Source organism: Betta splendens, chromosome 7, assembly GCF_900634795.4.
Source record: "Betta splendens chromosome 7, fBetSpl5.4, whole genome shotgun sequence".
Lineage (NCBI taxonomy): Eukaryota > Metazoa > Chordata > Actinopteri > Anabantiformes > Osphronemidae > Betta > Betta splendens.
Window position 1 is genome coordinate 3,488,192 of NC_040887.2, and position 243,116 is coordinate 3,731,307.

The 243,116-nt window shown below is 47.7% G+C and overlaps 16 protein-coding genes, 3 long non-coding RNA genes and 1 other non-coding gene across 31 annotated transcripts in view; 6 read left to right on the plus strand and 14 right to left on the minus strand.

The window, feature by feature from the left end:
* The window catches only part of LOC114858680 (ERC protein 2-like), a 91,892-nt gene extending 64,287 nt beyond the window's left edge, over positions 1 to 27,605 (plus strand). The window contains exons 19-20 of the mRNA XM_041071483.2: positions 1,583 to 1,644; positions 26,328 to 27,605. Of these exons, the coding sequence (XP_040927417.1) occupies positions 1,583 to 1,609 (27 nt within the window). The 3' untranslated portion in view covers positions 1,610 to 1,644; positions 26,328 to 27,605. The remainder of the gene's footprint in view (positions 1 to 1,582; positions 1,645 to 26,327) is intronic.
* A 1,362-nt stretch (positions 27,606 to 28,967) lies between these two features.
* On the plus strand, positions 28,968 to 40,109 carry wnt5a (wingless-type MMTV integration site family, member 5a). Its single transcript, XM_029156970.3, has 5 exons — positions 28,968 to 30,044; positions 32,337 to 32,485; positions 34,612 to 34,859; positions 37,452 to 37,744; positions 38,254 to 40,109. The coding sequence occupies exons 2-5, from the start codon at positions 32,349 to 32,351 to the stop codon at positions 38,710 to 38,712; spliced, it is 1,137 nt and encodes a 378-aa protein (XP_029012803.1). The 5' UTR covers positions 28,968 to 30,044; positions 32,337 to 32,348; the 3' UTR covers positions 38,713 to 40,109.
* A 16,929-nt stretch (positions 40,110 to 57,038) lies between these two features.
* cacna2d3a (calcium channel, voltage-dependent, alpha 2/delta subunit 3a) lies at positions 57,039 to 122,103 on the minus strand. 3 transcript variants are annotated; one of them, XM_055510572.1, is made up of 37 exons: positions 121,656 to 122,103; positions 121,359 to 121,440; positions 108,852 to 108,968; positions 101,035 to 101,094; positions 94,974 to 95,136; positions 93,376 to 93,507; positions 92,629 to 92,840; positions 91,576 to 91,650; positions 89,985 to 90,074; positions 89,572 to 89,685; positions 87,064 to 87,142; positions 85,522 to 85,655; positions 84,320 to 84,337; positions 81,322 to 81,393; positions 80,963 to 81,043; positions 80,504 to 80,578; positions 79,561 to 79,644; positions 79,411 to 79,482; positions 78,823 to 78,884; positions 78,660 to 78,727; positions 78,061 to 78,106; positions 77,867 to 77,964; positions 77,699 to 77,792; positions 77,515 to 77,610; positions 77,308 to 77,429; positions 76,576 to 76,653; positions 67,897 to 67,958; positions 67,691 to 67,735; positions 67,547 to 67,609; positions 66,553 to 66,623; positions 65,027 to 65,102; positions 64,894 to 64,946; positions 64,120 to 64,175; positions 62,682 to 62,796; positions 59,169 to 59,284; positions 58,067 to 58,146; positions 57,039 to 57,966 (listed from the first exon to the last, which is right to left on the minus strand). In XM_055510572.1, the coding sequence occupies exons 1-37, from the start codon at positions 121,778 to 121,780 to the stop codon at positions 57,874 to 57,876; spliced, it is 3,279 nt and encodes a 1,092-aa protein (XP_055366547.1). In that variant the 5' UTR covers positions 121,781 to 122,103; the 3' UTR covers positions 57,039 to 57,873. The 3 variants fall into 3 exon arrangements, 2 of the variants coding, with proteins under 2 accessions (XP_055366547.1, XP_055366548.1); XR_008695220.1 differs by having other exon boundaries at positions 57,910 to 57,966; positions 59,169 to 59,265; XM_055510573.1 differs by lacking the exon at positions 84,320 to 84,337.
* On the plus strand, positions 70,291 to 74,655 carry LOC114858229 (leucine-rich repeat and transmembrane domain-containing protein 1). The gene is made up of 4 exons (XM_029155176.3): positions 70,291 to 70,895; positions 71,852 to 72,236; positions 72,317 to 72,522; positions 73,270 to 74,655. Exons 1-4 carry the CDS (start codon positions 70,889 to 70,891, stop codon positions 73,800 to 73,802), a joined length of 1,131 nt encoding a protein of 376 aa, XP_029011009.1. The 5' UTR covers positions 70,291 to 70,888; the 3' UTR covers positions 73,803 to 74,655.
* Positions 122,104 to 129,209: 7,106 nt separating the features above from the next.
* On the plus strand, positions 129,210 to 142,402 carry LOC129604399 (uncharacterized). Of its 2 annotated transcripts, none has more exons than XR_008695223.1 (3): positions 129,210 to 129,315; positions 139,834 to 141,909; positions 142,036 to 142,402. It is a non-coding gene; the product is annotated as an uncharacterized LOC129604399 (long non-coding RNA). The 2 variants fall into 2 exon arrangements; XR_008695222.1 differs by lacking the exon at positions 129,210 to 129,315 and adding an exon at positions 134,938 to 135,384.
* On the minus strand, positions 130,241 to 140,308 carry atp6ap1lb (ATPase H+ transporting accessory protein 1 like b). Its single transcript, XM_029155178.3, has 7 exons — positions 140,174 to 140,308; positions 134,916 to 134,953; positions 134,301 to 134,383; positions 133,146 to 133,384; positions 132,979 to 133,029; positions 132,647 to 132,890; positions 130,241 to 132,349 (listed from the first exon to the last, which is right to left on the minus strand). Exons 1-7 carry the CDS (start codon positions 140,305 to 140,307, stop codon positions 132,113 to 132,115), a joined length of 1,026 nt encoding a protein of 341 aa, XP_029011011.1. The 5' UTR covers position 140,308; the 3' UTR covers positions 130,241 to 132,112.
* b4galt3 (UDP-Gal:betaGlcNAc beta 1,4- galactosyltransferase, polypeptide 3) lies at positions 142,247 to 148,429 on the minus strand. Of its 4 annotated transcripts, XM_055510580.1 has the most exons (9): positions 147,944 to 148,429; positions 147,475 to 147,598; positions 146,951 to 147,392; positions 146,636 to 146,871; positions 146,365 to 146,555; positions 146,162 to 146,284; positions 145,368 to 145,472; positions 144,729 to 145,066; positions 142,247 to 144,653 (listed from the first exon to the last, which is right to left on the minus strand). In XM_055510580.1, the coding sequence occupies exons 3-9, from the start codon at positions 147,231 to 147,233 to the stop codon at positions 144,649 to 144,651; spliced, it is 1,281 nt and encodes a 426-aa protein (XP_055366555.1). In that variant the 5' UTR covers positions 147,234 to 147,392; positions 147,475 to 147,598; positions 147,944 to 148,429; the 3' UTR covers positions 142,247 to 144,648. The 4 variants fall into 4 exon arrangements, with proteins under 4 accessions (XP_055366555.1, XP_055366553.1, XP_029011006.1 ...); XM_055510578.1 differs by having other exon boundaries at positions 142,247 to 145,066; positions 147,475 to 147,568; XM_029155173.3 differs by having other exon boundaries at positions 142,247 to 145,066.
* A 129-nt stretch (positions 148,430 to 148,558) lies between these two features.
* Positions 148,559 to 157,977, minus strand: bgnb (biglycan b). Its single transcript, XM_029155177.2, has 8 exons — positions 157,720 to 157,977; positions 153,563 to 153,824; positions 151,291 to 151,403; positions 150,897 to 151,110; positions 150,708 to 150,818; positions 150,382 to 150,475; positions 150,032 to 150,170; positions 148,559 to 149,958 (listed from the first exon to the last, which is right to left on the minus strand). The coding sequence occupies exons 2-8, from the start codon at positions 153,801 to 153,803 to the stop codon at positions 149,761 to 149,763; spliced, it is 1,110 nt and encodes a 369-aa protein (XP_029011010.1). The 5' UTR covers positions 153,804 to 153,824; positions 157,720 to 157,977; the 3' UTR covers positions 148,559 to 149,760.
* Positions 157,978 to 160,577: 2,600 nt separating this feature from the next.
* Positions 160,578 to 165,929, minus strand: si:dkey-32e6.6 (extracellular matrix protein 2). The gene is made up of 10 exons (XM_041071484.2): positions 165,731 to 165,929; positions 165,445 to 165,599; positions 165,137 to 165,373; positions 164,781 to 165,036; positions 164,446 to 164,561; positions 163,567 to 163,699; positions 163,335 to 163,492; positions 163,113 to 163,252; positions 160,985 to 161,311; positions 160,578 to 160,909 (listed from the first exon to the last, which is right to left on the minus strand). Exons 1-10 carry the CDS (start codon positions 165,921 to 165,923, stop codon positions 160,726 to 160,728), a joined length of 1,899 nt encoding a protein of 632 aa, XP_040927418.2. The 5' UTR covers positions 165,924 to 165,929; the 3' UTR covers positions 160,578 to 160,725.
* Positions 165,930 to 167,228: 1,299 nt separating this feature from the next.
* tktb (transketolase b) lies at positions 167,229 to 173,423 on the minus strand. The gene is made up of 14 exons (XM_029155165.2): positions 173,166 to 173,423; positions 171,265 to 171,382; positions 171,069 to 171,182; positions 170,871 to 170,968; positions 170,060 to 170,251; positions 169,708 to 169,835; positions 169,440 to 169,636; positions 169,092 to 169,256; positions 168,840 to 168,996; positions 168,619 to 168,749; positions 168,457 to 168,540; positions 168,192 to 168,288; positions 167,931 to 168,050; positions 167,229 to 167,821 (listed from the first exon to the last, which is right to left on the minus strand). Exons 1-14 carry the CDS (start codon positions 173,270 to 173,272, stop codon positions 167,649 to 167,651), a joined length of 1,881 nt encoding a protein of 626 aa, XP_029010998.1. The 5' UTR covers positions 173,273 to 173,423; the 3' UTR covers positions 167,229 to 167,648.
* A 515-nt stretch (positions 173,424 to 173,938) lies between these two features.
* Positions 173,939 to 176,363, minus strand: lrrc23 (leucine rich repeat containing 23). Its single transcript, XM_029155179.3, has 8 exons — positions 176,084 to 176,363; positions 175,434 to 175,537; positions 175,213 to 175,333; positions 174,983 to 175,124; positions 174,733 to 174,863; positions 174,506 to 174,642; positions 174,197 to 174,401; positions 173,939 to 174,109 (listed from the first exon to the last, which is right to left on the minus strand). The coding sequence occupies exons 1-8, from the start codon at positions 176,156 to 176,158 to the stop codon at positions 174,077 to 174,079; spliced, it is 948 nt and encodes a 315-aa protein (XP_029011012.1). The 5' UTR covers positions 176,159 to 176,363; the 3' UTR covers positions 173,939 to 174,076.
* Positions 176,364 to 176,497: 134 nt separating this feature from the next.
* rbm10 (RNA binding motif protein 10) lies at positions 176,498 to 185,349 on the minus strand. 2 transcript variants are annotated; one of them, XM_029155161.3, is made up of 23 exons: positions 185,200 to 185,349; positions 184,634 to 184,706; positions 184,083 to 184,548; positions 183,836 to 184,006; positions 183,693 to 183,762; positions 182,428 to 182,501; positions 181,352 to 181,438; positions 181,185 to 181,245; positions 180,925 to 181,077; positions 180,681 to 180,841; positions 180,467 to 180,564; positions 180,111 to 180,198; positions 179,799 to 180,003; positions 179,599 to 179,705; positions 179,435 to 179,516; positions 179,235 to 179,326; positions 178,966 to 179,160; positions 178,607 to 178,801; positions 178,442 to 178,498; positions 178,111 to 178,305; positions 177,939 to 177,986; positions 177,786 to 177,841; positions 176,498 to 177,243 (listed from the first exon to the last, which is right to left on the minus strand). In XM_029155161.3, exons 2-23 carry the CDS (start codon positions 184,648 to 184,650, stop codon positions 177,153 to 177,155), a joined length of 2,769 nt encoding a protein of 922 aa, XP_029010994.1. In that variant the 5' UTR covers positions 184,651 to 184,706; positions 185,200 to 185,349; the 3' UTR covers positions 176,498 to 177,152. The 2 variants fall into 2 exon arrangements, with proteins under 2 accessions (XP_029010994.1, XP_029010993.1); XM_029155160.3 differs by having other exon boundaries at positions 184,083 to 184,551.
* A 108-nt stretch (positions 185,350 to 185,457) lies between these two features.
* LOC114858233 (rho-related GTP-binding protein RhoA-C-like) lies at positions 185,458 to 188,622 on the minus strand. Its single transcript, XM_029155180.3, has 5 exons — positions 188,490 to 188,622; positions 187,806 to 187,961; positions 187,395 to 187,515; positions 187,176 to 187,306; positions 185,458 to 187,091 (listed from the first exon to the last, which is right to left on the minus strand). Exons 2-5 carry the CDS (start codon positions 187,959 to 187,961, stop codon positions 186,918 to 186,920), a joined length of 582 nt encoding a protein of 193 aa, XP_029011013.1. The 5' UTR covers positions 188,490 to 188,622; the 3' UTR covers positions 185,458 to 186,917.
* Positions 188,623 to 189,277: 655 nt separating this feature from the next.
* usp21 (ubiquitin specific peptidase 21) lies at positions 189,278 to 193,326 on the minus strand. Its single transcript, XM_041071635.2, has 11 exons — positions 192,358 to 193,326; positions 191,952 to 192,008; positions 191,740 to 191,857; positions 191,553 to 191,667; positions 191,287 to 191,406; positions 191,151 to 191,215; positions 190,885 to 191,072; positions 190,720 to 190,798; positions 190,515 to 190,622; positions 189,824 to 189,938; positions 189,278 to 189,725 (listed from the first exon to the last, which is right to left on the minus strand). The coding sequence occupies exons 1-11, from the start codon at positions 192,511 to 192,513 to the stop codon at positions 189,632 to 189,634; spliced, it is 1,215 nt and encodes a 404-aa protein (XP_040927569.1). The 5' UTR covers positions 192,514 to 193,326; the 3' UTR covers positions 189,278 to 189,631.
* Positions 190,557 to 191,908, plus strand: LOC114858236 (uncharacterized). The gene is made up of 3 exons (XR_003786344.3): positions 190,557 to 190,692; positions 190,906 to 191,070; positions 191,179 to 191,908. It is a non-coding gene; the product is annotated as an uncharacterized LOC114858236 (long non-coding RNA).
* Positions 193,327 to 193,374: 48 nt separating the features above from the next.
* On the minus strand, positions 193,375 to 197,674 carry arhgef3l (Rho guanine nucleotide exchange factor (GEF) 3, like). 2 transcript variants are annotated; one of them, XM_029155167.3, is made up of 13 exons: positions 197,487 to 197,674; positions 197,165 to 197,213; positions 197,012 to 197,062; positions 196,432 to 196,491; positions 196,239 to 196,346; positions 196,002 to 196,160; positions 195,683 to 195,745; positions 195,479 to 195,575; positions 195,229 to 195,305; positions 194,821 to 195,078; positions 194,255 to 194,425; positions 193,946 to 194,138; positions 193,375 to 193,859 (listed from the first exon to the last, which is right to left on the minus strand). In XM_029155167.3, the coding sequence occupies exons 1-13, from the start codon at positions 197,522 to 197,524 to the stop codon at positions 193,612 to 193,614; spliced, it is 1,572 nt and encodes a 523-aa protein (XP_029011000.1). In that variant the 5' UTR covers positions 197,525 to 197,674; the 3' UTR covers positions 193,375 to 193,611. The 2 variants fall into 2 exon arrangements, with proteins under 2 accessions (XP_029011000.1, XP_029011001.1); XM_029155168.3 differs by lacking the exon at positions 197,012 to 197,062.
* Positions 197,675 to 198,219: 545 nt separating this feature from the next.
* uba1 (ubiquitin-like modifier activating enzyme 1) lies at positions 198,220 to 214,655 on the minus strand. 2 transcript variants are annotated; one of them, XM_029155158.3, is made up of 26 exons: positions 214,444 to 214,655; positions 206,595 to 206,711; positions 206,459 to 206,517; positions 206,199 to 206,367; positions 204,310 to 204,444; positions 204,118 to 204,224; positions 203,932 to 204,022; positions 203,715 to 203,847; positions 203,535 to 203,632; positions 203,301 to 203,447; positions 202,962 to 203,138; positions 202,714 to 202,821; positions 202,555 to 202,635; positions 202,240 to 202,392; positions 201,906 to 202,071; positions 201,583 to 201,779; positions 201,407 to 201,471; positions 201,065 to 201,260; positions 200,902 to 200,976; positions 200,620 to 200,809; positions 200,448 to 200,533; positions 200,232 to 200,324; positions 199,935 to 200,126; positions 199,567 to 199,668; positions 199,372 to 199,472; positions 198,220 to 199,288 (listed from the first exon to the last, which is right to left on the minus strand). In XM_029155158.3, exons 2-26 carry the CDS (start codon positions 206,709 to 206,711, stop codon positions 199,153 to 199,155), a joined length of 3,174 nt encoding a protein of 1,057 aa, XP_029010991.1. In that variant the 5' UTR covers positions 214,444 to 214,655; the 3' UTR covers positions 198,220 to 199,152. The 2 variants fall into 2 exon arrangements, with proteins under 2 accessions (XP_029010991.1, XP_029010992.1); XM_029155159.2 differs by lacking the exon at positions 214,444 to 214,655 and adding an exon at positions 212,790 to 213,014.
* Positions 199,766 to 199,884, minus strand: LOC114859497 (small nucleolar RNA U6-53/MBII-28). Its single transcript, XR_003786537.1, has one exon. It is a non-coding gene; the product is annotated as a small nucleolar RNA U6-53/MBII-28 (small nucleolar RNA).
* On the plus strand, positions 213,163 to 220,378 carry LOC114858235 (uncharacterized). Of its 2 annotated transcripts, none has more exons than XR_005897902.2 (3): positions 213,163 to 213,387; positions 219,006 to 219,159; positions 219,773 to 220,378. It is a non-coding gene; the product is annotated as an uncharacterized LOC114858235 (long non-coding RNA). The 2 variants fall into 2 exon arrangements; XR_005897903.2 differs by lacking the exon at positions 213,163 to 213,387 and adding an exon at positions 214,057 to 214,424.
* camkvl (CaM kinase-like vesicle-associated, like) lies at positions 215,060 to 239,972 on the minus strand. 2 transcript variants are annotated; one of them, XM_029155164.3, is made up of 11 exons: positions 239,716 to 239,972; positions 223,682 to 223,788; positions 222,562 to 222,693; positions 222,248 to 222,322; positions 221,411 to 221,549; positions 220,376 to 220,496; positions 219,748 to 219,823; positions 219,430 to 219,566; positions 219,215 to 219,293; positions 219,049 to 219,136; positions 215,060 to 217,593 (listed from the first exon to the last, which is right to left on the minus strand). In XM_029155164.3, the coding sequence occupies exons 2-11, from the start codon at positions 223,774 to 223,776 to the stop codon at positions 216,118 to 216,120; spliced, it is 2,418 nt and encodes an 805-aa protein (XP_029010997.1). In that variant the 5' UTR covers positions 223,777 to 223,788; positions 239,716 to 239,972; the 3' UTR covers positions 215,060 to 216,117. The 2 variants fall into 2 exon arrangements, with proteins under 2 accessions (XP_029010997.1, XP_055366549.1); XM_055510574.1 differs by lacking the exon at positions 239,716 to 239,972 and adding an exon at positions 227,754 to 227,772.
* Positions 239,973 to 243,116: the final 3,144 nt, after the last annotated feature.

Below are 243,116 nucleotides of genomic sequence, written 5' to 3' on the forward strand. Positions count from 1 at the left end.
TTACTGCAGCTGTGTTTATGTACAGTACGAAACAGTAGCTCTCTGCTCTCTCGTTTCTAGTCGGACTGAAAAGCTAAAGAACGTTTTATTAGTGTTTGGCCCTGGACATCTTGTTAGGATTGTAGGGAATAACACAACAACCTATAGATCTGGGCCAGTTGGTTCCACTAAGGTTGAATCTTTATATAATATACAAGGGAAATGTGATGACCCACAGAAGTAGAACTACTGTACAGATCCATCCAAATGCAACCAGGCCCGTGGTTCTGGGCTTTGCTGGATCCAGGGATGTCGCTCCAATGATGATTGATGATGATGATGATGATGATGCTAAAGTTCTGCTGGCTTATTCTGGAGGCTGCAGTAACTTTCCATTGCCATCAATAACACAACCCTGACCATAAGCTCCTTGCATTTGCATACAGAGACACATACCATATGCACTGCAGACACACCCCACATGCAAACTCAAATGCATCCACTTAAACTTTGCACACAAAAATGCGAGAAATGCCGCTCGTCATTGCTACAGTTAGTGGCCCATCCCGATCTCCTAACTACGGCCCGTGGGCTTAACTAAGCCCAGCACAATAGACAGGTGAAATGTAAGTGGAGGAAACAAGCACAGGAAGTAGGTTTAGCCTCGTAAGATGCTGCCCAGGACCAGGTCTCAGCATGGAGTGTGTGCACTTTGACAAGCATGGTGCGTTCATGTTGTTCTTGTTTAGCTGTGCCAGCATGACTGCCAGATACTTGGCAGTAGCCTTGAAAGGAAATGGAAAACAGCCACAACGTGTTTATCAGAGACAGAATTATACAACCATTTCTTTTTTCTTTCTAAGCCATAACATACCGCCTGCTTCACGTTCATGAGAAGTAGCACATATTTGGTATTTGACCTGTTTGCGTGGACATGTGTGTTTTTCTAGGTGTGCATGTGTGTGTGTGTGTGCCTGTGTAGTTCTGGCTCTGTTTAGAGGGCCTGTCACAGCCGTTCATTACATGTTAGCATTTAGCATCTAGCATGTTCCAATGAAAGGCCATTATATCTATAGCTTAGCTGCTAAGGTGGAGTTTACCAAGCCTGTCACAGCCACTCAGTCCAACCAACGCCACCGTGGACTGCAGCCAAGGCCCCTGTGCTTCTTGCTCAGGCCTCGCTAGCGTAGACCCTGCTGTGCCTGAGCCTCGTTCAGCATTACACAGGCAAGGCCTTGGCTATAGTGAGCTGCCAGGTCATGCTAACCGTTGTAATGTTAGTGTCTAGGTGAATTAGCCTTCCCGTTAGCAGGGCTCCTGTCTGCACAGTTTCAACCCCACATACCTCTTGTGTATTTAGGTCCTTACAATCACACTGAGAAAAGCATTTAGTGATTTCATACACTGCTTTTCTGCATGAGGAACACGGACAGAGGTTTCTGATTAAAAGCCACAGGGGGTTGAAAGGACCGTAACATTCAACAACGAGGCTCTCCTTGTAAAGACGCAACCACTGAGCCGGTTCTTGTGCAGTAATTAGTCTTTTTAAGGCCGTTGTTTTTCTGATGACAATAATGACATGTTTTCATGTTTCTCCCTACAGGACGATGAAGAGGGAATATGGGCATGATGGCCACCACCTGGGATTCCTATACCGTGTTAATGGTAAGTTTACATGCAGTTCTCCTTCTATTGTTTTAGTTAACTTACTCCCAATCAGTTCATGGTACTGGATACTGCTTTCAATGTTTTCATAACCTAAAACCAATAGGTTATTTAGAGGTTCAGGAACATTGATGTACCACAGTAACCACAGCATTACACAACTTTGACAGAGGAGAGTGTAATAGAACAAGCCACCATTGCAAATGAGTTTGAGTTGAGGAGTTGATTTAGTGGTTTATGCCTGGCTTTCTGTGAAGTGCTTGTACACTAGATGTGTGTGCAACGTGTGGCTATACAGGTTACTGTGAAGTACTAGACCTACAGGCTCATGCAAGCGTACCGGGGCCCAGAGGCGATAAAAACGACACGGTGAGAAAAACCAGAGATGCACAGGTCTGTCTCCCCGTGCCCCACTTTTCCAATTCTAGTAAAGTTTTACCACAGTACCCCACCCCGTTGTGTGCCAGTGTGGGGGGGGGGGGTGGTAATTGCAATACAGCGCAGAACAGCCAGGGAGCATGTTTTTAACAGTGCAACCTGAAAAAAGCATAACGTGAAGAATGCGGAGTCATAAAAGATAATTCCTGTTTTGAGGTTTTTATATCGAAGTACCCCCCCTCCCCCCATAGACTCAGGATGCCTTTGAACGCAGAGGTATGGGAATTGGTCTGTAGAGGTAGGAAGCTTTTGTTGTGCTTGAAGATATTAGAATTTTATTTAGGGGAATAATAGATTGAAAAATGTACAAATCGGAAATAAGACTAATAGAAAAAGGGGGACATGGGAAAAAAGTGGGAGGGGGAATGGTACGTATTTTTATGTGGGAACAAGAGGGAACCTCCAGCAGAATGGTGTAGTCATAGTTTCCAGCATATCTCATTCTGTTCCCCCAGTAATCCACAGGTGGACCATCACAAACAGATTCTGCCTCTAACCTCAATGTCTTAGTAGTTGTGCACTTTGCCCTGACACTGCTTTTGGGATTAAGAGTCCAGTGGCTTGTGTGAGAGCAAATGGTTTATGTTGCTGCAGTGCAAAGCTTTAGTGTGTTTAGCTATGATTGCCTGTGCATTTGAGTGAGTCCCCAGCATTGCTGAGCTATACAGTGCTAGAGCAGCCCACATAGTCTCTAATCCAGTCCATGTGTGCTGAGAATGCAGTAGTGTCAGGATTCACCGTAATGAAACAGACCACACTGCCCCCTTTCTCCTTCTCTTTCCGTCCCTCCATCTTTTTTCCACCACTCCTGTTCTTTCCACTTTTCTCCAGACTTCCCCCATGCTCGAAGAATTAATCCTTTAAGGTAAACCTAGATGGACGCGTGGCTAGCCCACCGCGTCAGTATCTCTATCGTGACGTGTGTGTACTCTGTATTCGAGTGTATTAGCGCTTCTTATCCCACTCTAATAGAATAAGCCAGGAACATTAGCCTTTAGCGCATAGTGGTGTTGTGGCTAGCGGTATCAGTGCTGCTCATCTATCCACTGCTGTTATTCTGGCAGTGCTCAACACGAGCGCCGCTAGTGTGTATTAGCTATCTTCTATGGAGGAACAGATGGGAGCCATTTAGCGGTGTGTAGCTACAGCGCAATAAGGCCGGACCTAATCCCCATATCCTGCCCATGAGTGAGCCCTCCCTAATATGAGCAAACAGAGATGACAGCACCGATAGACAACTAGCTGGCGATCGGAGTGTCTGCCTGCGTGTGTGTCCATAGGAGTGTGTGTCAGCTTTGATCGATATTTCATATGGATAACCTTGACTCCCAGTGTCAGACTACATGTTGAAATCCATACGTACCTTAGTGCTCCGCTTGAGTTGTGAGCGTCCAGTTGCAGAGTCGTATTGGTTACCCATGGTTCCAAGGAGCCGGGGGACTCTGGCTCGTTGAGATTGTGTACGACCTGCTGTTGATTACGGAGGCTTTGTTTACCCTCTTGGCCTCCAAGGCCTTACCCTAACCCCCCTACGTTAATGAAATTAGAATGTCCTTTTGGACAGAAAGCACAAGAGAAGGGGGTTGGAAAAAGTGAAGGAGAACATGGGGCCAAATGAGTGAAGCTGAGTGGGGGAAGAGGTTTTCTGGAAACATTATGCTTTTATCCCACCGTGAAGTTATTTGTACTGAATGAAGCAAAAAGAAGCTGAGAGGCTTTCCAAGTGGGGACTGAAATATGTTTGTGTATGTATGTGTGTAGGACTGTGTGTTCTTGTGTGTACGCAGGATGAAGTGAGGTCTCGTCCAGGTTAAAACAAGACAAGAAGATGGCTTTAATTTGCCCATGCTGTGTTTGCACTAAATACCGTGTTTGTATGTCTACACTGGGTATGTCAATAGTTTCTCCTTACTCATGTGCAATATAAACGGCTTCAACGAGGCTGGGAAAGGGAGCTGGAGTTGAGTGGGAAACTGATATTGGCCTGTGTTTCATTTATTATTTGAATATCCAGTTGAACTGTCACAAGAAAGTTTGTGCTTGTCCTGCCTGTTTCTGTTTAGTTCTATTTGGTTCCACCTCTATGGCCAAGGGCTTCTCACTGCCAAGACTAACCTAACGAAAACGCTTGCAAACATGGCGGATCATATGAGGAAGAAGTATATGAGCATGGTCTGCACACACAAAGCGCCTACTACCTTACTGTGTCGTCTAAACACCTTCAAGTGAGTGAGGCGCCTGATGAAAAAGGTTTAAATATGAAGCTGTTTGTGTTTCACCTGGAAGTGAGCTTCAACAAGCCATGAATGCAGTTCAACAAAGAAGACAGATGATATCAGCTGTTAGAAGTGATGCCAGTTTTCTGTACAGTTAAGATCAGAACAGTTTTGACTCGTTTTATGTCCTGTCTTATCTTCAGGCAAATAACGAAACCTGAATTTCAAACACACTTACAATGAATCGAGGTGAGACTGGAAAATGTGGCGCTGTTACCTGTGGGAAATGACAGTAGACACCTCAGTTCATCATTTTGCAATAATGCTAATAACAGTTTACAGCTCAGGCGCGGCGGCGGTTCCTATTACCCCGTCATTGTCACAGCAAACAAAATGTCATGCAAATATGAGCTTAGACGGATCATCACGGGTGAGTTTGCCAAAGGCGGATAAAACGGTGGCTGCCACCTTTTCCGCTCTCGGTGCCAGGTTGGATCTAGTGTAAACAACTATTGCGCCACACTTTAATTACTACAAGTTAATGGCTTATGTTTTTGCAATTTGCCTGAGGAAATATCCGTTCCACAGTGTCAACATTGGGTTGGAGTTTAAGATTATGTTGGGCTTGTTAGAGGTGAGTAGAACGAGTACTGCTGAACACGCTCAGTCTACAAAGATCCTGCAGTTCATTGATAAGTTGATTTATTCACCACAAACCTCTATTTTATCGCTTAGTCGTCACTTTTTGTTATTCTATAATGATTTAACTAGAAGACAGCAACCACAGTATTTGCCATCTCCTAAGAAAGGAGGTCACTGTTCCTCAGAATGAATTAAACTTGCTGGATGTTTGGCCCCAGTGCTGGTTATGACGCATTTGGAGAGTACTTTAATGTCTCCAATGACCAAACTTTCGGGTCACCGCGCTCGCCCTCAGCTCCAACATCTGCTGCGTGTATGTGATCGTGTTGGCACATGTGCATTTGTGTGCATTTACGTAGCCACTGTTTGCATTCGTATGTGCTCACACGTATGTGAAGCGGTGCTATGCTGCGAGCCTTTGCTGACCAGTGAACCGCAGCTCGCGGGGTCAGTAAAGGCGTCTGACCGAGGCCATCCCTCAGCCGGCTGTCAGCGTCATCAGTGCGCGAGGGCAGAGGTCGTTCCAGCGGGTCGAACATGAGTGGGGAGAGGTCCGTACCTCAGCAACACCTGAGCGCAGTCATTGGAGAAGGCCGTTTGTCATGTCTGTGTATCTGAAATGTACCCATTCACGCTCGCTTTCCTCTGGCATGAAAAATGTTTATGTCTTCTCTGGAACAGCGATGGGGCATAAACAACCATTCTAGCGGTAATAAAAAACCAGAGAGCTGCCAAAAACTCTAACTGTGCTTTGATTATACCCAGTAGCACAGTAAATTATACCCCATTATGGGTTTTTAACACACATGAAAGAAACCATCTTGATAAAAAAATATATTGCGCAATTGAGTATTACATAAGAAAATAAAACATAAACTCCTGTAAAAAACCAAAGAAGGGCTCGTTCCCGCCAGTCACCTCCATCACGGTCCAGTTCGCTCACTGCAGTTATGATCAACCTGACAGTGACGTATTGGTGTTTAAATGCCATGCGCAATATAACCTCTAAGTAGGTAAATAAAGAGCAGTGATAGAATCACTTCGTCTCCTCCAGCAAGAGAAGCTGTGGACAGACGGGACCCAGCGATGCCGGCAGACGGAGGAGGGAGGGAGGGAGGGAGGGAGGATAGGAAGGGAGGAAGGGAAGGGAGGGAGGAAGGGAGGAAGGGAGGAAGGGAAGGACGGCCGTCGTCGGAGGCAGACAAGTTTAATCACGCTTTTGCTTGTGGCCGTCTTGAAGTTGTATGAAGGAGAAGACAGTTAGACACCTGATGTGCGGATCATAAGGCAGTTCATCTGAGTAAGCGCCCTCTCCCCACCCACAACACACTCATTACACACGCCACGACACGGCCACACACACAACGGCTCGTGCAAACCTGCATGAGCGAGGAACAATGCGGGGCTTTGGTAATTGGGCTTCTATGATCACAGGCGAGTCCTTTATGGATCAGTGCTTATCCGTGCAGACTCAATTTGCATGTGTGTGTTCATCTAATCAGAATGATTCTACAAAGCCCTGTGTGGGCAACCTCAGCCTCACAGCCAAGCCCTGCTCCAAAGCCTGCCATGATTAAAAGCTGCCAATCACATTTTCCGTTCCCACGTTTGAATTTACCTAATTGAAGGTTTTCTGCCCAGTTTAACACAGGGAGGATGGTAATGATTCAGAGGCTTGTGGTCTAAGAATTGATTGATATTAAAGAAACATTTCCGCATCAGACTCTAACCCTAACCTCCTTTGTACTCCCATTTAAGAATATTTACGCTTGTGTTTTGAGCACATTATTGTCCTTTAGCAGACTTTATTTCAGTTGAATGTCAGCAGACACTTGAGATATTACTATTGTTTCTTGGGTAAGTAATTGCAAAGACATTTTTATGTTAATATACTGTAAGATATCGTTACTTATTTATAACAAAAAATTAAAATTAAAACATACCGTTATGATGATGATGATGATGATGATGATGATTATTATTATTATTATTATTATTATTATTATTATTATTATTATTATTATTATTATTATTATTATTATTATTATTATTATTATTATTATTATTATTATTATTATTATTGGACACGTGACATCACACATTACTTGAATTATAAAATTAGCATTTCAACATTTTAAGATGCAGTGCAGGTCCAAAATGCTGAAATGCCTTTACTAAACCACCTCATCCTCCCTCCTCTGCCTCAACATGCCAGGTGTGATTAAGTCTGTGTCTGTAAACCTCTCTCTGGTTTGGTCTCAGTGCAGAAATGGCTCCGCTCGCCCACAGCCATAAATCAGTTTACCTCAAGCTGTCGCTATTTTTCTACTCACTCTGCCTCCTTCTCTTCTCCCTGTTTTACTATTTATCAGTTATCATCTGCACTTCAAATGAGTCTGCCACAGGATTCAACAGTTGACCAAAAACAATAGAAATGCAGATTTAAATGTTGCAGTGGAGGTCAAATACAGTAGTAGACTGAATGATTGAATGTCTGTGGCAAGCCCTGTGTGTGTGTGTGTGTGTGTGTGTGTGTGTGTGTGTGTGTGTGTGTGTGTGTGTGTGTGTGTGTGTGTGTGTGTGTGTGTGTGTGTGTGTGTGTGTGTGTGTGTGTGTGTGTGTGAGCAAGAGATCCTGGCAAGATTATAAGGGTGTTTTGTGAGCTTATAGAGATGGCAGCACACAAAAGCCCTTCCCTCAGGAGAAACTCGCACCTGGGGAGGCACCTGTGAGCATTTACATGCATTTTTGTGTGTTTGTGTGTGTGCATGTGTGTGTGAGTGTGTGTGGCATGTACAGAGTAAAATCGTAGCAGGATGATCTGAAGGTCAGACCCTCAGTTCAGGCCGGATTACACCCAAAGAGAAAGTCTGAACATCCACAAAGAGTGGCTGCTGGAGGGAGGTGAAGGGATTTGGAGAGAGAGAAAAGGGAATCACAGCCTTTGCACTTTAAACCTGTTATTTTCCTCAGACTTCCTGTGCCCTCCTCTGTCTTTAGCGAACACACACGGACACATATACGCGAGACACTAAACGCCGCACAGCCCCAGGTCTGAGACGGAGAGTGAAGTTTGGGCACTGGGTTTATCTACACACACGCTTGCTTCCTGATTTCACGTTACAGCGAAGACATACAGTATCGTCACCTGTGTTGCTGCATAGAAAACCAATGTAATCAAGATTGACATCCAATGAACCTGTGGTGGAGAAATAACATGAAAAAGACTCTCAGAAGGTTTTTGTTTCCTGTTCTGCTGCTATCGGACTCAGTGCAGAGTCAGCGAAGCAGCCGTGTGACTGCCACTCAGCATTAGGAGCTGACCACTAATTAGGCCTCGTATAACAGTAGGCTGCACTCTATTTCTCACGCTAGCCCAACACTTTCTGGAAGGTCATCCACATGTAGGAAGCTTGTAAAAGGAGAGATGTGCAGTGCGCTGTTCGTCGGAACAACAACACCTTGCTCCATAATTGGTGTCTTGCAGTGTAATTGTGGATGTGTCTTCGCAGAAGACGAGCTGCTGACGCTTTAGCCAGCGACCTTATCAAAGGTTTAAAGCTGCATAAAAGCTTCTCCTCCGCTCGTCGGCTTGTTGTGTTTTTTGGTGAAGGCTCAGGTTTGGAAGTCAGAGAAGCCTTTCTGTCAGTGGATGAGCTCAGATTAGTGCTGCTGATGCCCCGTGTCCAGTCAGGGCTTGGCTCTGACTTTACAAGGCCGTGTTTGCAGTTGGAGCAAACGCAACGTGACATATTCGCTGTAGCTCTGTCCTTCCCTGAGCCCTTTATTCGCTCATATCTGGCCACACTTGTATGATGACATTCAGCACAGGATTAAAGCCCATGTAAGACCCTCCTCAGCTTACGCCGCTGCTGCCAAGAGCGGCTCTATACAACCACACATTTCTGCAGAGACACAAATGAGTGATACACACACACACACACACACACACACACACACACACACACACACACACACACCCTTGTTACTCAGCATGTCGTCGTTTAAATGGCGTCTTCCTAACAAATACACTGATACACACAATGAGGCAAATACACAGTGAACAATCACACAACATCGCATCACGCGACAAAGACATTTAATATGACACATTTATTATGACTACAGACTCACACTCCTCTTTCTGTGACCTTTCAAGCACTCTGCCTTCCCCACCTGTTATACTGGATGAAGGTAAGAAATAAGCCAGCGAAGGCGTCTCCCTTGATCATTCCTTCTCACCAAAAGCAGAGCAGAGCACCTCAGGATAACACCTCTCATCAATAGGGGCCATTGTACATTGCTCCACTTCAATATCCTTTCCAGGAGTGGCCTAGATTGTCAGAGTGAACGCAGCAAAGCCTCAACCCTGCAGCGGTGGGATTAGCTGCACTGCCGGGTGGTCCTTCTCGCGCTGATCTCAGAACAGCAACGCGGCTCGCAGCGAACCCATTATACATGAAGGTGTGAGGATTATGAGCCAGGACGGGTCGCTGGGGTCGCATCTGACCGCTGGAGGAGGACTGTACTGGTTGTCCGACGTGATTTCATTGCTCCTGTTTACAGTGTTTGTGTGAAACCGATGATATGAGAAAAGTCTCGGGATTAGAGGAAAGGTCTCGACCTGACTTGAAGGTTGTTGGATTGAATCACCGCTCTTGTTGGGAAAGGTTGTCTGGCTGGGTCGGCGGGTTCTGCTCGGGCTCTAGTGTTACTACGCGGAGGCCAGCGTTTGAAAGCTGTGGTTGTAATGTGCCACAGTCGGACCAGGACCAGCGAGGCAGACTTTACTCCATCGCTGCGGTGAAGAGCAGGCAGGACAGGAAAGACGGTGGCCAGGCCTGAAATAAGGCTAGCCAGCTAACATTAGCATTCCACCAGTTAGAAACCCTCCATGTTTCTATCAGAACTCTTACTTATTCGGTCCTGCTTGTTTATTCAGCATCATCTTTATTCAGCTTCTTGAATGAAAGCTCCATCTTTTAGCCTCCGTCTGCTCTTCCTCCCGTCCTTGAACGCATCAATCTGAGCAGGTTTCAGCTGAACGGTGGGCAGTGACTGGCGTCACGCGCTCCTGGGGACAGTTCCAGCACATGTTCCCCATAGAACACAGGTAGTGTGACAGGTCCGGGGCCGTCGGAGGCCCAGCGTTCTTCCCATCTGAAGGGATGGGAGCGAGGACAATGTAAACACTCTGTCACACACATAAACAAGGCTTCGCTCGGGTTTCAGCGCAGTCCGAGGACGCTCAGCCTCTCCTTCATAGAGAAAGTATTTGTGTAATTTGTTTATGTGAGATTCCATAGCTCTAACAGGGAAATGGCTTTTTGGGCATCACACTACACCTGAGTTCAATTTCACCAGCGCTCGCGCAGACAGATCGTAAAGATGGCATACCAGCGCTGACACAGTCTGTCTTTCTCCTCTGTCCCACTTTAATTTCTCGGCCTCCTCTGTCTCATTCGCATTCTTTCTCTCAGCCCACTCCCTCCCTCTCGGGCTCTCGCTCCGTCTATGTAATTATTCAACACATATTCAACAACAAGTGAAGCAGCGCAGCGCTGAGGCAACTTATAATTTTCTGTTTGACGTCTGTTTCATTGTAAGGATATAGTGTAATTGACAATGTAAGCTTAAGGCTATTTATATCGCGTGTTTGCATTTTCTGCAGAGATATTTCACAAGGAGAATTTGTGAATAACCACAGCGCTGCAGTAATTGTGAAACATGCTGTAGCGCATAATTAGCAAGAGCTCCCAACCAGCAGAATGTCTGCTGGCATGGAAAAGCAGTGTGTGTGTGTGTGTGTGTGTGTGTGTGTGTGTGTGTGTGTGTGTGTGTGTGTGTGTGTGTGTGTGTGTGTGTGTGTGTGTGTGTGTGTGTGTGTGTGTGTGTGTGTGTGTTTGTGTGTGTGTGTGTGTGTGTGTGTGTGTGTGCATTCTTACATGTTGGGGTCAACACAAAAGCAAACAAACGTGTTTCTGGAGCACAATCCAAACAATCACATCTCAGTGAAGCCGGTAATGTTCTATGTTAATAATATTTCCCAGCCACACACACACACACACACACACACACACACACACACGCACATGCACAAATGTATTCATCCCTGGCCAGCGTCAACCTCCTGCTACACTAAGCAGTGTGCAACCATGTGTTTAGCAGCACCAAGAAAGCTCAACAGAACCTCAGTGCGAATCGAGTGAAGTGCAGGCCAAAGAACAAGACCCAAACATGTGTTTGCATTGTTGTTGCCTTCTAATTACGCACACACGTAGCTATTTCTCTCACACTGTGTAAGTCTAGTGTACGTGTTGAACGAGCGTGAGCTGTGGTGTCTTTCGCAGTCATTCCATTCAGACTAACTCTGCTCAGCTAATGACTCGACTTCGTCCTAATTCATTTGCGTGTGCACGTGTTTGTGCGTCAGTGTGCTGTATATTTACTTGTATTACTCACACGTTGGACATATAAAATCACATTATGGGGAACGTCTTGGAACCCAGAGCAAGTTCCCATAATGTAAATCATGACATTTGAAGGTGAGACGCAGCCTAACGCTGGATGGAGGTCATGGTTAGGGAGAGTTGTGGTCATGGTCACGAACCCCAGGAAATTAGTTCAAACCATTATAATGTGATGAAAACATGAGTGATTGTGTGTTTGTGTGAAATACCGGCCCTGCATCTTATTGGAAGACAACTTTAGTCCAAGAGTACGCGTAATATCAATTTTTTTTCTATCCCACATTTAGAATCACATTAGCGTAGCCTCTGGGCACCAATTGTCTTTAAATACACTAGTTGGCATCATTTTCATAGTGGCAGGCCTCATTGATTTTGTGACCCCCCCCCCCCCCCCCCCCACACACACACACACACACACACCACCTACTGAGAGCATATTTCCCCTGAATTCTAGGGGTCAACAGGGGCCAGTAATGGTCAGATAAGCCGAGCGGGTTGCCAGATCTGACTTGCAGCTGCCAACCCGGTCCAGCGCCGCACACACGCCGAAGCCGCAGGCCAGAAATGTTATCTGTGATGTCAACTGTTGTGTCTGCTCCTCAGGCCGGTCCACCTCTGCCTCATCCCACCACCGAAACAACACACAAGCACCACAATCCACTGCTTTGATGTGAGAGTGGGGAGAGAGTGATTAACTTTTGTATATTTTGGATAAAGTGGGAAAGACGTTCATCGTTTCAGCGCATATTTGTGTGAGTTGATCAGACTATTAGATCATATGGTGTGTGTGTGTGTGTGTGTGTGTGTGTGTGTGTGTGTGTGTGTGTGTGTGTGTGTGTGTGTGTGTGTGTGTGTGTGTGTGTGTGTGTGTGTGTGTGTGAATGAAGCAAAATGCCATGGCTTATCACTGCAAAGCAGAAACAGTATTAACAACTGGTGAAAGATGTTTTGTGGACATTTCTCGGATTCCCTTTTGGTGGAAAGAAAAACGAGGAGAGATGAGAGGAGGGAGAAGGTGGGAATCAGAACGGCGAGAGGGCTGAATAATGAATTCATTAATGGCTGGAGATATTTCTGTTGGTTTTAAATCGTTGCCAGTGTTGTTCACTGAGCCTCCTCATCGTAATTCTCCGTCGTCGCTTTGTGGCAGTTTTGAATTTCCAAACACAGGAAGTGTTGATTTTCTCCTTCTTTGTGTTCGAAGCAAATTTGTGCGCGTGTCTCTCACATTCTCACACTCGTGCACAGATGTGCTTTGCTTGTTTGCTTTTCTTGCCAAGCAAAAATGCTTTCTTCTCTTCTCTTGTCTTTGTGACCCACTTTGGTGTTACCTGACTAGTGTGTGTGTGTGTGTGTGTGTGTGTGTGTGTGTGTGTGTGTGTGTGTGCGTGCGTGCGTGCGTGCGTGCGTGCGTGCGTGCGTGTGTGTGTGCGCGGGTTTAGCACTTGCTCACACAGACAGTGAGCAAGTGCTAAACCCGGTTCCTTGCCTGAGTGCTGCTGCAAAGGCCCAGACTGACAGAGAGGATTGAGGGTGTCATCCTGAGGATTAGACGTAATGAGCATGAATGAAATACAAGACAACATTGTGCACTTACACAAACACACACACACTCCAAACACGCACACAGTAATGTACACAGGCAATTATAGAGAGGTGTATCAAAGTGCTGGGATAAGCCTGCATGTAAATGCGTGTGAGCGGCCCATTCCATCATTACTGTACCTGCACGCCTCTACACGGAGGCAGCGAGGATTAGCTCCCCCACTTTCACTGTGTCTTGTCCCGCGCCTCCTTTCTCCTCGCCGCCTCCTTTGTGCGCTCGCTCTCCTGTTTTTCATTTGCGCGCTGGTCTGTGTATCGTTTGCGTATCGAGAGAGAGATCGAGCTCGTGATACGTCTTTGTTCCAAAGCGTGGTGTCAGACTCTTCTGGCTTGCTGAGCATTCCTACAGACGGTAATTACTTTTGGGCAGCGTGTCATGAGATCAGGCTGATAGAGATGGATCAACATTGTTCCAGTCTGCTTTTATTTTCTAGGCTTCTCATGAAAATTAGTTAAACCATGGTGAACTTTTAATGGCTGATACAGTATGTGACATCTGTCTCTGTATATCATACAGTATTTTTAAATGGCTGAACTTATTATTATTAAGGTCTGTTAACTTGCATTTGAATCTAAACTATTTCGATTTACAGCCCCTTTGTGCAAATTAGGCCCAAATCCATATGTGCCGTGGAACTTCAAAGGGTCTTTTTTGTCAGCAGATCTCTGGTTTTCAGCCGGTAACGACCGAGTGGCAGCTTCCAGTCAGCGTCCGGTCTTAGAGGTGCTGATAAGCTGGCACGGAGCAGCTGGCCTGGCACCGCCGGCCCTCGGGGGCGATGGGGAGGCCCGTTGGCACGGCGACCGCGTGGCCTTTACGGGATCCTTCCAGGGAGGATCCTCGGCTTTCATCTTATCACTTTTGCGCAGTGACACCGGCTTCAAAGAGCGCTGGCCATTTTTTACTGCCACCGCCTCTGCCCTGCGTGCGTGCGTGTGTGTTCCTGTTATCGACACATTCCCAGAGAGCTGTTCCAGGCATTAGGACGGTGTTTATTGAAGGCAAGGGCATGGCTTCAAAGCCCCCGCACTGCAGTCTGCAGATGCATGCACGCACGCACACACACACGCACACAGACACACACGCCCGCACACACACACACGCACGCACACACACGCGCACGCACACACACACACACACACGCACGCACGCACACACCACGCACGCACACACACACACACACACACACGCACCCACACACACCACACACGCACACACACGCACGTCCGCACACACACGCACGCCCGCACACACACACACTGACACACCTTTGGCTGCTGGAACCTTCTTAGCTTTTTGCACAGAATCGTGAAACCCAAATGACTCCTGGACCGCGTAGCGCCGTGTTCCTGTGCGGTGCAGTGATTGGAGGCGACATGTGCTGAGCTGGAGAAACGATGACATTTCAGGACTAATTGGCAAATTGTGGGAACCGAGTTACACAACGCGCGTAGCTGAGGCGAGCTTCATTCCACATGATATTGCTGTCATTTGTAACAGTCGCGTCACACTCACTACATCGTTGCTGTCGGCTGAAGAATGTCTGTTTTTCAAAAGCCGACCCTCCCGGCTGAACGATAACACTCACGGCCTCATTTTTAAACAAGTCAGTAACTTCATGCAGCGCGGCAGCGGTCTGAAAGACTAGAACTTAAGTTTCTTAACAGTTACAAGATTATTTATCAAAACACTAGAAGGTGTTTCCAGTGTTTGGTAACACGAGACAGTCCCAGGCCGAGGACTGACCCCACTGTAAACCAATGGCAGTCCTTCATGCTTTAAGCTTTACGAGCATCCCTGTGTGTGTGTGTGTGTGTGTGTGTGTGTGTGTGTGTGTGTGTGTGTGTGTGTGTGTGTGTGTGTGTGTGTGTGTGTGTGTGTGTGTGTGTGTGTGCGCACTCATGGGTAGCCGTGTGTCTCTGGTGCCTTTGAGGTGCGTTAAGGTGTGTTTCTCCCTTTGATGTTTGGCATTGGATGTATAAAAGGGTTGGTTTTAGAGGACTGAATTTTTTATGTGTGTGGTGTGTGTTAGCCAGCGGTGCTTGTGGTTCACCTTGCACCGGCCACCTGTAAGCCATCCACAGAAATTAGCCTCTTTAGTCTTGATGGGTTGCAGAGCGGAGAAGGAAGGGGCGGTGGCGAAAGGAGTCGCAGGGCGGGTGGTGCAGCTTCTCAGGAGCTACGTGTGTGTGTGTGTGTGTGTGTGTGTGTGTGTGTGTGTGTGTGTGTGTGTGTGTGTGTGTGTGTGTGTGTGTGTGTGTGTGTGTGTGTGTAGGATGCAAACTATTCTCATAACTACACTCTCGCTGCGCAATCGGAGCATGAAGCCATTTGTTTCTCATTTGTCTGCACTTTCTGGAGATGTGTGCGTGTGTGTGTGTGTGTGTGTGTCTGTGTCTGTGTGTGCTTCAGGTACGTATTTAGCTCTGGTATTCTGGCGTTAGGCCCAATCCTCCACAGTTCTGCTCTAACTCTACTAAACACACACAACCTGGACTCATTACGCTCCGTAAACAAATAAGTCATTAATACCAGCCTGCAGGCTCCACACGCACCAACATATAGTATATATGCACTTGTAGGCCACGCCCACTCCCTCCATGTCCAAGCCTGCCATTGGCTGTGGGGTTTGGCTAATGATGTGGTCCTTGTGCTCCTGCTTCCTGTCCTGTGCTGGAGGACTTCCTGTAGCAGAGTCATGTGGTCCTGATTACGCGTCCACATCTAAGGCCCCGGAGCAGGACCGCTTTATCAGATGCACACAGTCAATGGACGTAGCATAACCTACATGCGTCTTTGTCAGATATGTGATATTATTGACCAGGAGCACTGGAAATCCTGAGCATCTGTGTTTACTTCTCCTTGCTTATCTGTGTCTGTGTCTGTTTCTGTTTCTGCTGCCACCCCTTGTTCTGCAGCCAGGAGGCTGTTTGGTTTGATGAGCGCCTGACTGTTGCATTTTACATTCACACTCTTCTATTAATCTTATCTGTCTCACGCACACTTTATGCAGCGTCGCTAACGCATAGCTGTGTGCAACATCAGTCCAGAAACTCGAGAATGATCACGATGGTGTAAACACGACTTGTTTTTGTTGGGAGAAAACATGCAAAAGCGGGGTTTTGTAAATGGAGTGGATTCAAGCGACTGACAGAAAGTGGCGTAATCTAATAATCCTTTGCCTTTGTGTTGGTAGATTCTACATTTTGTTTAGCACACAGCAGCGCTATTATCTGGCTGGAGCGTCGCACTGTTTAACAGCTTCAGCCAAGTGTAAAGTTGTGATTCCTCATTGGGGCTTCGCAGTATTTGTATAGTGTGTGTGCAGAGCCACTCTCTAAGGGGAAATTGTTAGCAAATGGGCTCCAACTGCTGGCCTTTTAGCTTTGCAAACACAACCTGAAGGCCTCTCCCCATGCCCCCCCCCCTCGCTCTCCCACCCACCCCACCACCAATCACCTGCCCAACAACCCCAAGGCTTCCCATCGCTCCCTCGGCTTCTCCCTCCCTTTCTTCCCCACTCTCCTTTTCTTCTATTTTGCTACCACTCACTTACATAGACATTTCCATACCTCTTCGTCATTCCCTCTCCCTCCTTTGCTGCGTCTCCGTCTTCGCACTCGGAGTCATTCCTGAGTGGGTAAATAGAGTAAATTGGGGCTGACCCCAGGGTTAGCAGGGGCCATGCTCTCTTTTCATGTCAAAGCCATCTGAAGGCTGATTGGTTGATTGCAGTGCTCTTTGCTTCCAAAAGGCTCCCTTGTGCTGCTGTAATTGCCCTATCATGTGCACACACACACACACACACACACACACACACACACACACACACACACACACACACACACACACACACACACACACACACATATTCTTAAAGCCAAATGACTTAATTGGTGTTAATTGCATAATGACAGTAGTGAATTGGACTGGGGTCATAGGTGACACAGGTTTGAGTGAGGGGGGGTGGGGGTGGAGGATGTTGACACGATGTGAGGGGAAGGCTGGCATTACGATTCTGTCCCAGCCTGCGTCTTGTTCTTTCTCCGTTCCAGTACTCAGCAGTCCTTGAACTGATTGCAGAATGTGGCCCATGGGGACGACACACACACACACACACACACACACACACACACACACACACAGAAAAAAACACAGACAAGCCTTTGTGATGCGGAGGGATGCTCAATAGACTTAACACAAGGATTCAATTTGGCTCAGTCAGCATCTGTCACTGTGTGTGAGCCTATATGTGTGTGCGTGTTTAACTCTAGGCCTGTTAGCATAGCAGAGTGTGGTTGTGTGTGACCAGCGGGGCAGCAGAATGGGCCCTATTGGTGAAAACGTTTAAGCCATCATCATTACAGAGAGCTGTTGGTTCAGAGGTGTGTTTAAGTGAAGGACGTAATTGGCCCGTCCTAGTGCTGTAATCTTCTCATATTCAATGAAAACAGCCCAAGCTATTGGCCATAATGGCCGTGTTTAAGGTGGGACCTTCCCATGTAAAACATATAGCGTCGTAGCGTGAGCAGCAGGGACAGAGGGCGGCGTGTAACGCAGAGGCGGTGCAGATCTATCTCCCGTCTCCATGCTGCACCGTGCATATTCATTTCCCTCTTATTCTGTTCCATGGAAATCATGTGACAGCACCGTGGACTGCGTGTGTATGTGTACGTGTAGTGCATGTGTACACGAATGCAGTTTGGATTGCGTGATTTCAAAACCAGAGCCTCCTCAAGTGGAAACAGCGCTGCGTCTGAGACCACCCCGGATTAAGTTCCCTTTGTGAAGATGATATTGTGTACATGCATGCATCTGTGTGCGTGTCTGGACCCTACTGCGATTACATGTGTCGGCCTGTGTGCACATACGCCTCAATCCCTCTGTGTGTGTGTGTGTGTGTGTGTGTGTGTGTGTGTGTGTGTGTGTGTGTGTGTGTGTGTGTGTGTGTGTGTGTGTGTGTGTGTGTGTGTGTGTGTGTGTGTGTGACTTGAATGTGCGTGTGTCCTTTGGAGTTCCAGAATCCCCATCCTGCTGTTTATGGGAGGGAGTGAAAAGTGATGGAAGGTATGGGGAGAGATGGGCCAGTGATGACATAGCCTTATGTTCACCCCCTCTGGATATGGCCCACTCTATATTAGATCTATTCATCATAAGGCTGCACTCCGGTCCCACATGCTTCCTATACCCTTCATAGATCGATGTCCACCGTACATGTGTTAGCCTCATCAGCGCTCTGCTCGTATAGTATATGTCACGCTCATGCTTAGAGCATGAATGCACTTCGTCATATCCACTGCATGCTTTGTGTGTGCATCTTGTATTGACTCCCTTTAAGTGGTTTCCGAGGCTCAGATGATAGATACGTTTTTCCTCTGTTATCCTTAGAAAGACATGGCCACAGGCTCATCACATCAAGACACAAAAAAGCTGTCACTGTTTTTTTGTTTTTGTTTCTGGGATCTCACATATGGGTGCGTGTGCGTGTGCATGTGTGCATGCCTCCGTGTGTGTTTAAGCTGTCACCTGCTCCCAGTGCTCTGCACAAACCTCTGCTTCTGAACGAGTCTTTGATCTTGTTGACAGGACAGACCTACAGTGTGAAATAGCTCTGGTTAGATTTACTCAATGAAAGAGCAGGAACTAACCACTGTTATTACAGCCATCTTTTCAAACATCACTCCGTGCTCTCTCTCTCTCTCTCTCTCTCTCTCTCTCTCTCATTCTTGCATTCTCCATTACATCTTGCACTTATGGTCTTTGCATTTTCTATAACATGCTTGTAACAAGTTAACAGAATTTATTCTTCAGCGAGATTCTCATTATTACAAGTGTTATTGTCATTATTACAATTATTTAGTATTTCATCTTAGGTGAATTAATAACACAGGGATTCTCCTTTAGCCTTGTTTTCATCCTAGAGGAGGGGCTTGTTGCTTGATTTGTTGCACGTATGTTTAACTAACGAGCATCTCAGTCTCTGCCTTTATAACGTTAGGCTGTTATTCCTTACAGGTGTTGGGGCGTGGCTGTCTGAGCTGTTTAACATGTGTCAGAGTCCAGGTGGGGAGAGACACAATGTAATTATCCCTGTGAAACACTATCCACGTAACAAAAACACTACACATGTGCGTAAGGCAGTTACAGGGGCCAATGCTAATTTATTGTGGTGAGGTGTAGTATGTGTGTGAGTGGGTCTATGCAGACCTGGGAGAAAAGCACCAGTGGGAGCGAATCCAGGAGACGTCTCTAGTGTCCATGTTCTGTAATAAACAACGGTTGTGATTCTGTCTGTTTAGTATGTAAAAGCACATCAATCCTCATTTTGACATCACAGAAGTCATTATTGTTATTTTTTAAAAATGTGCATATGCATCTGAGTCCTACCTGCTCGACCTTAGATGCTGTAGAATGTTATGGCAGCAGCACAGACGGCAGATGTTGTTTTGCAGATAATGGCCGGTCCAATCCTTGAAATCTGAATCTCTGCTACGCACATTTGCTGTCGCCCTGTTTGACATCTCTGAGGATCCCAAATCTGCTTTGTACACTACATTTCATGTCCAGTATCGGGTCGACTTTCCCCTCGCGAGCTAAGTGGACTGAGATGGCTGTCACCTGTCATTACGGCAAACTGGGCCAGAGACGCAGGGCACGCCAGTTAAAGCAAACTACTCAAAGATGTGGGGTAATGTGAGTGATGATTGAAAGTCACAGCCTGTGACCTGACAAAGCTCCTACTAAACATCAGCACATGACCTTGCTTGGGAGGCCTGAATTCTTTCAGCCTTAAGCCGATACTATTCCCAGCATTATCCAGACGAAAAGGACCGGGTTCACACACACACACACCGGACGCATGCATGCACACACACACACACATGCACACACACACACACGCACGCACGCACGCACGCACGCATGCATGCACGCACACACACACACACACACACGCACGCACGCACGCACACACACACACACACACACGCACGCACACACAGCAAGACTCACTGGAGTCTTCACACCACATACTGTACATACACATCATTTTCAATACTCATGTTAGTTATCCAAGTATATTGATATTGCACATCTGACATTTTAATAAATGCAGTGAGAACAGGTTTAGATTCCAGCTCCAGCTTCGCTCTCGTTTCTCCTTCGCCGTCCTATCCTGGAGGACAGCGCAGCACAACCTGTTGGCTCGCGGCGAAACTGAAGGCTAAGAGCGAGCATTGTCAGTGCGGATGGCTCTATCAGTGTTTGTTTAATGGATACAGTGTGTTTGAGCAATAAATATAACAGAAATATGAGTCACCGTGTCAAAACTAATGAGGATTATTTACTCTCTATCTGTGGCCAGAGCCAAACCTCTGTCACATTCTACGACGCTTATTTACGAGCCGCACTATCTCCCTTTAAGTTTCCCTGGTGGAGCTTTCCAGCGTCGTGCCGAGCGCTGCAAAAGGTTGTAAAGGGTTCAAGATGGCCGCGCAGCCGAGTGTCAGCGGTTCCAGTCAGAATTTACATGTTTAGGAGTTTCCAGCGCACCAGAGGTCTTTTATAGTTCAGAGGCATCTGGGAGTCGCAGAGGCTCAGATGTCCTAGGTGTTTTTCACGTGGGTGTTTGTAGACGCCCTGTAATGTCATCGCTTGTTTCCCTCCCTCTGTTTTACCTCCGTCCCTCATCCACTGCTTCCCTGAACCCTCACTACCAGCAGCGGGCCAATAATGTGGACCCATAGTCATCATGTGCTCCTTTCATTTCATGCCACTTCAGAAGAAGCACCGATCTTGCCTTTCGTACTCTGACCCGCTGGGTCACGCTGGGATCAGGGATCAGCAGCAGACCACCAGGCATCAGCAGATCCTCCTCTTTATCCACACAATATGCGCTGGTGTCCTGAGGCCACGCTGACCCCAGGAGCACAGACAGGCTGAGCCAACAACGCCGCTGATTCTTCCTGAGGCCGGACACTAAGCTCCGCTGCAGCTGTGCATCACATTGACTCCACTTGACATCCGCGTCAGCTTTATCAATTTGTCTTATGCTCTTAATGGACAGCTTTTATTTAAATTAATGAGGAGCAAAGATTTACAGTAGCTGAGTGAATAAAGGACCAAAGTGAATGTGTTGGTGGGTTGTCAAAGTGATCGATGAAGCGCTTAACACTCACGGGCTTAGATACACACACTGTATCGGTAAAGGTGAGTGTGTGTTTTCTCTCCAAGGCAGATTGGGATCTAAGGGATCACGTTTATTTGCTTATCTGCTCCAAGTGATCTTAAATGGATCTAATGGATCTAACATGACCAAAGCAGACCAAGCCGGACCGTTTTGAATCCCGAGCTCCAGCTTTTGTCTCCATGCCCTATTTATAGCAAACACACACACACACACACACACACACACACACACACTCAGCGCCGCACACTACGCTCATTACTTTTTATTATCACAGTAGCCAGGCATGGATTTATTAAAATGTTAAGAGTTGAAATGAAAAATAAAAAGAATGTCCTTCGGCCTGTTGTGCCGGTTGTATAAGGGCAAAGCAGTAAAGAGAGGGACGGGAGCTGGTGGCAATAGAGAACACATGGAGAAGTCGTGAGTCTGTGGGCAGTGGAAATGAGAGGAAAAGCTAGTTGGGTCATAAGTGACGGCTGATGCCTCGGTGGAATGAGTCTCATCTTGAGAAGACATCAAGAGCAGGGAGGAGCTGTCGCAGCATCCACCAATAATCCGGTATGAGTTAGCGCAGGGGTGTGCGTTAATAACACACACCGACACAAACACAGAAACACAATGAAGACGCGGTGGAGGAGAAACACGGGCCGTTTGTGCGAGGAGAGTTTTCTGGCTCTCGGTTCGATTTTTCCGCTTTTCCGGAATAAGGTCTTGACTCCAGCCCACGCTGTATCTCCTGCATGGAAACCAGACTCCCCTATAAAACACTGAGATGAATTGAATCAGAAATCAGCCTGGACGCGTCCTTGTCCCACATTTCGCTGCTTACTCATACAAAAAAGGCGCAGGTGAAAGGTTATTTTACTCTAATCTTGTTTTTGTAAATAGAGCGACTAGGTATGAATTTCAGAATGCTGGGTTAGAACTTCAAAGCAAAGCAGCCCCCACCTCAGAACACACACACACACACACACACACACACGCACACACACACACACACACACACACACACACACGCACACACACACACACACACACACACACACACACACACACACACACACACACACACACACACCCCACGGCGTCCATGGTCTCTCCCTTTACCTGCATGAGAGCGCGCCGCCGTTAGCTTCGGATCCGCTGCAGTTTCCAGAATGGGGGTGAGACCACTAGCGTGTCAGTCTGCATATGCCGCCTTATCGCACCATCAGGCTACCCTCAGATTCTCTTTCCAGATGGAGGTGAGATAGGGCCTCAGAGGCCCGGACCCCCGCAGACACTGAGCACACGGAGGCCTCCCCTGATCTCCTACCTGATGGAGGTGCTTTAATGTGGACTCGGGTTTCACCGTCTCCCCTGCCTGGCTGGACCCGAGCTCGCGTCAGGATGCAGGCGCTTTCAGGCCGCCGGGCCTGGGTTCTGCCGGACCACCACGTCTCCACTTTGATATTTAGCTACAGGTCAAGGCGCTGTTATAGGACACAGGCAACACGGGGTCCCCGCAGGATTCAGACGGTGGAAAACAGGTAGAGTGATTTGTGGACACAGCTCCTCAGTCACTCACGGTCAGACTCACGGTCAGAAAGGAAGGAAAGAAAACAAGAAATTCTGGGAAAAGACCGAGAAAGCTTCAAGGAATAAATGGGCGAGATTAGTCCGAGGACTTTTGAGTGCGAAGAGAGGCAAGATCAAGGGAGGGGGAGGAATTTGGGAGCAGACAGATAGAATTCCATGCACCTTTTATTCTCGTTGCGCAAACCTGCATGAACATTATGCATGTTTATGGACATAGTTTCTTCTCTGCCTCAGGCCTTTGAAGCGATAAATTAATATTTCAACATGTCCCACCAGCGGCGCGGCGGCTTCGCCCCCGTGGATTCGTGCGCGTTGGTGCTAACGCTCGGCTCTTTGTGGCGGTGAAGGATGTTGTGGCGTTTACCTGCGTACTGCATGGATTCCTCTCACACGCTTTGTACATGGGCACACCTTGGCTGGACTCGGGAAACTCACCCCCACTCCTCAGAGAGCCCTCCATCATTCCTCACAGGATTAGAGGCAGAAAAAAGAGAGAGAGGAAAAAAAGGGAGCGGGAGAGAGATTCAGCGAGGCATTGCCTTTACTTCTGTAGCCTCAGTCTTTTCTGTCATTAGACTGGAGGCAAGTTTTAGCCTTTTTACCGTCACACAGCGTCACAACAGGAGCGCGTGGAGGATGCACGCTGCCCTCTGTGGAGTTTTATGAATTCCATACATGACATAGTGTATTTTTACAGTCAACTCCACCTAGTGGTGTTTGTCCTGAACAGACTTGTGGCTGCGCTGAGGAGTGAACTAGGGGAACGTCACTCCAGCAGCTGTTCGTCTGCACCGGGTCCGTTCAGATGCTGCGGAAACGAGGATCGGTACCAACGGCTCCGGAGCCGAAGGTTCCTGTTCAGATAACAACTGGATCGGGGCTGTTGCTGCGGCACCGGTGGCGTGTGTTCGTAGGCCTCAGCGGCACCTCTTGGCCTGGCATCTGGGAGACTTGCTCACACTTGCTTTCACCCAGCATGTGTTTGCTCAGATGAAGGAAATTATGTAATTAGCCTGTGAGGGATTGTTTTCTTTCACCCCCCCCCCCTCTCTCTCTCTCTCTGCCTTTCCCCGTCTATCTCCCGCTCGCTCCCTCTTTTCTTTTGCGCCGTCTCTCTTCCCTTTTATTCCCACCACAGCCCGAGACGCTTCCAGTTTGATCCCAGCCACACCCCAGCTTACCCCCTTTATTAATCACCAGGCACCATTATAGGTAAGATCGTCATACGGAGCCACCGTCGCTGGTGAAGAGCAGCTTTGTTAGACATCAAAGGCAGCGCTGGAGAGGTGTAGGAGGGTGGAAATGGAAGCACTGGGTGTGCAGGGGGGTGCCACGAGCTGGGCTTGGGTTATGTGCTGGGAGATGGGTGCAGGGGTACACGTGGGCAGTCGGGGGGAGGAAAACCTGGCATTCTGCTCTCTAATTCCAGCCGGCCTGGAGGCCTGGAGCGCTAAGAAGGGCCTCACTGTTGCTCCCTGGATCAGCCAGGTATTGCTTACATAAAAAGCAAGTGAAAACAGCTGTAGGGATAATTAGCTTGATTCTCCATTACATGCCATGAGGGCCAATAACTAAAAAATGGAGTTTTGTTTGGGTTAGAGCTGCAGCCCCAACCAGGAGGAAGTTGTAAAAGTCAGGCAGAAAAAAAGAAAGCGAGGGGGGAGAGGAGGAGAAATGTGGGGAAGGTCTTGAAGCAATTGTTGCGACGTAGATGTTCTCGCGTGCTGGGACGACGCGGGTTCTGAAAGGCTCCGGTGTCGCCGTTTCACACAGCTTTTCGACTCAGTCGTAGCTCAGATCACTTCGCGCCTCAGAACGAGGCGGCGGCCGGGCGGCTGCGAAGCTTTGTACTGGCGATCGGGTTTAGGGGTGTTGAACACCACAGTGAGAGAACAGCACGGGGTAAAGAGCAGCTCAAGCGCTGGTGGTCCCAAAACTCTGCACGGATCCGTTTAACAGGCCTTTATATTAGTAGCACTTACAGACAAGAGCCTCAGCTGCTGGGAACCAGCTCTCAGGACCGAGGTGGATGCTCAGAACGGCACATTTTAGTTTACCTGGTCCTCTTACTGCACGTGGACTCATGCACGATGGTCAGCGTGACCTTATGAACTCCGTCTGAATAACACACGGTATCTGGCTCTGGAAATATGTGTTGCTTCAACCGAAGTCCGCTCCTGCAGCAAGCAATAATAAAATGTTGATAAGTCAATCATTTTCCTTCCCCAGTCCAGACACAGGCTACACCAGTATTAATATGAGAACGTGTTCACCCTGTCTGATCCCACCATCAAGCACAAGGAGTGGAGGAGGAGGAGGAGGAGGAGGAGGAGGGCTGCACGGGGAGTGGAGGACAGGAATGGCTGATTGAGCTTAAAGGGAGCTGATGGCCGCGCTCTGGGAGGCAGAGAGGGAAACTGGTTTGCCTCTGGAAGGAATGCACGGAAATAAAGGGTTTCATCCACACAACAAGCGCGCGCGGAGCAGGATGAGTGCGCGTCGGTGTGCGTGGGGGCTCAGATGCGCCTCCTCTGTGCTCGTCTTCTACACAAACGCAGGAACGCGGGGCTCGTGCCTCCCGGACGCAGGCGTCGCCCTGGGTTTGTGCAGTGAATGCATGTGTTGTGTGGCGGTGGGAGGTGTTGATAGAGAAGAAAGAGGAGCGCTCTTCAAACACATCCACAGGCAGGTCGCGCTCGCCATTATGACCCGCCCGGGGCCCGTATTTGTTGATTCTCCGGCCCCGAAATCATTAATTCAGGCGCAGACGACGGCGGCGTAACCTGAGATTGGCGTCCGCGTCCACGCGTCGCCACGGCGACCCAACGCACGCACGCCCCGCGTTGCATAACAAATGATGGCACTTTAATTGCGGCGCCTGTTTATTTACTCCGGCTTGTAATGGATGGTCCTTCTCCGCCCGGCGACCCATCGGAGTGGGACAGGAAGCAAACGTGGACACGCGCCGTCCACGGCGTCCACGCAGGCAGAGCCCTCGTCCCTGCATTGTGCCCGCTCTGAGTGACTGATGATAACGTCTTCGGTGATTGGTCGTTATTCTGGGGCCTGTTTGCTCAGCCAATGAGGCGCCCCCGACATGCCAGACATACATCATTGTGTTTTTTCCTACACAACCTGCCCCTCAGGAAAGACGTGAGCTGCTGCTGACTGCAGCGCGGCCTGAATCGCAGACACATTGCCATTTTTTTCTCCTTTTATTAATGAGCACTTGTGTTTGGGCTCGTGCCAGCAGCATTTAGAGGATTCTTAAGCAGCTCTGGAGACTCGCCGCACGGCCAGAGAGCGAGAATGCTCAAGCAATGAGGAAAAACAAAACCTGTGGCTAAATTTCCTATTGCCCATTAGCAGGCAATGTAATTTTATGATGTAATCGTTTAGGAGACAAGCGAAGGAATTAAAAACAACTTAGAATCCTTGGCGAGATGATGCATTTCCCCGCGTGGACGTTTCACATTTGTTTTTCATTCATTGTGGTCGACGTCTCATAGTGACTCCTTTTCCTGTGTGTGTGTTCCGCTCCACAGCTGCTCCGGACACCGAGACCTTCTCCAGCTCCGACTGCGACCGCAGACGGGCCCACGACCCACGCGTCCCCGTCAGCGGGGCCTCCGGACCCGTGGGAACCCACGCGCAGGGTCCAGGGCGCCGCCGTCTTCAGCGCCTTGTGGTTCAGTGTGTTCAGTCTGTAGGAGATGCTCCATGTCACTAGTGAAGGTTTGAGGCCGTTCGCGACCCGTCGAGGCTCAGACCAGTCGCCCGCTCTGCATTTCCCATGATGCCTCCACTGGGCTGGAAGCTTCATTTCTCCAGAGGTCTGGCTCTCCATCAGTCGCCAGTCGCTCCAGCGTGGTTGAGATGGGAACAGGGGAGCTCAGGAACTCATGCCAGTCCTCACCCGGTTTACTTTGGCGCAGGCGTGTTGACGTTCGCAGCTAAATATTAGACTTTTGTAAATATCACAACATGGACCTCAGAAATCCACAATCCGCAGAGACCTTCTGAAAGTACGTGCCAAAGGAGATGCCCCCGTCCGCTGAGAGGAATTACTGAAACACGGCCGCATCTGAATGGTTTTCCTCCCCAGCGAAGCCCCTAAATGACTCATTTGTCAGATCTCCCACAGTCTGCGCTGACGTGAAGGAGGAGAAAAAGGCTAATTCAGGCCTGAAGATGCCCAAGAAAAACAGTTTGAGTATCAGCTTCCACCTTCTCTCAGAAAAGGAGGAGCTCAATTAACAGGAAAGGAAACACCACTGACCTCAAATCAAGCAGATTACTGTAAGAACAATCTGTTTATGTATTTGTCCTTGCGTTTGATAATGAACCACTATCGTGTTCTGTTTGTTCTACCGCATCCAACACAGCTTCCAACGCTGCTCTCCGGCTTCGTTCGTCTGACGTGCGACGCGGCCGAGTCGCGTGTCGCTCTGTTTGTTCGTTGATCCTGGGAGTCTGAGTGTCTGATCTGTTTGTAATGAAGTGATTTGAGTTTAGTGTTTCCACTGCTTCGACATGAGTCGTTGATGATAATGTACAGTGCTCTTGTGTTTTCACGTAACTATTCACCCTCATTGAACACTGTATGTACAGTTTTTGTACTGTGTGTGTGTGTGTGTGTGTGTGTGTGTGTGTGTGTGTGTGTGTGTGTGTGTGTGTGTGTGTGTGTGTGTGTTTCTGCTGCTCTCACGATTGTAAAGGCTGTGAAGGTTTCGGGGGGGGGGGGGCCTTCCTCGACTCGTTCCACAGTAATTTTTCAGTGGTCAACTTGTCTCTGTTGTTTGAATAAAAAGTTGTTTTCACAAGACGCGTAACATGTGTTTCATCAGAGCAAACGCTAACGTGAGCACTGACAGTGTCGGCGTTACTGGTAAATTTGAGTGTAACAATGGGTATTTTCACAAGATTAGAGTTTCACCGCCACTAATGGCAGCAGCAACAACAGAGCCTCGCGCTGCACCAAGAAAGAATTCTTCCCAGTTTTCATGGTCTACCAGTTCCCTCTCTCTCATAAACTCGGCCAGATGTTGCCCAGTTTTCCTCCTCAGGGAACGTAGGGGTATCAAGGAGGGGAGGGTTGATAGAGGCGGGAGGGGTAGCGGGGCATGGTGTGTGTGTGTGTGTGTGGGGGGGGGCAGAAATGTGGCGGAGCATGTTCTAAGTGCTCTGTGACGCAGACGCAGCCTCTCCAGCATCCACTGCGGGGAACAAAACTCAAAGATCTGCTGGCATGTTGTGTTACGCTCAACTGTGCCACAGGTACATGGTGTCAGTCGTACAGATGTGAAGAATGTAAGTGGGAACAGTGTGTTTGTATGTTTTATTACTCATTTTTGGGGTTTCCATTCCCTCAAACATACTGTATAGACATTTACATTTAGTTTATTGGCTGTAATAGATTTTTTAAAATAAGGATTTAAATTATTACTTAATGTCTCCATTACATCGCTAAGAACTGGGACCTGTCTAATTCCTGAAAGCCACTATACTAAGTTGGTTTTCAGACCTTTATATTAGCGTGTCCTGTCCCCTCCTTCATCATCACCTAAGGCTAATCTTTACTATTAAGCTGTGGAACCTTTTTCATTTATTTTTAGCATTGTTTTAGTTTTTTTACCGACGTCCTATATCTGTTTCCTCAGTCTGAGTGAAACTCTGTCCATAACATGGCTTTCGCCCTTGAATACCTTCAGTGTGCGAAGGCTGAAAAATCTGAAGTGACACATGTGAAACTATTAAACACTTTGGCCTCTGACACTCAGCATCGAGTTAAGTGAGAAATATCGAACTGTAAGCCGACGGATTCCTGCAGGATGTTTTGAAATAATGTACCATAAAATAATAATTAGCCTACCGTAATGATGGTAATACTTTCAGACATTCAGTGATGAGAGCAGCCTGTATAAGCACACGATATGGACCTGCTTGTCTTGATTTTACTTAGTAATTCGATCCGCTGCCAGTGAAAAACCGAACTACTCTGGTATGGATAGGGTAATAGCCTCGGGTGCTTTATTCGTTTATTTTAGGTAATAGAGACGCTTGTTTTGTTACAGCCTGTTCCGCCCTCCTCTCTTTCCCTCGTTTCCCTCTCTCCACACAATTTTACCTACTCAAATTCCTCACTTCTTCAAAGTTGGCGACTGGAAGAAGAAGAAGGGGGAAAAAAACCAAGAGATTTGAGGAGAAACGCGAAGCGCATGCGCCGTCCGAAGGTTTTGCGTCGCGCATCCATGCCGCGGTGTGTTAGTTTGCGAGAGGAGGTGACTGCAGCAGGTGAGAGAGGAAAAGGGAGAGGGAAGACGAGCCGGCGACACTTTCCTGCGCCTCGACACGCACGGAAACACTTACGGTGTTGGGAAGACGCCGATTCGGAGGCACAGCGGAGCCGCGGTGCACGCGCCGGATCCGTGTGCGCTCGCCGAGCCGCACTTTTTGGAGGTAGTCCGCGCGGAACGTTTTTTTTTTTTTTTTTGGAGCGTACTGTTTGGAGTCAGTCACTTGTTGCAGTTGTTGTGTCGACCGTCGGATGACGTGCCGCTTTTACCCGTGAAGACCCTTTAATCCGAGCCGAGGAGTTGCCAGAGTCGTTTTATCCCCGCGCAGAATGGAAGGTAAATTGACGAGTCGTTTGTGGCGAGGAGCGCCGCGCGGATCGTTCCGCAGGTAAAACGAGCGATGCCCGGAGCGCGTGAGCGGCTGGATTAAAAGTTCTGAAGAACGTTCCTCTCGTTTAAAGGCGCGTTAGCGCTCCGATAGAGCCATTTTGCGTAGGGACCATAGAAGTAGGCCGCCTTCAATTACGAGACACTCGACTAAGTAGACGTTTCCGCCGGTGGCGTTCTGGGCTGCCGCAGATGGTTTTATTTGTTAATAGTCACCGCAAAGTCACGCACTGGTTCGCAGAAAGGAGCTGATCGTTTCCTTCCACCGTCTCTGGACATTTTTTGCACCCCGCTGTTTCCTATCAACCCTTTTAAGCTGCCTGGCGCAGGGAGCGCATTCACTAATTCCTGGGCGTCCCTGTTCAGCAACGCACTGAACTTGAAGAACTCTCCGCTTCAGAAGTTGACTTTCTTCACCCCGACCGAGCACTTTGGGAAAGACCCGGATAAAACCACCTAGACTGGTGTTCGCTGCAGAAGAGGAGCACATCTTAAATCCACCTGGCCCTGCACTGGGATTATTGGTTTGATATCATCTCAAAACAGTGGATTACAACTTCTAGCGGGCGGCGCTTTCTGGTGAGTAGCCTGCAAATGTCCTGGTTCGGTGTGTTTCACTTGGATCTTATGGATTATAACGATGTGGATTAAAGTTATTGACACACTTGAGGCGTAAATCACCCCCCCCCCCATGACTTTACAACAAATTGCCATATTCCAAAACTAAGCATCAAGTATTTCATAAAAAAGTTGTACAAAGATTTGGCTAATTAATGATTTTCTTTTCTATTGATAACAAACTAAAACTCAAGAAACCTCCTTTGTGCTGCTTCTAATCAAATCCTTGTACCTGGCTCCCTCTCCTGGATTGTCTAACCAACAGACAGACTCATGAATTTGCTATTGAAGTAAACATTAATTCTTTTTTTTGGTAGGTTATAGCGCAATTATAATTTATTTTAATTAATTAAATAATTACATTAAAATATTTTAATTAGCACCCAAAACGGCAAATTCATAATTTGGGAGCAACTGAACACGATCGCCTAAAAAGAACACTCGTGATTTAAAAGTCTTATTGTAGCTACATTGAATTCATTTTATCAATACATTATCATCAACATTTAAAACAGCTGTTTAAAATTAAATCAAGGGAGAAAAATAACCTCGATCTGACTAAAAGGAAATAACTGCGGGCATTTTAAAAGATCAACTTTCCTGATATTTGATGTATCGTTTAAAATTCTACTGCGTCGATCAGTGTTTTGATTTGTGATTTATCCTCTGAAGTCTTCAGTCACTTCTTGCCGCAGAAATATCCCGGGGTCGCGTTCGTCCGGTCAAGTCTATTAATAGCCTGCTTCACTCGGGTCAAACAGTTTCAAGGGGTCACGGAGCGCAGGAACGACGCGTTTATGCCGTGTGCAGAAGTTATTACACAATACAAGAAGTGTGAGCGGCTGCAGAAACAGAATAAAAATCTCTTAAAAATAAATAAATCCAAATTTTTTGTCTTTTTAAAGCGAGTTTTGCTGTTCTTTAGTCGGATTGGCTGTAACTCGGTTGTGAAACGTTAGATAAACACGCGCACCTGTGGCATCATGACAGTAAAAAATGCAGAATGAAGACGCGTCGCTTGGCAACCGTCAAATGGGATTACCCCCGATGACTTGCAATGAAAATATAAATTTCGTATTTTAATAATTTCTTAGGAAAAAGAACGAAAGAAACGAAGGGAAAATGTATTTTTAGCAAGTGAAACAATTCCACTTTTGTTGGTTTTAAATCCGTGTACAACTCTGCGGATTATTGGTTTAACGTATGTGGACGGGAGACCCGCGCGCAAACTGAAAGCACGTGCTCGCCTGCGCGTGTGCGCGCTGGGTAAATGATGGTGAACTTGGCCTTGGCGTTAATGAGTATTGGGCAGGTCCAAGTCTCCTCGACTCAGCCCTGGAAAATAACACAGCGTGACAAATTAGAGCTGCTCCCAGACCCAAAATTCACACACGGCCCAATTGGAGCGTTGGCACCACCTGTTCCACGCACAAATTCAAGGCTAATTATTTTACCAAATTCTCCGCCTGCATAGCAACAGACTGTGTCACCCACGCCACACGGTTGTCTGGACATAACATTTTATAATGGCTTCATTCCTTTGTAGTTTTCCTGAGCCATAGTAACGACGCCAGAGATCGCCTTCCGCTGATGTGACTCCTTACAGACAATTAAATGGTTGACGTATTAAATTTAAATTAGTTATATTTATGGACAAATTTACATATTTATATGCCTTACATATTTAAAACCTACATGTCTCACAGCAACAAAAAAGTTTTTTGTTTTTTTTATTCAGTGTGTTGAGAGGTCCTAACAAAATGTCTCTGTGTAACTATGGCAACATTTATTTTTCAGATTTGTCTAAAATAGTTTTTTCCCCACAGGTTTCTTTTGTTTATATACACCAACAAAATTTACAAAACTGCTTGATCCAGTACAATCAGGTCTGCCTGGCTAAAAATATCCAATGAAATTAAATTTGGTTAGCAATTGTTGGACAGTCTAGATGTAGTTGTATTTGAATAGCAAACGTAGTGTAAAATGCTTCACGGTGACTGGTCTCGGAGTCCAGTGATCACAGAGGAATGTGTGTAGCTGGGCTTTCACAGCCTCGTGCCTTCTCCAAGTGCGTGTCCACCGTTCTGATGTGACCTGCTGCCAAACGACTGCTCCGATCGCTCCTCACGCTGCACCTCAGGGCGCGCGGCTCCTCTCTGGGCGTCTGGACATGAACGTGGGAAGCTGCATTTCCACATATGTTGACGTCACCTATAAGGGCAGACTGACACGAACCCTCCTGTCATCCCTCAGGTCAGCGGCATCATGAACCTGGGTCTGGGCTGCGTGCGGCGGCAGGTCTGCTGGCCCTTCGGCAGCGTGTTGGACTCCAGACACTGTGTCTTCGCCCTCACACTCCTCACGCTTCTGATGCAGGTGGTGGTGGAGGCCAACTCTTGGTGGTATGTATTCATTTAGTGTGTGTGTGTGTGTGTGTGTGTGTGTGTGTGTGCCTCCTAATAATGTGCCAGAACCCTAGTCTGCCTAATTGTGTGTGACTTCGTTTGGGGCTGCATTCCAACACATGCATGGAGCTCATCGGACCCTTTCCCCCGTCTTATATGGTCACACTAAAATTACGAACATCACAGAAAACGTATAATGCTGGGGTTGAAGTCGGCGTCCAGATATGTGCGCACACGAACTCTGTGTATAGCTGCGTGTGTGTGTTTGTGTGCTGCTGTGGAGGAGTCTATATTTGAGCATCCTGCACTTAAACACACAGAAAACCTACAGTAAAATACTGTTTACCAGTCTCCATAGAAGCAGCGACGACGCGGCCGTAGCGTCTGCCCCCGGTTTGTTTTTGGATTATTACACTGGGTTCTGACTAACGGGAAAGTTTTCATGTGCTGCACTTCCACACGCAGATTAGTGAAACTGTGTGGCGTTGGCTTAAATGAAAATAAATTTAAAATGATTTGCTGTGGATTTCGGAAGAAAAACACAGCTTGACAACAGACGCACAAAGTGTGTGTGTGTGTGTGCGTGTGTGCGTGTGTGTGTGTGTGTGCGTGTCACTCAGTCACACAGGTGTGAATGATTTGGGGGGTGCGTGTGTGTGTATTCATGCGTGTGTGTGTGTCCCATACTAACGGCGTGTATATGCGTATTCATGCGTGTGTGTGTGTCCCATACTAACGGCGTGTATATGCGTATTCATGCGTGTGTGTGCGCGTGTGTGCATATTTGCGTGCGTGTGTGTCCTCTCCGTGTATCTGTGCGTTTGTCTGCGTTCCCTCTGCTTCCCTGAGTTCCCCCAGTGGATCAGGTTACACTGGGGGCTAATTGTCTCCCTCTCGGGCTCAGGGATGGGCTGTTCTAATTGTCCTGTGGCCTGGAACCAGATGCTCAAACTAGTGTTGTTCTCTCTCCGCCTCTGCTGTGTTTGGTTCTCTCTCTTTTGAGTCTGATCCAGTTGCTTTTTTTCCCCAAACAAAACTAAATGATGCTCCAGATGAAATTTTAGTCTTAAAGCCACATTATGAACTGTGCTTTAGTGCAGTTTATGACATGTGTCTCAGCATTTCAGAGGCAAATATCAGATTTTTAATCCACTACATTCATTTAATGGCTTCGGGTGCACTTCACACGTTTAGAGTAGTAAAAGAAAATAAAGTATAATCAGACGAGTTGATTGGCTCCTGATGTAAACTCCACCATCCACTCAGCCGCGTCAAGTAATAGAAATCTGGATCGCTCTGTGCGTACAGTACGATTATCAGAACAGCATGTAGAGCTGTTAAAATAAACTGGGCCTTTTCCAGCTGCAGCGCGAGGCTTCCGATCCCAATAATTCCAGAGTCGCTGATAGTGAAATGAGGCCGTCTTTCTTTTTGACACTTTCTAGTTTTACTGCACCTTTAGTTGAGTCCTATTTTGAATAGGATGTGTTTTTCTACACTGTGGAACCGCTATTTTTAGCTAAGTAAAGGTTCTGAGTAGTTCTTCCACCGCTGCACAGTATTCACAGCTGAGAGTCGTCTGCTCATGAGCTGCTCTGAGGAAACATTCAGGAAAAAGTAAATAGTCACAGTCCGTTTTTCCTGCAGCATGTGCTCAGTCAGAACCGTGACCGTCTGAGGCCGTTGTTTCCAGCCTGAACCGGGGACTGGACCGCACGACCGCTCACACTGAAGTCTGAGGGTTTCGCAAACTGTCTAACAAGAAAGAAGAAAAATGAGATTCCTGACACACACATCATTGTTTATGCTCTCTGGCTTCTCTGACGTCTTTGTTTTTGTAAAATACTTAATGTATTACCATCATATCCTTCTGAAATATCATAAGCAAAACAATCTTAGGAGGAAACATCGCTTTTGGATTGAAGCTCAAAGGTGCAGCCTCCGATAAGGCTTCGTAGGAACTGCTTCATTTTAAGGAGTAAGGATTGAAATGGTTTAGTGTGATTGATTCTGACCCTCCTTCACCACCTGTGCCATTTCAGTGATTATCAGCTCCATCCATGAGACGGAGACACCAGTCAAATGACAAGTACTCAGTGTGAATGCGCTCTTGTGCTCCGCAGGTCTCTGGCCATGAACCCGCTGCTGATCCCGGAGGCCTACATCATCGGGGCGCAGCCTCTGTGCAGCCAGCTGGTCGGCCTCTCGCAGGGCCAGAAGAAGCTGTGCCAGCTCTACCAGGACCACATGCAGTACATCGGCGAGGGCGCCAAGACGGGCATCCGGGAGTGCCAGTACCAGTTCAGACACCGGCGCTGGAACTGCAGCACGGTGGACAACTCCTCCGTGTTCGGACGAGTTATGCAGATAGGTGAGAAACGGGTGAAGTGAGCGGCGCCCGCAGGTTCCGACACCCGGGTGACGGTCGATGCATCGCGCACGGTCACCTGCGGCAGCCGAGCTATAAATCCCACCTTTTTTATGAATTTGGCAGCGTTCAGACTTTGTGCAAACAGTTTCAGAGAGGCATTAACTCAACTGTATAATCACTTCGGAGGCTGCGGGACGCGTTGCAGTTGAACGGCACTTCTCGTCATGCAGAGAAGTGTTTCTGGTATTTAAACTAGGCTCGCAGATGTTTCACAACCCGGCGGACGTCCACTGGAACCAGCGTTTACACCAAAGCGAGCAGCGCTGTTTAGAATCCTTACATCCAGTGTCTTTGTTTATTTTTGCCTCCCCTCTGACGGTGTGTGTGTGTGTGTGTGTGTGTGTGTGTGTGTGTGTGTGTGTGTGTGTGTGTGTGTGTGTGTGTGTGTGTGTGTGTGTGTGTGTGTGTGTGTGTGTGTGTGTGTGTGTGTGTGTGTGTGTGTGTGTGTGTGTGTGTGTGTGTGTGTGTGTGTACGCTATGAGGCTGGTGATTCTCAGCAGCTGTGTGAAGGAATAGTTGGTTGGTGAGGTTGCTGGATAAATCACATGTGGCTTTGGCCGGCTAAACCAGCTTCTGACATGGAGCAGGAAGGAGGCAGAGACTGTGCTGTTTCCCTGATGAATGGGATATGACCTAACACACACACACACACACACACACACACACACTGCTGCCCTGTATTTACAAGGAATGGGAGTGCAGTGAGTGTATGCACCGATACATCACATTGTCAGAGATCCCACTACTTCTTAAAAGTGATCCGTCCCCGCTCTCGTATTATTTAACGTGGTTTGTTTAATTTTCTTTGGACGCCTGCCTTCGCTGCAGGGGCTAATGTAAAGGTGGTTTACCGTTTATTGATCATAACTCCCCAGATGAATTACAGTGAAGATATACAACGCCAGTGTTACAGCAGGCTTCGCTGCACAGAGGCTAAATCTGAGCAGGTCCTGTCGTTTCCCGGCTCCTTAGATTCTCTTCCTCTTTACTAATGCTACAGAAAGGTTCTTCATCACGTTGCTACTTTTTAAATGTTTTAAATTTTGAAAAACGTGTGCATATATCACCCACCGTAGTCATTTTGCACACAAAGACTTTCTGTTTGGCCAGATTGAGGAAAATCCGTCTCTAAGGTTTCTGCGTCCGCCCAAATGCAATTAATGGAACAAATGGTGAATAAAATTTCTGCTATGGTGCTCACGGTTTTAAAAACAACATTTAATAGGCTCAGCAGCGAGTCGTCATTCCAGAAATAATGTTCCCATTACTCTGGGTAATGCACAGATCGGGCTGTCAGCGGTTTCTGGGTGACTAGAACATTTTTGGTTTAAAAGAGTGGTTCCACTGAGAAGTCGTCACTTGGACGTCTGCGCACGATCATCTTATTTCTGGAACTGCTGCAGGCTGTCTGAAGGTGCTTTGGATTTAATTACACGAGGAACAAAATACAAAACGTGATTTGGTTTGATGGAAGTTCATTTTTAATTTTGTGAGCACATGCTTCGGTTCGCCCACTCCACAGATCCGTCTTCATAGAAACTTCAGCAGCCATTCTCAGTCATCCTCACTCCCTCCCTCCCCCCTCCTCCCCCGCCGCCGCTCCCCTCTCAGACCTCTCTGGGCCGAGTAAACATATCCTCCCTTACTCTATGCATGTGGATCTGAAACCCTGCTTTTCTGTCTGCTGCCGGGCTTTGGACCCTTTGGGTGATTTGGATCTGAGCTCCAGGGGGTGCGTGTCCGCTCCCCTGCATCTCAGGGTGGGGGACAGGAGGAGGACATTCTCCTCATCAGGCTGGATTAAATCTCATCATCTCAACATCTCTTTATTCATTTTTGAAGGCTCCTTTTCTATTTGAACGTATCTGTTCAGTCGTCTTTTCGTAGCGCTCCCTCATTTGTGCGTCTGTTATTGTCATCAGTGTGGGTTTATGAAGGGTGCATTTGTGTTTTGTAGCAGCCTTCGGTGTCGGCACGCAGCTTCGGTCGATCGTCTGTACATTCTCCTCGTCCCGGTTTCCTTCTCCAGTCTGCGGCTCTGGGCGGTATTTTATGCCTAACGTCCCCAAACTGTGTGTTCAGTAAGGAAACAGCGGGAGTTGCTGAGCAGCGGCTCCAGAACTGCTGCTTCGACTGATTGACGTTAAAAGAGACAGCGTCACTTCTAATTTGAGACGGCAGCTTGTTGGGAAAGCGCTCTGTCACTGGAGGGCACTGTCTTCTCTCTGGCTGAAGCCCAGCAACAGCAAAGCAGAATCACTGTCATGTCCTCATGTTGATGAGGAGCCTGCAGCACTTGGCTGGAATGCTCTGGAATTCTTAAGTGCACGGTGAATGCTGTCATTTCATAACACTGTGTGAATTCTGAAAGCAAAATGACAGTGATTCATTTTCAGTGCGGAGGAAATTCACATACAGTCTGTAAAATGGGAGCAGCCAGAAAATGATTGGAATCCCGTCTCATTGACTCCGATGTGACGTGTGGCTCTTCCCTGTGCGTGTCTGTGTGTGTGCGTGTCTGTGTGTGCGCAGGCAGCCGCGAGACGGCGTTCACGTACGCCATCAGCGCCGCGGGCGTGGTCAACGCCGTGAGCCGCGCCTGCAGGGAGGGGGAGCTGTCCAGCTGCGGCTGCAGCCGGGCGGCGCGGCCCAAGGACCTGCCCCGGGACTGGCTGTGGGGCGGCTGCGGGGACAACCTCAACTACGGCTACAGGTTCTCCAAGGAGTTCGTGGACGCCCGCGAGCGCGAGAAGAGCTACCCCAAAGTATCGTACGAGAGCTCCAGGCTGCTGATGAACCTTCACAACAACGAGGCTGGACGGAGGGTGAGTGAATATACGTGAAGGAGCTGCCGTCGTAATCGGGTCAGGATGAAGCGGAGGCCTAAGAACAGAACAGAGCAGCTGCTTTGGACCTGGCACGGTCCGGGTCAGTCACGTAGGTCTGGCTGATCATCTGCGTAGCAGCTCTGTCTGCTCTCGCCTCCTGAGGCTTTGATCTGTGGGGAGATGGAGTCATTGGAAGCAGCTTGGGGCTGCTTTTCTTTTCCAAACATCTTGAAACCACCTCAGACTAAATACGCTGCCAAAGATCTGTTGCCAGGCTGTTCTCTTTCAAGTTGGACAAATGAGTGGACAACATCTTATTCAATGCGCCATTAGAGACACTGACAGGATCATTTGGGCTTTTATGGCGAACTAACGAGATCGATGAGATCATGAGCAGCATACTGTGCAAATATTTATGTAAAGCCAACAAATTAAAAATGCTACGCATGCATGATGTTCAGCCGCGGGTTGTTCCTCACGCCTCCTTCTCGCTCCTTCCCGCTCAGGCCGTGTCCGAACTGGCCCACGTCTCCTGCAAGTGCCACGGGGTCTCGGGCTCCTGCAGCCTGAAGACCTGCTGGTTGCAGCTGGCCGACTTCCGCAAGGTGGGCGACGCGCTGAAGGAGAAGTACGACAGCGCCGCCTCCATGAAGCTCAACGCGCGCGGGAAGCTGGTGCAGGTGCACAACAAGTTCAACCCGCCCACCAGCCACGACCTGGTCTACATCGAGTCCAGCCCGGACTACTGCCTGAGGAACCAGAGCACGGGCTCGCTGGGCACGGTGGGCCGCCTGTGCAACAAGACCTCGGAGGGCATGGACGGCTGCGAGCTTATGTGCTGCGGCCGCGGCTACGACCAGTACAAGGCCCAGATCGTGGAGCGCTGCCACTGCAAGTTCCACTGGTGCTGCTACGTCAAGTGCAAGCGCTGCACCAAAATCGTGGACCAGTTCGTCTGCAAGTGAGGAGCGGCGAGCGGCCCGTGTGATATTCATGAGCAGCGGCGTGGAACACAGCGCGAGAATGGAAGAAAGAAACTATATAAATTATATTTATAGAGTTAAACAATTATGCCGTTGCGAGACTGACTCTTTGTTTTTATTTTTTATTCAAAAAAATCGTATGTCTTCAGAAACTGAGAGTATCGTGAAATATTTATTTTGAGATTATGTTTTATTTTGGCCAAGTCAACACCAGCCAATGTAATCCCCTCAAGTGCCTGAGAATGGCTGGAAACCTTCCACAGTCCACGTGTGCCCCCCCCCCCCCCCCCCTTTTTTCTTTTTTTATTTAAAAAAACATCACTTTTCTTGTCAAATGGGTCACGTTGATTGCAGGATTGGGCTGTACCTCCCGTTTCCTACCTCGAGTAGAGTTTGATGTCCGTGGCGAAGCTGTCCAGCGCGACGCCCCGGTCCGTGGCCGCCGGGAGGGGAGCACCTGTCTGCTGCGGCGCCGGTGTGATTTCACGGGCCCGCTCCCAAACCGGACCTTTGCGTCCCCCCACCACCCCCCTCCCCCCCGGAGTCGACCCGTGCTCATCGCCTTAAATGCCAGGAACGCGGCTGGTCGACGGGCCCGTGGAGGAGGGCGGTTCCAGAACCACGACCCGCGGGCCCAGCGCCGCCCGGGTGCTGCACCGAGCCCACCACCACATGCACTTTGGTACTGAGGCGTCCACCGCCCTGTATGTGTCTGACCGGCTGTTTGCTCTGTTCCTTTTTCCACGGTGTGTCAACAAATATATCAACATTATAGCCTGAATTCCTTTCCATATTAATTCCAGATTATCATCATTTAACATTATTTTACAATACTTAACACGGTTTGAATATATATGGGCAGTGTTGTGGTTACAATGGTGAAATATCCATGCTCTGTGTATATAGTATGTATATCCAGCCAATCAGTAAACTGTATTTATTTCCTGTAGCCAGATCCTCCTTAAAGCAGCGCCATCACAGATCAGTACGTAGGCAGACGTCAGATTCTGAAGTCACTGTGTAAACCTGTCACCTTTGTTCATCACTATGTGCCTGTTCACTGTTTTTGTAAAGGGAAATGCACCTTATTGTTCCAGAACACGAGTTCCTGTCACAGATGTTCAGTTTTACTGTCGCACACACACACATCTACGCGTCACAGGTGCTCAGTCGTTTCCTACACCACTCAGCCGACCGCTCACGTCCCTGTGATGATTCTCCATAGACCAACCTATTTCTATAAGTCCAATTATGTATATTTATAAGCTTCTCCATGAATTTGAGGTTTGTGTAAACTGTTCTATAGCTGATATTTTGGTACTTTTTGCAAATTGGCTCAGTGCTCTACTTTGTTTCAATAAATATCAAATGTAATACAAGCAGAGAAGAGTTTTTCTCACTATTTATTTGGTACTCGTGCAAATGCAATAATGTGTATATATGTTTATTCAGCAGCCTTTTTTAAACAGCGTGTGCTTCAATAGAGATTTAATCAGAGATGCTATAAAATAAGCTGTTTTCCTGTTTAGTGACAAAGTCAACCGTGCATTGGCTTGTAGCCGTTTTAGAACCAGGTGTCTGTTTATTAGTGGGATGTTTGAGAATAAATGTCCTCTCAACAATCCAGCAACCGTGAGATTCCATTCATCCAATGGAATGATGAATCGCCTTGCGTTGGGAGAATGCTGTAGGTAAAGTAGGATTTTCAGTTTGTGAGAACGGATCTGTCTGGAGGACGATGGAGGAGATGCAGAGAAGGTTGATGAGAATCGGGTTATAGTCTGATGAGAAGGAGCACGGAGAACTCCCAGGACCAACGCTCCTGACACCAAATAAGCTTTTCCTTTAGCAACACAACACTAAGTGACCCTGATGCTGTACTGATACTGTACTGAGCATTTTTGACACTTTTGACATATTATACCATGACACCTTTTTATGAAGTTTTTCAACACACTATACTTTGACCCTTTTGTGAGGACATACTATATTATGACGTACAGTATTTTTCACCACTTGACCCCTTTTAATGTCCTATTATACTATAAGCCTTCTTTTTTTGTAAGCCTTCTTTATGACATACTATACAGTACCATGACACCTTTTTTCCACCACAGCATACTATGACCCTTTTATGGCCACATACTGCACGGTTCTTTGATATTTTTTTCCATCTTATGGCAATTTTGAGGACATGCTATAATATGACATTTTTATCACCACCGCTAAGCTACACTGTTTTATGACCCTTTTTTCCTCTACGTACTATACTATAACATTTTTTTAACCACATACTGTGTTATGACCTCTTTTTCACCACATACTATACTATGACATTTTTTACTACATACTATGCTATGACCCTTTTTTGAGGACACAGTATACTATGACTCTTTTCCATTTTTTCTGTGACCCTTTTTTGAAGACATATACTATAATTCTTTTTTACTATGACTTTTTTGACCCTTTTTTTACCACATACTATACAGTACTATAGTATGAAAGTTTTGACAATATACTACACTATGAATTTTTTTTTTTTTACTATATTATGACACCTTTTTTCCACCACATAGTATATACTGTGACCGCCTTTTTTACTATTTTCAAATTCTTTTCACCATACGTACTGTATGATACTATTGCAATTTTGACAACATGCTATACTATAACCCTTTTTGGAAGATTATGACTATCACCACCTCTTATACTATGACATTTTGTCACCTCACACTATGACCATTTTTTAGGACATACTATACTATGACATTTTTCATGCTATAATCATAGTATAACACTACTCTTTTTCCTTTATACCATACTACTTTATACTACTTTTTAAAAGACATATTATACTATATATTTTTACAACTATACAATTACATTTTTTCACCATGTATGATTCAGTTTTTCATCAGATACTATAAAAACATTTTTTTCATGACACCGTGACAATTAACTAAACTTTTTTTTTTCACCACGAACAGTTTTATGACTTTTTTCACTACATACTATACAATGGCATTTTTCCATCATATACTATATAGTGGCCATTTTTTGACTATATACAATATTATACTATAGCATTCTCTTTCACCACACACAGTTGTATGACCTTTTTGTCACCCTTTACTGTACTATACTATGATTTTTTACCCCACATACTATACACCTTCTACCACATAGTATACTATTAGGCTTTTATGATGACCCCTTTTTGATTCAAACAAAGGGTCATACAGTACTATAGTATGACATTTTTGTGGTCAAAAAATGTTATAAAATACAGTAGCATGTCCTCAAAAAGGGTTGTCAAACAAGGGTCATAGTACAGTATAGTATATGATGAACAGTTACTGTATAGCACTGTGTCGTCAAAAACATGCTTTGTTAAAGTATGTTATCAAAAAACATGCCTTAGTATAGTATATTGTTAAAACATGTCTTACAGTATGTTGACATAAAACATGGTTTGTTATAGTATCCTGTCAACAAATTTTCTATATGTCATATTTAAAGAAATACCTCTTAGTATATTATGTTAATAAAAATATGCCTTATTAAAGTTTGTTTTGAAAAACATTACTTAGTACAGTACTGTATGAAAAAAGAACTGGTTCACTGATGTTAGTACAACCCCAGGGGCCCACTTTAGTGTAATCCACCAAGGCTTAGCAGACTGACAGAATCACTCAGCTCCCTGTGGGCCAGAGCTACTCGCACACACATCAGCACCACGACCAGAGAAGAAGCACGAAAGAGAAGATCCTTCGGCCAACCACAAACAAGGAGGTCTGTTATAAACTTGTCTCATTGTGTAATATGCTGCATTCATGCAAAGACGCAGTGACAGTGAGAAAGCTGGTGACCTAGGTTTAAAAATAAGGCTTGTGTGAAAGCAGAACAGCCAGATGCCAGAAGTACATTAATACAGATCTAAAGACATTACCTCTGTTCCCACATGGATAGATTGAAATCAATCTGATCACCTTCATATGACAGACTGTAATCCATGGCTTATGAAGGTGAAACCGTTTCCACATGTGTGAGCAATAACATATAGTGGATGTTTGTATCCCATCACACTCACACAGGATATCCTCTAGTTTTCTGACTTACATCTCTATTTAACTCTTAAATGTAATAACCATGGTTACGGGGAATATTCTTAATTAAGCTATGCAAAATAATGAAAGCTGGAGGTGTAGAGAGTAGAACTGATATTAATTTCTTTCAGTGGTCATTCTCTTTCTCTTACCGAACAAAAGCCTCAGTCATTCCCTTTTAGAAACTATGACCTCTATGTTAAACCTTCTATTTTCAGTCGGGGCCGAGCGCCACTGAAACAACTTGTGGTGCTGGCGGTTTCTCAGGGGGACTTAGGGAAGGGGGCGCTGCTAACTCTGTGGCACCAACCTGTCTCTTTGATCCAGTCCAGACTGTTTGCAACGTCACACTGCGGTGTCCTGCCCTCTCTCTCTAAATCACACAACCACAATCCCAAATAGCTCTAAATGCAGTTCTGTGGGGCTCTTATTTTGGCGCTGCTGCTGTTTTCTGACAGCCTTACAGTAAGAGCTGAGGAATGGCTTTGGGTCGAGGAGACGGGTGCCAGAGTCGACAGCTTGTGCATTCTGTTTTCTGAGGCTCAGGGTAGGGATCAGTGGATCATCAAGACTGTTAAGTGGCTCAGTCGAAAAGGTCATAGTTCGTGCTGAGGTTCTGTTTGACTTACAGTATATTACAATGTGATGTATTACTGTACCTCAGTGCGTCTAACCTGGTGATAGGCTGCTCCGGTAGAACATCACTTTTCCCTTGCAGGAACGGGCTCAACACAGAACTTGTGAATGGACCAAGCAGCAGTGAGTAGATCTGGCCTCAGCAGCGGGTTGGCTCACATCACACAGCTGCTTTGTTTTATCACAACAAAAGTCGTCATGAACTCGTCCTCTGGAAACTTTAACGCAGTGGAAGAAGAGAATAAAACCTGAGTGAGCAACCTTGGTACAGTATCATGCAAAATGAGTGGACGCAGACTTAAATAACCAGTTAAGACACAATAAATGCACAACCTATTCTCATATGTCAACGGCTTAAAAAAACATCTATGTTGCTTTTTTGAAAAAGACCTTTCTGCAAACATTCCTGTGATAAAAGGAGTTTAAAAAGATAAGAAAATATGAGAGCAATGCAGCGTACAGTAGATGTGGGGGTTTTTTTTATCAGTTCTAAAGACGGGACGACAAAGAAATGTTTAGCTTTACAACAGCACAAAGTATGTGCTGCAGCACTTTATCTGTCAAAGAATGTCAGGCCCAGAACCGACATCCAGGTATTTAAACATTCCATGGTATCTGCTACTCTTTTGTTCCACCACTGTGTCATTAGGGTAAGTCCTACCTGTGCACCTGTGGGTTTAGGGTTTCGCCTCCTGCTGTGCACCTGGACTTCTATTTGTGCTGCTGCTATGAATTCCCTCACTCAGTACAGATGGAGAGGTTCAAAACTGCTGCTGTCAGTCCACTGACGCCGAAATGTGATGGACAGCTGCCATAGTGCATGATGGGAAAAACCCGAGACCCGAGAGAAGGTGAAGGTGAGCAACGGGTTAATGACATGTCAGAGCAACGTCAAATGTACTCAGAAAAGACACACACACACACACACACACACACACACCCACACACACACACACACACACACACACACACACACACACACACACACACACGCAGCAAAATATGTAATAGACCACAGGAAACAAATTTTTCCAATAGCTTTGGCTGCTTCTTTACTGGTGACTGACACCTGGACCAGTTAGCATCCTCATTAAAAAGCACTTATTGCAATAAGGTGTTTAAACAGGGGCTTTACACTGAGTGCTTTGTGGTCGATGGATTAACACCGTGCAGACGAAAAAATGGCATCGCTGGTTATGCAGGTAATGTCCTGCTTGATCCAATAAACCTCACACCTTTTTTAAAGGTGAGGATTCTGTGTCTGCCCGTGGAACATTTACACTTCCTATTGGCTTTGACTTCTCTTAGACGGCGGCTCGGAGAAGCTGTCCCTGTTCCCACATATTGTAAGTCATGTTTGTTAGGCTGATGTGGCAAAGAATGAAGCTTTTCTAGCACGTTTCCGGTACAGTACATTTAATTTGTTCAAAGGTTAGAGCGAAAGGAGGCCGAGTCGGTCGGTAGCCTGTCTAGTCTGTAGACTCTTCCTCATCATCACTAATGGAAAAACTGAAACCATGGTGAAACCTAATAGATAACAGAAAACAAACACAGACGATAAAGAGGTGAGAGAGACTGAGACTAACTAAATAAAAAAGCAGGCAGAGATATGAGGGGATATTGTGGTGTAATGTTAAAATCATTTCCTCTCCTATTGTTTTTAAGGTCAGACAACGGTTAGAAAAGCTACAGTTTAGATAAGATCGAAACACCACAAATATTCTCTTCATACTTCATATCACACTGAAAATATCCAACAACTGTCAATCAGCATGTTTGTTGTTTTTGAAACATGACTGTTGCTCTTAGTCTTCTAGAATCTTTGGTGGTGAGTTTTGCACCGTCTGCTGGATTTGCTTCGTGCTGGTGTGTTAAAGGGGACAGATGTTTGTGAGCTATGAGAAGAGAACGTGAGGCTGACCTGTCGGTGCAGATGAGAGTTGGAACGCAGCTTTGAAGCACGACATACTGTAATTCAGCAGTTCACTGCCTGCGCCCGATTCCCTCCAATGTGCTGCAATCAATCCCTCAGGCCTCCGGTGCCTTAAAGATCCAAACTCCAGCGTGATGAAAATCTGACAAATTATAGCTCAGCATGTGGAACAATTAGCAGCGTATTTAAAGCAACGTTAATTAGCGAGAGTATAATAAAACCTCCAATTCAAACAATTAAGGATACTTAATCAAAGTGGAATACAAAATATTTCAAGCATTAGTTTAATTCTATAACAAGAAACATATGCAGTGGAAACATCAATAAAGAAATCTTCTGTGGTCTGTATTTTAAAGACATCTCCTCTTTGTGTGTATATGCACGTACCGACTGCGGCCCGGCTCAGCGCGCTGCGTAACTCCTGTGCAGAGGGGCCACCCTTCTCCAGCCATTTGGTTATCCGGCTCACATCAAAGCTGATGGAGGGCTGGCCCACGGCCCAGGACCATGACAGACTGGCGGGGAGCCCGGAACTCAAGCCCCTGGCTTGAGGCCTACAGGCCTGGGGCTGGAGGTTGACAGGGCCCAGCTACGAAGGCCTGATGAATAGGTTCTGGCACCGGGCTGGTAGTGTGTGTGTGTGTGTGTGTGTGTGTGTGTGTGTGTGTGTGTGTGTGTGTGTGTGTGTGTGTGTGTGTGTGTGTGTGTGTGTGTGTGCCCATAGATGAACTGGCTTTCAGGGCCCCCTGAAGCATGATCTGTGTTACTGAAGGGTTATGATTGGCAGTCAGGCAGAACTACGGGACCAGCTTTCGTTCCCCTTACACCCAGACACTTGGTTCCCTTGGTTCTCTCAGAGTCACACCTCCCAACCACACACCCACACACACACACACACACACACACACACTCACCTCAAACTTGTACATCTTTACATGTGCTCTGCTGACTTTTCATCCTTGAGAGATGGAAAACATTATTCATAACTGACATAAAGAAGAATTATGTGCTCTTGAGTCCAGCACATACACGTTGACTTCCACAAAACCTTCATATTCACATACTCTAACTTGAGTTCAGAGCTTAGAGAAAGGCCAGTTAACTAATTTATAGGAAATATGTACCTCATATTCTGTTGGAATTGCTACGTATCTGTTTTCCACTACAGCGGAGGCTTTGCCAAAATGAGGCTGATTTCACAGCAAACAAGATGAATCAGCAGCTGTAAATGGCATGAAACCATGTTTGACTTTTGTGTTATAAATAAAAATTGCATGTGACAGTATAAAGTATAATCCTTCAAAGTGCAGTCGGCTCTGCTGCTTTTAGGCATAAACGTGGCTCTAATGATATTTTCCCGTTGATTATTTGCGTGTGTAATTCTAATGGTCATAGTGAATGAACACAGTCTAGAGAAATAAGATAAAACACTGAAAGCATTTCAGGTTGACTTTGGAAGAAAATGGCTTCTACAATAACTTACGTTATTTGGACACACATGAGGTCAACATGGACGCACGGCTGATACAGTGATACAGCCAATGTTTCCCCCCCGCTTTTTGGATTTTTTCCTCAGCAAATCTCTTGGACATAAGAAGAGATATACAGATTCCTGTTTATACAATACAACCAGAAAAAAGAGTCAGAATCCACACAGAAACATTCACACAGTGTGTGCGTGCGTGCGTGCGTGCGTGCGTGTGTGTGTGTGTGTAGGCGTGCGCATGTGTGTGTGTGTGTGTGTAGGCGTGCGCATGTGTGTGTGTGTGTGTGTGTGTGTGTGTGTGTGTGTGTGTGTGTGTGTGTGTGTGTGTGTGTGTGCGTGCGTGTTGTTAGCACTGATTCACGGCCGCTCCCCAGTTTAACCTTTAGCTCATCTCTTGAGCCTGAGGAGCCACAGCGAGCGTCTGCCCAGGAAAACAAGCTAAGACTAACGCAGGCAGTGTGTTAACCCGATGCGTTCTAGCGTCTGCCATCAGCCTTGAGGCCGGGCTAATGAGGCACGATTAGATTAGAAAGCTATCCTGCTGCGCCACCTATTTTTACACGGCCGCATGAGATGGCAGCAGCCCAAAGCACACATATTGGAAATTGTTTGAAACTTAACTAAACTCTTGTCTTGAGGAAAGGAACCTGAAATGTACCAGGTGTTTCAGTTTGACTGACCGTGCGAGGACTGGGCCTGCTTCTGTACATTGTGTAGAAATCTCAGACTTAATAAATTCTGAAGACATCCTGTGCAATCAATAGGATGGACTAAACTAATGAGGAAATTGCCTGCAAAGCCCCGCATTTCGGTTTTAGCTGTGCCTGGCGAGGAGTCTTTCCACTACTGCACCCCAATCACGCTCACTGTGCCCCACTCCGAGGGGAGCAGGGGTAGACCAGTAAAACCAGTCACCCATCCCAGAGACACTCCAGTGCAAGCCTGCAGACATGCTGCACAAATAGCTCACTGTCTACAGGAGAGGGCTGCTTTTCCTGTTGAACGTCTGAGAAGGAGAACAGGGGAAGTGTCTCTGGGAGAGTTGGGCGTTTTTGGGTCCTGTCCATCTCTATAACGCGTGGATAGGGTTTCACTGCACTTTACTTATTGAGGGGAAAAATGTAAGTGATGCTAGCGAGGGTTCGGTGGAGGATGAGCCCCGAGTTTCTGTGTGCGCCCGTGTCTTAAATGCACATTTCTGCGTGTGTGTTTATCCTCTGCATGTGCGTTTGTGTGAAAGCGCGCATTCATGAATGTGTATGTTGGATCGGGATGTTGAACCTGTGGAAGCTGCAGGTGTTTTCAGTCAGACCGTGGTTCCTCGGTGCTTACCCAGAGGCTTTTACGAGGAGGACATTCCTCCCGGACCCGTCGGCCTGCGCCGCGGCGCTGGGCGAGCGTGGACCGACTCAACCCACAGCACAGACGCCACCAGCCTCGGCTTCACTGTGCATTCAGGCTTTTATTCAGCGAAACGCGCTTTCACGCATCGGGGCAATGCCTCGTAATGCCTTCCGTGAAAATAGTGTCATGAGATGCATTATGCACGAACACAATACGATCCAAACGCCAGCATAATATATGTTTCACAATATTCAAACACGCCAGTTCACTGTTTCAAGCCTCTTACACTGTTCTGAGGAAACCAGCGGGGGGCAAAGAAGACAGGAGGACACGGTTGTCTCCTCCTCTCAGCAAATATATGACTAATCCCCTGAGAACAACGGGCTGCAATGGAGCACAAATCACACACACACACACACACACACACACGCACGCACGCACGCACGCACGCAAGCACGCACGCACGCACGCACGCACGCAAGCACGCACGCAAGCACGCTCGCACGCACGCACGCACGCACACACACACACAGCATCTGAAGGCTTACGATGAGTCCATCAGCACTAAAAAGCAACAACTCTCATCTGTGAAATGATGCAGACTTAACAGACTTTGCTGCACATATTGAAGACCACGTGTTTTCCTAGGGTCCAGTTCAAACGGCCATCCAGCCCCAGCGAGAGGCAGCAGGAGGCTCAGTCAGCGCTGTCCTGGAGTAACAGGATCGCTCCACGGGGAACGACCACCGTGGCCCGAAGCAGCGCCATCGCCGCGAACCCACTGACGGCGGCGCCCATTAACGTGATCAGCACCGGCTTCAGCAGACCATGGAACGAATCCAGGCGCTCACGTTGAAGCCCAGATAAGCTTCAGACCACAGGTCCACATTATAAAGAATGTACACAAAACGGAGGATCCGTTTATTTTGTATCTAAAAAATAGGAGAAACGATTGAAAAGCGGTGTGTGTGTCGCTCTGAACATTCCAACCGCAGGGTATTTAGTCTATGTGGCGTTGTTTAGAGAAACCTCAAAATGAGCGCACTAACGTCCAGAGCAGATGATTTAAGCGTGAGACCTAAAGTGTTTAAACCCGTCTGTGGACAAACTTTCCCAATGTTCTGGGAACCTAAAGCTGTGATAGCAATGAGTAGATCACACTTTGAGTTCCTGCGCATGCTTTGCCTCACTCACTCACTCACTCACTCACTCACGCATCCACTCCCAACACATCAACTTATGTAAATGTCACAATATGGTGCAAGGGTAGAGACACGGAGCGCATTCACAGCTCGCATTCATTTTATTGATAGAGACCCGAGGTGAGAATTTCATATTTCTTTTATTACATGTCGAATTGCTAAGAATGTGAGTTAAAACATCCCATATGCAGTCATCTTTCATATCTTTTTATATAAAGTGCTTTTGATTTATGAGCCCACAATGTCTTTTTCCTGCGTGAAATAAATTATGGAGGTGAATTCCCCCCAAAAGAGCAACAGAGAGAGAGGGAGAGAGTTACAGAGGAAAGAATAGGGAAGTGCTCAAAGCGGAGTCGGGCTGATCTGCCAAGTTAGTGTAAAGCGTATCGACCCTCCAGGATTTTATAGGAGAGCATGAATATGGAAGTAAAACAAATAGAGACAGCTTAGTTGTTTAACAGCTTCACTGTTTATCTTGCTGGTGCTTAGCTGGGAGATTAATGGGGGAACTGGCTATTCATTAAGCATTTACAAAAACAAACGCTGCAGAGTTTTATCACAGGACACAGTTCAACCCATGAAAACACTAAATATGAGGTGTTTTAGCTGAAACCGAGCATCCGAGCTTCCCCCTCCTCACGTTGCCGTGTCTGCGTGACCCGGCATATTTTAAAGGCGATACGGACAAACAGCGTGCAGACGACAGGACTTTTTGTTTCCATCACCACGGCTCGCTCGTGTTTCTACAGATGTGTTTTCTATGGTGAGACTTGAACCTTGTGAAATGTCAGAGCTAATTACCAAAGTTAGGGATTACCAGCTGCATGTAATCAGAGGAGGAGCTGTTCAAAGACGGGCTAAATGTTTTGGACTGCACTCCCAAATCCCCAGTGGATCTTTCGCTGTTTTCACTTATTGTTTCATGAAATTGCACTTCATGGGTGAATCTATGCAGGCAATCAAAGAATTATATAAAAGGGGAGAATAAAACCAGCGCACGGACTTTACTCCACGAATTTCGAAAAGGTCACCTCCTGAACGTCGCCTTGCATGAGCAGAGCACAGCGTCAACCTGAGGCGACGGAGCCGAATCCAGGACCGCTCAGTAGAGTTAATACAGTCTGCACGGAGTGGAGCCGATCCAACAATGTATCATCAGCTAACTCGTGTTCTGTGTGTTCTCCGCCCGCGCCCCCGCTCCAACGCAGTAACTCAGTCACCTGATTTATCGGCCGTCTCGTCTCAAGCACCTTAAGAGTCCTGCTCGGAGCCGTCCACCTTCAGCAGGTGGGTTCGAGCTACGGAGGCGGAGTCACCGCCGCCGACTCCCCCACGGGCACCCGGTCCGATCACACCTGCCCCCGAGCGGCTACAGGACGCTGAGAGGAGGCTGAACCTCCACGAGCAGCGGAGTAAATCCAAACGCATCTGATTCCAGACGAGGAGAAACAAAAGAAAGATTCAGTGCATGTGAGAAATTTATGTTACGTTCACCTTCAATTCACCTTCACCCGAGGGCGTAATTTACATTTCAGCTTGAAAGGAGCCATCTGGGAAACACTCAAACCTTCTCAATTATGTGTAATACATGTTCATAGCACACTGTGTATCCCTCTGGCACTCAGTGAAATTAGTAATATGTAAATGTAATTTATGGGTAACAGTGTTGCACTTAACCTGACATCCTGCTATGGACAGTTTAGACAGACAGGTGTAGGGTTGATTGAAGCACTAATCGTGGTCATATGGTCAAAAAACAATACCACGCATAACAGAGAACATATTAACTAAACAAATAAATGCATCTATGAATAAATATTCATAATTAAACAGGATGAAAAAAAGCTGTGTTGCACAAGAGAAGAGAGTTTTTGAGAGTTATTCCCTCCAATAGAGAATATTTGCTTCTATGAAAAGTAATTTATTTTGCGGCCCAGCCATAGCTTTTGATGCAGGGTTCACGTGAGGCCGATGGAGCCCGGGGGCCGTTGCATGCGGGACGGCGGAGGAATATCTCCTTTCCAGCCCCAACGGAACGTCTCGCATTCACTACAACACCGTCAAAATAAGCAGGCGGGTGACAGCTGGCAGGCTGGAGGTGCACTCGCCTCTCCATCAGGCTCAGCGCAGACCCCGCTTCAACCTTTCGCTCCAAGAGTTTCCAGTCAAAGATGCTCAAGCGCCAAATTTGCTTATAAATCCGAAATATTTGCCTCAAGCTTGTATTGTGCATAAATCAACTAATCGTTCTTCCTTCTAATCTGCTCCTCAGTGTTGCATTTAGCCAGACCACGGGCTGCTCTGGTGCTGTTTAATGTCATTTCTGATCATTTGGAGTATTTTAAGAAATAAACACAAGTGAAAATTTATATATACTTTCTCACTAATACCAGAATAATGAAACATTTATTCTACAGTGGCCCAGTCAAAATAAATTTGCTGAAGAAAAGACATTTGTTGCAGCAGCCAATCAGGTGAATGGTCTCAAACACGTACTGTGTTCTTGACATGCATGCGGCTGCTCCTATGATGCTCATATTTTATAAAGTTCCTTTATGCCAGGTCATCACCAGGTTGGTGCAGCCTTTTCGGTGATGCCGGCCAAAGTTAGCATTTCAGCTCCGCGCGTTGCCCTCTGTCCATGAATGCTCACTTCATTAGGATCTGGCCCATTTTATCTCCATCAACGCGACGGCAGGGCATTTGGCTGCTGAGGCTGCGTTGGGCGGGCGGGGGCGGATAAACAGCTTGGGGCTCGGGCTGATTGGGAGGCAGTGACACTGGCAGAGAGCAGCCTGACGAAACCAGAGGCTGCAGACGTTCACGTCCTTGGTTATGTTAAGACACAGTACTGTAGCTGTGTGAATCGTGAGCTCCATATCAACACCGGTCTAAAGAAGCAGAAGGTGAGGAAACAAGGTGAGAGGGACAGAAAAGGGCCCGATAAGAAAAAAGGGAATATATTCTGTAAGGGGTTGAAAGAAAGTTCATGGAGAACAAGAGGAAACAAGGTCCAGAAGGGAGGAAATAGGCTTGACTGGAACAGAAGGACTCAAATCTGTCCGTCTGCAGTAGGTAATGAGGGAGAGGCCCGCACTAATTTGGACTGAAAGGGTTAAAAATGCATTTCAGATCAACTGTGGTGAACACTTACTGCACACAACCGCTGTGCTCTCTCATCGCTGCTTCTTCTGTCCGACCTGCCTCGTCTCGGTCAATTCCTCCCCCGTTGCCTCCCAGTAATGACACACTGCAGGATTTTTGGATTACACAGCTCACCGATAATACATTTCATACAGCCGCTAAGTAATACGAATTACAAACACCCACAGTCATGCAACCGCACACTGTGACCAGATCATGTCCAGAGCATCTTGTGTTGTTTTATTCAGCGTCGATGCAAGCGAGCGCTAATCAGTGACTTCCCATCGCTGCCCATCTGAAAAACAGAGAGACGGCGTCACGGCCCAGCTTCACCCTGCTGTGATGTCACGTCCCCTAAATGCTCCAGACGACTGGGGTGAGAGAGCGGGGGAGCACATGCATGGGCACACACACACACACACGCACGCACGCACACACACACGCATACACACACGCACGCACACACACACAAAGGGGCGGGATGGTGGTTAGGGAGGGAGCAGGACGCAGGCGGCTGTGGTCGTCGTCCAGAGCGAGTCGCATATGTTTCTTCTGGTAATGATGGAGTGTGAGATAGAGGGTGAGATGGAGGGTGAGGTGGAGGGTGAGGTAGAGGGTGAGATAGAGGGTGAGGTGGAGGGTGAGGTGGAGGGTGAGGTAGAGGGTGAGATAGAGGGTGAGGTGGAGGGTGAGGTGGAGGGTGAGATAAAGGGTGAGATGGAGGGTGAGGTGGAGGGTGAGATAGAGGGTGAGGTAGAGGGTGAGGTGGAGGGTGAGGTAGAGGGTGAGATAGAGGGTGAGGTGGAGGGTGAGATAAAGGGTGAGATGGAGGGTGAGGTGGAGGGTGAGATAGAGGGTGAGGTAGAGGGTGAGATAGAGGATGAGACAGAGGGTGAGGTGGAGGGTGAGATAGAGGGTGAGACAGAGGGTGAGGTGGAGGGTGAGTGAGCGACATATACTGTAAATGTCACAGGGCTGAGGAGCTTTTTTTTCTGTCATGGCCTGTGGTTGTAACATGAGCCTCTATGCAAAGTAAGTGTGACGGAATCCTGCAGAACATGCACGAGCGCACAACAGGCCCTGACACACAACACATGAACACAAATTATGTCAAGTCGAGTTACTTTGTATTCATGTAACACCACGTTATGAATCACAAGTTGACCTGAAGGGACTTCATTTGTGCTGCATAACTCCATCGTTAGACTCCCTGCACGTGAAATGTCAATACAGTCCATCCATCTGTACACACACACACACACACACACACACACACACACACACACACACACACACACACACACACACACACACACACACACACACACACACGCACTAATGTGCCAATAACACCGAGCATTTAGTCCTGTCCACACTGGGCTCTCGGAGGTTTAGCAGGAGCGGCCCTCCAGCTGGGGTATAAAGATACTAATCAAACACGACATATAGAAACACACACACACACACACACACACACACACACACACACGCTAACACAGACGTCTATAAAAGTTCCATGTAACCACCGTGCCGCGAGACGCCATGTACAAAAGAATTCGGCCTCAATTATCACATCAACGTTGAGCCTTCATCAGCGCAGCAGGATTTACTGCGGGCGGCCGAGCGGGCGGGGGGGGTGGGGGGGGCAACAGCCAGTACCGCCTAATTCATTGATTGGTGCTCCGTCCAAGACAAACATGCTGATGCTGATGAACTGTGATCTGAGGGAGCTTTAAAATGCTCACAAAGCTTTGAGCGGCTCTGCGTGCCGGTCCGGGCTGGAGTCCTGGGGCCGTGACGGGCCGAGGCCGAGGCCGGGAGCCAGCGACGCCGCTGGCTTTGAGCTCCGATGTTGTTAGACCACCTACTCTGCTGCAATCAGCCCGTCTTCTCCCTCCGTTGCCTCCCTGACCTCCAATTCCCCCCCCTCACGCCCCTTTCTTCCACTCCTGACTGTCCGTTCTGTGGAGCCGACCCGCGCTCTAAAAACAGCCTGGGTGCATTTGAGTGGCAGAGGCGCGGCGGGGGGGGGGGGGCTCCATTTAGCCACTTCCTGTTTGAGGGAGCCAGCGCGTATGCCCCTGCAGGCCATCGCTCAGCTTCGCCATGTGTAACCCCAAAGAGGCTTCTCGTCGACTCCCTGAGCTGGCAGAGCTCGGATCACGGCTACAAACACTCTGCAGAATATGCTAACGTTGAAAAATGTCCCTCAGCTTGTTTGCACAAACACAGAATGGAATGCTAAATATATGCGTATGATTTGTTCTGGTTTTGTTATTCAATATTTGGCTGAAGAGAGTAAGCTGCCTGTCTGGAAGAAAATTTATGGACCACAAGTTGGTGAATAATGCACACGCTTCCTCCCAAATATATACTGTATGCTAATCCTAATCAGAGCACAAAAACAATGAGATATAGTTTCACACACACACACACACACACACACACACACACACACACACACACACACACACACACACACACACACACACACAGGGAGTATTAGTTCAGCTGGCTGTCAGGTCCACGCTCACCAAGAGGTCCGTAAGCACTGAAGGCTTTTCTTCCTGTCATAGCTTGGGGTTCATAACTGACCTTGTGTGTGTGTGTGTGTGTGTGTGTGTGTGTGCCCGTGTGTGTGTGAGCGTATGTTTTCAGCTGGCACCTCTCAACCTTGGCAGCAGCGCGTCTCCTGGCACCCGCAGAAACAAATTTGTCTTTGGGGTTTGGTTCGATTTTTACCTCCAGTGTGTGTGTGTGTGTGTGTGTGTGTGTGTGTGTAGGTGGACGGCTGAGGGAGTCAAGAGGTCTGGTCATGATCACCACCACAGCCAGAAAGCATGTGGCCGTAGAAAAGGCGGTAAATGCGGACGGAGCCGCTCACGGACGACGCGGCGGTGACGTCTGTCATTAGAGCGTGAATCCCACTGAGTCAGCGCGAACAATAAAAGACAAAATTGCAATGATGGATTTTCGTGAGGACGCGATTGTCGGCGTCTGATCTTCTCTGTGCGCGTGGGGGCGCAGGCCGTCTTTTCCCAGCATGCCTTGCTGCGGTCGCCCGGCCTGCGTGTGCTCCTGTTGCTGCTCAGCATCACCTCCATTCAAACGTGTCTGCGGCGCTCAAAGCCGACCAGCAACGTTCAGAGCAGAAACGCCGACCCCTGCGTGACCCCTGCGTGACGTTCACATGCCGTCGCGTTAATGCGGACTTCCCAGCGTTGGGACGTGACCGTGCGTGCGGTGTTAGCAGCAGATTGTTGAGCATGCAGAGCTGCAGGGCCAGTGCTGATGAATGCGTGTGTTTGGACCTGGAGGCTCCTTTCAGGGTATTGTGTCCCTGTGATCAGTGGTTCCACTTCCAGGGGTCCATTCCCACCTCAAAGCATTGGGAAGGAATGTGGAGGCCTTCTCATAGAGGCCTCAGCGTTGTTTAACTGTTCAGCCTCTGAAGTTTCTCACATTTGAAGATCGTTTTAAATGTTTGCGAACAGCTTCATTTTTAATTCCTGTTTGTTTTCGCCAGACAAACATCTCGTGGAGTCTGAGCGAGACGCTGTTGACTCTGTGCACGAAGGCGGTGTTTTGGAAAAAGGATGTCTGTCGTCATGTGTGTCCTCTCTGTGCCAGCGTGTGGGAAAAGCGCTCAGAGGACACAGAAATGTGCGTTTATCACTTTGAGGACAGAGAGGTGGCAACAGAGCTGCCATTGTGGCAGCTTCCCAGAAAGACGGCCACTTCCCAAGTCTGCCTGTGGACGCAGCTTCCCATAACTCATCTGGCAAACAGGAAGGAATCACAGAGCGGATTGTATGCGTGCTGACCCAAAACAGCTCCATTCCCATTATGCTGTGATGAATGACCCACCAGCAAGTCAGGGAGCCTTTTGGATCAGAGGAGGAGGAAGAGCAGGATGAACTGGGAACGATTAGGGAGTCGCACAGTTCTGCTCAAGGAAGCAAATCTGTGAAGCAGCAGAGAACAGATTAGACCGCTGTGGCGGTGAGAATTACCTTGTCAGGGGGGGGAAGCATGTGCTGTTGTTGACCACAGGGACCTTGGTGCTGCCATGGAGACCAAAGCAGACTGGCCCCCTCCACCCCTGACGGTCTGAGACCCTCTGTCGACGGCACAATGGTCCCGTTCTTGCACCGACGCTATGTGAAGATGCTAATGGCTTGTTTGTACTCATTTCCTAAACAAATACAGATGTGGGCTCCGGTATGTTGTGGTTGGCCTTCATTTCCAGTGTCACGGCCCCTATTGTCTTTCTCTATGAGGGGGACGAGCCTGAGGGGCAGCAGATGATAGGAGAGTGACACACACACACACACACACACACACACACACACACACACACTAACAACATGCAGGGAGGAGAACTGAACTGTAGCGTCTCACAGGACCCATTGTTCTGGTTCAGGTCCGTTGCACTAAGGAGCCTTTCAACAGCAGCATCAATTTTAAACATAGTTTTATTTCAAAAGTACACAAACAGGACCAATATTATTCAATAAGGCAAAGCTCAAATATTAACAACCACTCACGTCAGAGGACTCAAAATCTCACAGTTTATGGGTACCACTTGCAAATTATAAATAGAACTCTTTTTTTTCTTAATTTATATATACACAGTATATTAGAACTCATTTTTTTTAACCATGGAAAAAAAACATTTGATAAACATTTCATTATAACCCAACCACATATAGGCGTCCTCAACCTTTCATATAGTTTTTATTTTCAAAATCACGATGGTCCATATAAAGTTAGTGTGGACCAGTAGGAGGTGCGCTTGTTTTCCTCCACACGGGTTCTACGTGGCTGTAATGCAGAGCTCTGAGCCCAGTAAAGGACCGCGGCGCTTCCTGTCGCTTCCTTGAGGACTCAACATGGTGGCGAGTGTGTCTGTGAATCATTGGACAGCCTGTGCAGTTTCGAAGCTACTAAGTGCATTGTTAGCCTTATTACTACGTCCACGACACTGAAGCGCTCCAGAGAGCTCTCAGTGCCGCTCATGTGATATTGATAAAGCACCTTAATAATAAACTGCTCAGCAGCTCCACTTGCTTTCCATTATCAACTTGTTTCGAATAAGAGCCTTGGAAGCTTCCTCGAGGCTACGGGGACTTTTTGCTTTTTGGTGGTGAGTTAAAATTGGGAATGATGTGTTTTGCGTCTGTGGCCGTGTTGCGATAACGTTGCGTGCCGAGCCGAGCCGAGCCGATCCGAGCCGAGCCGAGCCGAGCCGAGCCGAGCCGAGCTCTGATGGAGAAGCGAGGCCGGCTCCGGTCACCTGGGGAACAAAGCCAGGAGGACGCAGAGCAGGGTGGCGGCCAGACACGGGGAGTGACTGGCAGCTCCGCCGCACTCCATGGAGTTCTCCTGGAGTCAGACGACAACGTGTGGGTCAGTACGACACGAGGCACACACACACACAGTGAGGGAGGGATCCTGTACGGTGCTGGTTCTGCTAATACTGTACCTCTGGGTGGAACGGGTGACAGGTATCGGGGCGCCTCCGGTCTTTTTGCATCTTCAGTCTCTCGCACTTAAGAGATTCATTATGTGCAGCTGGAGTCAAGGCACTAACAGACAACGCTGACTCTCTGCAGGGTGTTTTCCTGCTGGAGTGCATTTCTTGTTTATAATGGGAAGGAATGCGTCTCTCTGAGCGCACAATGGAACGAGGTTCCTCTGGAGCCACAGCACGATAAAAAAAAAAAAAAACTTGACTTGATGAATTTTCTGCTGTCGCCTAGCAACAGAGCATCAGGCTTCACGCTGCAGTTAGCGCTCCGCAACCAAATAAACAGCGGTGGACGTGTATACACAGCGTGACGGCGCTGCATAACATTTGTGAGAAATGCACGTTGGGTATGTGGCGACGAGCAGCGATCTCTCAGTCTGAACCCACCCTGAGCCGGGGCTGCTATTGATCAGCATCCCATCGCAGTGGGCTGTTGTGTAACACACACACACACACACACACACACACACTGGTAGCAGCCCTGGCTTCGGATCTGCTCCTCAACCAGGCTCTCGTCTGTTCCTCCACCATCAGAGCGGGAGGAGGAACGCTGCAGTCTGTGCTTTTCCCATCACGCTAACGCTGACGGACACGCACTGGCTGCAACGATCCCGACACTGGAAGTCATGAGCTGGAAGAGAACGGCAAAAGAAAAAAAAAAAACAAAAACACGCTGTCTGTCCGGGAACGCTGCAGCTCCAGCTGTGCAGCACATTTATGACTGCCTTCAAAAACCATCCATCCATTTATTTATTTATTCATTAGTTTGTTCGTTCTCAGTACCTCTGAATGTTTATTACAAAGTCCTAAATCTCTTTGAAAACTAAGCTGCTGATTATTATTGGTCTTAGATGCTTTTAAACAAGTCTAATGAATTTAATTAAGACTTCCTTTTGTTGACAGAAGGACCTGCTCTCTGGTCCCTATTACATTAACTTCTCTTGCCTTCATCCAAATGAGTCTCATGCGTTGGTTGTTTTAGGATATAAATACACTCGAGTCCTACTTGTCCTGTGCACCCCCCCCCCTCCCCCTCCCGGGTTTGGCCGGAGAAGGATATACATTATTTCGATAGGGTCCATCGTGATTGGCTCGAACATGCTGCAGTCACACTTGTTGTCCACCACCACCATGAAGAGATTACTGCTGGGGATCTGCTGGATCACAAAGGACCTGTCAATCACAGCACAGACAGCCAGAGACAGAGATTTGAGGAAGGAAGTGGGAGAAGGATGAAGGGAAAGCTGAGAGTCAGACTGGCAACTAGACAAGGCGCATGGGTATGATGTAAATTTCCATTTGTGTCAGAGGATTTGTCTCATGAGTGTTCACATTCTCCCCCAGCGGAGCGGAGATGGACTGAGGAGACTCGACTGGATACATGTCAAGAGGACGGCTTATTTTACTGCCAGCTGTCAATAAACACACACAGACATCGATAGAGTCACATCAGCAGGCGCATATATAAAATATACGCACATACTTCTCTAACTCACTCCATCCCCTCGTCTTCTTCATCCCCTTCCATTCTTTCGTCTTTGTTACTGTATATCCTATCCAAGGCGAGCATCAATGAAGTGTTGCAGAATATAAAACACTCCGAAGGAAGACAAATGGGAACCACACGTTCCTGCGCGAATCTTCCCATGGCTTTGTTTTACTGGCCTGAGAGATCAAGCCTCAGCTCGGCCTCCTGGCCAGTGATTTATGGCGGAGGATAAGCTTTATGAAGAAGAGGGCTCGTAAAGATGATCTCTTTTTTTCGGTCACCCTTCGTTCTTTCTCTCTCTCTCTCTCTCTCTCTCTCTCTCTCTCTCTCTCTCTCTCTCTCTCTCTCTCTCTCTCGCGCTCTCTCTCTCTCTCTCTCTCTCTCTCTCGCGCTCTCTCTCTCTCTCTCTCTCTTTCTCTCTTTCTCTCTCTCTCTGCGCACCTTCTGCCGCAGCTCAGCCATTCATCAAGTTCACTGTCAGGCATTTATCAGGCACGTATGAGAACATGCACGTGTGACTGGGTGAACACACAGATGTGCAAACACGCACACACACGGACGGACGGGCACGGACGGACACACACACGCACGCACGCAAGCGGAACGAAGAGAGACAGACTGACAGAAAACCTGCTTTCTACAGAAACATCTTCATTCTTTCTAATTTAATACTACAACTTTAACAAATTTAATCTGATAGGAACAGCCTCCGCTGTCCGAACCACAGTGTCAGTCCCACAGTCCTCCCACTGTGACCAGCCAAACCAGTCATCAGCGTGAATTAGGTGTAATAATCCGCTGACCCCTGCACAGAACCGGGCCGGGCTGATACAAAGCAGAGGAAAGGTTCAACGCGTCCTGACAGCGCAGCTGCTGCCCTTGAACGTAGCACTGAGAAAAGGAGCGTTACAAGGCGGAGACATGCGACAGGATGTGTGCATCGCGCTCCGACACAGACACACACACTGAGACCTGAACACGACGTGGCATCAACATGGCTTCAAATGAGTTTGGCTGGAAATCCACTTTGTTTATGTACAGTAAGTAAAGGCAGACGATGAGAGGCGGCTGTGCAGAATGTACTGCAGTCACTCAGATGTGGTGACGCCACCAGTCTTCTTTTAAAAGTTCTGACAAAACCCTCCAACACAACGTGTCTGAAGCTATTAAAACTCATCTCTGCTTATCAACACATTCTGATCATAAAGGAAAATGTTTCATATTTCCAGCGGTAACAGTTCTAAAAGTCATAGTCGCGCACAGATTGTGTGTGTTTTGTAAAGAATGTTCAGATTTTCCAGAGATTTAATCATTGAATAACTTGCCCATAACCATAACTGCATGGCTTCTATCATCACACTGCACTTAGGCACCTATCATCACAGTTGGGGAATTCGACCAGTAATTACTGTGTGAAGCTTAACAATTACTAATTCAATGAACTGAAGTTGCTCCGGTGAAATCCCAGCACGCGGAATGGCATCGACACGGAGCGAATCCTCATTCGGTTTTAACTTCTCTCGCTACTTTTTAGGAAGGTGGACACAGTGACTCCACGACATGCGATTATAAAAGTATATTCCAAAAAATTCTAATTAGTGTATATTTAAAAAAATATATTTTGTTGCCCATTTGCTGTCATTAATGTCATAGTTAAAAAAACAAAGGCATCTAAAAGCTAAACAACCTGATTAGTTAACAGTTAACAATAAACAATAATTTGTTTATACAGTGCTACAAAAATTCGGGGTAAAATATTATTAATAAAATAATTATAAATCTAACACAAAATGTAGACTTATGAATAGCTATAGGTACGAATATAGGGAAGTACAGATATGAACTATCTGAGCAATAGCACAGTTTGAGTTAGAGTGAGACACAATAAAAGGATGTTGGTTTCACAGACGGTGAAGTCCATTTCTGTCTGTTGAGCTGAAGCCGTCGCTGACTATGACTTTGAGCCTCTCTCTTTACAGGATGTCGGTCATCTGGGATGCAACAGTGCAACATGCAGAGCACTGCTGCTAAAAGTCCCCTCGAAGACACTCTTCAGTTGGACATGACACACACTCTTCTACAGTAAATCTCCTGTTACAGCGTGGAACGCTGGCAACACATTAATGGATGTTGAATCATTCTATAGGAGGCGTTAAGTCATTATATCACTCGCTGAAATTCAGTGTTTTTCATCTTATCGGTCGCTCCGTGTCAGGCATCAGGAAGTAATTAATAAACACAAATACTGTACACACACACACACACACACACGCACGCAGACACAGTGAGAAGAGTCTCAGACATGAGCTGAGGGTGTATTTCATACAGCAAAAGTACGAGTCCCAGTGAACCGAGGAGAGAAAGGCCTCAGTCAGCCCGTAACGTGAAGCAGATGTTTATCGCCAATATCCTCTATTACTAATATGAGCAATAAAGTTCCACAAAACTAAAATAAAAACTCAATTTCACAATGTCAAATTCATTGTGCTTTAAAAAAGATTTATTTGAAGGCGACATGTTGTTCTGAGATCTAAGCCCTGCCTGCTAATCCCAGCTGTGGTGTCATCGGTGACGAGGCCACGTTGTGTCGTGAGTGTGTGTGTGTGTGTGTGTGTGTGTGTGTGTGTGTGTGTGTGTGTGTGTGTGTGTGTGTGTGTGTGTGTGTGTGTCTGTTGGTGCTGGCACATAAAGCAGCGTTTGACACGCTGACCTTGTGTGGCTGTACCGACCATGGACACTAAACACACACACACACACACACACACACACACACACACACATTTTTGAGCTTCGCTGGCAGTTCCACAGCTGGGAGCAATGAAGGTCCGTTGGAGGCATCCAGGGAACACCCGACAATTGCTTGACAGAGAAGCCCAAATTGTTAATGAGGGACCACACTCATTTTCCCACTTTTTCTCCCTCATCTCTAAATACCTCTTATTTCCAACTGACCGAGGACAACGTGTTACTATTTAAAGTGATTGTGATTTTTTTACAAATCTTTGACTGTGAGCTTGTTTTATGGCGCATATTTAACTGAATTATTTTATGTAACGTTGTGTCTGTTCCAGTGTCACATACTTGATGCAGCCATCGCAGTCCACGTTGCCCGTGTTCTCTTTGATGGTTCTCTCGGACACGAAGGCCGGATACTCCGTGTCGCACGGCACCTGCATGGTCCGACCGACTCTCTGAGCTGAAGACAGGAGGACAGAGGAAAGACTCAGAAACAAACTCATAAAACTGTGAAGCCACAAGCGAAGCAACGGCAGAATCGGAACGCTGGGAAATTCCTGGAAACACTCTCAGTTAAATATGCATTTAAAACGGGGAGCACAGCATTTTTGAGATGTTTGCACTGAAAATCCGAGGCAGCCGTTCACAGACTATTGCCTGGACTCTTCTGCCACCCAGAGGTATGAAGGCAAAACACACAACCTTCCATGAGGCTTAATGTAAAGCAGACACATCAAAGCTCCATTTGCGTTCTAAAAGTCAGATTTTCAACATGTGGTTGCGTTTCATGAGCTCAGCTTTATCACACGCCCAGATTTCCACAGATGCTGAGTTACATGCGTAATGTGAACCGCTTTAATTACTGGGCGTCAGCAGTTCGACGCCGATGTGTTGGAAACGGTGCGCGCGCATTTGTGTACACAAATTATATGCGTGTGAGAACCGCGTGAACGTGTGAGATTAGTTCGGCTCCAGGGCCCGTGTAGATTGGGTTACAGCGGGCCACGTCGGGGCGCTGGGCCGGGCGGCGCGGGCCTGTATCTCCATTGTAAATAGATACAGAAAGTGCTGCTAAGACCTGAGGCCAGTCAGCTGTGAAATTGTCTCGACTGCTCGGTGAGCAGCGAAGCCCGGCTCCACTTCATTCAGGATAACAGCGTTTTATGGACTTTCATTTTGGGATCCTGACCCACACACACACACACACACACACACTCAGATACACAACATTTTCATATTAGTTTAGCTAGAATTAATGTAAAACGAACAATGATGCTTAGTAAGGGTTTAATTTCAGCACTGAGCAGCAGCAGCTCAGCAACAATAATATGAGAATGTGTCTGTGTTTATGGAAGAAAAGAAGAGGTAGAAGAAGAAAAGAGTGACATAAAAACCAGAAGAGAAGAGAAAGAGGTGAAGACAGATAAAAAGAGAGGCACACAAAAGCTTGCTCACTGACGTGTCTGGATACTGATACTGTGATCTGCCATTTCTAGTTTTCGGTCTTGTATTGTGCTTTTTTATTCATTTTTTAATTGTTATTCTTTTAATGCACAGACAGGTGTCCACATTAGATTAGTTGAACAATTGTACTAAAAATAATTATTCTTAACTAAAGCCTCCACATATTGAAATTATTATTTATATTGCAATTATTAATTTTAATTATCAGTATTTATAAAATATGAACTCCTCCCAAAAATTATCCAAAATGTTCCAACTAAAAATAATAAGCAGTGTGAGCAGCCATTGGAGGCAATAAGTGTCAGACAGGCCGTCCTACCTTTAGCAGTGAGGTCTGAGTGCCACCAGCTGTACAGGTTGAACTCCACCAGGAATCTAAATGAGGAGAAGTGAGAACTGAGTTTTTAACAGGGCAACAGCTTTTTGTTTATTTTACAAAACTTTAAATTGCAATAGTGACACAGCATTTCACTGTTTCTGCCTGTATTTCATCATGATTTTTATTTTTTAGGAAGTGCATGTAAAATAATTCTTGTTTGGTAACAGACTACATAACATCTAGTGCAGCATCGTGTCACTTGTGTACAGATGGGTCTTCCTTTCACACTACAGTGCCGCCCTTATACGTAAACTAATTAAATCAACCATGTCACTGAACTGAGACAAAAATCTGTGTGTGAAATAATTGTGCATTCATATTTTTAGATCTACTGTACCATTTATTTCTTGCTTTACTTTTACTTTACACATTTCCTTTTTTTACAGGCGCAAGAAGTTCATTCACTAATAAAAGTGACTAAGTGACAAAGCATCGTCTGCACAGTGACAGGCTATAAAATCAGCACTGACGACACTGTCATGATGCAATGCGGCAACAACAGACCACACAGGACGAACCCACAACCCGACGTGGCATCAGAGCGAAGCTCGCTCTGCAGGAAACACCAGGCAGCGATTAGCGCCATTACGCCATCATCGGCGGTCACGTCAACGTGCGCGTGGAGCCACTCGAGAGCAAGCAAGCCGATATGCGCTCGCAGACACACTGGGAACATGCTGCTGCAGGCACACCGGAGACACACAGAAGCCTTACATGACAAGCTCGGTCAGCATCCACCTCACCGCCGAGAAGAAGGCGAGATACGGCTGAAGGAGGGAGGAGAAACCGGTCATGACAGTAGCCAAGGCAGAGGCTGGCAGTGGGACGCAGACAGGGCTCTACTCACATCCAGCAGTGTGTGTCCACTGTCACTGCTCTCGGAGAAGACCCAGCACAGGGCCTGGTAGTCGTACAGCGTGACCCTGGTGAGAGGAACAACACATGGATGAAGCCGCCTTCTGATGCCTTTCACAGGACGGCAGGGATACGCTAACACAGGCTTGGACTAATGCCTCCGCTCTGCCATTACATGCCTGCGGGGCCTGTTGGACCGCTGTGTGAGAACAGGAAGGAAACCTAACCACCACTTTACCTGCGGACAGCGTATTGGACAGACGTGGCAGGAATGCTACGAGGGCGCAACGGAAAGCCGAGAGCTTCCCAGAGGTCCCTCAAAGCGATGTAGGACGGCGCGGGGGGGCGCAGATAATTTGGGGATATTGGAGGGATATTGGAGGATTTAAGGACTTAATAAACCCTGAGGGTGTGAGGTCTGGGGCTGTCTGGATGAGGTTATTAAAGGGATTTCTAAGACACACACATACACTCTAGACACTCTTTATCATGGCCTGTGGACAAATTCCTTCAAAGTGGAGGAGCCTGGGAACGTGTGTGATGTGTGAGTGGGCCCAGTCTCTCCGCAGCCTTGGGTGACGCTCAAACCTCAGAACCGGTGACACACGGCTCCAGCGGCTGCCAGGATCCAATTAGAGCCGGGCCGGGCCACATCACGGTAAACGCAGACGGGCCTGAAGCCTGTGTGTGAGAGGACGTTTCGTCTGCGTGACACCGCTTCCGTCACGTGAACAAAGAGCGCTTCTATCTCAAACTGACGGAGGAAAACTGCCTCCGCCGACAGTCCTGACGCTGACAGATCAAATCAAGTCATCAGCCTGTGTCAACTTTAAGTGGTGGAGTTTAAAACATCTGCACTGTTTATTTAATCGAGGCTAAACTCTGTGTGGCGCTGGGTTAAGACAGATCATACTGGATTCATTAGTGTTAATACTGTATCTATGAGTGCTATAAGTCATCATGCTAATACTTCACTGACACAAGTTAGTATTATTCATTCGTCTGACGCTGTCCTCAGTTTCAAACCATCCTTAATCATCCCACATTGATGATGCAGAGGAAGGTCTTAAAGGCTTCTCTGTTTTCATGAGTGGGACTGTAAACCATCTGCTGTCAGGTTCTGAGGTTCATCCCTGTGATAAATAGACGAGGTTTCCTTCTCACTAGCGCACACCGTGTGTGTGTGTGTGTGTGTGTGTGTGTGTGTGTGTGTGTGTGTGTGTGTGTGTGTGTGTGTGTGTGTGTGTGTGTGTGTGTGTGTGTGTGTGTGTGTGTGTGTAAGGACTAAGTTTCTCCTAATGCTCCCGTTTCAGGAAAAGATTTTGTGTAATCCCCAAACTCAGAACTCCGCCGAGTGAGGGGTCAGAGTTCAACGCTGAATAGCTCAGCGCGATTGACCAAGTTAAGAGCTGTCAGCGCCAGAGGAGACGTGCTCTCATTCTTTGGCCGGCGATATTCTGCACGTACAGTGAGACTCGCTGGCAGGTGGACTGACGACACTGTAGAGGAAACACTCACCTCCTGAAAGAGCCCATCTGCAGGAGCTTACTCATTACAGCTCCCTCCGGTTCTCCAAAGAACTTTCCTGTCTAGGAAAGAGGAGAACAGTTTTCCTTAATGAAATGGGTCATAAAAAAAAACACAGCCTAAAATAATAGACGGTGCTGGTATCATTCATAACCCAAACCTTCCATTCAACCCCAAATAAATTCCCTTGCACACAAAGCTTCCCTGAGCCAAATTCCAAAGCATCTCATGCCACAATACAAACAAACAACCTGGACCCACAGGAGAAGCTGTTCATGTGAACAAACGCCATCTCCATAATAGGTGATGCCTTCAGGAGACGCATCCCAGAGAGCGTGTTGGCATGACTGAAACAATCGGCTGTTTTTTTAATTGATTCATGTGAGATGTTGGAAAAATAATGAAAGACAGAGCTGATAATAACATTTGCATTCATTCTTTAGCTTGACAAGGCGCTGAGCTTGTCCACACTGACCCGCGTCCACTGATGCCACTCTGTTGGGATGCGCATCAACTCTTTCTGCTCCTGCAGCCTCCTCTCCTCACACACATCATGGCCGGAACAGCACATCCCGTCAGATCCTCCAGCAAAAGCACTCACATATCCAATTCAACATGTTGACGGATCACAGTCATGTCACCTTGTTAGCTAATGGCCTTTTCACTGCATTAAGGGGAAACAATCTGACAAGTGAATCCCTAAATGCTCCGTCACCCCTCAAATTAAAACCCAGCGAGGAGGAGATGCGCGCGGGGGAAGAAAAGGACATTGACAGCCAGCGGACTGGCTTAGATGAGCCAAAGCCAGAATGACAGCGTGTCTGATGACGGCTGAGCAGAGGGTAGATACGAGGGCAGCACCGTGTCTCAGAGCACAGTAAACAACTGCATTACGCGTGGGCTGCAGCTACAGCAGCAGATCTGAGGCAAGAGATGAAACGGTGGATTAAAGTTACAGCTGGGCTTAGTGTCTGTGTGCTCTCACCAGGGTGTAGTCCTCTGCCACCAGGATGAAGCCGTTGTTGTCAATGAGGTAGCAGCTGATGTTCTGTTGGGAAACCAAGGGTTAGAGGGCAAACCGGGCGACAGGAGCGCGGAGGCTTGACTGAGAGGAGGAAGAGTCACTGACCTCATCGTCACAGCTTATGGAGCATTTACCGTCGAGAGCTGCACACTGGAAAATAAGAGCAAACGCACACACGCATCACTCAGAATGTCACAACATGTGAATGTGTTAGAGAACGGATTGATCAGCTGTGTGTGTGTGTGTGTGTGTGTGTGTGTGTGTGTGTGTGTGTGTGTGTGTGTGTGTGTGTGTGTGTGTGTGTACTGTACCTGCCGGCTGGCTGTCCAGAACTTCCTGTGAAAGAACTCCAGTTTCATCTGAATGCCCACAGCTGAAACAGAGATGTTTGTGTCACCGTTGTGTGATCTCTGCATTGATGCACATGAGCCCGCTCAGAAGTACACGGATCATTAATTAACCCCACATGAGGCCTAATGCACAGCAGCACGCACGGGAATCATACGACGACATGTGGGAACTGTGTGTGAATGTCTGCACCGTCTGCACAGGTTGAACCACATCAAAATGCAGTTTGACTCCATTCTGAATCAGAGCTGCCCAAATGAAATCCAAGGCGTCCCTCAGTCGCCTCCCTGTTGTTATCGCAACAGTCCCAGATGCTCTCCTGGGAGCCTCACACAGCAGGTCCCCAAGTCAGCAGATCTGGCCCGAATTCCTTGCCTGGAAAAAAGGCCGTCACTGACCTTAAATTTAGGGAAAGATTGGCACATTGGCCACAAGCTTGTCACTCCCCAGCTCCTCTCCCACTAACCCCAGATATTAGGACTCCGAGGCCCCTCGCTTTCTCTCAGCGGGAGTTTCCCATGCATCACGGGTCTTTAACTCTTTCCAGGAGCAGGAAACAGAAACAGGTAGAATTCCAGTGTCCAGTCACTGTAGATAACATTTATACAATATATACAGTACAAGCAACCGGTTTCAGGATAAAAAAGTGTGTGAAAGTAGAAATATTATATACTTAGCTCTATTATTTTGTGGGTAGTTTTCAGAATTATCTAGTATGTAGTGGAAATGCTACTGTCAATCAGTGAGAAGCAGTTCTTTGACTGGTGTGACTGACTGTCTACGTGCAGTGCGGTGCTGCTGGGGCCTGTTTTAGCCCGTGCCCAGAGGAACAGGTGCAGATTATCCCATCATAAGCTTTGCCAGATCCTTTCAGCAGCCCACCATCTCTACACCCACATGGAAAACCCATGAGGAGAGTCTAATTTAAGGCGCTGGGCAACGGCAGTGGAAACGCATACGGAGAACCTAGATCAGGAAGCCAGCAACAGACGCAGGATCAGCTGCTCCACAATAGTCAAAACAAAAGGAAATAATGTTGGAAGAGGGGGAAACGGCGAGGATTTAATCCTGAAACGTGATACGGACGGCGAAGGACAGAGCTGAAAGTGGCGTTTTCATTGCTGTTCAGCAAAGAAAATACCTGGAAGCATAAATCCACTCCGCTGAGTGCAGGTGTCTGCTCACTAAAACGGCATTAGGAGGTTAAAAGTGCACTGACGCCGCCTGAAGGTTGGCTCGGAACTAAAACAAAACCCCAAATCTTTCACTAATGCTCAGGGATTTTCTGTGGCGTGGGGGAACATTTAATTTCCCTAGGTGTGATTCGGGAACTTGGAGCATTTACGCTCTGAGCTGGCTTTATGAATACAAAGATGAAAAAGGGGAGAAACGCAGTCCAAATCCGTCCCGTGGTCCGTCTCCCATCAGACGTCTGGGGTCGGAGCCGCTCCCAGCTCTGCCGTGCAGATGTACGCAGCTATGTGCAGGTTTAGAGGAGTGCTCGTCCAGCAGCATCGCTCCACGGGCGGCAGATCCCCTCCAGACGCTGGGCAGCGTTCAGAGCACGAGCTGCTGTTGCGTCTCATCGTCTGCGATTGTTGCTGCAAAATCCGAAAAGCAAAAAAAACGCAGCAGCCAGACTCTGTCCTGGTTGTTTGTTTCGCGGCTTTAGTCGCTGCACACAAACACAACTGTCTGAAGCCATCGTGCACATGGGCTCGTAGCAAACACAAAGGTGTCGTCACACATCGGAGGACGTAATGCTGGCGCGTGTGCCCTCAGAGCATGCATGCTAATGTTAATGCGTCTCAGCCTCTGTGCAGCCTCATACTGTCACACGTTCACCAGAGGAAGCAGATATAAGCCGGTGACGCATACACTTCACATGGTATTCTATATGACATGATGAAAGTAATTGTCATGCCCTTCAGCGGACCAGCGGATATAAACGGAGACGGACAGGAGGGCAAACGGTTCTGGGTTCTGGCAAATCAGCTTGTAAGCTTAATAACAGTCATTGTTCAGTGTGATTAGATTGTTAATCTCCCCCCGTGCACTTTTTGCTTCCCAGAGCTCCTATGGGCTTAGCATCAATCTAACATGCAAGAATGAAATTTTAAAGGATAAATCCGTGTACATTTACTGCAACAGCTTAGGATCATGCTGCGTGTGCATGTGGACGCTCGCGTCCCACGCCGGCAGCGTTTGCGCCTGCGGCTAACGCATAACATCATCAGAGCGTTCGCCGTTCGTGGAGACGCACGACGACTCCCATCTGATTTGATCTGGTTCATCTCCTGCCAGGAAAGCAGGAGGTGGAGGGAACATGTGTGCGGTGTGATTTAAGAGGCACGGCGGTCCACAGGGAAATGACACAGCGTCACGCTCACCAATACGACGGGGGACGGGGAGCGCACGCGAGCAAAACACACACCAAGACAAAGGGGGGGTGTTGATGCAGAATCAACAAAGATGCAATTAGGCGAAAAGAAGGAGGCAAATGGAATGAAAACCTATAAATAACAACGTGAATTAAAGTAGAGGAGACAAAGCCAGAGATTGAGAGACTGCAAGAGAGCAACAGAGAGATAAACAGAGCGAGAGAGCGAGTGAGAGAGAGAGAGAGAGAGAAAGCGAGCGAGTGAGCGAGCGAGAGAGCGAAGCAGCGCTCCCTAACTCCTGATTCCCAGACTGGCAGCTCCGTGCTCCGATCCGCACACGCTCGCGGCTTTCACCGCCATGCAGACGGCAACACGGGCTTCTGCCGCCGAGCCCGGCCTCTCCAATTACACCCACTGACCATATCAGCCTGCACACACGGGGAAAGTCAAGACAGGCTGAGCTCACTGCCTCGCACCCGCAGCCGATGGATCATCAACAGACGACGGCCAGCGGAGTTCACACGGGGAGCTAAAGGAACAGCAAACGCGAGCGGCCCAAGGACGACCGGCAGAGATGAGAGGTAGGAGGAGTGTGTGTTGGTGTGTAGCGTGCAGTGTGTGCTGGGTTCCACCAGCTACAGCCGTGGGTAAAGTGTTGTGTAACTAAGTAACGGTGCCTGCTGTGGGTTGTGTGTGTACTTTGGGCCGGAGGGGAGCCCCTCTCTGCTGCTGACCTCGTTCCACAGCCGCCGCGCTCCGCTCGGCTCCTTCCATGTGCGTACGAGTCAGTTCACGAGTAGGAGCACGCGTGTAATCGATTGCGTTCTCGCGTGCGTGGAACCGGGCAGCGTAGCGTTAGAAGGAGCAGCTGTGCTCAACAGCTGAGATGAGGAGCACCTGGATGCAGTGCAAGGCCGTAAACAGGCAGCAAAACATTACACGTCTTAGATCAAATAATATCTATAAAATAGATTTAGACAGAAGCAGCAGAGAAGAAAATATTGGGCATATTATCTAATAGATGATGACGGCTGATGGTGTAGTTTAAACATTAAACCAACCCAACCCTGATAAAAAGGCTAAGCTGTTTGGTAGGATATTTTAGCTCTCATGCTTGTGCAAATAAACAGGAGGCATCGAATCTAACTGTTCTAGGTCTATGTGTTGACAACGTAAGATACGTTCTGAGGCTTGGTTTCATTGAGCCGCGAGCTGCTTCAGCCAAAGCTATAAATACTGCTGCAATGTTCCAGAAGGAATGGACATGTGAAGTCATCTCTGAGGGAATCAGACACCTAATATCTGCTGCGTATGGATTTGTGTGTGGGTGGAGCGTAGGTGAGGGGTGAGGAGTCACCCAGGGCCACTGTCTAAGGAGGGTGGGAGGTGGGAGATAGCGCATTAGCAACGCGAGTAAGTTTGCTCAACAAAGAGCAGAGCGAAAAGAAAGACCGGCCTTTGTCAACTTCCTTTCCAACTGTTTTCTTGCCAAAGCAGAGAATAACTGAGCCCATGTGACCTCCCTCCGTCTCCACAGTGGCACTGGTGTGTTCCATCCTCTCCCTCCTCACGCTGACGCGCGCCTGTCCCAAGGAGTGCACCTGCAACAGCAACACCAAGGTGGTGGACTGCCGAGGCCGAGGCCTCTACGACGTCCCCCGCCGGATGCTCCCAGACACCCAGGAGCTGTACCTCCAGGACAACCGCATTCGGGGCCTGGGCTCCATGGCCTTCAGAGAGGTGCCCCTGGTTCGCGTCCTCGACGTATCCAACAACTCCATCACGTCCGTTTCGCCCACCGCTCTGCTGGGGCTCCGGAACCTGCAGCGCCTCAGCCTGGCTCACAACGGCCTCCGAGAGGTGGACAAGCGGCTGCTCGGACCCGTCCGCTCCCTCTCCCACCTGGACCTCTCGCACAACAGGTTGAGATGATCCCCGTGTGAGCGAAACGCCTGTAAACCCTCCGTCTTGTGTGATTTGCTGGTCGTGTGCTTTCCCTCAGCTTGTGGGGCTTGTCTGGAGCCATGGGGGACAGTCTGAGGAACCTCAGCCACCTGGGGCTGGCGCACAACAGGCTAACGCGGCTGGACCGCTCCCTGTTGGAGGCCTTGACCCACTTGGACAGCCTCACGCTGCGGGACAACCCCTGGAGGTGTGACTGCCAGCTTATCGGCCTCAAGCTCTGGCTGGAGACCTACCTCTTCAAAGGTTAGATCACCAGTGGCTCAGGGCCGCAGACGCTTCCATCACGCATCCATCACACTGCCTTTCCCACTGGGCACAGAATCCAACTATGCCCATATTTAATTATGGAAACACCAAATTACCATAAAACACCATCATTTGCACAACGAATGAACCCGCCATAGGAGTAGTCACATTTATATTCATAAAACTATAGAGCAGCTTGCACATGGCATGCTGTGATTAACATGAGCTCAAGCATTCACCCGCTGCCGTCCGGCCGCTCGAGTGACGTGCTCCTTGTACAGCTACAGGCTAGAACTGTACGCAGGCATCGCGTTCCGCTCCAGACCGACCCCATCGTGCAACGTTAGGTAACAGTACACACCGCACAAACAATACTAGGCTCACTGGGAGCTGGCTGGTCCGCCCACATGCCTACGCGCCTTCGTCCCATCGTCTGAAAATTCTAATTAGTGTAAAACATAACAATGGACCCAGATAAAAGCAAGTACAGTGTGTTTAATACGAAGCCTGTGGTTAATCCGGCAGAAAGAAGGAGAGGAACATGGGGCAGAGCCGCCTAGAGATACGCAATAAAGAGCATGTACAGGACACTGAAGGCATCTGATGAATCCTATCTGCCTAACTTCATTCAGCTGCAGCTGGAATCAGCCAGGAGACTCTGCTCGACTTGTAGATCCTGTCACACCTGCTAATGCAGCTCATTAGAGTAAAGAGCGGCGCCCTGACCCTTCCCTGTCTCCTCAGGCGGCGCTGTGGACGAGGCGCTGTGTTCCCAGCCAGAGGAAATGAGGGACAGAGACTTGCAGAAAGTCCCGTACCAGCTCTTCCACGCCTGCATGACAACCAGCTACCACTACCTGTTCGCCAACATACACCACCTGGAGTCCGAGAGGCTGCTCCGGGGCCACACCCACGGAAACCACGCCCACCCCTCCAGCCACGCCCTCCACGTCCCCATGGCGATGGGGGAGGGCTTCGGCGGCGGCGGAGGGGGGGGAGGCGGCGGGGGGGGCATGCCGGAGTGCGAACCCAAGCAGAAGCAGCGACCCGTCAACCTGCGGCACGCCATCGCCACGGTGATCATCACCGGCGTGGTGTGCGGCATCGTGTGCCTGATGATGCTGGCGGCAGCGGTGTACGGCTGCGCCTACGCCGCCATCATGGCCAAGTACCAGCGGGAGCTGAAGAAGAACGAGGAGCAGGCGGCGGCGGCGGCGCAGAGGGCGGACCACGCCGCGGCGGGTGCTAAGGAGCCGCTGGAGAACGCCATCGCCTAGGAGACGGAGGCGGAGGCAGCAAACCTTTAACGCAGCCGTCTGCGGACGTCACGCGTGTGCGTGTGTGTGAGGCTGATGGGGGGAGGAGGGAGGCTCTGTTTGTGTGTGTTCGCTCATTTCTGAGACTCGGGTAGCTAACTGCCACAGGTACAGTATTTGACTATGCACTGAGGTTTTAGGGGCAGGCCAAAGAATTCAGACGCGCCGATTCCATTTTGTCTGGAAAAATGCATATCACAGAGAAACAAATTGATATATTTTTAACTGTGTGTTTGTATATAACAGTGGTGTTGAAGATGGATTTCAGAAATTGTCTTTGAGATGTCGATTTAAAATGTTATAGTAGGCAGCTGCAGTCACTTTAGCTCTGTTTGTATCAATACTGTGAGCGAATGAGAACAAGAATGAAACTGTGTCAGTGTTTTGCTCGAATGCGTTCAGTGTTTGCACATGTTAATTAAGGAGTCTGTGCCTAATAATGTGACATCGTTTTGTAGAGGAATCCAATTTCTTAAAAGGATATTTTTTGACTACTGAGGTGGAGATGAGCAGTTTATTGAAGCAATAATGAAACAGGCTAATGTGATGTGAAGAGCAGCAGAAGCTTGTTGTTCTATGACTTTACGGGTTCGTCGTCATCCATACAAACAATATTGAACGCATCCTAAAACTGCGGAGAGTTTGTGAGTTAATGCTGATTACATAAAGGCAGTCCTGTCGTCCACTCTGTGTTATATAAAATACCGATAATAAAAAAATACATTTGAACGGATCTCTGTACTATATGTATAGTGGTAACTGATTTAATAAGGCATTCAATGGAGAAACATTAAAAGAGGAATATTTTCGAAAAGCGTTTTCATTTTCTGGCCTAAATTGTGTATTTTCTTATTGGTTCTGTGAGGAAATATTTGTAACGACACAGGAAATTCTGTCTATTCTACCTATGTGCAAGATAAATTATTATTTCACTACTAGAACAGAGAAGGTGAATTATATAAAGCATCAAATGACTTGTAATGGAGAACTACAGCAACAACAATAATAATAACAATAATAATAAAATAATAATAATAATAAAATCTAAAAACGTTTGAGGGATTGCTGCACAGATGCTTCGAGCTTCACGCCCGACCTGCCTTTTGTGGCTCTGCACGTGTCTGTGGATGTGACCACAAACGGACACGCACACGCACACACACGGTAACATTGTGACTCAAGTGATGTCTGCAGGCCCCGTGTGACGTCACCAGCCTGTCCTGTTAACTTAGTGTATTAGTGTATTCACAAGTCTCCAGCTCAGTGGAGCACGGGCCGGCGAAAACTGGCCCTAACCGGCCCACGCTACATTTGCATTCTAGCCTACATCTCTCCTCCCATCTGAGCCTCTTATATAAACCCATCCTTACAGTCATCCCCTGATGTGGCGAGCGCGATCATCATTACTGTACATCAGCGCCCACTCTAACGAGGGATTGGTGAATTTGGATTGAAATTAGTCATTTATTCTGCTGCTTGGGAGAGGACGGTGTTATCTTCGGAGAACAGGGATGGAGTCGTTGGGGTCAAAGCTGACTGTGGGCCGGTGCAAAACGCAGGCTGCTTGTGAACTGTTAGCTACAAATCTGATGCGCAGCCCTCGTGCGAGTGAGCGTGCGTGCTTGTGTGTGCTTGTGTGTGCGCGGCCTGGCACCACACAGACTCTCCCATCTCTGTCCTTCTGCTCCACTGGTTCCCCCTTAGGCCCCGAGTACCCACAATGCTCTGCTTTCATGTCAACACAGCCAGGCACCGTGAAATTATTTTCTCTTTTTCTGCCCTTTTATTTCGTCTCTTATTTTATCACTGCGTTCCCAACATGCTCTGGTCTTTTACCTCAGCTGGCATTACCCACCCTTATCTACCGAGAGGAGGAGGTACTTAAAGTACGCGGAGGAAGAAAGCCGTGCTTGTTTGTCCCTGGAATATGCTGACCAGGGGAATGCATTGAAATGCTCTCCTTCCAGTTCACTGTGGTGGAGACAATAACCTGCTTGTTTCAGACTTGTACATGTAGCCTCATGTCGATGCCCATGTGAATACTTTCATCACTTGTTTGTATTTTTCCACATCGACTCAATTAATGAGTCAAATTATTTCATTTGTCATGCTTGAAAACAAAAAAGTGTGTTTCTCAATTCTCCACTGTGCTGCAGGGAAAAATGACATTATTCCCATAATCCATAGAATAATGAGTGAGGTCATCCTGTGCCTTTGGGAGGCGCGGGAAGCTAACGATGCCACGATGCCATATCACGTCACACCGTAACCGTTTTGAAACCATATCCGTTTAATTTGTGCAGCACAAACTGTCATCAAGTAGCTCATTGTACCGACACGGGAGAGAAGCCGTAGGGCGGGGGTCACCTTGACGTACGTAAGAAAGGCAGACGACTTAAAAGGCAAACTGAACAGTGCACAACAGGCTTTTTATGACACTGCCTCCTATTAGTATATTTAGACATAAATATTCTTGGATGCAGAGGTCTATGAGATGCTGCACTCTCGCCTTCTCCTCAGCATACGTTTCATCCAGGGGCCGGCGCGCAGACAAAAAAAGCAGCACATGTGGGCAGAAAGTGTTTCAGCTCGAACGCAGGAAAATAAGTAGGGGCCGGCGACGAGGGAGCAGCGAAACAAAGCCTGAATAGCAGGCGAAGGAAGGGAATATTGCAGCCTCTGTCAGCGTGGAAGTGTGTGTGGACGCGAAAGAGCCTCTCGAGCTCCCACTTACCCGCGGCTATGGGTGATTTCCTCTCATCCAGGAGCTGAATGGCAGTGCTGGCCAACACCACGCTCTTGTTCTCTGATCCTGAGCCGCGCGACACAAATAGACACAAGTAAAGTTCATATCGCAGCCATGTCATCATTTCTCATATTTGTTCTGAATTGGTGGAGACATGGGGGGGGGGGGTGACTTGTGCTTAAACGTGGAGCGCAGTCGCGTGGGGAACAACGCGTCCGAGGCAAGTCCAGCGAGTAAATAGAGGCTTTCAGATGACTTCTATTAGCTGGCACTAATGGAAAGCCCACGGCTCAGGGCAGCGGGAACACATCCTCCCTTTTCCTTTTGGAAGTGAAACCATTTCTTGGAGACGTGAGTATGCGTGAGTTGCCTGCATTGTGTGTGCGTGTGTGTTTATGTGTCCTGGCCAAGTCACTATGGAAAGGGCTGAACGCTTTTGCTAACATATCTTGTTTCAACCCGCAGCAATCAGTCCCGTCCACAGGAACACAGCTCAGAATTAATAAGAGGAGAAGGGGAGGTAAAGACGCACGGCCCCAAAGAGAGGATGGAGAAAGGCTCACATAGAAGTGACTCAATCATTTGTGCCCTTGAATAACGGAGCCGTGTCTAATTTAACGTAAACCTACACACATGGTGCTGTGGTTCTAATGGAAGGTTGGTTTGACTCAACTGCTGCATTAAACGTAGCTGAAACATGAATGAGACCGTAGAACTGACCCGTGTTGAACGGCAGCGAGTAGACGAAGGTGCCGGGGACCTGCTCGGCCGCTCTCTTGTACCACAGCGGGAAGTGGTCGGCGTTGAACACCCCCTCCTTGTCCTCGGCCGTCAGGAAGTCTCTTAAGGAAACGCACGCGAGGACACGTTAGCACAGCTCACGTCCTCACGTGTGGAGGAAGCAGCGGCGCTGAACGGCACACGTACTGGTTCGTGAGCTCATCGGGCACCACAAACAGGTTGATTCTGGACAGGCCGGTTCTGGTGCCCAAGTAGGCGATCTCCACTCCTTTATCGGAGTTCCTGCACGTCGGGACCAACAGATATGTGTTCGCTGAAGTGAGCTGAGGATTTAGAACAGACCTTCGTTTCTGCGGAAGCACACACGTACTCTGACTTGTTGAGCACGAGGCTGGTCCAATAGGCCTCGATAGGCGCCGTCACCACGGCGTCAAAGAGAACCTCCTGAATCAGCTCCTTGTCGCCTGGAAACATCACGCAGATGTTAAATGAGTCATCACACCTCTGTGTGAGCTGTGGCTGTTGGTGCTGAACCTACATTGCAGGGTGGGCTCGTGTCCACTCAGGTACAGTTTGATGGCCTCTATCTGCGACAGGTATCTGTGCTCCGGGTGCTCGTCCGTGTTGCAGTACGTCCTGTATGACAGCAGTGGACAGTCATTACACTGACATAGTGCAGCTTTATAACTATAACATGCACTGTAGTACTTGACACTGTTCACACACTCTTACCATTCATCTGCCAGCGCTACATCTGGATGCTCCAAATCATGAAGTCCTGAAAGGAAGGAAAAACTGTACCTGAACCTAAACCACTCAACACTGAACTTATCATCACGCTCAGGCATCTACACCTCAGCACACGCACGCACGCACGCACACACGCTCGCACACAAGCACACACACACACACACACACACACACACACACACACACACACACACACACACAAACAGGGTGAAAAATGTGTTTTCTGAATGGATGTGACAGGTCTGATTAGATCAGGAAGGGCCAAGTCATGCTCTGAGGGCTCTGCATGATCGACATGTTTAGAGTAACACACACACACACACACACACACACACACACACACACACTGCTGTCACATGAATATTAACATGCAACACACACAAAGGACAGTCACACAGTCAAGACAACACATAGAGTTTAACTGTAATAGAAGGTGTTTGTGCTTAAAAACCCAACTTTGGATTAAATACATAAGATGCTTTTTTATTTTCATCCACCATCTACACTTGTTACTATACATCAGTAAACATTTTGTTTCTGACGGGCATCTGATTTAGGCAGAAATGAAATATATTTCCTACCTTCCTCCACGGTGACGTTCCCTTTGAAGAAAAACTTTCCATGGCCTCTGGAAAGGGCTACACCCAGACTACAATACGAACCAAGGGGATGAAGAGGAACATGAGGATTACGGACACGTTGGTCACTTAACTGCATCCTTTGAAAGTTCTCCAGGTTTCTCACCTGAACGGAGTCCCCTTGATGTCTGTGTAGTAGTAATCGTTATGCAGGACCAGTACACGTTTCTGGAATAAAACCAATAACATCACTGTGACAGACGCAGAGGCAAACAGTTGGCCCAGTTATCTGATGTGTCTCCCTTCATTCTGGCTCCATCTAGTGGCACAAAGGGGACGTGCAGCTGATCGCCCGATGGCCACATGGAGGATGATGACCGTAATAAGCAGGTGCTCAGAACATGTACAGTGTGTGTGTGTGGGTGTGTGGGTGTGTGTGTGCGTGTGTGTGTGTGTGTGTGTGTAATGCGGCTCACGTATAATGCTCTTTACTAAGTACACACCTGAATAATCTCCCTCTCTCTCTCTCTCTCTGCAGTCTCTCCAGTCTCTCCCAGCAACATGTGCTGGGTGGAGATAAGGGGCTCACACACAGACAGACACACACCCATGCATGCAGAGCAAACCAAATCAGAAACAAAATCCCCGAGTCAGTCCAGTGCGTCCCAGTGCCAAGTGTGACATCGCGTTGGCAAAGTGGATTCCCCTTCAGTGTTTCCTGTGGCTCAACCTGTGCGCTCGGTGCCGTCCTCACCCCTTTGTCAACACTTTTCTTCACCTCCATGGAGAAGGTCCCCGTCTTCCTGTTGACCATGGCGTTCCGCAGCTAAGCGGTGGAAACAAGCACAGCAGACGTGAAACCTCCGGCTGGTGTTGAGGCAGCTCAGTGTGTTCGAGGTCCCACCGTGTCGTCTTTATCCTCCCACTCCACCTCGGACAGGTCCACGCTGCTGTAGTTTGGCTTCCGCCGCTTCTTGCCGTCCCCGTACTGGGCACAAGTAAACACACACGTAAACACGCATGCACACACACAGACAGACACAGAGTGCACCATTAAGTTCCATTAGTTACTCTGCTTTCAAAAATAAGCAGTTTATCAAATCCAAAGTCAACCTAAAATTCTTCAGAGCACATTTTGTTTTCTCTTCTCATGCCGTCCACTTTAATTGCTTGTCAGCCTAAAACAATATCCTGCATTCTAAATGTATTTATTTTATGGTACTAGGATGATTTACCCAAAATAGGATCTCACAATTCTAATTGAAAAACTTTAAGGTAAGTCGGGGACACATTTCCTTGTTGACTTGTTTTTAAACGATGAACTATGTGATTCCGACCTTAAACACATTCTGACGCCCAGTGTTAGTGAAGCCCAGTACCAATCATTCAACCACCTGTGTGTCCGTGTGTCCTCACACCATCACGCTGTATCGCTCCTTTTCCCACATTAAACAGGTTCTCCACCGTCTCCCTCCCTTCCGTTCTGCACTCTCATCCTCTTCTAAGAGGAGCGCGAGCACAATGGAGTTAATCACAGCCATTCAGACGCTGTCTCTCCCTCTATTCACCGCACAGCGGATGCCGGGAACGAGCTCCTCGCTTCTACACGCCGCCACACAGCCACAACACACAAGGAACTACACACAGATTGGCTTTGTCAATCAGCGTCCTGATGCGTGATTGACTTGACACCAGCTCAAGAGTTACTTTCCATATTTGCCCGTAGAAAATAAATCTGCACATTATAAGATTATCTGCGATGTGAACTTGAATCTCTGTGCCCTAAACGGGATTGTCACGATAACAAGTTTACTCAGCTCATTTATTACAGAGGCAGCGCTACTCACAAGAGGCCGTAGATCCGGGTGGGTGAGGATGTAGCCGTTGTTGGTGATTGCGAAAGCGTAGCCGTGAATGCCCAGCTAGGAGGAAAAACAAGTGCAAACCAGATTGGTGTATGAGCAGCCATTAGAAATCCCAGTTAATCAAGCTCTTTGTAATTTTGCACAGGCGACGTATTTATCATTGTGCCGAAACACAGAGCTGCACAATGCACATCTAATGATGTCATAATGGTAAGAACCCACCAAGGGTGCAACTAAAAGAAATCAGGCTGGGGCACGAGGTGGGGAAACACCATCAACCGCATTAATTAATATAAGCAGGAAAAAAACCATTTGGTTTATCTGCCAGTTGGTTTAAAGTTAAGCTGGTGTGCGGATACGAGGCTCAAATCCCAGTCTCCAAAATGCCACTGGCCTAGTGTGGGTGTGGTATGTGTGTAATCACTGAGTGGGCTACTGTACCTTAAACTTGGGGATTGTCTTGAGCAGCTCAGAGACGGGCACGTCCGTCCCGACCACCCCCAACAGGATGCCACTCTTCCTCTGGAAGCACACACATCAAACGCGCTCCATTTGCACAGATCCACTGTTTGTGACTGAAGACGACTGATACATATCAGCAATATGTATTCAATTAGCGAAGCTCTGAGGCGTCCTAATTCTCAGACACCAATCAAAGCGAAATTAGTCATTATTTCACAATTTGTGCCCATTCTATAAAAACCTAATTACTCGTAAATTATGCAGGAAGTAATTGCAAACGCAAAAATGTAATGGCTGCTCCTGATTTTATCGGACTCTTCGTAAACGCGTAAACTCACCGTCTCATTTTTGGTGCTGAACACTGGCATGGCCACTGTGGTCATCAGAACCGGGCCTTGGCCGTCGTCCAGCTGAACAAGTCATTAAAAAACAAATAGTAAAAGAGAGAGAGGGACGAAGACAGGAGCTCATAATGAAGCATTCATTTTACAGTTACACACAAAACACACTTTTTTATGTCATGATGTAAATTTTATGAAGCATCTCGTCTGGTGACATTATTTCCAACTGCACAATACCTCTTCCTTAATTAGTGAAGCGCACAGGGATTCTCCATCACACCTCATCATAGTGTCTTCCTGAGGGACACTAAACTTTCTTGACATGTTTTATTCATGTTTATTCTTCACCTCAGAATGCGTTCAATCACAGCTTCGCTTTGATCTGCTGCAGGATGAGCTTATTCAAAGGCAGCGCTCGTAGTTTGGATCTGGGCATCTTCCGTCCCCAAAGAGAGCCTGAATAATTATATTTATCTTTCCAGTGGCTGTATCTCACCAAGATATCAATTAGAGATGAAAGCTCAACACTGGTTTGAGGAGACTGAAGGAAGGCTTCATACTCAGCGAAGAGGAGTCCGACCTTGTCTGCTCGGAAAACTTTGAGAGTCAATTACAAAGAATTGTAAGAAACAAAAATAATTTCTTATGTTATTTTTGATAATCTATATTGTATCCTGTTACGCTGGCTTAAATAAAGGATCCTATGGAAATGAGACGTTTAATCAGTCCCCACCTGCCTCCACTCTCCTTCCTGCAGCACTCACCCCCTTTCCCACCAGTAATAACGGCTAATGACAGGAAGCTGCTAGCATCCATTCTGTCTCCCTTAGACACTGGCGAAAGGGGAGCTGGTGACCTGAGATCAGACAGCTGGTAATAGCAATCCAGAAGGCAGTATTGGACATCAAAGGGGGAACAAAGCACGTCTAAGTACACCAGCTGTAACAATAGACAGCCTGCTGCAGGAGAAGATCGATCAGAGGAGAAATGAGCAGAACCTCATCTAAAAATACCAAAGCTATTTCCAGCACAGGCCTGTTGGATCATATATCATCTCGCTGTAAACATTAATTGTGTATCTCCATGCACTGGTGTTGGGAAGTCCCATCAAGTGTGGACACATTTGAGAGCCTTTATTTCTGGTATGTGGGTACGTACGGAAAACAAGCTCGGCCGCCCGCTGTAGGAAGCGACATCCTGTTATTAGGATGATACCACAGAGAAAAGCAGCTCGTCTGGTGGAGGCAAAGCCACAACTACAGCCACGCAGCTATCATGTTCCTCGCATGCTGTACCCAGGTGATGAAAGCTGACCTTTAACCCTGCCCAATTACAATAGCCAGTGAGAGGAAGGAGGCCTTCAGCCCCGAAGGAGCCGCTCCCAGCATGAACAAGCCCTTGTGTCTAGGACGTGACTCTGCAAACTTCACATGACCTGCAATCGCTAACGCAGGGTCACGCATCCGTACGGCGCCTGAACGCCTCGTCAGGCTCTGTGGTTCATCTGTATCAGAGTAAGCGAGGTGTGGTTACAGCACTCAGAGGACTCGCACACATGGCCCCAACCCATGCGGCGGGTCTCACAGGACACCTCATAATCCAGGTTGTGACAAATCGTGTGCAGGGGATGAGGTGACCCTCGTTTCCTTGGAGTCCGAGCTTAATGACGTGGGTCTGTGCACAGTGAGCCCTGTGGGAAAAGCAAACCATAACTACTGTACAGGGGGCAGAGTTGGGACAAATGGGTTTTTATGAAAGCTCTGCGTTACCCAAGTCATTATTTATTATGATCACTTACTACGTTAAAGTGGATTGGGATAAAACCTTCCTACATTAACCAGGTATATTGTTTTCATCTCACACTTTTACTTAGAGGTTCCCCAGCGGTAACTTTAAATCTCCTACATTTGTTCTATCTGCTTGTGCTCAGACACACTCCTCTCACAACTGCCCCTCCCATCAACCTGAAGCCCCGGTTTCAGTTCACACACTCGAATGGGAAACAAAGCCAAACGAGGCAGATTATGATGGATGACGCTGGCGAGACGAAGGACGGGAGGGGGAGGGAGGGGAGCGGACAGGTGGAGGGAAAGAGGAAAGGATGAATATCAGGTCAGGATGGGGAGGAAGAGGATAAGATGAAGAGGACTCACCCAAACCTTCCATATACTGTAAATGCAATGAGCCAAATCAGACCCTATCGCTAGGAAGCGTCTGCTTCACCTCCTTCTTGTGCATATGTTCTTACTACACCAGTGCCAGAGCTGCACGTGGGTGATTACATGCAACGCATCCATATTTCCTGCTAATACCAGTTATCGTGTCAGACCGAGGGCATGTGAGTCTGTGTTCTGCAGCTCGGGTCGGTCCCACTGACACGTGTCCTGCCACTGCTCTGTGCGGAAGCGTGCTTCCGTTCCACCATCACGGCTGTTACGCTCGTAGAGCTGCTTATCTCGACCCGCACATGACTCATAAAACACCAGAGATGATAAAGCGGCGCCGGCACAGATCATCCTGCCAGTCGCCAAAGGCTGCCGGGTTTCCAACCAGAAGACGACAACGCGGCTGCTCCTGGAGGAGGCTACCAACACAAACAGCACAGGCCACCCTGCTTTCACACCGTGGGAGGAGCCTCGCATTCACACACACACACACACACGCGGTCACACCACCGGCCGGGCAGACACGAGCATGGACACATTACCACCAATGACCAGTGAGTGTGAGGTGTGCACAGACGTGTGCACAGACGTGCAGAAGAGGCCCCTGAGCCAGCGACGACCACAATGCATGGTTTGAATCGGGGGGGGGGTCGACGAGTGACACACCACACGACACACAGTAAAAATGCCATGAGTCACTATGGTTAGTTCTCCCAAATTATGCTGTCGGCACGAAAAAAAGACCAGAGACCAGAATGCACATGCACATGAACACACACCAGCCCTCAAAACAGCACAGCACAGCGATGACCTCCAACCAGAAGTGTTACCTTTTGTGCTTGGGGGAGCTGGAGAACACATTAAAGGCGAGGGGAGGAGACAAGAGGGAAGGGGAGGAAAGAAAGGGTCAATATGTTTGTGCATAAGTGTCAGAAAGCCTTACAGTGCAATTTCCACCGCACTGACTTCCAGCACCAGTGGGTGTGTTAAATCCACTGGCATTGACTTTGACTGCAACTTTAAAAGCAGCGCGTGTGTCAAGAGGTGGGGGCTTTATGGCCACGAGCATCACAGCAGAGGGAACGGCCCCTGAGCTGCGTGGACGGGGGCTGTGGTGGATGGATGGAGGTGGTGAGAACAGAAACAAGCAGAGGACGACAGGAGGAGGCTAAAGTCAAAGGGGACGAGGACGAAAGGGAACGGCGTTTAAGTGCTGAGGCCTCTGCTGCTGGAAGACACTTGCCTTTGTCTTCATGTATATTTGAATCTGTTCCGAAACAGCTGGGGACAAGCAGCTGCTGTGTGGGGTCAATAAAAGGCCACCAAGCAAACACGCCAAGAACACATTTGGAATTATTGTCAATACAACCAATTTAAAAAGGGGCTTGAATATATTTGATAACTGTATAAACACTGTGTCACTGTTACAGCCATGACATCAACATTATACATTGTTGCAGTTGATGTTACATTTAGCTCAAACAAATACATGTACGGTATGTTCTCGCACAACTTTGAATGACTGAATCATCAACCAACAAGTATCTATCTTTGCTTTATTTTTATTAATAATCTGCAAGAAAAGTCACCAATGTTCTGCTCATGTTACACACGTGCATGCACACACACACACACACACACACACACACACACACACACGCACAGTCACCCATTGACTTAATAGGGAACGTGAGCTGGGTTTAGACCATTGTGAGACAGGTTAGTTTAACCCTAGTGATGATGTGTTGTTGCAATAGTAATTCTGCTATTGCAACCAGATGGTGCACACACACACACACACACACACACACACACACACACACACACACACACACACACAGACACACACACACGCTTTTACAACACTGAGACAAACAATGGCAAAACATATTGGATTATAAAACTCAGTCATCGTGTGAATGTACTTTTTATACGGATGAACAAACATCTCTCCATACATGATTATTGTAGGTCGTGTCCTATAAATATTGGCCTGCTGTGTGTAGCCAGCGCCATCACACAGTCAACTCACGGTGCTATCGATGTAGGCCTCAGTCCACACCGTGTCGTGCTCCCGATCGATCACCTTGGGGCGACTGAGCACGTGGAGATACTCCATCACGTTTTCCTGTACATCTGCCAGTGTGGAAATCTGAGTAAAGTAGCCTGTTGAGACCAGAAAGGACGCGTCATCAATTAACTTGTCACCGACGGGTCACAGGGTTTAACACAAAACAAGGCTCAGAGGCTCCCAAATCTGCCGCCGTCGTCTTCTTTCACTAAAGCAGAGGAATGACATCTGGGATACAGTACTGCAGCACGGCAACAGATATTTGCTCAGCGAAGCAGACAGAAACCTGAATACATGCTTGAGTTATAGCTGGAGGGCGTCCTGCAGCGCTGTACAAGTGAGAGCGAAGCAGCATGGGTTTGTGAATGGATAAGTGCTATGTAAATGTAATGGAAAAACCATCTAAACCAAATGCGATGCCATTTCCCACAATGGTAATGCCGCCATTATGATGCTAATGTGTACGTGCAGGGGGGATATACTGTTGCCTCTGCAGGGGGACAGAGAGCGAGAGACGAGACGGGGGGAGAGAGAGAGAGAGAGTGAGAGAGAGAGAGAGTACAGACATGTCCACCAAACGGCGACTGCTTCCATCACCGTGAGGCACTGGAGGAGAAAATCAACGTCATCGTTCCCAGCAATGACCTTCACCTCAGCTCAACAGTCCAGACACGATGAATGAACCATCACCTATAACCTGCTTTTACATCTGCATTCATGTTTGAAAACAAACGCTTACTAACGAGATCATAAGACTTTGCATGCACGTGACCTGGGAGTGAACTCAGCCCCAGTCACACTTAAACCTGGCTCTTATTGCAGGAGCACAATGACACCACGAGCACCGCGCTGCAGAGACGCGCGCTGCCGCGGTCCCACGGCACCGTTCATCACGGCGCGGGGAGACGAATGGCTGCTCCCTGTGGATGCGGAGGGCGTCCTTCGGGCTGAGCCACCGGGCGGTGAGCTGAGCCGCACAGGGAGAAGAAATGAGCGCTCCCTGCGTTGGTGACACCGTACACCTGTCGCACACGCGGGGCAGGAGCGCCGCAGCACGTCTGGTCCCAATATGGGCATCAGGACACTTTCAAAGAACCTTGGTTTAGCAAAAAATACACAAAGTGTCCGGATGCATCAAAGTAACACATGAGGTGAAGGTGAACCCACCGAACAACTAAACACAGAGCCTGAATTAAAGCTACAGTAGAGAACCATGAGCACACACCACCTCAGAAGCAGTGTGTCATCAAGGTAATAAGATGTAACGTGACATGTCTGGTCTGGACAAATGGAAGCAGCTGCCTGCGTTCACAAAACGTGCAAATACTGATGAGCGCTGGCAAACGCACGATGTCCGAGCAGCTACATGAACGCAGGCGGACGAATGTGCCAAAATCCCCCCAAAACCCCAGAGGTGTGTGTGTGTGTGTGTGTGTGTGTGTGTGTGTGCGTGCGTGCGTGCGTGCGTGCGTGCGTGCGTGCGTGCGTGCTGTAAAATCCCACCTTTGTTGGCACATGCCATCCATTTCAGATTATCTGCGAAGGCGGACTCTCGGCCGATCAGGTACGGGAATATACGGACCTGCAGAGAGAGCGCAGATAGCGAGTGTCGGCCATTTTAATCGGACCACCGCACCGACCACAGCCAAGATAACGCAGCCATCGCCGGCAGAGGCTCATTCTTTATCTGCGGGCGATTAGCCCCCCTTTCTTGATTAATAGACACAATTATGGAGTCAAGAAAGTTTCAAACTTCTTTTTTAGATTATATTTAAAGTTAAAAACTATTTAAACCATTTTATCATCAAACCATGCAGTGAAGGATTAACTGATAGAAGGTTTAATTAGAAGATAAGCGTATCACAATTCTGCAACTGGAATAAGCACGAATGATGAAGCGCACAGTAAATATGTTGGGCTGAAAAAGACGCAAACTCTCTTCGAATCTTCAAAACTCTCCGCTGCCAAACTCTCTTTTTTTGCCTGGCAGTGCTCCGTTGGCTGTGGCAGCAGGTGTGGTTGGCAGGTGTGTGTGTGTGCGTGTGTGTGTGTGTGTGTGTGTGTGTGCGTGTGTGGAGCCTGATGCCAGACTGGACCAGATGCAAGCCTTCGGGGCCACAGCTGCCACGCTTCCCATGCCTGCATTTTTCACCCTGACAGCGTGTGTCTGCATACGTGGACGTATGTACGTGTGGATGGCTCCGTGTGTGTGTGGGCCTTTACAGAAGACTGCACCCGGCAGAAGGCTGTAAAGAGTATCATTCATGTACACGTGGTACTGTATTTTGGATGAATACCTGAGGAACTGAAGTTTGAGTTGTTTCATTACCTCCGGAGTCCATTCATACATTCAGTTGATTAGAACAGCTTCTACAAACAAAGACATAAACCACCGACAGCCAATTCTAGGCCCGAGCTGTCTTTTTATGGATATTATTGGTTTGTTGTCAACTGTGATGAGCTCCAGTGTGAATAAGTACAGTTGTCAGGCTGTCATTTTTAAGCAGCCCTCATTATCTAGACTGTAATCATCCTCTATTCACACAAGCCCCAGCCATTTGAATGACACTGCCAGAGTGACAGAGGCAGCACAACTGAGCTGATCACGGTGGGTGAGAGGCCTCACGGGGAGCGCTCTGTTTGCAGCTAAGTGTTTTCTTCCACCGGCAGCCAAGAGGGAGGGAGAGCTGCAGGAAGCTGGTTATTAAACACGGACCAGTTGAGCACTGGTGAGACTCACAAACCGGTGGCTCCAGACACAACACGCGCATTCTACTAAAGCAGGAGGGAAAATCCCCACTGTTACAGGTAGTGCACCTGTAAAAAGCTCGTTGGAGCATTGAAGGGCGTCACCATCAGTGGAGTACAGTACTTATTATACATGGGTCCTCAGCTTAGTGATGGCAGATGCAGAGGCTGGAGCCTGCATCTCCATCTCACTGAACTGAAGCTGCACCTGTGTGTCTGGCTTGGAGCAAACCATTACAACCAGTCCCCTTTCTCCCCAGCAGAGGGGGGGGGGGGGGGGGGGGGGGGGGGTGACAGAGACTGAAGACTTCCATTACCAGCGGGGCTTCTTCTAAATGGAACTATCTGGCAGCGTGTCCCCTCTGTGCCGACGCCTGTACAGGAGTGAGGGGTGGGCGGAGAAGCAACCAGACACACATTTGGGGAATATTAGAGTAGCAAAGGCGTCGGTTTTAAGGCACTGAAACATGTTCTGAGTGAGACTAATCGTGTGCTTCACGCTGCCAGCAAACTCCCTAACATACGCAACACATTAAGTGTTTTGGATTCTTTCTCTGTAGGAGTATTTATGAGATTAACGGAGGCGATAAAGGTTTGCACTGTACGCGTAGAGAATATGTAGATCATAAATGTGCGGGGGGTGAAGACCCCGTGGGCTCTGTCTTACAGCAGAAAGGCTTCTTTTTCTTGCCTCCACTTTCTCCCTCCCTCCCCTCGATTCATTTCATTTCGTGGCCTGTCACAGGAGCGGCACAATTACCTCGCAGGACGGCACAGAGACAGCTCCACAGAGACGGGGCCACACTTAGCTCTGGTCTAAAGCCTCTAAAAGGAGCCCAGACCGGAGCCCGTCAAAGCCCAAAATACGAATATTTGACAAAAACAATCATAGTGTCTTCTTATTCCGTTCATTCAGTAACGTTCATCACTTCTAATTCACTAACGAGTTTTAGAGACTCTGAGTCGTTCATACCATTATATCAGTGGATCTACTTTATGACTTCACATTGTCTGGAAGCCCATTCTCCACAGTGACTCCATAGCCACAGGAGGGCATTAGTCCACTACTTTACCGGCTCATACTAGCACTGGAACACAAAGGTGTAAACAAGGCCTGAGTGAAGTCATCGGGCCTCACATTATCGGTGCACTCACAGGTAGGTAGGTAGGTAGGGGTGTGTGTGTGTGCGTGCGTGCGTGCGTGCGTGCGTGCGTGCGTGCGTGCGTGCGTGCGTGTGCGTGCGTGCGTGTCTAACACCCTACCTTCCTCTCTGGCCAGTTATACTTGGCAAAGATGGCATCATATGTGTCCACCGCTCCATCTGTCACCAGCATAATGGCCTGGCTGCACTCACTTCCCCTCCCAGTCTCGTTGAACTGGAGACAGACAGAGGTGAACAGGTGAACAAAAGCGAAATGTCTCTTCACTCCGAATGGAGATAAAAGCTTTCACATCACAGAAAACAGATTTTCAGTACATTTCTACAAGAGAAAGGAGAAGGATAACATGCAATAAGAGGATTTCAAGCCAGAACCCTGAGTCATCGAGTGTCTTGTTTATTTCCTTTTTGCTATTAATTACAACAGGACAATGAACGTTGTGCATGAGACACTTTGTTTCCTGTGCGTCTGCGTTTGACTATGAATGTGCGCTCATGCACCAGCCTGTGACTTACGTCACTGAGAAGATTGAAGGCCTCCGTCAGAGCTATGTCCAACATCCCGATGCCTTGAGCAAACAGCTTGTCGAGGTGCTCCCTGAAATGCTGCAGTTTGGACAGAAGCCAATCATTAGGTGCAATAAAAACGAGGGCAACAGAATCATGGGTCCTTATTGATGTTTATGGAGGAAGACCTGCTTCTTCAGCTTCATTGCTGCTTTCATGTGTGAACAGGGGCAACGTACTAGACATAGCCTGATCCACGTTAACATACATAAATCCATTTGATCCAGTTGTTGACATGTGGGACCCTTCTTTCTGTTGAAAGGTTCCATCTACCTATCTGCAAAAAAGCATTTCCACATATAAAGGTGAACGACCCTCCTTCATACAATGTGACAGCCTCTATTTTCAGGATCTTGGAACCTAAGACCGAGCGACATCATCCTGCTCACAGCCGATCTCGCTCTTCCTTTCATGTACAGCGGGCGCATTTATCTCGTCCTCACGCTCTTTAGTGATGTGGGAAGGAAGGTCTCCTGACACAGTGCAGGGCACAGAAAGCCTATTCACTTGAGAGCACACACAGACAGACAAGCCAACTGGTTGCGCACACACGAACATGTGCAGAAAACAACCATTATTCACCTACATGTGTTAAGAAAATGCTTTCAAAGGTTAATATTTTTCAACAACTCCACTCCGTACTGTACTCATTACTGTACAGTGTGTAAGAGACAGGTTTCTGTGTTTGTGAGTTAAGATCAGAGTGATTTGTCTCAGCACAGCAGGCCCTGTTCAGTCCTTGGCACAGCAGTGTGCTCAAGGGATAGATTCAGATAGGCGTTTTCTGTGTGTGCATCGCTGAAAATGCTGCTGTGATGCGATAAAGGCTCAAAAATGAACGCACAATGTCCACACACTAAATTAGACATCAAGCCCGTTTGAGGTTTAAATGCTGCAGATACCCTTTATACTGGAAAACCATCACAGCTGTGACTTTAATAATCAATTTGCAAAACTGTCTTAAATTGCAGCTTGCAAATAAAATATGATAATAAGTTATTTACCTCAACATGAAAGCAGGTACTATGATTCATTCGGACTTCAAACTTATAGACCTTTGCTATTTATTTCTTTGTAGGCTTAACCCGAACCATTTCACATGTGAGCAATAAACAGACAAGGATTGATGGATGTGTTTTCCATTTCAACCTGGTAACAGGTATTTATGACCTAGTTACATTTTGGGTGCGAAATATTTTTGGAACAGCAGCTCAGTCACTTCCTGTCCCCAGCTGAAGCAAAAGACATTAGCTTTATCTGCCTTCCGCTCTTAGTTGACTTCCACTACATTAAACTACCATCTGGAATGAAATCCATAGAGCTACTAAATACTGTACATGTGCAGCATTAGCAACAAACCACCCACCATGTGGAGCTTGGAAGGTGGTTCATTCATTGGTTGGAAAACAGCTGTGAGGCTGAAGGTTTGACCTGGACTCAATTACTTGGGGAAATTACTTTGGAGATGTTGGAAGAGATGCATTTGTTTAGTGGACACCTGGTGGAGGATCCAGGTGAGGCAGAGAGGAATCAGACTCACATCTTTGTTGGTGATGTCTGCTTGGACCAGGGTTCCGTTCAGACATGGCTCCACGTAATGCAGCTCTTCATTGTACTAAAAGTACAATAAAAGTGGTAAATGATTCTCAGACTCAGCTCAGATATTGAAAATGCAACAACTTCACTCATCTTGATGACGTGCACACACACACACACACACACACAGACACGCGCGCGCACGCACACACACACACAGACACGCGCACGCACAGACACGCGCACACACGCACACGCACACACACACACACACACACACACACACACACACACACACACACATAAGCTCTCAGGACACAGTTTGTTTAGTACAGTGTCTCCACTGCCTGCCACTCTGTGATAGCGCTCAACATTTAATGCTTGAAAAATACTTCAAAGACGTACAAAGGAAACTGTGGTCTCCCAAAACTGGCAAACTTTTGTCCGTGCATATGCATCAGTGCGTCTGTGTCTGTGTTTCAAATGTACAAACACTGTGAACTGCAGCATAAGAAAACTCCCTGACTGCAGATAAAACTTACAGCAACTTACAATGCAGTTATATGGAAGAACGTCCTTCAATCATATAGAAAGTAAAAGCACAAATAAAAATATAATGAGAAAAAAAGAAAACCCTTTAAAAGAGTGTTGAGGAAAACAATATGTTCCTGCCTGATTGTCTAAATCCTCTTTTCCACAATATTTCAAAAGAATAATTTTCAAAATAATGTGATTAGGATGTGAAATGATAATGAACGCGTTGCTCCGTGTAAATGAAGCCTGGCAAAGCGAGCGGCGACGTTTTGATGTGAAATATCATCAGACACGCGCGTGCGTGCGTATAAACCCACTGAGTTCCGTCAGACTGGAACGCGATAACGGCGGTGCGGGGCCCGAAGCGGGATTCAATCACAACTGCGCGTTTTGCAATTCAAATCTGCATTCAGCTGCCTGTTAATTGGCTGCGATGCGAGCGTGACAGGAGCGGGAGCTGATTTGTCCCAGCGCGTCCTCTGATCTGAGCGCGAGTCGTCGTTAAGATCGCGCGTGGACTCACGGCGATGATGTTGAAGAAGTCGTCGTCCCCGAGCGTGTCCAGGATGGAGGACACCGTCTGCCGGGCGATGGTCAGCCGCAGGCCCTTCATGCTGCCGCTCACGTCCACCAGGATGACCACGTCCTTGGGGGACGTCGCCGCCTGGATGTACCACTTCCGGTTACGACAGTCAAACGCTATGACGCCGTGCTCGTCCGGCTTCCACTTAATCCCTAAAACAACACCACACGGTGGACAATAAACGAGAGGATTGAGTTGTACATAATGGTGCAAGAGAGAGAAAAGGGGTTGAGCATTAAGGAAAAGGAAATAAATCTTTAGTTTCTAGTGTCTTTCATGAAGGATCTACAGTCAGACGCTAGCAATGGTCTCTGGAAGACAGGAATTTGCAAAGGTATGAGATGTGATATTAAAAATATGGTGACAGACGACTAAGACACAGGTTCAGACGGTCACAAGATAAAAAACAAAAGCAGAGCAGGTCCAATATTTTTAATATTTAGTGCCGTGTAGCTCATATTTTCATTCACCGGTCGGTTCAATAAGCTTCTATTTGTATTCATCGCACTTCGCCCGAGTTTTATCTATGTTAATTTTATCCATCTTCTTCAGCCACTCTCAGATATCTAGACTCCTTTCTCTCCCGCTTCCTCCCATCACGCGGCTCATGTCATTGAAAATCCCCACATAGCAACTCGGCGAGTTAATTACAAAGCAACGCTCGCCCTCACAAACAAACACACTTACCTGGGTACTGCCGGAAAAAGCCTTTAGCGCTGCCGAAGTACTGCCATATGAGTGATGGGTCCTTCTCAAAGTTATCCACAAACACTTTATTCAAGGCCTCAGACCAGTAAACTCCATTGACAATCGCAGAGTCTAAGGATGGAGCAGAAAGAGGGTGAGAATAAGTGTGGAGAGGAGAGAGAAGGTCCTTTATGGAGTAAAACACACAATTTTGCCCAGTTCAGACGCAGGAACGAAAGATTGGAGGGTGAGACAGACGGACGGACGGACAGACGGACGGACAGACAGACAGACAGACGGACGGACGGACGGACGGACGGACGGACGGACGGACGGACGGACAGACTCAGTCTCACAGCATGAGTCAGTGAGGCAAAAATGACAAGAGCTGAGAAAGACGGGCAGAAAATTCCCCCGACACAGAGAGACAGGCACGCGCCTAATGGACGGAGAGACAGACAGCAGATACCAGATTCCCATCATCTCCTGTGCTGGCGACATTGTTCTGCTGTCAACAGTCATGCCAATAAGCCATGATTGAATTAGTCTTCTGGAAGCTAGCACACTAAAGCCCTCTCCCGATAGCAAAAAGCCATCCACCTCTGTGGAGAGGCGCGGAGAGGAGGCTGGATTGGATCCAGGCTCCATTTACACAACAATACAGTCACTTCAGCTGCAGTTGGAGCGTCTGCGACGATCGGAGGCCGGCGCGATGAGGGAGCGAGTTTGAATTTGACAGAACCAAAGCGCTTCTTCCTGTGGTTCTACACAGTCACAAGTGCCTATATGCTCAGATTAAGGAGCTGCACTGAGATCAGCTTCACTTCATTGGGCGGCTCATGGTGAGTTCAGAGGTCCCGGACGGTCGGCTGTGCATTGACCTGCTGCAGACGTGTGCATGGCGTCCCCCGTGCACGGTCCTGTCATGAACTGAGGTTCCATCAAGCACGTTAGCCTCAGCGGCGTTGGAAGATGGATGCTCGACGCGGGGCATTCGCCCGCTGACGAATGCCGAGGTCCGCTACACCGTCTGCCATCGTGGTCTCGACCTGTGATCCATCACATGCATGTGCATGTGTCTGTGTGTGTGTGTCTGTGTGTGTGTGTGTGTGTGTGTGTGTGTGTGTGTGTGTGTGTGTGTGTGTGTGTGTGTGTGTGTGTGTGTGTGTCTGTGTGTGTGTGTGTGTGTGTGTGGTTCTGCTGATTTAAATGTGAGTTAAATCAAATCACCGCTCCTCTGCCTGTCGTGGCCCATCGAGCGACCGGCCTCACCCTCCCAGCGCTTCCATTCAGTTCCTTTCCATTTCCCTCCCTCTCCTCCTGTCACTCTCGCTTGCCTTTTGTATTTTTCCCCACCTCGCTGTAATTAATCTGTTGCTCAGCTCCTCCATCACACTGACTTAACCTACTTTTTTCCTCAATTACTTTCTCTCTCTCTCTCCCTCCACATAATTTCTTTGTCTCTGGTAGTGGGTCAGGCCATGTCTCCATCCGTTGGACTCGAGCAGTGAATCATTTTAATACAGATCAGAGCGGATCCTCCTCTCGACACAGCGCATGCACGTGTGCTATTAATGACTCTCGTGTGGGCAGCTTACCTTTGTTGTACATGTTGGTCGGGACCTGGACCACGCTGAGGCTGAGGTTCACCGACAGGTTGTTGAAGTGGTCGTTGGGCTGCAGGATGAACTCTCCTCCCAGCTCCACACTGTTCCCCTCCTCATCCACCTCATTTATAAGCACCGCGTTGAAGTATTCATACTGGGGAGAAAGGAGCATCAGGACAAACACATGTGGTCATTTAGAATCAAATAACTGAGCTTCAACACCTTCCACCCGGTGAGCTGTGTTTGCATGCGCTGTATTGGATGACGGGGTCAGTTAACTGCTGAGTCAGAGAGCAGTTTGCATATTGAGGTAACCCGAGTCCCTGGACCGTCCCAGATGTGCACGCTGAGGTGGAAAGCTGCTGAGTCGGCAGATCCCTCCTCAGCCTCCTCAGCCCAGTGCTGCATGTGCTGCTCTGCCTCACTGTATTTTTAGTACTGCGCATACTGGGGAGACTATTAATAAATCATAGAACTGGATAAATATAGAGCACATGGCTCTCCGCATCCCAGGGGCTCTGAAGTCTGAGAGATTACACAACAGCGCAGCATGCGAAGGCTGCAGTCGATGCAGAACAGACTCCACATCTGCTCAAAAGTGAAGTGAGTACAATAGAAGCGCATCTCACGGGATGAAACTAAGCATTTGGTCACGACCACGGCCGAGTGAGTTCAATTTGAGTAAATGGATTAATCAACAACACAGCAGTTCTTGATAAAGTGGGGAAGCTTGAAAACACACTGTGTTGTGAATCAGAGGACAACCTTCATTTACCACTTCAATAAAAGCGCGTGTTACTGTTCAGTTCTGTCAGTAGCGGCAATGGCCGCAGCGCGTACTGCAGGTGAATGCTGGCGATTACATGGCTTAAGGCCACATTGATTTCTCCCGTAATGACCAAGAGAATAGGGTTTCAGAAGGGTCAGTGCCATTCAATACAAAGCCTCAGTACATGTGCGATCACTCACACTCGACTGTTACACTGCAGACTTTGATCTTTTATGGACGACCCGAGTGGCAGCAACAACTGAGCACAGAGTGAACGTGTGTTAAAATGGAACCCGGGCTCAGGCCTATTAGAGCGGTGGAAGCGTTGCAGGGCTCCTTCCTCCTCATCAGTCCAGCGGCCGTGACCTCTGATGGGGAGAACTCCTGCAGCTACTCGTGGGGAAGCACATCATACCCTCGGCCGGTGCAGAGCGCCGATAAAGACGTCAATTAGGCCGGCGAACACGCCGCCTATCGCTGTAATTAATCAGGCCTGATTAGACTTATTAGCCGTTTATCAAGGGGAACGCTGCCGTTTCAAGGTGAGGAAATACTGGGATGCATATTTCTGCTTTTTTTTCACCTGCCTCTTTGTTTGAAGCTGAACAAACACTGCTCCTACAGTAGCTTTCGGGCCTTTCAGTGCACAAAGCAGCCTTTTTCGACAAGAGGATGCTCGCTTGTGTAGGACATGGACTTCTTTAGTCAGCAATAAGCCGGTCCACGGTATCAGTATGCAGCTCGTTCCTGACTCGCTGCCCGCTGACTGTGAAACCTGATCCGCGCTCAACTCGTACCGACCATTTTACACCCGCAGCACCTTTTGATCCAGGCCTCGGCGTGAACTGAATCCAAACTGGTTGACATTTACATGGACGTGGGTTGTGCTGTGTTGCTTTGAGGAAGCACCGACTGTGCACCCTATCAGCCCAGTGCGTTAACGGACCTCTGGTTCTGGTGACACAAGGCCAGGACTCTGCTGAGGTTACAGGAAGAATGAGCGTCAGTGGGAAACTCAGGTTCTGGTGGAGAACTGCCTGCGTGTCCTCTGCATCCGTCTCTTGCTTTCAGCACCTGACCTCTGGCAACTCTGCCTGGTTTGGAGCCAGGCTTAATTAATTTGATTATCACCTTCACAAACTCTGCAGGTCTCTTTCCATGTGCTGCTCTCCAGGAATCCATCCAAACTAAAATCGCAGTGATTTTATATTTACTCTCAGGAATTCAGATTTCTACCTTTATCTGCAGACTCTAGTTTTAGTCTGGGTTAATATCGAGCCAGGTATAGTCTGAATTTAAATAGCAGTAGCTGCTGTGCATGTATTTTTCTCTTTCTACTGGCCCAGCCTCTTTCCACCCATTGTCGGCCTCATCAAGCTTCTCGCCACTCTCTGTCTCTTCCCAGCTTTCAACTCGGATTCACTCCCTTATGCACACAGCTCTAACTGACAGGCTTTGATTACTATCAGCTCCATCCATTGTTGCATGTGAGGCCGCCTCAGTCCAGTCGTGCTCCCCGTCCACCTGCCTCCGTCTCCGGCGACGGCCTCTCCTCACGCTCCAAAATAAATGCAAGGGTAACTTTGCAGAACAGGAAAGATTTCAGATGACTAATTACCCGAAGCAATTCAAGTTGTGCAGATGTTCTGGTTTTAAACTCTGAGCAAATGTCTTCAAAGACAAAACAAAACACTAAAAGAGACATTAGCTGTTAAAAGTATAGTGACTATGAGTAAAGAAAATAGTCAAACAACACTGTGGCTAATTAGTTTGCTAATAGACTTATTTAAATTCACAACATGTGAGCTTTAATTTTGATTAAAATTGCACCCATCAGCTACTGAGTTAGACTAATGCGTGAGTGGGTGTGTGAACAGAGGCAGGGGCCACACATGGTGCGTGTGTGTGTGTGTGTGTGTGTGTGTGTGTGTGTGTGTGTGTGTGTGTGTGTGTGTGTGTGTGTGTGTGTGTGTGTGTGTGTGTGTGTGTGTGTGTGTGTGTGTGTGTGTGTGTGTGTGTGTGAGTACTACTGTACTGTATGTGTTGAGTTGGTCAATTATGCTGTTGCAGTATCACAGTGAAGGAGCGCCCAGTGCCACTAATGCAGTCCCCGATCATGGTGTTAACAAGCTGATCTCTAGCGCGGCAGTGCATTACACTGAGAGGCCGCACGTTGCACCATCAGCACCCACTCACTCAGTCAGTGTGGGAGCGAGGATGAGAATGGGTTAGTGGAGATAAACCGTGGATGATGCTCACACAGCACCTGCAGCATATTCAGGTCCTAACGCTCATATAAACTGGCCCTGATGTGTCACTTTTAACTATCGTGATCACTTCAGTTCCTTTTCTCACCTTTACCCCCACCGCTTCACTCCTCCAGCTCCAAAGCAGGACCAGAGGACGCGGACACTAGAAAAACAAGCTGAGCGAATAACTTGGAGGAGAGGTCGTGTAGGTGGTGTGTTTAATGCTGTGTCCTCACACATCAGTCTGAGTCTACAGCAGCACCCTCCATCTTCCAGTGGAGAACCCCCATCAGTTACCGAAGGCTTTAAATGCTCGCTGCAGAGGTGTGTACTGTGCCGCGGCAGGTGTGCGTGATGTGTTTGAGATTTACAGGTCGGACGGTCGTTGAATAAATGCCCGAAAGCCGATTCTGCATCCGTGGCCATGCAAGAACAGCGACGGCGTGCACACAAGCGCACATTTAAGTCAGAAAAAGTCCGCTTCACAAATGAACAAGCATGCGGCCACCTCTTCACACTCCGTGGTAATACCCCAGACAGGGGGGTGTGGAAACAAAGGCAGGAAAGAGCAGCTGGGCATTTTCCTGCTGCTGCTCCCATTAGATTGGGGCTGATTTTTCAGTCAACATCGGGTTTGGCAATTGGCTGTTTGTATCCAAGCTCCAAGGGGGGATTTCATTGGCTGCAGAGGGCATGGGAGACTGCTCTCTGCCTTCCTATTTACAGTACATGAGCACCGAGGGTAAAAGAGCGAGGGAGGAAAATCGCAGCAGATTACTGTGCCAATTTCACATGGCAGCAGAAGAGCTCTGGAAAAGACAGATAAGGAAATTCCTATCAAACCGCTGCCAGCCAAATATGTATCCAATGGCAAAAAAAAAAAAAAAAAAAAAAAAAAACACAAACATTTTATAATAAACCCCAAATAGTGATGGAGGAGGTTTCACCCTACAGCACGGATGCGGTATTTTTAGCACAGCTGGTGATAATTACCGTAGATTCGCCATGTTCTGCAGTGAAATGCACTATTAGCAATGCCACCATCAGAGCTACACACATGGCTCACACACAGCTCACGCACACGCACACGCATGTAAACAGCCGTTCAGAAATGTTTTATTTTACACTCAGCAATTAGAAAATGAAAGGATGCAGCATTTCTTGTTAAAAAGGTACTAAAAACCTCTTAAAAACCCAAAGAGTAAATAATACAGACTTCATTACACACACACACACACACACACACACACACACACACACACTCACTCACAAACACACACACAAGGCTACTAATATGAATACACACAGTGTTGTTTCCAGCATAATGACTGAGCTAAAGATTCATTTGACAAGAGCACAATGTGGAGGCTCTCACATGCAGCGCTACTGTTCAAAATCAAGATTTTTCAAACAGCTTATTAAAAACTCCTTTAGCCCCCATAAATGTAAAACCCAGTCTGAGCCTCTATTGAATGGATCAGCTGCAGCACGAGTGGCCAGAAGAGGTGGGAGACATGACGAATTAGTCATAGTAAATAGGTCATAGTAAATGTTCTGTGTGTGAGGAAGTGAGGAACCCACCGACGCATCCCTGAACCTCAATTCAATTAGGTGACACTTTCAGAAAATGTTGTGTGATTTTCTCCTGAAAATGTTCCCCTCTATTTCATTCTCCTATAAACAATAACAGTTTATTTACAATAGGAGTCATATTAGTACATTGTCATATTGTGAATTTGAATCAAACTGTCACAAAATAACAATTTTATCCATTTACGGAAAACATTTCTATTGAAAACAGACATTTCAGCCTCACCAATATTTGTCAGCTTGAAGAATGACATTCTTATGCTAACGTGTCCATGTCAATTTATGCTAATTAGCCACGTGGAGTTAAGTTGGGACATTATTTCAGTCCAGTGTGAAATGCAGCATCATTGCATTCAGTGAGGTTGAAATTTTATTTGAACTCAAGCTGCATGTGGAGCAAGTAAATAAAAATAAAGGAGAGGTTAAAGATCCAGAACTGGACAGAGATCAGTTGCTACGTTTAGTATTGATCCTCCCTAATGTCCCGTGACAGCAGAAAAACAGGGCCTCCACTGTAATGCCTGCAAGAGCTGACAGAGTAAACACACGCTGCCACAGGCGCAGACTTTAAAAGTAGTTTAGCACGAAACGCTCCCAAGACGGCTTAGCCCCATATTTCATTTCTAAAACTCAAACTTACACTGTCGCTCCTCCTACTTTAATAAACTCTCCTGAAATGTGCATGATGTGCAGCAAACCAGGGCAAAACCACACACACACACACACACACACACACACACACACACACACACACACACACACACACACACACACACACACACACACAGTTCCCCCCCGCTTTAACTCACGTACACGCAGGCAAACAAACCGAACTGCACTCTAAAAATTAAAGCTGCTCAAATGGATTTGAGGCAGAACCATGAGAGCAGAGGCTGCTTTCGGGGGGGTTTATATGCAGATATTATTAGCTGCATGCATTTGCCCAAGACTGCGGAACTGAAGGTGGAACTCCCAGAGTTTAAAGCCCTTGAACAGAATTCTGACGGTGATAAAATGCCCCAAATAATTCCTGATTTACTGTAGGTTTCAGACTTCAATCATTAACGATGAGTGATTAGAAATGTTGGGCTGCTGCAGTTTCCAGATTTACACACATGAACAGGGTTAATACACAACATGACTTGCAAGAGAATTAAAACACCAGTATGTGAATGCTACTTTACTAATAACACAGAAGAAAAGATCCAAAACCACACATTTGTTATGGAAAGATTTCTCCGTTTACCCCAAGATGCATGTGCAGCAAACGTGTATAAAATGTACGGAGGCAACGTCTGTATGAACATTCCCCCATTTCTAACAATAGGGCAATGTGGTGTAAGTTTGCATGCACATGTCAGAGTCGATCATTATAACAACATATCATTGAGGTCTAACCATGCAGAAGGTTGAGTGAAGGCGTAGATCTACAACATGCTCACACCTGTAGGTCTGGATCCTCCTCGTGCTGCAGGTGAGCCTCCTCTGCAGCCTCCACCAGCCTCTGCAGCGGGAAAGAAATGCAAGTATTTATTACACAGGCAATTAATGAGCGGGTCAAACATAAAACAGCTTTACAACTTGCTTTTTCCAATATTTCTCGACATCGGAGCAACGGTGCGACCACACAGACACCGATAGCGCACAGACACTGGGTCATCCTGTGAAAAGAAGCTATTTTCATAAATGATTCAGCAGCGGAGGTAATGACTGCCTCGGGTCCTTTGGACACCAGCACAACAAACTCAATCATGACTTCATGCTGTTTAACACGGGCACCTGCTCCAGCACGCACACACACACACACGCACAGACACACACACACAGACACGCACGCACAAGCACGCACGCACACACGCACAGACACAGACACACACAGACGCACACACACAGACGCACAAGCACGCACGCACACACGCACAGACACAGACACACACAGACGCACAGACACACACACACAGACACGCACGCACAAGCACGCACGCACACACGCACAGACACAGACACACACACGCACAGACACAGACACACACGCACAGACACACACGCACAAGCACGCATGCACACACGCACAGACACAGACACACACAGACGCGCACACACAGACGCACACACACAGACACACACGCACAAGCACGCACGCACCCGTCTGCTGTGTGCGGGTATGAGTGACTCTGACTCTCTCTCGTTCCTTTTCTCTCTTCTGGGAACCATCATCTTTTAGTAAATAGCTTTTTTTTGCTAAAAGCATGATGTCACTGTAATCACTCTCAAATGAGACATAATGGTCCCTCTTAAAGCAAACTCCTCTCTGCTATACGACCTGATGTCTTCCCCACTTTGGTTCCACTACAACGATGTTAATCTTGAGACGCACGTCCATGAGCTGCACTTTAGAAATGACTTCATCTGCACTGAGCTCATTCATTCAACTTGTTTTTCAGTGCTGCATATTCATTACTAACCGTTAGTCCTCAGAGCAAATGCATTAGATGACAAGGATATGAAAAGGTAACAAAAATAGTGAAAATGGATAATGAATTGTTGAACTATTAGAATTGACATATATTCTATACAAAAACACGGAGGCAACGCATGAAACATTATAGGTGCGCTCATGTACGTATGAGTAAATGACGGCACAGTTCGATGTTGGGAAACTTAAAATAAAGTATTCTGATGATTTAATGATGTTATTTCCTTTCATCTGCCCCCTTACAAACCATACATGCGAACATACACACACACACACCTTTACGTCCCAGCTGAGTTGTGCATGTTCTCACAGCAAGTCGTGTCCCTTATTCACAGCTGGTCTTGATGCCGGTGAGTTTTGAGAATCTACTTTCACGATGCATTTCCATTCAAATGGCTTCACTCATAAAACTACCGCAATCAGCCAGCCTATTTCAGCTGAGCCAGGTGTGTGTGTGTGTGTGTGTGTGTGTGTGTGTGTGTGTGTGTGTGTGTGGAGGCTGTTTTGGAAACTGAACACTGTAATCTAGAGCCTGACCAATCATTTCCTTCACCATAGCAACACACCTGGCTACTGCACATTGTTGCATATTATTCTGTGCCAGGATCCACTGGCGATGGGTTCATGTATACATTAGTTCTGCTTCCCTCTTGGTCTGATACAGAAAAACACTGAGAGCACAGTGAAGGCCTCTGTGGCTCATTCAGAATCACATAAGACCCTCTTCTTGGCTGAAGAAACACACACACGCGCGCGCACACACACGGTACATGTAAATACCTACAGCAGGTACATTTGACTAAACATAATGCTGCTTGAACAGAGGGAGGGTGAAGGAGAAATGGCGGAACGGCGCTCCCTCAAAGGTCTGAACGCTTACCCTCACACTCCCAGCGAAATGTCAGCCGCCGCTGTGTTGATACGAGCCCACTTTGCAGCGGCGGCGTGATCCTCGCACGGCGCACGCGCGCGTCCCCGGAGCGCCGGCGTCGCTCTCGGCCGACACGTGTTGGGAGTTTTGCCCTTTGACCTCGTCTCCCGCGTCGCCGCCGCTCTCAAATGCCAGCCGCCGAACGGGAGGGTGCGTCAGCGCGCGGCCGGAGTGCGTGCACGTGGACGCGCGCCTCGTTAATGTGTCGTCTGAGTAAAACGCTGCGGAACATTTACCGCCAAAGGAAAAATGACTGATTATTCATACAGTCGCACCAGGCGAGAGATGAGTTAAGGCTTCAGAGTGGGAAGCGTGTTTTCATATGAAAAGACACATTAAACATAGGTAGCTCCTCCTCAGTCCCGTGGATTCCAATTCCACCATATCACCACGACGGGCGCTCCAGGTGGCGCGTTTGTCTCTGCGCCGCGTGTTTGCGTGCGTCTCGCGCGCATTCAAATGAGTGTTTGTGCCAATAGGCGGTCCTGCCAACGACTATGACGCCGTTTGAAAAAGGCGAGAGGAAATGACTTTTCTCTGCCCGTCATCCTGTCGCGGCCGCGGCTCAGCGCGAGCTGACGGCAGTAATTAAAGTGACACAGGCAGAGAGGCGGCCGCGGCGTCTCGCTGAAAACACGCGGACGCTCGTGCGCGCGCTCCCCGAGCCGTCACTCCGGCTGACAGGCTAAAAGCCGGGCGCGCGGCGCTAACAGGGTTGTCGCGCACCAGAGTTACAGTGCGGCGTCCGAACCGGACGACGGGTCCCTGATGCGCCCTCTGGTCTGAGGAGGCGGAGGCGCTCACGTGGTCCGGGTCACGCGCCGCGGCCCGACTTCCTATCAGCCTCGCTGCGTTCGTTGATTTGTTTCCAATTTGTCCCCAACCACAGCGTCAGTGCACGAAAATGACAAGTCTGAAGCTGAAATATGAATTGGAAACAGAGCAGTGGAGTGGACGTGCAGGTGTCTGTGTAAACCAACGCTTCTTGCTGCTCTCATTTCATATTTCATCCCACCCCTTCCACGCTCACAGTCCATTTCACAGACGCTTCTCTGACACCCTGTGATTAGGGATTTTCCTCACAAAGGATTGAACTTGTTTACACTTCCAAACGCCCTGTCGATGATGCTCCTCGCTAGGTTTCATCCCGACTGCTTTGTTTCTGCCGTTTCTCCACCAACATTGGTGGAAGTTGGCAAAAGCTGCCATTTATAGCCGTCCAGAACAGAAGACGGGTCGCATGCATTATTGACTGGGAGCGGACGGCTCGGCTTTTTCGGGGCTCTGCATTAAGTCGTGGCTGCGTGACTCCCCCCTCGCTGGGAGGCGGGGGAGGAGGGGGGGCAGTGGCCTGAATCTGAATGTTCTCTGGAGGAGGCCGGAAGCAGCACCGGCTCCAAACGCTCCCTGGATCCAGTCCCAGAGGCGCCGCTGGCGGAGCAGCGCTTCTGCTCGAGGTCCCGACTTCATTTTGCTTTTAGAATCATCATTTATTCAGGAGATTTGAGCATTTTGCCCAAAGAGTATCAGATTACAAAACTTCCAAGTGTCTCTTAATCAAGATGAGTGTGTCTGCGTGTTTAAATAACAGATGTGAAGCATTTATTGGACATTAAGTGTATTAAATGAATACACTTCAACAGCGAGGTCCTTTTAATCAGATGAGAGAGTAAATGCTGAACTCTCATTCTGCATCGGGTCGTGTCTGACCGGTCCAAAGCTCTGATTTGTCCAGGTTTGGGAGCGGAGTTGGTTCGGTTCCGCCCGTCGATTTCGCTGGGGACCGTGATTATTATTTGCAGATCAGAGCAGGAAGAGGTGCAGCGTCAACAACAGGGAAAAGCGTTTAGTGTCATCATACGACTACAAAGAGGAAGTAAAGGGGAGCGAGGAGAACGGGAGAACCGGCGTTTCTCAAACATTACAGTCCGTTATCATTAGAGTGATAGGGAATATGAATCCTCCGGTCCCTGCCTCTATTTTCTTTCACTTCACGCTTAGACAGAACCTTTTGATTTATTCTTTTCTCCTTGACATTTACCTGTCGCCTCCTTCCAGCCTACATCCTCCTTTAATAAGTCTCGACAGCCACTTCCCTCTCATTTGATAGAAACAACCGGAGAGAAGATAGAAAGAGCAGACTGGTGCTGTCCCGACGTCTGCTGGCTGCCTGTGCCTTGTCATTAGCGCACGCACACACACACACACACACACACACACACACACACACACACACACACACACACACACACACACACACACACACACACACACACAACAAGGATTCTGTCAATGAAGAGCGCTAATGAAATGAGGGAAATGAGGGGAGCCGTGCTGTGAGTTCAGCTCGACGATGGGCTGTGGCAGGAAGGAGGCAGACAGGAGAGAACCAGACCACAGCATCAGACGCCCCGCATTCTACAACACACAACAACACACAACAAACCCGAGACCAACAACTGCAGCTCTGCCAAGGACTCGGAAATTCTGTGTCTGCATGAAGTAAATCAGCAAAGTCAAGCAACGACCTTCCTTTAAATATCAAAACTTCTCACCTAAGAAAATAAAAAACATCTTTATTCAAATCTATTTCTGTCCAGTGGAGCTACGTTAATGAAATGCTAAAACTTTTGTTGGGAATTCAGCGGGCACGTCAGCAAATGAAATTTTAATTTCACAGTCAGTTTTTGCTGCAAGAAAAGAAAAATTGCCTCCGCAGCCCAGCGCTTGCCTTTTATTTTGGAACACGCGGCTTCCGTGCACAACAGCGGTAATCATGCGGAGGCGCCGCTGCCACAGGTAAACGATATCAGCAGGTACAGAGCAGCGGCTGAATGCCATTACAGGAAGCGCGGCCCCAGCAGCAACGCATCCACTCCGCTTTGAAGTGCATTTGTCACATGAAACACAGCCTGGCTCCACTTCAAAGGGGGCATTACAATAGCGCCGTGCCTTTCAACTCGGATATCACCAAACTCACTGTTTCTTTAATTGTCTCCTGTTGCTGCAACAGACAAGCTCGAGGAGGGGGGGGGGGGGGCAGAGGAGAGGAGCAGCTGTTGTCTGTTACACCATGATAATATCCCACTGACTTAGAGATTAAGGTAACCGCAATTAAAAAATAACAATGGCAAACTAAGATGCACGCTGAGCCGGGAACAAACAGATTAATACAAAACAGGTCTATGGATGTAGAGCACACAGCGTGTGTGTGTGTGTGTGTGTGTGTGTGTGTGTGTGTGTGTGTGTGTGTGTGTGTGTGTGTGTGTGTGTGTGTGTGTGTGTGTGTGTGTGATTTCAAATCGTATCTGCAATAGCAAGGTTGCAATTGAATTGTTGGAGCAACTAAAAAAAAAAAGTTGACTCAAAGTTCTATTTACTCCCAGACGGCGAGGACAATGTGGGGGTGATAAGGAAAGTTATTGTGAGACTCAAACTCAGTTTTTATTAAACGCAATTGCACGCACGCAGATGCACTTTGTCACTACACACAAATCCTGCAGGCAAATTAAAGTGTGTGGAGACCACATCATGCACGCTCATCACATTAGCATAACACACAACCAAACATTATGTGTAGTGAACATGCTTGACATCAACTACCCTGCACACACACACACACACACACACACACACACACACACACACACACACACACACACACACACACACACACAGGTGCCTCCTTTTACTGCAGCAAACGCTCCTGTCTCTCAGCAGGTGGCAACGGGAGATAAAAAAGGGCACTAGACACAGAGACAGCGAGATAAAACCACAGTGACGGACGGAGAGTGTGTCGGCACGGAAACTGAATCACTGAAGCACCGCACACTGTATGCGTGTGGGGTGAAATGGCGTTGAGAGGAGAGAGAAAGAGAGAGAGAGAGTCCACCAAGGCCAGAAACATACAAAACACTTCCGTACGAAAAGACAGTGAAGAGAACTCACTGACATTTGCATCGATTGCTCACAAGTAACAATCAATCACACGATTACAAAATGGAAAATGGACAGGATACAGGATGAAGAGCGGGACTCACACATTCTCCACTTTCTTGAAACATTTATTCCTTTTATCGTCCTCCCACGGTTTCCATTTATCTTTGTGAACGCTCTCTGCATTGACTCCCATAAACTTTTACTCCTCGCAGACATGAGCACCGAGAAGCACGGCTATCGGCAGCCCAGCGTCCGCTCCAGAGCGGCTCCGGAGCGGCTGCAGAGCGGCTGCAGAGCGGCTCCGGAGCGGCTCCAGAGCGGCTCCAGAGCGGCTCCGGAGCGGCTGCAGAGCGGCTCCGGAGCGGCTGCAGAGCGGCTGCAGAGCGGCTCCGGAGCGGCTGCAGAGCGGCTGCAGAGCGGCTCCGGAGCGGCTGCAGAGCGGCTGCAGAGCGGCTCCGGAGCGGCTGCAGAGCGGCTGCAGAGCGGCTCCGGAGCGGCTGCAGAGCCGCCATGACCATCTTTTCTGGTGATTTGATCAACTTGCTGAATGGCCTCATTTCCACCAGCAGAGAGATCAGACGTCCAGTAATGTGCGGCTCCGTAGCAGCCGTTAGCGAGGCCAGTCGTCACGTCTTTCAGCAAGTTGATCAAATCACCAGAAAAGATGGTCATAATGAGACATCTTGTTGCGTCTCACACAAAAGACTCTCAGTTTATGGAAATGAAATCCAGTTAGCATGTGGCTGCAGCTTCATTGCAAACAACAGAAAACAATGGAATGCTCCAAGTTTACGGTTTCCATTTACAGCCTTTAATGCAATTACCAGTAAAAACATTCAATTAGGTCGTTGACTTCCTGCCAGAAATCATTGTATAAGAGTAGGAGTCGTATTTTTAAATGCCAGATGACTCATATTAGCATGAAAATACTGTGATCTTCGCTACGATTGTTATGCGTGCGGATGGTTGGATGTGAGGCTTTGTCGGTGCAGGTATAATACAGAGGAATCGTAACACAAGCCGAAGCAGAGCTGACGCGTCGCTATCTGCCCCTCTCCCTCCCCTCACAGCTTCCCTCCATGCACCAGACTCTGCGAGAAGGAAAAAAATCCAATTTCTGTTAACAGCGCCATGTTGTCCTGATAGCATCTATCACCTGAAGCTAGAGCTGTAGCCGAGAGGCGGAGCAGCGTGGACACGTCCCGAACTGCACCTGTTACACACACACGCAGCTACGCTCACACACAGATATGGACAAATGTGATGCTGCTGCTAATGGACGCGTATGTTGATGAGCACCTGTGAAGCATCCACGCCTGTCGCCCTTTAAACAGGCAGTGTTACTGCATCACAACAGAGGACCGTCCCTCTGCTCCTCACGTTTTCACCAGGTTTCCTGTTTCCTGCCTCGGCATCTGCGAGATTAGGTTGTTATTAAAGCCACTTTATTGACCTTATCAACAAAAGGTAGTGGAGTTTTTATTTAGGTTTGTGTCAGTCTGAGACTGAGTCTGCTCTACACTATAGATGGTGTCTGCACAAAAAGAAGACACACATGGAGCAAAGCCTTTGTGTTGGTCAAATCTGAAGTAAAAAGTAATATTTGGCCTGAGCAGAGCACTGATATCACACACACACACAAACACACACACACACACACACACACACACACACACACACACACGCAGACACACGCAGACACACGCAGACACGCACACACGCACACACACACACACACACACACACACACACACACACACACACGCAGACACACGCAGACACGCACACACACACACACACTCACACACACACACACACACAGGCAGACACACACACGCAGATACACACACACACACACACACACACGCACACACACACACACACACACACACACACACACACACACACTTCCTACCTTCATTGCCTGAGCCTTCTTGTGAAACATTTCCTCCATGTCTTCCGCCAGCCTCGTTACCAGACGCAGTCCGTCGATCTCCTCCACGCGCACCGCTCGCTCAAACTCCTTGTATTTCTGAGGGAAAATGTCAAGCTGAAATTAGTCCCACAGTTGAATCAAAGCAAAACCATGTCTGTAAAATAAATAAATAAATAAAACACTGCTTTGGTAAACGTTTCATAGTGAGTGGCGTGAGCTCCATTTGTATTAAAAGTCAACATCTGACTTATAATCACAGAAAACAACGTAAAAGGGAAACAATAAAATATTTGACTTAAGAGCTATTTATGTTTATATTGTGTATACATAAAATTTAAATCTATCTAAAGGACATTAATAAAAAAATTTAAACAGGAAAAAAAATAAATCACAGCACAGGAAAATAATTGACTTCAAGGAGAGAAACCAGAACCAAGAAGGAAATAAGGAATAATAGGAGGAATAAGGAAATATTAATTACAAGAAGGAACACTGAGCAAAGCTCAGTAAAACACAGAAGCAACAAACCATCAAAGCTAAAATAAAAACAAAACCTCAGCCAGAGCTCCCATTAACAATTCACCACTACCCTCACACTCAAATCACAGAAGTGGCTTTAAAACTCTACCAGGGTGCTTAGTTTAACCAACGTCATAACTACGGTGACATTAAGTCGCTCTAATACCACAAGCACACACACGCACACGCACACGCACACACACACACACACACACACACACACACACACACACACACACACACACACACACACACTGTCTACAGGACAAAATGAACAAATATAGAAAACCAGTCCTGGAACGTGTGCAAAGCTGCGAGTGGCTGTGTTTCACTCTCGGGGGATTTACCAGCAGATTACTGTCATATCAAATAGCGTGTCCTCTAATGTTCCGCCAACCTGCGAGACGCGCTCCTAACTGCTCCTGCATGGAGACACATAAGGCAGGATGGGGGGGGGCGTCAGACGCTCACGCTGCAGCTTGTGGATTTAGTCAATCATCACAAACTGCAGGACATCGGCAGACGGAGAGCTTTTCCTCCGCTTCAAACCCAAACTTTTGATAAGAGTGGAGTTTTTTTATTCGTAGCTGAAGGTGACAAGTGAGAAGTAACAATCTGAGCGGCGGAGGGAAGCGTCCGTCACTTGAGGGGACGGCAGTTAAGGCGCGTCGCTGAAAGGAAATGAAACAATAATGGGAAAAAACGCCACGCCGGAGAAAACATTACGTGTTTGCAAAGAGGACATTCAAAGGCAGCGCGGATTGGATTTGAGGGAGAGTGGCGGTGGAGAGATCCTTAGGGTTAAAGTGATGATGGAAAGAGGATGAATGGAAACGTCTGAACGGAGAGAACACGGAGAAATAATAGCGAGCTGCAAATGTGTCGACGCCGAGGAGCTTCACTGCAGGTGGACAGAGGACGTTCCATTCGCTTCAATATTCCACCACTAAATCACTTACACTCCGCGAGCCACTAGATTAGCTTCAAATCCGTTGATGACTACATTCATCATTACAAGCAGCCAATTATAAGCAGAGCAGGGGCCAGAGCCCAGAGGAACCACACTCTGTTACGGCAGAAGGATCACGTGAGCGAGAACCTGGAAAGGAATTCAAATGAGCTTCAGCAAAAAAGGGGCTTCACAGTTACATGATTGGGAGAAAGACGGACACAGGACATGAAACGAGAGAGAGAAAGAGAGGATTCAAACCCCCACCACTCGCTCAACACTACACAACACTCAAGTCCAGACCCTGCAGCCGATCACAGAGCAGCTCTGACTGCAGTGTGAGACAGACAGTGAATCCAGGTTTTAACACATCTGGATCTGACGGGTCAGCAGCACCCGGATCGCCTGGTTCTGTCTTCTTTGTCGCAGCTGCATCTCTCTTCTTTGTCTTATTATAACGATGAGGCCCGAGCATTTTGCTGCTGCAGCATCCAACAGGGAGAGTCCAGAGGCCACAGTGCGGACAACAGCGTCTACGCTGTTGATCACGCTTGTGTGGTCAGAGAGGCTAAGTGGCTGCCGCTCACCACAGGCTGTCTGCAGCTCCATGTTCAGTCAAGCTGACCGGAGCGGACCAGGTCCAATTAGCCGGGAGCTCTCCTCCTCACATCACATCATCATCACGCCGAGCCCAGCTGACACACATCCAGAACCTCCATTTCTCAGGAGGCCGTCCACCACGGGCTCCGGCGGCGCCGCAGTCGGACGGGGAGAAAGCGCTCCCCTTCTTCAGACCGCTCCAATTAGACGAGTCCGCTCTGATCTGCCGGCAACGCATGAGATACATGGTTGTCAACAAAGAGACAAACAGAAGCTCACATATCACCGGGATGCAATCGACTCTCACACCAGATGATCATATGTGTAGTTATAGCTGGTTTAACTTGGAGTCAGCACAGTTTTAGGAAACATAATCAAATAAATTACAGGTCTTTGTTGGGTTCTTTTCATTTAGAGCTCTTCATGTCAGCTGATCATTTCATACTTGGAAATGATCAGCTGACATGAAGACCTCTAAATGAAAAGATCGTTAGGGATAAAGAAATAAAAAAAACAATCCCACTTCCCATGAACGAAAATATCAGATTCATGTGAACTGTGACTAAATTAACAGAACAAAATTAGGGTGGAGCAAATTAAAGCCTGAACTGAAGACGTCTGTGTTGGTCTAGAGGTGTAGTGAATAAAGTGGTCAGAATGTGTGTGTGTGTGTGTGTGTGTGTGTGCGTGCGTGTGCGGTTTCCTTGATAATAAAGTGATTAATGAAGGGGAAAACTTCATTTCACACTAAGACCGAACCGCAATCCCCCAAATCCCAGCTCATTTTACGCACCACCAGAGTCCACTTTACCTCGAACCGTTCTCACACGAACTCACAGCTGTTTAAATCACTGCGCGTCCGGTTTCTATTGTATGCACAGTCACACAAATAGGAACAGTGTACGATTGTCTCAGCATTTGTTTTCAGAACGTGTAATTAGTTAATGATTTCAACTGAAAACTGCACAGGACAGAATGTGGAGAAAATGTACTGGTTTCACTGCAGGTGAAAAAGTTTTGTTATAGTAAATAATCAAATGTCAAACATCTGGATAAGGAATAAATAATAATGAAACATTATCTTTTATTATTCTTCTGTCATGGAGGCTTCTTTTAGCTCCATACATTCACTTATTTTCCTGCTTGTGTCTATGTGAGACCAGATCCTTTGCAAAATCATCATGACGTCTTGACTTGTTGACACTCAACATAGACTGAAGAGGAGGAGGAGGAGGAGGGGGGGGGGGGGTGATGTCGGCCCTGGGAGGTCGCACAGTCGAGGTTAATGCTGTTTTCTGCCTCTGTGTCACGACTGCATGTCTGTGAGAGCAGACGAAGGCAGCAACGAAAAGAGCAACAAAGGCGGCAACGAAGGCAGCAACGAAGGCGGCAACGAAGGGAGCAACGAAGGCGGCAACGAAGGCGGCAACAAAGGCGGCAACGAAGGGAGCAACGAAGGCGGCAACGAAGGCGGCAACGAAGGGAGCAACGAAGGGAGCAACGGAGGCAGCAACAAAGGCAGCAACAAAAGCGGCAACAAAGGCAGCAACGAAGGGAGCAACGAAGGCAGCAACAAAGGCAGCAACAAAGGCAGCAACGAAGGCTGCAACAAAGGCAGCAACGAAGGCTGCTACGAAGGCAGCAACAAAGGCGGCAACGAAGGGAGCAACGAAGGCAGCAACGAAGGGAGCAACGAAGGGAGCAACGAAGGCTGCAACGAAGGCGACAACGAAGGCAGCAACGAAGGCGGAAACGAAGGCGACAACGAAGGCAGCAACGAAGACGGCAACGAAGGCGGCAACAAAGGCGGCAACGAAGGGAGCAACGAAGGCAGCAACGAAGGGAGCAACGAAGGGAGCAACGAAGGCGGAAACGAAGGCGACAACGAAGGCAGCAACGAAGGCAGCGACGAAGGCAGCGCCAGCGTTGGGAGACAGCGCACATTGACTAATGCTGCGTCCCGACTCCTGTGAAACACTCTGAACCCAGGGAATCGCTGCTGGATCCCAGGATCTCCCGGGAACGCCACTGCTGCCCCTCCTCCTCCCCTCCTCCCCCCCTCACGCACCTCCTTGTATGGCAGCCGACAAATTGTTCCCTCAAAAGAAGAGCGGTGGCCGGAGATGAAGTGGAACAATTAATTTCACGCTTGTCCTCCCTGCCTCAAAAGCATGTTGGTCTGAGTCCCGTGTCTGGTGGCACAGAGACACTCCCCGGGGTTGGAACACACACACACACACACACACACACACACACACACACACACACACACACACACACACACACACACACACACACCAAATCAGAATTACATATCATTCTAATAACATAAAATCAAGACATCCTATAGAACTAAGACTCAGGTGATCATGAACTCCTCCTGAACGACCTTAGTCACCGCTCCACTCATCACAATGCATTTATCACTGGGGGCAAATATGGTATTGATCATAGCACAGAGATGTCTCAAAGTCAGATCAATGCCCTGTGAATGACTGGGACGCAGCAGGACAGCCTCCTGACAGACCGCTCCATCACGGGGCAGAGGAGAGGAAATGGACTGTTATGACGGCCCTCAGGACGCCGCGGCGCGGTCGCACGCTCGGCCGGAGCGCAGGCGTGAAGGCAGATGGTGCTCAGGTTCACGACGGCTCTCGGGTCTGAAGTTAATAGTTCTGCTGCTCGTTGCTGCTCGGCTGAGTCACGCCTGGAGGAATCACACAGCACCTGTTGCCCTTTTCTGTCCAGCACCTGGACGCATCCGCACGGCGACACAGTATCTGGTGACCAATAGGAACGCAGTCACGCCAGCGCCGGCTCCATTCTGTCGCCTCCTTTGGACCAAAGCAGCCGTTTCTGCAGCGACGGAACTTCTTTATGCTTTTTACCCGTTTCACTCATCAGCTCCTCCTCCACCCGCGGTGTCTCTGTAGCAGCAGAGTGTTGTGTGCAGCCGGAGGGCCACGGGGATGAACTGCAGACTACCAGCTGTACACACACACACACACACACACACACACACACACACACACACACACAGGAGTCTGTCCCAGGGTGCACGGCGTCTGTTGGGTATGCACCATTGCCCCTCAGACTGGGTGCCAAATCCCTGCTTCCTCTAATGACCGCTATCTATCAACGTCCTCACACCTACACACAGACACACACAGACACACACAGACACACACAGACACACAGACAAACACCCCCACACGGACACGGACACACACCTCCACACAGAAACACACAGACACACTGACACACAGACAAACACCCCCACACAGACACACACCCCCACACGGGCACACAGCTCCACACAGACACACACCCCCACACGGACACACACCTCCACACAGAAACACACAGACACACACCTACACACAGACACACAGACCCACACCTCCACACGGACACACAGACACACACAGACACACACCTACACACAGACACACACAGACACACACAGACACACAGACACACACAGACACACACCTCCACAAAGACACACACCCCCACACACCTCGACACACACACAGACACACGGACACACACCTCCACACACACACCTCCACACAGACACACACACCCACACAGACACACACAGACACACACCTACATACAGACACACAGACCCACACCTCCACACGGACACACAGAGACACAGACACACACCTACACACAGACACACACCTCCACGAAGACACACACCCCCACACACCTCGACACACACACAGACACACGGAAACACACACAGACACACACCTCCACACAGACACACACCTCCACAAAGGGCTGAAGCTGGCATCATCCAGCACCACAACCTTTTACCCCCAAATCATTACTTTACAAATCAAACTTAAGAAGTGAAAGAAACAGCCTCCACTATTTCCTGTCCACTTTTTTTCTTTTTTACAGCCATAATTCACTTTGCCAAAAGCATAATAGCACCAGGAGCAGGTCTAATGTGTTCACATGGAGCTGATTAATAGGCCACAGTCTTCCTGTAGTTGCCTGCATCGCGTCGAGCCCTGGAAAAACATTTTTCATGCTCAGCAGCACATACAATGCGGCCTGCTGCTTCCTCATTCCCCTCCATACGTTCACACGCTCCCAAATTGATTCCAGCAGCAGCCAAAGTGAAAGAGCAAAGGAGGGAGCAACGCACTGCCGGAGACAGAAGGAAATCTTCATCCGTGGAGGAGGAGATTTGTTACCGCAGACACTTTTGTGCTGCCGTTTTGTTTGCGTTTGGGTTTGAAATGCTCCCAAAGTAAATCACACACACACGGTGAAGTCGCTGAAGCTGAGCTGGAAACAAACGGTGCAATCGACACCAAAGATGAAACACAGAAGCAGATGAGGTCAAAGGATGCAACGTGAAGCCAGAGGACTTCAACTTAACATCACCGTCAGAGTTGAAGACCTGATTGTGCAGCCAGTAAACAATAAACAACAAACAGCAACCATTCTCTTAAGACCACACACGTGGAGCTGAGCGTTGCATGACGTGTGTGATTTATCCGGGTTTTTCCTGCACCGCGTGGGAATCAAGGTAAAAAAGCTGCTTTACGGCGCTTCTCCCCGTGCGTGACCAGTGCAGTGGGAACGCTTTGTGTGGGTGAGGACCACGGCACAGCGGATGGACTGCAGAGGAAGAGGTGGCCCACGAGTACAGCAGGAGCAGGACACTGTGAGCCTTTTCTCAGCGTGTGGGCATCGACACGTGGCCAGTGTCCCGACGTCCCCTCCCATGTATTCTTTAGTGCTGGAGCTGCTTCCTATCCATTATTAAAGCTGAGGAAAGAAGGGGAGCAGAGCAGAGGCTTGGAGAAGAAGAAGAACTTGGGACCAAAGGGACAGACAGACAGTGGTGCAGCCAACAGGTTTAGGACATCCTGCATAAAGGACGCATCTGTGATGGATGGAGTGTCTGTAATGGGCTCGACGTCCTCTGTCATTTAAGTGTTTTACTTTATGGGAGCCCGTCTCACCTACAGCACGCGGGGCGGAGACGAGCAGTCAGCCTGATGATTGATGTGGACTCCAGCGAGTCAAAGACGGCCCTTCACACACAGCTGCACACCTTAATGTGCTTAATAGCAGCGGTCCCGCCTCGTCACCAAGTAGGGAAATGTTCAGTGTCTGCGTGTAATCGAGTCTGGAGCCGAGCAGAGCAACGATCTGTCACCATTACACAAATATGTAAAACCAGTGTGTGTGTGTGTGTGTGTGTGTGTGTGTGTGTGTGTGTGTGTGTGTGTGTGTGTGTGTGTGTGTGTGTGTGTGTGTCCATTACTGTCCGGTGCAGCCACGGTGAGCTGCTCTTTATCTGCAGGCCAACAGAGGCAGAGCCAGACCTGAGCAGCCGATGACAGATGACAGTGGGTATTTATCTCCAGTGTTCGCATTCATCATCCAAACAGCACTGAGCACAAGGTGCTACACAGCGTGAAAACAATGCACTGTGTGTGTGTGTGTGTGTGTGTGTGTGTGTGTGTGTGTGTGTGTGTGTGTGTGTGTGTGTGTGTGTGTGTGTGTGTGTGTGTGTGTCTCTCTCTCTCTCTCTCTTCTGTGAGATCCAGGAAGAGAAATCAGCTTTCCTGCACACGCACATTAACTACTCAATCTCACTTTTAATGCCAGCGAGTGACTTCCAGCAGATTTGGGGGAAATCTGAGTGGGTGAAGCCAACAAGGCGTGAGGAGACACTGGATTTTCCGAGCCCCCAAACACAGCGTCAGCAGTCGGGTTGTTTAATCCAGTAGCGAAGGGCTTCGCTTGCTGCTCCTGAGCCCTGTGAAGCGAAGGCGGGATGTTTGATGCACATTGGCTTCTCTGAGTCTTCTCACCATAAAGTACTAATTACAGTATGAGTGATGGGCGGCGTTGGCTAAAGCCGGCCTGCTAGGACATAAAGCACACCGGCTGCACTCTCGCCTGGTAATGCTGTAATTACTCTGTGACACGGTACCCCCCCCCCCCACACACACACACACACACACGCTTCCCCATCGCCTCGGTCTTTTCCTCTGATGAGCAACAGAGGAACCAACCAGCAGGATCAGGTTTTGGTCAACGAGAACACGAGCGAGAGGGAGCAGGAAACAAGAGAAGAGATGGGAGGGTTCAGGGAGGTTACGGACAGAGGGACAGTCATCAGTACACACCCCTTCACACCCCTTCCTCTCACCTCATCGCCGGCCGCGCTCAACCAAACCTGACAGCTATTCAATTTTCCCAAAGCTAAATCTAATCTGCAGCCGTCTCCCCCTCGCTGACACAGTGTTACACTGGAACGCCTCAGCCGTCAGCCAGGCTTGGCAGCAGATTGGCACCATCACACATGCTTCCTCCTCCACTTCAGGCACACACACACACACACACATCACACACACACACACACAACTTCAAAGACAACAACAATTGCTTACTTTATGGATAGCACTGTATGTGCACAATAAAAAATAATAACAACCATAAAATATTTTTTTCAAAAATGTATAAAGGCCATTTTTCTTTATATATAATATTAAACACGACCTTTGTAGATATGAGCACTAAATCAAAAAACAGATAAAACAGAAAAAAAATCCTCATCTTCGCAGACAGGAAGCCTAATTTTCCTGCTCTTGTCAGATGAATATGCATTTCGCTTTAAATCAACCTAAAGAACTGAACTGCATAATCAGTTCCACTGCAAAATTGGGCAATTAGTCACGGTCTTAAATCTGGTTAGTGCGTCTAAAATACATATTCAGAACAAATATAGATCATTTTTCCCCTAACAGGCAAACATGAAGCTGCCTTCTGTGGAAATATTTAATTATGAGCCTGTGAAGCAAGTCTGTTAGAAAGATCTCCAATGGATTAAAACTATTTTGTATGTAAATCACTTAACTCTTGAAATTTTCCTAATCGAAAATATATTATTAAGCAAAACACTAATCCATAGGCTGCACAAACAAACAGACTAGATTACAGTTGTACAGTTAATGTCTTTAAAGGTGACACGTCTGGTTATTTTAATCAGCATTTGGAATATTGTTAATTTACAAAGAAATCTGTAAATATTTGACTTAGCTCCTGTTTGAGGTTATATGATGCATATTTCTAATGATACATATTAAAGAAAGCCGCTGACTGACTTCACACTGACGCAGCAGGTGAACTCTGAGCCGTCAGCATCCTCGCACCTCTGTAATCTGCATCCACGCTCTTCCTCCTGGGAGGACCGGCCTCCTCTGTCTTCTTCTGCTCGTGGCTCGGCGTCATTCGACATGCCGCCAATCACATGGCACCGCTCAGAGCAGACACGCGCGCGCTCTCCCTCCGCGCCTAAGCAAATCGATTGCAGTCACACGTCATTACACCCTCCTATCATCCCCTGCACTCGGGCTCCGTCAATGCGCCGCCGCGTGTGTGTGTGTGTGTGTGTGTGTGTGTGTGTGTGTGTGTGTGTGTGTGTGTGTGTGTGTGTGTGTGTGTGTGTGTGTGTGTGTGTGTGTGTGACTTCAGGAAGGTACGCAAACTCAACACACACCATGCAAACACACGCGCCCGCCTCCTATTCGCTGCCCTCCGATGCAGCTTGTGCTTTTAAAAATAGGCAATCAGACGAGCACGGGGAACTTGCAGAAAGTCGCTGTGGCGCCGACGCAAAACGCTCGTTTGTCTTGTGTCTTCCATTAGCGACGGGCTTGAAGTTATTTCAGCGTGGCATAATGTCCCACTACTCTGACTCCAGACAGCAATAACGGCAGCGAGGTGAAAACTAGTCCAGCCAGCGACACACAGAGGGAAGCCGAGGCAGACGGCCTGCTTCATACAGACAGGTTGCTCAATGACACATGAAATTAAAGATTTCAGCAGCAAAGAGGGTCCAAGACACACAGCTAATTCAGACAGCAACAGTGTTTAGGTGGTCTCAGAGACCTCATATGCAAGATCATCTGCAGCCGCACACACACACACACACACACACACACACACACACACACACAGTATGGTGTAACCTTGAAACAAGAGCCGTTCCCGATGCACACACTGTAGGAAGCAGCTTGTGGCGTGGGAAGGGAGGAGGGGATCGGGACCGGAGAGGAAAGACGAGACGAGGGGTGAAATGTGGAGAAAATACCTTTGAATTGAATCATGTGTCTAGAAAAACGAGCCCAATTCAGCTCGTTGAAACAAAAGATGCGATCCTGACAATATTATTAATGCTGCAAATTACGCTGCTTTCTAATTAGCACAGATGCAGTAATTCCACCGACCAGCTAGAAAAATAAAATTGAACTACTTTCATCCTATTATTACTAAAAGCATCTTCAGCTTATGGTTTATTCACTGAAATATTATAAGATAAATATTTAAGCTACTATTATGTTTGGATTAGGTTTGTCACTCAATTTAAAAACAAGTTAATAATTAATTTGCTGGCTTTTGTTTTATTAATTGATATGATTTACCACACATCTGCATGTTTGGAGAATATCTATTATTAAAGATGATGCAGAGTCGACACAATGGAAGTATCAAATTAATTTGTCGAATTTAATCTCTCAGAACAAAATAACATGAGCCACAACTGCCAAAAAAAATGGTACGAGACAAACACACTGCACAAATTTAATTTATACTATGCATCAGGTATGTTTTTATTGAGGGCGTGCCTGCACACAACTTCGTTCTGGTGTGTGTGTGTGTGTGTGTGTGTGTGTGTGTGTGTGTGTGTGTGTGTGTGTGTGTGTGTGTGTGTGTGTGTGTGCGTGTGTGACAATGCGCTTAGGTCAGAGACATAATTGAAGCGAGACAGAGTCCATCTCCTTCCAGCCCAAGGGAACCGCATCAACCTTTTCTCTTTCGCCCCATCCTCCTCTGTGTTTGTGTACATGCCCACATTCTTTCTGCTTATTTAAAAGCATATGTGGCCTCGGGGGAACCGTGCTCCCTCTTCACCGTTCCTGCACCAGACACATAATACAGCACAATACGCAGGGCACAAGAAGCAGCGGCCCTGTGGTTTCAGGCGCTTCCATCTCCTGCACACTGGGTGATAACTGTTCAATGCAGCGACAGTGAAGGATGCTATGATGCTGTTTGGTGTGAAAGGATGCACTTTTTCCCACAAGAGGTCTCCAGTCTTTTCTTTGCTCAATTAACCCTGCGGCCTTCATTTGCATTTCATAAAGAGGCCGTCACACTGTGGGAGGGTTATCTTCTGTTTGAGGCAGGAAAAGATGAGAAGGGGGAACACTTTTTATCCTGTCAGAAAGATAACACCGTTCCTCTGCCTTATCAGCAGCTGATGAAATCCATGCTACGGGCCCATGTGTGGATGAGCACAGACTCAAACGCATGCACGTACGTGTGCGAGGAGGGATTTTTTTTTCCACGCATGCACTCTTGTATAAGGTGCATGCGTAGGTGACACACACAGGTCCTGGTTGTGCATAACATCAGCGCCCTGGTGTGTGACATCTCCCAGCAGACACACACACACACACACACACACACACACACACACACACACACACCACAGTGGGTCCCCGCATCCGGAGCCGTGAACCGCGGCCCCCGAGCGTAGCGCCGCGTCTGCACACCCGCTAAGAGGTTAGCTTCAGCTTGGCCCTTTATCCGTGGGCCATCCATTAGCCGCTTTAACTTCGCTTCATCAACTGACCCTCCATTAGGAAAATTTGCATTCCATCACACTCAAATCTTGCATTAATGCCACAAAGCAAAGTGGAACCGGTCTGGAAAGTGACTGCAGAGAGGCAGAAAACGAGCCGTGAATGAGGAACATCCAGTAGCTTAGTAAAAAAAAGAAATAGCGCTTTCTGGAGATTATACTCGCGAGTGTGAGCGAGAGCGAGCCTGTGTGTGAATGCATCTGCCCGAGAGCTGGAGAATTGGGCACACGTTAAACATGAACATGCTCTGAGTAAGCTTTTAAATCTGTGCTTATCTAGTCGACATGCAGCACTGATTCTCAAGTGGCTGAAAGCGCAGGTCCTGCAGTTTAAGGCATTAAGAATGACATTTTTCTCAGCTCAGAAATTACTTAACAGCAGTCATTTCCTCTCGTATGCTGCTCTTTCACAGCCACATACAGACATTTTAAAAGTCTCTCAAAAATCACATGGTTGAGCTTGTGAGGAAGCAGTTGGACTCCTACAACTGCCATCAGATAATTTCAGCAAACGCGTGTAATCCAGTGAGTTTCTCTGTAAATACTGGGATGGTAGAAGTATTAAAATATATAGAGAGGGAGAGCAGAACTCGCCTAAAACAAGCTCCTGCCTTCTTGTATAAGAGAGCAAATGCCCACAAGACAACTCCGGTTCAGTCATCTAAATAATCTTGGCCGAGCATTGCGGGTACAGGATCTAGCCTACTTTCAAATGACACCGGAAGCTCACCTTCTGCAGCAGCTGGGAGCCAGAATATTTTGCTGAGATGGACTTCATCTCGCCACCAAACGCCGAAGCCCACAGCTTCACCCTGCGGACGGCGCGCGCAGCCATGGCGCACACAAACACGAGAGAAACAGGCAGTTAACGGGAATTCTGCGTCCAAACAAACAATGTTTAGCTTTAATACAATTAAAGAGTGGTAATTGGGTCGTTAATTGGTTTGTGAGTCGGGGTCGTCGTAGCCACGTTCTGCGTGGGAACTTGGAGAATGAAGTGAGGCGCGCACTCAGAGAATCTACTTACACGGACGGAGGGATGCTTTGGTGGGTGCCTCCCACCTCCGTGAACCTGGTGCTCAGAGTTGAGAAAAGTACGAGCAGACAGGCACAGCGCGCGCTGGAAGCCCCGCGGTCCCGGTCCACCCGCATCTTGGGCAAAAAGCACCCGTCCCCACGCGCACAGTGCGAGTTTGGCGATCACGCCGATCCACACTGTGGGTTAATCTTCCTCCGCCAGAGAATTCAACAATGGGTTTAATAAAAAGAGAGCGAAATGATCAAGAGTCACCTGTGCTCACAGGCTAAATCAGTCATGACAATGTCGGACGCGGACGATCAATGCGCCTCGGCGAACGGCAGGATCCTCGGGCTGTGGAAGTTATCCAAAGTGGCGGCGTGGCCCCGCTGACCGGCGCGGCGTGGGGCGGCGTGGGGCGGCGTGGGGCGGCGCGGCGGCGCACACGGCTCCGGTGCCCGGCAAGCTCCACTCCCCCGGCGGGCGGAGGAAAGTCCGCTCAGTCGCTTTGTTCCACCGACCTCACCCACTGAGATCAGAGTGGAGGTTCAGGGGGAGCCGGGGAGATCATCAAACGATGCAGCGCACGAGAGCACGCCTACTCCTGAGTGATGCGAGCAGCCTCTCCTCTCTCTCCCCCCGTCGCTCTCTCGCTCTCTCTCTCTCTCTCTCACACACACACACACACTTACCTCCTTCCTCTGAATCTGAGAGGAGGTTTCCACGGATGGCGTTATTGTTGTACTTGAATTACGCCATAATTCTGACCCCCCCCCCCGTGGGCTATTGCCTTTAGCTTTCACGTCAGATCAAGTCATTCACCGTGTGCCCAGCGCACTGAAGCAGGAATTACTGCCAAAGTGCTGATGCAAGACAGAGAGGGAGGAAATGGAAAGGAAGTGTGTGAGTGTGAAACGGCACACGGGGCGTTGAGGCTCTCGATGGAAGGACCGAGCGATAAGTCAGTTCTGCTGAATAAAAGCCAATTAAAGGCACTTTGCAGCAGCGACGTGGCCGTGGCGGCGTGTGGGCTGCGACGGAGGACGAGAGCCCCCAGGCGTCAGACCCCGTGTGACGGATCGCGTTTCACACGGAGCTGGAGGTTCTGGCAGAGCACTTGAAGCGGATCTGCACCGACTGAACAGCCTCCATCGCCGCTGGGGGGCAGCGCTGTTGGTCACAGACCCGCGGTTCCACCTTTAACGTACACGGGGTCAAACATCGGCCCTAAAACACAAGGGCCGCGCTTCCTACAGACGGGACAAGCGTTTACACTGTAAGAAGCCAGGTCATCACAGGGCAGGATTATAGGCACTGCACTTCAAAACATACCTCATCATTCCACAATGTGCAGACACTTCAGAATTCTGATCGACACATTGGTTTTATTAAGCTGCACATTGTCCTGCGCCAGAAATAGCCCGAGGTCCAGTGCGCCAGCATCGCTGTGGTTCTGCCAGGCGCCGAGGTCGTTTCCAGCCGCGCTCGCGCCAGCGGTCCACCTGCCAAGGTGTTCTGTGGCGCCGGCCCATGGAGCGGCATGAGACATGGGCCCGCGGTGCCGCTGCGCTGCGGTCGATCCGTCAGCGCGCTGAGAAACGCGCAAAACAAATCTGTGCATCCTGATGCAGCCACTGCAACACAACTCTCACACCAACACAAAAAGACACTATTTGTCCGTTTCTGAAGACGGTCCCCATTTCACCTGATGCCACTTCCATTAGAACCAAAACAGGGAAACGCACTGTGGGTCACATGTACCGAAAGAACACAAATAGACCCTTTCTGTGACCAAGAACTGTCCAACTCTTCCCTCTCCAGCAGTTTAACCAACTTTATAAAAGCACTTGCTCATCAAGCAGAAATAATTGGATTTCTCTGAATGGTTCCGGGGTGAGAAGTCTAAAAACAAAATCCTCACTGCTGCCCAGTCATTCAGGGAGGCTGGGTTGGCGTTAAAATGCTTTAGTGTGGAATGTGTGTGTGTGTGTGTGTGTGTGTGTGTGTGTGTGTGTGTGTGTGTGTGTGTGTGTGTGTGTGTGCGCGCGTGCGTGCGTGCGTGCGTGTTCAAGGCCACTGTTTACATTTGAAGAGTAAAGAAAATTGATCCTATTTTTGGTTAAAACAAACACTGTTTCTCCAGGGATTCTCCAGCATCAGGACCAGAAGGCGACGCAGGTCATTTGCGTCGTCCTGGGTGACTGGGTGTTATTTTTATCACATCCTGGTATTGTTGCTGTGTTTGTTTCCTTGTGAGGTAATTATTGGTGATGGATTAATGCAAAATGATTTTAAAAAAGGCTTCTGCATTAGATTGTCCCAATATCTATGTGCTGTTGCTTCCAATTTGTCAGTTTAATATTAATGTTTAAGTTCTTCTTATCTGCCTGAGGTTGTTTCTTTCTGTCCCGTGGGAACATCATCCCATTATTCTCCCATGATTCCCATTCATTGTATAACAGCTCCTAACCAGTAAGAACACACCAGTTTGGGAACAACACTTTTCTGAGTAATTGCTGATGGATGGTGCTTTAACGCTTGTGGACCAGAGACTCGTCCCTGGAGATGTTCTAAATGCGTGTAGTGTAGAGTTAAGAAGCTAAAGTCTGGATTATCAAGGGACCTTTCCCTGTAGTACAGTATGTTTTGACAATGGTTTTATTAAAACACACATTATTATAGTCAACAAAGCGCACACATTACATGTAAGTTAATAATGATGACATCAGAGGAAACTGCATCAAAGACTCGGTCCTTCTCTTTGTTTTCACACACCCACAACCCCTCTTGTTCCTCCTCTAACGCTCCATTTCCTCCTCTCTGAATGCTGTAATCACACGTGATGTGGGAGCAGAGTGCACCTCCGCTGGTGGCACCCGCTCTCAACCTTGTGTTTCAGTAGGAGGAGGAGAGGAGCTGACGCGCTCCCTTTTCGGCTCAGCAGTGACGGCTGCTGGTTCCACCTCCTCCTCCTGTATCAGTTTAATCACACAACTAAAAACAAAGAGCAGCTTTTCATCTTCCTCCTCTAACAGCTCATTTAATTTATCCCCGTTCCTCTGCAAAAACTAGGAAACTCTATTTTTACATTTCATAATTCCACCGCGGTGCCGTCCGAGCCCGGATGAAAACAGGCTTTTTCACTGTGGCTGCGTTTCCTTTCAAACTGACATCAGGGCTAATAACCGACTTATTAGCACCGAGGTCAGAAGTGTGGAGGAGGAGGCAGTGTTGGCATGAATGAATGAATGAATGAAGTGGACGTGCTCATGTTGTCTTCACATGCAGCATTAACGTATTGCAAAATATACAGATTTGCTCTTTGCCATTCTGTGAATAGCATTTCTAATGTATATTTATTGAATTACTGAGTGAGGACGGCACACAAGGTCACATTGATACAGCAGAGGGCATGTTACACAATAAAACCTCCAACAAGGCTGATTCAAACGCATCATAACCAGAAAGAACTTTCATTGTTTGCTTAAGGCGCTCGTCAACTATTTTTATTTGTTAAATCGTGGGACAATTATATTTCTTCTTTGCACAACTGAGCGACTTTCCATCCAGGCTGCTTCGTGTTTGCACTGGTTGGTGGCAGCAGACGCTCTCTGTCTGGGAGCATCCATGCTGTCTAGACTGACAGCGATGCTCAGGCTCATTAGTGCCAGAGAATTTCATAACACACCACAAATAACTTTTTGTTCCCAGGCTCATGGCTCACCTTGCTCCAGAAATACCTCCAATAATTCAATTAGTAATGAGATACAAAAGACCTGCCACCATCAGCAGCGGCAGTGGAACAGATGACTGCCGAGGAGCCGGCGCGGATCAAAATGTCCGCGGCGCGCGAGAGTCACGGCTTTGGAAACAAGGACAAAGTGCAACAATCTCCTTATGATGAACAACAGGGGGTGGCGAGGTGAGCGCCTCCGTGCTGGGTCGTTAGTGAGATCGGGACAGGGAAGATAAAGAACCACTGAGCTGTTCGTGCCCTACTGGAAGCCACGTCCTTGAAATAAACAGTGGGTTCTAATGCTGGCGAGAAGAAACTGCTGGTGCAGGTAAATTCTTTGGAAAGAAAAAAGAACCGTTGCAATAAATGTGCTCATCATTGCCCATTAAATATAAGTACAGTTATAATAAAAGTGTTACTGCAAATGTATGCATCATATAGTAGTTGCTGCTGTCTACATTGGGATAAACACAGGAGGTAATTTATGATGCTTCACCTGAGAATATCTGCATCGCTGGCCTGAGGCAGGAGCATAATGCAGCAAGCACCTGCTTAAAGCCCCAAAGCCTTGCAGTGATGAAGATAAATATAAAGTCCTCTGTTCTGTTTTCAGGCATTTGAATTAATAATGTTTAATACACTCTGTGTGAACTTTGCAGCCAAGTAGCTTCAATCGGCCGTTTACAGAATAACATAACTAATGTCTCAGCTCAGACGAGGAGACTGACTCTTTATCATTTGGTAAATGTGGAGGGGACAAAAAGACACTGTTGCTTAAAAGAAACCCAATATAAAGTAGGCTGACATCTTAAAAGTATAGAAGAGAATGTGATGTCACCAGGGAGGCCCAGTGGAAAGAAGCAGGTGAGGGACGTGGCAGGAAAGAGTAAAAGAGGGACACAGACTCATCAGAGAAAGAAAAGAAACAGCTTGTTCAGCAAAAGAAGAGAAGAGGAGGCAAAGGAGTGGGACACACAGGAAAGACGCTGAATGCGTCAGGCTTTCAGAAAGGAAACTAAAGAACCATTTGTCAGACATTAAAAACAAACTATAATAGGATGATATTAGTGAGGATAATTGGGTTTAAAAGCCGCTATTAGCCGGTTATTTTTTCGCCATGCGATGAAATCAGATCATTGTGAAAGCAAAATGATGTGATGGAGGAAGTAAAGTCCTGCCACAGCAAAGGGAGCTGCAGTGAAACCGCTGCTCAGGAGCTCAGCCACACTTCTCTGAAGACTCATTACTATTCAAAAGTCTTTACTTGTGTCTGCACAGAGCCTGGCTCTGACCACCACCGCTCACTAAGCTCCACACAGCCAAACTGTGGGACTGCTACAAGAGCCTCGCTTAACCAGCTAATCAGGCCACGTACCAAAACAAAGAAGCGTCTGGGGAGGAGGGACAGGCGTGGAGCGAAAGCAGCAGAAAGGGGAGAATGAGGACACGCGAAAAGATGGAGGAGGAGGACGAGGAAGATCCAGGTGGAGGGAGGAGGGGGCGTTTCATGACTGCGGTCTCACATCGGTGCGTGAGGGAGTCACCTGACGAGGTGGCGTCTGTGACGAACCCCATTAGGTGTTAGAGGCATGAGCTGCCACATGTTGGCTGTAATGGGAGACCATTAAGACACGTGTGGAGGCGAGCTCCTCTGACAGACGCTGCACAAGTTCAACTCGAGTGACTTCCACGTTCTTATAGATCACGGTCACACTCGTCTGCACTAAATCACATTCGAATTTTACACCAACATGACAATTTATTCTTTAAAAAGGGAAACAAGGACTGGATCAGTAGAAAGAGGAGGAGAGCAGAGAACAAATGCAGCGCAGCATCAGAAAGCCCAAAAAGGTAAATTACTATGATGGAGGTACGTCACGGTTTGACTACACAAAAGTTCAGATGTGTTTGTGAATAATAAACTTGCACACACACACAAACCATGTGGATATCAGGTTTTGACTCAAGCAGCTGTGGTGACGCGAGCGGGGGCTTCATTATGCGGCAGAATAACAGGCAGCCTGTGATATTTGCATTATTTTGCGTAGCAGATTAAAAAGTGCTCCACACTGATTCGCCCAAAGCATCGCATTCCATTCCACATTCCCCCACCACTCAATTAAAGAAAAACACCTTGCTGTTACAAGGTGCCATTATTCTCTGCCCCCCCCCTCCATCATCAGCTCATTCCAGATCTCCATTTTATCCCCTGCCTGTGTCTCACTGGCCGCGCCTCCGTGCACCTTATTAAAATGCACATTTTCAAATAATTCTTCAAAGGCGAAGTGTTTGCAGAGAGAATCCGAGCCGCGTAACAGGAAATTACAGCGGGACCGAGCGGAACCAGATAGCCCAGGCCGCGTCCAGCATCGGTTCCGCCGTGGCCACGTCGCAGCTCATTGTTTTTAACCGGCGCGTCTCTGCAGCCCGGGCACTTGGCAAACAGGCGCGTGTAAACAGCAGCAGACATTTATCTCCACGGCACAAATATAAAACGCAGATGTGACGGAGCCAAGTCCACGTTGAGATGAAACGAGGCAGCGGCGGTGAAGCGGCGCAGTGGCGCTCCCCTCAGCCGCCCGCCGACTGTTGATTTGTTTAAGCCCCATAGTGCAGGCTGCCTTGTTGTTGATAACCAACTCATTTGCAATGATAACATGCCCAAGAGGCTAAAAAGAGGCCAGTCACTGGAGCTGTGCTGACGGAGCAGGAGACGCGCCCGGGCTTTGATTGGCTCGACTGTGGCGTTGGAATTAATAGTGGATTCACCGAGACCCGCCGCACATCAAAGCGCCCCACTGGGCCGAATCAATGATTCACAGAGCAGAATAATCCCAGGCACTGGAAGCCCACGGAGCAACTATTTACCCCGATGGACACTCCAACCTGGGGGAAAACTAACAGTGAGGTGGAGGGAGCCAGAAGCCAGCGGTCCAGGGGTTCCAGCTGTGGAGGGGGGGGGGGGAGCCTCACCCACCTGCCAGTCCTGATGACCTCCCTATCTGCGGCGCACACAATGCAAACGCTGAGACGCGGCCTGCAGAGCGGAGCACCCGGCGGGCGTGTGCTTTGTGCCTGGCGGCTTTACATATAAAACAGCCCGGCCCGTCTGCGGCCACAAAGTCCAAATCCCCGGCTCTGAGGATCCTCACGCTGGAGTCCTGCACGGGGAGAGATTAACAACAAACACTGAACACCAGCCTCCTGTTGGCGCCTCAGAGGCACAGAAATGATGGATCACTGAGGGAAGTTCGGTCACACGCCCGTCTGCAGCTTCGCTGTCATTTGAAGACTTACTTCAATCTGTAGGTGGATCATGATCTCACGCATGTTTGTTTACATTTGTTCATATGAAAACAGTTCTTATGGTTACGTAAATTACTGTTGTTCAGTTCCAGATTAGACAAAGTACAAATTTTTGTTTCCACTAAAGGATATATTAACATGTCTGTCTTTTCTAAGTGGTTACAGTCAGATCTCAACATTCATGTTTGGGTGTTCACCATATCCAGCAGTAGCTCCAACTGCCTCTGACACAAGCAAACACTGACATCTAGTGGAGGTTGTTTAAAATCACAACGTTATGAGGCAGACAAATAAATGAATTTGTTTCAGCGGGAAAATGGTTTCTGGGTTTAAACCATCATTGTGGGGATTTGAGGATGAGTGTCTCTCTCTCGCTGTCTGTGCACAATGTTTTCTAAAAGTAAAAAAAACTCTCATCCAAGCAACAGGTTCACACACACACACACACACACACACACACACACACACAGAAAAAAACAGTCATCAGTGTAGAAACTCACAGCAGCTGAAGAGGTTCAGTCAAAGAAGCGTGGTCATGAGAGCAGTCCGGCCGCTGCAGCTTAATGGATGAAGAGGCACTCATGTTGGCAGCAGACGATGGAACAAGGTCAAACAGGAGTGTGACAGGTGAAATGAGTAAACAGTGATTACTGGGAACCGTGGGGTGCGTGAGGTAGAGCTGAGGGTGAGTATGTGTGGCTCCAGACAATGACAATAGACTGAGACTGAGAGGGAAGATGGAACAGGAGCACTTACATTCATATCAATAAACCACCATTCATGTCTTCATGGACAGATATCATGTTTACGATGTGCTTCAATATGTTTGGAATTATTCCACCTCACCTGTGTGGACAGTTGGTTGTATGACATCAGTAGTTTGACCAGTGGTTGTACACATACTGGTTTCCATACAGAGTTCCAGTTGTCTGGTTAAGTGAAATTGTTCCAGCTCCCGACGTAAACACATCCTCAGCCTCAACCTCCATAGTTTAAAGCTTTTGGAAAAGTCCTCACACTCACCTGACAGTCACAGACATATCTGTGAATAATTGATAATTCCCAAATCAAGAATCTTGCAATGTACAACATGAATATCTGCAGAGAGAGTGGGAAGGACCTTTAATCCCCTTGAGTTACTGCATGCAGCCTGAAAAACACGCAAACTGACCGTTCAAAGAAGCATTTATGGGAGAAACGATAATTCTTCATTCTAATCATGTAAATACAAAAATAAGTCTAGTGGTAGAGATAGTTATGGTGCTAGTGTATACAGAACTAGCTCAGACCCTGAAGCCCTGGTTTATCGGTACCGGTGAAGTGAAGATTGGGGCCTTTGATTGGTGCCAGCCAGTAAACTGTCCTCGTCAGGGGTACTGACATTTTGGGTCGGAGCTGAGGTGAGAGGACAGAGCAGATGGAGCTCAGGAGGGAGCCGGCACTGGCAGAAGACCCAGACACTAGGCTGGAACGCTGTGGCTGCTTCGGGAAATGGATTGGCCAGAGATATGTTACATGGAATCAGTTCAGCATACAGTATGAACACGTCACATCTTTTCCTCAGTATCATTTATTGTTCAATCTACATCAGTTGGTCCTTGGACAAACCGTCTCCACTCATTTCTTAGTTTGTAGGATACATTTATGACCAAAGAACACATTTCACACTGCTACAGATTGACAGAACTGCCATATCAAATGTTAAGATATCTATTTACTGTCATGCTGAGAATTTTTTTTATCAGTAGTAATGACTTACTGATGCTGTTGCTGCTGCTAGTGTGGCTTCTGGCATAATAATGGCGTCTATAAATCCCAGTGGCTTGGACGGCATTCCGTAGTATCGTCCTCCTATGGTAGGAATCTGTACCGTACTGTAATTTACAGTTAGATGGAACTGGACATTACATCGTCTGACCCAGCTTAAAACAAATAGACAGACAGTGTAATAATTGTAGAAAAAAACATATGCATTGATACTTTCACCAATCCTCATAGCACAATGTCTTACTTGTACCTATGTTTATTAGTTGTGCAATATCTGAAGATAGTAGACAGCTATGATCGATCGTATAGAGATCTTAATGTAACTAAAACTTGGTATAGCTTTTTGGTTATGAGGATTAGCATAGTCATCCTGGACCTAATAGTATTTCATGATTACACTGGATATAAAAAAAGATCTCTGCAGATTGACATTTCTGTACATGTATGTAGTTTTGTTTTGTTTTGTACATAGCTGTAATGGTTAGCTTTCGAAATTCATCTCCACATCGTCTCGCTCTGTCTTTCGCCACGTCTCATGGCATCTCCTTTGCAGCTTCGCTTTGGCAGTCAAATCCAGAGGTGGACAGAGAGCCCGTGGCCTCCCGTGCCCAAACGCTCGACTCTCAGGGAGTCCCACTCGCCTGCCGCGCCCACGGACGAGCCACGTTGTGCAGCATAGTTCCTTGTGTAGTCTTTGATAGTCCGCTGTTAGCGCTCGCGCCGCTAACAAGTGTTGTGCTAGTTTGTACAGTAGAACCCCCTTCGTCTGGCTGGTCTGTAAAAGGCCGTTTCACAGTTAAGTCCCAAGCAGCAGTCTTGCTCAGGGGTGGGTGAGGGACACCAGAGGCTCTGAAGGGTCAGTTGTGCTGGTCCATTCACTCCAGCCAGATGCTAGACCAGTGGATCCCAAGTGTTCCCTCTGTTTACAACTCGAAAGCTTTTCAAGCTCCTTCCTCTGTGTTCCGCTTTTGATTATTTTAAGCTGCAACTCATGCAAGATTCTCTCCAATCCTTGTCATTAGGAAACACTGTGCTAGCCCGGACAGATCAGCCTATCACATGCAGCTAATACGGCTATTTCAGCTAGAAAACCAGCTGTTTAAAGTATATATTTCTTGCAGCAGTATTAGACAAAGTACATCGCAATGAAAGCTGAAAAGACAATGTGCATGTTGGAAGCTTGTAAAATGACACTGAGCCGTGTAATACATACATTGAATCAGGAGCATCTGATGTTAGCTGTATTAGCTACAGTCGCTAGCCTGCTGCGGTTTTAATGGCTGGCTGGGGTAAAGGCCTGTGTATGCTGTCACCCTTCAAGGCCCCCGGGGGCTGTCCTTGACCTCTGACACTAGGATAATAGACCATCTCTCAAGGAGAGGCTGGAACATCCAAAGGCCTTACTCGAAATACGGGTTGCTAAGATGCAGGTCGATGAGGAAAGAAGAAAAAGTATCCAACCACGGTCTGCATTTACTTAAAGTAGTTAAGACTTAGAAGGTTTTCATATGAACAGGCAATGTTGTCATTTTGTTTGAACAAATATTCTGTGGAGGATACTTTTTCACTCTTGTTTTCACGTGCGCTCCACTCAGCCTTGCTTCTCAGCTTCCTTCTACCTCGCTTCCCCTGTTGTCCTTCAGGCCTTGGGCCTCCTTCACAGGCTGTTCTTGTCCGGCAGCTCGGCCTCCGGGCTTCTGGGGAAGTATACGGTGGCTTTGTGCTCTTCGTAGCGGTCGATGTGTTTGAGGTGGACCACCATGTGCAGGGCGTACGCCAGGACCAGCAGCAGGATCAGCGACGTCACCAAGCCCATCAGGATGGCGGGCGTCAGGAAGGTGGCGCAGTCGCTGGCCGACGCGAACTTGTCCGACTGCACGTTGAAGGCCTGGATCTGGAGGAGCGGAGGGGAGGCAGAAGGATCCGATTAGGCTGAACTAAAAAGGACGAGGCTCTCTCTCGGTTTACCAGGCTCTGGACAGATGGAAAGGTTAGCACAGCCTAGCTGACGGCCACGAAAGCAGACCGACAGCCTGCCAAACAGACGGCAAACTGACCGGCTGCCTCCTAAAACAAGCGGCGCACAAAGGGAAACACGCACACGCGCCAACATGGAGGCAACAAGGGGGGGGGAGACTAGAATCGCGAGGGGCTTGCGGTCGTTATTATTAGAGCGGCGGCCATGGCGTACCTGGAAGTCGGTGAAGGTGATGTGCCAGTTGGCGGACGTGTCGGTGTGGGAGCTGGGCACTAGCAGGGTGTCGTATTTGTGCAGGCTGCTGACGTGCTGGCAATGGTAGGACGAGGTGGCCGGGGCGTAGACCTCGCTGGCGTTGAACGTGGCCTCCTGGGTCCAGTTGTAGTGGATGTGAACGCTGTCCAGTGTGAACCAGTTCTGACCGGCCGCCTCGTAGAAAGTGTTGGACATCTGAAGCCTGGAAGAAAAGGCAGTGAATGGTTCAGAGATGAGGCCTTCGAGGTGTTAGTTAGTGCTAATACTTGGAAGAAGTGTGCGCATGTCACCTGATTACTAGACCTCGCAAATCCTCCACGTCGCCGAACCGCAACGAGAGTCTGAACAAAACCAGAAATCTGTAAACATACTATTTAACAGCAGCATTTGTGAACTGAAAACATTTCAGCTATTTTCTTTATGTCTAAGAGTAGAATAGTAAATGTTCTTGACTCACGTCGCTTTCTCCTTGGTGCAGACGGAGCCTTTGGTGTCGACCGGGGAGTTGGAGTTAAAAACCCTCTCCGTCAGATCAATGAAGGTGTGGTTCCTGTAGCGGATCGCCAGCCGCTTTGCCTTGAACAGAATGCAGGTCTTCCCGTTGTAAGACACACTCAGAGGCCCGTAAGGCCCCATCAGAGACTGGAGAAGCTTCCTCTTACTGTGAGTCATCCCCGGCTGATGCCACTTAAAAGGCTGCGAACATGTGAAGAGATCGAACAAAGGAGACGTGAGAAAAAAAAAACTGCAGTAAACTGGCACAAAGCATGGTGTAATGCTTCGACTGGCCTCTAGGGGGCGATGTGAATAGTAACATGGCATCACACACCAAAACTAATTGTGTCTCATCAGTTGGAATGAGCCATTACTGGCTGGTAAATAGATAGCATACATTCAGGTAATCCTGTTAGCGGCGCGCACAGGACGCAGCCGCATCGATCGGGTACGTCATGCGTGCGCGTGTCCGCCCCGCAGCTCGGCGTCTAGTCCACACGCCTGACCCACAACAAGCTCAGCCGCGCGCACCGCCCCCCGTAGGAGCTGCGGCAGCTTCCGCGCCCCGCTGACTGTTGCTTCACCTCAGAGGGCACCGTTAGAAATGACCCCGGCCCCTGAAGCCTGTGAACAACGGGACGTCAGCACAAGGTGACGTTTGGAGCCTCTCCCTCTCAAACGAGAACAGGAGCGGCGTCTTTGTAGAAAACGGCGGCTTTGTGAATTTGCATATCATGTTGGTCCACATGTCTGCACTGCACCGATAGACGCTGCCCCCTCTGGCTTTTTAATCTCCTGGCGCTCATTGGAGGGCATGTGGGCTAATCCAGCGCAACTTTACAAGACACGTAAAGAGGCAATCACGCTGGCTACACAATGATTCGCCTGGTAAAGTCATACTCAGAATAAAATGGCAGCGAGAGGGGTGCTGTACTGGATGTGGATGTGGGCTAATTTTCAAGAGCGGCCCAGTATTTATAGGTGCCAATGATATTTTACCTCGGATGAATGTGAGACCCGACGCATTCCCACATCCAAGGTCGAGCGGTGCGCCTGAGTGCGCATCCTCTGCCGTGGCGCTAATGTGTCTGCGCGTGCACGTGCACGGACTGTGTACCTGCAGTATTCTCCTGAGTGGGTTTTCATCTTCGGGCGTCAAAATGACCTCTTCGCTTTCTAGACCGTACTCGCTGTCTTGACCTGGAAGCACAAAAACACATTAGAGCCGCCGTGAAAGATTACACCGGCGCACACGCGCGGCTCCGCGCGCTGCTGCATTGCAGGCTGCAACACAAGCGCGGAGGTTGAGCCGCTTTCACGCAGACTACAGGCGCAAAGCGGCCTGCGCGCACCTCGGCGCCCGGCCTGGTGTCTATTTCCAGTAGTTTTGCGTCATCGCACTGACTCATCGGCGGTTTGTTTCACAGTTACGGTAGTAGCTAATGCTCACTGTTTACAAAATACTCTTCATTCCGATGCCGGAACACGTGATTAGCCATCGTGTAATTTATAGGAGCGTCTCATCATCCGCTCGGCGCTTTTGTCGAGGAGCCTAAATTTACCCACGCGTCTGAGGTGCGCGGATCACGCACTTCAAAGTCAGTTTGCGTTACGGTGACGACGCGAGTAGGAAACGCTTTCGTCAGGAGCGTCCATCCAACGCATCAGCGTCAAAACGACCGTGGCAGCTTAGATGAATCAGGACTTGTGTCGCAGCCAATGTGTTACTTACTTGACGTGACTCTTGTTGCTTGTTTGGGGTTTTCTTTGCTGCGGAAAAGACAGAAGATGCTGGTTTTAGATCAAGCATTTTGTCCACAGCTGCAGTGAAACAGTATAAGACGCGCGAGGCACATCCGGTTATACTGATGCTCAGCTTTAGCATTGTTGTACTGCTGCACACTTATTATCAGCCATGCTAGTGTGTTAGTGTGACGACTGCTCCCGTCTGATTCTGGGGCCTTTGTTCACGTCGTCCCCCATCATTCACGTCATCCCGTTACTTCTGTAAATCCTCAGCACCGGCACCAAATGCAGCCGCCTGTTAAGACGCGTGGCATTCGTTGTGTGGGGTTTGCTTGGACTAAATGACGGATCTTGGATGTGGGACTGACCTACATACGGAGCAGAAGAGGATGAACCTCCGTCCTCCTTCACGTGTTCGCTCCCAGCGGCACTAAAGCCAGTGTGGCCTCTTTAAGGTAATCGTGATCCCTTTAAGTGTCTAATCAAAGACATAAGATGGGCTTACTGAGCGGCACTGACATGGTCACTTTTGCCTGTTGTGATCGTCGAATCCTCTGACTACAGTATGTTGTCTGTCCTAGACTGTTCTAAGTGATTATCTAGGCTGGCTCACTAATCTCCACACAATAGCCAGTTATAATGGGCCTGTAAGCAGCCAACCTTAAGATCTGCTGGTCTGGACATGATAATTGTTTGCTTTGTTGTCTTTCTGTTGATTTCTTTGATTTGTCTACTACTATTTCAATGGTTTAGAGGATTTCAGTACAACGACCTGAACAGAATCTGGCATTGATATTTTCACCCTTTGCTGAGTAGCAGTGCTGTGGTCTCTCATCCTCCTAGAAGATACACAACAGCGGCGTATTTATTCTCATTGCAGAAAGCAAACAAAAACAAACAGCAGCATGACGACTGTTGCTACGGCCCAGATGCGCATCGGTTCCCTCGAACGGTGGAACAAACACCGGTGGATCTGTTTCATGTGCCACAGTCGAGTTATGAACAAGCCTACATTTATAGTAAAACAGTCCAACACAGTTCGTCCATACAGCATGTCGTTAACAGTGTTTATTTGTAGTAGTTGTTGTTGTTTTCATTTTTCAGATTAATGGAATTATGCAATGCTCAGAAATGACCCATATTAAGGAAATCCACAGGGTCCAGTTGTGATTTGTCACAGTTTTGGGGTAAGTGCCATCTGTCTGCAGCAGTTATGCATCAGCCCGTCTGCTGCAGTTTTGCACCTGGGCAGTATTGTGCAGTGCCAGATGGATTAGGATTAGCGCTAAGCGCAGGGCAGTTCCACTGGAACCCAAATATGGAGAGCCGTAGTCCCTGAACAAGATGAAGAGATTAGGGCGTGATGTCAAAGCCCGCCGCATTCATGACAGTTCAAGTGCTAATCAATAGACTTGAAGTGACCTACGTGACAATGGCTGAGCAACCGGCCATAATGTGCAGTCCTGTTGAGCCGTCTGAAGTACGTCCCAGTGTGTGTGTGAGCCAAGTTCAACGTCAATGATGGTTGGGTCCATCACAGACTCGCTGGTGTGTGTGTGTGTGTGTGTGTGTGTGTGTGTGTGTGTGTGTGTGTGTGTGTGTGTGTGTGTGTGTGTGTGTGTGTGTGTGTGAATATTCATCCCTGTTGGTCATATGAATCCATGATGAACGTCAGAGTTCACAGATATGGTAAATAAAAACCTTATACATTGTCCCAGGTGAGTGCTGGGTAAGCTGGTTTGTGTTTCACCCATAAAAGAGCTGCCGAAAGCACCTGGCAGTGGCGTCTGAAGCCTCATAAACAATAATAATAATAAACAACTACAGTAGCCGAGCCAGCGTCCGGCGGCCGCCGTCCCAGGCCTCAGTGGGCTGAAACGGGCCAGCGGCGCCGGTGTGAGTGTGCGAGTTCTAAGTAAAGCCCGGCCGTTTGTTCCTGTGCCAGTTTCGCCGGGTCAGCAGCCCAGGATCGCTGCGGCCCCGTCATTGGCTCAGCCCGTCACACGGCGCCTGGGTGCTGAACAGGCCCTTTACATAATCAAAGCAGACCCAGAGCCGCTCCTCGGCTCAGCTCGCTCGCGCCGCACGGATCCCGGGACACGTCCTCGCGCGGGCGCCCCGGTCCGCACTCCAGGAGAGTGGGATTTACTGTACGGGCGCCCGCGGGGATCGATACCGGTCCTCTGAGCATCCTTCCTTGAGCCCGGTAATGGCCAGCTGATTCTCATCCGTCGCCTCTGCTGCTGCTGCTGCTGCTGCTGCTGCTGAGCAGAGGGAAGGTGCGGTGCCAGAGCCCCAAACTTGTAAACAAGCCCTGTCTGCCTCTGCTCCAGTATAGTGCTGAGCCACTGCACCCAGGCCCTGAACCACCATCAGTCTTACACACGATCCTACTGTACGGTGGCTTAAGGGTTGTGCATCTTCAAACACTCAGCAAACATCTGCCAACAGAACCGGAGCCTAGAACCGAGCCCAGAACAACGGTCGCTGTGTGTCTCTCAGTAGTGATGTGTCCCTGCTCTCGTGTTTCCTTGTATTATGTCTGGGAAACATCAAACGCAGCCCTGATAGTATTTCAGACTGTCCAGGATGAAGCTTTACCACCAGAGACACCTTATTTAAGGGCGTGAACGACACTGTTCAGCTTTATTCATCACCGATCGCCGCTGTCAGCGATTGCGTCCCTTTGGCGTCAGGAAAGCGCGGCTTTAATCCCGCAGGTGCTCCGCTCCCTATTAATAGATTTATTAGTGCAGATTAAGCTTTAGGACTTTACAAGTTGCCGCTCAGGCGCTGCCTTCATTTCTGGGTTGCAGCTTCGGATGTGACCTGAGGGTCAAGTGCTGGTGCTGTAGTTCACGCCGTGCACGCGGGGGTCGCGGGCGTCCAATCGCCAGCAGCCGCTCGGACACAGGCGCAACTTGTTGCTGTTTGTTTATCTTGGAACTTCTAATCCTTCTGTGGAAGCGGATCGCAGATCAGACCTCCGCGGTGAAGCCAATGCTCCTGACCTCATACCAGCGCCTGTGTTTGGGTCAGTGTGTCACCGCTCACCGGCCGCAGGCGAAGCGTAAAACCAGGCGAGACCCTTTAAAAGGCGCTCGCCTGCGTCCGGTTGCTAGCGAGCGCCCCGGAGCGCCATGAACGGCGTGATTATTCCGTAACTTGAGAACGAGGTTAATATGGAACGGGGCTCGTTTCCTTAACAACTGCGCCTTGTAAACATGTGAGGGGCCGTCTCCTGCGGGACAGTGTGAAGGTTTAATGTGATTTGAGGGAGCTGTAGAATCCAGGTCATATCTAATTAACAGGTAATTGAGAAATTCATTAGGTCGGGTTAAAATAACAATGGATCCTATTGTGTTAACACTAAGATTGTAAAATGGCAATGAGGCGTTTGTGAGTAACTTCCCTACTTAATATTTTAGCCGCACAGTTTTAAAATAACTCATTACATTATTAAGTTATTGTGCGCCTTCTCATCGGTCTTTACAGTTTTCTCATGTTACTTGTAACAATATTTGTGGCCAGATTTTGCTGGAGCTCATCCTCCAGCTTTAGCGTTGCCTTTGCTGAGACTCAGACCAGATAAAACCCAGAATCACCACTTAGTCCGCTGACCCCTAATCTCCACCCAAGTTCACATCGTATTTATTCCCAGCTAAACTATATTAGGCTCGGGTTGTTTCGTAAACATTGCTGCCACGGAGATTATTGCAGTTACATAAAAATGTGTGAACACGGGGACTTTGCCAAATTATTCATGTTGCTGGAAAAGCACAAATGCTGTTTCTGTAGAACAGACTTCAAACAAAGCGTCCTGGTGATGATGAAGGGCCAGTGCGCCCACAGCAGTGGTGTCTGTCTGAGGCTCGGCTGTAAATAAACAGTACAGTAGTATTGTTGTACTACAGCAGGTGTCACAGCAGAAAATCGGACTTCCAGCACGGATCAGCTTGTTTTCCTTTCTGACTACGCACCTCGAAGCTCTCAGCAGCACACGAGGCCCGTTTACCTTTCATTTCCAACCCGCGTTACGTGCGTTGCGCTTATATAACAGCACCGAGGACTGTGTCAGAGCCGAGTGCGGCGCTGCGACTGGGGACTGTAAATGTTACGTCGCCGAGTTACGTGCGAAGTTTGATCCGGGGGACGGGCTCAAAACCCCAGAATGAATGAATGGAGCCACTCTCTGTGAAGAGTCCAGGGATCTGACTGGAGACTGAGCTGAAATTACAACAACCCCCTGAGACTTTGTGCGCTAAATTCTAAATCTAAGTAATTTGTACTGTAGCACTTTGTGTACTTGTGTGCAGATAAGATTGTTTGCGTGGTAAATAAAGACATGCCCTCTATAATATAATCCCTGACTCCATAAAGTGCAGTAAGTGTTTGGAAACTGATTAAAGAGCATTGTGTGGGAAAGTGCAGCGTATTACTCCTTTACAGCGTTTGCGCTATAGAGGCTTGCGTGAGCGTGGCATAGTTTCAAGAGGCTGCCGTGGGTTTGGCAGGGCACCACCGGGTCGCCCTGGTGTGTCTGTGAGCAGGCCGCGGGAGCGGGTTCTAGCTGCGGCCCCGGCGCCGGGTCGGGTCGGGTCGGGCCCGTCGCTGGGCCGCTCCTGCGATCGTCCCCAGGTTTGAGCCTTGAATATTTTATCCAGATTTGACCTGCAGGACCGCGTGTGCATTATGCAGACATGGCTAGAATTCCCTACTCCACTCTTCCTCGCTCGCCCGCCCGCCCGCCCGCTCGCTCTCTCTCAATGACTGCATCAGTAAACAGACCCCAGCAGACCATTTGTGCATTCTTTCTTCCCTCTCCTCCCTGTCCTATCCATATTTACCTCCCCCCATGCTCCCCCTCTCCCCTCCTTCCCTCTCTCTTTGTACCTCTCCTGCAGGCCCCGCTGCCCCAACCTTATTTAACTCCTTCCTGTCAGACCAGAGACAACAGCCCCGTCCGTGATCGATGAGCAGCGTCTGATGCGGTCCCCAACACTGAGACAAACAAAGCCCGGCGGCTCGGCTCAGCTCGCTCTCTGTGCTACGCCAATACAGCCTGCAGCCACAATGTGAGCTACAGCCAAGGTGAAAATGGGAGGAAGAGACGGGAGAGGTGAGGAGGAAAAGCCCCTGAGAACACATCAAGATCCCATCATTCCTGCATGCATCTCCCCGTACCCCTCCCCCCCGTCCCCTACACCCCTCCCGCGTCCACTGCTATAGGGAGGATGGATTTACCTTCTGTCCAGGATTTCAGGCACTTCGTCATAGATGAGTCCCGGCTGCAGCTCTTCCTCAGTGAAGGAGAGGCCGGGCCGGCTGAGAGCGGAGACCAAGGCGAGGGAGCAGAGGAGGAATGCGTGTGCAGCCATTGAGACAATGAGAGGAGACTGCCGCCGCTTGAGCGCCGCTTCATAATCTGCTCTCCTAGCAGTGCCCGACTCCCCGCTCCCCCGACTGGCAGCGGCCGCGGCCAATGGGAGGCGAGCAGAGCCGCTCGGCGTGCGTCACAGCCCCCTCCCTGCACCTTCCCCTCCTCCCCCGCCTCCCCCCGCTCCCATCCTACTCTCTCCGCTGTCATCCTCCCTCTGCCTTTTTCGCCACTCCGCTCACCCTCCCACGTCCACCCCTGTGCTCTCTCTACCTTCTCTTCCTCTCCTCCGCGCGCTCGTAGCCACAGGCGAGCCCTAAGTATAGACAACAGCTCATTGGTTTTCATAACACATCTCATCATACCTATGGTACCTACGCTCATCCACATGTGGACACGCTGCACTGTCACCAGCCCCTGTAGACAATCACCTGGGAATGTCAAGGTCAGATTGTCTGAGGGGATCTGGGGATGTTTACATGGCTTTACACGGCCACAGAACGCAACACGGAGCCCACGGAGCCGCGGCTACGTGACCTAGATCTCCAGCATGCTGCCACAATAGCAGAATTAATTCACTTGATCTATGTGTTGTTGTGAGCACAGAGAAGGCCCGCGGCTGAGGAAATTGTCCACTGAGGCTGCAAATATGGATGACAGGAGCAGCTGAGCATCCGTGGGATGAGACGGGAACGAGGGTCCGGCCCCGACGACCCTGCCGGCTGATCCCCACCCACTCATTATTGAGCCCCCCCCATGCGTGAGGCCACACAGGGACCTGATACACCCTCTCATGTCTGTTACTTCCATATCCAACAATGTGACGCTGTTTCAGAGCCGAACATTAAGAGTCGCTTACGTAACCAAGTGTTGTGACCTACTATCGCGGCTGATTTTCACATTGATGCACGGCAGTGATTCACACTGAAGGACCGACTGCAGAGCAACGCTTTAAACAACAAACTCCTGCCGCTAGATCCGCCTCGCTCTGCACAGTTCAAACCCGCTCTGACAACGTTTTATACAAACGCATGATAACTGTTTGTCATCTGTTACCGTGGGTACGGACCTTGATTCTACACACTGTTAAACATGTGCTGTATCGTCATCAGAACAAGCATTGGTTTGTAATGTTTGCATCGAAGGTGATGCAGGTAGTGCGTGTGTGTGTGTGTGTGTGTGTGTGTGTGTGTGTGTGTGTGTGTGTGTGTGTGTGTGTGTGTGTGTCCTGGGTCATACAGTAACAGGAGGTGACTGAAGGCTGCCTCAGCCCTCTGTCTGCCTGCCACCGTGTCCTCAGCGGGCCGTTGTGTCCTCCCACCGCCGGGAAAGCGCAGACTGGACCGTCGGCGCTGGCGTGACAGCGTGACGGCGTCGCAGAGCGTCCGGAGTCCGATGAGCAGGTGTGACCACCTTAAAGGAAGCAACGTCACCACTTCGGGCAGCTGGTGGAGACAGACGTCTGACTCGTACTTTGTTCTTGAAGCAAAAAAATAATGTCTCGCTGAGATTGACTGGTGTGGATTCGCCGCAGCAGCTGTGCTTTCAGCAGCAGTCGTGTTGGGGTTGTGAGGATCAGATTTAAGGTGGACTTTTTGACCTGGTGAGTCATCCAGCTTTTTACATTACAAAACAGATCGATCGAACAGAGCTGGGGGTCACGGTCTATTTATAGATATGATCTCATATGCAACTTTTTAATCCTGCTCTTTATGCCTGCAAAACACAGGGTGATGTAACGGGTTCAAGCTGTTTTGGATCGTGTGTTGCCGCTATAGGACTGCTAATCTGGCGGCGAGCATGAGCATCTGATCCCTGCAGCGTAGGAGCAACAAATGCTACAGCCCGGCCTCATTAAGATGCCTCCACTGTCACTAGTGGGTCGCTTGATGGAAACGTTTGGCTCCACCTTTAACTCACAATGAACAGAAAAAACTGAAAACATTGGTATGTTTTTATTAGTATAGTAATTTGTTGTGTGTTACAATACTGTCTCTGTAGCCTTTTTACTGATCTTGCTGTGTCCACACACACACACACACACACACACACACACACACACACAAACACACACACACACACACACAGTCTTTCATTTCGAAAACGAGATCAGTAAATAAGGCCACCCCAGGTGATGACACTTCACACTCCCAACGTATGACTTACATCTGGTTTGTACAGTATACATCGACACATCATCTTCCAGGTTCAGGTGGTTCCTTCTATCGCATCTACACTGTTCAAACGTGTGAATCTAATGACTGAATAAACAACTTCCTCTTCCAAATCCTGGATTCCGACTGTGCATGTAATTACAGTTACTGCAAAAACACCCCTTATAAAAACTAGCCTATGTAATAAATCTAATAAATTAATACATTTAATAGAACAATCTCCCGGTACTGTGATAATTTGCTGATTAATCTGGGGAGATTCCTTAACGCTCTCACAATCTATCAGTGTCACTGTTTGTATTATACAGGCAATGTGATAAATGGATTAAATATTATGCATCTCGATACTCGGTATAAAGCTATGGAACTAGTTCTAATTGTCCCTCTATGGACTCTGATGCCGGGTTTTACAGTACTCTTACATAAGCACCCATCCGTCTAGAGCCATTCATAAGACACTCACCACACAGCGTTTGCTCCGCACAGCTGTTCTGCACCTTTAAGTTGTCTGGATCAATCATGTGATCGTCGCAGACAGAAGCAAAGGTTTGATTGGCTGAAACCTGTGAATGGCGAACATTAATAATTAACATTCATGTCACAACACTGCAGTTTCATTCAGGCCTCGGCTTCTCTCAGCGGGTGCTACAGTCTGTACCACTGGGGGGCGCTAACCTTCACCGTGGGTTTATGTCATGAGGCACAACGTTAACTTAAAAAATATGAGAAATAAATCTGGGCTCATCGTCTGTTCTGTGACAGAGAGGACTGAGATCGCTTTAGTCTGGCCAGTGAGTAAATAAATAAAGCCAATAAATTAAATACATTCACATTAGTAATACATTACGTGTTAGTTGCTAAAACAATCCCACTTTGTTACAATACGTCATTTTACAGGTAGTGATAAACGTCCCCGGTCAAATAGCAGCACGTCCCCCACACCGAGCACCGCACCTGATGAACTCCCGGTACCAGAACCAAGACTCAAAACAATACATTCAAAATGGCAAACGTGGAGAAAAGACGTGCACGTCTGAGATTCTCAGCGGCTTTCGGGTCACAGAGGTGGATGACATCGGACGAGCTACAGTGTGTGCGTCTCCTCCTCCAAGACACAAAAAGCCGGAATGAAGCGAGAGCAGGAGCGGCCGACGCTCGCTCCACAGCCTGCAGACGAACTGAGGTCGATCACACAGAGTCCAAAAGACACTTCGTAAGAAGGTTGGTTGTTTTAGTAGAAGGCTGACCTAAATCTATACACAGTGCTCTACCGCAACTACCACCACTTTGTATCAAAACACAATATGAGAGTGGCAAATGCAGTCGCGGGTCGACAATATTCCCAAACCTGACTTATCTAAAAGAAAGTATATAAAAGCACAGATCAAACCAAAAGCACAGGTCAATCCATATATAAGAGTATATTCAAACTAGACAACAACTATCATGCCAGGTCTATGTTTATGTGACAGGCGTAAAGATAGTCATGATAATATTTCCTTTACTTTGCTATGTGGCTGGATAAATAATTCTTTTTCTTCCCATATGATTTGATTGTCTATAAACTACATGTAAGAGAGGCACCAGACTGTAAAGAATGGAAATAAACCAGTAAACAAATAAATAAGTCTCTCTATAGAAATATAAACCCCAGACGTGTCTGGTAACTATGGAGTCGATTAGCGCTTGATCAATGCAGACACATATAAAACGGCAGTCCTGGAACAAATCGTTTGCTCTAGTCTAGAATCGCCTCGTTGAGCCAAGAGGTGACATTAACCCCAAATCAGCGTCTAAAAGCAACGACACCCGTCTATAAAACGCGCATAAAAGAGAGAAGGCACAGAAACACAAACCCCTGCGGCGTGGGTCGAACCGTGGGTCGAACCGTGGGCCGAACCGTGGGCCGAACCGTGGGCCGAACCGTGGGCCGAACCGGCAGCAGCAGCCGGTCGGCCGCTCGCTGGGTGGAGCCGGACCTCCACGGCTCGGTTTGTTTTGGTGGTCGCTTCTGTTCGGAATCCACTAGAGCTCAGCGGGATGATGAACGGAGAGGAGGTGGCCCCTGAACGCACCGCAGCAGATGAAAGAGGCTTCTTCGCTTGAGTCGAACGGTCCCTAACGTGGACGGAGCGCAACATCGCTCCTCGCATGGCGTCCCACAGCTTTTAGACTAAAATGAACAGGAAAGCCACTTTATGCTACAGATGTGCGCTGTAAGACTCGCTATCCATCTACTTCATCACACCTGTCTTCTCCCGCGTGGTTCCGTTTGTGGCCTTTGGCTCGGTCTTTGCACCGACCGGCTTCGCCGCAGTCACGTTTGCTGCCGCGGACTCTCTGCGCTCCGGCCTCTTCTCCTGCCTGGCCGGGTCTCTGCCGGCGCCGGCGCCGGCGCCGCGTGGGTGCACGGGCGGCGCCCTCCCCGGGGCGAGGCCTTTGCCCTGGGGCAGGCGGGGGTCCTCTCCAATGTTGACCGTGAGGTTGGTGTAGAGCGGCTCCAGCTCTTTGGAGAGGAGCTCGTAGGTCAGAGAGTTGAGGCCGTCGGAGCGCCAGTTGAGGCGGGTCCGCTTCAGAAGATCAAACCTGGGAACACCGGGAGACCGATGTCAGTCTGAGGGACCACGCTGACCGAAAAATGCTTGTTTTTGATTATCACAAAGGCCTTGCTAGGATATTATAGGCACAAACCGAGAGGGTTTTTAGACCCTAAAAACAAACAAGAGCAGCAGAAATATTAGCATGGCAAAGCGAGGAGCAGCCCATTCCGAAGGGGCACATAAGCAGAAAGACCAAAATTAGTGATTAGTTACTATACGATATCAATACATACATACAGACATAGATCAGTGGGGAAAATGCCCCCACATAACGTGCATGTCTTCACCTGCGTGGGTTCTGCTCATTGCCTCGGTCTCCTTTGTGCTTGATCATCTTGTAATGACCGATGGCCACTGGGGGGCGCACTATCTTCATGCCAGACAGGCGGATGCTGAAAAGGCAGCAGGACGGGCAGAATCTCAGTCAAAGCAGTGGCCAGCGGCTCAGAGCAGTAACTACTGTACTCACCTGAACTATAAGTTAAGGTGGAAACAGAAAGAAAACGGGTGACACATGAGAGTTAACGTACTGTTATGGCCCGTAGGTGGTGGAAAACACTGTGGTTCCCTTTTTTCAGTCTCTCTGGATGGTGTAACACCCCCTGTCGTCTACGTCAATCAAAACATGTCAGTAATGATGTGTTTCCAAACACCATGCGCAGAGTGAGAAATGCTGTTTGGGACACAAATAGCCCGTTCATGGGGCCTCATGCTAGAATTTGTGTGAGCGTTTGGGTTTTTTTCCCTGCTGCCTCTCAGGAGAAGGCGGCAGCTGATGCGCCTGAGAGAGAAACGAGGGGACCACAGAAATGGAAACCGTGAACCCACGACCCGGCCCGAATCTGCGAGCGGGTCCGGTCCAACATACTCACGGGGCCCCGCTCCGAGAGACACCCAGCGAAGCCACAGCACCCACGGCGGACGTGAAGATGAAAGATGAGGTTAGGACACGCAACTTAAAAAGTCCAAGAAAAGGGAAACGTGTGAGCGAGAACCGAAAAGGGTGAATGACGAAAAAAAACACCGTGACGAGAAAAGAAGCAGAGGTTCCACGCCGGCGTTGGGCCGAGCGCCTCCTCACCGCGCGGCGATGTCGTCGTCCTCGCCGCCCCAGCCCCAGTACTGGTTGGGGAAGCCGTTCATCTTCATGTACTGGTCCGGGGTCACCGCCGACACCCCCCCGAAGTACTGTGGGTACGGCAGCCTGTGTGAGCGAGGGGCAACATCACCACCACCACCAGCCTGAACGCGGAGCGTGCTGGGCTCGCGGCGCCGCCCGTCTACCTGTATCGGAACTTGTCCATGGCCACGGACAGGTGCGTGGGGAACTGCCTGTGGCAGGTGTAGGTGTTGTGGTCGTTCTCCGGCAGCAGGTCCACGTCGTGCAGGAAGATGCAGCTCCAGTCCTCGTCGCGCAGCGCCTCCCGCACCCCCACGTTGAGCAGCTTGGCTCGGTTGAAGGTCCCGTTGCCCCACTGAAGCCAAGCAAGAGCGAGAGAGAAGCATCAGCGGGTTGATCCCAATGGGGTCTGCGCCTCCAGCTGGGACGGCTCACCTGCTGCACTATGTAGATGCTGTAGTGGATCTGCTGCCTCTGCAGGAAGGGGTGCAGGTGGTAGAGCAGCGCGCGCAGGTGGGTCTGCCGGTTCCGGTACGGCACCACTATGGCCGTGTGGTGGCGCGGCTCGCAGTCCGGCGGCCGGTACCGCCCGCCCGGCGACACCAGCGGGTTCCTCCGCTTGATCTCGTCCAGCGTCAAAGGAGCGGAGAGGTGCACGGACACCGGTCCGACTGGAGGCGGGGACGACAAAAGGTGACAGACTGGGCCGGAGCCTCACATGCTGGCGCGCATTCGGCCCGACGCACTCACCCAGCAGCGGCGACGGCAGCTGACAGTCCCTCAGCGGCGCCGCGGTGGCGGGCGGCCCGGTGCCAGAGCGCCGGGGCGGCGCCGGCGGCGCTCCCACGTGACTGAGGTTGGTGTAGACGTCGTGAGGGCGCGAGTAGTCGAACTCCGGCTCCGCGGTGTGCACCAGCACCGACACCAGCCCCTTGAAGCCCCCGAGGGAGAAGTAGAGCACGAAGGCGAACTGGAAGCCCACCAGCAGGGCCAGCGTGCACGGGGAGTCCAGGGAGCGGCCGCAGCAGGCCATGGTGCAGGACGGGAGAGCGGGGGGAGGGGGGGGGGCATAAGAGGGGGAATGGGCGCCGAGAGGAGGCCGTTCAGAGGTCGGGTTCAGGGGTGCAGACGTGCGGATGCATCCAGTGGCGGAGCTCAGTCAGCGCCGAGCAAAGTGGACCATCAAACGTCCCTGAAAGGAGAGAAGCCCGTTACTGTTAATGCGCGTGATGATGATGATGATGATGATGAAGACCATGATCATGAGACTGTACCAGTGAGTCCAAAGAGCCAATTAAAAGCGGTCCTGCAGCAGGACGGCCTCACTCCGCCTCTCTCCTCCTCTTCCTCCTCTCATCATCACGCGTTCTGTAAGAACAGAGGCGACTGTCGTCGGAGCTAAAACGAGACGCGGCGACAAAAGAAATGTCATGTTTGCGTCTTTTTTTAGCCCGGCTTCTATTCTGACGCTGACGGCCGCGGATCAAATTAATCCAGCATCACACGTCGCCGTTTGTCCGGACAATTACACGGTGTAAGTGAGCCGCGGATCCCTTTGCTGAGTGTGATGATGAAAGACTTCAAATAGATCAGCGTGGAGCGCCGACAGACAGCTGTTGGCCCGTCGACGCTCGCGCACGAGGCCCGGGTGTTTACATGACCGGTTCTGGATGCCGGTCCTCCGCTCGGATGCGCCTCGATGTAGTGATTTCACCTCAAGCCGCGCTGCAGCCGCCGACTTACCAGCACGTCCCAAATCCATCCCCCGGCTTCTCTCTGGCGATCGACGGGCCGCTGCCGCCGAGTGGGCGCGATGGACCGAGAGGCGCTTTCTTCCCCGGTGCCCGCCGCTCCTCCTCCTCCGCCGCCGCCGCCGCCGCCTCTTAATCTCTCATCCACAGCGAAGTCGCCCGGTGTCTGCTCGTCGACGGCTGCGGACGCGTTAGCACGCAAGGGCATCGCCGCATGTCCGTCCGGCGTCAACACGACACAACACAGACGGGCGAGACGCGTCTGGATGGGCAGGGGCGCGCGGCGGTGACGCGCATGCGCAGACGCGAATACCGGAGAGCGGTGATAAGTCAGGCTGTGGTTCACCTGGATCCACATCAGGTTAAAAGAAGCTTTACTGGAAGGCGACGACTGTAAGATACGTTACTTATTTACTTACAATACGTGCAGTTCGTTTTGTTGCAAACCAGAGACGCACACACAGATTTAGAAAAAAACGACAGGGCGTCAATTTCATCAGTAATTATCATTTTTATGAAAAATAAAGCAAGTACGGCGATCATTGGTCTTCTAATGGCCCGATTGGTACATTCTTTGTTTCTATAGTGCATTTAAAAATATCAAATGAAATGAATGAACAGTACTATCATCGATACTCTGCTTCCGTCCTGATGCAATATTTGTTGTCAAATAATGCTTATTAGTAATGTGTGGAGTAAAATTGGGTTTTCAGGCGTTATTATGGTTATTGTTCGTTTTTTAAATAATTGTCCTGTTGTTTATAAATTGTTGTATCATCCATCCAATATTTTCCATTTGATTTAACCTTTATTTACAGCGTCCACCACAGGGCCATCAGTTGTTTTCTGGTGTAATGCAGTCGGCTAAAAATGTCTTTATTCACATGCAGCAGTAGCTCGTCAGGTTACAGAACAGAGGCAGGACAGAATACTTATGGCTTCCCCCACCACCCCCCTCCCCCCATGACCCCCAAGCAGAAAACAGAAAAAACTGTGCAAACAATGCATCAACACTACTATTATTGGCAGCACTATGTGAACACAGTGCCTTTATTGTCTTTAAAGCGAAGCAAATGTGTGTTTCCTCCACTACCCAACGTCCCCCGGAGGAAAACTGAATCAGACAGCTGGTTGAACACAGGCACGGGATCGGCTCCATACACGGGCTGCTGGTTCAGGAAAGACGAGATGTTCTGATCCCATGAGAGGAAGCTTCAAGTGGACCCACTGCCCTTTGAATGGTTTGACGCACAAACGCCGTTCAACCGATGGCGACGTGTCCGCGTACGGTGATAAACGCGGAGCCTAGGGCGCGATGGCTTCAGGCCAGTCAAACAGGAACAATGTGATGGATCAGCAAACACAGAAATTAAAAAACAGCACCTTTTATATAGTATATAAGAAATCTATGATGACATCTATGTTCATACTCTTGACCAAACATGTTAATGTTTTAAATCACAATAAGAACTAAAAAAAATGGAATGAGATGCTTCACAAGTGTTCAGTCCTCTTTTTCATGGATTGATACGGCGGAAACATTCTTCTCATCTCTATCATATTAAAATGTTGACTTATTTAAACTCTAAATTCCCAATTGCAAAAAGCTCAGGTGAAGAACTGCAAGCGCGTCGCTCTCTGCACCCTTCAAGTTCCGTTATTGTGGTTTCGTTCATCCACCCCAGAAAATATCATCATAACACTTCTCTCCTGAAATATGAACTCCTTTTTGCCTAACTCTCAAGTCTTTTTATTTCTTTAAATTACGCCTCCGTCCTCCCTCCGCGCTCCTCCGCTCCCTCCCTGCCTCTACTTCTTGTAGTTGCCGAACTGAATGGCCAGCCGGTCGCCCACGCAGCGGAACGTGGCCGGCTGCACCTCCCAGTAGTTGACGGGGTTGGCGAACAGGCTGATGCCGTTGTAGAACGTCCTCTTCATCCCGAAGCCCTGAGGGCAGAAGTCGTTGACGCCCACCTGGCTGATGTTGTTGGAGTGCAGGTAAACCACCTGGAGGACGCAGGGCAGAGGGTGAAGCACAGCGCCGTCAGCCCGTCCCGCCGCGGACCGGAGCTGGACTCACCTGCAGGAACTTCATGTCCGGGAGCCCGGTGGGGACGCGGGTGAGGCGGTTGTTGTCCAGATGCAGCTCCCTCAGCATGGGCACGTAGGACAGGCTGCCGTTCTCGATGTTGCGGATGTGGTTGAATCCCAGGCCCAGTCTGGACAGAGTGCGAGAAGGAGCTGTGAAAGTGGGGAAGCGGAGCGAAGCAGAACCAGAGGAGCCTGACAGAATCAGGGCGCGTGTGGAGGGGTTCTGATGGGTGTCATGTCATGGTGACGGGGTCAGCCGTCAGCCGTGCCCTAGAAAGAAGCAGGATGTGGAGGGGGGGGGGGGGGGGGGGGGGGGGGGGGGGGGGGGGGGGGGGGTACCTGTACAGGTTTCTGTAGCGGCGCAGGTCTTCCAGTTCCACAGCCTGGATCTGGTTGTGGTCCAGGTGAAGTTCATGCAGACTCTCAGGGAGATCTGACAGGCAGATGGAGACAAACCTCTAAAGTTTTATTCCCTTACATACATTACATATATATCTTCTATATTTAAATCCATACGCTGCATGTTTCTTTCTTCCTGATTTGCTCTTCTTCAGAAATTTGCTGTTACATAATTTCCCAACTAACCAAACATTTGCTTTATTGATCAGCAACATTTCCCATTTGTCCCATATCAGTTGACATGATGCTGTTATTTCACTCCTCACCTTTAGGCACACCGGTCAGTTTGGCCTCAGAAATACGCAGGAAATTCAGCTTCAGTCCCTTGAAGGCTCCCGGCTCGAAGCCACTGTTCTGGATGGGGTTTGCTCCCATCTCTGCAACATGAGAGACACAGTAAAGCAAAGAGGTGAGAAGCGAAGAGCCCGTTGGCGCTGGCGCCGTCAGTTTCTGACCTATGCAGTTCATGTTGCGCAGTCCGGCGAAGGCTCCCGCCGCCACCTTCCTGATGCGGTTCTCGTGGATCCGGAGCTCCACCAGCGACGCTGGCAGGTTCCTGGGGATGGCGGTGAGCAGGTTCTTGGAGAAGTAGAGCTTTTGCATGGTCTTCAGGGGGACAAATGCTTTGGGGTGGACTTTGGAAATAATGTTGTTCCTCAGAGACAGACCCTGAAACGGTGAGGATGGAGAGTCTGAGATCAGCCTCGGTCAGAGAGAGGGAGACACACGGTTAACAGAACTTCTGAGCCCGTTTGAGTGGGGAAACGGAGCGTCATAATGATTCACGCCAGTCCAAGCTGGGCTGGGACGGGTCAGTACCAGTGGGACCGGACCGTGTGTGTCTCTTACATATAAGTGAGTGAGACCTTTGAAGTCATTTTCTCTGAGCTCGGTGATACGGTTGTTCTGCAGGTCCAGGAACCTGGTGTCTGGAGGGATGTTCGGCGGCACCGCGGTCAGACCTGAGGACCAACACAAACACAGGACCAAGTCATTCTCCACACGTGGAGGACGCTGAGCCGCCTCCAGCTCCTCGGTCGGACCTACGCGTGGATAAATAAATAGTCGCCGGGTGTTTTAAAGCGTGAGCCCTGAATAATAGAGTAATCACACGCCCACAAATGAGCACTGTGGTGCTGCCGGTCTGTTATTTTAATGAGAGGTGGACACGACGATGGAGGTCACACACACACACACACACACACACACACACACACACACACACAAACACAAACACACACACACACACACAGATGGACTGAAAGCAGCACATGCATCAAATTACTGGTTTATCACAGACAAAGACACACAAACACTGGTTCCCCCCCACAGCAGACTGGGACGCCAGATGTTTCCCATCTGGTTTCCATTTGACAGGAGTCACAAAGGGTTTTATCAGCGCCGCCTTAAATCAAAGGCTGACACACATCGCACACAGTACAGGCAGACCAGTACAAGCTGCATGTGCTGAGGTGTGAGCCGCGACACTTTCATTGCTTCTGGGTCGCGCGCGTGTTCATTGTGGTTTGTGACAGACAGTTGTGACGAGGTCGGACACCTGCGCCGCTCCATCCAGGGATGCAGAACACACAAACGCAGACACCAGGGCTCATTAGCAGCCCACACGCCACAGCCACGTGGACGCGGGCGTGTCATGTGGCCGCCGGCGCCGACGGGCCACCAGTGAGCGAGGCCTCTACCGGGCCCATGATGCAACCAGGCGTCATCGCTCCCACCAGGCGACCGCGGACCACATCTGACCCACAGGAGCTGTCCGCGCGGGGTTAAGTTTAGATATACGGCTGCAGCGAGCCACACCCTCCACGGATCAGACCCTCGCTTCACGCTAACAACCTGCTTCGGAGACATCTGGAGGGACCTCATCCAGCACTTCGTCTAAAAACTGATTTGCAATGTGAATTCATTCACAGCTTCCACATTCAGTACGTAGGTCACCATCATCTGTATTGAGTTTTCAAAGCAGCAAAGGTGCAGATTGTTAGACCTGTGGTAGCAAATATTAAACATTTAACCTCCATCAACAGGAAACCCACCATTCACATACTGCTTCATTAGCAGGAACCCTTCAACCCTCTGATCCTCGAACCACAGCGCCGCCACAGATCCGAGCGCCTTCACCACAAACTGAGGAAACTCGCACCCTGCTAAACCCAGGCGACATCATGTAGGGATGCACGCTGACAGGAGACAGACGCCACCGCCAAAATACATGGGCCCTAAATAAGCACTTCACGTCTGGGAAATTACACGCTTCCACATTTACCCACTGCACAGAGACCAGAGACAGTAAATATATAGAGGTTGTAAAATGATGATTCCAAAAAGCTCTCATGTCTAAACACAGAGAGCTTATTAGAGTTATATGGGAAATCTTTAGAGCCAATGAAGCTTCTCTGCTCCAGTAGGAACAGGCTTAAGAGGAGCCTGCTCTTAATATATCTGCAGACAGGAAACTGCACGTTTATATGGCAACGCGAATTAAAACACAGACTGGAAACGCATCAAAGTCATATTTTGAAAAATGTTGTTTTGATTTGTCATGGTGATTGTGCAGAGTGAATATTCTGGAGGTAATTATGCTCATGTCATCAAAGCACTACTCAGGCTCCTGTGTTTATTCAAACGCGCATGTACCATCCATTAGTTTGGATCCTCTCCTTCATCTTGGAGTCGCTTCAGACTAAACCATTGTTCCTTCCACCCTCCTCCTGTTTGGGGTTTTCATTGAACTTCCTGTCCCCAAAACACCATAAAATTATCCACGTTGCATCTCCTCCCATCAAAGCCTTACATCGTGTGAGCCATTAATACCGTCTTCCTCGTTAATCTCCCTCTCCTCCACGTGTCTCCTTCCGTCCCTCCGCTCCGTTTTTCCTCCTCTGCTTCAACCAGCTCTCTTTCTCTCCCTCTCCCACCCAGTACAGGCACAGTCTGGAACACGAAATCCCTCACAGACACGCTTCCCCCTCCAAAATACACCAGCTTTATCCCAGAAATTCCTCTCTAAGATAATACACCAAAGAAAGCAGGGTTCATTCTCTAGGGCTGTGACTCACTCACTCACTCACTCACTCACTCACTCACTCACTCACTCACTGACCCAGGTCGGAGCACTGGACGACCCTGAGCCGACAGTGGCAGCCGAAGGGGCACACCGGGATCTCGTTGGGCACCACGCCGGAGCCTTCCTCCTCGTCCCTCATCATCGCCATCATCCCAACGCCGTCCATGGTGTCCATGGCAAAGTCCCAGAAGCCCTTCTGCTCGAAGGGCAGGGGGGAGGAGTGGGAGAGCAGCTGGGCCACGCTCAAAAACAGCAGGAGGGAGCAAGGTGGCGACATCTTTGTTTTTTACTCGTGCACCTGGAAAAATGAAAAGTGCATTGAATTATGATTTCATCATGATTTCATCACACTAATGAGTTCTACCGAGCTAATACACAGCTGGTGGGAGGCAGCAGAGGGGTGAGTGGGTACGTTAGAGTCCACCCACAGCAGGTTCACCCAGCCATTAATTGCATGTGAGCGTTGGGATGTTGTGACGGTAACGGTCTGCTTGTCTCAATTACAAGGCCCAGCTGTTTACACCACACCAAACCGAGCGCGACCTGGAGGCCGCAGAGGAGAATGTGACCGTTTCCACTGACGCGCCGAAGGAAAGTCACGTCAGCCGCCGCTGACGATCCACTTCCTGTGCCGGAGCCCGCGTCCCCCCTCGCCGACCAATCACAGAGCGGACAACACCTCCGCAGTGGAAAACCTTATTCCTACCAGCAAACAACGTGTGCATTGAGTCAGAGGGGAAACTGGGAGCGTGTCGTTGGACCCGTGTGTGAAGGCGCGATAAAGAGTTCTGAATGTAAGGCGCGTTTGTCGCTTGTTTTACCTGCACCAAGCTGCACGTAACCTCAGAGAAAACACGTTACTAACAGGCCAATTTATCGCTACAGCAGGAAACTGTGGCCATTAACTGGACGCGAATCCTCTGAAGCGAAGCCACTCGACCCTGGAGTGACCGAAGTCTCTAAACCTACAATATTAATTCCCTCCCTCTGCAGAGAGGACGATGCTAGTGGTTAGCATATTAGCATTTTCTTACTGCAAGCTAATTTTGTCTTTAAGCGTTATCAGAGTTGTGATAGTGGTGTTTGGAATGAGGAAGCAGAAGGAGTGTGAATGAAACAGAACAAGGATCCTTGTCCTTAAACGGCCTCAAAGGGAAACTGAGAGGAGACAGGAGGGATTTGAAGTTGAACCTTTTTTAAATCTTGGAAATGCTTCTCATTCCACAATGTGCTCATGTCTGTAACCATTAAGCAGCTTTGCTCCTTTCAAGAAGTGAACACGTTAGGAGTCTGAGGACCTGACCTGGAAGAACGAATGAGCAGCCTCTGCAGTCTCCTGCCTGCAATAAAAATAGCTGTCAAATTATACCATTTTACAGAAACGAAAAAACACCACTAGCCTCGGTTTGGCCAGAAGAATGCAGCCAAAAGGACACGGCTGCAGCAAATGTAGGCAGACGACACGCAACACCCGGCGCTCAGAGGAGCGGGAACGCAACCAGACTCATTTAAACACCTACAATTTCTGCAGCTTGTGCAGCGTAACATAATGGGAGGTATAATGTTGTAAATCTCATAATCTGACACTGTGGAGTCTTTATTTTTTTTAATTGGTCAAAGCAGCGATTTGGTTGTTATTAGCACAGTTGAAGAGAGAGAGAGAGAGAGAGAGAGAGAGAGAGAGAGAGAGAGAAGTTCTAAAGAGAACAGGAAAGGCCCATTATCATCACCCAGAGAAGAAACAATAAGACTAAGGGACATCCACACAGCTGGAGTCATTTAACCTGGTCCCACGTCGACCCGCTGGTCCAGGATCAGCACCTGTGAGCTGCCTGGCTCAGTCTGAGTGAAACCCCACTAATGCTCACGAGGGAAAGTCCCACAGCCAGGCTGGTTGTGCAAGGCCTTCCCACATGAGTGGAGATGGTTGAGTGATGCTAATCCCGTGGCATCTTAGCGAGATGCTTCACGATGATGTGCTCGCATACTTTTGGCCGAATGGTGTGATCAGAATCATCTGAAGATTCAGTCCGATCGAGACTTCAGCTCTCCTCGGCGGCGGCAATCATTTTTCCGCCAGTAAAACAACATGCGCCCAAATATAATGTCACGGCATTACCCTTTACATGTGGTTGGAGCCGTAATAAACAAACACATGATATGAATTCCAGTGGTTCCCTAGTGAATTAGACAAGGGAAAATATTCAGAGCAGCGTTTGAATGCAGCGGTGTCAGTGAAAGCACCATCTGCTGAATCGGTTGTTTGAGGTTCCCACATCAGTCTTTCTGCTCGCTATCTGCGCTATCCATCAAGCGCCGGGTACTTGTCAGAGCCTCGCATCCACCACAATTGTACGTTGGCGTAGCTGGAGTTCCCACAATGCGACCTTTGGCCCTGCCAAGCTGCACATATGTGAGCTATAAGCCTCAGCGTGCCGCGAGGAGCAATTATCTCCTGCCTCTGTTTGTTCTCCCACGACCACAACCGGGTCAGTCGCCGGGTCCTCGTTCACCAGCATCCGCTTCTGGATGCGTGCACCTTTTCCCAGTTGATCCCAGTGACAACAAACACCGCTCGCAATGTGAGTCACCGGCACTAAATGGCTTGTTTCATGCGTGTTTTTATTGGTGGGTGCCGAGAATGCGTTGGCAGTGTGTGTGTGTGTGTGTGTGTGTGTGTGTGTGTGTGTGTGTGTGTGTGTGTGTGTGTGTGTGTGTGTGTGTGTGTGTGTGTGTGAATTGGCAGGCGCCACGTCAACGTGCAGCGCCGCTCGGTGACACGGCGCTGACTAAGCGCACAACGAGCTGGTTTCTATGAGAGTGTGTGTCTCCTAGTTCTGTGTTTTGTGTTCTTTTCTACCGCATCTTTTTATGCGGAGGGAGGTTCAAGTTGCAGTGAACTCAGTGGACACCTGCACAAAACCAGATGCAACCTGGCCCAAAACTATACTCACATGTAAACTCTCTCTCACACACACACACACACACACACACACACACACACACACACACACACACACACACACACACACACAAAACCTTTATACGTTTTCATCTGAGACCACAGTGATCTGGTGTCGCTTCTTTTCCTCACAACCTACATTCACATACACTTTTTTCCTCACGACCTACATTGACACACACGCAGGCTGAGACTAGGCGGGTCTGCTAGGAACAACGGGTGGAGTTAACTGGCCCAGTGGCTGTAATTTGGTGACTGCGAACACTAAAAAAAGGAACGTTGGCAGCGCCTCTGCTGCCGCTGAGCTTGGATGTGGTGGCGAGCGGCTCGGCTCGGCTCGGCTCGGCTCGGCTCGGCAGCACCGAGGTCCGGCAGCAGGACGGGACCAGGCTGGGCCATGGACAGCTGACCCGTGCATCCCAGGCTGTGGGCCCATCCACATTCACAAGTATGTGAAGCATTCCAGCGGCAGTGCCACTCAGACGTGGGCTCTGAACAGAGGCCGTAAACAACAGCTGCTGCTGAACATCCTCACAGTCGGTGATTAAACTGTGGCAGAGCTCAGAGAACACAGCCCTCGGCTCAGATATGAGCCCTGAGATGCACATTAAGGTGGATGGATGGAATCATGACACACTCAACCAGGTGTAGGACGATCCACCCACAGGTGACCACAAAATAACACAGAGCAGAGGAACACAAGGGACGAGCTTTGACTGAAGGAGCGCGGATCCGTCTGAACTGCGCGCGCGTAGCGAGGCGGAACTGGAGCTCAGAGCCCCGCAGCAGTCGAATGATTGGTAGGTTTCACTGTAATTATTCCCCCAAAATGATGATGCTGTGATGGACTAGAGATGCCACGTGTTACATACACTTAGAGCCTAATGAGAGAAGAGGGAGGAGATCGGGGAAAAGAGAGGTTTTACTTAATTATAAGGTCACCCTATAGCGTCGGATTCCATTGAACTGTCTTTGGAGAATTATTGCGCCATCTAGTGTTGGTCAGATGGCGCTAACCGAGCGTCAAATGCGCCACGAGCCGAAAGATGCAACAGGTTGAACGATGGAGAATAATGCGATTTGTGGTGAAATCTGTGTGTAAACGTGGGTGAAGCCTAATTCTTAACTAGAAACAAAGCGTCCAATGTGCAGTAAATCTGTTTGTTCCTACAAAATAAAGCACATTATGTCAAATGTTTTAACGGAACTAAATAAAAGAAACGCCTCCTACCTTCAGCGTGTGAGAAAACATCCAAACTCCAGAAACACTTCGAAGGCAAATTTTCTCCCTCTGCGCGTCAGATTATCCTGGAAAGGTCAAGAAAACAATGTTGTCCTATAATCTCATCACATTTACGGATTAGTGCGGTAATTCCCCTGTGATGCCCGGACATCCAGCCACGGCTCCTCCGCTCTGTGCCACTGCGAACTGGCCGGGGCACCGTGCGCTCGAGTCCGCGCCGAGGAAGCGACTGAGGGCCGGAGAGGGGTCGAACCAGGGGAGTTGACGAGCCGAACCTCCACGACGGGGGGAGGAGAAAGGGGGAGTGCGCTCGTAACGGCGACAGCGAGAACTCCTACAGCAGCTACAGAGAGTTGAGGATGCGAAAATAGAAACGCTCATTGTGTAGGATAAAAGCATCATCATATAGAAACTGGCCTTGGAATAACCCGCTATTCTGAGGCTGCGTCAGGACGCACGTGCGCAATATTGTGCTGTGGGGTTCCGTTTAATGTAGGTTCAAATTAAAAATAAACGTTTCCCTGTAGTTTATTTAAACTGTGCATGAGAACGAGCCTGAGCGTGTGTGTGTGTGTGTGTGTGTGTGTGTGTGTGTGTGTGTGTGTGTGTGTGTGTGTGTGTGTGTGTGTTTACCTGCTTTCACCTGTGAATACTTGTCTGGAAGTGGCTTATTTGGGTTTGGGACGTCTGTTTAGTAATTTTTCACTTTATTCCAGTCAAACTACTTAATTGCACAACACAGTCGCACATTTGTCTTTAATTAGCGCCGCGAGGGAACGTGGTGACAAGCTCCACCAAAATCACCGAGCCTAAACGTATTCTGAGAGCTGTGATTATAAAACATGTGATTTGTGCCTGAGCCTTTTCTTATTAAACTCTGCTTTGGCGGGATAAACTGTCCTCCTTTTACAGACTCTCTGATTTCCTGTCGCTGCTGCCAGCGCCCAGTATGAGGCCCAGATCGGCCCAGTCGCACCATCTGGAGGCTTTTCGGACCCTGATTCTGATCCTTCGCACGTCATGAGCTGCCGCTGCTCAGGTTCTGTACACGAGAGGCGCGTGGACCGGACCAGGGCCCGGCTGCAGACACACGTCAGATAACGGCCTTTGGGGAAAACATCCCCGTCCTCTCTGCTTCCTCCACTTTCTCTAATTTCGCAGCAGCAGGCCTTTTCTCTGCCTGCAGCGCGTCTCCCTCTCTGCCAGTCTCCCACTCTCTCTGCCTGTGGTTCCGTTGATTATGGCGTTGGTCTTTAGCTGCAGGGCTTGGCCTCCAAATTAAACTTTTTGTCCTACGCGTGTTCAGCTAAAGTGTCTCCAGAGATCATCACACCCACTTGTTAACTTTTGCGTAGGTGTCGCCATGCATCGAGGGAGCGCTGCAGGAAGGCGAGGACAGAGGGACTTAGTGGTTTTGAATAAAACTCTTTCGTACACGTGGAGTAAAACTATGCAGGCGCGACTTTCATGCTGACCCCAAATAACTGAACCGTAGGACTTGAACCCGCAACTACCCTGCCTTTTTTATCCGCCTGTTTTAGCCGAGAAAATAAATCCTCAGCTGTGTCGCTCCATTTGTTCTGGTGCTTTTATTTTATCAGCCAGCGCTCCCGCCGTCCTCCAACAACAAACACAGGAAGCTGCAGCCACAGAGCGGCGCAGACGGAGCGAGGAGGAGGAAGAGGCCGCTCCACGGCGGGCCTCGCAGACGGGCCCGGTCTCGGCCCGGCGCGGTCCAAATGGGCCGCTGGGCGCCATGTGACGTCAGCGGAGCGGTCTGTGACGGACCGGGTTCAGGGACTTAAACCCTCTGTGCAGCCGGGCCCTTTCCCATCAGCGTGTGCAGGGCGAATGCGAGCGTGTAGTTTCTTAGACAGTAATGCGCTGTTTAAAAAAAATTACAGTACAATTATGGAGAATGGAGACAGCACCACACGCACGGGATTGGGAACAGGAGTGTAACGTGTGATTACACACCCGGGCAGAGTCTGTTCTGCTATCGGCTCTCTACTCTGCACGCTGACGTCCCCCCTCTCGCTCCCTGGGACGCGTCGGTGACCGGGGGGCAGCATTTTAATTACCGTTCACTGTGAAGCGTGTGGTGTCTGATGTGATTGAATGGCTAAAACACTAGCAACAGCTCACATCAAATATTTATACACAGGGAGGCTGCAAACACAAGTGGGATTTGGTGAGAAAAGCTGTGAACGGAGGAGGCCACAGGTCGACCGCCCGAAGGGCCTGAGAGAGAGAGCAGATCTGTGCACCGGCGGGTCATGGGCGCTTGGACAGAACCTGAGCCCGGCTGACGGGACGGGCGTCGTCTTTCGCTGCCAGAACAGGAAACTGGCTGTGAAGCCGCTCCGGGCCTCCGCCTTCCTCTCCTCATCCCTGTTTTAAATCTTCTTTCTCCTTCATCTTGGCCACATCTAACTGGGTTCAGCTAAAAGGACATCTTAGAGAGGGACAATGCTGCATTATTCTCCTCTCTCCTCTCGTTCACACCCACGTTCACTGCAATTACTGTGCGCGGTCCTATAGCGACTGACGTCACCTCTGTGTGTCTGGAGGCCCCGACTCTGTGTATTTATACTGAGCAGCTGGTGCTGGATGTTTATGTTGGAACCTTTGGTGCTACAGAACCTGTACAATGTTTATAGTGTCACAGTCACAGACGCAGACCCCATGCAAACATGTGTCATGGTTAATAAAGGGTTAATAAAGTATCACACATGTGAATGTAATGACAGCGTTTCAGTCAAAGCTAGAGGCCACTATGATGTAATATCATGTTACATCATCAAGACCATTTTACAAACACAACAATCACACCGATGACTGTGTGGCTCAAATTAAACATCTTCTTTAATATATATCAAAATGACAGTCGTTTTACCAACAATAGATAGAAAGTGGAGCTGTTTCATCATGTTTCATGCAGAGCTGCTGTGCTGGATGGAATCAGAGCCAATAATGTGAGTGTTTATCTGCAGCCTATAGCTCATTGGCGTCGCCCTGTGGATGCTGTGGATGCAGAACCAGCGCCCGGCTGTGAGCGAGGCAGGAAAAGGCCCGAGCAGGGATCTTCTCTGGTTCCAGCACATTGTTCTCCAAGCGCACTGAAACCAGGGTGGAACCCGGGTTCCGAGGGTGGCACACGGCCCACTGCCCCAGCACCCTGAGAACCACCACAGAACAAGTCACAGAGAGTTAGAGCGGTTATAATTATACTGCTCTGCCCTAAAAAACCTACCTGATGCGGTTGTTGTCCAGTCGGAGCACCCGCAGCTTCTTGAACTGTCGAACGCAGCGCGGCACCGCCTCCAGAACGTTGTTGTCCAGCAGCAGCTCCTCCAGCGAACGATACGCGCCGACAAACGAGGGCCCATCCACGCCCTCGCTGCGCAGTGCATTGTGGGACAGGGAGAGGGAGCGCAGGCCGGGCCGCAGGTGGCGGAAGGCGAAGGCGGGGATGTGGTTGATGCTGTTGTGCTGGAGGCTCAGGTTGCGCAGAGGACGGGGCAGATTCATGGGGGCTGAGGTGAGGCGGTTGTAGGACAGGTCCAAGGCCTCCAGGGACCTGAGGGGCAGAAGAACCGGAAATCTCACCTGAACCAATACATATGATGCTCATTCCACTCACGCCTCGTGTTTTACAGCCGCTGCAGCGTGTAGTCCGAGACGCACAACGTGGGAGGCGAAGCTGCAGAGGAAACATGGGGGAGCAGCAGGGGAGGAGGTAAGGAAGCCGGGGGGGTCGACGCACTGCAACGCAGCAGACGCTGCGACGGGGAATCTCTGGACGAGCCGTCGATAAGGGGACGAAAGCAACAGAGCGGGGATCAGATGCCGGGCTGAGTCCAAGAGACGGGGTGCTGTGTTTGTGTTGGAGGATCCCACACAGCTGCTGTGAGTTTACGGGGGGGGGGGGTCAAAGCACGTTTCCTGTTGTGTTGCTGGCATGGGTCCACCAGACGCCCAGTGGACTGAGGGCCTCAGGTGAGCAGTCAGCAAAGTGAACTGGGAAGGGGGGGGGGGGGGGGGGGGGGGGGGGGGGGGGGGTTACTGGGACGCCTGCAGCGGCAACAAAACAAGGTTTTATTAACTGGTGTTTGTGTTTCACAACTGGCAGGGACAAAAGGTTAAATTCCTTGAGTCATGAGTGTAATGATTTATCTGTAACACAGGAAATGTTGTTACTATTAGATCCTGTATTTCAGTCTGGTCACGTAAACACTGACAACTCGGCATTTAGACTTTAACTAAGCAAAACCACAGCTATGATTAAAAAGGTTTTTGCAGACTTGGATGTGACCAGGAGTCCGGTCACCCTCATCCTCAAGGTGTGGGGTTGCCGTGGGAACCGGAGCAAAGCGAGGCTTGTCTCACCGGCCGACACGCGTGCAGAACCCTGTCCACCTGAGCTGAGCTCACCACAGCAGCGCAAGGAGCTCATCTCTCATCAACAGAACACGACTAATGAAACCCAAACGGGCTTCACATAGAACTGGAGCGTAGCATCAGATCTGAGTGCCCTGTCATTAAACTCTAAGCACAACGTCGCTGACATATTTACAAGCTGCAACGTGCCAAAGGAAATCCAGGGTTCCAGCGTTCACCATTAAAACTGTTCCGACAGCACTGTCCAAAAGCCATGTTACCCGTAAAGTATTATTTCTGGCTTTCGGCTTTGGCTCCGTACATTTTCTCAATGTGATGTTTCTGTAGCACGTCACCTTTTGCATCATCAACCACTCACATCGGTGCAGTCCACAGACCCACAACCTACACTGCCCTGTCTTCCTCTTCTGTTTGCACTCGCTGTCGCTCTGACGATGGTTCACAAGGATCCCAGGGAGCAAAGGAAAAGCCGCTGGTATTCACTATATTTAACCAAGACACACACACATACACACAGACACACACACATACACGCACACACACAGCGCTGCTCTGAAGCTCACACGCCTGCTCATCTATGTTCACAGGGACATCTGTCACAGCTTCTGTGATATATGGGCACAAATGCATGTGTGCATACGTGAGTGGGCGAGCGAGGGAGAACGAGCGAGAAAGACGAAGAAAAGAAAACAACAATGTTTGCGTTTGTGGATGTGAATCAAAACAACAGCTAAAGACAATGACACAGGAGCCAGATATAATAAAGGATTCAACCGCGCCGGTGGTGGATTGGGTGCGAGTCTGTGCTTGTTTGTGCATCACAGACGTTGATGCTGAGTTACCTCATCGATCAGGCCTTATTAAATGGGGATTTCAAATTGTGCCTCAAGTATTAAGCGTTTCGGGCGGAGAAGAATGGGGGCGGTCTGCCCCCTGGTGGCGGACGGAGGGACTGTGACGTGGAGGACTCATGGACGTACGTGAGACGGGTCCATCCGTGCGTGGCGATGCCTCGCTCATGCAGCAGGTTGTGGCTCAGCTCCAGGGCTCGTAGGCGAGCGCAGCTCCTCAGCGCCTCCTCGTGCACCTCCTCGACGACGTTCCGATTCATTCGCAGCGTCTGCATGAAAAGACAAGGAAGACGGAGCTCGTCTGATTCGGCTGCTCGAGGCGACATCCTGAGCGCAGGGACGGAGGTGCACCTGCAGCGAGGGAGGGAGGCCTCGAGGGACGGAGCCAAAGGAGTTGTTGTCCAGCTGGAGCTGCAGGAGCTTCTGAAGAGGCCTGAAGGCCAGCGGTGCCACCGCGGCCTCGCGAAGAGCATTGGACCCCAGCTCCAGATTCAGCAGGTTCATCAAACCTGAGTGAAATAAAAGCACCGGCGGCTTTTTAAAGGCTGGTTCCCTTTATTTTACACACAGACCTGGGTTCTACCTTGGAAACAGCGAGGGCCGACGGCGCTCAGCCGGTTCTTGTTCATCTTGAGCTCCTCCAGGGACGACGGCAGCGCAGGGATCCGGGTGAGCTCGTTCCCGTCCAGGTTCAGCTTCTTCAGAAGAGACAAGTTCTACACAGCGGGGAAAGGACGTGAGGAAGGTCCGTGCAAAGCCGTGCACAGAGTTCACAGCAGTGCACCCTGGGAGAGCATCTCTCCCACGTCTATCTATCATGGGGTATTTTTAGTAAATGTGGCTCCTCTGTGAGAGTGGCTGTGGTCTCTGTGTGTCCAGTAAAAGCAGTGGACTGCATCCCTTGCAGTATTTCTCCAGCCCAACCAGTCCTCTGTCATTACTGGGACCAGAGCAAACGAATTCCTCCAAAAATAATTTCCTTTTATCCTCCACATCATTGGCTGCAGCTGCTTTCCGACAGGTCGGTCCAGCCAATGAGGCGAGAGCATGCGCGCGGTGGTGAGTGAGGATTGGCCGCCGTGCAGTCGGGCGGAGAGTTGGGCCTGTGGTCACGCAGAGGTTAGACCCGAGGTTATTCTTAGAAAAGATTAGTTAATGCAGTTTTCTGTGCTCTTTTATTACTGTAATGATACAGGATGCAGCCTGCTGTTCATTTTCATTAGATGCAAAGTAACTTGTTAAACTGACGTTCCCATTTTGCAGGCTGCACTTGTCCCACAAGAGGGAGTCGTTGGACTCGGCTCAGGTTCGGGACTTTGTCACATACACTGTGGCGTAAAATAACCCACGAATCAGCAGCTAAACGTTTGACAGGTAACGCAACATGAAACCCTGTAGGACATTCTGTGGCTGTGACTGTGAACTGGACGGTGCAGCATCAAGCCGATGACGTGTCACTCACAGACAGGGGGTTTTGGCTGAATGAGTCATCGTCCAGTTTGTTGTAGCTCAGGTCCAACGTGTTGAGGTTTGGCAAACCGGAGAAATCGCGTGGAGCGATGCTTTTGATGTTGTTCTCTGGGAAAACACATTATGAGATACATGACTCTGTAACTTTGCGAAGCCATGAACGTGGCTTGAGCGTCAGTTAACTCAGAGGTCACGTCGTTGCGTGAACTCAGGAAAACAACTGCCAGTTAATGCTTCGCTTGATTTTGATGACTATCACAAATAACACAGATGCATGAATGTAAAACTATAAAACATGGCACCTGCTCATTTCGTCTAGTCTGGTACCTGAGACGTCCAGGTGGGAGGCCTCCGGGTTGAGGATGATTGGCAGCTGAGTCAGACCGACGCCCCTGCAGCTGATCTCTCCATCAGCAGTTCGACACTCGCTGAGCAGAGACTCTGTGAAGTTGCTGTTTGCCTCTGTTTGGTTGCTGGGAGCCTCAGTGGCCTCTTCCTCTTCTTCCTCCTCTTCCTCTTCTTCCTCCTCTTCCTCTTCTTCCTCTTCTTTTTCCTCCTCCTCCTCTTCCTCCTCCTCTTCTTCCTAATGGAAAATTTTAAACGGTGAGAGAAATTAAATAATCTGAGGGTTGTTCAAAAACCTGGAGAGCACAGTCGCCTTAATTTGAACAAAGCAGATAAACCTCTTCCTCCTCCTCCTCTTCATCGTCATCGTCGTCGTCGTCATCATCGTCATCATCATCGTCGTCGTCGTCATCATCATCATCGTCCTCCTCCTCCTCCTCCTCCTTTGGCTTCCTCTGATCCATCAGCCTCCTCTTTTCAGCGTGAAGCTCCCTCAGCACGGCCATGAGGCCGCTGCTCTCCTCTGCTCCTTTCCCACGCTTCCCCCAGCCCCTCAGAGGTTTCCCCAGACCCACCTACACATAGCAACACCATCATTACACGAGTTAAAAGAAAACCATCATGGTGGTGGCAGAGCTGGTCGTACTATTCTATAGGCATTGGCCTCCGGCGCAGCGGCAGGTTCCCTCCTCCTCCGGGCTCCTCTCCTCCGTCTACCACGCGTCACATCTCTGAACTCCGCTCCTCGCTGATCACTTTCCATCTCTGATTCCATCTGCACAAGCTCTGCCTCTTTGTCTCCTCCAGCAGGTTACACACAAGAAAGACAGGAAAAACCGGCACAAACACAAAGCAAGCGAGTGAGTTTCTATGAGCAACGAAAGCTGCTGAACTAGAAATGAACTAGAGGCGTTCAAGGTAAATGCATTTACCTTCAGGAGCACCTTCGCTTGGAACATGTGAGTCTGATGAGCCTGCTCCTGCATCACTAACTGAGGGACGAATGGCTGCTGGTTTTAAATCAGGTCTCTCTAACGAAGCTTCCTCATATCCAGTCACATCAGGCCAGACGTTTGCCAGACCCTGTCCTGTTACAACAGCCAGACAGATGAAAATGATCCACATCCTTGATGGATATTTACTCAATCCAAGCTCCTTCAACTCAGGAAGAAGGTCTTCAGGGCAGAACGAAGGTAAAGGCAAAACCACAAAAAGTGCAGATGTGCGTCAAAGTGAAGTCAGTGTCCGTAAAAGTGGGAGAAGCAGGAAAAAGAGCTGTTTTTCTGTGATGAGTCCAAGCAAACTGCATCGGCTCCAACTCAGAGTGAAGGATGGGAAGGAAGATCTGGGAGGTGCAGAGGTTAAAAACTAAACGCTCACGCTGTGAATAAAGGCCCTCGTTCATCATACCATGAAGTACACAGTCCCGCCCTGCTCCCGTCCGCTAACACTAGCTGGGCAAATAGAGATGTTTGGAGGAGGTGGAGATGGACCCAGAGACAATCGGAGCACAATCTGCTCACGCAGCCGCGTCGTGCTTGTGGTTTCACACATGAACGCGTGGCCCACCTTGTTTTGCAGGTTTTCGTTGGCGCGCGGCGGTGACCTGGGCGACGCACGCTGACCCTGGGGCTCATCCAGCAGGAGACGGGGTTGGTAGACAGTTCAGGCCGGAGCCAGCCGTGTTTGGCCAGGTTCCCCTGGCGTCCACGTATGAAAGCAAACAACGAGCTTGTCCTCGCGTTCCATGCTGGACATGCGGTCTGGAGCAGGCGCTTCCTCACACGCAGCCCCCACTGGGATTTTCACCGTGGGTCCAAACCTGCTGACAGTCCTGTCTTTGCTCAGTAACCACACTCACTCTGTGCAATGTGTTAAAGCCCTTGTGACTGACACGACCGCCTCATGTCATCAGTTCTTACAGTTTGCATCAGCTGCCATACAGCCAAAGTTTTATTTTTAGTGCAGCCTGAGAGCCCAGTCATCCTCCAAATGGCACGCTGGACACATTATTTACCTTGGAGGAGCAAACTGGGACCTGCGTGTTTCACTATTTACTGTGAAGTTGTCCAGAGACTGTTGCTTTAAATCTTAACAGGGACATGCAGCAATCCACTGACCACATTCAACCCCTTCCTTCACCAACGTTGACAACACCCTGAAATTAACGGTCTCCCCAGCACAAAAATAAAAAAGCACTGAAGCATTAGTTAATAAATAATACTGCCCTGGGTTCAGTGCAGAAGGAAGTGGCCTTCAAGTGGAAAACTTAGCCCAGACTACATCACCTGGAGGAGTGTTAAAGCCAGACTAACCAGCATCTAGTCATCGACACCGCACAGAACACAATACAAACATTACAAGAGGAGCAGAAAGGTGGGTCCAGTCAGAAGCACAGAAGGTGTGAAAAAAAAGGACAAACGCATGGTATCGAGTTAAACTGTTTAATTCAGCACTAACACAGACAGGTGACCTGGAAAGCCTGTAACATGTGGTGCCCATGTGGTCAGACTGCTTATGCTTCACTCCACACTTAGTAATTTGAAGAACAGCATCAAGACTGTGACAAAAGTAGTCTTCAATAGAAGTAGGAAAGAAAGGTGACAGTGCCATTAAACTGCAGACAGTCACCACAAACAGTAATAAGCTTTTCTAAGCTGCTGGCAAAACATTTTAGGTGGTGGGTCCAAAGAAGGAATGTTTAGAATGAAGGTACTAGAAGGAAATATTAACACCACAGGCTTTGCTCTTAGGTCAAAGCTACACGATGGGAAAGGTTTAAGTTTGATGGCGCCTGGTAGCAACAAGCGGAGCAGGAAGTTGGGACTGAACGGTGACCAGAAGCAGTCTTTAGTTGGCAAAGGTCTGACGCACAGCGTTGGCGATGTGCTTCGCACTGATGCCGAAGAGGTCGAGCAGTTCTTGGGGCTTTCCACTGCGGGGGACGCCAGAGACCGCCAGCCGGGTCACGACGATGCCGGGCTCCGTGCCCACTGCCGACAGCACGGCTTCACCGAGGCCACCTGGACACAGCACACTGCATCAGTACCGCTAAAGGGGTACGTCTTTTGACGTCAAAGCTAGAATTACAAGCAGGGTAAATGTTGTAAAACTGAAAAACACCAAACCTACCCTCCTTGTAGTGGTCCTCCACAGTGATTATTTGTCCTCCTGTGGCTCTGGCACTGGCCAGAATGGTGGCAGCATCCAGGGGTTTGATGGTGAATGGGTCAATCACACGAATGTGCTTCCCTACAGAATAAAAAATAAAAATTTACTTCAAACTTATTTTAGTAACCAAGAACTCCATGTATTGAATTGAAACAGGAGTTTAGATCGCTTTGAAACAAGCCAATCACGTCATGCAGCCACAAGAGGGCACTGTGGCTTTACCTTCACTGGCCAGCGTGTCCGCAGCAGCCAGAGCTTCATGTAGAGTCACACCAGCTCCAATCACAGTCACATGATCATTAGCAGACTCGCGCACCACCTGGTGAAACAGACAATGAAGAAAATAGACCTCCATCTGCAATCTGACGTAATCTAGATGTCCCCAGTATTGGTATTACCATAATGTTTTACCATCATCGCTTTAATGCCAATTAAGAAAACAACCTGACAGGTTAAGAGGTAAAAACCCGAGCATAAGTTAAATTACCTTGGCTACTCCCACTTCAAACTTCTCATTAGGAGAGTAGAGGATCTTGGTGTCAGGACGACTGGTACGGATAAAACAGATGCCCTGAACAAAGAAAGGGACGTCTTAGAACGACGACAGCGTTCTAAACTTAATGTCAGGACAACTTGAACAGTGACCAACCTTTGTGTTAGCGGCTAGCTCCACAGCCCTCTCTGTTGACACGCCGTCACTGGGGTAGAACACCGTGCACGTCGGGATGGCACGGAACATGGCCAAGTCTTCAAGGGCCATCTGGGAAGGACCGTCCTCACCTGATAAAAGTAGTTAATGATTAAAAGTTAATCCGGTTTCACTCGCAATGTCAAAGACGTTCCACATGATACGACCCTAGCAAAGCTTACCAATGGAGATGCCACAGTGAGACCCCACCAGGTTGACGTTCGACTGGGAGATGGCGCCCATGCGGATTTGATCGTAGGCTCTGGAGAGGAAGGCAGCAAAGGTGCTGGCAAACGCGACCGTGCGGTCGCGGGTGGCGCAGCCCATGGCCACGCCGACCTGCAGCAGGTCAGATGGAGGGAAATGAGGGTTAGTGACAGTGGACGTGATCGAGCACATTTCTTCCATTTGCAGATTTGAAGCGTGGTGGGTACCATGTTCTGTTCTGCAATGAAACACTCGATGTAGCGGTCAGGGAACGCCTTCTTGAACATATCTGAAAAGGTGGAGTTCTTGGTGTCTCCATCGAGGGCCACCACTTTCTGGCTTGACTGGCCCAGTTTGGCCAGGGCGACGCCATACGCTCGCCTCGTTGCAATCTGACAGGGCAGGAAGAAAGTCAACAAGTCAGAGCAGCAAGAAAATACAATAAGAAAATTCTCCTCAAGTGCTTTTATCTGTGTTTGATAAGGTCTCCACCCACTGAGTCAATGTCTAATCCAGAAGACCTTTATGGAAAGTGACTATTCCTATGCTCAGATTCTCCACATAACATGAGGTACCTTGTCTCCCTCCTTGTACGCGGGGGGTGAGGGCAGGGAGATTGGGCTGAGGTCTGCAGGTGCCGTGTCCTCAAGGGGCAGCTGAGGGCACAGGGTTTTGTTTGGGACCTGGATCTGATCCTGCAGCTCCTTCAGGAGTTCATCCACTCTCTCCTTGGGGATGGGCTTTCCATGCCAGTTATCAAGATCCTCAATATCTAAAACCGACACATGACGTTAAGCAAATTCAGGGAACACAGAAGGATACTTCAAATAAAACCGCACTTACTTTTGAGTCCTTTGCCTTTAAAGGTCTTTGCAACGATGCAAGTAGGTTTGTCCTTGACCTGCTGAGCCTGCCAGAAAGCTTTGCATAGCTCCTCCACGTCATGTCCATCAACAACGTAGGTGTTCCACCTACACAACAACAAGGTTAACGTTTAACAGCAAGTTATTCAAGGAATGGCCAAAAATTCTGTGAACAGTACATCTGTAAAACTTTTTAAATCCTGTTCCAGTCTTTGAAGTGTAGCAATTTCCTGACTATTTCTAATGAAAAGATTCAAGTGCGCAAACATTTATTATTTTACAGGTCCAAAGCTAAAGAAAAATGAAAGCTTCATGTCTGACTTGGTACCGACCCAAAGGCTTCACAGCGTTTGCGATAAGCTTCCATGTCGTGCTTCAGGGGAGCGGCCTCGCTCTGACCAAGCCGATTGACATCCAAGATGGCAACCAGGTTGTCCAGCTTGTAGTAGGAGGCAAAGGCCATGGCCTCCCAGACTGAACCCTCGGAACACTCACCATCACCCAGTATGCAGTACACACGGTAACTGAGCAAAGAGAGAAAATAGCACATGTTAATTATGGCGATTACTTAAGCACTGAACTGCATCATTCACATTTTTGCTTTCCAACATTGACGGCACATTTTACCTTTTGAAATCTAATGGTCCTTCATAAAACAGAATGGAGAAAAAAAAAAAAAAAAAAGACTAACAAGTACATTTGCAGCAGTGAGCCTCCGTTTCTGTGAGCTGACCAGGGCGTGATTTAACACAATTACACTAATACAACTAACAGATTAGGGAGCTCAAGGAATCAGTTGCAAAGAAACCAGTTTGGTGCTTTAGTCTTGTTTAAACACATCCGTCAATAACAGAATGCGTGACATGTCCGCTTCACAGATAAAAGATAAAAACAACAGATTCACATTTCGATTAAGTTTCACACCCACATTTAACATTTCCTTTGCGAAGCAGGTTTTCCCTCTTATTCTGGTGGGCGCTAAAGTTCAGCTGAAGCCAATTGTGCACTTTAGTATCGAGAATTCCAATAGCATCCCTTCTAGTTTTAGAAAAACCAAAAACTTTAGTTTGTCTAATGCCAACTGTTAAAACTTTGTTAACTGAAAGCACAGAAAATTGCTAAAATAAAACACATGAAACCCACCTGGATTTGTCAAAGTTCTTGCCGGTGTAGGCCATTCCACAGGCAGCTCCAAGACCCTGTCCTAGAGAGCCGGTTGCCATGTCAACAAATTCCAGTTTCTGTTGAATTTAAAATCAAGCAAAACAAACATGTAAAAACCAAGACAAACGTCGTACAGTTCTGCAAGAAAATAAGTGGCACAAAAAGCAGTCGACTTACGGGGGTGGGGTGTCCCTCCAGGTCACAGTCAATCTTACGCAGGTTGACCAGATCAGACTCCTTCACGAAACCTGCCTCTGCCCAGGCAGCATAAAGGATTGGAGCAGCATGACCCTGGATGCAATGAGGAAAACGATTAAGGCACCTCTGAAGTCCGTATGAACTGAAATATAACGTTGTGGAAATTCATTCCAACCTTTGACAGGACAAAGCGATCGTTGCACTGGTTGCGTGGATCCGTTGCTTTATAGCGCATGACATGGAAGAAGAGCACGGACATGAGCTCTGCAGCACTGCAGCATGAGGTAGGGTGGCTGAGGAGAGAGACCAACACTCAATTACAGGATGTTCATAAAGTTGAAGCAGTGAGTGAAAGATTAAGGTCTACACACCATGCACGTTCATGCCTCACTACAGGCCAAAAGGTCAAGTTCAGTTAAACAGCCTTTAAAATTCATTACAAGCTTTTGTTGCAATTTAAAACTATTCAGCCTTAACACTTCAAAATGCTACATTTGACAAGCAAATGCATTTTAACACAACTTATTTTTTACTATTAGTTAAATCACTTATGTCAATGCTTGTTAATCTGTAGAAGGTTGCAGATCTTTAAAACCAAGTCAATTAGCAAACTTGTGAAACAGTTAGTTGCTGCACAGTGGCCCAAGCACTGTAGTCAACACATTTAGAAATTCCTCATTACACAACAGCATCAACGCTTCTGTGTGTTGAAAGTTAAGAGGCATCATTTCATCCATGCTGATAAACTCTTATCAAAATACAAATTATAGTTAATTTTATTTAATAAAGCCCCAGTGCTCAATTTACCCCAGCTCCTTCTGTAGAGAGATAACCTGCAGGAGAGTAGAGCTGAAGTCAATTCATGAAAGCACATTCTAATGTACAGCTGTGTTCCATAGAAGACAAATATCAGGAGTGTTGACACATTGTTTCTGGTGTTTGGATTGCTAAATATTAGTTTTTCTGAATATCTGTCACTTTTCATGCAGTTGTGCTTAAGGCACGAGAGAAACTGAACCCAAACAAAGACGCTGGACTTTCTAGAGCCAACATTATAAACAACGTACAGCATTGACAGGCAGTACAGGTCCTTTAGGACTCTCCCTGCTGGTTACTGTGATCAGACATGTCCGTCTGCTTTTCCAGCCGTTGACTGACTGCACACACCTGATCAAGCTCAACCGTGGCACCGTTTGAAAACCTGCAGGACAGTGGCCCTCAAGGGCCAGAATTCCCCTGATGTACATTAACCACAGGATGGACTCTGGCAATGCAGTTAAGCAAATAAACTCCTAAAAGGGCAGGAAAACTGATTTTTGGGTGAGAAGGCAGATTTAGACCCAATATTAAAATCACAACACACTGATTGTAAGGCCAGAAACCAGGAAGTCCAGTCCCGCTTCACCTCAGTGACAGTGAGTCAAGCTGCAACAAAGCGTCTGGAAAGTGAGACAATCCGGATTAGGCAACACTGCAGGTGCCCTTTTGACTGGCAGGACTGGTGTTGACAGATTTCCTGGCAACTCCTCACTCTTCCTTGTTCGAACTAAAAGCTCTCCGAGCTTCACGTCTCGTGCTGTGGGGACGTTTTAGGACGTAACTGGGACCTTAAAATCGGAGCGTCACACAAACCACGAGATCACGGTTCAGCGCGACCACGTGACATTTTCTGCCTTGTCAATAAATGTAGCTCGACGATAATAAAAGATCAATGCAATCGAATGAGCACTTCTATTAATGAACAGTCATCGTCAGAACAAATTCATTGCAAGTTAGACGTCAGAGTTTACGGTTTAGAAGAAAAGGCTACAAACAGCTTGTACCAAAATCAGTCTTAGTCCAACTAGCGGACTGGGATAAATGTACTTCATGTAACTTTCCTGTAACAGTTCGCTTATGCTAGCTCCTGCTAGTTAGCCGCCTGCTCTCCGTGTGCTGATAATCTGCAGCACGTGTAACCAGGCCCCGCAGGTGAGGCGCGCGCGCGCGTCAATGGGGCGCAACAACGTCACGCACACGCAACGAACGAGTTGTTAAATGTTGAACGCGGCTAATACGACAGTTTGAATCACTTACCCCGAGTTAGAGGCGCACGTCGCTTTGATGGAGTGGATCCTGAGCTTGTTAGCGACATCTTTCAGCCCCTGCAGGGTTTTCTCGTCGGGTTTGTGGTAGCTGCTCATGGTTCGTGGCTCGTTGCTCGCGTCGTAGTAGGAGGTGATTCGGGTTGCGTGCGTCTCACGGCTGCTTCCCGGTGTCGTAGGCTCGGTGCTGTGCTGCGCCACGCCGCTGCTAGCTGCCCGCTGCAAGTACAACCGAGGAGGAGGACCGACTGAGAGGAGGGGATTTATGTGTCCTCGACAGCCACGCCCACCCCGTGACGTCACTGGAGAAGTCGCGCGGGCGCAAATTCATCCCATCTTATTAAAAAGTACTGAACAGAGATGACTTTGTTTCTCCTGAAACGAGCAAATCTCAAAAATGTCCATATCACGTGCACATGTTGCGCAGAACACGACTATCGGCCAAATTATTCAAATTTTGGAGAACTTGGCCCCACGGTTACATCAGTGTGGTGAGAAGCTGTGATAAAAAACAGCGCCGTGAATTTCACACACTACTTTGAAGTCTTATTGATAACGTATGGATTTGCAGAGCTCTCTTCCGGGTTCTGTCTCTTTAAAGCCGCTGCTGGATGACAGCCAATAGGGAAGCGATGGCAGATTCTGCTCTCTCATCCTTACTCAGGGAAACACGAGAGGGCTTTTTTCCAACCCATTCTCATTCATAAAGCGCTTTGTAACTATTACAACTGAAAATCTGCATGTGTAAACAAACAATACACTAGGAATGATCTAAACTTTTATTGTATAAAAAAAAACATTTTAATAGTGGGATAATGTAAAGCATTTCATCATACGCCATGAACACAATCACACACTGTTTCAGTGAGGTCTCACACTTCCTCCTTTTGGTCATTACCAATCTTATGGCTCAGTTATTTCCTCTTCTTTAAGTTCCTGAAGTGACACATAAGGGATCAGACCAACTAACAAAGAAGGTTTTGCTTTAGGCACATAAAAGGCTAAGAAGTTTTATACTTTTACCTTAACTCTCAACTGGGCCTCAGTTCTCTCCACTGGGAAAATAGGGCCTTTGTCAATTCGCTCCAGCTGCGGCACGAGCATCAGTGCACTTACTCGATACTCCGTCGTTTCCACCAGAGGGTTCTCAGAAACAACCAAAGTACGCAGAGTTGTTGACACACACACAAGCGCCTGCAGGGCGCTCTCATCCGAAAGTGAATTACCTCTAAGGGAGACGCCAGAGATAAAAACGTAATTAATCTGCTAGAAATTATAAGTAGTTTATTGATTTAATAACAGGAGCGGCATGTTGCTCTGATTCAAGTTTACCTCACATTGAGGTACTGAAGACACTTCATGTTGGAGCTGAGGCCGTCCAAAGAGTTCAACTGGTTCTCTCGTAGATGAAGGGTGATGAGGTTTTCCAGCTTCTCCAAACCCTCCAGACGTGTGATTGCATTTTGTGCCTTAATTCAGAGCAAGGACTCTTAAAAGGAGCAGTTTTCTGGTCCACAACATTTTTTGTCCTATTAACCAAACGATCGTAGTTGCATTACCAGGTATAATTTCTGCAGGTTGGGAAGGTTGATGCCATCAGTGGTTTCCAGCTGGTTTCCTCTCAGCTCTAAAACCACTAGGTTGGCAAAGCAGCCACTGTGAAGACCTGACACCTTCTTAATACTGTTACCTGCCAAACAGTTTCCAGTATGTCACATCAGACCTTTCCTTATAAGTATCAAGAGAATTCCATATATATATATATATACTATGATATATATATATATATATATATCATAGTAACATCACCTGTCAGAATGAGGGTTTCTAAAGCTGGCCCCACCAGACCATCCAGGTCTGTCAGCTGGTTCACAGCCATGCTTAGCCACTGCAAGAAAGTCAGCTGAGCAAAAGGCTGCCCTTTGAAGGACCCCACAGAGTTATTGTCCACCTGTAGAACAGATTGTGAGTTAGCCTGAATGTACTAGGTTGTACAGTACTAGGCTACACTAATAAATGGGTAAAACAGTTTCCCTTGCCTTCAGCCACAGCAGTTGCGTCAGAGACGCCAGAGGAGACAGATCAGTAAGGTGGTTACTGGACACATCCAGAAAACGTATGTGAATATAACTGCTGACTGCGTCTATGTCGACCAGTGCCCTGAGGAGCGCAGAAATGCATGCAGTGTCAGAAGTGATAATTGAGGAGAAGCTGTATTCAAAGACAGCTAAGTGTATTCTGCACGTCTACGCTCACTCACTTGTCTTTCAGGTCCAGTTTGACATACGCATGTCCGAGCCCATTTCCTGTTCGGCACAGTAAGGAGAGCCCTTGACCTATGACCTCTTGGGTCAGCTGGCAGAGCTGCATCCAGTACCAGAGGTGAGAGTTAGCAAAGAATTACTGCTATTGGCACCAACAGCTTATAAATACAAATATTTATTATTTGTATAGGTTCTGTTGGCCAAACTCCTCCAAGCCCAGTTCAAATTGGACTGGTGCACGAAATCCTAAATTAATGATGTTGTAACTTGTGTGTTACTGGAGTACGTGCAGCGTTTAGCAACAAAATAGATGATTGTAAACTTGTTTGGGGTCGCAGCAAAGCTGAGCAACAAGTTGAGCCTTTCTAGAGGAGCCATCGTTACGTTTTAGCTACTAACCTCAGAATAATACGCTGAGATCAACTCTATATTTGCGATTGGTAATGAAGCTAATGGGGGTTTTCCAGATTTCAATGAAGAGTTGTTGCAACATCAGCAATACGATGTAAAACGGAGTAGGGCACGATTCAGCTGGGGCAAAAACAGATGATGGCATGATCGCTTGTATTTCCTACAAAATACTTGTTTTTTTAGCTAGTCGCGCAGATTATTACCTTAACTATTATTATGCTAACTATCGTTGTACCTCCTCATCGCCTTCGACTTTTTGCTGAGGTTCCGTCTCTACATCCGACAAAAATCCATCCTCCGCATCAGACATGTCGAACAGGCATCAAGAACTTTTGTTAAACAATTAAACAGTGGCTTTAATTCAACCACAAGCTAATACCAGCGTTAAGCTCTTCGAACCAGCTACTTAGACGCGTTTGTTGTCGCGGTTGCCATGGAAACCCGACCCGCGGTGACGCCGGGTTGGAACTCGCTCACTTCTTCTAAAACCAGGTGTTGCATTAGAGCTCTCACACCGGGCGTTTCACTACATTCCGCTTTTTGAAACCTCCGCTGTGCAACTGTTGCATTTGCTCATTTCAAGGTAAAATGTCACAAGGTGAGTTACGCCACAGCTGCTGCTCGCACATACGAGACGTGAGCCCGCAACCATAATGAAAATGAAATGTAATGAAAACTTAATTTACACGGGTTTGATGATACACAGGCACATTCTTGAACAAATAAAGGAATAAAACATACATTTCTCCAGAGACAACCATGTATTATATCATGAGATTATATGTGAATTACGTGACACTTCTCTACATGCTGTGTGACCCTGTTCACTTCATGAGGCCACTGTCCAACAGCTGACTGGTAAAAAAGTGCTCATCCTAATATGTACACACAGGTCATGCCCTGATCAGTCATTCACCAGATGACAAGGCGTGTAGGGTTAAATTAAAAAAATCTATAGTGCATAGACAGTAATATTAGAAAATCCCATCTGCAGCCATAAAAATCTATATCGATCTGTCATTTCACAACAGCACACATTTCTTCATAAAACTCTGAAGCAAGCGAGAACTCTAAACTGCATCATTCAGGGAGAAAGCAAAAAAGGTGCTGTCTGTGCAATTTCCTGGCACCCACTGCTACACGGTCAGTTCACATGATTTTATTATCACAGCTGAGGTAATTACTGTCGAACCAAACGTTACAGATTTATCTACAGATATGTCTATGTTAATCGTAAAGCATTGTGTGTTGGGCTTTGCTGTTGTCTGTGTGGGTCAGGAAGTTGAGGTTTCAAGGTTGAGGAATCACTCCACTTGCATATTGCGCAACAGAAGACCCTTTTTTACGCCTCCCTGCAGCATCCTCGCTCCAAGACTGGTGCCTGTGATGCCGTCACTGGAGAGAGAACGAGAGGGATTGAGAACACAAACAATCCTGCACGTGGATTATATTATATTCACTTGTTATGACACGTTTTTCAGTAACTGTGCAAAAGCCATTTACAAACAAAATCATCAGATATGATTACAGTAAAATCCATCTGTAATCAAAGAGCACTGTTGTGGAAAACTTCTTATAAAGAAATCTACTGCAGATTATCAGTGTGATAGACCATCTCAAAGTTCACTCTCATGTTGACACGGAGTGGATTAGACTACACACCACTAAGACATATTGAATATCCACTCAAGGACTGAGGACACAAGAACTGTATTTATACCCTGTTACAAACCCCCACATGAGCTGTTGGTGGTCTTTGATATCCATGAAGGCAGTAAACCGCCCTCTACTTCCTTAACAATGTTACCGTGGTCACCAAAGTGAAACCCACACCATTAGATGTCCAAATGCTTGATGACCCCCCATGAACAACCCCCAGGCAGAGGCATAGCATGTCATGACAAACACATAAACAATGCAGTATAACTGCTACTTACACAGGATTGAACTTCCTTTTCTTTGGATCAGGCGGTTCAAGTCCACCTACAGATCGCTGCAAGATATTGACGTGTTTACACAATACATCCAAATTTATTGCTCATAAATCTGATGTACATGATACATCTGTTCATTTATGAGGCATCACCGACCTCCTTTCCTGCAGCGTCCAGTTGGTGTCTTCTCTGCTCCAAGTTTTGCTACATGCAGACAAATAAAGAGTACATTTGATTGCACAGAATGTCTTTATGCCAGACCTACTACATACTTATACAGTAATGCATAGTAAAGAAAATGAAGCTGTCACGCTGTGTACATAACCACCTTATGTAGCTCAGAGAGCTGCTGGTGCCGGATCAGAGCCTCCTTACTGGGAAACTGCCTCCTGCACAACAGACAGGCCAGTTTGGCCCAGTCTGTCATTCTGCCCTCTTTCTCCTCCTTTTCACCTCCTTCGTCTTCACTGTCAGTTTCTCCACTGTAGGCTGGGACCAGTCCCCGTTGCTGTGGTGGGGAATGCTAGCGTAAAAAGCACAAGGTCAGTGGGCAGAGATAATGACTAGACGGATGGAATATGCAGAATACCTTGCACGAAAGAACCAAAACAATTTTGAAAGCAGACTTAACAAATACATCAGCATGGCCATGACCTTACTTCTGAACTTTGTCGGATCTGATCCAAGAACATCTGAGGCCTTTCAGACAGTGCCCCCTGCAGAGCAGTAGAGTTAGTTTTGATTGCTAAAGTTTTTGCGGTAAAGTACAAAGAATGTCTCTGGAATGAAAAGCACATTCCTCTGTTTGATGAATATCCCTCTACCTTTTTCTCCAGAACAGCGTAGCCTGCATCAGCACTCGCAGACTCTCGCCGATCATCTTGATGACCGTGGCCAGGTGTCCTAGTATACCCGGGAGGTAGTGCTGCAGAGCTGTTGGCAGGAGACGAGGACACGGAACGCATGTTCTCCTTCTGTCTATTAAGAGTCTTAGCCCAGCGCTCCATGTCTTTGGCAATCTGTTGGAATACCAAACAAAGGGAAAATTCTGAATTGTGTAAAGTCAGACCAAGTGACACAATCAGTTATACTGTATGTACATAATAGAATCTAAAATAGTTTTTGAATGTGTTTTTTCACATTTGTCGGTACTTTCCAGACTTCTAAGCTGATTGCGTGTTACCTGTTGAGCAGTTTTGCTCTTGGGCTTGTCTTTTTTCTCCTTGCTACCAGGAGTTGAGAATGGTGAGTCTGAAGGTGCACCATTATCGCTCACTGGGGCACCATCAGCGGTCGACTGGCCAGCAGCGGCGGCAATGTAGGTGTGCTTCTCTCCATCCCAGTACATGTACTGCTGACTGTGAGGATTGTAGTAGTACTGCAACAAAAGTACACAGCGTCAGCCTGCAACGGTGACCAGGATGACACACTGCAGTACATGCAGTACTCTACCTGAGAGTTAGGGTCATAGTAGAGGCCTGTGAGTGGGTCGTAGTAGTAGCCAGAACTTTCATCATACTGGTATGTGGACACATCTGGCACAGCTACAATTAAATACAGGACATTTACCCCAAGGTCAGACACCACAGAACCAGATTTTAATTATTTATTCCCAGTGCTGTACAAAGTAATTGTGAAATGTCAGCTCTTACGATATTTTTGGAGCTCGTGTTCAGTGCCTGGGGTCGCAGGCTGGCTGGAGGCAGCTGGTTGTGGTTTTCCTACTATCTCAACCTGTAGAAGGGAAAGGGTTCTTTAAAAAACAAAAACAGAATGTTACGCAGTAACGCTGAGACACACAGTGGAAATGTCACACCTGTGTGACTGGTGCGGTAGCAGTTGTGGTGCTGAGCACAGCCGGTGCCTGAGTGTTCGGATGCCCGACTGCTGATCCAGACGCCACCAACTCTGATGTAATACCAGCTGCAAACACAAGGAGATGGATTTAATAATAGGTCACGCTTACATTCAAAGAGTTATTTTAAGTAATGCACATGAACTGTGTGCCACACCAACCAGGGGCAGCTACTGCTGCGTATGCTCCCATCAGGGCTACTCCTGCACTGGGTATAGCAGCAACCCTGGCATCTGCCTGGGCCTTGAAAGCTGTGCCATCTGGTGCAGAGTATTCAGTTCCCTCCTGGCTGTATGCTACTGCTGCCCCCTGCTGATACACTGCGGTATCTATGCTCTGACCTCGACCTAATCCATTCTGAGTGGTCTGAAGAATAAAAAGTTTTTTTCAAAAGAAAACACACAAAACATTACAATGTCATGTCAGAGATCATACTCTCTTAATTGTAATGATCCTGCTTCCAAACAAGTTACCTGTGTGACAGCCCACTGTGCAGCTGCTATAGCTGTGCTCGCCACTGTAGCAGCACTGACCCTGCTGCCGTCTGTCAGGAACACGTCACTGGCAAAATACAGAGGTTCACGCTTTTCATCTCTTTTGCGGGTGACCTACATTTACCGGTGAGTGCTTTACTTGGGATGCAAAAATAGTATCAAGGCAACATCTCCAAAGTTATTTTTAAATGTTTTTATATAGTTATTTATAAATGTGGAGATGATGCCTGAAACAAACACTACACCAATGACTGAAGCCCACAATATTAATATTTGTGTCACAGCAGCAATATCCAGTGTGCTTTGCAGCCACGTTTAGATGTGTGAACATTTACCGTTTGGAGCCCTTGGCAAACTCCACCACGATAGCCTTCCCGTCGATGGTGAGAGCTGGCTGCAGTGCCTGCAAGATCTGGAGCAACTGAGATGCCTCCTGTTAATAAAACATGTGGCTTCAGGTTCAAATATCTGTTGGTCAGTGCAGCACTTTGCTAGATTTCTATATTTTAAATAGAAGAAAGCGGTAATGCTCAAGTGCATGTTTCTCACCACTATGGTTGAAAGCTGTAGAAACGCGAAGCCCCTGTTGAGATGCGTGTGCTTGTCCTTGATTAGACGAACATTGGAAGGAGAGAGCGTGGCAAATGGAGCTAAAGCAGATAGAATGGCCTCCATTGACGTGTGTGGACCAAGATTCCTTAGTATAAGTGCTGAAGAAGAAGAGGGAGACATAGGATTGACTTGCATATTTTCCTTCTACCCTAGTTAGACTAATGCTAAAGGCAAGTCTTACTGTCATTGGCAAGATCTGCCTGCTGTGTGACTGGGGTGACAGTAGGACCAGATGAGTGGTAGGGTGCTGGCAGTGGGAGTAAGCCCTGGGCTCCCTCCTTTTGAAGACCAACAGGCAAATCCTTTTGCAATTGAGGCAACTTCAGCTCAGCCTCTGGGGAGAACAAGTTACATATGCATCACTGTCTGATATGAAAACTTCTAAAAAAAATAGAATATTCAGATTGTTAAACACATTTATTTAGTTATGTCAAGCTTTACCTGATTTAGGCACACTGCATTTGAAGCACTTCTCTCTCCTTTTAAAGTTCTGCACACCACACTGTTGGAAGTTTCATGAGCTATTGTTAGAACGATGAATCACTACAGCGACTGATGGACAAACATTCAAATCAGATTTCATGTCCCACAATGCAAACACACACAACCTTGTTGCAGAGCCAGTCCTCATTGGCACGTGGTTTTGGATCGCTGTAGTGCATAGACACTCTCTGTCCTAGAATAGACAGCACCCCCTGAAAGAAAGGAGAGGAGAGAAAGGGGGAAACAAAGAATGATTATCTGTCATAATCAGGCCACACATGCCAGAGAAAGGGCTCATCCCACAAGAGATGAGAAAGAGAAGGACAGATAAAAAGAGAGAGCATAACTGAGGCTGAGAGAGAAAGAAAGAGATAGAGTGCCAGAGAACACCAGAGAATTGCAACCTTCATCTTTAGGAAATTGGGACGGACTGAGATGGTGTAAGTGTAGCTTGTGTTTCAGTTTTTATGGACACAATGTTTTGTTCAACTGCATCATCCCTCCCCCCTTAAGGGGAAACATTTTAGCAGTGTTTGGAGCACCCTGTATTACTATCACCTTCAACCCAAAACGACAAAATGGCTTCATGTTAAGATGTAACAGAGGTAGATGACTCCAAGGTTAAATGAACAGAATAAAATGTTATATTTGTTTTGATTCCACATACAAGTCCAGGTGACAATTTACTATCCTAGCTGCTTTTCCTCTTAAGGCCCACAGCTATCATTGGGCAGGAGGCGGGGTATACCCAGGACAGGTTGCCAGTCTACAGTCAACAGGGCCACACAGACAACGATTCGCACCTATGGGTAGTTTTGACTCACAAATAACCTGCCTGTATGTCTTTGGATGCTGGGAGGAAGCAAAGAGAACCCGCAGGTAAAAATTTATGTGTCACTGCAATACTATAAAAGACGTACATTTAAATTAAAGAGATCATATCACTCCTAGAAAGAAACTTACAGTAGACAAACCATGACCATGTGTGAGTGGAACTGTGACATCAGCACAATGTCATTAGAGGTAGTCATAAAAACTACCAACCTCATGGACGAAGGCTCTTTTGGCATTGTGAGGCTCTCCCATACTGGAACGAGTGTGCACATTACAGGGATTGACTGTACATTTGTCCAGATCTTAGCCCTTAAGTCCCATTTTATGCATTTATATGTGTATGTGTATCTGTGTAGAGGAAAGTGACCTGGTTGGTCTCCATCCAGCGGGTGGCCTCCTGTATGAGATTAAACTCGACGAAGGCGAATCCTCGGCTCTGACCTGGACACCGCCCAGCGCCATGGTAACCGAACAACAACAACAACATAACAACGCAAGGAGGGGTTAGTGCCTTATGTACAGAGAAGAAAGAGACCCTGTAGCAGCACTAAGAAAATAAATCATTGCTTCCTCTCCCCCTCGGAAACAACACTTGACAACTGGAGATGCTGTCAAATTCCCTGCAAGGGTGGGAGGATGCAATGCAAACAGGGACAATGAAAGAGGGAAAGAGTGAGAATCCTGCCCACTCCTCACTTTGAGCTCTTCAACTTGAACGTTGAGGCACCCGGGCACCAGCAGAACATACTCACAGAGACACTCAAGCGAGCACACACACATATACGGTCACTCTGCTACTCTGAGACTCAGAGGCAGTTTCAATTACATTGCACTCTGTTGGGATTTCTAATCTATACAGATCCTGTCAAAACATGATTATAACCTAACTTATAATGACTGACATTTATTTAAAACTTGTCTACAGAGATGCATGAGTGAGAAAAAGAGAGCCTTGTGGGAGACTGTAAGTGTGCAGAGAAGCACACCTTACAGACAACCAGTGAGTTAGCAAAGGGGGATGTCAGCGAAACAATGACCTTAATGGATCGTATTAAAAGACAAGCATCCCTAACTGGTATGGATGATGCTCATTAAATAGACAATGAGCTTAAAACTCAACAAATCACTCAAAAATGCAAATGCAACAAGAGCATTTTGTCATTTGACACTGTTAGTGTGTGAGCAGCGGTCATCTAGCCTGACGCATTTCACTTCATGATGCCGAGGCACAATCGTGAAAGGGTAAAGACAGTACGAGAGCAAGAGTAAGAACCAAACTAAAACCATGAAGTGAAGACATACTATGCAGCCTATGGGCTATATCCATGCATTCTATCATTTTTTAAAGTCAAAAAGACATGCATTGTTTTCCTGCGCTTTGGCCACCAACAAGGTTACAAACAAATTCTGAGCACAAGCCTTAACATAAAGACACTCTTTCAGCTATCTATCCTCCTGCCACAGTGTGAAATAAAACGGTAAGAGACACAGAAGGATGGGAGGGTGAGGGTAACAATATGAAGACAAAGCAGATATGTAAATATCACCACACATAGTTATATAACCAAGAGAGCATGACACAAAACAAAACCAAAGTACAGGTAAAGCACTGGGAAAAGGAAAAGTTCTCACCTGAAGATTTGTTCCTCATAAGGCGAACTTCTCTTGGCTGGATACCTTTCTCCTGTAGCTGTGCCCGGATCTACATACAAAAAAGCTTACATTTACTGAGATAATTTATGTTTTATTAGATCGCTTTAGAAATGTACACCTACCTCACTTCCTGTGGCATTAGGTGGCAGCATGCGAAGCATTATGATGTTGCTGGGCTTCTGGTTGTGGTCTGGATCTGCACGGTAGTCCTGGTCCTTCTGATCCAACTCCTCAAGCGATAAGTCTCGAGTAGCGCTCCCACAGCTGTGCTCCTCTGACCCTACTGAAATGGCCTGCACAGAACAATTACAGGTTAGCAAATGAGGACGACAATTCTATACAACTTTACACAGGCTTGTTATGGCTCACCCTCCTCTTCCTCCAGTCCTCTTCTCTTTGCCTTGATGTATTGTATTCAAGCCGGTCAGATTGAGCATTACCACAACCCCAGTCGCCCCCACCACTTACTAAAAGAGTGGCACTATGTTCATTAAAACCTCTTCCCCCCTTTTCTTGAACCCTTTCACATGGGCCAGTCTGTAACTGCTCAACTTCCAGTCTGGATGCCGCTTCCTCTCGCTGGACCATGGGATAGGCAAGATCAGTCTGTGACCGGGAGCAAGGAGGCCACGGGACCCCTTGACCTTCCTGCCCGATGTCCCCCCGCTCATTTCCACTGTTTTGGAAAGCTGGGCTAATTTCTAGCTGAGCTGGTGGAAAGTCAATTTGCCCAGCCTCCTCATCCTCTTGGCTATACCCTCTGTAGTCCATGTCCTGAAAATTGTGGTTATCACTAGTGTTGCCGTAGCGACCTATCCGGTCACCTCGCCCACCCCTGCTGACCACAAAAAACAATGTGAGAGATCTGTCTGACTCATGCACTCCACGGGACAAAGGTATGAAATAGGCTGTTGACTCACCTCCGTTCATAGTCCATGTCGAGCCACTGATTCTCCTCCACCCTTTTTTGATTTGTTTACAGCATTAGATGCACTAGAAAAATGCGGGAGCAACTTATTTTAAAAAAGGGAATTACACGGCTAAACAAAAGAAACGATTGGTTGTCGTCTGTAAACAGAGTAGAAGCCTATACGTTACTGCATGGGTGAAAAGAGGTCATGTAAAATCTTCCCAGGATGCAAAGCGTGCGATCTCTGGAGACAGGTAACGTCGTTCTCCTGTCACCTGGTTAAGTCATGTTTGTGGTACTCTACGGACTTCAAGAGCGTTAACGTAACGATTTCACTCGCCGCTTCACTGACTGGGTCACGTATTAACACGCCCCAATCACTAACTGTGAGCGGAATACACACTCAAAGCGAGACTGTCCCCAAAGTGAGCGATCTACAATGATGTATGACGGTCATCTGCTAGCAGATAAGCTAGCTACGGCTGTTACGCCTGAGGTTTGCTATCTAGTGTATGGTCCGTGTGCCAGCAGCTGCCAATACAACCGCAGTTTTGTGTGAAAATAGTAAAAACTTACCAGAGGAAATGCAAAAAGACAGTTTGTAAAATGTCAGGTTAAAGCCCAGTTGAAAAGCCCTATATTAGAGGGATCCAAGTGTAAAATGGCCACAGTACGACAACAAATCAGGTGGGCGGGGCCACGACACTTACGCCACTGTTTGATTGGTGCTTAGAGAACAGCTACATGTAAGTGGACGCTGATTGGACAAGACAAGCAGGCCAACCCTAAACTAATGTGATCTTAATCCTCATTATTAAACAACAGAGTCAGATATTTTGTCTCGTTATAAGTGTTTTTATTTAGGGAAAATGTAATGCCAGGAATACAAGTAAAATAGTAATTAATACTAATAAATGGATTGATCCAAACACAAATACATTACAACAAAAAGCCCTAATACCAGCTTTATTTGAAAAAGCAAATCCCAATGTTTCACAGTACAAACAAATAATTGTAAAGAAAACTGCTAGCAGCCCAACCACAATCTTCCAGCCTCTCACCCTTAGCTTAACCTTCAATTCATCACATGAAACAATATTATCAATACAATTTAGTATTTTAATGAGCTGATCACAACAGTGAAATTAGGAAAAATTATCAAAATATGTTAAGAAAATTGGAGATACCAACCGACAAAAAGTAGTTATAGTACAATGACATCATCATTAAGGTGAAGTTGGGGAAAATTGAGTAAAAGGCAAACTTGAAATACACATTAACATGTCAAGGCCTTGTAAGCCATACAGTACATAATGGACATTATAGTAATAAGATAAGCCTATCATTCATATGAATGAAATTCTTTAACTACAACACTCATGATTTGACCCACTGATTAACACAATCAAATGAATCTCTGGTATACACAAAGAAGGTCCTAAGAATTCATAACACATTTAACCTGATTGTGCCTCTAGCTATTAAACAATGTCTTCCAGTAAAGTGAAGGTTTCTATGTCACTCTAAATAGCTGTTATTTCCATTACCCGTTTGAGCCATAAAATGTGGACATCAAGGGTAACTTTGGCATGGAAACAGGGGGATAGGTCAATAATGCAGAAGGCCTTTCCATGCATACAGTACACAGACACAAATATTAATACACACTCATACAAATACACACACATTCACTGCATGCAGACAACATCATACATGTACTCTTACACCCACACACACATCCTCACACATTCGTCAATTCAGGCAAGTAATTCAGTATGGGAAAATGACACATACGATCTAGTGAGACATACCTCTGCATAGCGCCTGAGTCAGAAATGGGCCCAAAGGAGCCAAGTCAATGACAGGGAGAGATGTGTTCACAAATGACAAAATACCTCATTCATGTCATAAATCCATACCCTTTGACTTCCCCTTCTAGTTCACTGCTCTCAAGGCACTACATGTAGGCGATACTGTGTAAAATCCACTTCAAATTTATTTTTATGTCTTTCTTACTAGTGTCCATATAATCTTTGGCCTAGTAAGGACCTTTACTGTCTTCATCCACCTCAGCCCCCCACTCCTACCCTACATGTATATAGATCTGAAACTTTTTGATAGACACAGGCAAAATGGCACACAATCTAATGTAAGGACAAAGGACCAAAGTGTAGAAGCCTATCAAATAATTTCAGACCTTTTAATTTGCTGAGAATAATTGGATGATCAGAAAATTAGCATTCTCAAATATAATCGCCACGGGGGAGGGCAGTTTGCTGTTTTTCTCCCAGAGCCTATAACAGGAGGCAGGTGGATTTCTTGCCACGTTTCTTGGCCTGCAGTGCTGCCCTAGTTGCCATCTCAAAGACTTCCCTCACACCGTCTTTGGTTTTGGCAGAACACTCTTGATAACCGTAGGCACTGATGCGGTTTGCCATCTCTTTGCCATCTTCATATTTAACTGGCTCCTAAAAACATGTCAGCGTTTCAAGTTTAAAATTTATATAGACAAACATAAGGACTTCACCATCTTTAGAACAACAAGCACTGACCTGTTTCATTTTAGCAAGCTCTCGTCTAGTGTGCTCATCGTTGCGGAGATCTTTCTTATTTCCTACCAGGATAATGGGAACGTTTGGACAGAAATGCTTCACTTCAGGTGTCCATTTTTCTGGAATATTCTCTACAGCAAATACAAGGAAAATGTTAAGCAACATCATATCTCACATTAGCAATCACTAGGTGTTTAATACTGAATTACTGAATGGTACCTAAACTGTCAGGGCTGTCTACAGAAAAGCACATCAGTATAACATCAGTGTCAGGGTAGGAGAGAGGTCTCAGTCTGTCATAGTCTTCCTGACCAGCCGTATCCCAAAGTGCAAGCTCTACCTGAAAAAACAGAGACAGAGTTACATGAATGAATAAGAGAAAATAAAACAGACACACAAAGTGAGGTTCCAAACATGGGAATCTGCTCATACCAAATGTCCTACATTAAGGTTTAAGGATTAAAGTAAATCAAAAAAATAACCTGAAATATTAATACTAATATTAAGAAACAATCAGCCACAAATCAAGTTAGTTCAATAAAACAGTAAACAGTAACAGTAAAATTTAGCTAAATGTGCTATTGTTGATTTTCCTAGAGATGAGTCTTCCAAGACCCCACTACCTGTTACCTGTTTCCCATCCACTTCAATGTCTGCCACATAGTTCTCAAACACGGTGGGGACGTAGACCTCGGGGAACTGGTCCTTACTGAAGACGATGAGCAGACAGGTTTTCCCACACGCTCCATCCCCAACAATCACCAACTTTTTCCTGATAGCAGCCATCTAGGAAGAAACAGCCCAAAACGACCTTAATACCTCCAATCACTGATCTTAAAAAAGAAATTAAATGAGATGTAAGGTACAATGTTTATTTCAATGTTTGTTATATTTCATTAACATTTGCTGGTTTGGATAAGAAACAGTTCATGAAATCACTGCTTACGAGCGGTCTTCTTGTACATATAAGCTAACCCTTAAATGTTCTGACGTACGACTTGAACTCAAGTCAACATCTTCCGGCCAGCAAACAGACAGACTGCCCCGAGTGGTGGAGGCTAAAACCATCTAAGATTTCCGTGCAGTACTCCCATTCCTGCTGTAGGGCTGTGCAGTGTTGTCCGGGCCTGTCAAACCAGCTAACCACAGCTAGCACCAAAGCTAACGGTGTTCCCCGTTATTTAGATAGCTGTGGTATAATGTATTCTCCCTAAAATTACAGCTAGAGCAATCAACACGCTACTGTAAACCACCTGCGACTGAAAGTAAAAGTATAAAGGTCGAAGTTTAGACGCTTTTGCTTAACAGAATTACCGCTTGATGTGCCTGTGTCCGCCTTTCCCCTCTTCCTGACCGACTGGAAAGCTCCGCCCATCAATCTTACGCATGTGCGCAATTACGTCACTCGTCAGGAGGCTGTAACGCCTTCATTTACATCTACGCCTAACAGTAACTCCGCTGTAAGTACCGTTATTTCCGTATACTTAACTATAACTATTTTATTTACTAATTACATTTGCATTATTGTTCTTATTTATTATTAATAATAACTGGTTGCCGTGTTGTTATCGTTGAACGAGGAGCGTCCTTCCCTTAGTTGGAAAAAACTCTATTAAAAGCAAAAAAATACTTTCTAAACATAGTGTAGCTACATTGTTATCAATAATGTAATTTAGACACAGAGGAAGAAACAGAACCTTTATTTTGAATACCACTTCTGTACATTAAATTGTGTGTTATGTCCATATGTACAATACACTTTGAGTCAACAGTCACAAATGTTTTAAAAAATAAAATATGTATTTAATTAATAGACAGCAACAATCATTTATCCCCAATGGTTGTATGGGAATTCGGATTCTAATCCATCTTATTTTGTTAGTGCAGAAAATTACAATTCATTTAGAGAAGAGAAACTATAGCCAATTTAATATGTTTCCTACAGGTATTTACATTATAAATTAAATTAAATAAAATAAAATTTTTAACAAAACTTATAATTTAGTGAGAGAACTTTAACAAGTCCTGTCTTAAAAATTAGCCAGCAAATATTACCTATTTCCTAATTCCCCCAACATTGGGGGGGGGGGGGGGGGGGGGGGGGGGGGGGGGGGTCATTTATCAAATATGGGTCACTATTGTGATACTACTTGTATTACGAGCACTGCATCATGTGTACATACACCACTTCCCTACTCCTGCATGAAGCATATCTGGGCGTTCTCAGCTTCTCAGCTGTCTCACTGAGACATGGTTTATGAGGGCTGATGGTTCTTCATCTCCCCTCCAAGTGAACGTGGCATCTTTTGTCTTCATCAGTTTATTTGAGGGACTCCTCGCTGATATGACAGGCGTTCATAGATGCCCAAATCACAGCACTGCTGCTTCTATTTGTTTCTATGGACACTGGAGGTAAAGTTGTTCCGATTGGCTGCTTAACTCAGCCAGTCTGAGGCCTATTTCCTGATTGTGGTGGTGCTGTTGCTGCGCTGGTAAAACAGCACATAGGCTTGATTGGTCTGGAGCTGGTTCTCTGAGACTGGAGTCACACTGTGGATGAATGGGTGGAGAGTGAAGAGAAATAGCTGCAGAGTCATAGAAGATGACATCTACATAGACAATCTGTGTGCAAGCAATCAGAGTGTCACCTGCAGTCGTTGTAGAAGCACCAGCCCTTCTCATCTAAGCAGCAGGCTGTGTAGTGGCCCATGTTCACCGTTCCAGCATGGTTACATATTGCATATAAATCATACAGAACTGGGCCTTGGAAGACAAAGATGAACAAAGCAACTCATTCACTCAGTTCCTCTCAGCTCAACTTTGCTGTGAATGTCCCAGATTATTAAATAACATGTTGTAATCATTTCTTCTTACCTACCTCTCCAAAATCCAAGCACCACTAAAATCAATAAAGTATGTCTTATAAAGTATGTACTTTACCATAATAGCACAATAACTATACAATTAAGATAAGATAAGATAAGATAAGATAAGATAAGATAAGATAAGATAAGATAAGATAAGATAAGATAAGATAAGATAAGATAAGATAAGATAAGATAAGATAAGATAAGATAAGATAAGATAAGATAAGATAAGAAATAGAATGGACAGCAACTGTATTAAGTATACGAGAAAAAATAAATAAACCATAATCAAGTAAGTTAAGTAAAATCAAGTAAAATATTTTAGTAAAAAATAAAGTAAAGAAAATGTGATTTATTGTTGTGTTATTGGACTGATATGTACTAGAACATGTGTCTTAAGATTCATTTAGATTACAACATATTCACATCTCTCTGAAAGACACACAGTTCTAAACGAGACGTGTTGTGTTACCGCAGTCAGCAGGTCCGTAGGGTCCAAGGTCCAGGTTAGTGCGTGGGAAGGACACGTGCACCGTGCTTTTACTGATGGACCACCGAGACGTTGTGAAGCGATTTAGATCTGGATGAGGCTGTTAAGCGTCAACACAAGCGACTGCACTCAGGCGTCACCTGCGACCGTTGTTACTACAGTGAGTTAGACCTGTTGCCAAGGATACGCATCACAATGACCTGGGGGAACCTCTGGATGGAGAGGCGCTTGGTGCACTCTGTGTGCCTGTTACACCGCTCACACATCTGAAACACGCAAGAACAAATTTGCTTTATTTATAGAAACTTTATTGTTTTAAACTCCACCTTTCTGCAGACTCAGTGCCACTCACAGGTGAATTCTCCTTGTCCAGCTTCTCCTCCTGAGAGAACAGGTCCAGGCACTCCCTCAGCGTGACCTCGGCCGAGGAGCTCCTCTTCGGGATGGGCAGCGACAGGTCGCAGAACACGTCAAACGTGTTGGAGTAGTGGGAGCACACGGAGCAATGCAGCGAGCTGCGCAGCTGACCTGAGAACAGGTCTGTGACAGAGCGGGCGATCAGCACCGGCCGGCGCCCGAGCCGCGCTGCTAAACGAAGCTGGAGCTGCAGGTTCTCACCCACGATCCTGCTGTCGTCTCTCTCCAGGTGCTTCTTCCACATGGCAGCTGCCTCTTCTGAAAGCCTGAGGGAGAACGATGAGTGGTCACGTCGTTAGCGCGTTAGAGGCAGACTGCTCCCTCAGAGCATCCTCACCTGAACCTGGCATATTTTTGTTCAATCTCCTTCTCGGTGCGTCGTACGTTGGGTCTGCGATTGATTTCCGTGTGCAGCTTGTCCAGCAGGAACCGGAGGAACTCCTGCGCGTCCTGTTGACTTGGATCAGCACAAAGACATAAAGGCTTTTACTGGTTCACACATGTCAATATATTAGTGCATTATAAGCAGCTTTGCACGTAGATTACAGCATTTATTTCAACTGGACCATCTTTGCAGAAGCTTTGCTTTTTATTATTATTTACCTGTAACCGGTGAAGTAAGGCACCACCTCTTTAAACATGGTGTAAAAGTGCCGCGCGTTGACGACGGCGCCGCCCTCGTTCACGTCCCACAGGCCCGACAGCACCTGAGAGAACGCTGGCACAAACAGGCACGGCGCGATGAGCACACGGCGAAGGGACGAACACAGCGGATGGCGGAGGAGCTCACCTTCCATGAGCTTGGCCTCCTCTTTGGAGAACCTCTCGTGCCTGTAGGAGCGGAGCAGGCAGTAGTCCCGCAGCCCGCGGGTGTGAGACAAGCACTGCACTACTGCATTCAGGAAACACTGAAGTGGAGGCGAAGCACATTGGAAAGTGGGGACTATTGGCACATGCATTTATTGAGTTCATTCAGATCGTGCTGCATCTTTTACCACTTACTGTGTTGCCTACGTTTCTCAGCCCAACTCTGCCGTTTCCTAAGCTGAGCTGCTCTTTCTGTGAAACAAACAGAGCACAGGAAGCTGCAGAGCAGAAATGCAAACCAGCTACATCCGCCCGTGAAGCTGCACAGCTGTGTGTTGGTGTGACTGACAGCCATGCGTCCTAGCGTTTGACCGCTGGCTGTCTGTAGGACGCGTCTGCGCTGTGCTTTACGCTGGCAGGACGCATTTAGCCGCCTTATCCCATCGGCACAGCCAGCGAGGCTATAAGCAGGTCAGTCTGAGGGGCTCATCCTATTAGAGGCCCACAGCCGACAGGTGCATTAACACGTGTGCGTTGATGCGTAATTCCGCGTGTTCGTGTTGTGCGAGTCACATAATATGGACACGTCGGCCGCGCTCACCTCGTTGTCAGTGACCAGGAGCAGGCCCATGAGCGAGGTGTAGAGGACGGACTGGGAGATGTCCGCGGTCTCTCTCTGCAGGCCGTTCTGGGACACCAGGGTTCGACACAGGGCCTCACAGGAGCCCTGCGCGCCGGCGCCGCGGGCTCCGGGCATCCTGTCCCAGGGCGAGGCCTCAGCAGGTGCTTTCCAAAGCCCGAGTCAGACGGGGCGTTCTCCTGCAGCAAGCATGGTTCACACGGCAAAGTAGAGGGTGCGAAACCGCTGTTTCATAAGCAGGGTTAAAGATGAGCAGGATGTGGTGGTCGCACATCAGCTAAATAATAGAGAGGCCTCCTCTCAGTTCGAACCACCGACGGCCTCCTGCACTCAATATCCAGACGAACGTGTCCACACACTGATGGAAAGACAACACGGGTCCTCTGTGAATGACAGCCCCCGACGCTAAACCCTCATCACGAATATGTGGATCCACTGCGGCTCACAGTTACAGCAAACAGCTGGGACAGTGAAGGTCTGACACACACACTGCGAGCTCAGACCAACGCAGATCAGCTTCAGGAGACGTAGAAGCGGAGGCAGGCTGAGCAGTGAACATTGTGTAACCTAGGAAACGCTGAGCTCATCAAACGTCCCGTCGCTGCTCGGCCAAACTAAAACTTCACACACAAACGCATCTAGAAAATAACACCCAGCAAATATTTCCGCATTAGCAAATATTAGTGCTTTGGTCTTACCTGAGCAGCTGGCCACTCTATCTATGGACAAACTGTCCTACCCAACTGTTCCCATCACCTGCTGAGCTGTTAAAAATGCATAAGGGTCTGTCTACTGTTTCACTGTGTGGCTGAAGGCAAGAACTGAAAGTCTAGCTCTCTCCCGGCCCCGTCACTGGTGTCAGACAGAGAAAGAGAAAGGAGAGAGGGAGGGTGGATTATCGGCGCTAATCTTTCTTTCTTTAGGCCGTGCTAGGCTATACTTAGAACCATCTTTGTGTACTTTTCCACGATACCTCAATAAACTTTGTGTCAGTTTATTAAGAAAACAACAACATTTCACAAGCTTGTGGCACATTCAAGAACACTTGAACTAAAATCCAGTCACACAATCCATTAGAAAGAGTAAAAAAAGAACAGAATCCATCCTTGAATTTCTCTGTGTGCATGTGTCCAAACACATTCATCGTTCACCAACAGTCCCATTTATTCACCTCATACAACGTACATAACTATAGAGTCCACGGGGTCCCGGCGCTTAGCGACTGGTGTGATCCGCCGTCTCTGTGTCGGAGCTGAGGCTGAGCTCAGCGATGTGGTACAGGGCCGGGTCCGAGTGAGGGGAGAACTGCGACTGGCTGGTCTGAGCCGTCCGGTCCCGCGACTGGACTATGGCCTGACGCAGGCAGGTGATCCACTGCTGCCTGCTGAAGGAGTCGTTGGCCTGCAGGCTGTGCGAGTGGGCCTTGGAGCGCCCTCTGCTGCTCACACGGAAGCAGTTCTTCACTGGGAGGCAGGAGACAGAAGCGTGGCTCATTGGGGGAAATAACTCAGCGGATGTTTGCTCTCATTAGACAACGTTCTGTCTGTACCTTTATCGTTTCCCCCGGTGAACGCTCCCCTGAAGGTGCCCCCTCCAGCAGCCTCCCCATCTGGGATCTCCTCCAGATTGATGGAGGCGTTGGGCAGGGGCTGCCTGTACACCTGGAACATCTGGAACCCGTCCCTGTTGTCCTCCGGCCGGGTCAGCACCAGAGCCAGCTCGAAGAGGAACACGTGCAGCCGCTGACGGGCAACACAGACCCACACAAAGTAAGAAACAAGGCTGCACAGGACCACAGCGTTGAAGCAGGAGGTCAAAGGTCAATCAAGCCAGTGGAACATAACAAGGAGCCTGCTACCTGACCCCTGTTGCTCTTCAGCTCCCCGTGGCAGTAGAGGAAGCGGGACTGCTGGATCTCGGGGAGTCTCTGGCTCTCTTCCAGGTAGACGAGGCCCCGTCTGTAGAACTGACACTCAGCCTCCCCCGTTTTGTTGTTCACCTCGGCCACGATGCCCTGAATCAGCTCCAGCTGAGGAGGAGCACAGGCGTGAACATCGCAAATGCTCGTTTCTGCGACAAAATGGTGTTGGTGGTGGAACGCTCCTGACTAGCAGCTTTTGTCCCAGTTTCTGCATGTCTCATTTATTGTCTCATTTCATGACATAACTGCAAATCAGAAAAGGGTAATGGGCCAGGTAGTGTTCATCTTTATTAATATTCATGAAACAATTATGGCTCGCTGCCATTTGAAGGTTCCAACATAAGATGTGAAAAAATACTGTTTGTTTGTTTATCCAAATTTAGATGAATAGAGTTACACACACCAACCATAATTAATAACGTGTTTGTTTTGTGCTCAAAAAGACTTAATGTGCATCTATACTCATATTAAACTGCTCCAGAACATCTAAGACAGCAACTCACAGCGTCGGGTAAGGTGTCCTCATCGGGGTGATCTTGTGGTGTGCATTTCTGGATCTCTTTCAGCAACAGCGGGTATTTGACCAAACGGCTTCGAGGGAGATCCAGGAAGTTCCACAGGTCCAGTTTCCTGCTGAACGACGACTCCTGACACAGTCGCAGGAAGTGCTCCACTCGTTTCTCCTGTTTCTTCTGATCCAGGAGGGCTTTGGCCCCCACCTGATTGCAGCAGTATGTAATATAGGCGTCCAGGCAGGGGAACTGCACACAAAGGAGGGGGGAGGGGGTCAGAGAAGAGGTTGAAGTCATAAAGAGAGACACCGAATGGAATGCAACCAGCAGGTGGAGGGTCTGAACGTGGGTTGTGCCCGCTTCTCCATCGTTCTTGGTGGTTTCCATGGAGATACTCACCCAGCTCACCAGAGTAGGAGCCACTTCTCCAACTGTCTTCTCTGATCCTCTCAGCCTCTCGAGGCGCTCCAAAAGATCTGACGTGAAATAAAAACACAAAGACACAACTCCTGACATTTGCTGCCTGGATTACATCGCTTCTAAAGCCGAAGATAAAATAACTTCTTACACATAAAATAATTAAAGGAGTGTTAGAGTCAGAAATGTCGAGCGTGTGCAGTCGTGATGAACATCAAACACAAAGACGCACCTTCATGGAGCGGAATAAGGGAGTCCAGCGTGCCGAATATCTGCCCGAGCTCACTCTCCGTCATGATGTCCAGCTTCAGCATGGGCTCATAGTAAACCTAGCAGCGTGCACGGAGCAGCGGCAAAGAAGAGGAACAAACACAATGAGGTCACCACACAACAGCAAACGTTCCCTTTGTTTATTTCACGCTTGCTTGTCCGCTACCTTCTTAACCAGACTGAGGTCCTCGATAAGTTGCCTCTCTCCCTGGGTCAGCTCATAGATCACCTGGAGAAACACACCGAGAACGCTCAGCCACCTGTGGACACTACAGCGTCAGCAGAGAGCTTTCAGGAAGTGGAGTTTCTAGTGCCAGCTCACATCCTCTTTCATAATCACTACACACAGCTTCACAGCAACGAGGCGCAGGCTCCCGTCTCTCCACCCACACTACAACCACAGCCCTGCAGCTTCACATGCCCCCGTGCAAACAACGCCAAATGATATAATGTGACAGTTGTTTTTAGCCCGCTGCCCATCGCACCTCTTGACGCTTGATTTCCTTTGCAGTGAGGTCATGACTTTCCACCGTGTCGCTCCAGCACTGGCTGTTGCGCCGGCGCGGAAAGGACGAGGCCTTGGAGCGAGGCCGGATGGGCGCCGGGGGCAAAGGTCGAGCCTCCGTGCGAAAACTGATGGAGCGCTGTGAAAGAAGAGGGTCGGGTTGAACCACCGGCACGCGGAGACCGCTTCACTTTGCAACGTGCGAGTGGGTTCGTACCGAGATGGACTGGCCAATGCGCTTCAGAGCAGGAGTCTTCACGGGGGTGATGACACCTGTCAGGCTGTTGGACTTTGCCACAGGTTTCACCCGTTTATTACTGGGCTCCTGAAATAAAAGGAAAATTTTAAAAAATCCAATTGTGCATTTTTTTTCTCCAGCTGTACAGCTGGATGCACATCTGGCACATCACCTCTGAATCTTTCATGTGATCAAGCATCATTTCACCCTCCTCCTCGTCCTCCTCTTCATCCTGATAGAACAACAGGAAACAGAAGTGAGTGACCAAAAAGTTAAATGGATGAAGACACGTGGGAGTTCAGGAAAGCGGACAGATTTTAAGAAGGGTGAGATGTTGCATGGTGCACATCACACGTTTCCTGTGTGACACTTTCAAAGAGGAAGAAGGCTGAAACTGTGCCTCTGTAGTAAGAAACAAGATGTCTGCCTGTTTTTGCCACACTAACCACATCAGCTGTATTTTTGGTGTCAGTGAGATGAACATAAACAGGCATAAATGCGATAATGTGCAAAAAATACATGATTAGGAGAATTAAAGGGACAAAAATCACAGTGCTTTAAATTTGACGATGATGATCAGTTATTAGTAAGACTCAAAGATTTGTGGATGGAGAGCTTCTGCGGCTGCACAGAATCAGCCAGCTCTGCATTCGGCCTTGTGGTCGCAAAGGTAAGCGGTTAACTTCCGCTAGTCAGAGAGACACACGAAGATGCAGAGGAGTAAAGTTATAAAAATGTTAAACATCACTCACTTCTACGATTCTGACGACAGGTTCAGGGTTCGGGTTTTGTTTTCTCTTTTTCTTAAAGTAGAAATTTCAAAGTGAGGCTTAAAGGTTCTAGTTTGGGTCAACTTTAAACAAGAGGCATCGGGTGAAAGAACCAAGGCAGATATTGAGACTTACCCCAGCATGGTCACAGGGGACAACGTGTTTTTCTCCTGGTGCCCCCAACCTAACACACACACACAGACACACAACTTTTAGCTGTAGACCAACATCACAAATACGGCTCTTTAATTAACTTAGTTTGTTATGGAATCTGTTCCTTTAAGTTTCATTGGCTCTTAGAGGGCTGTGCTGTCACAATCACGCGTCAAGTTCAAATGACAGATTAGACCTAATCATCCTTTAAAGTATTTTATGTTGGATGTAAATGACAGACGCTTTTCAGCACAAAGTCTGTGGCACCATAAGGTAGGAAACGTAACAATGAAAGGTATCATACCAGGAAGTCCTCGCTTCACCAGACTCCTCCACTTCCATCTTTCGTCTTCAGCACATCACATAATCGTGACACCTTCTCAAATTGATCACCATTTAAATATTCCAACTCTGCACCGGCCGTGTCTGTTACAGTAACAAAGTGAGTCGCTGGCAGAGCTCAGTGCACTTCTTCCTCATCTCACACCCAACCACATCCTTTAGCGTTGCACATATTCATGTATCCGCTCCGCTCGGGGAGGAGGCTTCAGAGCTCGACTTCAAGAGCTTATCAGTCGTACGCGTCAAACGGGTGATCAGACTTTGACATTACATCGTGTTTATCTGCTGTAAAAACGCTGCACGTGGAACGGGAAGCGAGAGCAAGCACTGCAGAAACACAATTGCTGTTTTGAATGAGGTACATCTGCATAATCAGCAAGAATAGTTTCTTTAAAAGGTTCATGCAATATGACGTGGTCTCTGCACTCACAGCTTTTGTACTTGTATAGTCAGTGTATTCAGAGGAGGCTGCTTATCGCGTACGGCTTACATTCACAGGTAGGCGGTGAGCTGATTCAGGCCGTACTTCCCGGACATGCATCATAGTGAACTTCTAATGAAACTGAAGGTCAGAGAGGAAAAGTACAGATACTTTCAAAACCTTCTCTGATTGTTTGATTGCCTAAAAGCAGACATGTTCACAGTTACACTTTGACCGAAATATTACATTACAAAAGAAAACACACAACCTGAGGTTTGTTTTTCCATGTTTATTCACTATCACACTAAGTGCTCCCATTTCAAGATGCATCTCAATTCCTTGCTCTTATACTGTAATGTCATTTGGAGTTTAAGTAGAAAGAAGACAGTTATCATCTACAAGGTGTGTGCGCCACAACTTTGCCGTCCCCCCCAAAAATAATATAAAATAACAAAGAGAAAAAAAAAAAAAAAAAAAAAAAGAGAGGAAACTGATGTCATGTGCAAGCGCCCATCCAAGATGGGAGCGCTGGGAGGGAGTGGGGTGTAGATAAGCCTAAAACCGGCCAGCGTCTTACGTTGCCAGTGTGAAATGCTCAGTTCCCAGTCAGACAAGGCCGCTAACTCGAGTTTAAATTGTGTTTTACTTTACCAGGTACTTTTGGGTTTTTAATGGTGTGTTAGAATAGAGGGCAGTGAATTGGCCTTAGGACAAAATAGAATCTTCACTGAACTTGTTTGCTATAAAAAAGAAATCAATAAAAACCCCAGGTCTACAAGAGGGGTAGGAGGCGGCAGAGGGCATGTCGAGTGGAGGGCAGTTGAGTAGTTAGAAACACAGGAGAATGTCAGGATGTTTTAGAGAAACACTAGCTGGACAGTGAATATTGACTCAAGAGGTTCTGCTACAAAGGGACATCAGGAAGTCCATTATACATGCCCACGTCCTCCACTGACACCCACAGCTGAGCCCCAACCTACAGGTGTTCTTAAGTCAGTTAACTCGGGCTATGTACACAGGCTTATACAAACCACAGGCCTTAAATGGGGGGAGGAAAGAAAAAAAACAACACACTAAAACCCTCAATTCCAATAGTCTGACCAGGGTCGACCCACCCACTCCCAGTCCCCATATCAACACATCACTCCCCGTTTCCCTCCCCTGCCAACCCAACCCAACCCTCCTGTGGGTGGGTTCAGTGAGATGCTCAGCGAATGGTGTATCTGACATAGGGCACTTCCACGTCTTCATCAGACAGGTCGTTACAGCATAGCTCAAACACCAGGGCTTTCACATGCTTGCCCAGCTTCTTTTTGGACACCTTGGTTACAATCTCTGTCATCCTACGAGACACAGAAGAATGCGGTTAAGCCAGAGCATGAACCCACTCGTAGGCAAGCAAAGTGTATGGAAAAGGTGCACTCACGGCAGGTCCAGTCTCTCTTTCAGTTTGGCAGCAGGCATAAAAAAGGAATAGAGCATGGACACTCCCTGAGAAAGCATGGTGATCTCCAACTTGTGTTCATTCTGACAAAACAGGAGGGAAAAAAAGTGGTGCAGTTAACTGTGTGCCAGAATCCACAGGGTGGCCAAATAATGAGACGAGTCATTGAGAGCGTACTTTAAAGTAGTCCAAGAACTGTCGCAGTGTCATTTCCTCCCCACTGGGCTGCAGGCCGGTGACCTCGAAGCGATCCCACAACGTCCAGTCAATTTCATAGTACTATTAAAATAACATGGTGGAGATTATGAGCAGCAGAACAAAGCATCATCCAGCAGGATAAAAAAAAAAGTAAGTAGAAGACTACTACATGTAACGTTCTCCTCAGCACACACTGATCATCAGCGTGAGAAGGTGAGTTTAACTCACTTACACCCAAGCAGGCAAACTGCATCTGCCTGGTGTATCAGTATTAGCATGGCTGGATCATCATTGGAGGTTAAAACATCAAAATGATAAAATTCTAGGTTACCAAAACTAGCACCCACCTTGTGTTTTGGAGCCGCAATGGGTTCAGAGAAGCCGAAGAAAGGCAGGGCCAAATTCATGAAACCATTTTTGTATGATTCCAGCTTCTTGTGTCCTTGGACAATCTTGATGAGCTCCAGGCACACCAGACCCACTACTGCAGCTGTGGTAGTGGCAATGGCAGGAATGATCTTGCCAGCTATCAGTTTGCTCTGAAAGTCAACCAATTAGTATAATATAAGTTTAACAAGTTCTTTTCATCCTGGTGCATTTCTTAGATGCACACGGCATGCAAAACACACAATGTTACATCCCACCTTGTGCCTGTCTGTCGGGGGAATGTCATAGTTCTCTGCTCTGAGGTTAGATGCTGCCACAATGAAGTCCATGTGGAAGTTGGTGTCATCATCCTGCCAACAAAAGATCCAGGACAAAGTACAGGGTGAGTTTGTATTGAGGAGCAGCACACACCATCTTGAAGAAAAATAGAGAAATACATCTAAAGTATATTCATCAGATGAAATGTAACGTACCTTCTCAAAGTCAATAGAGTTTAGTTTGAACTGGAAAGCCTCTGGGGTAGGCAGCTGTGTCTTCAGCTCCTCCAGTCTGGTGTCATCTAAAAACCAGGACATAGTTTTACTATCATAAACCTCTTACTTAAGCAAGTAAATGCTTTATTATAAAAACACTACTGTTTCTTACCAATTGAGGAATTGCTGTTTTGCAGCTCCTGATCAGACACATGGATTTTAACTCCTGAACGTGGAGTAAATGTCGGCACCTTGACATCCTGCAGGATCTTAACCACACCTACACGATCAGTGCTGCCCGGGAGGCTGTATATCTGGGCAAACAGGTTGGCCCCTGCCATTATATAATCCATGTGCAGCTCCTACAAGTGGAGAAGAAAAGTCTCATCATCTAAATCACATTGAAGATTATTTAGGAGCAGATAACCATTCACCGTATCTAGTATATACTTGCATTGCTAGTGCTGAATTCCAGAGGGTGAGGACACCTCTTTGGGCCAGACCAGAATGGGGCACCAGAGCTGGTAAGCTAGAAGAAAACAGGAATTAACACAAAAGGCACAAAAATGGCTTCTTGTAGAACGACCCTGTCATTATTTAGTGAATTCAGTAAATACCTGGTCTGGGGGGAAGTTGTGGAGTAGCTGGCGGATGTTGTTGCTGTATTGGCACTGCCAGTGGTTGCGCGCCCATGCTACACAGTCAGCCCAGTTACGGGGGCATTCTGTGACAAGAGTCTTGTGAACAGCATCCAGCACCTCTGCAGGCTGTGCTCCAGGAAGTTTAAGAGTGCGCTCCATAAACTTTGGATCACTACAAGAACAAGAACAGTTTTCAAGTAATGGTTTGAGAATTTGGGGCAATATCAATAGTTTTACACGTGTGCCAACAAGTACTGAAGAAATCAGCCAATCTTTGCCAGAGTTATGTTCTATAGAAGGACAAGGAAAACCACTCACGTGAGGTACTGCACAGCGTTTTCAGGTGACTGTTTGAATAGTCCCTCAAACTCATCACGAGCCCACTGAATATTTAAAAACATAAAAATTAATAATACATTCAATTTTCCTAATCAGAAGCACAATGCACAGTGCAAAGTGCAATTCTTACCAAACTAAGATGTGCATGGACCTACCTGCAGTGTATGCTCAATGGCATTGGGAAAATTCTTGAGGGTGCAAATGGGGATAGATTTCTCAGGTGGGTCCTGGCTGGAGCTGTAGGACTCCGTGAGGAAGGGTATCACGACCTGGACGTTGCCTTTAGTACCCAGAGTACCAGACTCAAGTAGGGGTTTACGGTAATATACACACCTCCGATCCATATACATACCTGTACAGTAGACAACACAGCAGAAGCGACAAAGCAGAAAATAGGTCAATAAAAAACAACAAAAAAAAAAACTCTTCTATTTGAAGACTTTTGTAAGAAGATTTAAATATTTGATGTCTCTCTTACGTGCATCAACATTGTCCAATGCATTGGCCACACCGTCAAGGCTTTCAAAGAAATCATCATCATAGACTCTCTCCGTGTCAGGCCCCACTCTGTTTTGGTGACCTGTAATTTTGATGGAGGGATTCATCTGCTTCACTGCTGCTGCCGCTGTGTCACTCTTCATTTTCTGTTGTCAACACAAACTACATTGTTGGTATTTTTACTTTATCAATAACGCCTGTAGATTCTTGGATCAGGAATTAAAATCCTGTCAAAGACAGAGGTACTAAAGCAACCTGTGAAAGGTCACTGCATTATAGAACATACAATAAACCTTTATAACTGCAGTACTGACCGTAACATCCGAAGGTCTGAAGAGGAACTGTCTGTTGAGGTTGGATTTCTCTATCGTGTCCATATCTGTCACAATGACCTCTCCCTCCCCGCATGCTAGACCAATCATTGCAAAGTTTTTCAGAAGCTCACAGCCAATGGCACCAGCTCCAACCTGAAATGATTTAAGATCTCTACTTAAATAAATCCAAGTTGAGAGTTAATAGTTTTCATGAGAGAATGATATTATCGGAGATTTAATCCCCACAATAAGATCTTCGTGCTAGAACAGCATGTCAGATTGGATGTCGGAAACTTTTCTAATTCGCTAACTCACCAGGAAGTAACGCTGTTTAGCGAGCACATCTTGCAGCTTGGAGCCAAACACAGCAATCTGCCCATCATAACGACAGCTCCTCTAGAAAAGCAAACAGAGTTTACCATAACACTGTTTTACATTCTCCCATCTGTCTGTGTCTTTGCTACCAACACCTACAGGGGCGCATTCTTCTTCTGTTAGTATGACCCCTTCGTCTTCAGCCAGACACTCCAGGGCATCAAAGTACAGCCACTGCATTATTGGCAGAAATTTTCCTGTGCATGCCTAAAGAAAAGAAAACGTAAAACCAAGAATGAATTGAATAGATATATTAATGAAGTACATGTGCAATTATATTTATTCACAGACAAAAAACATTTTTAAAAAAAGGGAAGAACGAGAACTTCGCCAATGAATGCTCTAACCTTCATCACTTCCTGTGCTGCCAGACCTCCTATAAAGGCATTGAGAGGAGCCAGATCACCAGCAGCAACAAAGGACATCTTTTTGATAAGCGCTTCATCCAGCTGCTCGACTTTTGCAGAGGCTGTCTGAGCAGAGTTCAATTCCTTGGCCAATGTCAACAGCTCATCTCCATCAGACTGGAATATAACAAGAGAATATCATTCACTGACGTCTACCTATCACACAAGGCCGAGCATTAAAATTTACAGCTACACTAAAATTGAAAAAAAGTTGTTCAATTGATACAGCCACTTTCACTCAATGATTTTCCCATTGGGGCACCGCTGCCTGGCTTTTACCTGGCTCCAGGGTGCAGGAAGCCGGGAGTGTTTCTTCTGGAAAGCATGGATAGCCTGGAAGCCCACATGCAGCTGCCCTGGACGGTCAAACTTGGCAAAGTCTGTCATCAAGAACTCTGGTTCAGCCATAGAGGAAGAGATTGATTTCTGCATAGGACGAAATATGCATAATATAAGTACTGGTGACATGTAGGGGCAATTGCATTGGTGAGAACAGAATTAGCTGCCACTTACAAAGGTGATCTTTTTGGGCATCTTGACCTGGGAGACTATTCCTCCTCTTACATAGTCTGTGAAGCCAGTCGTGTCACAAATGCTGAATGTGTAGGGACCTGAAAAAAGAGATTGAGATGGCGATTTGTGAAAGTTACACCCACACAAACACATTTTAGTTTAATGAAAACAGACTCTTACCCAGAACTTTGATTTCTACAGGCTGGCAGCCATTAAGCTCGGTCATACCCTGAACCTCTGTGAAGGTGACAAAGTCTCCACTCTCAAAGCCGTGACGAGCCTCATCGAGACATGTCACAACACCTTGATTGTCCTGGTGGAAACAGTGAGCAACACTTGTAGCAACAAAACACCAAGTAAGTATCCAAATATGTTTGAGTACAGCTTAAGCACTTACCTTTGTAATCATAGAAATCATGGCACTCAGTGGCTGCTCTCCATTGGGGTCATACACAATCATCTCCTCACCAAAGTCACAGAAAAGCTGGCTGGAAGACAGAGCATGTAAAGCACATGAATACATGTTTACCAGTGGGAAATTATTCTGAGAACCGTAAATCAAATGAGGGGCAGAGTCTCTTACCCAAACAGACCACGAGTGTCTGCCACAATCAACTTTATTCCTTTGCCATGGCAGAACTCCCCCAAGTGCTGTTGCTCCTCCAGAGTTGAGTTGGTGAGCACCACCACCTAGGTCATAAAGGACTGTTTTAAAAACACTTGTGTTGTCGGCCTTCAACAATTCACACAAACTACATTTGGAAGTTAGTTATACCTGGAACTTGGTCAGGTAGTCCTCGGTGAGCTGACCGGTGTACGCAGTCACAGGAACATAGTTGTTGAGCTCAGCCAAGCGCGGCTGACTTACTTCTGCCCTGTTCTTCCCCAGGTCATCTTCGCGAAGGTAAAACTGACCGAACATACGCAAGGTTATGATGACAATAGAACCTATGTTAAGTCATTCCAGCAGACAACAAACCAAATATGATCTCCATCCTCTTAAACAGGTGTATAAACCGTCTAAAAAGGTTTGTTTGGAGTCCTTGATCGCACAAACTTTTCCATTTTAGTAAAGTACAGATAAGGCCCTTGGCCAAGTGATTGATTAAGGTTAATTTATTATGCAAGATTAAAGAGATGTCAAAAGAAAAAGACAGTTGCTTCAAAAATATACCACATTAAATGTGGCCCCAGAGCTAGCCTCAAGTGACCTTTTGCAAATAAACAAAAATTTGTTAAAAATTTGTTTTTCTTGATTCTACAGGCCCTTAAAGAAGCTAGATGTGGAACTGACACCAAGCCTTAAAACATGGCCCCGCAGCTAAAATTCAAAATTTAGGACAAAGCCGTCACCAAAGCCGCTAGAGAGGGTCCACCCACATTTCCAGAATGACAGCGTTTTGTGTCAGTCTAAAAGTTTATGCACTAATTAATTAGCTGGACATAGACACAGTATAAACACCAATACATGAACTTTCCATAACTTATCAAGACCGTCTATTCTAGTATGCATAATAAATTAACTCACCTCGGCTAAAGCTCAATGCTTAGGCCTACATGTTCAGCAGAATTTGCCAACTCTATGGCTATCTTAAAATTCCTGGCCTTTCAATGGTTTCATATCTGGCAACTTGTAGGAGTCAGATGCTACTAGGAAAATGGGCACTGGGCAAAATCCCAAGTCCCTAGACAGACTGTCTAGGGACTTGACATGATTTCAGGCTGCAGGGTTGGTGCCTGGAAAGCTGATATTTCCCCTTAGCATGTCTCTAAACTCTGGTGACATTATTTTAGTAAATACATTGCACATGGCCTGTCCTCAACCCTTTAAAAATAAATGTAATGTGTCTTTGGACTGCTGCCATTAAGTTTTATCAGATACGCGACTTAAATGTCAGCTTTAACTGGAACATTCAAGGACAGTCAAAAGCTTGTCTTGGCCAAAAAACAAAAAAAACAACAACAAAAAAAACCCTTCTCACTACAATTAAAATTTTGAAGCATTTTAAATGCAGTCTAAAGCACCTGCACAAAGGTGTATTTGTATGTATATGTATATATATACATATATATACATATATACACACACACATATATATATATGTATATATATATGTATACATATATACACACACATACACACACACACACATATATATATACATACACACACATATATATACATATATATATACACATATACATACATATACATATATATATATATATTTTATTTAGCCTGTTTGAAACAGGACAATAGGAAGAATAACAATGGCTGAAATATTAGTGTTTGGTGGGACAGTGTAAACTTTGACTGCATGATAACGCAAGCAATGAGTGACCCCCAAAACAATCACATTTCATCTCAAAAAATTTAAAACTCTCTGCTGAGGCCCAAAGCAATTTTACCCGTCTAATTACACATTTGTTGCCTTTTCTGAAAGAAATAATTTCAGGCTCTCACACCAAACAAATCCTCCACTGTAGCCCAAACCTTAAAGCCTGGTATTAGCTATGATTACATTCCAGAGACCCCCCACAGATCAACCTAGATCACCCCCATGCATAAAGGTGTGGTATAAAGCACTATAACAATAGTACAGCAAAAAAACAAATTTTAGCCCCCAAAACTAATTAAAAAAAGGCCTGTAAATTTCTACACACCTGTGAGGAGAGGTCTCCCCATTCTGCAACTCCTTGGTCGTGCACAGTGACACTTCTAACTCCTCCCAGGATGACATTCTTGGCAATTTCCACTCCAAGACCTCTCATACCAGAAATGAGGACATTGGAGTTCTGCATGCGCTTCATAGCATCATGGCCCAACACGTAACTACACGAAAAATACATAGAAATAATCCATATTTGAGCTGATGGTATTTTTTTTAACACTGCAGACATCGTATGCATTTTTTAAGACTTACAGTTGTCTGGAGTACAGGCCTTCATCGATCTCAGCATCATTGCCATTCTTAGCCATGCCCTGAAAGCAAAAACAAGAGCAACATTAGGCTTATGTTACAACTTCTACAGAAAGTACAGTGTCGCATTTGTACTTACGTTGGCAGGTGTGTGGGACAGATCAGTTCTGACAGAGTTAGAGGAGGAGCAGTGGGATCCCGTCTTCGTCTCTGTTCCTGACACGCGACGCTTCTTGGACAGCGGCGAGCTGGACATCTGTACAATAAAACACCAATACCTGTGACCTACACTGCCAATGTACCATTGTGTGTGTGTGTGTAATGTATTTTACAATAATGAACACAGTTGTCATAACTGAAAAAAACACACTTAAGTTGCTTTTAAAACAAAAATAATATACAAAATTACTCAGGTTCTATTATTCAGAATCTCTAATGTTGAAAAGAGGATTTCTAGTCTAGGGAGCAGCTGGGCTGGATGCAGGCCAAACACAAATCTGCTCAAAAACTACCAGTGGGGAGGAGACATGAATAGCTGCATTATCACTGCTTTTCATGCTCAAACACAGTACTGAATTGTTTATGTGCTACTAGTATGCATTGTACCGGTGCTGAAGGACCTCCGATATGGTTTCAACAAAAACAGCTGAATCATTAAAACTTCACTGCGGTAAGGAGAGCAACACCTCACACTGGCCCGCAGGTGTGGACACAGGGCTCCTTCACTGTGTCTGGCTCGACTCCCAGTACCAACACATAAAAGACCACGTTTACTACATCCATTAAAAGTCCCACGCAAGCGTCTTCTTCTTCAGGCAACATTCGGGACAATGCTACACAGCCCGGAAAGTGAAACAGGCCGCACACATTCCCACCCTCAGCCACAATTTCCGCATCCAACGCAGCCAACTTCGGGTCAAACTTAACGGATCGACCTAAACGAAATTTCGAATGTTTTGCGTATTAACGGCAAATTTTCAACCAAACGCCACAATCGGACACGGTGATGTGTACAGTTGAGTGTGAACAGGTCGACCGCTGTTCGACAGGAACGAAACGAAGGCATCCGGCATGATACAGCAGAGCCCCCCGGGTCACTGCGGTCAAGTGAGCCGTCGTTCGTTCATCCGTCGTTCAGCCAGCCGCGCTTCAGAAACGTCTTGCGCCCGTATTACGCGCTTTACAGCAGAGAACAAAACACGCTCGTCGAGACTTCCTCTTTTCATAGCGACACGTCTGGTCTGTTCAAAATATTGAAAAATACGAAACAAAATATTGCATATATAGAAAAACTGTCGCCTAATGAAGATCTGTATACTTTTACTGTAAAATTAAGCATTTATTAGTATTTAAAACTACCATGTCATACTGTGAAACTTTTATAATTAATAACTTAACTTTGGTGCATAGTTCCAGGCTCAGACCACTTTCCCCTTGTTCTACTAGAGGTGTACTATTACCCCACAAAGATTTGTGTATTTTTACTGTATAGTTTTGGATTTATTAGTATTCAAAACTACCAGTTCATACTGTAATACAGTCAACTTTGATCATTAATAACTTGACTTTGGTGCATAGTTCCAGGCCCAGACCACTTTCCCCTTGTTCTACTAGATGTGTACTATCCCCCACAAAAATTCATGTATTTTTACTGTATAGTTTATGATTTATTAGTACTTGAAAGTACTATGTCATACTGTAATACAGTCAACTTTAATCATTAATAACTTGACTTTGGTGCATAGTTCCAGGCCCAGACCACTTTCCTCTTGTTCTGCTAGATGTGTACTATCACCCCACAAAAATTCATGTATTTTTACTGTATAGTTTATGATTTATTAGTACTTGAAAGTACTATGTCATACTGTAATACAGTCAACTTTGATCATTAATAACTTGACTTTGGTGCATAGTTCCAGGCCCAGACCACTTTCCCCTTGTTCTACTAGATGTGTACTATCCCCCACAAAAATTCATGTATTTTTACTGTATAGTTTATGATTTATTAGTACTTGAAAGTACTATGTCATACTGTAATACAGTCAACTTTAATCATTAATAACTTGACTTTGGTGCATAGTTCCAGGCCCAGACCACTTTCCTCTTGTTCTGCTAGATGTGTACTATCACCCCACAAAAATTCATGTATTTTTACTGTATAGTTTATGATTTATTAGTACTTGAAAGTACTATGTCATACTGTAATATAGTCAACTTTGATAATCAATAACTTGACTTTGGTGCATAGTTCCAGGCTCAGACCACTTTCCTCTTGTTCTACTAGAGGTGTACTATTACCCCACAAAGATTCGTGTATTTTTACTGTATAGTTTTGGATTTATTGGTATTCAAAACTACCATGTCATACTGTAACTGTATGGGCCATATAGTCAATTTTAATCGTTAATAACTAGACTTTGGTGCATAGTTCCAGGCCCAGACCACTTTCCCCTTGTTCTACTAGAGGTGTACTATTACCCCACAAAGATTCGTGAATTTTTACTGTATAGTTTTGGATTTATTGGTATTCAAAACTACCATGTCATACTGTAACTGTATGGGCCGTATAGTCAACTTTAATCGTTAATAACTAGACTTTGGTGCATAGTTCCAGGCTCAGACCACTTTCCCCTTGTTCTGCTAGATGTGTACTATCACCCCACAAAAATTCATGTATTTTTACTGTATAGTTTAGGATTTAGCAGTACTTGAAAGTACTATGTCATACTGTAATACAGTCAACTTTAATCATTAATAACTTGACTTTGGTGCATAGTTCCAGGCCCAGACCACTTTCCTCTTGTTCTACTAGATGTGTACTATCACCCCACAAAGATTCATGTATTTTTACTGTATAGTTTAGGATTTATTAGTATTCAAAACTACCATGTCATACTGTAATACAGTCAACTTTCATGATTAATAACTTGACTTTGGTGCATAGTTCCAGGCCCAGACCACTTTCCCTTGTTCTACTAGATGTGTACTATCACCCCACAAAAATTCATGTATTTTTACTGTATAGTTTTGGATTTATTAGTATTCAAATCTACCATGTCATACTGTAATACAGTCAATTTTAATCATTGATAACTTGACTTTGGTGCATAGTTCTAGTCTCAGACCACTTTCCCCTTGTTCTACTAGAAGTGTACTATCACCACACAAAGATTCATGTATTTTTACTGTATAGTTTATGATTTATTAGTACTTGAAAGTACCATGTCATACTGTAATACAGTCAACTTTGATCATTAATAACTTGACTTGGTGCATAGTTCCAGGCTCAGACCACTTTCCCCTTGTTCTGCTAGATGTGTACTATCACCCCACAAAGATTCGTGTATTTTTACTGTATAGTTTAGGATTTAGCAGTACTTGAAAGTACTATGTCATACTGTAATACAGTCAACTTTGATAATCAATAACTTGACTTTGGTGCATAGTTCCAGGCTCAGACCACATTCCCCCTGATCTACTAGAGATGTACTATCACCCCACAAAGATCTGTGTACTTTTACTGTATAGTTTAGGATTTTAGTAGTACCATGTTATGCCGAAATATGGCCCTTACAGTCAAGCATAAAACCAATAAGTACTGCACTACAAACAGTGTAGTGTGTAACTTTCTTTTTTATTGTTTTAAGTCTGCATTGTGAAGAGAGAATAATTGCATTAAATCTAATCCTGAATATTTGGTTATATACATTTTGTATTTACATTTTAGTGTTCAAAACTAGATATTACAATGTGTAAGAACAGAGACGGCAATAACTTTGATAAAACAAACTCCAGACATGGGAAATGGTTTAATGAGAACAAATAACGATTTCAGTATCCATCCATTTTCAACCGCTTTTTCTTGGGGCGGGTCGCGGGGGCAACAGTCTAATCAAACTCCAAACTTCCCTCTCTCCGGACACTTCCTCCAGTTCAGCCCAGGACCTGTTTGCCTTGGGAGACCCTACCAGGGGCATTTAGCCCCCAACAACATAGCTCCCGGGGTCATTCAGGCACACAAACTCCTCCACCACGTTAATGTATGTTTCACACATAAATATTCAGTTTTTGACTGTTCCATGACTTTATATTAAACATTAAACATTTAGTTTCAATATTAAAAGTCACACTTTGGAGTCCTAACAGATGGTAATAAAAGGATTTAATGTGTGTGTGCTTAGCCTCACTCAGTTTTTTTATGAAAAGTGACATAATCTGGGCCTGGCATTATGCACTAAAGTCAAGTTATTCATCATCATAGTTGAATATAAGGCCCATAGAGTATTACAGTATGACCTGGAAGTTTTGAATACTAATAAATCCTAAACTATACAGTAAAAATACACAAATCTTTCTGTGGTGATAGTACACATCTAGCAGAAATAGGAGGAAGTGGTCTGGGCCTGGAACTATGCACCAAAGTCAAGTTATTGATCATTAAAGTTGACTATACGGTATACAGTTACAGTATGAACTGGTAGTTTTGAATACTAATAAATCCAAAACTATACAGTAAAAATATACAGATCTTTGTGGGGTAATAGTACACCTCTAGTAGAACAAGAGGAAAGTGGTCTGAGACTAGAACTATGCACCAAATTAAAGTTATTGATCATTAAAGTTGACTATACGGCCTATACAGTTACAGTATGAACTGGTAGTTGTGAATACTAATAAATCCTAAACTATACAGTAAAAATACATGAATTTTTGTGGGGTGATAGTACACATCTAGTAGAACAAGGGGAAAGTGGTCTGGGCCTGGAACTATGCACCAAAGTCAAGTTATTGATTATCAAAGTTGACTGTATTACAGTATGACATAGTACTTTCAAGTACTAAAAAATCATAAACTATACAGTAAAAATACATGAATTTTTGTGGGGTGATAGTACACATCTAGTAGAACAAGGGGAAAGTGGTCTGAGCCTGGAACTATGCACCAAAGTTAGGTTATTGATTATCAAAGTTGACTGTATTACAGTATGACATGGTAGTTTTGAATACTAATAAATTCAAAACTATACAGTAAAAATACACGAATCTTTGTGTGGGTGATAGTACACATCTAGTAGAAATAGGAGAAAGTGGTCTGGGCCTGGAACTATGCACCAAAGTCAAGTTATTGATCATTAAAGTTGACTATACGGCCTATACAGTTACAGTATGACATGGTAGTTTTGAATACCAATAAATCCAAAACTATACAGTAAAAATACACGAATCTTTGTGGGGTGATAGTACACATCTAGTAGAACAAGAGGAAAGTGGTCTGAGCCTGGAACCATGCACCAAAGTCTAGTTATTAACGATTAAAGTTGACTATACGGCCCATACAGTTACAGTATGACATGGTAGTTTTGAATACTAATAAATCCAAAACTATACAGTAAAAATACATGAATCTTTGTGTGGTGATAGTACACATCTAGTAGAACAAGGGGAAAGTGGTCTGAGCCTGGAACTATGCACCAAAGTCAAGTTATTAATGATCAAAGTTGACTGTATTACAGTATGACATGGTAGTTTTGAATACTAATAAATCCTAAACTATACAGTAAAAATACACAAATCTTTGTGGGGTGATAGTACACATCTAGTAGAACAAGGGGAAAGTGGTCTGAGCCTGGAACTATGCACCAAAGTTAAGTTATAATTATAAAAGTTTCACAGTATGACATGGTAGTTTTAAATACTAATAAATGCTTAATTTTACAGTAAAGTATACAGATCTTCATTAGGCGACAGTTTTTCTATATATGCAATATTTTGTTTCGTATTTTTCAATATTTTGAACAGACCAGACGTGTCGCTATGAAAAGAGGAAGTCGCGACGAGCGTGTTTTGTGCTCTGCTGTAAAGCGCGTAATACGGGCGCAAGACGTTTCTGAAGCGCGGCTGGCTGAACGACGGATGAACGAACGACGGCTCACTTGACCGCAGTCCCGGGTCGGCGGTGTTATTGTTGCTCCCTAAGATGGTTCAATGCCACTAATCAGCTAAGTGATTTGGCAAGTTGACAGAGTAGGGAGAATACTGACTTAGTGGCAGGAAAACAGCAGCCTGCAAAGCCGTACGATCCGCAGCTCGGCCTAGGCCCTGGTGCGGAACTGAACTTTACAAGCTAGCAGCTGTAGCTACGTTGCAACCTGCTCGCGAACGACACAAGCGGGTTTGACAGCTAATGGTAGTTACCACGGCACCCACACGAGCGCGATTCAATGTTTAATCACGTATCAAACACCGCAATTCAACTTTATCACCAAGCATACGTGCGAGAGCCACTGAGAGACTAGCCGTTACACTCGTGCTTCATTGATTTATCTTTCCTTACCAATAATCCTTCTCGGTCCCTTCCCAGTGCGAACCCGCTCCTCTCCCACGGCGTCTATGTGCAGAGTAAGAACTACGATTTTAAATTCGACGGTTTGTGCAAAGCAAAAAGAAACGCGATGCGGATTCGGGTGGTCTACACTATATTGTCGAGTCACTATGTCGTGCTGAGTGTCTCTCCTATGTAATTGCGTTGCTGGCTTTGCGACTGCAGACGGGAACAAAACCAAAATGGCAGATTGGGAGAAGGGGGCGGGGCATCGGTGACGCAGGGGCTGAAATATTCAGCAGCAGAGGGCGGCGGTGCGCACGCGGCTCCGCCACGCGCCCGGCTCATTGGCTGGGGAGGCGAAGCCAGCGGCCCTGATCCCGCCCCGCCAGCAGAAGGCGCATGCAACGTACGTTTGTGTTGAACTACGCGACCGCTGATAATGTTTGTAAGCAACCTTTGCAATTTCTCCAAAAACGTGTGACGAGCATGTCTAGGACGAGTGCAAGAGGCAATAGTTCAGTTCGGCGGTGACTGGTGTTAAAGTCAAGTCTCCGACTAGTGGCGCTGAATGGATCCATCAACAGCAACATCTTTGTTCCAGTTACAGGTTAACAATAAGTCATACTGTTGTGGTGTTGGACTGTGAAGACACACGAGGTATAATGAACTCATACGAGAAGCAATATAAGTTAGTGCAAAACCGAATAGGATAGGTTCTTACTGACACGCCAAATGCTCTATTGTGGCTGGAAGACACGACCCTTTCCCTGAATTCAGCAAAACCTGGCCGTGGTCCTGCACCGACGGCCAGGGCACGTAGGACGGTGCGGAGGACCCATCCATACCGTGCTGCGGAGCGTCTGGGCCCGTAGACACTGAGGTTAGGGGTTAGCATTCCTTGCAGAGGAGGAGTATTGGGGGAGGGGGTGCCTGGCAAACGACAAAGGCCCAGAAAAGAGTGGGCCGCACGCTCACGGGTACACATGTCGAGGGGGTCCCCGTTCTCATTTTTGTACAGAGAAATTGTAAAAAACAACTATTTGGCCACAATTTTATCGCGGCGAAAACGTGGTAATATCGTTGATGTCACGTTAACTGGCTGCGTAATGCCCACTAGACAGGCTAAGAAGACCCACTAGCCAATATTACGTTACTGTGGCAACACCGATTGACATGCAATCGGTGGGTTAATGTATTAAAACAGTTCAACAGTAAAACAGCCGGTAGCTTCCATATACTGGTAGCACGCACTAGATGAACCAAGTTAGCTGGCTTTCCTCCTCCAACACCGCGTCCATCTGTTTGTAGCCAACTAGCTTTCAATCCACCGTTACCATTATTTACCACAGAATATTCAAACAGCACGGCCGAGCACATAAAACGTGCAGATGCTAATTTAACGTTACGTGACAGTGGCGTGTTAGCTACGGTTATTAGAGGCAGGGAGCTCAAATTGTTCGGGTTGCTGACCCGAGTGTCGTTAACGACTACCACTAACGCACATCAAACGACTGCGTAGTTGTTAGCTCATGTTTCGCTAGCTTTCAAGCTATCTAGCCACCCAGCGACTTTTTCCTCCTTGTGCCGCTAACCAGCTAACGTTAGCCGACTAGCTGGGGCTAACGTGACCAAGACGAGCGCTACGTAAGTGTGCAGAACTTACCACATCCGATATTACTCGGCCTGATCTGGAGTATTAAAATCGGGTTGTAGTTCAGCGAGAAACCTAACAAGCAACGTGGGAATTCTACAGTGCCGCTGATTGCAAACGCAAAAGTGTGTCAGGGTGGCGGGCACTGTGTGAGTTTTTCCGCTGGACGGCTGCCTGGCCGGCTGCTCCCGAACCGTTTCCCCTCACTCTATTTCAGTTGAAAGCAAAGCAAAGCAGCAACATGTGCACGTTACAGCCACTACCACCAGCGCGCACAGAGGGTTCACTGGAGGTGTCATCTTCCCGTATAAGCGAAGTGTATGATTTTATTACCCTGTAATGTGCAATACAATAATATGAGTGACTATACGTTTTGAGTTTGCCGGTTGGGATTCTTTATCCGCATGCTTAGTTTGCAACCGTGAATGATACCCCCCCACGCTTCTCCCAAATGTGGACTAATCCAGAGTTCACGCAAAGCCAGATGGAACTTGTAGGCATGACGTGGTGACGTTGCTACTAAATCCGTGGCTAATATTTGCTTCATAGTTGTAGTTCTGTGTTTATTAACACAACGTTTCTCATATTGTTAGCTTATTAAACCTTTAGATAAATGAAGCAACTAAAGTAGCTTTTTTGTGTTTATTGAAAGACTTGCAAACAGAGCACAGGGTACACAGAATAGTGAATGTGTAGACTTATTCAGGAGAAAACGCACAAAACCCAGTATCACATAGATCCCAAACCAGGATGAAATCCATAACGACTGCACACAATAAAAAGGAGCAAATATAAACAGCATTGTAACGTTACTAAATGGATGCGTGTCAGCAAAACCCAAAAAAGGGAGAAATGAATGAAACAAGAGGAAGTGTGTGTGTGTGTGTGTGTGTGTGTGTGTGTGTGTGTGTGTGTGTGTGTGTGTGTGTGTGTGTGTGTGTGTGTGTGTGTGTGTGTGTGTGTGTGTGTGCGTGCCTGCAAAGCCTTTATACATTATCTTGCATCTAGAGATTTCCCCCCCAGCTTTCAAACAGGCATGGGGACAAATCACAAGACTCTGAGTGACAGCTTTAAATGCACTTTACAATAAAAACAAATGTCAGTTGAAAGCAGTCGATGGAAAGGCTTGATCAGTTTAGTTTCATACACGTCTATACAACTGTGTGACTGACTGCAAGCTCATGGTTTTGCAGCCTCACTACAGAAAGAGAAGGAGCAGCTACACATACAAAAATTAACTAGAACTAAGTTCATTTATTAACAGACAATGTCAGTTTTAACAGATATTTAATTTTGAGGAAATTTGTGGAGGAAGAATTAGAAACCTTGTGTTTCTATGTATATATGTACAGCTTGCAGCCAGTAATGCAAATCATAATACTTCCCCTTCTATCAACTGCCACAATTAGATAAAAGTTATATCACTTTTTCGTGCAGATATATAATTTGCAAACTGTTTAGAATTGTGTCGTGAAAATTCATGCACACAATCTGGAATTTGAGATGCATAAAATACTGGTCTCCTATAGCTGCCACAAAGCAGGATGCAGGATTCTCTTCATTCTAGACTCCACACGAGAGTATTTTAATGCCACAGGAAAACTGACGTTAACCAGTCGTTTCAATATGAATACACAGCCAAACACTAAACCTTCTTCTGGGGTGCAGGCTTTGTATGCATCTGCTTTATAGGCCCCTACCCATCCCACATCGTGGTGACTGACTGGGGCAAGCAGGAACCGACTGTCCATCTCTGTCCTCTCGCTCCCCTGCAGCCTGGGGTGAGGCTTGCGTGGGTGGGGAGGGCGGCGGGTAGGACGGAGGAGGTATGGTGAGGCGAGGGAGCGAGGGCAGCGTGGGCCTGGGAGAGGTGGGCAGCGGAGGGGGGGTGGCTGAGGTCGCCGTCGGGGGGTGCTGTGACGAGCGCGCGCGGGAGGCGGCCGGCGAGGCGTGCGCGCTCCGGGCACGCGGCGAGTCCGACGGGCAGTCGCTGATTTGCTCCAGGAGCGAGGGCATGTCCCCCTCGATCTTCTCCAGCACGGCGGCCATCTGCTTTTCGATCTGCTCAATGACGCTGTCCATTTGCCAGTCGCTCGTAGCGCCGCCGCCGCCCGCAGTGTGCGGCAGCCCGGTCCCGTACATCCCCACCGCTGCCGCGCCCGTGTACAGGGAAGTGTACGGGCTCCCGTAGCCCCCTGCCGTCCCCATGCCTACAGTCCCGCCCTCTGGGTTGTATGGAGCGGCGTGACGCCCCAGGCTCGCGGAGCTGCCTACCGTGAAGCAGCCGGGTCCTGCGGCTCCCGCTCTGGCCACGCTGAGCTCCGCGCTGTATCGGTCCATTGTCCTGGCCTCCCTGTCCCTTCTGCTCATGGGGCTGGCGTCACTCCTTAACCTAACTCCCAGTCCCACATCTGCAGCTCCAGGCCCCACACCCGGAGCGACTAGCGCTCCCACTGACCTCTCAGCCACCGCCTCGGGTACTTGTGTCTGACACCAGCTGGCGTCCGTCTCGTCCTTCTGTTGCCTCTGAGCGCCCGGCCTCTTCTCAGGGGAGGCCGATGCTCCCACAGAGGCTGTGGACGAAGGCCCGCGGAGTTTTGCAGCCATCTTGCGTTTGCTGCTGGGATCAGGGGAAGCAGATGCTTGATGGTTGCCCAAAGAACAACCTGTCAGCTTGGACGACTCAGGCGCCTCCGTAGGTGTCGGTTTTGATTCAGGTACAACTTTATGTGGCCCAAAATTGGCCGCCATTTTCCTCGTTCCGTCTCCCGCCGCTCTCTTTGCACCACCCTTCTCAGCCTCTTCATGTGTGACTTGGGGGACTGCGTTTGATTGGCAGCGAGGCTCCTGAATATCTGATGGGGATGTTCCTACAGATGAGCCAACGCTCATCTTACCCTGACCCTGTTTATCCTCTGGCTTACTGCTGCCCTCACCGTGGTCCATAGCTGCTGGTGTGTTTTCAACAGTGACTTCCAAAGACACGCTGCTCGACGTCACCCCTCCATCGCTGGTTACCTTGTCTCCCTCATCACTGGTCCCCTGAGAGACGCCACCTTCACCATCTCCCGCCTCCTCAGCGGCCTGGCCTTCAGCCGAACTGTCAGTTAATGCCTCCGAGTTCTTCAGTCGCTGCATGAAGGTGGTGACACGGATGGCTTTCTGCAATGCAAACACAGGCATAGACAACGGAGAGTACAGCAGGGGTAGCAACAGTGCCTTCCCAGATGTGTTTGTTTTATTTTCATTCCCTTTCAAACTATGGTGAAGCATAAAAAGCAAGCTTTGAAGACAAGCATCTGGCAAAAAGCCTGTCAAGGCACCACAGACACCGTTAACCATTAACACCATTAAACTAAGTGCTGGGATGTGATTTGTGTGAACTGTACTGTACTTCCACGAGATTATGACATATTCTACCCTGGTTTAAGTCATTCTCAAGACTCATTTTCCCCCAAAACTCCTCACAGCTTGTCGAGTGAAAAAGGTCAGCAGACAGATTCGATGTGACTCGTACACTCGTCTGCCTCCTTTTAATCTACAAACACTGAAGGAGTTTGGGAAAATGTGTGAGCTCAGAAGGCCTTTTCTAAACCAGGGAATTTAATCTCTTGAAGTGAAAGCCACTTGGACACAAAAATACAGAATGGCTTGACTGAGCAGTTACTGCGTAGCCTCAAGTATGATGTGCATCTAACACCAAGGTACAGAATGGGGCAGTGAGCCAGGATTTATTTCAGAGGAGTGACAGTTTAAATAACTTTGTCCTTCAACAGTCCACAGTGGCCTATGTCCCTTAAATCCTTTCCATGTCTCCCTCTCCTTATCTACACTAATAGTAAATACTACTAAAGTTATGAGAAATCCCTGTGTCCTTGCTGATCATCATCTAGTTTGCACCAATCTTGTGCTATGAACTAGTGCAGATGAGGAGTAAGAAAGGAGGAGAGTTGGCCACTTTGAACCTCTGGCTAATTCAGTGAAGAAAAGTGGGGCACAGTGGGTGGATCTCATCTGGGACAGGCTGAGTGACAGTGAGCAGGAACAGAGCCTCGGAGGAGAGCTTCACCCGCCCAGGCATGATCAATACATCTCCAGACTGACTGAGCTTTACCTCCAAGTGCTGGGTTTAGTGTATTATTACTGAGGATTTTACCAACGTAAACCATTATCAACCATGGTTACTTCAAAGGGTTGCGTAACCACTGAAAGATGCTTTGTTGCTGAATCATGCAGGACTTGATGTGAATTTCTGCCCATGCTCTGTCCTCCCACTCTCCCTCACAATGAACTACAATACCTTCAGCTCCTGGGAACCACATGGGGAAAGAGAGAGAAGGTTATAGCTGTTACTTAAGCTGCCGGACCAATTGCTACCATCCCCATGTCCGTCTTTGTCCATTCATGCCCCACGGCACGACAAACGTCAAATATACAGCCGAGTCGAAATAAAGCAGTGATCAGCATTACAAACTACAAAACAACATCCTTGTATCATCTATGTTACCTTTACTGGCTTATTTATTATTAGATTTTAATATTATCTCTTTCACCCTTTTTTTTATTAATACCAGCTTGATTTGTTGCAACAAAGAGAGAATGAGAGCGAGATCCTACCCGCCATTTCGCCTTCGCAAAGTTCTTCTCAAACTGGGCACACACGCCGTCTTTCAAGTTCTTCTCTGATGCACCGTTCCCTGCGATCCTGACACAGAACACGGCACACAAGTAAGAGCACGCCCCGCAGAAAAGTAACACACATGTCATACTGTCAAACAATCACCATTCATGCCAAAGTGCATCTTGCGCTGTGATTCTAAGCATCTGGTCCACCTCCATAAGCCGGCACACGAGCTCCTTAGCTGAAACAGAGGGGAGCAGTTTAATGTAAAAGGGATATGGACATATTTCATAAAGGAGGATGGTTTTGTATATACAGAGCTGAGGTACAAGCCATCACCAGGCTGTTTATTGCCCCTGTGTGGTGGAGACGAGTACCTGCAGGTGAAATGTCGTCCCAGTACGGAGAATCAAACTCAAAGTCGCCGGCAACAATGCGACAAAAGATGATGCGGTTATGCAGATCTGTGTTCTCCTCCTCCGTCTCGTCATAAAACGGAGGGTTACCGGACAAACTGCACAAACAAAAAAGTGCACATGGATGCAGAGAGAGAGAGAGGGAGAGAGACATCAGTCTGAAGGCGTGCAAATAAATGTCCCTCATAAATCAAGCAAAGTAATTATTAAGCTGCAGCTCAAGTTTGTATTGTCCTGTGAGATTAATTATAGTTTTGGTAATTACTGATGGAGACTCACAGTATGTACATAATTACACCCACAGCCCAGCAGTCCACAGGACGACCATATCTGTGACGAGCCACCACTTCAGGAGCTGAGAGACAGCAAAGCAAGGAGGAGACGCAGAGGGAGGGTGAGAGGAATTTCATTTAGGAACTAGTACACCACATTTATAATGCTGCCATGCACAGACACCAGCTCCCTTCCTCACCCCTTTCTCATTCCTCTCCTGTCAGGCTATCTGGCCCATATTTCTTATTTATTTGTCTAATTATTCAGCTCAGCATTTTGAATAAATGTCCTGGCTTTTCAGCAGAAGGAGCCCAGGAAAAGCTCTGCACTCCAGGCTACCCTTATATGACCCTCAGAAAGAGGAGTGAGACAGTGCACAGAAGAGTGAAAAAGAGCTGAAAAGAGAGGGCGAGAGGAGGAGGGTGAAAGTTTGATGCTTTCAGTTCTGTGTGTATTTTACTGCTTTTCATCTTATATCTTTTCCACGGTAAGATCATCATCTTCAGAAGCACAAGAAAGCAAGCCACTCGAAGGGCAAAGTATACCTCCAAGTCTCCAAGAGCAGAAGGTGAAGATAATGGAAAAATGCGTAAGAGGGTGAAACAGAAGGAACAGACAGAGAAGCGCATCCTACCCAGGTACTCTGGTGTTCCACAAGGCTCCGTGATGGGGCCATTCTCAAACCTGGACAGGTAGAAATCTCGCAGAACTACTTTATTGTGGTTGTTTTCTGTGTAGTACATCAGGTTTTCCAACTAAACAAATAAACAAATAAACAGATCAACATTCTTACACAAAACGTAAAGCAGATTAAGTGGATTAAATAAAATTTAATTCAGACGATCAGATCAGCACGTCAGATTGATATTGTGTCATAACTCTATTACTACTACTACATTGCTATTAATGTGTCATTTCTAAATATTAAACTGCATCAAAGAGTAAAATAAATTCCAACAACACCTACCAGATCAAATTATTTTTATTCTGTTTGATAATTAGCTTCAGGTTTTACACCACAACACTGTTAGAAAATTGTCAACTTCTACCAGTAGAGGGAGCTTGAAGTCCAAGAGATGCTGTGTTTCCTCCTAATGAGCTGATAATGAAGGCTAAACATAATAATCTGTGTCTGTGTCTGTGTATCACTAGAGATTGTATTAAGCTATGAAGTCAGTGTTTACTCTACTGCTAAAATGTTGTAGAAATCTAACGAATGTCAAGGCACTAACTCCGATGCAACGCTTTGACGCATCCTTAGATAGAATCCATTGACTAAATGCCGAAAACTGCCGTCTGGGATGAAACGGTCACTCTATGATGCTGTATTTTCTAATATTTCAGGAAATACATTAAGTCACTGCCATTTTTGTGTTTTCACCACTTATATTTGAATGCACTTGCACACGGTTGATTCAAGTCAAACCCTCTCTATAAAGTTGTGACACATTCAGTAACTGTACATGGTAAACGTTTAGCCCTCATTCCAGCCCTAAGGCGTTACGGGTCAAAACTCTCATTCCCTCCTTTATCTTAAGGTGTAACATCCTCCCAGTTTTGCAGTATCCTTTTGATCGTTTTGAGCTAAAATGTCTTCTCACCAAACACAGAAAAGCACACACAGCTGGGGAGAGAGTGAGCGAGCGAGAGGGAGAGAGAGAGAGAGTACCTTGAGGTTCCTGTGAACTATGTTGAGGGAGTGTAAGTATGCCACAGCCTCCAGGACCTGTCTGATGACATTGGAGGCATCTTTCTCTGTGTAATTCCCCTGGTCCAGAATCCAGTCAAATACATCTCCTCCTGTAGCCCTGTGTGCAGCCACATACGCACAAAACGTCGCTGAACACATCCCGCAACACGATAATTGACTTTCATCAAAGCCGTATGCTTTTTGCTTTTGTTTCGTGAGCAATTACAAATGTGCCACTAGACCTCCCAATCTTGTGTAACTTCGAGTAAGAGCTGGGTGCGATCATCACATATCGCCCGCAGCAGGAGGACTACTGCCTCCGCTAACGTGTGAGCCATCAACAAGCAACAGCGCATAAACAGTCTATTGGACTCAGAGGTGACTGCAGCCACTTTGGATACGGCCCGTCGCTCCGCTTTCCTGGAAGCGGTGACTCGGTCCACTCCGGTTTAATTAGTGGTGCTGCTTCAAATCAAATTGAAATAAATGTAAAAGAAAGAACGACGGCTATAGTCACAAGTGCTGCTGATTGAGTAGGGCCTCGCTAATCGATGCTAAGCTCTCTGTGGAGACGCTCGTATGGGCCAGCAGTGCTTCAGGAACAGCTGAGCAACGCTGAGTGTTAGCAGGAGCAAATATCTCATCAAACCTAACAGCTTCCTCTGTTGCTGAGGGGAGCAACAGAGCACACAGTAATAAGTGCATAGACTCAACATCTACCCTCACGCTGATGGATGTGTGTGCGTGTGTGTGTTAAAGTACACAGCACACAATTAAGACACTAACACTCTAATGAAGAACGAGAAAAGCACTCACAGTTCCTGGATGATGAAATATTCTTTCCGGGTCTCGAACGTGTCTATCAGCTGAAGGATGTTGGGGTGGTTGACCCTAGAGCAGCATAACAGGAGTCACGGGTTGCACAGAAGCTTCCAGTGATGTGCCTCACATGCAACTACAACGTGGGAACAACACTGTGCTGCTCTGAGTCTTTTTAACTGAGTGAATGCTGTAAACACACACGTGAGCGAGTGATTGGGAACAGACAAAAACACAAAACGTGCACTCGTCTCTCTGCATTCCTCCATCACTCAATCAAACATCCATCTGCCCACAGACTCACTGCGTACAATTTCAGAATCATGATTTCGTTCTTGGCAGCCTTGCGGACTTTCCTGCCATCTTTCTTGAGGAATTTCTTGCAGACAAACACCTTGTCTGTCTGTCTGTCCTTGGCCAGACACAGCTCGCAGAACTCCTTCCTACGCGAGGATGAAAAAGAGAAGACAGAAAGACGGACACGGTGAGAGCGGCACGGAGGGTAAACATCAGCTCAGAGGAAAGACGCGGCGGTTTGTATGGAAATGACTTTAGCTGGCCTTGATCTAACCTGAGAATATGAACCGTAAGACAGTTATTGAGATAAAGGGTCCTGGCTGTGTGTTGAAAATTGTAACGCCCAATAAAAGCATCAGATTAAAAACGCAGCCTTAAATCATCCCAATAAAGAAGCAGTAGTCATACGGTTTGATTTTGACATGAAAGAGAATTATAAATAAAACCTTGATCTTTAATACAGACTCACCACCATCCTTGTTTAGAAAGAAATTAAAAAGAGCATATGCGAACCCACCACATGTGTGCACTTCATTCTGGGTTTGTGTGTGTTATGTAAAAGGCGAGTAGAGATCTCTGAGGCCAGATGCTGATGTTGCCATATGGCCTCTACACTGATTGGTGTGTGTGTGTGTGTGTGTGTGTGTGTGTGTGTGTGTGTGTGTGTGTGTGCGTGCGTGCGTGCGTGCGTGCGTGCGTGCGTGCGTGCGTGCGTGCGTGCGTGCGTGCGTGCGTGCGTGCGTGTGTGTGTAGAGGTGTTCAGGGGGAGATACTGGTCAGTATTCAGCCAGTGATGCAGCACCGAGTGATTTTCACAGCTCTTTGAAAACGCATCCAAAAGATTTTCTTTTTAGGCCTGACACCAAATATTCAAAAATGAATAAATTCTACACTTCCAACTGTGTGTTTCATGAATTATCATGACAAAAAAATACAATTGCTTGGCTAAATGTGAGAAATGTGTCTGTACTGAACAAGCCTCATGCTATTACCTTCTGTCACTTATTCAGTGAGATCGTCTGATTTGCCAAAAACATCTCTTCAGCGATTCAACATTCAATAATTCATGACGAGAATGAAAACCAGAGAAGAAGAGAAACTGGATACTGACGCAGAAAGCTTTGTGGTACTTACGCTCGGAGGACTTGTCCAATCTCATACTTCTCTGTGACATCAGACATGCTACTGTATGTCCGCCCATCTCGCAGGGCAAGGCACCCAAATGGCATGACGGCATTCACCTACAACACACAAGGAGGAAGACGATTCTATCGTTGCACTACAAAGGGGCGAAGGTCTGACTCCTTTAGATAACACAGTGCTAAAGAGAACGCAGAGGAGCATGGGCAGGCATGTTAAAGAGAAAAGGAGGTACTGATGAAACATTATGAAAGTCTCCAGGGCTGAAGTCAAAGACGCTAATGTAGTGCAGTTAGTGGGAGCTGTTAACTATACCGTACTTTGGAGAACCACAAATAAAGCCAAGTCAATTTCATGAAACTAGATGCTAATGCTTCTGGCAGCCGACTGCGTGCCAGCCTTGTCAACAGATCCTAAGCTACCCAGTAAGCTTCTCTCTACTCTGTTAAAGTCTGCAGATTCTGTGCAACGTCTGTCAAGTTCAAGTCAGACCCTCTCTATAAAGGCGGCCGTCCCCGCGTCCCTGAAGCAGCTGGCTTCCCCCGGCGTCGCAGGAGGGCCGGGTGAGGCTGGAGGGCCCGGTGAGGCTGGAGAGCCTGGTGAGACTGGAGAGCCCGGTGAGGCTGGAGAGCCTGGTGAGACTGGAACGCCCGGTCAGGCTGGAGGGCCCGGTGAGGCTGGAGAGCCTGGTGAGACTGGAGAGCCCGGTGAGGCTGGAGAGCCCGGTGAGACTGACAGCGGCGGGTTTAAACGACGGGCAAATGAGTTTGTGTTTGTAGACACGTGCAGACTTGGCTTCTGATGTGGAGCAGTAGTTCAAAGCCTTTCAACCTTTCTGTGACTGTCTTACACTGAGCACTGCATCTCCATAAAAAAATCCTCCTCCAGTTATTAAAGTATGTACTGTATGTGTTTTACCATCACATTCTTCTCATGGTGTGCACCCTAAAAATAGCTTGTGACCCCAGTGGAGGACCCAAACGCCCAGGTACATTTCACGGATCTAGATAGTGAATCAGCAATCGATATACCATCTCTCCACAGTCCTCAGGCAGTCCTCACCCACATCCTTTAAAAACTCCATACGCTGTGGAAGACAGACTCCCTGGAAGCCATGGCCATCGATCCTCCAGGTCCTTCTCAGCTAAACACCCGAGTTAACTCATTCCAGTAGAACAATGTGTTTCTGTTGCTTCTCTTGACTTTGCCTCCGTGGAGATTTGTTGTGATTATCTTGTGGGACTCGTCCCCTTATTAAGACAAGTCCATAAAGAGCAAGTGTACAATTTAGGACATATAAATGAATGGGATGTTTGATAGCATGTGAGCTCGAGGCGGCTAGTGTTGCTGACGATGATAATATAAACACTGAGAAAATGATTTGAGGACTAAGAACGGAAGAACAATAGAAACTCTCAGAGTTAATGACATTTTGCTGGGGCTAATTTAGGATTAACAAGCGAACATCCTCTCTCTCTCTCTCTTTGTGTGTGCGTGGAGCATCACCGCTGCAGATGATAGGGCCAGAGGTGCTTCAGATCTGCGTGGAGGCGGGGCTGAAGCACAGTGTAATCCCAGCGCTGGCTCTAATCTTTAATCTGTACCTCTAATCCAAAAGCACTGGGCTGCACTGAGTCTGCATTCGGAGCCCAACTTCAAGAGCAAAGCTTGATGCAGAAGAGCAAAGTGCATGTGTGAGCGGTTGTGTGTTCTCTCATGTCCCTGTGTGAGTTTAATGCTCCAGTAAAGCTGAAGGGAGTTTAATGGTGGATTGAAAAGGCCCAGTTTTGCCAGTAGATTATGTAAACACAACAATATTTCCACAACATGATGCAGGCAGTGAAGGCATCATTCAAACGGAGACGTCCAGTAACGTCCACAGCTAATTTCCCAAACCTGACTGAAACGCTAAGCTAACGGCTAACTGTACAATCAGTGTTTCTGTACTGTCAGTATGGGTTTAACTAAAAGCTGAGACATAAATGTGCTCCTCTGTTTCCACGAATCCCCTGAAGACGCGCGAGACGGCCGGCTTTTCGCAGAACAGCCGCTAAGTGCTCGCGTTTTAGATGCGTAGGGAGGTACTTTCTCGGTGCAAACAAGTTCACAGTCTGTGCTTTCTTTTGGAAATCTGCTTGGCTCCCCCCCACTTCCTTTGTGCCACCGGTGATTGTTTCTCAGGCTAAAAAATCCAGATTCTGTAAAACACCGTACCTGCAGAATACTGAGTCAGTGTGAACCTTGAAGTTGACTGAGAGTAGGAGGAGACATGGGAGCACATGAGAAGAAAGGAGATGAGAAGGGAGGAGTGGAAAAAGACGGGAGATGAGGAAAGAGGCGAGAGGCGATGGGAACAGAGAGGCAAGAGGACGGTGCAGCGCGCGGTGACTAAGTGAAAAAGGTGGAGAGAGAAAATAGTGCACACGAGAACAGAACAAAGTGGAGAAGTCAGAACTGCAGAGGCAGATTGAGAGTCCTCAACCTCAGCATCAGCGCGTTTGCTCAGGTGAATCTGCCCGTGTGGGCGACCGTGTGCACGTGGTGCCCGGCAGGTAACAGTGTGATCAAAACGCTTGACGAGGGTGCGAAGGGCGGTAGAAGTCACCAAGTCTCTCTGGAAAACAGATCCGCACGACGACGATGCGAATCCAGAGAACTCCGAGTTATGGGCCGCTTTATCGCTTGCTGATGACTGGGAAACGCACGCCCATTAACCCACCCCATCTACCCCCGACATCACACTTCGTCTTCAGCACCTTAAATCATATTTTTTTTCCACACGCGTCTCTCTCTCTCTTGTCTCAGTGTGTACGTGTGCTTGTTCACAAGTGCCGCGCTTCGGCTGCGGCGAGGCTCAAAAATGAATCGACTGGAATAAAATATCTTTTTATCGGAGCAGAAGAAAAGTGTTGCTGAGGTTCACTGCGTCAAGGTTATTCTTTAACATCTGCTATTTACTGGCACTCCTCCCTTTAGCCATCCCATCCTATTAAGCCTGTGTTCACGCCGGCTCAGAAGCAGAAAAGAAAACCTTACTCCTTTATGTGTTGAGGTTAATGGTGCGCTTTGCAGATCATGACTATATGCAATCAGAGCGGCATCAGGAGAAACCTTTACTGCCACTCGTCCATTGCTGTGATTGTGTTGTCGTCACGTCAGGTTCGGCGCCGCAGCGTGTCCTTGTCGCCGTCACGCAGCTGCAGCACAGCAATGTTTGCACACCGGCCGCGTCCTCGCTATCAGCATCGCCACAATGCGAATCCAGAGGTGCGACGCCAGATGTGTGGCGCGATAAGACCGGCGGAGGGTGTGGAGTGTGCTCATGAGCAGGCTATTGGGATGAGCACCGCCAGCGGCCTCTTCCTGACCCGGAGCGTCTACCTGCCGCACGGGAACAGGCAATGACAGGCCGTGCATAAATCCATGCGCTCCATCACCCGAGACACCGCCATGACATGCGTGGACATATATGTGCATAATAAACAGTGGATGCACATCATTATTCGGCTTCCAGAGGAGCTCTGATTAAAGCTGTCCCTCAGCGTGTGACTCCATCTTTACTGTGAACATTTAGCCGCAGGTCCGCTTGTCTTTTACTACTTCTGTGTATAATTGCTTTATCGTTAGGTTTTAGCAGGACCACGGAATGGAAGGCGGGGAATATTAAGGGTTCCAATAACAAGGCCCCAGACCCCTGCAGGCATGATTACAGCCCCACCATTACCACCAGTTCCCTCAGTTATTACTATATTTGCTCTCACCTTGATTGTCAGTTTGTCTTATCATTACAACAAGTCACGCGGCTCCAGCCTGCTCCCCAGGCCTCCCATGATTCACTTGTCTGGGCCAAAATTGACTTTTTCCCCAGCCCCTGCAGGATTTAAAATTCTCCAAAGGAAATTTCATTGGGTTAGTATTGTACTGGGTGTAATTTGACAATGATAACCCAATGAACATCCAAGACTCAGCTGATAGCACTTTCATATTGCCATTAATACCACTTTGGCCCGTGAAACAGATCTGCGCTTAGAATGTAATGCCGTTAAATAGAAACTAGTCCACTTACTCCTGCTGCGCCCGTTGGGGTGAGCTGAGGAGCGCGTGCGTGCGGCAGCCCGAGGTCGGTCCCGAGCCTTATGAGGATGCTACGTCGTGAAAGTGGGACACGAGTTGTGAGGACATGACACAGGAGAGAAGAACGGAGGGAGAAGAAGAGATGAAGGGCCAATTATCATCATTACTGCGCTGTTAGACTTAAGTGTAGAACAGGATGCTCGGGTGAGAGAGAGCCACAGGGAACTATGAATATAAGCACGCACAGCGTACAGTATTAGGACTTCTTACATTAATAAATGATGGTTAGTATACAGTATATGTCTGTACTGTATGTGTGCCACACTCTCAGTTCCCATTATGGGGTTTTCTTGGAGACCGTTCTACACACACGTTCCCTCTGTGCTCACAGAGCGGCTTTCATCTGAAGCCTGTGCGCGTAAGTGGTGTGTTTTCTGGGCATAAGGGAGCGAGACAAGGATCACGCTCGTGTGTGTGTGTGTGTGTGTGTGTGTGTGTGTGTGTGTGTGTGTGACTGCGAGGCATCGCATGCAGCAGGAATGGGCTTAATAAGGAAACGCTCTAATGAAAATTCATCACATCTGCCCGGAGAGAGAACCACACGTTCAGATGCACATACAAACACACACACACACACACACACACACACACACACACACACACACACACACACACACACACACACACACACACACACACTGAATTTCTAACCGTACATAAACCTTAAACCTAATTGCAATTCTAAACCTCAAACTTAACCCCGGCTCTAACTTCCCTTTGAAGTTGTGAGGACAAAGTGTCCTCATATAGATGCTTGACCACACTTTCAAACAGTGTATGTTCACACAGATACATTACTTACACGCTGATTGATGGATTCATTCATTTGCGTCACTCCACTCAGAAATACCTGCCTCCACACCTTTCATATCCTCCCCCGCTCCCCCTCCCACCTCCCCCCGGTCTGTTCTCTGCTTCCCATCCCCTCATTAGGAGAGTGGATCTGTGCAGGTCCTGCACAGTAAGTGAGTCCTCGGGGAGAAGGGCCACAGTATGTGTCTGTAACTGACTGGGAATGATGCAACGTCAGGCTGAAACGGCTGCACACAGCTCTCACACAGGCGGAGGAAGGAGTCGGTACTTCCTCTGTCCGAGTGGGACGTGAGCGCAAGACAGACGATCCGAGCATCGCTGACAGCAAGCTGGAGACAAGCTGAGCGAGGAGGAATCGCATTTTCAGAGCGCGGTTTGTGGTGGATTTCTCCAAAGACAACACGGTTCATCCTCTGGGGACACTGAACAGCGTTTTACAGCATGGAGACAATTATTAAAAAATAAATCAGGACTAAAGTGGTGCATTAACTAACCACTACCAGTGTCTAGCATGGCTAAAAATAAAAACGCAATAAATGCAACATTCATTTAGTTTAATAAAGCCTAATACCATAATCCCACACTTATGGAGCTTCTGTTTACTGCAGCACCAGGTCTTTTTTGTGGGAGTTTGTCTCTTTCACTTGAAAATGAGCAAATGTAGATTACTACAAAACATGCTGCAAAACCAATAGAACGCTAGTAGATGCGTCTGCCTTTCAGTGTGTGCAACTGCATGTCACTGAGTGGGAAACTTTTGTGAGGCGGCACTAATAGACTTGACAAACAGCGATACATTCGTGACGTGACGACAAAGTGTGTATGATCCTTGACGTTCTCCGCCAAGCGGTTTCTTCCAGAGCAGCAAACACACACAACACATCACTGACTCAAGACGCGACTCTGTGTGGGTGTGGGGGTCAGGGGTGCAGCCTGCTCAGCCAGCGTGTGTGTGTGTGTGTGGGGGGGTTACACTCATCCCCCTGTGGATGAACGAGGTAGAGTGGAGAGAGCAGGTTCACACACACACACACACACACACACACACACACACACACACACACACACACACACACACAGGCATACAGCCTCGCTGCCGCCTCCTCTGTCAAACACACACAGAGCATCTAATGCACCTACCCACAGAAACATTAGCATACACAAATGCACACTCATGGTGAGCCGTGGATTTGTCCTCTGGGTGGAATAAATTAACCAGTAAAACCTTTTGTGTGTGTTTGCGCCTCTCCATTGATGACACATAAGTGCTTTAATTCATTCTTTTTGTGGCTAAAACAGGCCTCTCCAAAAAAAAACGGTGCACACAACAAATGCAGTGAGCGAGCGAGGGAGGGAGGGAGGGAGGGAGGGAGGGAGGGAGAGACACTTCACACATCGTGGCGCTGTCATACAGCCCTCCAGCACCCCCCCCCCCCTCGCTGGGATGCTCAGCCGTGGTATGTTTCACCTTTGTCACCTGAGATGCCAGAACAAAGTCATCTGATCGAAACATGGCTCTAAATAAATGCACACGAGTCCTGACAGGATCCGGGAGATCTGCTTTATTTTTATCTGCCCCCGCTTCACCTTCCCCTTCGACGGCTGCTCCCCCTGTCTGTCCCAAGCAGCCGTGCAGACGCTGTGCAGCGTGAAGCGTGAGAGACCTGAACTCACACCAATGCTGCAAAAAGGTGAGGGAACACTTTGAGAAGACATCACGTCTCTACAGGCAAAGATCAGGCTAAGACTGAAGGATGCAGTTATGAAAACGATCAAGGTTTCAGTTTTAAACAAGAGTCTGTTTTGCTGCATTTGTCTTTAAATATTAACTTCATTTATGAAGAAAAAAATTTAATTTAATTTAATTTAAGAAATTTAATTTTCTTAAGGCAGACTTTTAACTCATGAATTAATTTCCAAACCAGAGTTGATTTTAACCTGAAACCATCTCTGCCATCATCGTTTTGCTGATTTGTTCCTGCTCATCATAATCTCAGCATGAGTCTCGGGGGTCAAAAGCACGGCGCCAGGTGTTCGACTGTCAGCTTCTAGGAAATGTCTGCTTCTGTTAACGTGTTGCATCTGAGGTGATCTGGGAAATATTCATAGTAAGCACCTTAGTGTAAGTAATCCCACTACTTCTGGCCCAGCACCTCTGCATGTGTGTGTGTGTGTGTGTGTGTGTGTGTGTGTGTGTGTGTGTGTGCGACTGATGAGAAGTCTCCTCAAGCACAAGTCTTAAGACGGGAAATAGGTCATTTGATCTCATGGGAAACTTAGAGTGGGACAAACTGCGAGAGTGGAAGCAGAGGAGGAGGAGGACGGAGAAACGTTGGCTGTGGGACGAGATCCAGTTCGGCTACAACAAACACACGTAATCGCACACAGACGGCGGCTCAATGCACACACACTTGGACATCACGGCGCTGATTTCCAGCCACTCCGTGTACTCCTGGGTCCATTTATGGCTGCTCCCCGTCAACAATCCCACATTTGAAATCCGGAGCCATGACGCAGGAAGTTACGTAAGACGGCTGATAAGTGGAAGTCAATTGGAGACGAGAAGATATTACAGCCCAGAAAAAAAAAACACTCTGAAACAGCTTTGAACCTAGAAATGAGCTGACGTCAAGTTATTTTGTGAAGTTTCTTTTGCTCAAACTCTGGACTGTGTATTTGTCAGGTTCCTGTCGGTCAAAGTGAACAGTGCTTTTCTTAGTTCACTCAGTTGCGAGCTTTATGCAGTTTGGGTCCATCCATCATTGATGCTTTGCCCAACTGTTGGATGAGACACGTGGACAGATCATCAGTCTACTGAATATGGACTAAACACAACCAAATAACCAGAAGCAGTGGCTGAGGATGGAGTTTCACCATCTCTGTTGGGCTGAACAGGGAGAGCAGACTCTAGTGTAATGAGCCTGGGGCGAGAGCAGGCGCCTGTACACAGTCTGCTGTTGTTTAGCATCTAGCTGAGTATGAAATATTAATCACACCCTCTAATGGGACCTCATTTCAAATGTCTCCATCTACATCGTATTCCAAATATCAACTGTCTGACTGTGATGATGGGTCACACACACGCACGCACGCACGCACGCACGCACGCACGCACGCACGCACGCACGCACGCACGCACGCACACACACACACACTGTAGGTCAGTGGATTCCTGCGCAGTCTTCCATGATGCACTAATGCCTGTATTATCAGCAGTGCACCTGTATGAGCATTGTGCAGCCAATTATTCGTTTCTTTTCTTAGATCTCCTAATGACCTGGAAGCTTAAGCCGAGGATGCATTATAGTAAAGATGGAAAGCATTGATTGCATGGCGCTGAGTTCTTTTACAGTAAGGCCCATGTTTTTCACATTTGTATTCCTGGAACAGCCCTAAAAGCTGGGATTTCATAAACCAGCTCCAGGGTACGCGCTTGAGAACGAGAGAAGAAGGGACACTGAGGTTCGGTCTCAGGTGAGAGCAGGTGAGGAGGAAAAGGCAACGCGAGGAGCAACGCTCAGAGGGGAAAAGAGCACGAGATGAAGAAGGAGACAAGGAAAGTAAAGAATGAAAGATGGGGACAATGCATGGCAGGCGACAGGTGTGAGAAGGGGGAGGGAGGTGAGAACACTTTCGTGAGAAAGTCAGTGCGTGTGAGAGAGAGAGAGAGAGAGAGAGAGAGAGAGAGAGAGAGGAGCGCTTTTGTCAAATATTCAGTGTGATAGCAGACTTATAGAAGCAAAAGCTCCTCCCTGGGGAGAGAGAAGAGAGGATGAGGAGGGAGGAGGAGCAGAGGAGGAGGAAGAGAAGAAAGGAGCAGTGATTGAAGTTTTGGATAAGAGTCATAAGGATGGAGACCATTTCGACGGAGAGGTCTCAGCTGTGCAGCTCAGTGTAGGACTGTCAGGGCCCTCTCTATTTTTAAACGGTGTGTGGGTATACTGCTCACACCTTATAGCATCCACTGTACCTGCTGGAGACACAAACAGCCTCTGCTTATTAACAGATGAGGGGAGTCTTTGGTCCTGGAATGGAGAACTTGTCCGACTCCTCCGGTACCGAGTCCATCTGGAGCGCGTCAAAGAGTTGCTTCTGCCTCCTGTCTGTCCTCCAGCAGGATCTGGACACTGTTCAAAGCGGTCACGTGCTACAGTATATGTTCTAGACTGCAGATAGAAACACTGCTTTTAGTTCATCGACATCCTGCTCATGAGTTTCCAGTCAAACACCTGGATAAAGTTTTAAAGTATAGTTTTGGCCTCATCGACTGTCGCTAATAAGCGTTTGTGGTTGGAGTGATGTGTCTATAAACTATAGCACAGATCACCATTAGAATTAGATGGAGATGTTCGTTCTGGGCTGCACCGCCGTCATCATCAGGCGAATGAATAGGCGAATATTTGCTAAACTCATCGTCTTCTCATCAACCTGTTCAGGGCTGATGCACAACCTCAAGGCGCTGCTGAGTTTAAAGCTGAAGACTCTGCAGTGTTCGTTTCCTGTGCAAACGATTCGGACGACGCTGTTTTGCGGAGCCGGTCTGAACCTGTGCCTCCACGGTGGCCTCAGCATCCCGCGCCCTGTGATCGCTTGGTTTGGACGCGGCTCCCTAATTTCCTCAAACACTCGCGGCCGCAGAGAATCACATTCATATACACACTGGCTTACGCACGGAATCAGACACCAAAAGGCTCTATAAATACAGCGAGGAGGTAATGTTCATCGTGTAAAGTAGGCGGATTAACTGGAACCAGGTCAGAGCAAAGGCAGCGCATGCTGTAGCTTTGCTCCTGTGTGGCTGCGCTTCTTGCTGCTCTCCTCGCTTTTGCGAAGAGCTGAAGTAGAAAGAACAAGACCGGCTGCTAATTGTTGCCCAACTTTTCTGTACCGCGTCTCCCTAAAGACAAACACACGGATCCCCCAACACTGTTCAATGAACATGTCTTTGAACAAACCTCCATTTCCAGCAAAGCATCATCAGTGAAAGCGACTCTGATGAATTTGGTCTTTTCCTAAACAACGGCCACAACGGCAAGATTTTCAGATAAGAGCATGTTTTCTATCCTGTAAGAATTTTTAGATCCCGCCTGAAGCGGGGCCTGTGCTGGCTGTAACGCCATCTGGCTTAAAGTGAGTGAAGGAAGGAGCGGAGGAACGCGAGGACTGAGACTGAGCGCTGTCTGTTCGACTCCATACCTTTCGCTATCTGCTCGTCTCCTATCCGCGCATTCATGCGATCAATTAAATGCTTCTGTAATGGAGCGGAGAGGGGGGGTGGAGGCATGGGATGAAGTCAGACGTGAAGTAAAGAATGCTCCTCACTGAGGAAATCTGGCTTTGTTTCCAACCGCCTCAGTATTAAACTCATCCATCGTGAGGATGCAGCGAGGCAGCGAGGGGGGGGGGGGGGGCTCCATCTGCAGAGAAGCCATCCTTCACCTGTAGCTGGCAGAGACCTTGGCTTGCATAATGCGATGTGAGGATAAAACCTCCTTTATGACCAGCTGAGCTAATAAATCCGGATCAGGTCTGACCTCTTTTTCTTCCTCCCGTCTTCTTTCCTCTGCGGCTGCATTCGCGTTAGCGCCAGTAGCAGGCTGCAGCTTCTGAGGCGTCCTCGCACGCAGGGGGGGGGCGCTCGACACGTGGCGCTTCAGCGAGAAAAAGCCTTTCACGTGCACCTTCTTTCCCCCGCATGTTTAATTGCCTGTGTCTGTCTCCACGCCCAGCGTTCGCAGCTGCGACGAGGAGCAGCTACTGGGAGAGGACGAGCGCGGCGGCCGCGGTTCCGGTCGCACCGGGAGCCGCGGCGGCGGCGTCGGAGCCGCCTTTACAACAGCTTGGGGCGTTACGTAACGCGCTGCGGGAGGAACAGCCAGCCATTAATCCCAAAGACAAACCTAACGATGGGCAATAATTGAGCCGCGCTCGTTATGATCCCCGGCCAACATCATCGGTCTGGAGCTTCTCTGCTGCCTGTTGTGTCCTCGCACTGGCCCACATTCTACCCCAGTTTGCTTTTGCTGAACTCAAGGAAACCACGATCTGAATCAGCTGCGCTCTGTCTGGAACAGCCCCCGTTAACAGCTGGAGCGGACTCGGGTTCCGTGAAACCGGGCCACGGCGGCCGCGTGGGAGCGCCCCTCGGGCCCCTCGGGTTCCAGCTCCGCCCCTGAAATCCGTCTGGCAAAAGGCCACCGGAGTCGCTCAGGCGGTCTAACGGCGCAGATAAATAAGATGAGATGACACCTCACGGAGCGGTGAGGGATGTGCTGGGAGCAAAAAGAGGGGAGGAAAAGGGCTGCGTGATGAAGAACTGAGAAACAAATAAGGAGCAGGGACGTGTGGGAGACGTATGAGCTCCTCGCCTCCACCGTTCGGGCTCCCTCTGCTCCTCCCGTCCCTGTGTCTCTGTCGGGGGGATAGGCTCACTCATTCATAATTCATCCCTTCCCCTCACACACTGTATTTACAAGGTCTCGCATTCATGTTAACTCACTATCCTGCAACAAAGCACCAGAAAACACCTCCTTTATGTGGGTGATTAAGCAGCAGAACCCCCCCCCCATCGCCCGCTCCCCCTCTCCCCAGCAGGCGCTGGAGCACACGCGGACGCCGCTGAGTTAAGGGTCAGCAATCAATACCCACGCGCCCTCGTCTCGGCGTCGGGTGCTTTTAGGTGAACTCTTTGAAACCATGGGAAGAAATTGAGGCAAAATGAAGGGTGGACGCGTGGCTGTGGCGACATGAACCCGACTTCATGAATGTGAATGAAGCTGCGCTGTCGGTCTGAGCACATGCGTGAGAAATGTGGGCGAAAAACACGTCTCTGGGTTCGTTGTTTTATTGTGTGCGCTTAAACAAAAGGATGCGATATTATGGGTCCGGCGTCCTTCATTCACGTCTCGGGAACAAAACATTAGCTGAATAAACGAGCGGGAACTTTACTTATTAGCAGCACCACGGCGGCCTAATGGCTTGCTTTGCATCATAATAAAATGCAGCTGCGTGTGTCTAAACGCCGTCTCACCCTGAGCCGACGCTGAGCCGCCGTAACCACGCTTTCATGAAGATTTCATGAGGTCAAACCTGCCCTCGCCGCGCTGCCGGTACAGTACGCGGCGCCTGTAGCTACCAGAGCCACTGGAGGGATTTGATTCATTGCTTTAATCGCCGCAGTTTGGTGTCCTATAGTAACAACTGGCTTCTCTGCTCTTGCGCGTGAACGATGAAGGTTTCATAAAGATTTCATGCACGCGTGTATTCTCCCCTTTTTTTTATTTCTGTGTCTGCAACAAAGGTTTGGTGGAGCTGCCAGCGAGTTTGGCTGCGACTCGCTGAGCAGATCTCTGGCCCAGGCATCAGTTGCTTGAGTCTTGGCAGTGACCCGGTTCTGGGAGGTTTTGTAGGTTCTGCAGCGCACGTTGCTCCGGTCCAACAGCCAGGCTTCACGGGTAAAAGCGGGCTGTACGCGCCGTTAGCGTGTAGCGGTGGAGTCTGAGCCGGGGTTCGAACCCGCAACTTCCGGCTCATTAGGTTACATACAGGTTGGCTAGCGTCACCAAAGGCTAAAAACGCAAAAAAACAAGCTATTGCTAACTGCTACACCCTCATTTATCAGCCATACAGTCAAAGTGGTGCGTTAACAGTAGCCCATTAAGAAAGAAGAACTAAAGCAGAGCTAAATGGAAGGAAACCCACCCACAGCTTCAGTCTCAGGCGACGTCAGTGATCCTCTGTTCTAATTCACTGGGTCATTTCGTTAGGGTCCTCTCAAACACACGTTACCATATGTTACTAGTTATTTATAGCCGCTCTTCTTGTGAGGGTGCATCACATCCATGAGCAGAGATCCGTGCAGGACTAGCACACAGACAACGTCTTGGGGGTTCGGCGAGGGAGCGAGGGCTCAGCTGCAGGAGACGGGGAGCAGATGATGAGACGGACGAAAGCAGGACAGGAGCGAAGAGGGAGGAACACGAGAAACCTCTGGCACCAAACAACAAACATATGCTGCGTGTGCACTTTGTCCTCCAGCTCATCCTTATGTAACATAGGTGGCATGTGTGCAGAAATAAACAAGGGTTCCTTACCTCACCTTTAGCGCGGCTGCATCCGCTGCCTAAACACCACTTCTGTCCTTCCTCACCACCTCCACCTTCATTTTTTTTAAAGCTTGGCCAGTGTTTGTCACGAATATTGCCAAATCCTTGACAACAGCACCGTTATCTCCAGCGGCCCCCGGGGCTCCTAAGGATCATTACTGGCAACTAAACGTGGTGGCAGAGGAGGGAAACTGTGTCACATTACGCTGAGGGTTCAAAAAGTCACCGCTGATGGATCAATGCATCTCTTAATCTCCCACAACCACCATCTGTAACCTATCCTGGCTGCTGTGATGGAAAATCTCTGTGGTTGTGGACACGGTGGGTGCAGACTGCAGCAAAGCCTGGCACTCTGTCCTCTGTGCCTCAGCAACAGAACCTCATTCACATTCAATACTCAAAGGGCGCTTACTGCATCCACTGTTAACAACTATTATGGCATACCATTACATTATAATGGGATATTGATTCCCGCATTGCACCAGCGACCACTCACAAGCCGGGTATTAGATTTGTGATTGATGCAATCATAAATCTGTAAAAATTAGTCAGACAAGAAATGATCTTTTCCTCCAACATCATCCAGTCTTACTTTCTAACGGCATTCCAGTTAATAATAATAGCAATAATTCATGGCGATTGAATGTTAAGTAATTACTAATAGATGGCTGTGACTTCCAATCACAGTTTATGATTCATTATTTAACACAAGAACAATTTGCTCCTTCCTGGATGAAATCCATCTCGTTTGCATTGGAATGATCTGCTGGTGAAGGTCGACTTGTCCAACATCAAAATGGAAGATTCTTAGAAAACCTTCAGCAAAGCTTCACATCCTTTATCTATTATTATTTTTATTATTATTATTATTATTAAAGCCGACAATGTGCATAGGCAGAAACACATGTCTCTCCACTTATTCAAGTAATGTCTGTGATGGGGAAACATTATGGTTATACTCGTGGATTGCATGAAAGCTAATCCTTGGCCTAGGGCTTACAGCAACTTTCCAATCAAGCTGCATTCAAAACCAGCACATAACTAGAAAAATGACTAAATTCTAAAGAGGTCGTTGCAGGTAAAGAAGATTTGACTCTCTGTCACTCAACAAGAGTTACTATGTTACATAAACCCACACATGACCAATCACGCAGATCTTACACAACCGTTATCTCTAATTTTATTATTTCATGGTAAGATGATTTACGAATCTACGGCTGCATCCCGCTGATATGCTTCATCTTCCAAATGTTTCTGACTGGTGACTGCACATTGGAAAATCTGCAGAATGGCTTTTAAAAAGCAGCAGGCTGCGCTGTGTGGAGGCAGGTTACAGCCCCAGCAACACTTCCTTCCTCAAAAGAATAAAAAGGCAAGTTTGTGAGGGGAAAACATGCGGACATGAACACACACACACGCACACACACACACACACACACACACACACACACACACACACACACACACACACACACACACACACACACACACACACACACACACTCACACACACACACACACACACACACACACACACACACACACACACACACACACACTGAAAGCGCTTCTGTTAAATGATGTGTGTGGTATGTTGGCTTGTCTTTTATTGCCTTGTCCACGAACATCCAAGGATGCCAGATGTTTTCTCTAAGAACAATACGGCGAAAGACATGAATTGAAAGCATTTTGTCCTTTAGGCTGCAGTTTTTTCTTTTTTTCAAACTCTAAACGATGTCTCAAGAGATGACTTCAAACATAAAACCATCACATCTAATGACGACACACACACACACACACACACACACACACACACACACTGATCCAGTACATATTGTGAGGATGACGGATCAGTGAAAGGTGTGACGGCACCTGACACCGCGGAGCTTCTCGCCGCCTGTTACATGAAACACAAAGCAGCTCTCGCAGCTCCGCCGGCATGAACATGTGTGTGTGAGCGACTATTTCTGTTCTGCCACTTTTTTCCTCCTCTGCCCCCTTTTCCTCAGCTCCTCTCTCCTCTCCCAGCCTTTCTCGGCTGTGCTTTACGGTGGACTAGCCTACACTACAAACCCTGTGATGTTCTCTCTGCTCTCCTCATTTATCAAATTACACAACCTCTTATAAATCAAGTTAATTAGGCCAGTAGGGGGAGGACTTTCATGGAATAAAAGACAGATCATCATCACCGTGGCTGCAATCAATACCAACACATTTATATAAGATCACACAAAACTTTTCTGCCTCTCCTCTACTGCATTTGTGGAGACTCAGCAGCAGCATCAGGTCACAGTGCCAGAGGTTAGGTCCAAGAGCAGCTCCCACCACTGTATACACGCTGACCTATAAAGTGGATCCAGTGCTTCTGGGCTGTTTAGTGCGTAATTATGAAGTAATTAACTGGGAAAGCTGGATGCAGCCTCGTGTGTGTGATGGGAGGAAGTGAAGATTACAGCTAATTAGAACTTCATCTTGTGGACTTTTTGAGGATGAGATGAGATGATGGAAAACGCAGATTTGACATATTTCATGTAACATCCATTTGAATGAATTACACAAATGTCGGACCGGTTACAAAACGCCGAAGTTCACGAAGTTCGGTAAAATCCCTGGCTCGGTGGCTCGGAGCAGCTCCCGTAGCGGCCACTTCGTCATTTTCTACCGCCAAGAATTCAACAAGTCCGCCGTCAGACGGACCGTCGTCCGCTGCGTCGCCCCCAACTTTGCGCTGGCTCAGGAAGACGCCCATCACTTCTCACGCTCGCTGTGCCAGTTGGAGGTTTTCACCGCAGCCGCGTAACGCGCGGCGGCCGCTCCGGTGCCGCTCCGGCGCCGCTCCGGCGCCGCTCCGGCGCGCATCGACGGCAGCAACGCGGCAGAATGCGCGTCCCTTTCACCGACTGCGGCGGATTAAAGCGACTTGACGGAGCGACGGGGACGTGGCGCGGGCTCCGGGTTCACGCTGTTCTTCCTTACCTTGACTTGTCGCGGCTCTGGAGAAGTGTGGGTGCGCGCGCGCCGTCCGCCTATCCAAAACGGGAACTCTGCTCCTATTTGGCGCCTGGAGACGAAGAGGGGGGAATAAGACTAGTAGTGCGCCTTTAACGGCGAGCAAAGAGCGTCAGCGAGGTGAACGAGCATCAGCTGCTCCACCACGACTGTCTGTCTCTGCTGAAAGAATTAGTTTGCTTGTTTCTGACTGCCGCCCTCCCTCCCACTCACTCTCACTCACTCAGTCTCCCACCCATGAGAAACAAATAATCTTTCATCTCTCTCTCTCTCTCTCTCTCTGAGTGTGTGTGCATGCGTGCGTGCGTGCGTGCGTGCGCGTGTGTGTGCCTGGCAGGTGGGCATTTTTGAATCGCGTCAGATCATTTTATTAAAGAAGGCTGGAGGCCCCGACTCGCACCCGCCGCATATTTAAGGTTGACCAAAACTGTTGTGTGTCCTTCATTAGAGCTGCCAGCGGATTGGGAGTGGTTGGGATTAAACCGTGGGATTATACCTCAACATTCATCATTTCATCTCGCAAGCCGAAAGCCCGCTGGTGGACAATGACATCAGCCTTTGGCAGACGCAGACGCACAGATTCATGTGGGTTCGGACGAAGAGAAAGAAACGAGAGGAGACAAATCAGAGAAGGAGAATGGAGGAAAGTGTGGAGATGAAAGCTTTCACTTCTCAGACTCACAACGAAATCTAATTATTGACGGCAAACACATCAGACTAGGGGCAGTAAGGGTCAGTGTGAGAAACTAAACATGTAGCTGTACATGAACGTGTAGCTGTACATGGACGTGTAGCTGTACATGGACGTGTAGCAGTGCAGTGAGTGAGTGCATGTTCCAGTTGGTGCATGCGTGTCTGCATATGACAGATGGTTACTGTAATGACGCAGGAGCTAACTACTGGGGCTTCTATATGCTCATGAGGGTCTATGGCTGTGCACATGCTTTGAGTGTGTGTGTGTGTGTGTGTGTGTGTGTGTGTGTGTGTAAAAGGTTCAGTTTGATGCAGAGGCAACAGATACCTGCTTTCTGTTCTGGCAGCCTTCTACCAAAGTTCAGACACACACACACACACACACACGGTTTCATATCGTGTGGCATTATCATTTTGACTTTTTGTGCATGCACTCAAAGCTTTTCTTCTTGCTGGAACAAGCTGCAACTTCCATTTGCTAGAAACACATTGATACAAAAGCTGAATGTGTGTGTGTGTGTGTGTGTGTGTGTGTGTGTGTGTGTGTGTGTGTGTGTGTGTGTGTGTGTGTGTGTGTGTGCGCGCTGCAGAGAGACACTGAGTGGAGGTTTACACAAAATATCAGCATAAAGGCATAAAGTCTTTTTTGTGGCATTGAACACTGAACGTCATCACACAGAAACTCAATGTCATCATGAGGCTTTGACTGAACGTTGCCTCATTGTGTGTAGTGTGTAGCGTGTGTGTATGTTGGTAGTGTGTAGCGTGTGTGTGTGTGTAGCGTGTCGTGTGTGTGTGCGTATGTGTGTGTGTGTGTGAGTGTGTGTGTGTGTGTGTGCGTGTGGGATTAGTTGCAGGGTTCCTGGCGCTGCACACACAGGCGTGAGGCTCACGTTACCTGAGCCTCCACCTCCACGGCTGAGCCGGGAACCGAGGCCTGAACCAGGAGGCGTCTGCGGTGATTAAAGGAGCAGGTCGTCGCTCGGAGCACTCGTTGCGAGTCGGCTCCAGGGCCGTCCACCGGCCACCGGCTCTTTGCTTCCTCGCTCACACTTGGCCTCGGCTCAGCCAGCGATGGCAGATCTGTGGCTCCAACAGAGGCCCAGCAACAACTGATGTATTTTAATAATGACCGTCCTGACGGGAGCAGGCGGCTTTGTGCTCATCATTATGAGCTCTCCTGGCACCTGCTCACTTGACTTAACCCACTGACTCAAACGCTTGTAATTGTTGTGCATACACGCCATAACAGTTCAGTACACGAATTTACATGCAAATTTTCCCCTCGCAGGCTTAATTTAGAATTAAATCCCGAGCAGCCTGCAATCTAGCTTTCTAGTGTGCATTTCAGAATCTGGCATGGAGCAATATAATGCTATTAGGGCTGTGACCATCTACCGCTCGCGCTCCCTTGTGGCTCGGACGTGTACGGGAGCGCGTGCGCACGCCCGCGAGCAGATGCCCCCGCTCCCCATGTGTTCGGCTGGATGGCATCCCACTTCCTTTTGTCGGAAGCCTGGCCTCTGCCACCGCTCGGCCCCATCCTCTGGTGGCGCCGGCCCGCCTCTCCCTCGCTCTCGCTCACCCTCGCTCGGCCAGTTTTCGCGGGCCTCTCTCCACCGGCCTCGCGCGGGCGTCGGGCTGCAGGCCAGTGTGGGACAGAGACAGGTTGTAATTACCTCGCCCCTCCTCTGACAGCTCTGGTGGAGAGAGGAACGGGGAACAAGCGGGAGAGGGAGTCAACAAAAACAAACAGGGCTCGATTCTTATTCTCATAACAAAAGCGGATACTTATTAACACGTTTTTCTACAGAACGTCTACGGTTCAGCAGTGAGTGTCAATGAGATGTATTCTGTTCACAACGGTGTTGCAGGATCCAATTAAATTTGCTGGATCTCAATAAAATTCCAGCTGACTTCTCCCCCCGACAAGGTACGGATCCAACGCTGAGAGATAAATAACCCAGTAATATAGAATGATTCCTTTAACGTGCTCGACGTAGCAGAGGAGAGCTGGCCTTAATTGGAGGCGCTACGCTTGAGCTTTAATGTAGGGCGGGCTGTGCATCCTTGACTTTAGCTTTGGGTTGGGACAAATTTACATGCCTTTAAAAATCTGTGGCAGTCTGGAAGAAAACATCACCAAGTGTAATGGAATTAGCATGAGGAGCAAAACAAACACGAAAGAAAGAGCCATGACTTCAGTGCATCGCTCGTCATTAAACGCGTCTCTCTCGTCGGACCTGGGTCACGCCACAGTTTTCCGCTTTCCTTCCACAGTGGCGGCTTAAATGGCAGCAGAACTCATTAGCTAAAGGTTGTAACAGACAGGAGAAGGGATTGTTTGAAGATTTTCAGCGAGATGCATCACTGTCCTTAATTAAGCGAACGCGTGAGGGAGAGACGGCAGCGCCAGCCTCCGGACGCGTCTCTCACCCCGGGCGATCGATGGCGTCTCTGCGGCTGTGGGAGGGGTCACAACTTACTGAGACGGGGGTCACCAATTACGGGGCTTCCAATAACCTGCATTTCCTTCTCTTTTCAGTAAATAGGCACGAGGTGACTCACAGTGCACTCGCACACCGATACAGAATGAGTAGCTGTTCACAGCGTTCAGTAGCTGCTTGTTTTTTCGTCTGTTAACATTAAATTAAACCCATGAAATAAAAGAATAG

What these genes read in the sequence shown, in the direction of transcription:
- si:dkey-32e6.6 (XM_041071484.2), bottom strand. Translation starts at nt 165,923, where the DNA reads ATGTGGATCATTTTCATCTGTCTGGCTGTTGTAACAGGACAGGGTCTG. An exon ending in AAGCGAAGGTGCTCCTGAAG is followed by an intron (nt 165,600 to 165,730) that starts GTAAATGCATTT and finishes AACCTGCTGGAG; the next exon opens with GAGACAAAGAGGCAGAGCTT. An exon ending in CGGCCCTCGCTGTTTCCAAG is followed by an intron (nt 163,493 to 163,566) that starts GTAGAACCCAGG and finishes TATTTCACTCAG; the next exon opens with GTTTGATGAACCTGCTGAAT.
- cacna2d3a (XM_055510572.1), bottom strand. Translation starts at nt 121,780, where the DNA reads ATGCGGGTGGACCGGGACCGCGGGGCTTCCAGCGCGCGCTGTGCCTGT. An exon ending in TCAGCACCAAAAATGAGACG is followed by an intron (nt 81,044 to 81,321) that starts GTGAGTTTACGC and finishes GTGTGCTTCCAG; the next exon opens with AGGAAGAGTGGCATCCTGTT. An exon ending in ACCCGGATCTACGGCCTCTT is followed by an intron (nt 79,645 to 80,503) that starts GTGAGTAGCGCT and finishes ACTTGTGCCCAG; the next exon opens with TACGGGGACGGCAAGAAGCG.
- bgnb (XM_029155177.2), bottom strand. Translation starts at nt 153,803, where the DNA reads ATGTCGCCACCTTGCTCCCTCCTGCTGTTTTTGAGCGTGGCCCAGCTG. An exon ending in CGTCCAGTGCTCCGACCTGG is followed by an intron (nt 151,404 to 153,562) that starts GTCAGTGAGTGA and finishes GTTGGTCCTCAG; the next exon opens with GTCTGACCGCGGTGCCGCCG. An exon ending in AAGGTCTCACTCACTTATAT is followed by an intron (nt 151,111 to 151,290) that starts GTAAGAGACACA and finishes TCACCGTTTCAG; the next exon opens with GGTCTGTCTCTGAGGAACAA.
- atp6ap1lb (XM_029155178.3), bottom strand. Translation starts at nt 140,307, where the DNA reads ATGGCTGCACACGCATTCCTCCTCTGCTCCCTCGCCTTGGTCTCCGCT. An exon ending in CCTGAAATCCTGGACAGAAG is followed by an intron (nt 134,954 to 140,173) that starts GTAAATCCATCC and finishes TCTTTTCCGCAG; the next exon opens with CAAAGAAAACCCCAAACAAG. An exon ending in CACTCAGGAGAATACTGCAG is followed by an intron (nt 133,385 to 134,300) that starts GTACACAGTCCG and finishes ACATGTTCGCAG; the next exon opens with CCTTTTAAGTGGCATCAGCC.
- tktb (XM_029155165.2), bottom strand. Translation starts at nt 173,272, where the DNA reads ATGAGCAGCTACCACAAACCCGACGAGAAAACCCTGCAGGGGCTGAAA. An exon ending in AAGAACTTTGACAAATCCAG is followed by an intron (nt 170,252 to 170,870) that starts GTGGGTTTCATG and finishes CTCTTTGCTCAG; the next exon opens with TTACCGTGTGTACTGCATAC. An exon ending in TCACTGTGGCATCTCCATTG is followed by an intron (nt 168,750 to 168,839) that starts GTAAGCTTTGCT and finishes TACTTTTATCAG; the next exon opens with GTGAGGACGGTCCTTCCCAG.
- b4galt3 (XM_055510579.1), bottom strand. Translation starts at nt 147,233, where the DNA reads ATGGCCTGCTGCGGCCGCTCCCTGGACTCCCCGTGCACGCTGGCCCTG. An exon ending in GCATCTACATAGTGCAGCAG is followed by an intron (nt 146,556 to 146,635) that starts GTGAGCCGTCCC and finishes GCTTGGCTTCAG; the next exon opens with TGGGGCAACGGGACCTTCAA. An exon ending in AATGAGCAGAACCCACGCAG is followed by an intron (nt 145,067 to 145,367) that starts GTGAAGACATGC and finishes CGGTGTTCCCAG; the next exon opens with GTTTGATCTTCTGAAGCGGA.
- lrrc23 (XM_029155179.3), bottom strand. Translation starts at nt 176,158, where the DNA reads ATGTCTGATGCGGAGGATGGATTTTTGTCGGATGTAGAGACGGAACCT. An exon ending in CGCAACTGCTGTGGCTGAAG is followed by an intron (nt 175,125 to 175,212) that starts GCAAGGGAAACT and finishes TCTGTTCTACAG; the next exon opens with GTGGACAATAACTCTGTGGG. An exon ending in ACCTGCAGAAATTATACCTG is followed by an intron (nt 174,643 to 174,732) that starts GTAATGCAACTA and finishes CTCTGAATTAAG; the next exon opens with GCACAAAATGCAATCACACG.
- arhgef3l (XM_029155167.3), bottom strand. Translation starts at nt 197,524, where the DNA reads ATGGAAGTGGAGGAGTCTGGTGAAGCGAGGACTTCCTG. An exon ending in GGTGAAGCGAGGACTTCCTG is followed by an intron (nt 197,214 to 197,486) that starts GTATGATACCTT and finishes TGTGTGTGTTAG; the next exon opens with GTTGGGGGCACCAGGAGAAA. An exon ending in ATCACATGAAAGATTCAGAG is followed by an intron (nt 196,347 to 196,431) that starts GTGATGTGCCAG and finishes CTTTTATTTCAG; the next exon opens with GAGCCCAGTAATAAACGGGT.
- wnt5a (XM_029156970.3), top strand. Translation starts at nt 32,349, where the DNA reads ATGAACCTGGGTCTGGGCTGCGTGCGGCGGCAGGTCTGCTGGCCCTTC. An exon ending in GTGGAGGCCAACTCTTGGTG is followed by an intron (nt 32,486 to 34,611) that starts GTATGTATTCAT and finishes TGTGCTCCGCAG; the next exon opens with GTCTCTGGCCATGAACCCGC. An exon ending in ACAACGAGGCTGGACGGAGG is followed by an intron (nt 37,745 to 38,253) that starts GTGAGTGAATAT and finishes CTTCCCGCTCAG; the next exon opens with GCCGTGTCCGAACTGGCCCA.
- usp21 (XM_041071635.2), bottom strand. Translation starts at nt 192,513, where the DNA reads ATGCCCGGAGCCCGCGGCGCCGGCGCGCAGGGCTCCTGTGAGGCCCTG. An exon ending in TCCTGGTCACTGACAACGAG is followed by an intron (nt 192,009 to 192,357) that starts GTGAGCGCGGCC and finishes TTTGTTTCACAG; the next exon opens with AAAGAGCAGCTCAGCTTAGG. An exon ending in TGAGAAACGTAGGCAACACA is followed by an intron (nt 191,858 to 191,951) that starts GTAAGTGGTAAA and finishes CCTCCACTTCAG; the next exon opens with TGTTTCCTGAATGCAGTAGT.
- LOC114858229 (XM_029155176.3), top strand. An exon ending in CTGGACCTCTCGCACAACAG is followed by an intron (nt 72,237 to 72,316) that starts GTTGAGATGATC and finishes GCTTTCCCTCAG; the next exon opens with CTTGTGGGGCTTGTCTGGAG. An exon ending in GGAGACCTACCTCTTCAAAG is followed by an intron (nt 72,523 to 73,269) that starts GTTAGATCACCA and finishes CTGTCTCCTCAG; the next exon opens with GCGGCGCTGTGGACGAGGCG.
- rbm10 (XM_029155160.3), bottom strand. An exon ending in TATGAGGAACAAATCTTCAG is followed by an intron (nt 182,502 to 183,692) that starts GTGAGAACTTTT and finishes GGCGGTGTCCAG; the next exon opens with GTCAGAGCCGAGGATTCGCC. An exon ending in AGATCCGACAAAGTTCAGAA is followed by an intron (nt 178,306 to 178,441) that starts GTAAGGTCATGG and finishes TTTTTACGCTAG; the next exon opens with CATTCCCCACCACAGCAACG.
- uba1 (XM_029155158.3), bottom strand. Translation starts at nt 206,711, where the DNA reads ATGTCCAGCTCGCCGCTGTCCAAGAAGCGTCGCGTGTCAGGAACAGAG. An exon ending in ACAACTTCCCCCCAGACCAG is followed by an intron (nt 200,977 to 201,064) that starts GTATTTACTGAA and finishes GTTTTCTTCTAG; the next exon opens with CTTACCAGCTCTGGTGCCCC. An exon ending in TGGAATTCAGCACTAGCAAT is followed by an intron (nt 200,810 to 200,901) that starts GCAAGTATATAC and finishes CTCCACTTGTAG; the next exon opens with GAGCTGCACATGGATTATAT.
- camkvl (XM_029155164.3), bottom strand. Translation starts at nt 223,776, where the DNA reads ATGCCATTTGGGTGCCTTGCCCTGCGAGATGGGCGGACATACAGTAGC. An exon ending in GAAATCATGATTCTGAAATT is followed by an intron (nt 222,323 to 222,561) that starts GTACGCAGTGAG and finishes ATGCTGCTCTAG; the next exon opens with GGTCAACCACCCCAACATCC. An exon ending in TATTTCATCATCCAGGAACT is followed by an intron (nt 221,550 to 222,247) that starts GTGAGTGCTTTT and finishes GGCTGCACACAG; the next exon opens with GGCTACAGGAGGAGATGTAT.
- LOC114858233 (XM_029155180.3), bottom strand. Translation starts at nt 187,961, where the DNA reads ATGGCTGCTATCAGGAAAAAGTTGGTGATTGTTGGGGATGGAGCGTGT. An exon ending in TTGAAGTGGATGGGAAACAG is followed by an intron (nt 187,516 to 187,805) that starts GTAACAGGTAGT and finishes CTGTTTTTTCAG; the next exon opens with GTAGAGCTTGCACTTTGGGA. An exon ending in AGCTTGCTAAAATGAAACAG is followed by an intron (nt 187,092 to 187,175) that starts GTCAGTGCTTGT and finishes ACATGTTTTTAG; the next exon opens with GAGCCAGTTAAATATGAAGA.